The sequence below is a fragment of the Fundulus heteroclitus genome, unplaced genomic scaffold (genome assembly GCF_011125445.2).
Source record: "Fundulus heteroclitus isolate FHET01 unplaced genomic scaffold, MU-UCD_Fhet_4.1 scaffold_85, whole genome shotgun sequence".
In the NCBI taxonomy this organism is placed as follows: Eukaryota; Metazoa; Chordata; class Actinopteri; order Cyprinodontiformes; family Fundulidae; genus Fundulus; species Fundulus heteroclitus.
The window spans coordinates 540,315-820,192 of record NW_023397307.1 but is presented as its reverse complement, the minus strand read 5'-3'; the positions used below and the strand labels follow the sequence as shown (position 1 = coordinate 820,192).

The window sequence follows — 279,878 nt, the reverse complement described above, 5'->3', positions numbered from 1 at the left end:
GCTCGGAAGCCTTAATGCAACTGTTCAAATAGGTCAATACTTTGTAAGTGTTCACATACTTGATTAGCAACTACTTTCTCAAGAATTGTATATAAGAAAGGAAGACTAGATATAGATCTATAATTTATTAAGTCATCTTGATCAAGAGAGGGTTTCTTAAGTAAAGCTTTAATTACAGCCACTTTGAAAGGCTGTGGTAATATCCATTTACAAAGACATGACTGATCATGTCTAAAATTGGGGCATTGATAAAAGGGAATACCGGTACTTTCTTGAATAACTTGGCTGGGATCTGGTCTAACATTCAGGTTGAAGGTTTAGATTAAGCTACAATTTTAGAAAACTCCAAAAGCTCTACTGGGTCTAAACCAGTGATTCTCAAACCTGGTCCTCAAGTACCACTGCCCTGCATATTTTAGGTTTCTCCTTACTGCCACCCACCTGACATATCTGAGTGAATGATTAACAGGCTACTGCAGCACCTGATGGATGACTGCCAAGGAGCTCATGCAATCATGTGAATCAGGTGCGCCGCAACAGAGAGACATCTAATACATGCAGGGCAGTGGTACTTGAGGACTGCACCTATCAACAGAGCTATGACTCTGTGTAAGTTTGGCAACTGTACTAAAAAGAAACCTGATTATTTTTATTCTCCCCTATTAATGATGAAACATATGCTCCTCTAACTTTGCAGAGGGTCTATTTATACAACACTTGACTGGTTTTTCAGATTATGGATCATTCATCAAGATGTGTAGATCACCATTTTCTCTCCAACTTCCTAATGTTCTCCAAAGAACACAGCTCTGGATTAAACCAGGGAGCCAGCCTCCTATGAATAATTACCTTCTTTTTCAAGGGGGCTCAATCTGTTGCGTTTCCATCAACATTTTTAGTTAGCAACTGTTACTTCCTCTTTATTACAGCCAATGTCAACACATGGTGACATAATGCTGTGCGATGCCTGGTTAATTCGATAGAAACCAGCAGATGGAAACATGTCTGATGCACGTTTTTTTTTTTTGCAAAATTTTAAAAGTTCGCTCAAAATTCCCATGAGAATTGGATGGAAACACAGCTAATGTCTAATGCAAAATGGAATGAGGAAGAAATAGCAACAAGAACATCAATTTGTGAATGGGGAAATAACACTGTTTCCATTTGTTTGGCATTTCTGTGATACTGAGGAAATTAAAAACGGGACAGACTCTTTAAAGTTTGATACAGCATTATGTGATAAAGATCTACTATAATGAAACCTTCATTTGGGGGTGGAGAAGTCAGTTAAATCAAACTCAAAGTTTATTAGAAAATGGTCACATAGGACATGGTTGTGAGGAAATATTATTATTTCTTCACAGTAAATGCCTTAAGTCAGCACAAGGTCCAAAGTATGAAGGCAAGAATGTGCTGGTTTATGTACATTTTGAGCAAAACCAATTGAGTCTAGGATAAATTTAAAGGCTACATCAAGGTTATCACATTCAGTGTCAACATGAATGTTAAAATCCACTATAATTACCTTGTCAGTATTTAACTCTAAATTAGATGAGACGTTTGAGTACTGACCAAAAAACTGAGTGTAAGGAAGTAACAATAGAGGTTTTATTGCTTTGCAGTTTGGATAAGGGAAACTAAGGGTTAAATGTTCAAACAAATTGTAGGTATTAATTGTCTTTGGACTAATTAATAAATCAGATTGAAAGATGGTTGTTATTCCTCCTCTACCCATAGTTCTGGGAATGTGGAAATTTAAATAATTAGAGGGAGTTGACCCATTTATACTGACGTAGTCCTCTTGCAGCCAAGTTTCTGATGGACAAAATAAATCAGTTAGAAGTTTCTGTTCAGCTTAGGTGGTAGCGTGTTGAACTCCAAAAAAGAACAGTCATATAGTATGTCTTATCACACACACACACACACACACACACACACACACACACACACACACACACACACACACACACACACACACACACACACACACACACACACACACACACACACACACACACTTTAGCATCAATATTTGGTTAACTCAATTAACTTTGAACAAGTCATGAAAATATGAGTGTCAAACCGGTCAGGTTAAAAAATATTTTGTAAACAGAATCCTCCATAACATAATTTATTCACCATGTTTATTATGTTTATTATTTTTAAAATCTATTTGAAAATCTCAAGAGCTGTTCAGTGATGTAACTGAAAGGGTTTTCCCAGACTGGCTTTGTGGAAAAAAACAAACAAACAAAAAAAAAAAACACACTGACAAGTTTCAGTTTTAGACACTCAGTCATTTAACTAAAGAAACTCGGAGGACATGTTGTTAAAGTCTCTCTTTATAGATGTCATAGTGAACCTGCAGTCTGTTCTTTCTCCACCTGCGTTCAGCTTTTCGACACTCCCTTTTTCACATCTAACTGCTGGAGCATTTCTCCAAGGAGGTTTTTTCCTTCCGGAAAGAACTTTCACTTTAACTGGAACAATGCAGTTAATGATGTCTGAGACTTTAGACTGAAAGTTATCTACTAGCTCATCTACTGAGTTGCAGCCTAAGGTTGAGGTAGCAGAGTAAGCTTGAATAAAAGTTTCCGTGGCATTGTCCTTAAAGGTGCGTTTTCTTACGATGCCCCCTTGGCTAAATGAGTCACTGGAAATTATGCTTTCAAAGGTAACAGAAAAGTGGTCAGATAGACCAACATCAGTTACATTGACCTGTAAAATTTTTAGACCTTTAGTGATGATCAAGTCTAAAATATGCTTCAAGTCACCTTTCCTGAAACAGCTGAGAAATAAACAAAGCTGTTTTTGGCATAGAGGGATTCTTTCCTCCTGCACCTGACGATGAAGTTAAGAGAGCAGACATAACTCTGATTTGCCTGGTCATGTCCTCCGGGACGACCGCCAGACATTCGGTCACTTAGACTATTTGGACTCTGTATTGTTGGGATTGGCCCTTTGAGGGTTGTTTTTTGTTTTGGACTTGTGCCTTTTGTTGTTGTGTTCTTCTTCTGACGTTTTAGTTTTGGTTTGTGTGTTAGTGTGAGTTTTGAGGCTTCTTTTACAGTTATTGTTTTAAGTTTGGTTTCTGATCTGGTCTTGTTTTGAGCCTCATCACTGATGTCTGGTCTAATTACTTACTCTGTACACCTGCCTAACTCCACCCCTCCTGCAATCACCTCTCTCACCGGTTTCACCTGCTTCCTCCTCCATATAAACTGTTGAGACCAGACATCAGTGCCAGGTCGTCTTGTTGAGTTATGGGTGAGTCTCCTTCTGCAAGATTCTGTTTTTTGCTTTTGGATTTTTGACCCCTTTTGTCTCCAGTAACCTGAGCCATCCTGTTCTGTCTGTTCCTGCCCTGCTTGCACAACTGGACTGTTTGTTTTTCTGCCATTTTTGTTACAACAGGTTTCTTTTGGATTTTGTCTCTGTTTTTGATTTCTGTTATTAAAATCCTTCTTTTTAAAGAAACCTCTCCTGGTCTGGCTGAATTCTGGGTCCCCTGCCTCTGACCATTACAGACCACTCCCGCCCTCTGAAACAGATCCAAATCCTGAACTCTTTGCTCAAACTGAAAGAAAAAGGGCACACCCCACACATGAATTCAATAGAATAGTTTCACTTATACAGTTAAAAACACATCCTATCTGATGTACGGTAAAGTGCTAAATAAACACTTAATGCAATGTAATAGAAATGCGTACACGTAAAGTGTATTTTGCAATCATGCATATGTGCACAGCAACCAACACTTTATACAATAATGAAGATGGCGCCAGTGTTTGAGGCTTGCTTTCTGACGCTACCCGTACTCTGTTCTTTTCTCTTGGTTGTCTTAAACTCTATCACCAATGTTAACTCTGATTGTTAACTCTGACCTTAATTTTATTACTAATATTTTTATATCCTTTTTGCTTATTGTTTTATGAGTGAGCATTTGTATTTTATGATTGCGTGTATTTTTTGATTTTGTACAGCATTTTGGTCTTGTTGGTGTTTAAAGTGTTTTATAAATAAAATCTGCATGGTATGGTATAATAAACTGAAGTACAGACAGTATAAAGCACATGTCCATACGTATGTACAAATTCAAAAAGGATATCAGTCTAGCAGTGTCATGCTGTTTGGTTTTAAGTAACTTTTTAGGAGGGGTTTTGAAGGTGATATTTATTTGACACTAGCGTAATGCTGATGGTATATTGGTTCATACAGTGGTGTCCTTAACTGACAGCAAAGTGGGTTAAAAATTTGATGGCAATTAAGATTTCCTCTGTGGTTTTCAAATGATGTGGTTGAGCCTAAAATAACAAGAAGATATTTGAAGTCATTGATCGTCTCAAGTTCACCTCTCAGGAATAATCAGGCAGAAAAATTGATTGTTTGTATTTCATCAGACATGTAATTTTGAGAGTCAGACCTGGAAATAAATCATAACTTGATTAAGACTAGTCACAGCTATGTATGACTTTGTTTTCCTTTTTTTTGTTGCTAGTATTTAAATTATAGCATTTTGTGTGAACATTTGGATATGGAACTAGTTAAGATAAGTATTTTTAAAGAATGTCCAAGTATGGATCCCTGAAACCCCGGAAAGAAATCACTTTACAACCATTGAACTAAGAACAATGTTTTTTGGTTGATGAGTATGGTTTGAAACACCAAATTGCACAATCAGACATATTAAATTGGATTTGTTCTGCTGGTAGTATTTGATCCTGTTCTGAAAGAGGTTTTCTTGTTTTCCACTTCCGGCTGCGCTCCCGGGCAGCAGCTAAGGCGTACAGCTCTGCTACAACTCGCGGATATTTTCATAAAAAATGCCGGCAAACTCGCTGGAAACCACTCATCTACCCAGCCGATCAGTGCAATTCTACGCTTGACTGTTTATGCGGTCTTTGAGTACTACGGGTACCAGTCCTGCTGCGCTCTGATTCTGACTGAAACATGGCTCACCTCATCAATCCTGGACAACGGCGTTAGCCTGGAGGGGCTAGCTACTTTCCGCGCCGACTGTTTTGAGTGCTCTGACTGGGACATGTTCAAAGCTGCAGCAACTTATGAGGACAAGATCGACATTGTTGAGTACGCCATGACTGTGTCAGCCTACATCAACAAATGCATTGACGACGTCAGCACCACCAAGACCATCATCACCCGAGCCAACCAACGACCCTGGATTACTGAAGAGGTCCGTCAAGCGCTAAAAGCTCGGAACTCAGCCTTCATGTCTGGAGACAAGGAGGCACTGAGGACTTCGAGAGCCAACTTGAACCGTGCCATCAGGCTAGCGAAGCGGAACCACAGTCAGAAAATCCAGGAGCTTTTCCATGATGCCAGCAACACCAGGAGCATGTGGAAAGGAATACGGGCAATAACAGAATACAACACGCCCTCACCCCCGGTGGGTGAAAATGATGCTGACTTTCTTAACGGATTAAATAACTTCTTTGGGAGGTTTGAGGCACTAAACAGCACTCCAGCAGTGAAAACTGTCCCCCATCAGAAAGAGGAGGTGCTCTGCCTTGACACAGCTGACATGTGAAAGACCCTATGGAGAGTCAAACCGCAGAAGGCCCCAGGCCCTGACGACATACCTGGGCGGGTGCTCAAGGAGTGTGCAGGTCAGCTGGCTGGTGTCCTCACAGACATTTTTAACACCTCATTGGAACAAGCTACAGTGCCAGCATGCTTCAAGTCAGCCTCCATCATTCCGGCGCCAAAGAAACCTCAAGTCACCTGTTTCAACGACTGCCGGCCTGTTGTACTGACTCCCATCATGATGAAGTGCTTTGAAAGGCTGGTAAAGGAACACGTCGTCTCCAGTCTCCCCCCAACATTCGACCCGTTCCAGTTTGCCTACCGGCGGAACAGCTCCACTGAGGACGCCATCTCCTCCGCTCTTCATCTGAGCCTGGCACACCTAGAAGAGAAGAACACGCACGTGCGGATGCTGTTCCTGGACTTCAGTTCAGCGTTTAACACCATCATCCCACAGTACCTGGTGGGAAAACTGGAACATCTGGGCTTCAGCACCTCCTTCGCAACTGGCTGCTAGATTTCCACACCAACAGACCTCAGTCAGTCCGGGTCGGACAGAACACCTCTGATGTCATCACCCTAAGCATGGGCTCCCCTCAGGGCTGCGTCCTGAGCCCCCTGCTGTTCACCCTGAACAGACGACTGTGTCCCCAAGTTCACCACCAATCACATCGTGAAGTTTGCTGACGACGCAACGGAGGTGGGCCTCATCAGAGACGACAACGACCAGGACTACAGACACGAGGTGGAGCAGCTGGTGGGCCTAAACTTGGAGAAGACGAAGGAGATCATTGTCGACTTAAAGCGACTGTACTTCTTGCAGAGGATGAGGAGAGCCCACCTGCCCCCGCCCATCCTCACGACATTCTACATAAGCACCATCAAAAGCAATATGACCAGCTGTCTCTCTGTGTGGTGTGGATGCTGCAATGCCTCTGACTGGAGGAATGTAAGGAAAGTGGTGAGGAGAGCAGAAGGGATCATCGGGCTTCCTCTTCCCTCCATTAAGGAGATTTCATCTCAGTGCTGTGTGTCCCGAGCCCGTAACATCATCAGGGACTCCACACACCCCCACCATGGACTGTTCTCCCTGTTGCCCTCTGGGAAGAGGTTCCGCAGCATCCGCTGCAGGTCCACCAGGTTCTGCAAAAGTTTTTTCCCTGTTGCCATCAGACAGTTGAACTGCTGAAGATAAAACTGGACTCTGTACCACATTCGCATATTTGCACATTTGCATTATTGCATCCTCATCCAGCATTACAAATGCTGCCGAACTCTCAGTCTTTAAAATGCATTCTTGCACAAATCATTTCTACACATACAAATGGTTTTTAAGATATACTCACCTGTACACTGTGATCGCACACTGTCTCTTTGTCCTGCATTGTTTACATTTCAAGTGCTGTACTTTGAAATCATTGCTGCACTTTATCCTGTAATTTTATCCTGTAATTTACTTTATTCTAAAATCTACTGCAATTCACTAAAATTTTCAAGTTGTATGTAAACGAAATTTCACTATGTACGCACTCTGTATATACAAAATGACAAATAAAGTTGTCTAAGTCTAAGTCTTGCTGGAGCAGCTCAAATGGCAACTCCAGTTTTATTGTTATCGTTGTGGAGTCCTGAGGGCTTAAGATGGGTGTAACCAACATATGTAAGTGTGAAAAAGTTGACAGACTACATTCCTCTGTACAAACACAAGGTTAGAAAGAGCTGGGTTTTTGAAACTCACAGTCACTGTGACCAAGAGGAGAAATGGAGCAGAACCAGCTGGACCGAGAAACCTTGTCCTGTTCGATCTGTCTGGATCTACTGAAGGATCCGGTGACTATTCCCTGTGGACACAGCTACTGTATGAAGTGTATTGGGGACCACTGGAATAATCAAGATCAGAAAGGAATCCACAGCTGCCCTCAGTGCAGGGAGATCCTAATACCAAGGCCTGTTCTGAAGAAAAACACCATGTTAGCAGCTTTAGTGGAGCAACTGAAGAAGACTGGACTCCAAGCTGCTCCTGTTGATCTCTGCTATGCTGGACCTGAAGATGTGGCCTGTGATTCCTGCTCTGGAAGAAAACTGAAAGCCATCAAGTCCTGTTTAGTCTGTCTGGCCTCTTTCTGTGAGAAACACCTTCAGCCTCATTATGATTCAGCTGCATTTAAGAAACACAAGCTGGTGGAGCCCTCCAAGAACCTCCAGGAGAACATCTGCTCTCGTCATGATGAGGTGATGAAGATGTTCTGTCGTACTGATCAGAAGTGTATCTGTCTTATCTGTTTAATGGATGAACATAAAGGCCACGACACAGTGTCAGCTGCAGCAGAAAGGACTGAGAGGCAGAGAGAGCTGGAGGTGAGACGAGAAAACATCCAGCAGAGAATCCAGGACAGAGAGAAAGATGTGAAGCTGCTTCAACAGGAGCTGGAGGCCATCAAGCACTCTGCTGATAAAACAGTGGAGGACAGTGAGAAGATCTTTACTCAGCTGATCCGTCTCATCCAGAAAAGAAGCTCTGATGTGAAGCAGCAGATCAGATCCCAGCAGGAAACTGAAGGGAGTCGAGTCAAAGAGCTTCAGGAGAAGCTGGAGCAGGAGATCACTGAGCTGAAGAGGAAAGACGCTGAGCTGAAGCAGCTCTCAGACACAGAGGATCACAACCAGTTTCTCCACAACTACCCCTCACTGTCAGCACTCAGTGAGTCTACACACTCATCCAGCCTTTATATCTTACCTCCGTACTTTGAGGATGTGAAAGCAGCTGTGTCAGAGCTCAGAGATCAACTACAGGACATCCTGAGAGACGCATGGACAAACATCTCAATGAAACTCGCTGAGGTGGATGTTTCACTGTCAGAACCAGAACCAGAGAGCAGAGCTGGATTCTTGAGATATTCATGTGAAATCACACTGGATCCAAACACAGCACACTGTCATCTGTTACTATCAGAGAGGAACACTAAGGTAACAAGGTTGGATCAACCTCAGTCTTATTCTTGTCACCCAGACAGATTCACCAAGATTCATCAAGTCCTGAGTAGAGAGAGTCTGACTGGACGTTGTTACTGGGAGGTGGAGAGGAGAGGGGGAGTTTCTGTAGCAGTCGCATACAAGAACATCAGCAGAGGAGTGAACTGGAAAGTAAGTGGATTTGGACACAATGACAAATCTTGGGCATTAGGATGTCCCCCAGACAGTTATCATTTTTATCACAACGGCATCTGGACCTCCGTCTCAGGTCCTGGTTCCTCCAGAGTAGGAGTGTACCTGGATCACAGAGCAGGTATTCTGTCCTTCTACAGCGTCTCTGAAACCATGACTCTCCTCCACAGAGTCCAGACCACCTTCACTCAGCCGCTACATGCTGGACTTTGGTTGGATATAAATTCAAGTGCTAAGATTTGTAAACTCAAATAGACAAAAAAAAAACAAACAAACAAACAGGCAAGGCAAATTTATTTGTATTGCACATTTCAGTACTGCCGACCTGTTCAGGGTGTACCCTGCCTCTCGCCCAGTGAACGCTGGAGATAGGCATCAGCAACCCCGCAACGCCATGAGGGATTAAGCGGTTTGGAAAATGGATGAATGGATGGATAGCACATTTCAGTACAGAGACAATGCAAAGTGCTTTACATGATTAAAATATAGGAAAATAAAACAGAATAAAAGCAAGTAGGAATGAAATGTAGAAACAAAATAGACAGGACATTCACCTAAGTAGAACTTGTGACTGATGGATAACATTCTATTTTAATCTAGTTAGATTCAGAAATAAATAGTGAACTGACCAGTGATCATAGTTTTGTTTTACCAAATTTTTTTCAGCCCAGACACATGAGATAACAGACATTTTTCAGGTGGACAAACTTCAGAATAAAGATGCCATGTTGCTTCACTGCCCCCTAAGGGAACGTTGTGTTGTTACATGACATGTAGTGCAGGATATATATGCATTTAGAGGTTAATAAGATGAGTTGCTGACAACTGATACATTTGTCTTCCATGAAACTTCTTTGTTGTCAGTTATGTAGATTGAGAGTAGTTGAAATGCGGGTACTTGCATCCTTCAAAGAAGGATGCAAGTACCCGGTTCGATCCCCCGCGCCTGCACTCTGGGAACCTGAGCAAGACCCTTAACCCCAGATTGTTCTCCGGGTGCCGCACATGGCAGCCCACTGCTCCCCAAGGGTGATGGGTTAAAAGCAGAGAACAAATTTGGTTGTAATGTATGTTTCAATGTATGTTTTAATGACAATAAAGATGATATTACTATTACTTACTATTACTATTGTTTTGTTATGAGTGGAAAAATATCATTGAGTTAATTTTCAGAAGTTAAATATGTTTTACTTTTGGCTGTCAATGCAGATTCCTAAGGTGTTTCTATTTTGGTCATGTTCACGCGAGATCCCATTGTTAAAAATGTCCTATGATTTGACCCGTAGTTAGGAAGTAAGCGCTCAACTCTCGCATTTTCGGCGATTTGTTTTAGATTCATGCATATCCAATCGCATCTCTCAACATCTTGTGTCTGGCATAGCATTGTCGGTATGTATACTTGGTTTTTGAGATTGTGTGGAGATATTTATTATTTTTTCGAAGTCATTTTTATGTTTGAAGAGCCTTTATCCATGTGTGGTCGAGGTTAAATAGCATGGCGCTGATTCGTCTTTGCTGTTTGTATGTTGCAGTTTCACCTTTTCTCTAACTCCAATAAACCTGTGGAATGAACTAGAATCAATCTTCAGAGTCTTGGTGTGGGGAAAAAGTTTAGCTGGCCATCAGGATATTAACAGACATATCGAGGACGGCACAACTATAGTTGTGTTTTCTGTCAGTTTCACATGAAAGCTTCAATTTGTGGTTCCAGATGTCCACATACTCTTTATATTTCATTTCTTTGGGAAAATCCTGAAAAGATGATGTCATATATGTCATATATGGCAAAGAAAGAACAGCTCACAAACAGATTTCCAGATTTGTAACTGCAAACAAATATTCATGTCTTCATCTCTTACTTTTATGGAGGACTGTTAATGCTCAGATCAGCAGAGAACCTTATACACGCAACGAAAACAGTCCAGGTCATGACCAGAATCAGAAGGCCGATGAGGAATCCAGCGAGGGCAGGGTGAGTAAAGAATCCAAAACAGGCAGGGAAGGTGGTGCACACAAACACTGGACTCCAGCTCACACTTGACACAAAGACAATGTGGGTGAAGCAGAACAATGTGGAAAACAGGCAGAGGCCCTGCCCCTCTTCCCAAAAGCACAAACAATAAAAAACAGTGCATTCCATTTGTCCCTATTAGTTGAAATTCTCGACCTCTGGGTCGGAAAATTTAAAAGGAACGGTCTCTAAAGTCGGTATTATGAGTCACAAAGTCAGTGCAACAGGATGGTACCCGACATCTGCATACATGATGGCTGCTACTCGCAGCAATATTAACAACCTATTTTCAGGGATTGGTGGCCCAGTGGTTAGAGCATTGTGCTTGTGTCCTGGAGGTTCTGGGTTGAACTCCCACAGAGTGCCACTCTGGGTCCCTGAGCTTAACCCCAGAGTACCGCACAAATGTCTTTGGAATGCATGTTGCAATTGCAATAATGATGCTGGTGAAGATTCTCAGTCATCCAGGTCATGGTCATTCCAAAAAAAAAAGTAAAAAACAAAACAACTGGACTTGTTTTCCGAAGTTTGAAGACGTTTCGCTTCCTATCCAGGAAGCTTTCTCTATTCAAAAAGTCTGGAGTAATGTGGAGTATCAAGCTTTATACTACTGCCCAACAAAAACTTAGTTCAAGTTCAGGGATCATTTTTACAGACAGAAACATGGTTATGCCATGGGATCTCCAGTGTCACCAATTGTAGCCAATCTTTACATGGAAGAAATGGAAAAGAGAACTTTGGGAACCTTTAGAGGAACACCACCAAGCCACTGGTTTAGATATGTTAATGACACATTTGTCAAAATCCAGTTAAAAGAAGTGGAAGCTATCACAAGACACATCAACTCAGTGGACAACAACATCAAGTTTACCAGAGAGGATGCCAACGACAACAAGCTACCTTTTCTGGACTGTTTGGTGAACATGGAAGGACATGGAAACCTTAAAATGGAAGTATATAGGAAACCCACTCACACAGACCAATATCTTCTTTTTGACTCACACCACCCACTGGAGCACAAACGTTCGGTCATCAGAACCTTACAACACCAGGCCGAGCATGTCCCTACTAAAACAGAAGGGAAGCACAAAGAACAGAAACACATCAGAGATGCCCTCCAAACCTGTGGGTACCCTAACTGGACTTTTGTCAAATAGGCAAGAAAATCCAAAAGACCCGCTGCAGAACATCATGGTGAGAAGAATAAACGAAAAAAACATCATCATCCCATATGTTGCTGAAGTCTCTGAAAAACTCAAGAGGATTTTCTCCACACACAAAATCCCAGTACATTTCAAACCAAACAGGACCCTCAGACAGAGGCTGGTGCATCCCAAGGACAAAACCCCCAAACCTAATGTAGGAGCCATACTTTGTTTTGCTGTATATCTTGTGCTCTTCTGACAATAATATCCTCTCTATGGGTGTATGGGCACCCGCATGTGACGTCACTGGTATCTGTGGGTGGCACCGTGGGTGTGGTGTCATCTGTATTAGTTTGTTTGCTCACCTGAGTTCAACAGCGACCTGGATTACGGCGGCTGGGTGAGCTTGGGGAGAAACTTTCTGTTAACCGTCATCAACGCACGGTTTGATGTATCCATGCACGGCTCATAAATGTAAGTAAAAGTTTTGTGTTATGATCGTGAGATGGAAAAATAAAACGACATCAACGTGTGTAATGGTTCAGCGTGACGCGTCGTCAGTAGCCATTACCCCTTGTCTCAGCCGGCCGCGGCGTTTGGATAAGTTTTTAAATTGATACGCCGCAATACCTAAGATGAACGGAGTGTATGCAGTTCAGTGCAGTGATGAATGTTCTGATCTTTATATTGGAGAAACCAAACAACCTCTCCACAGACACATGGCTCAGCACAGGAGAGCTACCTCCTCAGGTCAAGACTCTGCTGTCCACCTACACCTAAAGGACAAAGGACACTCTGTGAGAACCAAAATGTTCACATTTTGGACAAGGAAGACAGATAGTTTGAAAGGGGTGTGAAGGAAGCTATCTACATTAAGAGAGAAAAAACAACCTTAAACAGAGGAGGAGGCCTTAGGTTCCAACTCTCAAAAACTTACAATACAGCTATAGGATTAATTCCGGCCAATCATCACCTCAATTCTCACCCTGATTCGGGTGATCAAAACATCGTTCCTTTAAGCCAAGCCAATAACAACCCTAACGACTCCTTGTTACAAAGGTGTGGACCTTTTTCGGTCAATTTGTATGTTATCTAAGCCATTAAAAGGCCTTTGTTTGTCCAGTTGCTTTGTTTGTCCAGTTGCTTTGTTTTTTATTTTTTTGGAACAGTCAGGAAACAGCAAAGAGAAAAAGAACACACAAAACTTTGACATTCTGGGTTAACAAAGAAAGTAGGAGTAATCCTCATAGCAGTGCAACCACTGGTACAATCTAGCTCCTATCCAACTCAACTCCTTTCTGTGTGGCCTCTCTCCCCTCTGATGTGGAAACACAATAGTAAATCTGTAAGCGTGAGAGCATCTTTCACATGGGAAAGTTATTCAGGTGCATCCAGACATGATATGATCAGAGTTACAGGCATCAATAAAATTTTCCACAACACCATCCAGAATAACCTACATGTACATCAAATGGATGTTGTCACTGCATTCTTAAATGGACACCTGGAGAAATATCTATCTATCTATCTATCTATCTATCTATCTATCTATCTATCTATCTATCTATCTATCTATCTATCTATCTATCTATCTATCTATCTATCTATCTATCTATCTATCTATCTATATATATATATATGTATATATATTAGTGCTGTCAAACGATTAAAAATTTGAATCGCGATTAATTGCATATTTTATCCTTTTATTTCTGAAAGTGTAATAGCCTGTTTGGGCATTTTAATGTGCAATTTTGCAATAAATGACACTAATAAAATACATGCTTGTACAAAACATATTTTTATGTTATTTTTCAAGCACTTTTCAGAATTGGAATGAAAACATCCTGGTGCCAAATGTTAAACTCTGGACTATAATGGCTAAATGACTAATCATGACGCCCTGATGTTTACACCATGTGTAAACAAATGTGTAAATAAATACCTGTTTTCATGCTGATATATATATTTTTTGCCTCTTAAACAAAGCTAGACATGGTATTATGCATAAACATAAATTAATAAAAATTGTACATTTCAATAAAGTCATAAGTTTTGTTCATTTCTTCAGTCTCTCTCTCACACATCTAATTCTGAGCTTTCACACCAACAACAATACAGGTCATTCCAGTCTTACACTTTGCTTGCAACTGGGCAGGAGCTTAGTACCCTGAATGAGACTGTTTAGGAACTTTTTAGTAACTCCAGGTCCTTCGTTTGGCAACGTGATTCAGCCTTAGTTTGTCAAATACAGAGAAAACAAATTAATAAGCATTAAAGTACGGTTTATGGGTTGGGTTTCTGCAATTTAATCAACGTGTAAAAGCTCATCTTCAGAACCAATGTCTGATAAAATGGTGATCTGCACCAAGTCTACTTTCAGCAGTTATCACCGGTTATTGCCCCGTAAACTGCAGAAAGTACGTGCAGAGTTGCTCTGTCTGCCTTTACTACCGTCGGCTCCTATGGCGGAGGGATAGTTATAGTTCAGCTGGATACAAAGTGTGGGCAGTGCAGGCAGGTCTCATAATAACCGCTGTTTCGTCACTTATTTTAAAGCCCAAATAAGCGATTTCACTTTCAGAAACGTGCCCAAAAAAAACCCCGCAACCGTGACTCATAAAATTTAGAAGCGCTTTTAGAAAAAAGAAGCCCAAAGTCGCATGTATCCGAGGGTAAAAGAAACCCTTCGGGGCGGGTGTGTTTTGCTACAGTTTTCTAGCACTCTTGAAACTACGGAAAGCGCCGAGGGTAAAAGAAACACAGTCCGGAGAGCGCGGCGGGGGAAAAACATTAATAATGTTTAAATTAGTGCTGTCAGTTAAACGCGTTAATAACGCGTTTAACTGACAGCACTAATATATATATATATATATATATATATATATATATATATATATATATATATATAACAACATGAGGGATACATCAAACCAGGTCAGGAGCAAACTAAAAAAATCAATGTACGGATTAAAACAGTCTCCTCGTTGTTGGAACAAAGAGTTCACACAATTCATGATAGATCTTGGATTTAAGCAGAGTTCCTCGGATCTCTGTGTGTTTGTGAGGTCATCACAGAAGCTGGAGATAATTGCAGTTTATGTAGATGATCTGATGCTGATTACAGAGTCCACTGAGAGCATGGATGAGTTAAAACTGACTCTCCAAGAGCGCAACAAAATGAAGGACTTGGGTGAACTGTCCTACATTCCCAGCATCTCAGTTATTCAAGACCAAGCAAAAAACTGCATCTTTCTTCATCAGAAACAGTACATCGAAACCATTCTTCAGAAATATGGGATGGATAGAAAATCCTGTTGCAACCCCTGCTGACATCAGTGTAAAACTGAAAAAGGATGATGCTGTCAGTAATCCTGTCAATCCAAGCACATATCAGTCTACAGTTGGAAGTCTACTGTATGCGGCAATGACAACAAGACCAGACATAGCACAAGCAGTGAGTGCAGTGTCGAAGTTCAATGCAATCCAATCCAAATACTGCACATCTGACTGCTGTGAAGATGATTCTTCGATACCTAAAGGGCACTGCTAATCTTGCTCTAAAGTATGACTATTCAGGGGACAGAGATTTGACTGGTTTCTCTGATGCTGACAGGGCTGGAGATCAGGATGACCGCCGTTCAACAGCAGGGAACATATTTCTACTCAGTGGAGGAGCAGTGTGCTGGCTAAGCAAAAAACAAGCAACAGATGCACTTTCAACAGCAGAAGCTGAATATGTTGCTCTCATTCAAGCAGCTCAAGAAGGTAAATGCCTGAGAAGATTACTGAATGATATTGGTATGGTCACAGTGATTCTCAAGGACAACCAAGGAGCCATTGCAATAGCAAACATGTCTTGTTTGCTATTGCAAACAAGACATTGCAAACAAGACAAAGAATCTTGTGGACCATCCAAGAACCAAGCACATAGACATTCGTTACCATTACATTTGTGAATGTGTGCAGAATGGCGAAGTCACGTTAAAATATTGTTCAACTGATTACATGAAGGTAGATATCTTGACAAAGCCTCTTGCAAGACAGAAGTTTGAGTATTTTAGAAAAAAGATTGGACATTCTCCAATGTAAATCTGTGATAGAATGTCTTGCTCTGTAGTTTTCATTATGAAGTTGATAATATTTTTTGTATAGCAAGACAAAAGTAAACTATACATGAAAAAAAACAACTAATAGATTAGTCTTGCAAGTTGAGTTAAGATTTATTTCATCACTATCTTAATACCATTGTAAAATGGGAGTATTGAAATATGAAGGAGTAATTTGTTCAATGGTTATTAATGTAGAGGCTGTTACGTATGCTGTCATCTGCTGTGTCTTCTGAATACTGCAGTTGTATTGTACCGTTCTGAAAAAAATAAAATACGACACACACGTTACATCGCCTGTTCACATAAAAAACGCCTGTTCACATAAAGTTCTCAAATACATGTTGTTAAGGTGTAAATCTTTATTACACTAAACAACACAATCATTTTCTTGAGGTAACAGATTGCTGCAATGCATTACAATGAAAATACAACATAGGCACATGCTGCTACTGCCACAGGGGAGCTGAGCTACTCCATAGTACAAACACCGAGCCAACCTAGTGAGTGCTCTGAATACCAAATTTACCTCTCGTATGTCATATTTTACAAAAACAAGTGCAACAGTTATGAGTATTTTAAGACTAAATATTTTATAACTTGTTTCTGTGGAAGAGGATTTAACTTTAAAAAAGATTCAAAAGAAAGATGAGCTGAGACGAAGCTGTTTCTCTCTGTCGACAGGAGGACTTTATTCGGATGCACATTCCAGGTTACAATCAGCAATAAGTCCCTATATCTATATGTTTGACTCCCTCTTTTAAGGCCTTTCTCTCACATGTGTGTGTGTGTGTGTGTGTGTGTGTGTGTGTGTGTGTGTGTGTGTGTGTGTGTGAGACATGTATCCCAACAGATGTCTTCTTCCTTCCCTAGATGGAATGCTACTGCACTGTGTATCAGAGAATAACTAAACATTGAATCACTCTCGACCTTGTAAGGAAAATGTTCAATTCTTTGGCAGCAACAAAAGACTGGGCCCTGTTGTCTCCTTCCTCCCTTAATGGGCCTCTCAAGCTTCTAACTTTGGTTCAAAGTGTTGATGAAATACAGAGTCAAGTTTATATCAACCAAGTTCAGTTACCCTTATGTGCCAAATAACAAAACACAGCTGGACATTTCAGAACATTCTGAACCCTTACAATCCCCCCATTTTCTCTAATAGGGAAACATACCAAAAGAAAACCTTTATATACTGTTAGATGTAAACTTAAAATGGTAAATAGGAAATTGTAGCATGGTAGTACTGAATCAACAAAAATCACACAAACTATAAAACAATGAAATAATGTAAATATGGAATAATTGAATAATGTAAATAACGTCCAAGTACTTGTGCTGATCAACAACTAAAGTGAATAACATACATTCAACAAATGCAAAATAAAATGAATAACACACTTCCAATAAATTAATAAAAAACATAAACACTGGACACACACATATGCTAAACATTCATTGTTGTCCCATGGCGTCGTTCCAATCAGATATGTGGTCGAAAAACCCTTATCTGGCGTTTATTTATGCATTCTTCCAGGGAAAAAACTACCACATGGACCCCTGTCCTCATGGGCGTCTGCCAGCGGGCCACCTGACCAACCAGCATCAATTGGAAACCAGCCTCTGGTAATCACAATAAAATCCAACAGAGATCATTCTGGAAAAGTGAAAGAAAAGAAAACATAAATGAGATAAAACAAAATGTAAGTTAAAATGCATGTGCATATATACGTAAATCTACTTGTTAATACTAAATCTACTTGCTAATAATAAATCTACCTGCTAACAAAATAGTACTGTGCTAATACTGAATGTTATGATGGGTTAAAGTAACCAGCCGCCTGTGCTAACTTTATCTATTAAATGTTAAAAAACTGAGTAACTTCAATAGGGTTAACGTGGTTAATCATCACAGTCCATTCACTTGATTATTTGACGAAAAGGACACATGGGAAAAAAAGGAGTTCCAAAACTCGGGGCTTCCTTCCCACCATTCATGAACTCTTTGGTATATGCATGATATACCAAAGAGGCCGGGCGTCAACTGATATCATCCATCTATATACAGTCCCCAGAATTCACCTTTTCAAAATAAGCACAACACAACACACAAACAAAAAGATCACAATTAGTGTTATCACCAAAATTAGTCCTGCATTAGCAGCCAGAGCTCCCCATTCACCCAAAATGTCTTCCAGACTTTTCCACAACCAGCATTCTCTTTCTTACTTCATCTTTACGTTTCATGAGTTTAACCATTACTGCCTTAAACATACCTTTTGGAGCTGTATTCATAGGAATGTATGTACAGCACTGATTCCCAAACATATGACAAACTCCCCCCTTGTCTGCTAAAATCCAATCTAAGCCTTGTCTGTTTTGAATTACCATTCTACTCGTTTCATGCAGTTGATCCCCCAAAGTCATGAATCCTTCAACCGTAAAATGTATCATCCTTTGTTAATTATGGTAAACATAATTTATCGATTCAACATTTTTGTTAACTGTAACCCATGGTAAAATAGACTCAAAACCTGCTTTAATTTCATGTTGTGCTTTAAATTCAATGCAATATAAAATGCGCTGACACGGAAACTGGAACTAATATGCAACATTTCACGGGTAATCTTTAGAGCAGTGCACACTCACCTAGGATTTTCTGAACGAGAACAAGAAAGAAGGATAACATTTAGACGAGTCGGACGACTAACGGAAAATAGTGCAAAGAGACAGAGGTAAGCAAGAAATATGATTGTTTCTTGATGCACTGTTTGGCTCATCTTCGAGTGCTACTGTCGTTTTTACTGCAATGAAACTTGCCGTCATTGTTTAAACTTTTGCTTAATGCAGTCCACACTGGTTTAGGAACTGATTTAATATTTTCCTTCATGGTATTACTTTAACAGTGAATTAAATATAAAGTTGCTGGTTTTAAACTTAAACATATTTGAGATACTATCACAGTTATACCAATTAGACATTATCCATTACTTTATTGCAGCACAGGAAACGTCTGTGGTCATAAAAAGAAGAAGAGACATTACGTTTGTCATGGTTTGTCGAGATGACCCGAACACACATATCACACACGGAGCTTCGTTAGTGATTTTTAGTGAAAAGAGATGGGCTGTGGATGAAGAGAACCAGAGTCTGTTACTAGGCTGGAGCAGGTGGATGGTGACTGCAGGAGCTGGCGGACTGGAGAGAGCTGGAGGACCGGAGAGCTCTGGAAAGCTGCGGGTGCTGCGCTGCAGGGACGGGAAACCTTTAGAGCAGGTGAGAGAGTTCTTGGAGCGCTGGGGTAGCAGTTGAGCAAGCAGCATGGCAGAGAGAGTTCTTGGCCTGCTGGGGCTGCAGCAGAACCAGAAGCACAGCAGAGAGAGTTCTAGGAGCGCACAGGGATTGCAGCAGAGAGAATCACAGACAGGTAGGCAGGCAGGTAGGCTGACACGGGGGAAAGCAGCTGACTTACGGCGAAGGAAGGCGGTGAGGAACGAAGGCTGGTGCATACAGGGTTGGAGCGTAACGAGAGGTGCTCGGGAGCAATTATGAGCAGATGTGGAAAGGTTGATGATGAACCGGCAGGGAAGTGTAGACTGAGATGAGATCAATTGTAAATAATGCTGGACTGAGCCTAACCCTCAGCAATGCCCCGCAATAAAATGGCAACTCAGCGTAATTAGATAAAACAATCTACAGACACTCAAAGAGCCTTATTTCAGAAAATGTACTCATGTCAGTCAACTCTGTGCTCACATCTGAGCCTTGATAGGTTTAGCACCCGCTTCAGTGAACACCAGAGCTCTCAACTCTCATGCAATTGTTATGCAATTACACCTGTTGGATTATGAAGATTATTATTAATTATAATTGGCAATTATAATTGAATAACATATCATTGAAAATCAAAGGATAGCTATAACAAAAATTAATTCAAATGGTTGTGATCAAGGGCTCTGAGCCTGTAATGATTAGCACAAACAATTGGTTTATTTATTAGCAGTTATGAACTTATTTATACCAGAAAAGTGTTATCTTACTCTACTTAGGGTGAGTGGGATTTTTTTTGTACAGGAGGGAGCACACGAGGGTCATTTTTGAAAAATCCTGGGGGGCTAACCAAAGGTCACGGGGAGATTTGGGTGGAATGCCCTGAAAGACCCATACCTTGTCACCCATCTGCCCAGGGCCCCAGATTTTTAAAGCCCACCAGGACCCCGGTACAGCCCCCCAAAAAACTGAAAATTCACAAAAATCACAAATAAATGTGCCCCTATTCAATTCAATTCAATTCAATTTTATTTGTATAGCGCCAAATCATGAAACATGTCATCTCAAGGCACTTTACAAAGTCAAGTTGAATCATATTATACAGATTGGGTCAGATTATACAGATTGGTCAAAAATGTCCTATATAAGGAAACCAGTTGATTGCATCAAAGTCCCGACAAGCAGCATTCACTCCTGGGGAAGCGTAGAGCCACAGGAAGAGTCATCTGCATTGTACATGGCTTTGCTGCAATCCCTCATACTGAGCAAGCATGAAGCGACAGTGGGAAGAAAAACCACCCATTAACGGGAAGGAAAAACCTCCGGCAGAACCGGGCTCAGTATGAACGGTCATCTGCCTCGACCAACTGGGGTTACAGAAGACAGAACAGAGACACAACAAGAGAAACAAAAAAGCACAGAAGCACACATTGATCTAGTAATCTGTTCTACATTAGATGGTAGTAGCGGGTGAGCCGTCTTCTCTGGATGATGTCACAGTTAACAGAACGCCAGACCAGGTGTACCTACTATGAAGAAAAAGAGAGTGAGCAAAAAGTTAAAAGCTGAAATGACGACAGTCATTTCAATGTAATACAATGCAAAACTGGAGAACAGTAGACTGAAGAACAGTAGAAATCAGTAGAGTGAGAAAATTTGACCCTGATGTCCTCCAGCAGCCTAGGCCTATCACAGCACAACTATAGAGATAGCTCAGGGTATGAGCCACTCTAACTATAAGCTTTGTCAAAAAGGAAAGTTTTAACATTAGTCTTAAAAATAGATAGGGTGTCTGCCTCACGGACCAAAACTGGGAGTTGGTTCCACAGGAGAGGAGCCTGATAGCTAAAGGATCTGCCTCCCATTCTACTTTTAGAGACTCTAGGAACCACCAGCAGACCTGCAGTCTGAGAGCGAAGTGCTCTGTTAGGAACATACGGGGTAATCAGAGCTCTGATATATGATGGAGCTTGATTATTAAGGGCTTTATACGTAAGAAGGAGAATTTTAAATTCTATTCTTGATTTAACAGGAAGCCAATGAAGGGAAGCTAAAATTGGAGACATATGATCCCTCTTGTTGATTTTCATCAGAACTCTTGCCGCAGCATTTTGAATCAGCTGAAGACTTCGAACTGCATTTTGTGGACTTCCTGATAGTAAAGAATTACAATAGTCCAGCCTTGAAGTAACAAATGCATGGACTAGTTTTTCAGCATCACTCCTGGACAGAATGTTTCTAATTTTGGCGATATTCCGGAGGTGAAAAAAGGAAACTCTGGAAACCTGTTTAATATGGGAATTAAATGACATGTCTTGGTCGAAAACAACACCAAGATTTTTAACTTTATTACCAGAGGCCATGTTAATGCCATCCAGATTAAGGGATTGATTAAGAACTTTATTTTTTGAAGACTCTGGCCCAAAGATTACAACTTCTGTCTTGTCAGAATTTAAATGCAGGAAATGTAAAGTCATCCAGCTTTTGATGTCATCAAGACATGACTGCAGTCGAAGTAACTGATTGGATTCATCAGGATTTATGGATAAATATAGCTGAGTGTCATCAGCATAACAGTGGAAATTAATCCCATGCTGTCTGATAATTTTGCCAATCGGAAGCATATATATAGTAAATAGAATTGGTCCAAGGACTGAAACCTGTGGTACTCCACAAGTGACCCTAGAGTTTGAGGAAGATTTATTATTAACATGAACAAACTGGAATCTGTCTGACAGATAAGATTTAAACCAGCCTAATGTATTTCCCTTAATCCCTACAGTATGCTCAAGTCTTTGTAGGAGAATATTGTGATCAACTGTATCAAATGCAGCACTGAGATCTAACAGGACAAGTATAGACACAAGTCCATTATCTGAGGCCATGAGAATATCATTGGTGACCTTCACCAGAGCTGTTTCAGTGCTATGATGAGCTCTGAAGCCTGACTGAAACTCCTCAAGTAGGTCATTACTTTGTAAATGTTCACATAGTTGATTAGCAACTACTTTCTCAAGAATTTTAGATAAGAAAAGAAGATTAGATATAGGTCTGTAATTTACTAACTCATCTTGATCAAGATATGGTTTCTTAAGTAAAGGTTTAATAACAGCTACTTTAAAAGCCTGTGGTACATATCCATTTACCAAGGATAGATTAATCATGTCTAAAATAGGACCACAGATCAGAGGGAATACCTCCTTAAACAACTTGGTTGGGATTGGGTCTAACATACAGGTAGAAGGTTTAGATGAAGCTAAAATTTTAGATAGCTCAGAAAGCTCTACTGCTTTTAAACAGTTCAGACACTGCGCAGGTTCTAAGGATTCCTCCAATGCTGCCTCACTTACTGAGGATGAGGTAATCATGTTTGGGAGGATGCCAATTATTTTATTTTTAATGGAATCAATTTTATTTATGAAGAATCCCATAAAATCATTACTGCTAAGAGCTAAGGGAATGGATGGATCAACAGAGCTGTGGCTCTGGGTAAGTTTGGCAACTGTACTGAAGAGAAATCTAGGATTATTCTTATTCTCTTCAATTAATGATGAAAAATATGCTGCTCTAACTCTGCGGAGGGTCTTGTTATACAACAATAGTCTGTCCCTCCAGATTAAGTAGGATTCTTCTTGGTGTGTAGAGCGCCATTTTCTCTCCAATTTCCTAACATTGTGCTTCAAGGAACGCAGCTCTGAATTAAACCAAGGAGCCAGCTTCCTGTGAATAATCACCTTCTTTTTCAAGGGAGCTACATTGTCTAATGCAGAACGCAATGACGAAGTCATACCGTTTACAAAGACATCTATTTGTGAATTGGAAGAAACAACATTGCTGCCATCTACAGGGCATTTCTGCAATACGGAGGATATTAAAAAGGGGACAGACTCTTTAAGTTTTGATACAGCATTATCCGATAAAGATCTACTATAATGGAACCCTCTTTTGGGGGTGGAGAACTCAGTTAGATTAAACTCAAATGTTATTAAAAAATGATCAGATAGGACAGGGTTGTGAGGAAATACTGTTAATTCTTCACAATCAATGCCATATGTCAGCACAAGGTCTAAAGTATGGAGCCAAGAGTGCGTCGGTTTATGCACATTTTGAGCAAAACCAATTGAATCTAGGATAGTTTTAAAGGCTACACTAAGGTTATCACATTCTGTGTCAACATGGATGTTAAAATCACCCACTATAATAGCCTTATCAGTATTTAACACCAAATCAGATAAGAAATCTGACAACTCATCCAAAAACTGAGTGTAAGGGCCTGGTGGACGATACAAAACAACAAACAGAAGAGGTTTTATTGCTTTGCAGTTTGGATGAGGGAAACTGAGGGTTAAATGTTCAAAAGAACTGTAGTTATTAATTGGCCTGGGACTAATTAATAAATCAGACTGTAAGATGGTTGCCACTCCTCCTCCTCTTCCCACAGATCTGGGAATGTGGAAATTTGAATAATTGGAGGGAGTTGACTCATTTATACTAACGTAGTCCTCTTGTAGCCAGGTTTCTGTGAGACAAAACAAATCAATCTGTTTATCAGAAATCAATTCGTTAACTAACAAAGTCTTTGGAGGGAGAGACCTTATATTTAATAGACCACATTTAATTGTTTTATTTTTAGGTTCAAGGTGAACCGTATTGATTTTTATTAGGTTTTTATGATATGTTCCTTTTAGATAAGTTTTTGATCTGTTAAGTTTTGGCCGTGGGAAAGACACCATCTCAATAGGATAATGGATGGGTAACAGTACAGAAGCTGCAGAGAGGTGTGTTAAACTACGGCTCTGCTTCCTGGTCTGGACCCTGGGTTGTCAGCATTTAGGAGGACTAATAAATCCGGCCAGATTTCTAGAAAGAAGAGCTGCACCATCCAAAGTAGGATGGATGCCGTCTCTCCGGATCAGACCAGGTTTTCCCCAGAAAGTTCTCCAGTTATCAATGTAGCCCACGTCGTTTTCAGGACACCACCTAGACAACCAGTGGTTGAATGATGACATGCGGCTAAACATGTCATCACTGGTCAAATCAGGCAGGGGACCAGAGAAAATTACGGAGTCCGACATTGCTTTAGCAAACTCACACACCGAAGCAACACCAACTTTAGTGACCTCCGATCGGCGTGATCGGGTGTCATTACCGCCAGCGTGAATAACAATCTTACTGTATTTACGCTTATCCTTAGCCAGCAGTTTTAGGTAAGATTCTATGTCGCCCGTTCTGGCCCCTGGCAGGCATTTAACTATGGTCCCTGGTGTCTCTAGTGCCACGTTTCTGACTATTGAGCTCCCAATAACCAGGATCGGCTTCTCAGCGGGTGTCTCGCTGAGTGGGGAAAATTTGTTTGAAACGCAGACGGGTTGGTGGTGAACTGGGGGCTGAAATCTAGAGCTATGCTTCCTACGAACTGTCACCCAGCCGGCCTGCTTACCCGGCTGCTCGGGTGCTTCTGGAGGACCACTAAGTGAACTAACGCTATGTCTATGTGGCTCCGTGCTAGCAGAGGGGCGGCTATCAGCTGGTCTTTCCATAGCACGGAGCCGGGACTCTAATTCTGACACCCTCGCCTCCAAAGCTACAAAAACACTACATTTATTACAAGTACCATTATCACTAAAGGAGGCAGAGGAATAGCTAAACATCTGACACAGAGAGCAGGAGATAAGGGGAGACTTAGTCAGAGACGGAGAAGCTGAAGTAATAGTAGGAGAGGAAGCCATTGTGGAGCTAAAGCTAGGCTAGGCTAAAGCTAGGCTAGCGCCCTTCTACCACGCCAAGAGAGCAAACCGTGAAACACGAGGAGTTCCCAAGCGTGATGTGCAGCAACAGAAAATGTTTTAAAAGTGCTTATGTGTTAGAAACAGATGTTACAGCAAAGAGATTAAAGATAAAAGCGAGAGAACCTGGAGCAACAAACCGTTGCTCACGCAGTGAAAACAGGAAGTGATACAATACGCCTTACCGCAAACAGGAAGTGACGTCAGCCAAACGGAGGAATGACACCTAAAGTCTGAAGATCATGGCCCAATACTTTAGTCAGGGGTTGTAGTTCCATTAAATCGCCACCAGATAGCATATGTACACTTGGCGGCATTTTATATGGGACAGTAGGCAGCATTACCTCATGTACAATAGGCGGCATTTTATATGGGACAATAGGCAGCATTTTATATTATGTACAAAAGGCAGCATTTTAAATGGGACAATAGGCAGTATTTTATATTATGTACAAATGGCAGCATTTTAAATGTGACAATAGGCAGTATTTTACATTGTGTATGAAATTCAGCATTTTAAATGGGACGATTGGCAGTATTTTAGATGGGGAACCCTAACGTTGAAATTTTTCCAAGTCCCCAGTATGGGGTGGATAGGAAATCAACAGGAGTATCCCAGGAAGTTACAAGGGTCTGAAGGGATCCTGGGGCCTTATGCCAAAAAAACCCTTCCGCAGATTTATAGAAACTGACTCTTGGGAAGCCCACTGTTGGAGATATGTCCCGGAGCAGGCCTAAGATGGAGCCTCTGCCTGGTTAAGAAGGACCAAGAAAGGCCCCTGGGTGCCTGGAGCTCCGTGCTGGAGGTTTAGTAGGCTGGGTGTTGGTGGAGATAAGGCCACAGATGGGGGCTCTTCCCAGGTATTTCTGCCTTACCAGGGGCACAAGGACTTTGCTGTTTTTTTTCTCTGATTTCTCTGATGCTAACTGTGGGGGGTGGGGGGTTGGGGGACTTAAGAGTGGGTACCATGGTTAGACTGGACAAGGACTTAGACTGGAAGCCCACACTGGACCTCGAGAGAACCAGGGGGAACCATGGAGGTTCTGTAACCAGGAAGAGAGCACCATAGGCCTGCATGGAGGTGGGCTGAGCACCTTATTGGATCTCCAAAACCAGAGGGGAACCATGGAGGTTCTGCACCCAGGAACGGCTCACCCTAGGCCTGCATGGAGGTGGGCTGAGCACCCCATTGGACCTCCAGAGGACCAGGAGGGGCCAAGGACTTAGACTGGAAGCCCACACTGGACCTCCAGAGAACCAGAGGGGGAACCATGGAGGTTGTGTACCCAGGGACAGATCACCCTAGGCCTGCATGGAGGTGGGCTGAGCATACCCTTCGACCTTTGACCTCCAGAGAACCAGGGGGAACCATGGAGGTTCTGCACCCACGAACGGACACCCTAGGCCTGCATGGAGGTGGGCTGAGCACACCCATTGACCTTTGACCTCCAGAGAACCAGGGGGAACCATGGAGGTTCCATACCCAGGAACAGAGCACATTAGCCCTGCATCAACTTCCATGGAACAGCCCTTGGTTCTTCAGAAACAACAGGGTCTTGGAGAACCAGGGGGAACCATGGAGGTTCCGTACCCAGGAACAGAGCACCCTAGCCCAGCATCAACTTCCATGGAACAGCCCCTGGTTCTCCAGAACCAACATCCATACTACTGGTCCCGCCGCCCCTCTCCCACACACTCATAATGGACCACCAGTACTTAAACACTGATAATACAATTTGATTCCCTCCTGTCACACATTGCACCCTCCTGAACGCCCGCTGTCCCTTCCCCACACACACACAACGGACCACCAGTACTTAAGCGCTTGATAAACACCAATAATACACACACACACACACACACACACACACACACACTGGACCACCAGTACTTACCCAAACCCAATAGAACCCATTTGATAACCTCCTGTAACCCTAGCGACATTCTCTGAAACGTAAGGTAAGGCTGCCATCCAGTGGCCAATGCTCTGTATTGCACCTGCTCCCTAAGGTCTTCAATGAGCCCTAGCGGCCAGTTCAAAGTAATACCAACTGGCTCTACATGTTTTCCCTGAATTTAGGGAGCATGCTCCGCCATGTCTCTGTAAGATACATGGGACACTTGGGACACAGGGGACGACTCCCATAACCAGTTGTTGAGTGGTTAGACTTGTCCAGCAAACATTGATAACTTTTAATTATAATTGGAATTGGAGTTTTAATCCTTACTCCTTCATCACAAGCCAATGAACATGTCTCAGTTTATTCAGTTATTAACTCAAAAGGAGATAATTCGGTAACTCTTAGAGACCACATTTCTGACTCAAAATAATCACAAACACCTACGATTTCACAAGGTGTTATTTATTAAAGTGATAACGGACATCACAGACAACCTCAGCTGGTCTGTGAACACCACGTCACTGCTGAAGAGGACACAGAAGCGCTTGTACTTCCTGAGGAGGATGAGGAGAGCCCACCTGCACCCGCCCATCCTCACGACCTTCTACAGAAGCACCAGAGAGAGCATTCTGACCAGCTGTCTCTCTGTGTGGTGTGGAGGCTGCAGTGCCTCCGACTAGAAGAATGTGAGGAGAATGGTGAGGACAGCATAAAAGACATTCTTTTTATGGCTCCTCCATAAATGACATCACAGCGCTGTGTGTCCCGAGCCCATAACATCATCAGGGGCCCATCACACCCCCACCATGGACTGATCTCCCTGCTGCCCTCTGGGAAGAGGTTCCGCAGTATCCGCTGCAGGTCCACCAGGTTCTGCAAAAGCTTTTTCCCTGCTGCCATCAGACTGTTGAACTGCTGTTGAACTGCTGAACTATAACCCATAAACTCTGCACAACATTCGCATATTTGCACATTTTGCATCATTGCATCTCCATCTAGCGTGACAAATGCTGCCTATTATATATATATATATATATATATATATATATATATATATATATATATATATATATATATATATATATTAGTGCTGTCAAACGATTAAAAATTTTAATCGCGATTAATTGCATAATGTTGATAGTTAACTCGAGATTAATCGCAATTAATCGCATATTTTATCCTTTTATTTCTGAAAGTGTAATAGCCTGTTTGGGCATTTTAATGTGCAATTTTGCAATAAATGACACTAATAAAATACATGCTTGTACAAAACATATTTTTATGTTATTTTTCAAGCACTTTTCAGAATTGGAATGAAAACATCCCAGTGCCAAATGTTAAACTCTGGACTATAATGGCTAAATGACTAATCATGACGCCCTTATGTTTACACCATGTGTAAACAAATGTGTAAATAAATACCTGTTTTCATGCCGATATATTTTTTTTGCCTCTTAAACAAAGCTAGACATGGTATTATGCATAAACATATAAATTAATAAAAATTGTACATTTCAATAAAGTCATAAATTTTGTTCATTTCTTCACACTCTCTCTCTCTCTCACACATCTAATTCTGAGCTTTCACACCAACAACAATACAGGTCATTCCAGTCTTACACTTTGCTTGCAACTGAGCAGGAGCTTAATACCCTGAATGAGACTGTTTAGCAACTGTTTAGTAACTCCAGGTCCTTCGTTTGGCAACGTAATTCAGCCTTAGTTTGTCAAATACAGAGACAACAAATTAATAAGCATTAAAGTACGGTTTATGGGTTGGGTTTCTGCAATTTAATCAACGTGTAAAAGCTCATCTTCAGAACCAATGTCTGATAAAATGGTGATCTGCACCATGTAATCTACTTTCAGCAGTTATCACCGGTTATTGCACCGTAAACTGCAGAAAATACGTGCAGAGTTGCTCTGTCTGCCTTTACTACCGTCGGCTCCTATGGCGGAGGGATAGTTCAGCTGGATACAAAGTGTGGCCAGTGCAGGCAGGTCTCATAATAACCGCTGTTTCGTCACTTATTTTAGAGCCCAAATAAGTGATTTCACTTTCAGAAACTTACCCAAAAAAAAAACGCAACCCGTGACTCATGAAATTTAGAAGCGCTTTTAGAAAAAAGAAGCCCAAAGTCGCATGTGTCCGAGGGTAAAAGAAACCCTTCGGGGCGGGTGTGTTTTGCTACAGTTTTCTAGCACTCTTGAAACTACGGAAAGCGCTGAGGGTAAAAGAAACACAGTCCGGAGAGCGCGGCGGGGGAAAAACATTAGGGAACAGTGTGTGTTTTAACGCGCGGCGACAAAAAAATTGTCGGCGTTAAAATGGGTTTGCGTTAACGCCGTTAATAACGCGTTTAACTGACAGCACTTATATATATATATATATATATATATATGTATATACATATATATATATATATATATATATATATATATATATATATATATATATATATATATATATATATATTAGGGCTGGGCAAGTTAACGCATTAATTTCGCGTTAATTCATTAGACTATTAACGGCGATATTTATTTTATCGCGCATTAACGCATGTTGCTCACATGCTTTCAGTCAGTGTCAGTCAGCAGGCGCACTGACTGCAGCGCGCTGTCACGGCAGCACTCTCCCGCTCCCCCTCCCCTCTCGTACATGGCTCAGCGGCGCCAGCCAATCAGCACGCAGGCTCAGCCTGGCCCGCCCACTCAGCTCTCACACAAACTTAACAAACAAACAGCTGAAAGAGCAGCAGCGAAAAAACATGAACAGGGGAAGTAGCACCGTTTGGCTTTATTTTAATACCGTAAATGAAATCAAGCTGTATGTTTTGTAAAAAGCCGGTTCATTTCAGTGGAAACACAACTAATTTATCTAAGCACGTGACAAAACATGAAAACGTCGAGCCCCAGAAACGGAGAGAGGAGACGAAACTTCTCTCATTGCACCGACAGACCCACAGACGTCTCTGACTGAGGCGTTTCAGTCCTCCAGGGAACATCCAGGTAGATCAGTGGATGGATGGATGGATGGATGGATGGATGGATGGATGGATGGATGGATGGATGGATGGATGTTACTGGAGCCCACACATAACATGTAATTAAGACCTTGAAAGAACCCAGTACATATATTAAAAAGTGTTATTTAAGATAAGATAACATTAGCTAATCCTTTTTTTATCCCACGACGGGGAAATTTATAGGATTAAAGCAACAGGCAGGTGCACACAACACAGACAAAATTACATAAGGATTGAAATATATAAGAGGTGGATTAGCGAAAAAACACTGAACATAACATTAATATTATTATTATTATTATTATTATTATTATTATTATTATTATTATTATTATTTAATTGTAATAATAAAATAAAAACCACAAAACCTAAAAGGTCAACAGTTTCATGATACATCAAGCTTAGGGACTGGCTAATATACAGCAGGTCAAAAAAGGCCATATTTTGGCTGCAGTGCTTGCTGTTCTCGTATGAAGAAAAGATCAACTAGTGCACTAAATTCAATAGATGGGTTGAAAATATCCAGTATAAAATAAGTGCTACAAATGTTACAACACTTTTGTTCATATGGCAGCAGAACATTAAAATAAAAGTGCTCTTTACACTACTTTTGAATTCATTCTTGGAGTTTGTAAATACAATGCGATTAATCACGATTAATCGCGATTAATCAGGGCGATTAATCGCGATCAAATATTTTAATCGTTGCCCAGCCCTAATATATATATATATATATATATATATATATTTATATATATCAGTGACGTGCAGTCAGGGGAGGCAAGTGACGCCAGGCCTCACTTGTCATCATGGAAAGTAAAATAAATAAAAAATATTAGAAAATATATAATAATGATAACATAATATAAATTGTGATTCACTCAGTCATTTGTAATAAAAGTTCTTTTTTATATAATTTCTTCATTTTTTATCACATTCTCTTTAAAGTCACAGACTTTTCGCTATTTTTCATGTAAATCCTTGGTGGCGCTTGATAGCGAAGCCGGTGAGGCCGAAACGAGCTTGGCCTCCCCTGAGATTGCGCAACCCCGTGTTAACTGCACTGGCTTCCATTCTGTGAATGCATCTTCCTGTCTGTAGATCATAAATTCAGTTGTTCAAACAGTTATGACCTTATTTTCTATAATTTAATGTATGTAAATTACGTTTTGTGATTTGGTCATCAAACTGTGTGCAGGTAACATGTTTTCGTGCTGCTGCGCGATCATAAACAGCAAAGAACTGGTTGTAGGTGAGGCCAGCAGTTCCTTGGCAGGGGGCGCTCAAGGGACACCACTCGTGATCCCAAAACAGTAGAGTGACAGCAAGTTATGGGCACTGAGTGTTTTATTAGCAAGTTTTGCTAAACATGTAAAGCACTAAAAAGATTCTAAACATACAGCCGGAACAGGACTGATCAAGGAAGGCTTTCCTCCCTGGCAGTGAGCTCCACTGAGACTGACAGAGTTTTAAAACTGAAGAAGATAAAGAGAACTTTTACCAAAAAATGACAGATATTTTTGTTCAGAAAGAGTGCCGCATGGACTTTATTTATAAGTAGAGGTAAGACAGCGATAATTATTCATGTTTTGTTTTTGTAATGAAATGTGCGTAATGTGTATTATATCTTTAGAATGTGTTGGAGAAATCCATCATATTTCACCAATCAAATGACAAATAATTTAGTTTTTTTCCATGTTTCTTGGTGAAGTGATTTGGCTCAGTCTCCTTCAGCACTTTGCAATGAGTCTATTCTGTAGAATGTATATATTTGTAAATCTGACTCTGATGACGTCAGTGCCTCACCAGCTATGAACCCTACGGCACGTCACTGATATCTATCTATCTATCTATCTATCTATCTATCTATCTATCTATCTATCTATCTATCTATCTATCTATCTATCTATCTATCTATCTATCTATCTATCTATCTATCTATCTATCTATCTATCTATCTATCTATCTATGTAACGTTTCTGGCACTGGAGCTGCTAATTGCAATCAGCACACCTGTGTTGCCTCCGCCCTATCTGCTTATAAGCTCTGCTCCTCGCAGTCTCCAGTGCCAGAATGTCTCGAGCCTCACGGTGAGAACTTCCAGCCATCTTTCTGAAGGGGTAGTTGTGGAGAAACTGGTTGTGATCCTCTGTGTCTGAGAGCTGCTTCAGCTCAGCGTCTTTCCTCTTCAGCTCAGTGATCTCCTGCTCCAGCTTCTCCTGAAGCTCTTTGACTCGACTCCCTTCAGTTTCCTGCTGGGATCTGATCTGCTGCTTTACATCAGAGCTTCTTTTCTGGATGAGAAGGATCAGCTGAGTGAAGATCTTCTCACTGTCCTCCACTGTTTTATCAGCAGAGTGCTTGATGGCCTCCAGCTCCTGTTGAAGCAGCTTCACATCTTTCTCTCTGTCCTAGATTCTCTGCTGGATGTTTTCTCGTCTCACCTCCAGCTCTCTCTGCCTCTCAGTCCTTTCTGCTGCAGCTGACACTGTGTCGTGTCCTTTATGTTCATCCACAGGGCAGAGATAACAGATACACTTGTGATCAGTACGACAGAACATCTTCATCACCTCATCATGACAAGAGCAGATGTTATCCTGGAGGTTCTTGGAGGGCTCCACCAGCTTGTGTTTCTTAAATGCAGCTGAATCATAATGAGGCTGAAGGTGTTTCTCACAGTAAGAGGCCAGACAGACTAAACAGGACTTGATGGCTTTCAGTTTTCTTCCAGAGCAGAAATTACAGGCCACATCTTCAGGTCCAGCATAGCAGAGATCAGCAGGAGCAGCTTGGAGTCCAGTCTTCTTCAGCTGCTCCACTAAAGCTGCTAACATGGTGCTTTTCTTCAGAACGCGCCTCGGTGTGAAGGTCTCCCTGCACTGAGGGCAGCTGTGGATTCCTTTGTGATCCTCTTCATCCCAGAAGTTTTTAATACACTTCATACAGTAGCTGTGTCCACAGGGAATAGTCACCGGATCCTTCAGTAGATCCAGACAGATCGAACAGGACAAGGTTTCTCGGTCCAGCTGGTTCTGCTCCATTTCTCCTCTTGGTCACAGTGACTGTGAGTTTCAAAAACCCAGCTCTTTCTAACCTTGTGTTTGTACTGAGGAATGTAGTCTGTCAACTTTTTCTCATTTACATATGTTGGTTATACCCGTCTTAAGCCCTCAGGACTCCATAAAGATGAAAATAAAACTGGAGTTGCTGTTTAGCTGCTCCAACAAAACAAGAAAACGTCTTTCAGAACAGGATGAAATACTACCGGCAGAATAAATCAATTCAATATTTCTGATTGTGCAGTTTGGTGTTTCATATTATACTCATCAACCAAAAACATTGTTCTTAGATCAATGGTTGTAAAGTGATTTCTTTCTGGAGTTCCAGGGCTCCATACAGTCTTTACAAATATTTATCTTAACTAGTTCCATAAGCAAATATTCACACAAAATGCTATAATTTATATACCAACAAAAAACATAAACAAACAAAAAAAAATCCCATATAGCTGTGACTATTCTTAATCAAGTTATGACTTATTTCCTGGTCTGGCTCTCAGAAATGTCTTATTAAATACAAAAACAAATGATCATAACAAATTAAATATTTTTTATTCCTGAGAGGTGAAGAACTTGAGATGATCGATGAGTTCAGATACCTTCTTGTTATTTTAGGCTCAATGATAGCATTTGAAACCACAGAGGTGTCATGCTGCAGCCTTGCTTGCTGCACCATGGACATTTCAGGGCACTATTTACCCTCCATACATCCCAGTCTCCTCTCCACCTCAGTAATCATCTACACCTGTCAGCCTTTAATCAAGCCAGAACTCATCTCACCTGTCATCCTCTCTATTTAAGCTGCCTGCATTCAGCCCTTCCTCGTCAGTTCGTTCTGTTTTCTCTTGTTGATTTTGCTCATTGCTGCTCACTTCATCTGGTTCTCGTCCAGCCTGAGTTCTCCGCCTGTCTGCTGTGATTCTGGTCCTGCTCTCACTCCAGTCGTGCAAGTATTCATCCAGTCGTGCTGCTGATCAAGCCTGGTTTCCAAGTCTCCTTTCTGTTGTGCCACTGGTCTAGCCTGGTTCCATGTCTCCGTTCTGCTGTGCTTCTGGTTATGCTGCCTACGTGCTCTGGTTTCATCCTGCTTGTCAGCTCCAGCCATTAACTGCTTGCTGATCCAGCCTTGTTCTGTCTCTCTGGTCTCCTGCTTCCACTACTCATCATTCAATAAAACTCACAAACTAAGCTCTGTGTGTGGTTCAGTTCGGGTTCAGTACACAAATCATGACAGAACGAACCGACCACAAGAACCCGACACCCACACAGAGCTTTGGTGCTGGAGCCAGCAACATGGATCCGGCTCCGCTCTCGGACAACAGCGCAGCGGGGCAGGTTTTATTGGAAACCACCCTGCACTTAATGGAGGAGTTCTGGGAGGTCATTCAGGCCGCCGCACTCAACCCACCTTGGAGATGGGTGAGTGCTCTGGCTCAAGTGCGGGGTCTGCTGGAGAGCAAGACTGAGCTCCTTCCGTTCCTCAAATCCTCGGGACTGTTCGAGGAGCTCAGCTGGAACGAGCAGGAAGCATTCGCTCAGCTATACGGCAGGCCGCCTCCTCCCAGACCTTCGTCCTTCACCAGGGCTGCTTCCAGCACAGATTCAACCTCAGCTGTGACTCTCGTCCCGCCCACGAGCCTGTCAACCTTGGCTGCCATCTCCACTGAAGCAGCTTTCCCCACTCCAGATTCTGCCGCGGCGCCTGTAGTTGATGCGGCTCTCGCTGTTGTCTCCGCTGATTCTGGTCCCACTTCCCCATCGCTAGCAGCAGCCACTCTCTCACCGCCCGGCTCCTCTCGACGCAGACGTCGGACTCGTCAGTGCCAGGACTCAACCACTGTTCAACCTGAGGCTCAGCTGGTAAGCACGGCTGCGATACCTCCGCTTGGAGCTGACGTCACCTCCATGTTCCTGGTGAGTCAATCTGACGGCGTCGCGGCTGCCCCAGCGAGCCAGAGTAGAAGCCATGCTGTTACCCGTCATCTCAGTCACCACCTCCACGACACCCAGCTGGCTCCTCGGGTGAAGCCTTCAGCCGCTGCTCGGAGGTCCTCGCCTCGTTCGGCCAAAGCGCCTCGGGTCCATGAGACCCAGTTGTGGGACTTCTTTTACGGGGATATGGATGACCTGATTCCCTATCGGCCCACACCAACGTCAGAGGCTGAGGTTTCTGTAACCCCATCACCGGCTTTATCTGAATACCCAGTTCCTGCTCAGCCCGCAGCCAAGGACCCAGTTCCTGCTCAGCCCGCAGCCAAGGACCCAGTTCCTGCTCAGCCCGCAGCCAAGGACCCAGTTCCTGCTCAGCCCGCAGCCAAGGACCCAGTTCCTGCTCAGCCCACAGCCAAGGACCCAGTTCCTGCTCAGCCCGCAGCCAAGATTTCGGTTCCCAGTCCAGTGTCCAACGTGGGTGATGAGCACGCCAGTCTGATGTCTGACACGGGTGATGAGCACGCCAGTCTGATGTCTGACACGGGTGATGAGCACGCCAGTCTGATGTCTGACACGGGTGATGAGCACGCCAGTCTGATGTCTGACACGGGTGATGAGCACGCCAGTCTGATGTCTGACACGGGTGATGAGCACGCCAGTCTCATGTCTGACACGGGTGATGAGCACGCCAGTCTGATGTCCGACACGGGTGATGAGCATGCCAGTCCGCCGCCTACCATCGTTGACGCAGGGACCCGGGAGGGTCCACAGCCTGTAAAAGATGCGGAGACCCAGGAGGGTCCGCCGTCGATGCGGAGACCCAGGAGGGTCTGCCGTCCACCGTCGACGCGGGGACCCAGGCGGGTCTGCCGTCCACCGTCGACGCGGGGACCCAGGCGAGTCCACCGCCTGCCAGAGACGCGGGGACCCAGGAGGGTCCACCGCCTGCCAGAGACGCGGGGACCCAGGAGGGTCCACCGCCTGCCAGAGATGCGGAGACCCAGGAGGGTCTGCTGTCTCATGAACTCTGTAGCCCGAGTCTTCCTGAAGCCTGCAGCCCGGGGCCTCCTGAAGCCTGCAGCCCGGGGCCTCCTGAAGCCTGCAGCCCGGGGCCTCCTGAAGCCTGCAGCCCGGGGCCTCCTGAAGCCTGCAGCCCGGGGCGTCCTGAAGCCTGCAGCCCGGGGCGTCCTGAAGCCTGCAGCCCGGGGCGTCCTGAAGCCTGCAGCCCGGGGCGTCCTGAAGATTGCAGCCCGGGGCCTCCTGAAGCCTGCAGCCCGGGGCCTCGTGAAGCCTGCAGCCCGGGGCCTCCTGAAGCCTGCAGCCCGGGGCCTCCTGAAGCCTGCAGCCCGGGGCCTCCTGAAGCCTGTAGCCCGGGGCTTCTTGTAGCCTGTAGCCCAGGGCCTCTTGTAGCCTGTACCCCGGAGGCGTTTCCCGAAGCCCATAGCTAGGCGTTTCTGAAGCCGGTAGCTCGGGTACTCCTGTAGCTTATAGCTCGGGTTCTCCTGAAGTTTGTAGCCTGATCCCATCCGAGTTTCTTAGTCTGATCCCGGGGCCGACCTCCGTAGCCTCTAGTCCCGCGGCCTCCGTAGCCTCTAGTCCCGCGGCCTCCGTAGCCTCTAGTCCCGCGGCCTCCGTAGCCTCTAGTCCCGCGGCCTCCGTAGCCTCTAGTCCCGCGACCTCTGTAGCCAGCAGCCATGCTCCGCCCTTAGTTTGTAGCTGTCTTTCCTCCAGGGTTCTCATCCACCGCTGGCCACACCAGATCGAGCTGCTTCATTCAGGTCGCTCTACGCAATGCCCCTGTCTAGCTCTGCCTCGTTGGGGTCGCCCACCGCGACGCCCCTGTCTAGCTTTGCCTCGTCGGGTTCGCCCTCCACGACGCCCGTTTCTAACTCGGCTGTTCCGCTGCCGGGGTCGCCCACCAAGGGCCTTTCCTGATTATTAAGTGTCTTCCTTTGTTCGCCCCGTTGTGGTAGATTTGTGTTTTTGTTTTTTTGTTAGAGAGTCTAGCCCACCGTCCTATGCCTCCCTCCGCCCACCCTGGGTGGGTCGTTTTTGTTTTTGTTTTGTTTGAGACTCTTTCCCACCGTCCAGTACCTCCCTCCGCCCACCCTGGATGGGTTGTTTTTTTTGTTGGACTTGGAGTTTTATTTTTGTGGTCTGTTCCTTTTGGCCGTCTGGAAGCCGGCTTTAAGGGGGGGTGATGTCATGCTGCAGCCTTGCTTGCTGCACCATGGACATTTCAGGGCACTATTCACCCTCCATACATCCCAGTCTCCTCTCCACCTCAGTAATCCTCTACACCTGTCAGCCTCTAATCAAGCCAGAACTCATCTCACCTGTCATCCTCTCTATTTAAGCTGCCTGCATTCAGTCCTTCCTCGTCGGTTCGTTCTGTTGGGTTCTGTTTTCTCTTGTTGATTTTGCTCATTGCTGCTCACTTCATCTGGTTCTCGTCCAGCCTGAGTTCTCCGCCTGTCTGCTGTGATTCTGGTCCTGCTCTCACTCCAGTCGTGCAAGTATTCATCCAGTCGTGCTGCTGATCAAGCCTGGTTTCCAAGTCTCCGTTCTGTCGTGCTGCTTGTCAAGTCTCCATCCAAGTCTCCGTTCTGTCGTGCTGCTGGTCAAGTCTCCATCCAAGTCTCCTTTCTGTAGTGCCACTGGTCTAGCCTGGTTCCAAGTCTCCGTTTAGCTGTGCTTCTGGTTATGCTGCCTACGTGCTCTGGTTTCATCTTGCTTGTCAGCTCCAGCCATTAACTGCTTGCTGATCCAGCCTGGTTCTGTCTCTCTGGTCTCCTGCTTCCACTACTCATCATTCAATAAAACTCACAAACTAAGCTCTGTGTGTGGTTCAGTTCGGGTTCAGTACACAAATCATGACAAGAGGAAATCTCAATTGCCATCAAATTTTGAGCCAACTTTGCTGTCAGTTAAGGACACCACTGTATGGAACAATACCTTATCAGCATTACGCTATTCTCAAATAAATATCACCTCCAAAACCCCTCCTAAAACTTGCTTAAAACCAAATAGAATGATAATCACTCCTAGACTGATGTGCTTTTTGAATTTGTACATACGTACGGACATTTGCCATTAACTGTTAGACTTCGAGATACTGTACTTAGACAAACTTTATTGCAAATAGTGCATACAAAACAAAATTTGTAATGAAACAATGTAATGAGATTTCAATTGAAATAAAATAAAATTACAATATAGAGTGCAGCAGTGATAAGAATGTAAAACAGTTTTTCAAAAAGTGTGCAGAAGAAAGTTCAACTATGTTTTTAGTGCAAAAATAATGGTGCAAAAAAAGGCAACTTTGTTTTTTCTGCACTTTGTTTGTTATATAAAGTGTTGGTATGCTGTGTTCATTTTGTATGTATGGATTTGTATTACATTGCAACAAGTGTTTAGCACTTTACAGTACATTAGATTGGATGTGTTTTTAATAGTACAAGTGAAACTATGCTACTGCATGCATGTGTGGGGTGTGCCCTTTTTCAGTTTGAGTGAATAGTGCGTTTGGATCTGTTTCAGATGGCGGGAGCGGCCCAATTATCTAAATTCTTTCTTTTTAATTTCCATCAAATTATAATGTGGTCTGGCTAGATCAAAGGTGTTATAGCCACGCCTCTTATATAATAAAACCCACTTAGCACCAGGCACTTTATACCATTATCTTATGGTACTGAAGGATTTAAATGTACACACTACATTCACCTTTGTTAATTGTTCCCCGCTCAGGGACAATGTATGAAATATTCGTTAACTCAAGCACATTTACATCTTTACTTGTTACTGATGCTCTTTAATGTATGACTGTTTCGAATAAAAAATAACATTTTCATTAAACTCTATTTCCCAAAGTTTTAAAGTGGTTATGATAATAATGTCAAGCTCATTAGCGATTTCTAAATCGCCCCAACTTTAAGTTGCACTCTTAGAAGAGATGTTTGCTGTGCTTTCAGCTGTAACTCTCCTCCTCTTCCCTTAGCTTATTTAACAAGGCCTCTCTTAACCGTCTTATCACAGATCGCACTTTGGTCCTGTTGGAGTTTAAAGTGCTTTATAAATAAAGTTGGTATGGTATGGCATAATAAACTCAAGTACAGCCACAAAAGTATAAAGCACATGTACATACGTATGTACAAATTCAAAAAGCATATCAGTCTAGCAGAGATTATCATGCTGTTTGGTTTTAAGTAACTTTTTAGGAGGGGTTTTGAAGGTGATATTTATTTGACACTAGCATAATGCTGATGGTATATTGGTTCATACAGTGGTGTCCTTAACTGACAGCAAAGTGGGTTAAAAATTTGATGGCAATTGAGAATTCCTCTGTGGTTTTTCTAATGATGTGGTTGAGCCTAAAATAACAAGAAGATATTTAAAGTCATTGATCATCTCAAGTTCTTCACCTCTCAGGAATAATAAAGCTGAAAAAATGATTATTTTTTTGTATTTCATAAGACATAATTTTGAGACTCAGTCTTGGAAACAAATCATAACTTCATTAAGAATAGTCACAGCTATGTGTGAATTTTTTTTTTAATTTTTATTTATTGTATTTTTTTCCGCTGATTCATAAATTACAGCATTTTGTGTGAACATTTGGATATGGAAATAGCTAAGATAAGTATTTTTAAAGACTGTCCAAGTATGGAGCCCTGGAACTCTGGAAAGAAATCACTTTACAACCATTGATCTAAGAACAATGTTTTTTGGTTGATCAGTATGATTTGAAATTGCACGATCAGAAATGTTGAATTGGATTTGTTCTGCCGGTATTATTTGATCCTGTTCTGAAAGAGGTTTTCTTGTTTTGTTGCAGCAGCTAAACAGCAACTCCAGTTTTGTTTTATCTCTTTGGAGTCCTGAGGGATAAAGATGGGTGTAACCAATACATGTAAATGTGGAAAAGTTGACAGACTACATTCCTCAGTACAAACACAAGGTTAGAAAGAGCTGGGTGTTTGAAACTCACAGTCACTGTGACCGAGAGGAGAAATGGAGCAGAACCAGCTGGACCGAGAAACCTTGTCCTGTTCGATCTGTCTGGATCTAATGAAGGATCCGGTGACTATTCCCTGTGGACACAGCTACTGTATGAAGTGTATTAAAAACTTCTGGGATGAAGAGGATCACAAAGGAATCCACAGCTGCCCTCAGTGCAGGGAGACCTTCATACCGAGACCCGTTCTGAAGAAAAACACCATGTTAGCAGCTTTAGTGGAGCAGCTGAAGAAGACTGGACTCCAAGCTGCTCCTGCTGATCTCTGCTATGCCGGACCTGAAGATGTGGCCTGTGATTTCAGCTCTGGAAGAAAACTGAAAGAACATAACGAACACAGAGGCCCCGACACAGTCTTAGCTGCAGCAGAAAGGACTGAGAGGCAGAGAGAGCTGGAAGTGATACGAAAAAACATCCAGCAGAGAATCCAGGACAGAGAGAAAGATGTGAAGCTGCTTCAACAGGAGCTGGAGGCCATCAAGCACTCTGCTGATAAAACAGTGGAGGACAGTGAGAAGATCTTCACTCAGCTGATCCGTCTCATCCAGAAAAGAAGCTCTGATGTGAAGCAGCAGATCAGATCCCAGCAGGAAACTGAAGGGAGTCGAGTCAAAGAGCTTCAGGAGAAGCTGGAGCAGGAGATCACTGAGCTGAAGAGGAAAGACGCTGAGCTGAAGCAGCTCTCAGACACAGATGATCACAACCAGTTTCTCCACAACTACCCCTCACTGTCAGCACTCAGTGAGTCTACACACTCATCAAGCATCAATATCTTACCTCCGTGCTTTGAGGATGTGACAGCAGCTGTGTCAGAGCTCAGAGATCAACTACAGGACATCCTGAGAGACGCATGGACAAACATCTCACTGAGACTCACTGAGGTGGATGTTTCACTGTCAGAACCAGAACCAAAGAGCAGAGCTGGATTCTTGAGATATTCATGTGAAATCACACTGGATCCAAACACAGTACACAGTGAGCTGTTACTATCAGAGGGGAACAGGAAGGTGACAAGGATGGATCAACCTCAGTCTTATTCTAGTATTCCAGACAGATTTACTAAGTGCCATCAAGTCCTGAGTAGAGAGAGTCTGACTGGACGTTGTTACTGGGAGGTGGAGAAGACAGGGAAAGCTTCTGTAGCAGTCGCATACAAGAACATTGGCAGAGGAGTGAACTGGAAAGTAAGTGGATTTGGACGTTCTGACAAAACTTGGGGATTAACATGTTCCCCTGACAGACATAATTTTATTCACAACAACATCTGGACCCCCATCTCAGGTCCTGTTTCCTCCAGAGTAGGAGTGTACCTGGATCACAGAGCAGGTATTCTGTCCTTCTACAGCATCTCTGAAACCATGACTCTCCTCTACAGAGTCCAGACCACCTTCACTCAACCGCTACATGCTGGACTTTGGTTGGCTTTAAATTCAAGTGCTAAGATTTGTAAACTCAAATAGACAAAAAAAAAAAAAAAAAAAAAAAAAAAACCCTGGATATTCACCTACGTAAAACTTGTGAATGATAGATAACATACTGTTTTAATTTAATAATATTCTGAAATAAAATAGTGAACTGAACAGTGATCATCTTTTTGTTTTAACAAGTAAGATGCCATGTTGCTTTACTGCCCCTTAAGGGAACTATGAGTTGTTACATGATGGAGTCCAGAAACTTTTTGTATTTAGAGGTTAATAAGATGAGCTCCTGACAACTGATACCGTTGACTTCTATGAAACTTCTTTGTTATTAGATATATAGATCGAAAGTAGTTGAAATGTGTGTTTTAATCACTTGAAATAAAAATGATTACATCTATAATTGTGTGTTTTCTTTCAATTTCATATGAAAGCTTCAATTTGTGGATTGAAATGTCCAGTTGCTCCTCACAATATTTGGGAAAATCCTGTAAGGATGATGTAATATATGTCAAAGAAAGAAAAGCTGATCACAAACAGAGTAAACCAGATTTATAAATATAAACAAATATTCATGTCCTCATCTCTGACTTTTATTGAGGCCCATAATGCTCAGATCAGCAGAGAATCTGATATACGCACCAAATACAGTGCTGCGTTTAAAGTTGTATGTCAGGAAATAAATACAGAGCAAAAACCTGGTGCTGGAAGGCTAAAGTTTAGGGATGAGCAGGAGCTAGTCAGTCTAGACAGCTGACAAACAGTAAGAGGCAGACAGTTCCAAAAGGGGAAGGCTTGAATGAAAAATTGAAAACAGTCCAGAATCAGAAGGCCAATGAGAAATCCAGCGAGGGCAGAGTGAGCAAAGGATCCAAAACATGCAGGGCAGGCGGTGCACACAAACACCGGACTGAAGCTCACACATGGCACACAAACAATGTGGGTGGAGCAGAGCAGATTGTGGAAAACTGCCAGACTCCACCCCCCCCTTACAAACAAACAAACAAAAAATGTATAGTGCGTTCTATTAATCCCTGGTAGTTGGAATACTTGACCTCCAGGTCGGAAAAAGAATTGGCCCCTAAAGTTGGTATTATGACTCATAAAGTCAGTGCCACATGATGGTACCTGACATCGGCATTCATGATAGCTGCTACTTGCAGCAACATCGAGCAAAACCTCATACTTTGACTGTTTGCAGCAGCTCTCTATTATTTATGTAACATTTAGTCAGTCGCACAGGTGCTGCCTTTCAGTGGGATATTTCACGGGATATTTCTGCTCTGTTTGTTTGCACAAAATACCGCCTAGAACAGTTATTTTCAATGTTATTGCTTTAAAAAGTGTGAGCGTCCATGTTTTTGCCTACCTCCTGAAAAGAGGGAAACTGGAACGCAAAAAGGAGAAGATTATGTAATCTGCAACTCGTGAGTTCCAACCTTTGAGGCAAAAGGAATGGATCATAAAACAGGCAGGTGCATGGCAGCGGACCAATGATGAAAGATTTAAAAATAATTACAGATTAAATAAATGAGCAAACAATGAAATGCACAGCAAAACAGTAAATCAATGTAAGCAGCAACTAAATTATACAACATTGATTCACTTTTGTAATATTTACCTGATTTATTTGTTATCCTTCAATGTTTCAACTGTATTTAATATTTATTTATTTTACATGTATTTATTTAGCAAGAATCAAGAATACAGGGAGAACTTCTGTTTATTGGTGGTTAGCATTAGACTGCATAGCTCAAATCTACATGCTACTGTCCTTGGTACTATATCAATTGCTGCTGCTACTGGCCATAGTCACCATTGCTACCTAGGTTATCAGAGAAGCTGAGCAGTGGTGGGGACAGTCACGCTAATCTGTGAACAGATAATTGCCGATCTAACTTTTTGTTATCATTCACATTAATTTCAGAAACTGTTAGTAACACTAGAATATCAGGGAGGCAATTAATGGTGGGTCTGTAACACTTGGTGGTGACTTGCATGCTGATTCACCTGGTTAATAACTTTGAATTTCGCAAACATCTTTTTGAAAAGTAATAATACAAGTCACCTAATGTGTTGTTGATATGCACGTAGGACATTTAGAAAAATATGGCAGCTACACAATGATGAATCTCAAAAGTAACAAAGTTATTTACATTCAGCTAGTCCAGCTCAAGGTATATTGTCCTTGTACTAAAATGTGCAAAACAAATAAACTTGTCTTGCCTTGCCTTATATTATATTCCTAGGAATTGTAAAAAAAACAAAACTAAAATAAAACATATGTATAAGCTTGGAAACGAAAGGGGACACAAGTTCTCAAATACATGTTTTTAGAAAGTAAATCTTCATTATACTAAACAATATAATAATTTTCTTGAGATTACAGATGGCTGCAATGCATTACAATGAAAATGCAACATGGGCACACACTGCTACTGACACAGTAGACCTGAGGTACTCCATAGTACAAACATAGGGACAACTTAGTGAGAGCCCTGAATATCAGATTTACCTCTAATATGTCATATTTTACAAAAACAAGTGCAACAGTTATGAGTAATTAAGACTAAGCATCTTATAACTTGTCCAGGCTAAACTGACAAGCTAATCGATCTGGTAAACAAATCTGTGGTGCAGGCTCAAGTGTGAGTCACCAGATTAGACAAGGACTCCTAGATAGGATGCTTTCCCATTTCAAGAGTGTGTTGAAAAAGTAGCTGTGAGTGAATCACTCTGTGCACAGTTTGAGAAGACAGACAAATAGGAAACTATGAGCAGCCACAGATCAAGAGTTTTCAAGAGCACCTAAGATGAGCAAAATACCAGAAGTTCATGAAGTTCTAACTTGCATATAAGGCATGGCAACAATAGAGTTATATTTTATGAAACTACAGTGCTAGTATGTTTAGAAAATGTTGATTAAAGGTATATAGCGATGTAATATGCCTATAGAAAAGACCAAAAACCGTTTAATCTTGATAAAATAAGTTTATATACACCAAGCCTCCATCTTGATAATGTTTTGATAGTCCTTTTTGAGTGAAAAAACTAATCTGCTCTCGGGGACGATTAACAGATCTAAACAGAAGTGGCGCAATCTAGCGACAGTGTTGCATAAGTATCATAATGCCACTTTGCTTGATAATGCTGGACCGAGCCTGACCCTCTGTAATGCCTCGCAATAAAGTGGCAACTCGGCGTAATTGAAGCCCAACCATTATTGATTAAATAAAACAATCTTTTTTTTATAGTGTCCTGTCTGGCAATGTGGCAATAAGAATTGTTGTGTTAATGCCAGAAAGGGCACAACAGATTTTACTTTCACAAGTGGAGCAGTATGGCTATCACCATAGTGCTCTGCTTGATTTATACTGTATATGTTATGTTATCAGAGAACAGACATGCCACAGGGCCAAGGACCCTGATATTATGTAATGGATATGTAAGGGGGATTAAACATTTCTGTAACAAGAAAAACACAGAGGTGTTGATTTATAACAATATGAACAGTGGCTTGGTGTCTGATTTAACAGACATCCTTCAGACAGACATTCCAAGGGTCTTGAAAGAATGTCCGACCTTGGAAAAACTCATAATACCAGCTGAAGCCCTGAAGGACGTCACCCGGATAAGAAAATCAGAAGTATTAAAAGAGGATTACATTCGTTTGTTGAACTTTGTTGATGGCCTGAATGTCAAGGTGTTTCTTTTTTTTTTCTCCCAGTGTCCTGTCTAGCAATGTGGCAATAGGAATTGATGTCTCAATGCCAGATAGAGCTCGACAGATTTTGCTTTTACAAGTGGAGCGAACAGCTTTCGCCATAGTGCACACTTGATTTATGCTTGTAAATAGCTTTATTGTGATTCCTGCAAGGAGAATTTCAAATTATATGGACATTACAATGGGAGAGTAAAGGAAGAACAAGAAGTGAAAGAGAAAGAAAGGGAAAAAAAAGAGTAGAGGTGAAAGAAAGAAGAGATAAAAGGGAGAGAATGATAAAACCTTCTCCTGTGATGATTATGGGCGGACCCAAAGACAACCCGAAACAGATCAGTGGCTCTTGAGTCGATTTTATTGAAAAAACGGGGAAGCGCAGGCTTTCGGGACGCGCTGCTCGTGCTTACGGGCCGGCAACTCCTAGAGGGATAGAGACGGGTTAGTGACCAGCGGAGGCAGTAGAGAGGATGAGCTAAAGGCTTGGTCACTAACCTGACAGGGAGTTGACTTCTTTAGGAGTCCTTGCTCCAGAGCGAGGCGGGGAGGCCAATACATCCAGCGACAAATCCAAGGGGAAATCCAAAGAAGGGTCCAGGTCCAGTTCCAAGGTCCAGTATCCACAAAACACAGACTGATTAAAGGGGCAGGCAGGTTCCAGTACTCACGGGCTAGCGGGGTCAGAAACACAGGAGGGCAATCCGGGGTCCAGAGGCTGACACAGCAGGGCTCAGGCGGGCAGACAGAATCCAGAAGAGGGCAAGGCTGGCTCAGAAACGAAGGCAAAGACAGGTTGGGCAACAGACAGGCAGGCAGGCAGTTCGATAATAATTGCTGGAAGTTCTCACCGGGTTGGCTCGAGACGTTCTGGCACTGGAGACTGACTTGTGAGGAGCTTATATGCAGGTGGAGACAGGTGGAACCAGTGGAGGTGATTGTAGGCAGGGTGGAGTCTGAACAGGTGTGCTAAATTGAGAGTCGAGTCAGTCCCAGTACCTGGGTCGTCACAGAGCCCCCCCCCTCAAGGGCGGATTCCAGACACCCTAGGTTGGCCTGGGTGGGCTCTGTGAAAATCACAAATGAGGGATTTGTCCAGGATGAACCGGGAGGGGACCCACTGACGCTCCTCTGGCCCATAGCCTTCCCAGTCAATTAGGTACTGGGTACCCCTGCCCCTCTTTCGAGACCTCAGGATGCACCTAACAGTGTAGGCTGGGGAGCCATCCACAAACCGGGTAGGTGGTGGGGATGTGGCGGCGGGAGCAAGGTTCGAGGTCTTGACAGGTTTAACTTGAGAGACATGGAATGTGGGGTGGACCTTCATCGATGGGGGCAAGTGGAGACAAACCGCCACCGGGTTCACCACATTGGAGATCGAGAACGGCCCAATAAACCGAGGTGCCAGTTTCTTGTTCTCAACCTTGAGCGGCAGGTTCCTTGTGGAGAGCCACACTCTATCTCCCACCCAGTAATTGGGTGCTGGGACTCGATGGCGATTGGCAGCCCGGGCCTGTTTCTGGGTGGAAGTGAGAATTCCTCTCCTAGCTTTTCTCCAGGCCCGCTGACACCTGAGGGCTGACAGACGGGCAGACGGAACCCTGGACTCCACCTGCTCAATGGAGAACACCGGTGGCTGGTAACCATAAACCACATAAAATGGGGACAGACCAGTGGAGCTGGAAGGAGTAGCATTGTTGGCATGCTCAACCCAGGGAAGGTTCTGGGACCACTTGGAAGGGTCGGATTGGCAAAAGAGACGGAGCTTAGTCTCGACCTCTTGGTTAACCCTCTCCGTCTGGCCATCTGTTTGGGGATGGAAACCACAGGACAGACTAACAGAAATGCCCAACATGGCACAAAACTCCCGCCAGTAGCGGGCCACAAACTGGGGGCCCCTGTCTGACACTATGTCAGTGGGCAGGCCATGTAGCCTGAAAACCTCTTTTGCTAAGATTATCCCCATCTCCTTGGTGGAGGGGAGCTTGGGTAAAGGTACTAGGTGGACCATCTTTGAGAACCGGTCTACGATACTGAGGATTACTGAGTTGCCCTCGGAAAGTGGTAGACCAGAGACAAAGTCCATAGAAAGGCAGGACCAGGGCCGGGAGGGGACAGGCAGCGGGTGAAGCAGACCAGAGGGAGGCCGCCTAGAAACCTTCGCCTGGTTGCAGAGGGAGCAGGCAGCAACATACTCCTTGACATCCTTGACCAAGGTGGGCCACCAAAACTGGGAACGGACCAGAAGGAGGGATTTACTGAAACCAGGGTGGCAGTAAAGGCGAGAAGCGTGGCAGAAATCCAGAACCTTCTGCCTGAGGGGGTCAGGGACAAAGAGTCTGTCTTTAGGGCAGGCTTCGGGGATGTGTGTGGTCTCCAGAGCAGCCCTGACCTCCTTTTCCAGACCAAGCCTGGTGATAGCGCACCTTACGGATTCAGGAAGGATATACTCCGATGGTTGGTCACGACTCTCCTCCTCTGCCTCGAACACTCTGGAGAGGGCATCTGGCTTAATGTTCTTAGATCCCGGTCTGTAGGAGAGGGAAAAGTTAAAGCGACCAAAGAACAGAGCCCACCTGGCTTGTCTAGGGTTTAGCCTCTTGGCGGTCTTGAGGTACTCCAGGTTCTTGTGGTCCGTCCAAACCAAGAAGGGGAGTTTGGCGCCCTCCAGCCAGTGTCTCCATTCCTCTAGCGCCAACTTCACTGCCAAGAGTTCCCGATTTCCCACGTCATAATTGCGCTCTGCAGTGGATAACTTTCTAGAGAAGAAAGCACATGGGTGAATGAAACCATCCAAGGCCTTCTGGCTGAGAACAGCCCCGACCCCTGAGCTAGAAGCATCCACCTCCACAATGAATTGTCTCTCCGGGTCAGGGGAAACCAGGACCGGGGCAGATGTAAACAGCTCCTTGAGAAGTTTAAAAGCGCTATCTGCCTCTTCATTCCTTGCAAACTTAACCTTGCTTGATGTAAGAGCATGGAGCGGGGCTGCAACCTGGCTGTAGTTACGGATGAACCGTCTATAGAAATTGGCAAACCCCAAAAACCTCTGGAGCTGCTTTCTGTCATTTGGAGCGGGCCATTCAGTGACTGCGCGGACTTTGGTCGGATCCATGGACACCTGACCGGGGGTTATAATGAAACCAAGGAAGGAAGTGGAGATTGTGTGAAACTCACACTTCTCTGCCTTGACATAGAGTTGGTTTTGTAACAGACGGAGCAGGATGGAGCGGACATGTTGCTTATGGAGGGTGAGGTTCTTAGAGTAGATGAGAATGTCATCTAGGTAGACAAACACATAACGTTCTATCATGTCTCTAAGGACCTCGTTGACTAAGTTTTGGAAGACAGCCGGAGCGTTGGTGAGACCAAAAGGCATTACCAAGTATTCATAATGACCAGTTGGGGTGTTAAAAGCGGTCTTCCACTCATCGCCCTCCCTTATTCAAACCAGATGGTAGGGATTTCTCAGATCCAGCTTGGTGAAAATCTTGGCCTCCTGGACCTGGTCAAACGCCGTGTTCATGAGGGGGATGGGGTAACGGTTCTTTACTGAAATGTCGTTTAGGCCCCTATAATCTATACATGGGCGGAGCGAGCCATCTTTCTTTCCCACAAAGAAGAAGCCTGCCCCTGCAGGTGAGGAAGAGGGGCGAATTATGCCTGCTCTTAAGGACTCATTAATGTAGTCCTGCATGGCTTGGGACTCAGGAGGGGACAATGAATAGAGACGACCTCTGGGTGGGGTGGTTCCAGACAGCAGGTCGATCGCACAGTCATACGGGCGATGAGGAGGGAGGCTCGTGGCCTTGGATTTATTAAAAACCTCCCTTAAGTCATGGTATTCAGACAGAACCTTGGACAAATCAGGATAATAATCGTCTGCCTTACCCTCAGATGAAGGGGGATGCTGGGCGGAGAACAGACACGATTCAGAGCAGGAAGGGGCCCATTACATCACCTCGACCCGTCGCCAATCACTCTGGGGGTTGTGTCTCCTGAGCCAAGTGGCGCCCAAAATCACTGGAACCTGTGGGGAGTCTATAATCATAAAAGTCAGCCTCTCTCTATGATTACCTCCCAATATTAGCTCCACTGGCTCAGAAACAAGGCGAGAAATATTTAATTCATGACCATCCAGGGCAAGAACACTACAGGTAGAAGAGCCATGGTGGAGTCGGATGTTCAGTCTTCTGGCCAGCCCTTCATCCATGAACTCTGTGTCCGCCCCTGAGTCGATGAACACGGAGAGTCTGTGGGATTCAGTAGAAGTGGTTAGAGTGGCAGGGAATAACCGGTCTGGGGAGACAGCGAGCTTGGTGTAGCTCAGTAGAGACCTCCCCCCTCCTACTGAGCTTGGTCTTTTAATGGGCAAGACCGAACGCGATGACCAGCTCCTCCACAATAGAGGCAGAGACCTTGTTGCTGCCTGCGCTGGTGCTAAGATTATCCCCATCTCCTTGGTGGAGGGGAGCTTGGGTAAAGGTACTAGGTGGACCATCTTTGAGAACCGGTCTACGATACTGAGGATTACTGAGTTGCCCTCGGAAAGTGGTAGACCAGAGACAAAGTCCATAGAGAGGCAGGACCAGGGCCGGGAGGGGACAGGCAGCGGGTGAAGCAGACCAGAGGGAGGCCGCCTAGAAACCTTCGCCTGGTTGCAGAGGGAGCAGGCAGCAACATATTCCTTGACATCCTTGACCAAGGTGGGCCACCAAAACTGGGAACGGACCAGAAGGAGGGATTTACTGAAACCAGGGTGGCAGTAAAGGCGAGAAGCGTGGCAGAAATCCAGAACCTTCTGCCTGAGGGGGTCAGGGACAAAGAGTCTGTCTTTAGGGCAGGCTTCGGGGATGTGTGTGGTCTCCAGAGCAGCCCTGACCTCCTTTTCCAGACCAAGCCTGGTGATAGCGCACCTTACGGATTCAGGAAGGATATACTCCGATGGTTGGTCACGACTCTCCTCCTCTGCCTGACCGAACGCGATGACCAGCTCCTCCACAATAGAGGCAGAGACCTTGTTGCTGCCTGCGCTGGTGCTCCTCCTTAGACAGACCAGCCTTTCCTAGCTGCATAGGTTCCGGGTCGGGCAACCTCTGAGAAACTGGAGGGAGCACGGAGGGAACCGCTGAAAAACGAGGACGGGGAGAGGAGGTTGAGCGGCGCTCTCTTCGCCGCTCCAGGAGGCGGAGATCCACCCGGGTAGCAAGTTCCTCAAGTTGTTTGAGGGATTTGGGATATTCCCGGGTGGCTAACTCATCCTTGATCCTATCATTTAAACCATGGATAAAAACATCCATGAGCGCATACTCATTCCATAAGCTCTCAGCAGCTAGCAAATGGAAATCAATAATGTAATCAGACACTGATCTCTCTCCCTGTCTCAGAGACAAGAGCCCCCTAGAGGATTCTCGGCAGGGCAGCAGGGGACTGAACACTCTTGTTAATTCTCTGGAGAAGACACAGTACGAGTGGCAAATTGAAGAGTCATTCTGCCACTCGGAAGCCCCCCAAAGTCTGGCCTTTCCCGTCAACAGAGAGATAACATACGCGACCTTAGAACGGTCGGTTGGGAAAGAGGATGGATGTAGCTCGAATTGTATCTCACACTGTGTGAGAAATGCCCGGCACTGTTCAGGATTGCCACTGAAGAGCTCAGGCGGAGTGAGACACGGCTCTGGCAGAGATGAGGTCACCGGACGTGACGCAGGGGCCGGAGGAGCTGTTTGCGGAAGTGGAGTCGGGGGAGTGGCTTGGCCGCGGAGGTGAGTAAGAATCTCTGAGACGCTGGCTTCTAACTGGGAAATGGACTTCTCTACTCCCGCGCGCCACTGACCATCGGGTGAAGGATCCATGTGGCCAGAACGTGCTGTGATGATTATGGGCGGACCCAAAGACAACCCGAAACAGGTCAGTGGCTCTTGAGCTGATTTTATTGAAAAAACGGGGAAGCGCAGGCTTTCGGGACGCGCTGCTCGTGCTTACGGGCCGGCAACTTCTGGAGGGATAGAGACGGGTTAGTGACCAGCGGAGGCAGTAGAGAGGATGAGCTAAAGGCTTGGTCACTAACCTGACAGGGAGTTGACTTCTTTAGGAGTCCTTGCTCCAGAGCGAGGCGGAAGCCGAGCGACAGGGAAATCCGGGGGCGTAGTCCAGGGGCAGTCAGAGTCCGATCACGGGGAGGCCAATACATCCAGCGACAAATCCAAGGGGAAATCCAAAGAAGGGTCCAGGTCCAGTTCCAAGGTCCAGTATCCACAAAACACAGACTGATTAAAGGGGCAGGCAGGTTCCAGTACTCACGGGCTAGCGGGGTCAGAAACACAGGAGGGCAATCCGGGGTCCAGAGGCTGACACAGCAGGGCTCAGGCGCGCAGACAGAATCCAGAAGAGGGCAAGGCTGGCTCAGAAACGAAGGCAAAGACAGGTCGGGCAACAGACAGGCAGGCAGTTCGATAATAATTGCTGGAAGTTCTCACCGGGTTGACTCGAGACGTTCTGGCACTGGAGACTGACTTGTGAGGAGCTTATATGCAGGTGGAGACAGTTGGAACCAGTGGAGGTGATTGTAGGCAGGGTGGAGTCTGAACAGGTGTGCTAAATTGAGAGTCGAGTCAGTCCCAGTACCTGGGTCGTCACATCTCCGTCTGCTCCGTCACCTGGAAAGAGAGATGCAAAAAGAACAGCACAACCAACAGACATAAAGCAACAGATACAATCGAATAACACCTAGATGCCATTGCTAAATCATATATATTATTATGTAAGCTGACATGTGTAATGTGATACTTGAAAAAAGAAAGTGAAAGAACATAAATAAATAAATAAATTATAAGAGTACCGTATATAAGTGAACACTTAATACCTGGGACCCAGCACCTGTGGGAGTTTGTGAAAGTGCACTAGTTTAGGTGAAAATGATCCAGAAGGAAATAGCTTGATAGTGGTTGTGGAGAACCAAAGGCCCGCCTTCCCCGAGCACAGAGGCAGGAGTCAGGGGACCCATAACCCCGGGCTCCCAAAGGGGTCCCCATAGCAGGTCGCCCAGGAGGGGCCGACACAGGATATCTGCAACCCCCCCCCCCCCGAGGAAGGAGCAGAGACGACCCCGAGGAAATCCCCCAGCCACCGCAATGCCGACGCCCTCACGAGCCGCGGGGACGAGCCCGTGGGCTCCGCCGGCAGCTAGCCCCGCTGAAGTGGTCCCGGCCATGGGCCCTGGGGGCCAGAGGCCCCAGGGGTGCCCCGCCCCCACGACGGGGGCCTCGGCCGCCCCCCGGGGGGCCAGGCCCCGCGAAGAGGCCGCTGGGAGTGGGGGAACCCGCCCCAAACCCGAAGCCAACCAATGCGCCAGAGGGCCAAGGCGCCTGCAAACGAAGCGGAGGAGGGCAGGACGTGGGGGGATGGGCTCCGCACCTAGCGGAGACTTGAGATTATTGGGAGAGGGAGCGGACCACACCCATACCTGGGAAAAAAAAATAAAATAAAATAAAATAATTCACACCATCCCTCCCTTGTGCCCCACTCACCACACACAGATTTAACAAAAAAAAGACGATGTACACACATTCCCACATAACACTCGCATCCAACACTGACCAGAGGGGGGGTCACCCCAAATCGACTATACGACTGCTTGTGCCCGACCCCCGGCCCCGCCCCCGGACCAGACGCCCCCCGGACCGGGCCCCCCAAAGAGGTGTCAAGGTGTTTCTTAGTGGCCCTCTTGCGCCCGTTAATTGTGGAGATGAGATTTTTTCCAGAATTCTGATGCTAAACAAATGGCTGGAAAAAACATGCAAAGAAACAAATGTAACCTTCATAGACAACTTTAACATCTTTTGGGAAAGAAGACATCTGGTCAACAGAGATCGTTTCTCTCTAAATAGGTCAGGTGCAAGACGGCTGATTTCAAACATCTTCTATTCTGTGAACCATGCGTCATCAGCTTTGTTCCAAAACAAAGTACATCCAGTGCCAAAACAAATGATAAGCCCAGTGCAGCCCGAACAAGCCAAGATAAAGATGGCCAGAAAGATGACACAGAATGAGGCGTTGTCAGAGCTACAGGAGAATTCATCCCAGATCTCAGCAGGACAAAGAGAGGACCAAGAACCTCTATTGTCACGAACACCGGTCCAGACCAGACCCGCCTCCCCTTCTTCTCCACAAAGCCCAGAAGTTCCTTTTCTGGAATTTTCTCACAACATAGACAAAGTATTTAAGATTGGCCTACAGATGACATCCTCTCCACATAGCCATTCTGCTGTGAATAAACCAGGATTCTCCAAAGGCCTCAGACCCTCAGATCCTCCTCCTCTACGTATCACAGAACACTCTGGTACTGAGGAACTCCAAATCACTTCGCTGTGATACAGATTGGGCCCTGGCCACACGTTTATCAGACATGACAGTTCCCAGCATCAGCCTGGGCCTTTCGCCGGAGATTATGGAATATCTGTGATAATACGTGGCAGAAATAAGAAAAACAAAAGGATAAACAGGAACAAATCCTTAAAAGTCATAAACTGTCAGATGCAACCTGTCACAGAGACATCATCAGCCACTAAGTCCTATAAACTGGGTTTATTAAATATTAGATCTCTGTCAGGAAAATCCCTTTTAATTAATGACTTCATTATTGACAATAATCTTGATATAATGATTTTAACAGAAACATGGCTGCATGAATTTAGTGAAGCAGCTATACTGATGGAGTCAACACCTCCAAACTACAATTTTCTTTGTGAGAGCAGACAGCAAAGGAAAGGTGGAGGAGTAGCAACATTGTTTATTGATTCACTAAAGTGCAAAAAGGTGTTTTTGGGAAAATTTGACTCTTTTGAACATTTGGCTCTCCAGGTAAAGGGCCTGGTACGAACTATGTTTCTGAATGTGTACAGGCCTCCTAAGTCCACATCAAACTTTTTTAATGGTTATAGTCACCTGCTGTCTGTGATATGTGTTCATTATGACTGTTTAATTATTGTGGGAGACTTCAACTTTCACGTTGACAACCCTGAAGACAGAAGTGCAAAAGAACTGTGTGACACACTTAGAAACTTTGGTTTAACTCAACATGTTAAACAGCCCACACACAAACAGGGACATATTTTAGACTTGATCGTCACTAAAGGTCTAAAAATTTCACAGGTCAATGTAACTGATGTTGCCCTATCTGATCACTTTTCTGTTACCTTTGAAAGGATAATTTCCAGTGACTCATTTAGCCAAAGGGACATTGTAAGAAAACGCACCTTTAAGGACAATGCCGCGGAAACTTTTATTCAAGCTTACTCTGATACTTCAACCTTGGGCTGCAACTCAGTAGATGAGCTAGTAGATAACTTTCATTCTAAAGTCTCAGACATCATTGACTGCATTGCTCCAGTTAAAGTGAAAGTTCTTTCCGAGAAGAAAAAATCTCCTTGGAGAAATGCTCCAGCAGTTAGAGGTGAAAAAAGGGAATGTCGGAAAGCTGAACGCAGGTGGAGAAAGAACAGACTCCAGGTTCACTACGACATCTATAAAGAGAGACTTAACAGATATAACTTACAATTGAAAAATGCAAGGGAATCTTTCTTCTCAGAGATCATCAAGAAAAACATTAATAATGCTCGTGTCTTATTTTCCACAGTTGACTTGCTAACAAATCACCCTGTGTCAGTGGCTTCCGAACTCCTCTCCACCAGGGCCTGCAATGAATTTGCTAACCTCTTTACTGAAAAAATCCTAAAAATTAGAGGATCACTTTGTACTACCATATCAACACCAGAACCAAAGCTGTATTCAGCTGGAACTACTTCTGACATAATGTCTCATTTCAGCCAAATAAACCACAAAAGCTTAGAGCAGATCATTTAGCAGCTAAGTTCCTCCTCCAGCTGCCTTGATGTTCTACCCACAGCTTTCTTTAAAAAAGTTTTACCTGGCATAGCGTCTGATTTGACTCAGATAATAAACACGTCCCTTCTGTCAGGTGTTTTTCCTCAGTCCCTAAAAACAGCAAATATCAAACCACTGCTGAAAAAGAACAATTTAGACAAACTTCTACTCCAGAACTACAGGCCCATCTCAAACCTCCCCTTTATCAGTAAGATTATTGAAAAAACTGTATTTCAACAATTAAGCACCTTCTTAACAACGACCAGCCACTTTGACGTTTTCCAGTCAGGTTTCCGCGCTCACCACAGTACAGAGACCACCCTTATTAAGGTGTTTAATGACATCCACATAAATACAGATTATGGAAGAACCACCGTGCTGGTACTATTGGACTTCAGTGCAGCATTCGATACTGTTGATCACTCCATTCTGTTAGAGCGCCTGGAATACTGGGTCAGCCTCTCTGGTACAGCACTCCACTGGTTTAAATCCTACTTAAAGAACAGGGACTTTTTTGTGTCAGTAGGTAACTTTACATCCCAGACGACAAAAATTACTCCTCTTCAATATCTACATGCTCCCCCTAGCTCAGATAATAAAAAATAACATCAGCTACCATAACTATGCAGACGACACACAGCTTTACATCACCATGTCACCGGGTGACTATAAACCAGTTCAAGCACTGAGTAAATGCCTAGAAGAAATCAATACGAGGATGTGCCAAAATTTTCTTCAGTTGAATAAAAACAAAACAGAAGTAATAATTTTTGGACCAATAGAGGAGAAATCAAAAGTTAGCACACAGCTTCAGTCGCTTCAGCTAAAAACCACTAATCAGGCCCGAAACCTGGGTGTAGTGATGGACTCAGACCTGAAACTACAAAAGCATCCAAAGACAATTACAAGGTCGGTTTCTATCACCTGAGGAACATTTCCAGGATTAAAGGACTAATATCTCAGCAGGATCTGGAAAACCTAATCCATGCGTTTATTTTTAGTAGAATTGATTACTGCAACGGTGTTTTCACAGGTCTGCCTAAAAAGTGGATCAGACAGCTGCAGCTGATCCAGAACGCTGCTGCCCGCGTCCTCACTAAGACTAAGAAAGTAGAGCACATCACCCCAGTTCTAAAGTCATTACACTGGCTCCCTGTATCTCAGGGAATAGACTTTAAAATACTTCTGTTAGTCTCTAAATCCCTAAAGCACTTAAATACATCACAGACTTGTTTTCAGCGTATAAACCCTCCAGACCACTCAGGTCCTCTGGCTCCAGCCTTCTCTGCATACCTAGAACACGAACCAAACACGGAGAAGCAGCATTTAGTTCCTATGCTCCACTTATCTGGAACAAACTTCCAGAAAACTGTAAAAGTGCGGAAAGCCTGAGTTCCTTTAAATCGATATTAAAAACACATTTGTTTAAAATTGCCTTTGAATGTTCAAGTTAAACTGTCTTACTGTTTTTAAATGTTCTTTTTTGTTTCTACATTCTATCCCTACTTGCTTTTATTCCTATATTTTAATCATGTAAAGCACTTTGCATTGTCTCTTTACTGAATTGTGCTATATAAATAAATTTGCCTTGCCTTGCCTTGCCTAGTTTTATTATGATTTCTGTAGGGAATAAGTCATGTTACACATGTGGACACTACACTGAAAAAGTAGAAAAGAGAGAAAATGAGAAGAAAAAAAAGGAGAAAAGGTGAAAGAAAGGCCAACTCAGGAAATCTGTCCCCCCCACTGAGGGAAGAGGGGAAACGGCCCCCAGCAAACCCCCAGCCGCTGCAGCACCGAAGCCCCCATGAGCCGTCTGCCGGCAGCCAGCTACTCCGAGATGGAACTGGTCGTGGGCCCCAGGGACCGAGCCCCGGGGGGCCAGGCCCAGCGAAGCAGCCGCCAGGAGTGAGCCGACACCCGCCCGGGCACCCGTCCCCAGACACCGAGTACCACCAATGCACCAGCAGGCCAAGGGCAGGACAGGGGGGGTGGGGTTCCGCTCTAAGCGGAGACTTGAGATGTCCTTGGGAGAGGGAGCAGTTCAAACCCAACCTGACAAAAAAACACACATTCTCATTCATTGACTTCCACCCCAGTACCCCCACACACAACCCACAAACACACCAGTAAAAAAACAAAAAAAGAGGGGGGGTGATGCCCTACACACATTTGCATTCATCACACACATCCTATATTCAAAGGTCTAGGTGCCAACCCCAAAGGAGGACCAGGCACCCGGACCCGGTACGTGTACCCTAAAGTCAAGTTGGGGAGGAGGGGGAGGACTCCACCACAACCCAATCTTCCCGGTTCTTGCTCCGGTCTTGGCCCCCCATCTCACACGCAGGCCAGACGGCCCACAGGACAGGCCCCCCGAGGATGGTGCCAACATGACCTGGACAGACCAGTCAACATACCCTGTTGTTCAAAATCAAAGGATAGCTATAACAAAAATTAATTAAAATGGTTGTGCTACGAAAAGCGTAAATTCATATGCTTGAATCAATCAAGTCATTTGGTGTAACCAACAGTCTGATAGTTGATTTAACTGTCAAGTTAATCTTACTGACTGAACCAAATTTTGTTTTGTTTGTCCCAGCATCTGTTTCCAGATGCTGGGACTTATCCTCATGTTTGCTTAAACCACAAGTCTTAAATGAAAAGTCCAAAGTTATGTGCTTTCAAAATTATATTCCAGTCCAGAGGAGTTAGATGCTCAAATATCTAACCTAAGATGCTTTGCGTATTCGTCTAATAGGACATTTTAAGAGCTTTATTTGTGTTGTGTAGAACAAATTTGTTTCCAGATTTAACCCCTAGTTAATCTGAGGTGCCACCCTGTTTATGTGGAAAGGGGGGTGCTCATAAAGCTAAAATTGCTCATTTCGCTTAAAAAAGGTGAAAAGCATAAGCTTAAAAAGTTATTAATTCCTTAACCTGTGAAGCCTTGCGCAAAAGCTAGTAATTACTAAAGAAAGGTAAGCAGTCGCTACAGAGCTCATAAAGATTTAGCATTCTTAACTCTGAAAGAATAGTGTCGTCATAAGCCGCATGTTGAACGGTCAACTTGTGCACCTGTTTCTATGCACACAAATAAGTATTTGCAAAATTTTTGTTTAAACATAAATGCCTAGCTAAGCATGCACGGACCGGATCTTGTGTTATTTTGAAAGTTTTGTCATCACATGTGTTTGTTTTGTGTTTGCAAGATGAAGCCAGAACGTCTTACATCTGAAGCTAATTGCTGATGTGTTTTTACTGTGTTCTTGGGCCAAGCTGGGAAGTTAACGCTAACACGTCACACAACAATATTTTGGCTTTTTGGGTTGTGTTTATTAGGTCATATCAAGCTTTGTTTCAGTGAGGGTTTTAAATACTGAAGGGATGTTAACATATTTGTGTTTTTCAATCTGCTCATTAAACTGAAACATGTCTAAAAGGTCTTTTAAACAAGCCCCTGATGCTCCTAATGCTAATAACTTGCTGCTGCTTATCACGAGTTATAGCTGTTGAACATAGCATTGTCTGTTTTGTTCACTATCCAGAATAGATAATACTAGTATTCAAATAACATTAACATCAATATTAGTACTAATTAATACTTTGTGAAACTTAAAATAAAAACACACAACCCAGGTAATTGTTAAAAAAAAATTCAGAGCTCTGAACACTCAATTAAGAGACTGTCATAGTTATGGGAAGTTCATATAAAGCACAAAAATATAGGGATAACTACAGAACTAAGATTTGAATTAAAAGTGATAAGTGATTTAATCTACATTTAATCTACGTAACTGATAATATTTTTCATAGACATGAACAGTATCAACTCAGCGTTTAATCTAAAAATACAAACTCTATGTCATGGAACACCTCCCTCCATTAGGGGGCAGAGTGCCATCACCAACAGAGCTAAACAGAGAAGCAATATAACAGCTGAATTCTGAAGTGTTTACTCCTCTCTGATTCTCTTTATCCCAGTGAATTTTAATGCAGTGACAACAGTAGCTGTGTCCACAGGAAACAGTCACCGGATCCTTCAGTAGATCCAGACAGATAGAACAGCAGAAAGTGTCCTGGTGTATAATATCTAAGTTTTGCTCCATTTCTTTTCTCAGTCAGGCTGAGTTTGTGAGCTATACCCCTGAGAATATGCTCTAAGCTTTTGTTTGTACAGAAGAATGTAGTCCGTCAAATCTTGCACCTACATGTTTGTTTAACCAACCGTCAGTATCTGAGGAGGAATGCGGAATGACTGGTCAGATGCTGCTCAAGAGCTGAAAGAAGAGGAAGAAATGCCAGGCTTTCAATATAGAAGAATAAGTGGTTTAGGTGAAAAACTGTGCGTTTGTGACATAATTTATTTCTACCATAGAGAATTGTTGACCCCACCTTCAGTCATCAACCTTAAGCCCCACCCACATTCCAAAGAGACAGGTGCCCCGCCCACTTACAGGTCCACCCCGGAAGCCCATTCCCCTATCTTGTCTGGGGGCTGCATACCCCTCTGGGGTGCCGGTGCACAGGTCCAAAAGAGTAAGTGGTCGGAACCCAGGTTGCAAGGACCATATGAGATAATGTAGTTCACCTCACATACAGTCCAGGTAAAAGGCAAAGCTGGGGCAATTTGACACCTGACATATTGTACACCCACCTCTCCACCCTCTGGCACTTTAGATTTGAAAAACAGTAAAGAGTAGGGACTAAATTTAGGTAATTTATTGGTTTCCTTCTCTTCCAAGATGTTGCTTTTGGACCAGCCCTAGAAATATACAGGGATTATTATATTGATTGCTGTCGTTTTTATGGACCATGACCAGTTCCCAAACAGAACCCAGAGATCCCTCCCAGAATGATCTCCCTGGGCCATCCAACTTAGTTTAAGATGGATAAAAAAATAATGCATGATTTAAATTTTTTCACTGCTAATTCTGTTACGAAGGATAACTGTTAAGTGTGCATGGGAGCCAATTTGCCAGTTGTTTATGCACACATCCCCTCTGAAGGTGACCCCTTTCAGTGCAGAAGCTATTGCTTTTTGTGTCTTACACTTTTATCTGAGTACCAACACCACACCTGGGGTTTACTTCTCCATCACCTTCATCGCAACGAGTGACAATCATTTGCGGCATGAGTTACTATTATGCTCCCAGAATTTATTAATACTATTTCTACCATAAAGAACATGTAACTGAGTAAATCATGGGGGCAACAAATACAGTTCCAGACACAAACTGGGTCTGTGGAGATGGAAAACATAGATTTACTCTGTTAAAAATGCTGTTTCAATTCCGGGTGGAGTGCAGTATCTTCTGGGTAATCACACAAACAGCGAGTTAAAGGACAACAGAGTTAAAGGACAACAGAGTTAAAGGATCGGTTACAAAACCTGGAGGAGGTTTGTGTCACGATCGGAACAAAACAGAGGACCCAGTATTTAGGCTGGACAAGCAGATGAGATTAAGAGGGTTATTAGAGGCAGTTCGGCAATACAGGAACACGCAGGCTTGGTGGTCAGAGTTACAATTTTAGGACGGTACACAAACAGGCAGACTGGCTAGATAAGGACAGGCAGATTCGGTGGTCAGACACTCCAGTGTGTCAGGATGTCTGTCTGGCGTCCCGGAGGATGACCCCAGCATGTTAAGTTGTTCAGCGGGCATCCCGGAGGATGACCCTGGCATGTCAAGTTGTCCAGCAAGCATCCCAGAGGACAACCCCGGCGTGTCAAGTTGTACAGTGGGTGTCCCGGAGGATGACCCCAGCATGTCAAGTTGTCTGGCGGCCATCCAAGAGGACGACCCCGGTGTGTCAAGTTGTATGGTGGGCGTGTCAGGGGATGACCCCAGCATGTCAAGTTTTCCAGCGGGCGTCCAAGAGGACGACCCCAGTGTGTCAGGCTGTCCTACGGGTGTCCCGGGGGAACGACCCCGACGTGTCAGGATGTCTGGCGTGCATCCCAGAGGATGACCCGGGCTTGTCAGGATGTACGGCGGGCTTCCAGTAAGATGACCCCCTGCATGTCAGGATGTCCAGCGGGTGTCCCGGAGGATGGCCCCGGCGTATCAGGATGTCTGGCAGGGCATCCCGGAGAATGACCCCAGCATGTCAAGTTTTCCGGCGGGCGTCCAAGAGGACGACCCTGGTGTGTCAGGATGTCCTGCAGGTGTCCCGGGGGACGACCCCGGCATGTCAAGTTGTATAGTGGGCATCCCGGTGGATGACCCCAGCATGTCAAGTTGTCCGGCGGGCTTCTTGGAGGACGACCCTGGCGTGTCAAGTTGTCCAGAGGGTGTCCCGGAGGGCGACCCTGGTGTGTCAAGTTGTCCAGAGGGCATCCGGGAGGCCGACTCCGGCGTGTCAGGATGTCTGGCGGGCATCCCGGAGGATGACTCCTGTGTGTCAGGAAGTCCGGCATGCACCCCAGAGGATGACCCTGTCGTGTCAGGATGTACCGCTAGCATCCCGGAGGACGACCCCGGCGTGTCAGGATGTGCGGCTGGCCCCTGACCGGTTGAGTAAATGGTGCAGGACCCTCAGCAGGCCGAAGTTGACGATGCAGGCCCCTATATGGGCCTCGATGGTGGAGCAAACCCCTTGGCGGGCGTTGTCGGAGGCAGCACCCCCCCCCCCCCCCCCCCCCCCTAATGCTAACCCAGTAGTTAGCCTAGAGTTTAGCATCAGGGGATGCTTGAATACTAGCCCCAGAAGGTGCTGGACTACGGACTTCAGGCGAGGCCGGGCTACAGAGTTCAGGCGATGCCAAACTACTGACTTCAGAGGGCGCCAGGCTGCAGGATTAAGGTGCCGATGGGCTGGAGGATTCAGGCGGCACTGGGCTGCAGGATTCAGGTGGTGCCGGGCTACGGGCTACAGGGTTACCCAGACTATTGGAAACCAGGAACCTCAGCAGGAGGCTGTCCAGCACCTCAGACCTTGACAGTCTGCAGGCACTTGTAAAGTTGGCTGTCCAGCCAAAGGTATGGAAGATAGACCTTCCCAAAAGGACCAGGGATTTCTAAGTCTCCATGGGTTCCTGGATGCTTGTCGCCTCGTTGAGGCCCCCGATGCTTGTCGTCTCACCGCGGCCCCTGACGATTTTCGTCTTACCGAAGCCCAGAGTTGCTGACTGGGAGAGGGCTCGTCTGAACCCCCTCCACACCTCACGGACCGGCGGATAACCCGCCGAGGCAGGAGCATCGACCTGTGTAACTCCCACAGAGGCAGGAGCGGCTGCCTGTGTTGCACCCTCGGTGGCAGGAACAGCTGCCTGTACTGCACCCTCGGTGGCAGGAACAAGGTTCTATGCCAGAACCTTGGCATAGACAGGAGGAGGATCTGAAGTGTCAGCCAACACCACCAGATCTGAGAGGGCCACCGGGTCCTCCATAACAGGATCATGGGATGAGGCGGCCACTAGACTCTGTTGTGAATGAGTTTTAAAAGAGAAGTCCAGTCAGCACGGAAGAATCAATGGATCATTATCTGTACCTAAAACTTATACTTTTGCTGTGATTTAATGAATGTAGTGTTAATCAGTAAAAACATAATAGTAATGTTAAATCAGTTGGACCATCTTATAACAGTTAACAAATGGATAAAACGACGACAGGGGCCTGCCGCTACACCACAGCTGCAGCAGACAGATTCAACTCACATCGTCCCTTTTTGGTCTCCTCAGCTCAAACTGGTATGGCTATATTTTGTCAAAAGTCAGGTTGCTATCAAGAAAGTCTTCCATATATTCCAAATCGCTATCAAATGATGACAGAAAATCCACGGAACTCCCATCGCTGTCGCTATTAAATCCATTACTCTATGCTTCGCATACTGCACTAGTCATCGCCATCTTGGATAATAGCGCATTGTGACAAACAGATACAGCATTGGGACTTGCTCGACAGCCGATACCACACCATGACGTCACTGGGAGCTGGTAGTATTGTTCATTGACCAACATGGATAACTCCAGTAAAGCACATTCAAATGAAAATTACTCTTTATTAAAAGAATGTATAATTTTTTTGAACAGTATGTAATAATTTTATATTTAAGGTATTGTCAGAAGTTTGAATTCTGAATATGATCGGAGTTCTCCTTCAACACTGAGCTGTACACACTGGGGAATTGGCAGTGTTATCCCCCCTTCTATTCAGTGTTGGCTTTTGACAAAGATGACTTCTTATTCTCAGAATTCTGATTTTAGACCCATAATTCTGACTTTATTCTCAGAAGATTAGAGTCAGAATTCTGAGAAAAAGTCCGAATTGAATAGACTTTTTTCTGAATAACTTTTTTTTAATGGTCCTAATCCTCCTCTGTAGTTCTTTGTTGAAAGAGTTTAAAAGTGATGGTTTACTGGAAAAAATAAATAAAAGCAATTTTGAAGAAACAGCGAGATCAGTAAACAAGATAAAAAAAATATTAGAAATTGAAAAAGAATTAGAATACATTTTTATTGATGAGCACAAACTGTATTGGGAAAATGTTTTATTTACCGTGATTTCAGTCCTTTACAAAGAGTTATTTTTTATTTACTGTTAATTCAGTCCTTTACAAAGAGCATAGAAAGCATAGACAGAGCATAGACAGAAGAGCATGACAATAACTATGGTAAAAAATACATTGTAAAATAAAGGCATCTTTCGGTGTATCCCTGTACCATCCCTTTGCTAAAACTCATAAAGACTGATGAGAACACAAGGGTCAAAAAACATAGAAAATAGTGATCACATCAAAAATAGCTCTAAAAAGTTTGAAACAAATCTGGATTCAATCATTACAACCACCAACAGAGCTAAACAGTGAAGAAACATGGCTTTATTCTGAAATATCTTTAATTGAAAATCAACAACAGATATAAAATCAACTTAAGTCCACAAAGAGACAATATCTGTTGCCTCATGTGTGTCTTGTCTCAACAAAAGAGGTCCAAACCAGAATAACCGCTTTCACTTTTCAACCTGGGGAATTATTTGACATTTTATTACTGAGATCACAACTGCTAAAACCGACAAGTGATAAACATATTTTTCAGCTTTTTAAGAAAAAATAATGAAGAAGTAAAGAAAATCAAATTGAACACGACCCAAACTTTTTTACAGTTTGCAGAACAGCGCTGAGTCTCCAGTATTAAAACCAATGCAAACTCCAGCGTGTAGCGGCTGAGTGAAGGTGGTCTGGACTCTGTGGAGGAGAGTCATGGTTTCAGAGACGCTGTAGAAGGAAAGAATACCTGCTCTGTGATCCAGGTACACTCCTACTCTGGAGGAAACAGGACCTGAGATGGAGGTTGAGATATTGTTGTGCCAGAATACATACTTGTTTTGGTAAAAGTCTAATGCCCAAGATTTTTCATTACATCCAAATATACTCTCATCTCCTGCTCTGCTGCTATTGTTGTATGTGACTGCTACATAAACTCTCCCTCTCCTCTCCACCTCCCAGTAACAACGTCCAGTCAGACTCTCTCTACTCAGAACCTGAGCATATTCACTAAATCTGTCTGGGTGACTAGAATAAGTCTGATTTTGATCCATCACTGTTGCCTTTTTCTTTCCTTCTGATAGTAACAGATAATTGTTTGCTGTGTTGGGATCCAGTGTGATTTCACATGAATATTTCAAGAATCCAGCTCTACTCTTTGGTTCTGGTTCTGACAGTAAAACATTAACTTCAGTAATTGTTAGTGAGATGTTTGTCCATGCGTCTCTCAGGATGTCCTGTAGTTTATCTCTGAGCTCTGACACAGCTGCTGTTACATCCTCAAAGTAGCTCAGAGGACGGATCTTGATGCTGGATGAGTGTGTAGACTCACTGAGTGCTGACAGTGAGGTGTAGTTGTGGAGAAACTGGTTGTGATCCTCTGTGTCTGAGAGCTGCTTCAGCTCAGCGTCTTTCCTCTTCAGCTCAGTGATCTCCTGCTCCAGCTTCTCCTGAAGCTTTTTGACTCGACTCCCTTCAGTTTCCTGCTTGGATCTGATCTGCTGCTTCACATCAGAGCTTCTTTTCTGGATGAGACGGATCAGCTGAGTGAAGATCTTCTCACTGTCCTCCACTGTTTTATCAGCAGAGTGCTTGATGGCCTCCAGCTCCTGTTGAAGCAGCTTCACATCTTTCTCTCTGTCCTGGATTCCCTGCTGGATTCTTTCTCGTTTCACTTTGAGATTTCTCTGCCTCACGGCCCTTTCTGCTGCAGTTGAGACTGTGTTGTGGCCTCTGTGTTCATCCATTAAACAGAGACTACAGATACACTTCTGATCAGTACGACAGAAAATCTTCATCACCTCATCATGACGAGAGCAGATGTTCTCCTGGAGGTTCTTGGAGGGCTCCACCAGCTTGTGTTTCTTAAATGCAGCTGAATCATAATGAGGCTGAAGGTGTTTCTTACAGTAAGATGCCAGACAGACTAAACAGGACTTGATAGCTTTCAGTTTTCTTCCAGAGCAGGAATCACAGGCCACATCTTCAGGTCCAGCATAGCAGAGATCAGCAGGAGCAGCTTGGAGTCTAGTCGTCCTCAGCTGCTCCACTAAAGCTGCTAGGATGGTGTTTTTAGCCAGGACAGGCCTCGGTTTGAAGGTCTTCCTGCACTGAGGGCAGCTGTGCATTCCTCTCCGATCCTCTTCATTCCAATGGATTTTAATGCAGTCACAACAGTAGCTGTGTCCGCAGGAAGTAGTCACCGGATCCTTTAATAGATCCAGACAGATCGAACAGCAGAAAGTCTCCTTATCTATAACAGCTGCATTTTGCTCCATTTCTCCTCTCAGTCAGACTGACTTTTTGAGCTCCACTCCCGTAGAATACGTTCTAAGCTTTTGTTTCTACAGATGAATGCAGTCTGTTTGGTCTCACACCTACATGTCTATTTAATCAACCATCAGTTCCAAAGAATGTTGAATAACTGGTCAGTTGTGTTGCTCAACTGTAGGAAGAAGATGTAGAAAGGTCCGGCTTTCAATCTAAGGCAATGGTTAGAGCAATAAACTGTGTATTAGAAATATAATTAATTACCACCATAAAGCTTTAAATTTCACTTTATGCAAACCATTACTATTCAATTGAAATTTTCAGTTCAATTTTATTTATATGGCGCCAATTCATGAAACATGTCATCTCAAGGCACATTACAAAGTCAAAATCAATCAGATTATAAAGATTGGGTCAGATTATACAGATTGTTCAAAAAATTTCCTATATAAGGGAACCAGTTGATTGCATCAAAGTCTTGACAAGCAGCATTCACTCCTGAAAAAGCGTAGAGCCACAGGGAGAGTTGTCTGTATGTCAATGGCTTTGCAGCAATCCCTCATACTGAGCAAGCATGAAGCGACAGTGGAAAGAAAAACTCCCCATTAACGGGAAGGAAAACCTCGGGCAGAACCGGGCTCAGTATGAACGGTCATCTGCCTCGACTGACTGGGGGTTACAGAAGACAGAGCAGAGACACAATAAGAGTGACAAAAAAGCACAGAAGCACACATTGATCCAGTAATCTGTTCTACATTAGATGGTAATAGCGGGTGAGCTGTCTTCCCTGGATGATGTCTTAGATAACAAAACGCCAGACAAGGTGTAATGCAATGCAATGAGGAAGTCACACCGTTAACAAAGACATCTATTTGTGAATGAGAAAAAACAACATTGCTGCTATCTCCAGGGCATTTCTGCAATTTTGAAGATATTACAAGGGGGACAGACTCTTTAACGTTTGATACAGCATTCTCCGATAAAAATCTACTATAATGGAACCCTCTTTTGGGGGTGGAGAACTCAGTTAGATCAAACTCAAAAAATGATCAGATAGGACAGGGTTGTGAGGAAATACTGTTAATTCTTCATAATCAATGCCATATGTCAGAACAAGGTCTAAAGTATGGAGCCAAGAGTGTGTAGGTTTATGCACATTTTGAGCAAAACCAATTGAATCTAGGATAGTTTTAAAGGCTACTCTAAGGTTATCACATTCTGTGTCAACATGAATGTTGAAATCAACCACTATAATAAGGGTAGTTCATTGTTATTGTTTTGATGCGGGTTTTTCGCGCATGCGCGCCGGACTGGTAGGCAAAAGGCGAACACAATGGCGGACGCAAACAGAGAAACTGACGAGTTCTCCACGTATTTTCCTTCTTTAGATAACGTACTACAAGATTGTTTTAAGAGTAAGTTGATAGTTGATGGTATCAGATTGCCAGATCCACACAGCAAAAGCCTGAAGGGATGGAGTGAGTCTGTGAAATGCTGGCCAAGGGTTTCGTACTGCGACATACAGCTGCCTTATAAACACGGCAGGCCAGTACACACGAGAGAGCAAGAAAGCCATGAAATCACAGGACGGCTACAATTATTTTATATCAGGAAAAAGGCTCCAGCAACGCCCGCGACGCCATGAGGGATTAAGCAGGGTAGGTTTTTAACCTACCCGCCCGGTAGGTTAAAAAAAACAATTGTTCACTACGGATTATTTTGGTGTTTTTGTCTTTTTAAAATGGGTGGCGGTGTCGGCGACATTGCAGCGTAAACACAGAAGTACTAGCGCCCGTGAACGGGGGCATAATAGCAGCAGCAGCTGCTGTAGCTGCTGTAGCAGCTACAGCAACTGCTTCTTCGGCCCGTGTAGTGTTTACGCAGCAGCAGCCCTGCTGCGTAAACACTACACGGGCCGGAGAAGCCGCTGCTGTTGCTAGCAGCCCGTGAACGGGCTGAGCAGCCGCTGCCTGCTCCGCCGCCGTTAGCGATCGCTACACGGGCCGGAGAAGCGGCTGCTTCTGCTACCGCTTCTCCGGCCCGTGTAGCGATCGCCACCTCCCCTCCGCCGCTATTTAAGTAGAACAATGACTAGAGCAGAATTAAGTTGTATATACCGGAGATGAAGTGTAGACTGCAAATTCTGTTGTAGTATGTTGGCTCCCCCAGTCCATTCAGCAGCTCTGTTTTTGCCTACCCGCGGGACCCGGATGTAGCGCTGACGTCACGTGTGAACTACCCTATACCCTAGTCAGTGTTTAACACCAAATCAGATAAGAAGTCCGACAACTGATCCAAAAACTGAGTGTAAGTGCCTGGTGGACGATACAAAACAACAGACTGAAGAGGTTTTATTGCTTTGCAATTTGGATGAGGAAAACTGAGGGTTAAATGTTCAAAAGAACTGTAGTTATTAATTGGCCTGGGACTGAAAGATGGTTGCCACTCATCCTCCTCTTCCCACAGATCTGGGAATGTGGAAATTTGAATAAGTGGAGGGAGTTGACTTATTTATACTAACATAGTCCACTTGGAGCCAAGTTTCTGTGAGACAAAATAAATCAATCTGATTATCAGAAATCAATTCATTAACTAACAATGTCTTTGGAGCGAGAGACCTTATATTTAATGGACCACATTTAATCATTTTATTTTTTGGTTCAAGGTTGGCCGTATTGATTTCCTTTTAGATCAGTTTTTGATCTGTTCAGTTTTGGCAGTGGGAAAGACACAGTCTCAATAGGATAATGGGTGGGTAACAGTACAGAAGCTGCAGAGAGGTGTGTTAAACTATGGCTCTGTTTCCTGGTCTGGACCCTGGGTTGTCAACATTTAGGAGAACTAATAAATCCGGCCAGGTTCCTACAAAGAAGAGCTGCACAATCCAAAGTGGGATGAATGCCGTCTCTCCGGATCAGACCAGGTTTTCCCCAGAAAGTTTGCCAATTATCAATGTAGCCCACGTCGTTTTCAGGACACCAGCTAGACAACCAGCGGTTGAAAGATGACATGCGGCTAAACATGTCATCACTGGTCACATCAGGCAGGGGACCAGAGAAAATTACGAAGTCCGACTTTGTTTTAGCAAACTCACACACCGAAGCAACGCCAACTTTAGTGACCTACGCTCGGCGTGACCGGGTGTCATTACCGCCAATAACAATCTTACTGCATTTACGCTTATCCTTAGCCAGCAGTTTCAGGTAGGATTCAATGTCGCCCGTTCTGGCCCCGGGCAGGCATTTTACTATGGTCTCTGGTGTCTCTAGGGCCATGTTTCTGACTATGGAGCTGCCAGTAATCAGGGTCGGCTTCTCAGCGGGTGTGTCGCTGAGTGGGGAAAATTTGTTAGAAGTGCAGACGGGTTGGTGGTGACCTGGGGGCTGGTATCTAGAGGTATGCTTCCTACGAACCGTCACCCAGCCAGCCTGGTTACCCGGCTGCTCGGGTGCTGCTTCTGGAGGACCGTGAAGTTGCTCTTTACAGAACCCCCTAGATTTACAACTACAGTCAGGGAGTATTAAATGTTTGGGCATTACTTTGTTGCTTAAACTGCCGGATTTAACTAAATTTAACCACGTCACTCTTTTAAAGAAGATAGAAGAAGATCTTGACAATGGAAATCACAACCAATGTCATATGGGAGGGGTTGCTTCAGTGAAAATTATGATTTTACCTAGAATTAATTACTTATTCTCAATGATCCCCAATATAACAACATTTGACCCTTCTGTCACTAAATGTATCCCTCCCCCACGAGGTATCATCTTAAAGATGCTACAGAAGATGAAAGATAAAGGGAGACTAGGTTATTTAATATATCTTCCTTTAATGAAATGGGCAGAGGATTTATCAGTCAGCTTTAAGAAAGACTCCTTGTGTCATATATGTTTAAGAACTATTAAAATGACTTGAACCCCAGACTTACAACTAATACAATACAAATTCATCATAAAGTACACTATACAGGTCAAATATTATTCAAGATGGGTTTTGCACAACCTAATATCTGTTCACAGTGCACAGGCAATAATCCTGACACTTATATTCATGCACTATGGTTATGTACTGTTATGAAAGTATATCATTAGATATATATTAATCAGGCATTTTTATGGAAAATAATAAGAGGTACTTCTGGTCTCTAAACTGTCTCCCCTCTGAGGGAAAAGAACATGCACATCTCCACAGGGTGTTTGTTTTAAGGTCTGAAAGCTATTTCATGGTTCTTGAGGTCATCTGGGTTGACCCCTGAAAGGACATCTGGGTGCTAAATCAGCCTTAATTCATGAAGACTCTTGATAGAATAGTCTCCTTGTTTTGGGAGCAGATAGGACCTGGAGCCACAGTGTCTGCATGTGTCCTCATGAATTTGAAGAGCAAAAAAATTCTCAGTATCAATCAGCATAGAGATCTTTTGTTGGATCATATTAGTCTTGAGACAGCATCTGCCTCCACATCAGATCGACCTCTCCGGACTCCTTTGATTGGCTCCATCATTTAGTTGGAATGGGGGCAGTGGGATGTGTCCTGTAGGGCCTAGTTGTTGATTGAGGGGGTGACTGGCTCTGGGGGGTGACCGGAGTGACGTGTCTAGTGTGTAGGGTGCTGGGGTCGGTGGGCCTTGCCTGGGCGGGGTTTGGGGAGCCCCAGGGTGGCACTGGCAGCCATTTGCGATGCTCTTGGGGGGTTCTGCACTGCTGGACGTGGGCTACTGGTGTGGTAGCTGTGCTGCTCTGGGGTGGATCTGGGGTGGGTCCGAGGCTCTGTGTTCTAAGGGTCTGTCGTTCTTGGGTTAGTGTCCTGGCCAGGCCTCAGGGGCTTGGGTTCTGTTGAGTATGTCGCTGGGGGTTTGGGCCAGTAACTCCCCGGGTGTCTGGCAATACTGGGGTCTCTGGCTTGCTAGAGGGCCTTGGGGGCTGTCGATGCTGTGTGTCAAACAAACAGTGAGAGTATATTACGTAGTGGTGGATTTTCCAACAGCAAAATATTTTTTACTTCTTATCACTGATAAATGTTAACATTAAGCCCCCTGAATGAGGCTCACTAACCTCAGACAGATGGACAGATGCTCCTCAGCTGAAATGGGGCATCTGTAATTGTCCTGACTGGAGATGAAGGCACCAATGCTGTTTAGCCGGTTGTCATCTGGGCTCAGATGTCACATAGATAGTACTGAAAGCGCAGCTCCTGCAGTAGTTGGTGAAACTCAAAACCCCCTTTTGAATTATCTTGTGAATACAGACATGGTGCAGAGACATCCAATGAAAGCTTTCTCTTGCTTTTTTCAGTAAATGAAGTCAAGCTGCTTGTTAATAATCCAAATAATTCCAGTTGATCTTGGAGAAAACCTTATGTTATTACATTGACTATGAGGATAAACTGCACACATTGCAATTGAGAGTGCTGACTATAAACGTGCCATATTTCCATTTGAAGCAAAAGTTCATGCTGTCCTCAGGGACCTTTGCCGGCTGGGTAACCTGGGAGATTACCCAGAGGCAGATGATAAACTAACATTGGCATGGGTGACAGAAATAGCAACATTCATGGAAGCAGCAGCTAAGGACATTGCGGAGCTACAGCAATCAGGAACAGACAAAATCCAACAGACCACCCCATACAGCACAGGGTATACGGCGGGATGCCAGAGGTGCGGCGGAAATCAGAACTCCTCTGACTGCAGGTTCAAAGAGGTGGCTTGTTACACCTGTTGGAAGAGGAGACACTTGGCCCAGAAATGTCGTAACTCCAGTTATCCAAAACAGAGAATGGAAAACAGACCTGCAGTAATTCATGCTCTGGAGCAGGAAGGAGATGAGGAGGACTACACGTACATTCTGAATGCCCTGAATAGAAAGGAAAGAGTGAGACCCTACAGAAAAAAATGTAACAGTGAATGCACATGCCATTGATTTGAAATCAATTTCGGAGCAGGTATGACAATTGTAAATGAGAGAACATATAAAGAGATTGGAGGAGAAAAACTTAAACACACAAAAATCAAACTGTAGACATACACCAGAGAAAGTGTTGAGGTGTTAGGAAAAATTAACAAAGCAAACAGCAAACAGCTCCCACTACTTATGGTTAAATGAGAGGGACCAAACTTGTAGGCGATAAACTGTCTTAAAACTGTGAAACTGGACTTGGGGGCCATTTTCAGATTACAGACAAGTCTACAGCCCGAGTGAAACAGACTGTTCGCAATGTTTGAGGACAACCTGCTACAGGGAGTCCAGCAGGTGGTGGTTAGAGTGGATGACATTCCAATACTGGAAAAGATGAGGAAAATCACATCAGAAATCTGGAGGCCGCATTGGAGAGGCTCTCTAAGGCAGGACTTAGATGAAAGAAAGCAAAATGTGTGTTCATGGCTCCATAGGCTACTTATCAAGGGTATAGAATTAACGAGAGGGAAACCATCCAGTTGCTAACAAGATCCAAGGCATTGGTGATGATCCTCAACCACAAAATCAGTCACACATGAAATCATTCTTGGGTATGCTTAACTACTATTGTCATGGTTTTTATATGTTTTGCCCACATGCAGACACAATACAGAAGACAAGTCACAGTTTAAGATGTTTTATTTAAATTCAGACTACAGAGATTGATACTGCTGATGGGATCTGTCGAGGTCTGGAAGTCAGTGCTGGAGAAACTGTAGGAAGAAAAGTAGATTTGATAAGAGAGATCGAATCAGAGAGAAATCTCCAGAAGCCTAGCCGCTTACCATTTAGTTGGACAAACCTAACTGGGGAACTAGTGACGAGGGAACTCTGAGACCGAATGCGCACAGTGGACAGTTGGTGGTTAGCGGCTGGAGGGCGGACTGATGGTAAATCGGCAAGGGATCCGGAGCGAGCCACGGCAGGCAGGGGTGACAGATGGAGCAACCAGAGTGCAGAGGAACCAGCAGAATCCAGGGAAGGGAACCTCAGGCCTGGCTTGGTATCACCAAGTGAGTAAGAGGGGGAACGCCAGAGCAACATCTGAGCTTCAGGGATTCTTAGAAGCTGGTTCGTCGAGCGAGATGTCAAGGCGGGTGAGTAGTCCAAACACAAACTAAGAAAAAGCAGGAGATCCAAAAATTTGTCAGATTTCAGAGATACGAAAAAACTCACAAGTTCAGGTTTCCAAGATCTGGTCAAAGGCCTAGTCGTACCACGACTGGGTAAGGATCTGGCATCTTCCATCTGTCTGAGCCTTCCTTAAGACGCCAGTGAACACTGCTCCAAACAAGCCACAGGTGTGGGCCACTCCCCCCAGCCAACTAGAACCACCTGTGGAGCAGAGTTAGAACACCGACCAAATAGAGAACCCTGACAACTGTCACAGATTATTGCCTAACATCTCCACTGTGCTCGAGCCTTTGAAACACATATCAGACAGCATATCTGACTTTTATGTGTTCAAACATTCAAGTTGAGGCGTTGGACACCTTTTTGATGCTCAAAAGCGTTTGGCCTGATCGCAGCTGACGCTATTCAATTTAACATGGATTTCACACCGACACCTTCCACACCTCTATTTGATCCCCAGTGCAAAAAGCTATTTGAAAACTGTATTAACCAAGCTCATAACTTCCATGTTTGCACATGCAAGCCAACACAGACCTCACGTCTACCGTAATACACATCCGCTAAAACACAATAACAAAGGTGGACTTCAGAGTTGTGGCTGTGTTTTAGACACTATTCAATTTATTGAGGATTTTACGCCAACACATTTTGTTCTTCTCCTGCATTTGTGTAGACCGCCTTGTTGTTGGTCCACACCTCTTCTCTGTGTGGAAATGTGGGTATCAAAGAACAGGGAGACATGATAAACATCTCCAAAGATCAGAAAAAGTGTTTGGTGACAATTTGAAGGACATTGCATCCTGCTCCAGCACTGGCAGAGGGAGGAACATACACCATTATCACAATAACATGTGTGAACTTCCATAGTAGATAGTAAGGCCCTCATGATAACAGCTAGCAGTTTTAAATCCTTACTTCTGAGCCTCTCTTATATAGTTAAATGCACATAGGTGCACCGTATATCATTCACAAACACAGCCAGACCCCCTCCTGTCATCTTACCACTCTCCTTCATTCGGCTGAGAGTAAATGAAATTCAAATGTGTGTCCTACTCCTAGGTCTGGGTGCAGGTCTGGTTTTCTCTCTCTTTCTCTCTCTCCTCAGCAGTGCGTGACGGGCAGGTGCATCACATCTGCGCTGATTACAGCCCTTCATAAGGAGCTGGGACCTGGAGGAGGGTCAGTTCTTTAGTGCTTTTGCATGAACTCTGGATCCCAAGTCTGAGACCCACCTTGAAAACCTCCATAGCTCTGGACCCACATCTGAGACGCTCCAAGCCTTCTTCCAGGAATCTGAGACAGCTTTGGACCGCTCACTGCGTAGCCCTCCTGCCTGAGCTTACATGCCTGTCCACCCTCTGACATAACATCTTGAGAGAACCAACCGGACCTGCACCTTCAGCCTGGACCACTGGACACCACCCTCCCAAAACCTAACCAAATCACCACCTCAGTGAGTTCCTATGCTCTTCATATTTCTCATCGGCACCACCCAGTTATTCACCAGTCTCCTCATCTTCCACAGCCAAGCCCGGATATCCCGACCAGCCAACACCGTGTCTGTTCATACCTCAGCTTTTCAAATAAACTCTTTAACCAATCAGTCTGCCTCCGTTGTTGCTCTCATGCAGAATCTTTCTTCTTAAAGCATGGCAATGTGTTTATCTTTAAGTTTAAATTTATTGTATTCATATTTGTTCACAGTAGCTATAATGCAATACACTGACATTTTCACATAAATAAACGGTTGAACTAGCAGGAACATTTTCCTTGCTTTCCATCATGGAAAAAAACAAATCAGTTCTATTGTTCTCTCCCAGTCATTCGTTACTTTCACTTTTCTCCAAATGTACAATGCTTAGCAGATTTTCTTGATCTGCCACCTTTGCTTAAAACCAGTTAAACCAGAAGCTGTTCACATTAAATGAACTCAGAAATATTTTACTCAGTGTAAAGGCATTGTATTTAAAATTGTTTTCATTTCAATGTTACTGAATGAGTTGGACTGTGTTTTTTTTTTTTTAAAGCAGGCCCATCTGTGTGTCACAGTGAAAACCTGTATGAATCAAGTAAAAGATGTAATCAGTCTGAAGCTATTAGGAATGTGCTTTATATCATAAAACTGTAGCAGTCTGCGTTTACGGCTTTCTGAAAGTCTGACCTTTTCCTGTTGCCACAGCCAGCAGCTGAAGAGGAAGCTCCTGCAAAGTTCTTTAATCTTCCTGTAGAGGGGCTGACCTCCTCCAGACCTCCATCACTGGAGATCCAGCTCTGTTGGGAGGCTTCTCTTCTGCTTGAAGCTGCTCCGACAAAACTGTTTATTCTGTCTCTTTTGTTGAACAACTCTGTGGAAAATAGAAACTTTGTGTTCTTGTTGTTCCATATTATAAAGATTCAGTATCAATAGACCTAAAAAAGGCTTTAAAATAAATTCCCCAATGAATCAAACAATTTACATTATTTTTCCTCCTGTTGTAGCTCTACCTATACCCAAAGTTTTTATCAGTAGCAGAATGTTCAATTTTCAAAATCAACAGCTGTAACATTTATCTTTTTAATTTGAGGAAATCATTATTTTGCAGTTGAACTATGCAGCCAAGGTAGGACTATTTTCTGCTGTTTAACTTTATATTTATTTTATTTGAAAAAGTCTGAGGTCCTCATGTGCCGCAGCAACTGTGTAACAATTACTGACATCTAGGGGCCACCTGTGTGTTGTGCCATTGCATATGTTTTAAGTTATTTAATGTTTAATAAATTATTTAATAAGGTTAATTCCTAGATCCAAACAAGTTTATATACTAAGAGATAAATATGTAAAATGATAAATAGATATTATATTAATAAACTAACATTAACAACATAAACACATAAAAGTACCAAAAATAGGTACCGTTAAGTACTGGTATCGATTCCCAGGTATCATTACTGTATCGGTTTAAATGTGAAAGATACCCATCCCTACTGTCCTGTAATTTTGCTTGATTATTATATCAAAGTGCTCTAGATTGGTGCTTTTTAATTAAATGCTACAAAATTTTGTAGGATGCCCCCCGGACCCCCCTACAGAGGTTTAATCCCTCTCACCTTTTTCACCTCAAACCCATTTTCATGCCTGAACTAACTCTTGCTATGCAAATCCAGTGAACACCCCTATAGAATGTTATTTATCTGAATTAACACTATATTTCAATCAACAAATCCTCTCTACTAGGCTAGTGAAACTTAACCAAAATTACTAAGCAAAATTAAAATAAGAAGAAACCAAGGAACTACGTACACACAAAATTACAAAAGGACAAAGTAAAATAATTAATAATAATAATAATTAATTTTATTTCAGGGCTCCTTTCAAGTCACCGTACAAAGACAGAAATAAAACACAATTAAAATAGTTGGCATAGAAAGCTCATCAGCGCCTGTACTAAAGAGAGCGAGAGCCCCACATAATGGATACCTTCTACAAAAGCATCATCAAAAGCATCCTATCCAGCTGCAGCAGTGTGGTACGCTGCTGCAAGACCCTCCAGTGCACAGCTAGAGGACCAGAGAAGATTCTTAGTGAGCATCTCCCCTCCACTTTGGACATCTACAACACCCTGCTCACCAGCAAAGCCATACGGGTTGCAGGTGACTCCACCCAATGAACAGCTTTGTTCATTAAGCTGAGGAAGCTCACCTGTCTCCCAGAACTGCCCCCTTGCCCTTCCCTTTCTGCCCCTTGCACAACACTCTGAACCTTCCTGTCATCTAAGAAAATCCTGTCATCTCCAGGCGTCTCCTGCATCTTATCTTGGAAACTGCATGTTATTGACTGTAAGGCCACCAGATGGCAAACTAGCTCCACAGAAACTAAGTACAGAGCTCAGAATCTTCTGATGTTTTTGTTTCGAATGGGGAAGAGTAAATAGATTTTTTTTATTATATTCAACTTAATCGAAGATTTTGGGTATGTCCTTAAATTATGTACATCTTTCGTAGACAAATCTAGTCTTCTTTGCGAAATGCACTCCGTTGCTTTCTTTGTTGCCTGAAAAGATCAGGGGCAAGAATAATACATATGTACTTTCTTTTATTTTATATATATATATATATATATATATATATATATATATATATATATATATATATATGTGTGTGTATATAAATAAATCTAGTTGCAGCCCCAGGCCTGTTCTTCCTCTACCCTTCGTTGCTCTCTACTCTCCTCTTGTGGTTTATTTTAAGTACTGCCTTTACCCTCTGGGGAAGTTTCCTCCTGTGCCTGCATTTCCAGTTGGTGGTCTTTTCCGTCTCGTTAATGGCAAACTTCTGAACACCCTTCCAGGTCCACCTGTACTACACAGATTAGATCACACCTGGACAGTTTTCCAGCTTTTCTGAAGCGAGAGCACACCCACCAAGAAGAAAACTGTTTTGTTTTATTTATTCTCATCAGAGCCACGGGACGTGCTGCAGATTGTGCCCTGGTAATTTTACATGAGTGTGTTTATGTCATAGATGAAGCCACTAAACGAGCCACCAATGGCATTAAGTCTCCACATTTTCTTTAACATGGAATGCACTTCTGTATCAGTCCCTCTTTGCTCTTTTTAACTCTTTTTATGTCTTCTGAATTGTGGCAGATGGTCGTTCAAACTGAGCCTGGTTCTGGTTCTGCTGGAGCTTTCTTCTTGTTAAAGGGGAGTTTTTCATGCTCAGTATGAGAGATTGCTGCAAAGTCAATGACTTGGTGCAGTAGGCTGAGTTTCTTTAGATAGAAATCTTTTATTACATACGTTGAATACTAAACTGAACCTGACTGCATTGCATGACAACCAGGATCAAACTGAAATATTTGTACTTGACGTTGAATCTGTCTGCAACTCTTTTGTTGTAATTTAGGGCTATATAAATAAACACAATTGATGTAGAAGTTTGTGTTTTTAAAAGGGGTTATATTTAAATTGCATTTTTCTATGGTGGAAATGTAACAACTGATAAATACAATTACACTTTTGTTAATGATGAGACAATTTGCTACTTGCTTTCATTTCTTCAAGCACTCTGGATTATTTTTCATGTCAAGTGCCATTCGTGAATAAAAGTGGTTAATTAGTAACTCCTTCTTTAATCCTGAAGGAGCCAAAAATAAGAATGGAAAGTTATTATCTCTGTGAACAAGCACTTTATAGCACACACAATGCAACAGACAACTGATTCTGTTGTCTTGTACTCAAGTTTTCTGACTCAAGATGTGGATTTGCCTTGGGGTAGCTTTGAGGGGGCCTCCTTAATCAGACGGAAAAGAGATACTCTCATGTGTGACAGTGACAGTGAGTGGAGATGATACCCTGAGGACGTCGGGCGAGGGTGTGCATCATTTCAGGACTCCGACATCTCTGCCATTACAATGAGAATTTGTCGAGTTGCACTGAGATTTAATAATGTTTGATGCTGCTTCTGTCCTCCAGCCATCATCATTAAATGGATCGAAACTTTCAGACATAATACCGACTTAAATCTGTTGCACATATACTTTTGAGAGAATTTCAATATGCAGCAAAGCTTGTTATCTAACTTGTAGCAAACATCCTCCTATTTTTTTATTCTTGGGCTAAACTTTTAAATGAAAAGTTGTAGGATGAACTTGCAGAAGTGCTTAGATGTAAATAGAACATTTAGAAAAAAATTTCTAATAATGCATTGGGTTGTATTATTTTTTTTTTTTTTTAGTATTATTTCCTTTATTTAACCAGGTAAACCCCATTGAGATCTGGATTTCATTTTCAAGGGGGACCTGGGCAGAAATCTGCAGAACACTACAACCTGGTTACAAAATTAAAACCAATAAATATTTGGTATCCCCGTTGATAAAACCTATGGTGTATAGTTTGTAAATCAAAATGCATAAACTCACTGCAAGCCAGCTAGTGAGGTCAACCTCTGCTCAGCTGTTTACATGATGTTTCCATTTTAACATTTCTTTTAATTTAACAGACGAGTCAAAATGGTAAAAAATAAAATGACCAATAAAACAAACATAAAATGATCAATAACACATGCTATCAGTTTGCAAAGCAGAGGTTCTCTGAAGCTTGATTTAAGTCTGGCATAATTGTAAAAAGACTGATGATGGTCCTTGAAGAACAGGAAGGTGCTTGCACATTTGTTGGCAGACTTTAGGGTCAACAAGAGCTAAGAGGCACAGGAATTAAATTTGACTCTCATTGGAATTGATTTTACTCTTAGCCCTCTCCAAGGTGACTAGGTAAAGCGTCGGCTCTGACTGCTTACGACAGCTTGATGGTTGCAGGTTCAGACACACGTCTCAGCCCTCGCTGGCTGAAGAGGACTGACAGCTCAGCTCCTACGGTTGTTGCCGTAAAGTCATGCTCTGCCGGTGACCCTCGAACTCAGGGAACATCTAACTGCGGACTGCCCAGGACGGGTTGTCCGTCTTATCAGCTGTCCACTCAAACACACCCTGGCAAGTCGCCTCAGAGCTCTCTCTGAAGGGATTTTGCATCATTTGCATGACATGTATAGGCCACATCAATGACTAGAAAGGAAATATCTCTTGCACTAACCAGTCATCGTCTCATTTCCACCACTTGGTTTTCATTTTATAGACATAAATGTCTGCATATATGTATTAGTAGCAATGGTGGCTGCTGCTATTTTTTTCTTTTTTTTTTGGGGGGGGGGGGGCACTAGGGGTGGGAGATTGCAGCGCAGAAGCAAACTCTACTTGAACATTAATCAGCCCATGGTCACTGGCTTAATAATGGATTTAAAAAAAAAAAAGTTCATGTTTTTTCCCGCAGCAAAAGCCTTATGAAATTATTATCTTATGAATAAATGAAAGCATAAATTTAAACGATAAAAAAAAACATTTCTTTTGTTGCACTGTTGTCACCTGTCAAGTGTCAATAATCTCTACTGTCAACATATTACCATAGGGGAATTTGTTTTTTGACACAAGCACTGACTCAGGATGCACACAGTCACGTCAATGTTGTTATTTCACTCTTTCGTTTGCATCCGTATGTGCGAGTGATTTTCATGCCCTCACATCTAAGCAGCCAGGGGTGTGACTTTGATTGACGGGTATCATGAATCAACCTGACCAGATGAAGAATGACACAACAAGCCTTGATTGGCAACGGTGACTCTTTAAGTAACCAATTAGAGACTAGTGGGAAGTCATATGGAAGCCAAATGTTTAAAAACATACAATACCAGTAAAAAGTTTGGACTCAAGTCAAAAGTTTGGACTAGAAAACCTAAAATACACAAGATGTTTTGAGTTATTTCACAATTTCGTGCTTAAAACATAATTCTATTTATTTTTGAGTCCTAGTTTTGATGTCTTCACTATGTATCTTGAATGTAGAAAGTCATAAAAGTAAGGAAAAGCCATTGAATGACAAAGGGGAGTTCAAACCTTTGACTTGTAGTGTACACTCATGTGAACGGTGCCCATTGCCATTTAAATGAATATGTAACTAAACACACACACAGACGCACAAAGAAAGTAAATGAACTCAAAATATAATGGGAAAAATAAAAAATCAGACCTATTTTATCAGAGAACAGATGTGAAATGTCCTGTTTATTTGATAATTATAGATTACTGTGTTGTGCAATTTTCACCTATTTGTATTCCTAATAATTATAAGTATGAATAATTGATAATTATTATAATGAAAGGTAAGCAACAACAAAAAATATTTTGGTTGTGATCAAGCGCTACCAGCCTTTAATCAGTATAACTGGCAACCGGGCTTATTAATTAACAGTTATTAACCTTATTTACCATGAAAGGTGGTTGTATAGACCAGTTGTGAAACTGAGTAAGATTAGCCTCACTAGATGTTAATAATAATTATTTACAATTGCAGTTGGAATTAAAAGTCACCACTCATCAAACACAAACAAAGGGAAATGCCTCTAAGTATATCCGTGTCGTTAACTCAAAAGAAATGATTCGTTAACTCTTAGAGACAATTTGATCGCTAATATAAAAATATAAATATAAAAAATTCAATGTCCTGTCCGGCATCCGGTGCAGCATCAAGCCAGACGCGTATTTGTCCTTATTGGTGTTATGGACCCTATACAGCAGATACTGTGTAAAAAGAGGCCTAGCTGATCTCAGCCTCTTGGGTTATACCTGTGGGGTGGATTCAGCCTGAGCGCACTGCATGCTGGGAGTAAGAGTCCAAGCTCTGATGCAAGCTGGGAGCCATAGTCTGAGCAGCCATGAATATTATTGCATATCGACTGTCTATCTTTTTTTTTTCCTAAATGATGAGGGGGCAGCACTCCAGTGCCCCCTATTGACAAGCCACTGCTGATTAAGTGTAAGATTAAGAATAAGTCGTCAAGTGTATTAGTGATAAAATGGAATATGCCCTCACTCAATAACTGTGCATTATACATTATTAATTTTTGACTGACAAGTAACCATACCTAGAAAGTCTTTTTAAACTCTACCCAATCAGAGAGTTTTAAAAAAATATCATGTAACGGGCCTCTATGAAGTAGGAGGCACCGTTAAATATGATACGAAGGCGTTGCATCGTTTTTTGACGCATAGTCACAGGTGTGCAAGGAGTGTGAAACAACTGGGCAACAATGTGTGACAACAGGGGAGGATGCATGTCTCCCGGGTGCACAGGCACACCAAGATGATGTGTATAAAGTGACATGTTGCTCTGTTTCACAGCACAGCAGTGCAAGAAATGAAGTTTTTATAAACTGGTTCTCAGAAACTATCCTTTTCAAGGATGTACTCTTTATGCACCCAGCAGGACCAGCACTGAAAAGCTGAAAAAAAAGAAGCTTAAACAGGAAATATGTGAATTATCTAATAAGTTCTTAACAATGAGCACACATAAATTATTCTGACTTCTGCTTTTCCTCCTTTTCTTCACAAAGCTGTAATCAGCTTGGCCACTAAACATGTAAAAATGTCCAGGCAGAGGGACCTGAAAGTTTCAGAGCAAAATCAACACTCTCACGTCAGATATTAGAGATTTTCTACCAAGGATTTAATTGCTCTCACTCTTTCCTCCTCTGCATTTGATTGATTTTAATAAATACTTCTGTGATGACATTAAATACCAACAGGGGCTTGTTTTTTTCTTTCTCCTCCTCTGCAAACTAAGACATCTTAAGCAAGTTCTGCTTTATGTGTAGACATAAAGTAAAATCATCAAATGTCTTTCTAAAAATAATTAAATATACATAATTGTTGGAAAAAGAGGCATAGACATCTTTCTAAAAAACAGGCCTTAATTCTTCTATTTGTCATGGTTTGTGCGTGAAGCAGTGGAGCAGGGCAGCAGGCCATTCCTCCAAACACTAATAGCTTTGAAGGTGATTTATAGAGTGAACATACGCAGAGCTCTGAAGCTGCTTTATCAAAAACCTCACCATCATCTGAACGTTCAGCTCCTCAGATTAAACAGTGCTGCCCAGATTTTGTCTTCCCATGCACGTCACGTTCCAATGATGCGAGGGGCAAAATGAAGTGACAAAGACGATGGCGTGCAGAAAAGGAAAATTGAGCCATGCAGTGCGGAATAGGGGCTAAACGATGTGCACACTGGTTTAAGCAAGAAACGACACTTAATGACGTTTATGTCCATTTTAAGATTTATTCTGTTATAGATTTGTTTTGGTTTGCGATTTGAATCATGTTTAAATGTTTCAGATAAACAAGGATATCTCCATATCCAATAAACTGAGTAAATACAAAATGCAGTTTTCAAATTATTTAATTTCTTATTGGAAAAAGCTTTCCATATTGGCCTGGATGTAGGTAAAAAAAAGCAGCCTGTGGCAGCTGGTATTTGCAACAACTTCTCTAATCCCGGGTCGGTTGTGGCAGACGGCCGTTCCCACTGAACCTGGCTCTGCTGGAGGGTTTTTCCTGTTACATGGGAGTTTTCCTCTCCACTGTCTCTACATACACAATTTAACATACATGTGTAGACATTTTGTTCTACCCTTTGATTCAGAATTGCTCCAAATTAGCCCTACTGGGAAAGTTCTTAACATGAACGGCTTCTTTAAGGTCATGCAGCTGAACCCCAATTGGGTTTTGAGCCAGACCTGTCATGAATGGTGTGGAGCAGAACCCAGAATTCAGCTAAAACAATGTTTTTCCTTTTGCTGGATTTTATTGAAGGGCAAATGAACAAAAAACAGATCCAAAAAAGGGGGTAAGGCAGACATCCAATACACTTGACAGGAACAGAACTGGGCAGAATAAACAGAAGCAGGTTAACCAAAACAGGATCAAGGTGCTGGGGCTCTTACCAAAACAAACAAGGAGGAACAGACGCGTGGGCATGAAGTGTGATGAACCGAGGGGGAGCAGAGAACTAAGGCAGGTTTAAATAGGCGGATAGAACAGGTGAGCGGAGGGAAACTAATCAAGGACAGGTGGGAGTGATTAAGGGAGCAGACAGGACACTAGAAAATAACCCTAGGACAAAACCGAACAAACCAAGCACAGAACTAAAAGCAGAGCTAAAACAGGGACCAGATAACTAACACAATAAAGGGGCTAAACTAGAATCCAAAAACGGAAATAAATCCAAAGGCGAAAAGAGCTACTTTAACCAAATAATAAACATAAACCAGAACAGAACGTGACAAGACCTTGAGTAGGCCATTCCAAAAACCTCCATAGCCATTATGAGCAGGACCTTCCTGCTGTGCTTTGGATCATTTGCATTGGTGCATAATCTTCTGATTTCTTTGTGTAGTACAGAACATAATTCAGCATTTTGTATCAATGGAGGGTTTTCAGCTGACGTCACGCTCACGTGACTACTCAGCGCGTCCGCCATATTGGGTGGCAGTCGTTTCGCACCGTTGACCTGCATTGTATGATGCCTTAGGCAGTATTGGAAGTGAACAATGGGGAAAACGTGTTTAATGGTTGGTTGCACGGCCCGTGGAGGTGGAGATCAACGCTCTTTCTATCGCCTACCAGCCGTAATAGTGAATCAGTGTGAAAAAAACAAAACAGCTGTCTGAACAACGCTGTCACCTATGGCTGACACGGATATCCAGGTCCGATTTGGACGGTGTTAAGCTGGAATACGCCAGAGTCTGCGGTGCTCACTTTGTCACAGGTAATTAACTGTTAAGTATTTAAAACATATAAGAAGAATATATTAATAATAGGGCTTGGGCGTTATGACTTATTACTTTCCGCGGCTGTCGTGTTGACTGCCTCCGCCGCCTCTACTGCCTATTACTACCGCATACTGTACTCCCTCTCTCAGCCGTGTTTTAATTTGATTAATTTCACCTTAACTTGATTTCAACCATGGTAAACCGTTGCTGTATTGTGGGCTGTAACAGCGCAACACATGATCGCCATGGGAAAAACATAGAAACAGATTAATTTTCCACCGCTTTCCTGCCTGGAGGCGCAACCATGGAGAACAACTGTTAGCGATAACAAAGAGTCGTCGGCTCGCTTGGATCGCGGCTGTAAGCCGACCGATCATAACTTTCCACAGTATCCCGATGTCAATGAGAGTGTGTTCTAAACGTTTGAAACACATAGCAGCAAGTTAAAAGTACATTACATGCGCGAGTGGTTGTTAGCACTGACGGTTAGCAGCTACTAAACTAGCATGTACCAGAGCCCGTCTGATCGCAGCTTACCTTTGAACGAGTTACTGTGTTCCCACTGTTTGCTGGCTTTATGATCTGCAGCTCCTACCCGCGTCAATACGGTAAATACAACTTAATTTTGCACTGGTCATTGTTCTGCTTAAATAATTAAAGCCGCGAGCGGCGTCGATCGGCCCTGCAGCCAAGCGCCTTCGCGCACCGCCCGCCGCCGGCCGCCAGCCACCGCAGAAGCATGCGACACATTTGCGTCGGATTGTTTACATTTTTACCATCTTATTAAAACTCACCCGTCCACGTATGATGGCGATTTCCTTGATGTACATAACCAGATGTGAACTGGTTGTGAGCCTCTAGACCCTTGTAAGCTCTCATTTCCTCAAGAGTGTGCAGAGGGTTTTCACCGAACACCAGGTAATGCATCTGGATTACGGCTAAACAAGGCACCGTGGAGGGCATACGGGTCCATATGGTCGATCACGGAACATTTCCTCAGATATACGTCCTTATCTGGTCGCTCTAGCGTGCTGGCGTACTTATCCATTCGCGATACGGTAATACGTGTAAGACAACTAGAGATAAGGAAGTGTGCCACCCAATATGGCGGACCAGAAGTTGGCCAGTGACGTCAGTGAAAACACCCTATTATGTCAGTCCTGAAGGAGCAAAGCACTGCCTGACCATCACCCCACCACCACCACAGTTTGAATGTTGGTATGAATAATAATAATAATATTAATAATAATAACTTCAATTTATATAGCGCCTTTCAGGATACCCAAGGTCGCTTTACAAGAGTGGGAGTAGGGGGGTAGGGACAGGGTGGGGGTTTAGGTAGGGGAGGCAAGAGAGAAAAGATGTGTTTTGAAGTGCTTTTGGAAATGTGTCAGGGAAGTGGCGGAACGGATAAGAGGGGGCAGGGTGTTCCAAAGAGTAGGGGCAATTGCACAGAAAGCCCTGTCACCAAAGGTCTTGAGTCTGGTGCGGGGAATGGAGAGTAAGTCCTTGCTGGTGGAGCGCAGGGACCGTGACTGGGTGAACAGGGGGAGGAGGTCAGTGATGTGTACTTGGGTGCCAGTGAGTGAAGTGCTTTGAAAGTGAGGAGGAGCATTTTGTAGCTGATGCGTTGTTTGATTGGCAGCCAGTGGAGTTTCTTGAGGATGGGGGTGATGTGCTGCCAGGACTTGGTGTGGGTTAACACCCTGGCATTTGAGTTCTGGACATACCGCAATCTGTCTAGGGCTTTGTTGGGCAACCAGACAGAACACCATTGCAGTAGTCCAGACGGGAGGTGACGAATGCATGAATGAGAGTTTCGGTAAGTGACGGCCGAAGTCTTGAAATGTTACGGAGGTGAAAGAAGGCAGATTTGGTGATGCTCTGGATGTGGAAACTGAATGAGAGTGTGGAGTCCAAAATGACGCCCAAGTTCCGCACTTTGGGCGATGGAGAGGTGGGACAACCATCGATGACCAGGGTGAGGTCTCCAACCTTCCTGAGCAGTGGTGCTGGGGCCACCACCATGAGCTCTGTCTTGTTGGTGTTGAGTTTCAGAAGGTTGTTGGTCATCCAGGTTTTGATATCATGCAGACAGTTGTTGAGTTGTATTTGTGGTAGTTGTGAGGAGGGCTTGGTGCTGACATACAGTTGGGTGTCGTCTGCGTAGCAGTGGAAACTGAGTCCATGGTTGCGGATGATCTGACCGAGGGGGAGCAAGTAGATAGTAAAGAGGAGGGGACCAAGGGCAGATCCCTGAGGAACGCCATGGTTAACTGTTGCAGTAGATAAGTAGGAGCCTTGCAGAGTGATGTATTGTTTACGGTTGGAGAGGTAAGACAGAAACCAAGAGAGAGTAGTGTCGGTAAGGTCGATGAGGTCAGAGAGAGGGGAGAGGAAGATGGAGTGGGAAATGGTGTCGAAGGCAGCAGAGAGGTCGAGGAGGATGAGGATGGAAACAAGGCCGTTGTCTGCAGCAATCAGGAGGTTTGCATGGATTGCATGATTTTTTTTTTTTAAATGAAATGCTGTTACGTTTACACCAGATACAGACACACTTGTCAAAGAAGTGCCACTTTTGTCTTTTCGGTCTACAGAACATTTTCCCAAAGGTCATTGGGGGACAAACGTGAGACTGATTGTTTCCTGCTTTTTAGGTTTTGGAAATCTTTCACGAAGGCCATTTTTGCCCAGTCTCTCGTTCTTATTGCTGATTCATAAACTCTGACCTTAACTGACGCTACAAAGCCTTTGGTGCTTTAGTCGCCATTCTGGGTTCGTTTGTGACCTCCTGGTTGAGTCGCTGATGCATTCCCTGCAGTGTTTTGGTTGTTGTCCTTGACTTTGTTTCTCATATTCTCTTGAATTTCCCTAGAAATGGGCATGATGTGTTGCTGAGAGCTTTTAGCCTACTTCCTGTTGTCAGACAGGGATTTCATGATTCTACAGGTTCAACCGTAATCAGGTTGCGCTAATGAATTGTTTAACATGAGGGACAATTACCTTTTCACATATAAGCAAGATTTGTTTATAGCATTTCTCTCTTTTTAAATTAGAAGTCATTTTCATTCAGGATATAGTCTTCTAATATTAAGACTTTCTTGAGGATCGGAATAATAACAACATTATTAAAATAGAAGAACTCTATAAAGGGTAAACATTTTTCACAGCACTGTAAATGTGCTGGATTGCATTTCTTTTAAATAAGTTGGACTTCTTGTAATGAATTTAATTAATTGGCTGTGATTAAAATCTTTTTGTGAGGGTTTTGAACTACAGAAGTAAAACTGACTGCAGTGAATTGAATTAAAATAAGTGATAGATTCGTTTTGAGTTTTGTTTTACTGTGATTCTCCAAATTTAGACCGTGCTCACAGCAAAGGTAAGGAGCTGACAACTCACATCTACTCCACCCAACCTGTGAAGAGTTACTGTGCCCAGAAAGGACAAGGCTTGATGGAGCAGATGGATTCCTCAACTCTTATTTGCTCCTTTTACTCTTTTGTCTTTGTGCCACAAGTTAATAATCGCAGTAAATCAGTTGTTTCTTCACTCTCCTTTGCAAGATAATTGGCAGTAAAGAGTCAGTAAGGAGTCTAACGCCCATGCGTAACAACCAATGACGTGAAGCCAAAAGTTCAGTCATCGCCTTAACGCGAACCCCGTCTCCCAGCACAGCTTCTCCTTCCCAATTAGCGCCGTCTTTGCCTCAAGTCTCCCTGTCAACTCCAATCAGGGCAGCCCGTCTCCTCGGAGATGACTGAACATCCAGCTTGCCACCTGGAGGCCAAGCTCTGAGGATGCTGGAGCGAGCGCATGCGAAGGACACCAAAGAGGTGGAAGATTAAAAAACACAGAGGGAAAATTAGAAATCCGCATTAGTTTCGAATGCAGTGCAGAACATAACAGAACAAAAGTTTTAGCAGTCATTTTTTTTTTTTTTTTGCAGGTCTTTATGCGGAAGTGTGTTTTGAGAGACTTGTTGATGACAAGAAAAAAGGCAGAAATATATTACTAAACACTAGGAAATGTGCAATATTTCTTACAATATATTTAAAAAGATCTGTTAAACATAAATTAAATAACCACTATGGACTAACGTTACGGACCCGACCCTCATAACGATGGTAAGCCGACATGACACAGCTCTTTGTTGAGGGCTGAGCTCAAGGGCATTTCATCAAGACCACTCACCAGGCTAACTTATTATTACACTTTGTCAGTAAACGGTTTGCCATATTTATATGCCAGTGGCTTTTAAAGAGCCATTGCCTAAAGGTTGAGGCCGAAGAGATGCAGAGTTAGGATTTACTTTGAAGAGGAACAAGAAAAGATGGAGAGCTGAAACACAGATAATTTGGAGCAGCAACTGAGTAATCAATACACCCAGAGGTGCATTTAAATAATGTCATTTCTTCAGTTAATTCTTATACCCCGTTTACACTACCCCTTTTTAACCGTGCCAAGACCAGTCCGAGCTCAGTAACGGAGATAACTATCGAGTGTAAATGGAACGCAAACTGAACTGAACCGAGCCAGACACAACTGGACCACGCTAAATGCAGCCCAGTTCCATGTGTGGGCTCGGCCCGGTTTTTCTCTGGCCTGGTTCTCTAATAACAAAGAGCGCTTGAGCAGACCGCGTCATCTCCTTACAGTCAGCTGACATTTCAGACATTCACAAAAATATTAGCTTCCCTACCGTGACACATGGTTTCCAGTGATGATTCTGCTTAGCAGTGTGATGAACCTCACCGTCTGTCATTTCCTGCGTCTGTAAATCCTTATTAGACGTTCGTTTGTCTTATCTACTTCCCAAAAGCCGACTCTGTCAAGTAAATTCACCAAAAGTTGTCGTCTTCACCCGACTCTCCGCAAACAACGAAATATAACCAAACATAACTTTCTGAATGTTACAGGCACGGCCATTTTTATTTGCTTGATTTCCTCCTTCAATCCTAGAGAGCAGTAGTACCGTAGATCTTCACTAGGAGGCGAGGAAACCAAGGAACCGAGATAGCGTGATGTGTAAACGGTCGTCAGAACCAGGCTCGGCTTGGTTAACTGATCCAAGCTTGGACCGAGCTCGGCATGGATCGGTTTAACAAGGGTAGTGGAAATGGGGCTAATGTCTGACACATTTATGCTCCACACAACTTTTCTTCCAAAGTAGCACTATTCTCCTAGACTCTAGAGGGCAGTGTTGGGTTCCTGCACTAAACGTAATAAACCCAACTACCTATAGAAGAAGAAAACACAAGTGTTTCCAAGATTTTAAAGCCTCTTACATTCTTCCAAGAGTGACAGCGATTTCTGTCCAGGAACTGTTGACAACTTGTGAATCACGGTGATCTTTGTGGGCTGAATATATACATATTTATAAATATATACATATTTATGAACCTTCACCAGTAGAGAGTGGTTGGTCGTCCGCCATCTTTTTCTGTGCGGGGCTGTCCTTGTAGTTAGACATTTTCCAAGGTGCGTTGAGTGGAAACCTGTGACCACGCAGAGGTGTGTAGAAAACAAAATGAGGTAACATGACCGCGTGGACCTCACAGGGTAATCAAGCATAAACCAGGCTTTAGTCCACGAGAAGTTATCTTGATCCTTCTCGGCTTTCAGAAGACTTTCCTGCTCTTTTTCTTTTGCTAGTTAATGTCTAAGTAGTCTCAATAAATAAAACCAATAGAATGTGTTATAAGTTGTCTTTAGGAGGATTTAATACATACATACAACTATGTATAGAAACAATCCTTAGAAACAGTGGAGAAAGGAAAGGTTTTCTCATTAAGTCAAAAGCACAGTACCTTCATACTTACATACATACTTCATACTTACCAGCTCAGCTACAGCAAACTGCAAAAATGGTTTCAAGGTCTTTTCTTGTCACATTGATTAAGTTATTGGATTGCCATACATTTATTTGGATGACACAATGCCAAGAAATCAATGTAAACAACATCTCCAAAAAACATAAAATGATCTACTTTTATTTTCACAATTTCATGTTTGAAAAATGTCCAAAATAACCTAAAACCATAAAAAAAAAAAAAAACTACATTCACACATTACATTGCTTAGAAAGACAGCCTTTATCATATTTTGTATGACATTCATTTTGTCTCGATACAAATATATTAGTTCAGAGTAGAACCAATGGTCAATATTATACATTAATTATTAACATTAAGAAAACACAGTGTGTTGTCCTATATGGTAATGTGCCCCTTTGACAACTTGCAGGTGTGTAGAAGAAACACAAAGTGAGAACGAAGTGACACTGATGTAACATTTTTGGTAACACTTTTCCTAAGGCATACAGCTGCATGTTGCAACTCCTAAATAAGTTGTTTATTTTTTTCAGCCTTTATTTTTACAAAAATGGAGCCCTATTGTGTTTTTTTGTACGTAAAAGAAGAGCTTGACCAGTGGTAGATCAACCAAAACACTTGGAAACTTTACCATTCATCATTATTTAATATTAATAGAAGAAGATAAACTATTTTGCAGCGGTATAAAAAACTTGACAGGTAATTGCCTGTATAGTTTTCTGCAATTAGCTCATAATTTATATATCTTAGCACACTTTACCTAGATACATTTTTGTAGTGATATAGGTTATTTCTACACAACCGTACAAATATATGGGGTCCCACAAGGTACTATTCTTGGTTATCGGTTATTCTCAGAGTAAATGTGGATGAAACTAAGGATATAACATTAACTTCTGACATGTATAGCTATGCAGATTATACTAAGTTGTATTTAGAAAATCAAAGGATGTCCTCTAATATTCTTAGTGCAGAGCTGTTACAAAATATTTATGCTCAAATTGTTTTGAGTATCAGTTGGGATTAGTTGGAGATTTAACCATAGTGACGACTGTAAGGCACAGGAATATCTTACTCCTACTAATTGTGAATTTATTTTATTTGTCTAAACTAATAAAGACAAAAGGAGCACTAACAAAAACTGTTGGCACTCATGTAACACATTAAGAACATAACAATTATTTTAAATACCTCATAGCTTCTTTTTATTCTGTATGCCTTAAGCCAAGTGTCAGTTTTTGTTTGTTTTGTAACAAAATGTAAAACAATATTTAAACTATACAGCAAAAGCTGTTCTGTTTTCTTATCATCTTTGAGCACAAATGTACAACATAATCTTTTACATTATTACACAATAACAACATTTTAGTAAAAGCAAAGGAAAATATTGAAAATATCTAGTAACAGCAGAGCTTTTGCTAAACCTTTATGTGAACTCATCAAAAACTTATGTGGCAATTAGCAGCTTCCAAGAGTTTCAGCTTCCAATAAAATTGGGGAAATCTTTTACATTTAAAGATCTATATTTCAGCACAAAGTAAAAAAAAAAAAAAAAAACCTTTTCAGGCTAAGCCAATAAATTCAAATGAGGTGAGAAAATCCTAAAATGATATTTCTGTTGAATCTTGCCAGTGTGGAAATAAAGAGGTATCTTGGACGGGCAGTGAACTGATCCACCTAATTAACAGTGAAGGAAACATTTATGGAGCGCTCTTTCAGCAGCAGTTTAATATAGAAGTGAAAACAGATTTAAATAATTTTCTGATAAATTGAACATTTCCTGAGAGATGTAAACAAGACAAGAAAGCCCGCAACAAACCAACCTGGCTGCTGGTTGGAAATAATTGGTTATTTAAATGCTGCTTTTGCACCGATGTCTTCATCTGTTAAAGAAGTTTGTGTGGGAAAAAATAAATAAATGGCATGTACAATGATCCATTCCACTAGTTTCTGCATCTCTGGTCCTGGTATGCCACATTCCTGCCCCTTTTGGATGCACCCCTGCTCCAACACACCTGACTCACATGAATGCTTATTGACGGGGCCTTTGCAAAACTGGCTGACAGTTTTGCAAAGCAGGTAATGCAACCTTTTGATTCAGACGTGTTTGAGCAGGGGTGCATGCAAAAGTTGCAACACAGTTGGCAGTCAAAGCCCTAAAATAGGTTTTTACGTCCGACGTCAGCTTAAAATCCCAATCCGACGTCAGTGAGAAGTAAGCACGTCTCTGAGCAAACACCACAATAATGTGAAAAAAGCTGCAAACAATGCAGTTTGACCGTGAGTACTGTGCTAAATATCAAATATTACACCACAAGCCCCGATGGGAACCGGTAGACACACCGTCATCAGTTCCCTTTTTACAGATAAATAACAATTTCAGTCCGAGTGCCTGCTTTACCGGAGCAGTGAGCACAGCCTCAGACCTACCAAAGCAGATAATAAGCATTTGGTGCATGCACAGCATATTAACAAAAGCAGTTTAATGCATTAACATGGAAACGATACCATATTCCAGAACCCTCTCTGAATTGGTAGAAGCCACACTGTATTCAGCAGCGTTCTATGCATGAGCTCAGACTACCTGAGCTCACAAGCTGACCTGGGTCAAACATGGATTTGTGAAAGCAAAGCGTCCAAAGAGAAAGAGGAGTTTCCACTAATCTGAAGCGCTCTCAAAACTTTAAAATATGCTACTTATTTTGCAGTTTGAATGAAAGACAAAATCCACATATCCACTTGCTCTGCATGTCCAGTCGAGGTTTCTGAACTAAATCACCCAAAATAATTATTGCTATGTTGTAAGATTTTCTAAGAAAAGTGAGAAACACCAAAATGTTCCTCTTTTGCCTCTTTAGCAGGAGTCACAAATGTATCTGAGAGTTAATTGTGCGCCGTTTGGACACCCACAGTGTCGGTCAGTGGGGCCAGAGTATCATACAATGCATAATTTGCTCCAATAGCAACAAACAAGCAACGTGAGGAATGTACTGACCAGCGGGGACACGCTACACGAGTCCAGCGTTCACACAAAGCACCTTTGCCTGCCGCAGATGGACATTGGCTTCCTGTCTCATTAGTCACTGCAACTGTCTTGTTCCTATCAGACGTCTGTCTGCTTTGTCTGCTGCGTAGCTTTTTGGTGCTTTTGACAAGCATCCTGACTGCAACAGTCCACATGCACAGCTGAATATGCTACCAAATGCATGGCTGAAACATTACTGCAAAACTTTAAATTGTCAGTTTCTGAGCTTTTCCTCCACAGAGACAATCAGTTCTGGTCTCACCTTTATTTATATTAATACCACCTTTGCACATCAGGACAGATGGCGCCAGGCTACATTAAACAGACAAAACAGAGGAACCAAGAACTTATGTAGGTTTACCATTATCCAAAACTTACCTTTTTTTTCTTCCTTTTGGGAGAAAAAACGTCAGGTTTGAAACATTCAAGTGTTGTTTTAACCCTCATCTACGTCCCAGACTCTGGGAACATCAGTCCAAACATAAAACTCTCACAGCTCAGAGCACTTAGAAATCAGCAGCCGCCATTTCTAAAGCTGAAACCAACATTTGCTAATAAAAATGCAGGTCACTCCTGTGGGATATTTCTGTTCAGGTCAGGTTTTCTGCCAAGCATCCTGACTGCAACAGTCCACATGCACAGCTGGATATGCTACCAGATGCACGGCTGAAACATCGCTGTCGAGTTTAACCTGCAAAGCTTTAAATTGTCAGTTTCTGAGCTTTTCCTCTGCAGAGACAATCAGTTCTGGCCTCACTCTTATTTATATTAATGCCAACATTTGCTAATAAAAATGCAGGTCACTCCTGTGGGTTATTTCCGTTCAGGTCACGTTTTTTTTCTTTTCAAATTTAGAGAAAAGTAAAAACGTTTGACCCAGGTCAACCTGGAGGCTACGTTAATTTCTATCTTTCTTCAGCGTGAAACATCTGACTCAGGCTCTCACAGGACCGTAGTCTCCGACTGCAGGATGGACTGAGCTCTGGAGCGGCGCTGAAACTGCGTCGTCTGCTCCGAGCCGTTCCTGGACGCGAAGTTGCTGTTGAAGTGACGAGCTCTGCTCAGGTGGCAGTTCAGACACACGCTCCGCCACTTCCTCTTCAGCTCCCCCTGGACCTGAAGAAGAGACGTTTCAGGACCATCTCAGACAGCTGGAAATGTCGACTTCATGCATCATTCACAGATGTTGCTTTGGAAACCAGAGCATCTGCTTAAAGTCCAGTTAATGCTACACAATACAACAGGGATTTTAAATCAGCAAAAAAAAAAAAAAAGATAAAAGCTCAGATTTGACAATATTTAAAATAATCACACCCTGAAGAAGGCTGCTTGTGCCGCTACGCGTGGGTTGCTTCTCTTTATGTTTTTAAACGTTCTATGATGAATTAGCCAGTTAAATAAAGGCTTTTTATATTTTTGAAGAAGAGTGCCTTGGACCTCCCTTTTTTCTATTTAAAATAATCCTTTAGAAAACACGTTTCATGAGGCTCTACTTCACAGTCAAACCAATAAGCCATCAAATCCAACAGTTTGACTTCGTGTTTTTATTTCTCTCTGGCGAGTACGATCACATTGCTACATGGTTCACAACAATGAATTGTAAGAAATCCCCATAAAGGTGATTTTATTGGAGACAACCCCCAGTCGGTCGAGGCAGATGACTGGTTCTGGTTCTTCTGGAGGTTTTCCTTCCTTTTAAAGGGGAGTTTTCCTCTCCACTGTCGCCTCATGCATGCTCAGTATGAGGGATTGCTGCAAAGCCATCAACAATGCAGACGACTGTCCACTGTGGCTCTACGCTCTTTCAGGAGGAGTGAATGCTGCTTGGAGAGACTTGATGCAACCTGCTGGGTTTTCTTAGAGAGAAAACTTTCTGACCAATCTGTATAATTTCACATAATCTGTATAATCTGATTGAATTTGACTTTGGAAAGAGCCTTGAGATGACGTTTCATGAATTGAATAGACACAGAACTAGAAATAAATCCTCCATCAGGCTTTACAGCCTCGCACCTTTGTGTTATATCGATGTAGCTATGCTGTTAGATTATTCAAATATCCACACCTCTAATGCAACTTTGTTTGCTTCTGCTTTGTTTAAACTTTATAAATGAAGTGGAAAAAAGTGGAAACGCCAAGGTTTGACACAAACACTTCCTACTGAAACTAGGAGCTCACATTGAAAAACAAAATCAAAATCCATATGTGAGTGAAGAGGTTTACTCCGCCGTCTAATCATGTCCGTCTGTCTGGCAATTCCACTGATGAGTCTTGATTGGGAAGTTGCCAGTAGAAAAGTGCTTGCCTGATTGCATATTGTGTCAAGTTTCAGATGTTATAGCCTCAAACGCCGGGCCAACATCATATGGAGCCCTGCGGGCTGTGAATAAGATGCTGGGGCGCCTCCGAATGAGCAACTTCTTGCAACATAATGTATGACTGGGTTACAATGTGAGTGTTTTTTTTGTTGCTTCTTTTTAGTTAAAATTGGAGAGTTTATGTAAGTGAAAACTCACCTCACTGTTCAGGAAACAGTACAGGATCGCCACCACCAGACCCTAGAAATTAAAAACCCAACAAACTTTATTTAGTAAAATCAGGAGCAAAAAATGGCTAATTAATATCATCATTCTTTAAAGATGTAGACAGAGGTAAGCATACCTGGAAGGAACCGAGAGCCAGGTCAAAAAATATCTTATAATCTTCTGTGATGGACTCGTTGGGAGACACAAAGACAACGTAGTGGATCCCAAACAGAGGAATGAGGAGGAGGGTGGACTTGGCCAGCCGCCTGAGAACAAAGAAAGAGACGTGGCTATAAGACAGTGATTTTACCAAAAACATAAAATAAACCAATACAGTGTTTTGTATTTTAGATAATAGTCAACACTAAAAACCAACAGAGCACAATTTCTCATAACTGCCTATGATATTACCAGTGCCGTCTCTGGCATCAAAAGTTAAGTAGGGCACAAAAACTCAACACATAGCAGCAACTAATTATTTGGTGATGCATACAACCTGAATTTGATACATTTTAAATTAAACAGATAAATTAGCATAAACCAAGACACTAGAAATGCCCTTTTATATAAGCTAAATATAATTACATTTTTTAATACATAAAATTCCAAATAAAGGCTCACTAATAAAGTAAATTAATTGAACAGAAAATATTCACATCAATCCTTCATTGAGCCAACAAGGACATCCAAGACCAGATTGTCCCACACTTTCTGGCAAAACATAAACGTAACATGTGCATTTCCAGTATTTTGATTGGACGATCTGAGCTTGGGGACAGGAAGAATAGATGTATGTATAAAATAATGTGTAATGCATAACTAGATGTTTTTTTTTTTTTGTTTGGGTAAATACTGTACATCTTGGTTGGTTGTGATGGATAACACAAATGCAGATCCCTCTAAGGGCGACTTCAAGATGTTCCTCAAGTCCATAAAATAACCATAAAATAACCATAAATCAAGCCTGTTTGTTTTTACAAGCATAGTTACGATTAAATACAAAGGGAATCATTAGTGCAAGCTGCCACATGGACTTCCAAAGATGGTTAAAAGGTTACAGTTAATAATGCATCTCTACAGACTCTTCTCCTGCCACCAATAAGGGAACACAGGCAGGCTTCATCTTCAGCGACATCTACTGGTTGAAATGGGAACTACAGTGAATGTTGTGTCCCTCAAGTGAAAAAAAATAAAAGTTAATTGGAACAACATTCACCAAATTCTGAATAGAAACCTGATGGGCGAAGGTTCTCAGAAAGAGAGTCATGCCCTGCAGCTCAGAGAGACAGTTTTGCTCTCCAGAAACAATCAGGGGTGCAGAATTGCCACATTTCTTTATTTTTCCTTCCTTGATCTGGTGCTAGTCTAATAGGAGTCTCAGGGCTGTTGGGGGTGGGGTCTTTTGTCTGGTTGCATCCTATTCACAAGGTTTAAAGGCACAAGGTCAGCTGAATCATGCAAACTGAATGTAGATTTAATAGTAAAATAAATTAATGTACAATGTTAAAATAGGAATGACAGATTAACTGAAAATTACTAAAGTCAAAAGTATAAATATAGGTATAGGTGATTGCTGGATCTAAAACAGGTGATTGGGAGAAGGAACCAGAACAACTGAGCAAGGTTGGCTGGACAATAACTAATAACACATAACTACTTGAAGGTGACTTAAAATGCTTCCTTTTAAACATTTAGGATAGGTCTACAGGTGACACAAAACATATTCATTGCATTTTTTGAACAAAATTGTTGTCAGATGAGATTTCGCCTCCCCTGTTTCACCTATTTTGAGTAGTTTTTAGGGCTTTGTCAGTTTTAGGCAAATAAGCCAAAGCTGGCTACGCCCCACAACTCATCGTTAACACTTAGCATTTTATACACGTGAAAACTGCTGTGAGCAGATGCACAATACTGCAACCGTACATCTTCGACCCTGAGTCAGACGCACAAGAAGTGACAAAGATGCAGCAACAGTTTCTGAATGGTAGGTAGCCTAAACCTACAGGACTGCCTTACAGAGAGCTTCAGAGTTACGCTGAAAGACACATTTCTGTGGTCTTAAACCATCCTGTTATATCTTCTCCACTGCCTAGAAACATCTGTCTGTGAGTGTTATGTGTTTATAAAGTATTGGCTTGTTTAAGACACTTTTGGGAGGCATTTTGTTTTTGTTTTTAGGGGGCAAGAATCTTAGACAAAATAAGATACTAATAACGCTAGCCTCCCTGTGGGGTTTTCAATGCAACTTAGCAAATTAGTGAGTTGTCTGTGGTTTTTAAGCTGTTAAGTGTGTTTACAGCATGCATTACTGCCAATGTTAAGTTGTGCATGTGGTCCAACTTCAATGTAAGATATGATGTAAAATTCATATGTTAAATTATTGGATGTTACAGTTGACTACGCTTGGCTTGCCTGGTGACGGGTTGGGCTCGGCTGGGATTGCTAGCGGTGTAAGAAGTCTGCTTATTAAAGGTGACTTTGGACTTGCTTTTCTCAAATTTTCCAACGTGTCTAAATACCAAATAACAAACATGCAACAATACTGATTAGAAGTGGCCTCTGTGTGGTGGGTTGCTTGTTTTCATAGAGCTGGTCACTTGTTCCTCTTGCAAGATCGAGCTACACTGGTTGCTGGGTGAGTGGCAGTGCCTACCGATGGAGAGGCAATAATTGGGAGGTTTATGAATTTGGCTCATTTTCCAGACACCAGCAAAACATTTATTTATTGCCAAAAACAGCCTGAACTGTTTCTAGAAGTAGCAGAGCTACAAAACGAGCAAAAAGGGGGATTTATTGCATAACAGGTCCCCTTTTGTGTTTAACAAAACACAGCAGTTCAATCAAAATACAGAACAAATAAAATCCTAAACCTAAGTCCCAACAAAAAAAGATATTTTGACCTTGATTTGGTAAAGTTTCATAAAAATTTAGCCAGAGATCTTCAGGTCTAAATGACAGCTAATAATATAGTCAACACACAAACCACAGACGAGTAATAATGTAGAAATGTATTATATGTCTGAGTATCGTAATCTGCCTGTTGTCTCAGCCAAGCTGTCTACGGATCTGTACGGCGCCAACACTGAGTCTTTATTAACGGCACTAACAGGGGAATCCGATGTGAAACAAAACAGATGTTTCCAGGTTTTCTACCTCCTGATCTTTAATCCGTAATCTCTACGAGTTCAACAACGCTCAGATTTCACTGCAGCCTGAAGATATTTGAAGATTCCAAACATGATTTCTGGTTAGGAGACAAAGACAGTAAAAAAAAAAAATAAAGCTGCACAGCACAAACAAAGGTTTCATCCTCTTTTATAACGGCTGCATCATGAAAGGCTGTCTGCATAAATGAGTGTTAGGGTCATCCTACCATTTCTGGCAGCGAGGGAATACTACATTTGCAACGAGTCTCTGCTGATCTGTTTTTTTTTTTTTATATCCGTTTTGAAGCACTCAGCTGAATCTACTCCGACTGAGGTTGGTGTAGACACACAAATGTTGACACATACTGTCAGCTTTTATTAACAATTTACTGACAAAAAAAGCAGGTTTTGGATAGCAGAATCTCTGTGGTTTCCCCTGCAGTTTAAAGAGTTTCCAATCTCGATCTACTGTCAGGTACCTGTACTGTGATTGGTCATTGCCGCCTATGTCAGGACATCGCAGCTTCTGAAGCAAGATCCGAATGATGTTGATGAACTGGACGAAGTTGACCTGCAAGAAGAAGAAGAAGAGTGCCAAAGACGTAAACACAGCGTCTCTGAATGTATGACGTTCAAAATGAGGCTCCAAACTGTAACCAGTAAAAAAGGTTTTGGGAGCGGTAAGGTTATGGGAATAAGTTGCAACTATAGCTGCCACGGGATTTAAAACGGAAAGTGTCACTGCCTGGTGGCGGCCCTGTGTGAACGCCTCTATAGAAACAGTCTGGTGGCTAGAGAATACAGGCGTGTGTCTAACCAAGGCCAAGCAAAGATGGATGTCGGCATTGACCTCTGTGAAGCAACTGTTGCCGACCCATCAATCATGGAGCCATTTCCAAACTAATTACATTCTGTCATTCTAGAGAGACAAAGGTTATTCACGAGTAGAGGACATGTGAGATTGCTGCCAATCTTCTCAGGAGTGGACGCCCCAACAAACTCAGGTAGTATTAAAAAAAAACAAAAGCTCTGTCTCAGAGTCTTCGATCCACAGTTTAATGTGTTTCACAGTAAAGTGGATTAACAAGGTTGGCTTGTTTGAAAGGGTTCAAGGAGAAAGACTTTTCCCTCTAGAATAAATGCGACAGCATGGCTCAGGTCTGCCGTCCCGCATCTCTGTGAACCACAAGACTCCTTGAACAAGAAGAAACTAATATAGAGCTGTTTAGCCAGCATGCACCATTCTTCTTCTTTCCTAAATGTCTGAAGAAAAAGAGAACAGCATAGCAACACAAACACTGTGGGGCCTGTTTTGCAGCCAAGTCATCTGCTCAACTTTACATCTTTGAGTAAAGGCAATAACTTTGTCAAAGTAGTCTGGAGTCAAATTTTAAATCCATGCACCTGAGAGCTGCAGCCTGGCCAAAAACCGGGTCATCGACACAATCAGGGCAACGGCCTCGTAAACAACAACAACAACACAACTACCAGAAAATAGAAACGTCTCGTCTAAAGAGCCTGGCCTAAGTAAAAATAAATATCTACAAATCTCAAAGAGCTTAAGGAACGTTGCAAAGAGGAGCGGAACAATTATGTGACAGATCAGTCACGTGAGACAGAGAACGACTAGTGAGTTATTCCTGCTAAAGATTTTTTTGCAACCTACTGAATCCTGGAATGAGCTCAGATTTCCTCTTTACTGCTGCAGGTTTTATGATGGTTTGCATGAAATGTACCAGAGATGTTTGGGTTGCAGCTTTGTTTTTGCCAAGCAAATATACACACAGATTGCAAAATATGTCAAATTCAGCACCTAATCTCCTTAAATAGAATATTTTTTTCCAGGTTTTTCAGTATCATAAATATGATTTTGAGACCTTTCAAAATACTGTTTTATCCTTTGTTTTAAATAGGCGGTAATCAGCTGTACACAGCAACAAACATTTGGGTTTAAAATTAAAATAAATCAGTAGAACCTTACAGATCCTTGGTGAAAAACACATTATGGGTTTAATATCTAATCTGCCCGCGTTAGCAGATTAGAAGGCAGAACACTATTACATAGCTGTTTCTAGTGATTTAGTTTTAAGCTTAATATGATTACAACAATATTCTAATCCACATAGTTCTATTATACCCAAGTTTAATGACTGCATGGGTTCCTTACTGAGAGCAATTTCTCCCTGCAGAGATTGTTAAAGGTTGGGAGAGCTGACCGTGGGATGTCGGTCGGCAGGATAGCGGGAATAAATCCAGCAGGTGGTCCAGCGACTTTAATGCCCAGAGACGGGGATTGCTCACACTTTATACCACGTTTACTACTGAATACGGGGCTCTAACCGTTTATTTAGGCTCATCAAAGCCCCCAAAGACGGGACAAACAATGCCATTCTTTAAAATTTATAGATAGCAGAACATGGAATGTGTTTTTTTCCACTATACTTAAACTATGTAAATCATCCACAAAAGGAAGGATGTGTGATATTATATGTATTCTGATTTAAGACCAAATTAACAGTAAAAGAAACGTTATGACACCTTCAAAAAGTTGATTTCAGCCTATAAAATATTAATTATTATGCCTAGCCTCACAAATCTGCCCGTTATTGAAACTAAGTGGCCATAAACATCATCTTACCAAAATGGAGAATACAATTGGTCCGTTGATCACCCAGTTGGGAATGGGGTTGTCATTCCTTTCCCAGCACCTGTAGGGGCAGAGTAAGGAACATTTATGGAAAAATGCATCTTCCAAGCATGACACAGCCACAGAAAAGTAAAGAACAATAAAACCAGGGAACATGATGGTTTGTTGAATGTAAAACTGATGTTAGAACAGGTAGTTGACTCAGTCTCTCGGATCCACTGCTGCATCGGTGACTCTTTGTTCATTAAGAGACAAATTCAAAATCCTTATAGTTCTTTAAAAAAATATTTTTGGCTCTTAAACAACACCTAAAATCCTCGTCCTTTTCCTCTGTCATCTTGATGTGGCGGTGTCTTTTGTTAGATTTCTGCTGACGATGTGTAAATTCTGTCTGTAATATTTCAGGGCTTCTTTTTTCTCGTGGTGTAAATATGATGTGACACAGGGGCCCAAAAGGGGATAGACAGGAGAACATAGCCTTCATGTAAGGCTGTAGATACTTGGAAGAAATGAAATGACAACAAGAAAATTGGTACAAGCCTAAACTTGTCCAAATCTAGACTCAGAACAATATTTAACCCAAAGGTGACTAAGTCTCCAAGAGAATCAGATGCAATCTAGAAGAATACATTTTCTGTCCTTCTATCATAAAAGTAACCATATGAAATGTGCAAAATGGTACCGTAATATGAAGAATAGAGAGATGAATATATACAAAAATTCCTCATCGCTGCTGTAAGTGAGTATGGTGAAGGATCTGTGATGCTGTGGGCCTATTTCTCCTTCAAAGCCCAGGGGACACAGGTAAAGTGCCTGACACTGTGAACTCTTTAAAATACTTCCTAATTGGGTCGTTCCACAGGATAGTCATCCAGAACTTATGGCCAAATCCTCCCAGAAATGGTTCAGAGACGAAGAACTATCCCATCAAAACACGGTGCTAAGAGATTATTTCTTTCCCCACAGAATAAAAAAAGTCAAATTAAAAGCGGTAATTTACATCTTTCAACATGCGATTGTTATATGCCAATTAAAAAAAAAAAAAAAAAAAAAAAAGGCTTTAATCCTTCTCACACGTGTTTAACAGTAGTGGCAATAATTGTGGAGTGAGCTGTATGCGATGAAGTTAACACGAGGGAACTTACCCCGTGTCTTCCAGGTAAATCCTGGTCATTACCCACACAGATACGAACAGAGTAGGGATTCCTGGATAAAAGAGATTTAGGTCAAACCACTGAGAAGAACTGTGAAAATGACAAAGGATTTACCGTTGGGAAAGAATCCTGGTACTTGTGACCACAAGCAGCGTTTCTGGGTGAGAAAACATGCTCTGCAAACTAAATTTTATCTTCAGACTGAAACTGTAGGAAACACTGGAAGCATCCTCTTTTGCTAAACCTAAACCCTGGAAGGTGAACTGTATTAGTCTTGTTTTCTCAAAAATTTGGAAGGTTTTGCCAGAATTTTGTGGAGATATATTTTCTTAGTAGTTTTTGTTTGATTTCCAACATGCCTGCTGAGAAAAGTCTGTTGCTTCCTGCTTTGTCAGCCAGTCTCAACTTTAGTTGTCTTGTACACTTTATGATGCACGAAATGAGAAAGAAAGAGTATATTCATTAACGTAGCAATTAGTTCCCACTAGCTTTTTAAAGTCTGTTTTTTTAATTTGTTTTGATGCTGTGGAAGAGGCGCTTTTAAATCTCGCTGTGGCTCCCCTCAGTAAACTGGTAGAAACTCAGAATAGCTTGTGAAACTGTGGTTTTATTTAAATAAATACACAAATCAGCTTTGATTTCTGGGAAACCATGGCTTCAACGTGCGTAATGATTTGCTCCTGACTGATCTGTGCATAGGCAGTGAGGCGGCGGCACTGCAGGCTTAGCGATGGTGAAAATGATCACAAACGATGGTGAAAACCGACAGTTTAGGAGTAAATGGACAGAAAAGTACTTGTTAATTCTGCCGCCAGTGATGCGTTGTGCGCCGTTGCAGTTACTGGAATTTTCTCAGCAGTCTAAAGTTGTTTTACGGAACAGGAGAAAGCAATCATTGCATCCCTAAGAGTAGCTCAGACATTAAAGTCGAAGAAGCAACCTTTCATTCCACTAAAGGGGAGATAATGCAGCTTGATGTCCTTAAAGTTGTTGTTGACCAAAAAACATTAAGGAGAGCAGAATTTCATCCAACAAAGAGTATTTTTCGGATATTTCAGCCTTGCAGAGTTCAGTAACTTGCAAACAATGTTTCATAAAAGCCGTTTGAAGAACTGTGAAAAGCAGACGCTGAGTCTATCGCTATGGATGCATTGACAGATTGCACCGACACCGTCCAGCTTTGCAGCTACCGCTTCAAGCTATTTGTTTTTGGGAAGACCTTCATAGATTAATTCTCTTAAAATGACACAAATAACGTTGTGCCTTATTTTTGTCCAACATAATATTAAATCACAAAAGGTTTATCTGCTGGTTGCTGACTCCCTGCCAGCTGTGATCAGCAGGGTGCGCGGTCTAGTCGTTTGGCCATAGCTCCACACATGTCGTTTTTCTACATTGCATCATCCATCAGTCCTTGCTGTGTGCAAACGCGCAGCGGTCAACTTAAAAAAAACATAATGCGGAGCGTTAGGAGTGTGTTGATTTTGTTCGCTGAACTTCCAGCTTACAGCACCGGCTGTTCCGTAAGCAGCTTGCTGAGGCAGAGCACACAGACCTGCTGCTTCATAATGATGCCAGATGGCTCAGCAAAGGCCAAAAAATAAACACCAAGAGATCAGTAGTAACCTTTTTTTCACCGGCAAAAGTTAATTTTCTGAGTGACTTTTTTGGGGGCATATGAACCCACTGAACCTGGAAGTGCAGGAGTTAAAAGTCTGCAGCCTATTCGGTGGAGACTTTGTGCTTTTAGGGGCAAAACTGCCTATTTTGAAAACAGCTATCATGTCTGATAAAATGTTGCTCTTCCCGCCCCTCTCTGCATTTCAGTTGCTCATCCCTGACTGCACCATTTATAAATGCAATGACAGATTTCACGACAACGCTGAATGACAACTTTAATGAGTGTTTCCAGAACTTTAACAGGGCTGTTATGGTGCGGCTTGTTCGTGACCCATTTTCCATTTGAGCTGAGGCTGAGTTCTGTGTCAAAGCCACAGAGGTAATGCCATGCATTTACTAAGGAATCTTTCAGATGGATGGAGATGGTGGATTTACAGTCGCCGTGTGCTTTATAGCAGCACTTTCAGTTTGATGGTGCAGAGGACCTCTGGGCAGAATATGTCTTCTATTTTATTTGAATGCCAGAATGGTGAGATCATTTTTATTACTTTGTTCAAAGTCACATGTTTACATACACTGGGATTACCATGCTTCTAAACACCTGTTATTATGTCCTGGCTGTTCATCCTCTGATTGGTCAATTGAAAATATTTGTGTTAATTGCACACTGTAAATGTACTTTATTGCATAATGGGAAGTTCAAAAGAATGTAGCAGTGATATCAGGAAGAACATTGTGGACCAGAAGGGCCAGATGTCTGAAGGTGCCGTGTTCATCCATTTAAATAATTTTAAGGAAACATGGGCTATGTTCACACTGCAGGTCTTGAAGCTCAATTTTGCTTTTTGTTTTTCCGGGGTGGCTGTTTATATCGCTATTAGCAGAACACTGCGTATGATAGTAATGGTGAATGCTCTTGTTTCTAGAACTGTTCAATAAAGTTTTGTCGGCTGGCATCTCTCGTTAATGTTAAAAAGCTGTTGACCAACGGGAGCCGATGATATCAAGACTACATCATAGTAAGATGAATAAGGCAAGAAGAAAGAAGCACAGCTATTAACAGTCTTTTATGGAGCGCTAACTGCTGTTTCTCACTACACACCCACACACAGTGTGTGGATGTGTAGTGAGAGACAGCATGTTTTATCCTTAGGACGAAAGCAAAAGATATCGAGACGCTGGCTGAAGCTGATGAGAGAGTCATCATCTGCAGTGAAACAAGTCCTGAACTGAGATGAGCTGAATGGTCACTCTTTAAGGATGGAGTCATGGCTTTAAAACAAACATGAGAAAGATTCAGTTCATTCAAAAAAACACAACCAGACGGCCTGTTCTCTGATGAAACTAAAACAGAAGCGTATAGCACATAATGTCCGTTGACGTGGGCAAGAAAAAGGGGGAGACTTGCAAAGCTAGGAACACCAATCGTAACGATGAACTCGGGGAGAGAATTGGGAATGTTGTTTGTGCCGGTGTTCTGCGGCAGGACGGACTGATTTACGCTGTGAATTAGATGTCATTGTGAGAAGAACCTTTTGGGTTGCCGGTTTGAACCCTTGTTTCTTTTGACACTTCACCTGATTTTGTCTGCTGCCATTGGTCGTAGGGCCTGTTGGGGCAGATTGTCTGGCAGCCTCGCTTCTGTCAGTCTGCCCCAGAGCAGCTGTATACAGCTCACTGTCAGCGTGTGAATGGGTGAGCGACTGAATGTAGGGTGAAGCGCTTTGGGGGTCCTTGGACATAATTTACCATTCACCAAGGTGGATTAAGATCAATACAGAGTTCTGTTTTGCAGTGAGCATCACAAATCCCTGAATTTGTTCATACAGGACATTTCTGGGCTGAACTGAAAAGGTGTGTGTGTGTGAGTAAGGGGACAACACACCCAGTTACCGGATCTGACTGAAGCAACAGATCGAAATTCCTGTAAACTATTGGGAGAAGCTTGTGGTGGAAATCCAAAGGAAAGGTGTCTAAAATCTGGCATTCAGCAAACTGAAATAATTCTCATAGCTAATCTGAAACAGGATAGGTTTGGTCTAATTTATTGTCAGAAAACATTTATGTGTTGCTTTAAAACTGCGTATTCATACATCTGGCTTTATTTCTTTGCAGTTTAAAACTGCATTTCTCTACGGATTCAGTAAAATACATAAAACTAAATGCACTCTTTTGTTTTGCCTTTGAGCTCTAAAATGTTACCTACCCCAGCCGATAAACATATAAATGATGAAGTGTTGGTTTTCGGAGAAGATGACAACCAGCAGCGTGTGAAGGTAGAGACCCTCCACCAGCAGCCAGAAGAAGTTGGCCATGATGAAATACTGGAAAAACACCAAGCTGGCCTTACACCCCACCTAAAGGACACACAAGACCTGCAAATTAAAGACGACTACTTTGACAAACATTTACATCTAGGCTCCAATTTGTGACAAATTGCTAAAAAAAGTCTAATACATACATTAATACAGTCCCTCCGACATATTTATACCCTTTGCAAAACCCAGGGGTTCAAAATGTTGAATAGGTATAAAATAGGTAATCTCAGGTAGACTGGATAAAGTGCATATGTAAACCACAATTTCTAAGTTTACCCAAAAGATTATCAATGGGATTTATTTCTGGACTTTGACAACACCATTCTAAAACACAAGAATCCTTTAATTTAAACCATGTCACTGTAGCTCTGGCTGCTTTTTGTCCTGATGGACAGTTAACCTTAAATCCATCCCTTTTTTTAGGGCCATAATAATAACTGCTGGAGTCCCAAAGATTTTGAAAATTTTACACCTCCATTTAGCAGCAGAAAAAGGCAGAAACAAGGGTGTGGTGGCCTAATGGTTAAATCAGTGCATTTGAACCCCACAGACTGCCACAATGGGTCCCTGAGCTCCAATTTGCTCCAATTTGTGCTGTAAAAGCTTCCCGTTGCTCCCGAAGGGATGGATTAAATGCAGGAGACATTTTTTTTTTGGAATTACAATTGCATTGACAAATAAAACTTTTGTCCTTTCTTAAATGTTCATAACAAAGCTTTCAAGGGGGGAAAAACGCTGCCTACAAATCCTCTGGGCTGACCCAGAAATAAAATAATTGAGTAAAACCTTCACGGGTTTGTTCCCCAACGGCCACCAGTTCTCCTCCCATCTGCATGTGACCCTTTTTCCTGGGTCAAGGCAGCAGTTATTGACCCGGGTTGAAGTAATTGTGCATTCATGCTGGACCCCTCACTTTTCATCCAGTGCCACTGAGGGCCCAGCACAGGGGCTTCAGAAAGCAGCACCCAAACAAACAACACGCAACCTCCTGATTTTTGTCCCTGTAGCATTTAAACCTGTTTTTTTTTTTTTGGCTCTTAGCAGAAACCAAACTACAACCCACAAACTCTGCACAACATTTGCATTTTTTGCACATTTTAGCATCATTGTAGCTCATATATTCACACATTTGCATTTTTTGCAAATTTTTGCATCACTGCAGCTCATATAGCATTAAAAATGCTATTGGACTCCTAGTAAAATTGCACAAACAAATGCATTCATGCACAAATGCCCTTGCACAATCCAATCAGTACATACATAATATCTCTTTTTTGTTACATTTCAACTGTTTGTATACTGTATATTTAAAATATACTGTTTACATCTAAATCTCTGCCGCACCTAAAACTGTAATTTAACTTCTACTGCGATTTACAAAAGCTGTACGAAACGAAATTTCGTTCTGTACGCACTTTGTGCATACCGAATGACAAATAAAGTTGTCTAAGTCTAAGTCTCTAAGTCTAAGACCAGCAAGTTCACGGCAAGAGTAGGTTTTATTTTACAATGTACCCAGCGATAAGCTACATTTACGAATAAACATAAAAAACATACAGGTCTACAGTATGTTTTTACAGAAAGTATGATAAACTGTGGTGATGATTGCTGACATTCCTTTCAAATTTGCATTGGATTATTTAGACTTGAGGAGAACATAATTAACTGTATTAACATTTATTCAATGTTTCCACCTTTCAGCAGTGAATCTGAATGGTGGATATTAATACAACTGAATATTTTGAAAGCATCTTTGATTGTATCTGTTCGGTAGACAATCTCAGCCTTGTGGGCAACAATTTTCATTAGTTTTTAATAACATCAGGGTTTGGTGCCAGATTATTGAGCTCCTGATTTTCATTTTCAAGTATTCTGTCACTTATATCTTTTGGGAAATACAAACATCAATGCCATGAATGGGAGCTGGCGCACTCTGTTCTCACTAGGATAAAGGGGAGCCCAGAAGCTATGATAAATCAATATTTATAAATATTTTAGAAGCAGTTTACTGTAGATGCTGGATATGTGCTTGATCTGCAGGCCTTAGCTTGGACAGATAACAGCAAAAATAAACAAATGCATACATTATATGTTGGGTTTGTATTGTCACAGAAACAGGAAAAGGAAAAATAAACCACCCTGATGAGGGAGCAGGACTTAAAATAAAAATTACAAATTTTTCAAACATGTTTAGAAGTCTTCACTGTGCCATGACAAATAGTCATCATGCTAAACTAGTTTAAGTCACTGAGTCAGCTTTATTTCTATAACACGTTTTAAAAACTGCATTGGTGACCAAAGTACTTCACATTAAAACAAGAAAAAGGTTAAAAAAAACAAGTATCAATCATGCAAAACATACAAACACACACACACACACACAAGATCAAAAGCAAAAGACCAGTTTCACGGCAAGAGTATTTTAAAATGCCATACACAACGAGATCAAGTGTATTAAAAGCCAGGAAATAAAAATGTGTTTTAAAAGAGATTTAAACACAGGAAAAGAGGAGACCTGTCTGATATTTAATGGTAAATTATCCCATAACTCAAATGCTCTGTCACCTCTGAGCTTCAGCCTAGTTTTAGGGACCGTCAGCAGCAGCTGATCAGCTGATCTAAGGGATCACAGTGGGCAGTAAGGCTGAATCAGCTCCCACAAATATGGTGCAGCAAGGTTGTTCGAACATTTAAAAACAAATAACAAAAGCTTAAAATTAATTCTGTAACGTACAGAGAGCCAGTGAAAGGATGTGAGGATGGGAGTAATACGTTCATGTCTGAGTTAACAAACGAGCAGCAGAGTTCTGCACAAGCTGCAGACGGGCCAGAGAGGTCCAGCTAATGCCTCTATAAAGCATTACGGTAGTCAAGACGAACTCCAAGTCAGGTCTCGCTAAGATTGATTTCACCTTCTCTATTAGACGAAGTTGATAAAAACTTTTCTGAACAGCACTGCTGATCTGTTTCTCAAATTTAAAGCTTTACCCTCAGATTGGTGACAAAGTCCCTGAGATAAGATTACAGTGAGCCAAAGTTGTACGTTTGGGGAACAACTCGGTCCAAACCACATAACTTCTGTCTTGTTCTCATTTAAACTAAGGATGTTCAGAGAAAGCCGTGCTTTAATGTCCTCAAGGCAGTGTGTGAGTTGCTTAACAGTGTTGACTTGTGCCAAGGTGTAACAGATCTGGCAATCATCGAGCATAACAGTGAAATGAAACGCCATATTTCCTAAAAACAGAGCCGAGGGGGAGCAAATAAAAGAAGGACCTGAGGGACCCCATGAGGAAAAAGGAGCAGTGGAAGACATTAAGTTGTCAATTTGTTACACAAAAACTCCTGCTAGTTAGGTAGGAGCGAAAGTTTAAGTCTAAAGTCTTGAATTAACAAAGAGAAAGGGTTTTGTATAGATTGTTTACTCAGAATAAAAAAAACACTATTTCTAGTTGTCTGTTTATCAACAGCTACAGTTACAAGTTTCTTAATATCACCAAAGTGGAAGCAGTCAGGAGAATATAAGAGAGGAATGCTTCAGATGGCTACGTCATTTAGTCTTGTTAGGATATCAACAAGGTCAAGTGGAATGAGCTGTTTATCCAAGAACTGCATGGCACACTTAGATGGCACTGACCCAAAAGATTGGCACATATCTATCAGATACCAACCCGGAGGTGACACAGCTTCTCTGCTGATGTCACAGTTTGGATGTGTACAGCCCTTGTAAGGGTGTGTACCTAGATCCCTATATAATGTTTGTGTGATGAGAAATCGGGCCTTCCTGCCGATCAGGGGCCCATCAGCGCTGGTGTGACTGTAACTGTTTCTCTGTCTTTACGTAGATAAAATATAACTAAAAGTATACTTGTCTGTTTATGCGTCCTACATTCAAGGTAATAAGTAAGTGGGGGTCGCCTGACTGGGTAAAAAGAACTGGGTCCACCGAGGGTGTTTCACCTTAGACGCGGCACGGTGAAACAATAACAGTCTGTATAACGTGTTTCAGTTAGTGAACGGAGTTACTGAAATAAAGACGCATTTTAATAATATTCAAATCTATTGAATAGGACTGTAGATTAGTTATTAATAAATGAGGTTTTGTTAAATAATATAGCAAACCATCTGGTATCTGATGGATTATATACATAAGCAACTTGCCATAACTAATCTAAGATGTGACCACTGGGCTCTCCATACAGTCCATCACCGCTCCACTACTGGCATCAATCATTACTCATCAATCCGGCTATAGAGGCTGGTTAACCTTCAATTTCCACGTGTGACATTTGCTGCCATCAGTTTTCACACTGCTTTGGCGTGGAGAGTATTGAAAAGCATATTCAGGTGTTAATTCTTTTTATGCCGCTTAACAAACAGCAATAACAAATACCTCATACTTCCTCTTCCTGAATAAAAGGGGTGATCACCTTCAACAATGTTGTCCCCCCAACTTCTCTTCATTTAACAGCATGTTCCCCCGTGTGACTTTTGTACCAGGACGGTTCGGCACACATGTACCGTTTCACCCATTGGTACAATTATGAATACAGCGATAATTACTGATTTTGTTTTAACCTTACTCCTGTTCCAAATTTAAAGTCCTTTCATAAACAATCATGACTCTTTTTTTTAATAATTTATTGCATTTGTCCCTGTGAAATAACACAGAATCGTGCTGTTTGTGGCTGCAGAGGTGGAGGAGTTGTGAGCTCACCAGAGAGGGCTGGCTGGAGCACTGTGAGCTGCGGTTGAAGAGGATGGCATCTTTGACCAGCACCGCCACCGCTCTCAGGATGAAGGAGATGAAGAGGTTGAGATGGATGTAGTTCCTGGTGCAGTGGAGCCTCCTGTGCAAATGTTGCATGGCCACGAAATACAGATGATGGAGAGGAGGATTAGTGTTATCATTTATTAATTACTCATTCAACAGTTTACTGGTGATAGTAACACTGACGCTTCTTACGTAATATCTCATCGATCTAGAGAGACTTTATAATTTGTCTGAAGATCTTTGAATTATTTGAAAACATTAACAATGGTTTAAAATATATGATCTATGAATCTGTTCTCACAAAGACTTCACAAAACAACAAATTAATCAAATTAAAGCTAGGTGCGTTGAGCAAGTTCCAGGAGTTTTTTGATGACGTTGAAAAAACACAAGAGAAAAACACAAGAGAAAAACACAATCGTTGGGATTTCACAGATTTTTTGCTTACATTTCTTTCAGAGGTGTAATGTCTTATGAAATAAGAAAGTAAGTTAGAAATTGTCACAGTTTTTGCCAAATATTTCTCCCACATGCAGAACAAACTCACAAGACCAGCACAGTTTAAAAGGTTTATTGAGAAAATAGTTTAAATCGTCAGGAATCTGGAAATGGGAACTTGGGCCTGAATCTCTAAAGAGGAATTTACAGTTAGAGACTTGATGGAGATGATATCGCAGGGAATAATTGATCGTGAGCGTACTAGGGCTGAGGTGGAGATCCACCAGAGAGGAATGAGACAGCAGAGTACCAAGCAGATGTGAGTCTTGAGAAGGGAGCACGGTGGAAGGTGAGCAGGGGGAAAACATAGCTACACTTTTAGTTGGTCGATAACAGAAGGGGCATACTAACCACCAGGGCCACCCTTCCTGGTTCTCCTGATGACGGCCTGGCCCAGCGCTGCTACCAGTTTCTTTTCAGACCCCTGCTCCATAGATATATTAATTTTCCAAATGACTTTATTTTTGGTGACTTCACCGTGAAAGCAGCATTTGTTCTCCAGTGATGTGAGGGAGCCGTGATTGACTTTCCACTTCCGCTGTCTTTGCAGCCAGGACATGGCCGTTGCAAACCTGCAGGCAGGTCTAAGCTTCATGGCGGGGTTTGCAGCCAGAACGAGGCAGCAGCAGCTGTCTGTGAGATTTTAACTGATTATGCACTGCGCAGCAGGATGGACGTTGGTGTTCACTGAAGCGGACGCTAAAGCTGCCATGGCTTAGATGTGACAGATGTGAGTAAATGTTCTGATATGAGGCTGGTAAAGTTGCTGTTACTTAACTAATAACGGTTGGTCTTCACATTTCAGAGGGTCAAGCTCAGTCCGGCATTATTTAATTTTCATTTATTAATTAAGCAAACCGACACTATAATAGTTCTGCAATACTGTCACTAGATGGCGCCACATCTGTTTATATCTGCTCATTGCACCCGGCGCTGGGGCTATTTATACACAAAAAGGGCCATCAAAGCATTATCAGGATGGAGGCTTGGAGTATATAACCTTATTTTATCATGATAAAATAATTTTTTTGGTCTTTTTCTATAAGCATATAATGTGGCTATAGACCTTTAAGTTTGAACTTGCACAATGCACCTTTAAGGTTGAAGAAAATGTAAATGTTTCATAATCACTTTCAACTTGGACCACTGAGAAAGCGGTGAAATCCAACTGTGATCAGTGCTTGGTTGTTTAAAATCCAATTAAACTAACTGAGAGCTTCTAATCGGGCTCTGCTGACAAATAAATTGCCAAAGACTCAACTTTGAGCTTGAAATGAAACCTTTATACTATAAAACATGGCTTCAGTTTTTGACAAACACTGATTTTTAAAGGAAAATCTTCCTCCAAGCTGTTGACCAAAATGAACGGAATACAGTAAGTGGAGCAAAACCGTATAAATTTCTTTGAACAGAAACCTTGAAAAAAAGGAAAGTGGCAAAAATCAAACTAAATCCTGAGGGAGATTATTACAAAGGTTCCCTACTTATTCAGGGATCATGATTTATAACTTGCAGAGATGCTTGGCAGGGTGTAAGATTACTTGATTAAATAGAGTGCCAGCTTTCTGTGCAATCTGGGGATTTAAAATCAAAGTATGAAGAACAGAGCAACATCAAAATTACAGTTTTAGTAACAAAGTCAGTAGTTGACAGAAAACACTGTAATCATGTTCCATTCCTAATATTTAGGTTTTACTAAATTGGCCAAAAAATGTAAGGGGCATTAGTGCAATTGGATTAGGGGCCTATCTTTGTTAAGACCATCAACAATAAATCATTTTAATACAGAAATCGTCAAATCTGGGGGTCAAAAAAATAAAACAATCAGGTCTATTATCTGCACTATTAAAAACTAAATGTGTGAATTCCTTTCAATCTTAAAATCAAGCTTTAAACAAATTGAAATATTTGATTAAATTCATGCTAAAACCATCAAATCAAGTTTAATACTATTCTTGTCTCAATAAACAAATCTAAAAATTCTAGATCTGTGGCTTGTGTGAAAATCGAAGCCTTTAGGTCAAAACTGAGGTTTTAGTGTGGAAGACAGGGTAATTGGACCAAGGGTATCTTTAGTCAACTGGATGTCCTAGAAATGATATGAATCAGAGCATAAAAATTACCAACGGCCATTGAGATGGTTTCCAGACAATAAAGTGGATCCTTAAGTCTCGCTTTCAGTGCTAATTTATGGATAAATAAACCATTGACTCGTTGTTTCAGCAGAGTATCATCAGGGCCCCTTTTTGAACTAGTAAGGCTATAAATGAAATACTATGGTTTAAAGAGATTACTGGAACTTTTAATGCTACAAACATCATCTGAACGTCTTTGACAGCAGTGGGTTAAAGGGTATAACCTCAGAACTAATTGAAATGTATGACCCACATATCCTGAATTTCCCCACTGAGAAATAATAAGGGATATCTCTATGTCTGTGTTGCAGTGAAGGACATTTCTGAATCACTAATGTAAGAAATATTATTTTACAAAAACTATATTTTTCCCTTTTTTAGGGATAAATTTGGGTTAGCATTGTTCTGAATGGTCTGTATTAAAGTTTTGTGCTTCTATCCTTGTTTGTGTTTATGTAATGAATTAAAAGGAAATGCTTCTTAGGAAAGTTAAACTAATTTGTTATTATATTACCAAAAAAAGAAAACCGGTTTCAAGCCTGGCTCGCCCTGTGGTTCGAATTCTGACTAATTCTCATGTTGGGTTGTGTTCTGTTTCTGATTCGTATTACTTGTCTGGTTTCTGTGCCGTTGATTCCCTTGTTTCCTGAATATTGTGTCAATCATGTTTCTTTCATTTAACACGTTTGTCTGCAGCTACGTTCTTCCCCTCACAGATGCACTCGCTTTCAGATCAAGCACCTGCTCCTCGGTCTGTTATCACCTCTCCAGCACGAATCTGTCTCAGTTGCTCAGCTCTTGATCAGGTTGTCCAGCTGGACTGTGATTTTTGTAGATTTCTGATTCTCCTAATTTGTGGTAAAACCTGTTTTTTTATTTCATCTGCCTGCCTCCCCCATTTCCTCTCCGTGTTTGTATCTTCCACTTCACCGCTGGAATCAGAATCAGCTTTAATCACCAAGTTTGTGGCACAAACAGTCACTCTGACGTCAGTTCCACTTTGCCCTCAAAGAAGACATTTTAGGAATAAATACAAAAAAAAAGCAAAATGCATTATTATTTTTTTGTAAATGTGTGTAGATATTACAAAAGGTGGTTGGATTAGTGCAAGAAAGCACGGTATTGATTTTGGGTACTCTGATTGTTAAGCCAGGGGTAAAAGCCTGCCTCTTTGGCGGCTGTTTATCGTAAATGGCGCTCGCCACCTGAAGGTAAAAGTCTAAACCCTTTGTGTCCAGGATGTGTGGGCTCTGCAGAGACATTAGTGGCCCTGTTCCTGACCCCACTGAACCCGCCAATCAGACAGCTGCAGCTGATCCAGAATGCTGCTGCTGGTGTTCTCACTAAAACCAGGAAGATAGAGAACATGGACCCGGTTCTGAAGTCCTTCCATGGCTCCCTGTAGCTCAGAGAATAGACTTTAAAATACTTCTGTTAGTCTATAAATCAATAAACAGCTTAGCACCTAAATACATTAAAGACCTGTTGCTGCTGTATCAACCCTCCAGACCACTCAGATCTTCTGGTTCTCATCTAATCTGCAGAACCAGAACCAAACATGGAGAAGCAGCATTCAGCTTCTATGCTCCACTTATCTGGAACAAACTTCTAGAAAACTGCAAATCAGCAGAAACACCAAGTTCCTTTAAATCCAGACTGAAAACAGGTTTTAGAGCTTAGAGCTGCCTTCAGCCATAATAACAGGAACCCTGAACAACAAATTTAATCTGATTTGATGTTTTCACCTGATATAATTTAATGTTTGTTATCCGTCTCACAACCAGTGGTCATTTTGATGTGTTTATGATGTCTTTTTTATGTTTTCATGACGTAAAGCACTGTGATCTACCTTTCTGCTGAAATGAGCTTGACTAGACCTGTAACAGATCTGGATGGTGAGAGCGGGTCAGCCCCGATGATCCTCTCTGCAGACTTATTATTTGCTGCAGTTCACTCATATTGTGATTTATTTCCCTTTTGGACATATTAGCACATTTAACTTTTTATGAAATGTGCAAATAAAATGCACTCCCTCACATCTGCTGAACTTTTGAATCCTCAGTCGATAATTGATGCAAATCCGTCTTGCCCCTGCCTCTCTTCAAAAAGGGTCTTTTTAGTGCAATACTACACAATTTCCAGTCGATCCTTTATTTAAGATGGTAATAAAAACTGATTTTCGTTCTGTGATTTCTCTCAGTCTCATGACAAAGGAGCGCAAAGAAACATAGTTAATAACGTTTAATCAGCCCTGGGCTGTATTTGGGTCTAATTGTCTACTTGCCACAGTGTAGCAACACTCACTGATTCACAAGTGCATTAATCATTTAGCACCGGAGCCCCTAAGTTAATTTGTTGAGAGACAAAGCAGCATCCGAGTCACCAGAAGCTCCTCAAACCATGACAGTAAAATACGATCCTGCAGGACCAGCTATGGACAGACGGCCAAAGCTGGTCTGGAACTCGTCACCATCTGACATCGAGACTGTACCTGATTTTAAAATGTTCAGGCTTAAAAAACTGGGTAAAGACAAAACCAAAAGACCAAAACTGTGCTAATTTTTTAACGATCGTAACATTTGATTTTTTAATTTGAAGTAGTGAAGTATGTAAATTCTATTTTTCTATAAAAGCCCAACCAGGGACAGGAGCTGAATGTTAGCATTAGCTATAAACTTTATATGCAGCACTTCAGTGACATGCTTTGTTTTGTAAATGTGTTTGTTTGCATTGCTCCTGTCAAATCAAGTTTTAAAAAAAACTATTCACTTCCTTTGGTTCTTCACAACCACTATTGAGCATTTTTCTTCTGGATAAATTTTCACATAAATTACTGCACTCTAACAAACACCCACAGGTGCAGGGTTCTAGGTACTAAGGGTTCACTTCTATACAGAAAGCCTGTAATTTCTTTTTTTTTTTACTTTCTTTTCTCAGGTATCACATTATACATGTCAGTTTAAATAATAATACACATGATTTAGTAATTGTATCAAGTTGTTACTCTATTTTATCTGTTGCTTTGTGTCTGTTGGTTGTGCTGTTCTTTTTACATCTTTCTTTCCAGGTGATGGAGCAGACAGAGGACGTTTTATCATTCTCTCCCTTTATTTCTCCTTTCTTTCACCTCTTCTCTTTCTTTCTTTTCTCTTCTTGTTCTTCCTTTACTCTCCTACTTTCCCATTGTAGTGTCCACATAATTTGAAATTCTCCCCACAGGAATCACAATAAAACCATTTACATGCATAAATCAAGCGGAGCATTATGGCGAAAGCTGATTGCTCCACTTGTGAAAGCAAAATCTCTCAAGCTCTATTTGGCATTAAGACATCAATTCTTATTGCCACATTGCTAGACAGGACACTTAGGGGGAAAAAAAATAAAATAAAAAAAATAAATAAAAGAACTATTCACAAATACAAATGGACAGGTAAATCCAAGTGTAATTGATGCATAAATTATAGAAAGGCATCCACGTTTTTTGCTGTGAGCACGTTATCGGAGTAGTTGGTCTCACCGGAAGAGGCAGAGGATGGCGCTCCCTGTGGTCAGGGCAATCAGAGACAAACTGTGACCCAGAGTGTACAGCGTCTGAACGACCACGTAGAAGACCAGCTGCAGACAAACAGAAAACATTCACCGTCACATTCACCTTAGTGTTATACGTAGTCCACCTGCTAGGAAAGTATGGTTAGATCGCGTAAAGCCTTGATGATAATGATACCTTTAACGCAGATTTTACAGTTTTTTGTTTTTTTTGCAGCACCAAGAGTTGGGCATTTATTTTATATTTTGTTTCTTCACGTTGAATTTAATGATTCAGAATACAGGAAAATAAAATACAGAGCAGAGACCGTGCTAAAGATTGTCACATGGAGGTAGAGGCTCACAATATGCCCCACATATACTGACAACCCTGTTAGACATTTAAATAAATTTCATCCTGTATCTCAAAATTTTATCATTTAACACTGAAAACTGTTAAAATCCAACATTTTGAGTACATTTAAGCAAAATTCCTAAACAGTAGATCCAGAGGTTGTCTAAAGAAGAATAATCTCTTTACCTCTCTCTGTGTGGTTCAGACTGCTGAATCTGCAAGAATTACCGCATTGAACAAAGTATCAACTATAAGGGTTCCAATGATTATAGTCATCTTATTGAAAACAATTCATCAGTAAGAACAATACATTTAAAAGGTGAAAGTTTAAACTTCACCAACTGGAAAAGGTGATTTTTATTTTTTAAGAATGTTATTTATTTAGGTCATTTGCTTCATGTTACGTTATCTCAACTTTTGCCTCAGATTTGCAGCGCACAGAAAAGCCAGATCAGATTTGTGCATTTCTTTTGGCTCATGTCAGATAATAATGTCAGAGTTATGAGACGTCTAATCGTTCTGTCTTCCTGCCGGGTCAACTAGAAATAGTTTGAACAACAAGCAGCATTAGAAGCTTAAAGTATTACTGACTGCAACATTATTGGATAACTGCTGCCTGTTTCAGCAGTAGTTCTGGCTCTATTGAACTGGCCTGCATACAGCTCAGTGATTTCAGCTGAAATTAACTGGAACTGGGAGGAGAGCAGGACACAGTGACATGAAGCAAAAGACTGAAAGAGAGAGAGAGAGAGAGAGAGAGAGAGAAAGAGGGGGGGGGGGCAGCACAATGGGCAATTCAGCTGTGCCATTTGTGACCCAAAACGAGCGAAACAAATGAACAGGAGGAAGCCGCAGTTACACAACAGAACCGAGCAGAAAAAAAAAAAAAAAAACGGAGCAGAAGGTGGATTTCACGGCTGAGATATTGTACATGTGAGAATGAAGACACACAGATAAGGTCATAATCTGAAAAGTCTGTCAGGACAAAGCGAAACTAAAAATAACTGCAATTGTCTGGAAATGAGTGTATTTGTTGTTGTTTTTTTAATGATCTGCCAATGGAATAAGATGTTTGCACTTAGAATTGGAACAATTTATCTCCATCATCTTATTTCAAGTGCAGAGTATCTATTTATCTTATTTTAGGGGACGAAATACTCAATCCATTGGCAGTTCGTCTTATTTAGCTGCTCAAATCCAGGACAAATATATTCATTTCAAGAAAATGTTACTTATTTTTAGTTACATTTTTGCAGTGCATCTTCACAATTAATCATGCTATAACGACCGAAGTGGAGACAAAATCAATGTTTTCTTTCCTTTAATTTAGTAGAGAGGTGCAATATTTATATATTTATTTTTGCTCTTAGAATGATAAAGCCAAAATAGGTTCAACTGGCTCATCAAAGCTCAGTTGCAGGCAGGAGCGTCCAAAGTGCGCCTCATTTTGTCCGGCCCCTGACTGCAGTGCATAGATAATACCTGGACAAGTGGATGATGCAGATTTACTCTGTTTGATTTTGTTTTCGGTTATATTTGGCGTCCTGTTAGCTGTGACATCATCAGGGGAGGCAGATCATGCGCTATTACCATCTAACATAGAAAGTACTCCTGGGTCAATGTGTGCTTCTGTGCTTTCTGTGTCTCTGCTCTGTCTTCTCTAAGCCCCAGTGGGTCGAGGCAGATGAGCGTTCATACTGAGCCTGGTTCTGGTTCTGCTGGAGGTTCTCCTCCCTGTTAAAGGGGAGTTTTCCTCTCCACTGTCGCTTCATGCATGCTCAGTATGAGGGATTGCTGCAAAGCCATCAACAATGCAGACGACTGTCCACTGTGGCTCTACGCTCTTTCAGGAGGAGTGAATGCTGCTTGGAGAGACTTGATGCAACCTGCTGGGTTTCCTTAGAGAGGAAACATTCTCACCAACCTGGAGGATTTGATTTAATTTGATTTTGTAAAGTGCCTTGAGATGACATGTTTCATGAACTGGTGCTATATGAATAAAATTGAATTGAATTGAATATTTTCAATGAGAAATTAAAATCTTCAGTGGAGGGAAACCTTTCTGTGCAACAGAAAGTTCTTGTTTTTCATTTTACCACGTTATTGCTTCTTTGATTTTGATGACGAAAAATAATAAGGACCACAAACATCCAGGGACTCTTGCACAAAGCAACCATTAACACTTATTAATCTTGACTGAATACAGTAAATGCTTTGAAAGAAAGGACTTGTATCCCGTCCTTGTTGTGGAGTACAGAGGAATAAAATCACCAACAAGGTAGAAAACCGTCAATATTCCCAATAATAGGAAAATGTACGCCTGTATTATAATTAATGTTATATATTTTGGATCTACAATGATTTACAGACCCTTTTCTACAAAAATCCGACTATCAGACATTGCATGTGTAGTTTATTGTTGAACTGCTTAAAATAGTACAATTAACAATCATATTTCTCTGCATTTCTAAAAAATAATTTTCCCTATGTTGACCTGCGAGAGTTTTTCCACATAGCTATTTTGGGTAAAGTTTCTAAAAGTTTGGACACCAGCGATCACCTAGAACAAAAACACATTGGAAACAGGAAATTATTAAACAGATTGAAATAGTTGTATGCAGATATTCCAGTTAAGTGGGCACAATTACACGTAGAGTACACTGGAAAAGTGTTTTTCTTTGATTTTTGTTTGGTGCCATGACAGAAAATGGGCAGTTGGAGATAAACGCAGGGACAGAGGCAAGCCTGAACCACACGAAGAAGACAGAAATAATCTGCCATTGGTCCTCGAGGGTCCTCAGTGACAGATTTTTATTCAGAGCAGGCGTCCATCCTGATGACATGCAGCACATTGATCCTGTTCAGTCAGGAGATGAGAGTTTTTAACGCAGGACATCCAGAGTCACTTACTGAACAAAAAACATAAGGAGCAGAAAACAGCACTGCCTGGTGAAAGTGTCCCAAACCCTCTAATTGGAACATAAATGTTGGTACCTCATTTTGGAAAATCTGTAAATGCATTAGAACATTTTAAATTAAAGCTGGGGTATTTTTTTTGCAACAGGGGGGATTTTCTTTCAGTTTCTGCCCACGTGCTCCTAATGCCACCCAGCATGGGAACCAACAGCCGCACGCGTTCACTCCCGAACCCAATTTAGAGTCACAAATTAACCCTAACGAGCACGATTTAGGGCTGCTGGAAGAAGCCAGAGAAGTGGGAGAAAAGAAAGTGCCAGGGCGCCCCACTGTGTCGCCACTTTAGGGCTTACACTTCATTTTTTTCTAACCATGTCTGAAGTTTTACAGCGTAGCGTGAGCTTCGCTGTAAAAAAAAAATGAAATAAAACATCTACTGTTTCTGGTCTCCTTTGAGTCATTTACTTAAAGGTTTTATCAGGATATTAAATATGTTCCTCTTGCCTCTGGCTGTAGATCTGATGAAATGAAGCTTTTGTGCTTTTTTTGAGCTGAGGAGCCTCATTAATGTGATCGTGTTGGAAGATGAAAAGGAAAAGTGAAGAAAAGTTGAAAAGGGCCGATTACGCATGTGCACATTATTATTTATTCATCAGAAAGGTGTTTTTTTTCCCCTTTCCTCCGCTTATTTAGGCTTTGTTAGCAACAAAACATTTTTTTTTTATATCTATTTGCCTCCTAAACCTCAAATGGTTACTAGAAATGTCTTAATGGACATGAAAATAACTCAAATGTCTCCAAACGCTTCAGTAATGAGGCGTTTGGAGACATTCCTCTAAAAAAACCAAAGATCCTGCAGACTACAAACTGAAAACACCAGAACAAGACAGAGAATCCATCCATCCATCCATCCATCCATCCATCCATCCATCCATCCATCCATCCATCCATCCATCCATCCATTCATCCATCCATCCCTCCATCCAATATTCATCCATCCATCCATCCATCCATCCATTAATCCATTAATCCATTCATCCATCCATCCATCCATCCATTAATCCATTAATCCATTCATCCATCCATCCATCCATCCATCCATCCATTAATCCATTAATCCATCCATCCATCAATCCATCCATCCATCCATCCATCCATTAATCCATTCATCCATCCATCCATCCATCCATCCATCCATCCACCCATCCATCCATCCATCCATCCATCCATAAAATCTAGTGTCACAGGAAAACATCTGGAGGCCTGATAAGAGGTATCCACATTTTCAACCCAATCTATCTTTCCCCCACTGAGTTTGGGGATTTAGAAAAATCCATCCTGACCTCAAAGTTTCTTGGTTTGCTTTCTTTTATGTCCGTTCATCTTTGGATGGAACTCAATTACTGAATTCTTTAACATGCAGCTTTTTCCTGTGGTGTAAATAAAAATTGTGTGAATGCGTTCTGTAAGTGTTGCTTTGTCCTGAGCGATTTCACAGCAAAGATGGTCCACTTTTCTCTGTCAGAAGCTTGTTATTATTTAGGATGTTTTTGGTTGATCGACTGAGTGTCAACAGGGAAGCAGAACCAACAGAGGCACCGAGGAGAAACTGTCTGGATGTTAGACAAGCACAGCCAACCATTCAGAGCTAGATGGGACCTTAAGGGAACAACGGCAGTGAAAGCAGAGGAGAGCAGCAAACACCCCAACAGGGGTAAAAGTCTTCCTGTTCAGAGACAGTAATGAAAAGGGGAAAACACTTCCAAAAGAAACTCCATTCAAAGAAGTGGTTTTAAAACTTTAAAACGACAGGGATGTGCTGCAGTTGTTCGAGACATCGCTGGAAAACTGTGATCATGATGAAAAGACTGTAAAAACTCATTTTTACCAACAATTCGACCACCCTTTTGGTTTCTGAAATCCATCTACTGCATGGTGGTGAAAGGTTCAGGAAGTAAACCTGAACATTTTACTTTCCAGGGACATGGTGACCATAGACATTATATACATAGACGCGGGTTCTGCCTATGCTGCGGATGCGTCAGAGCGTCCGCCGTGTTCAATGTGGCAAATCTGCAGTTACTCAGTCACTTAAACAGTATCAGAGGGACTTTAATCTCAGAATATACTTTATATTCATAACATTTTTATTTTTTAGAATTTACAAGTTTATTTTCGTATCCCTCTTGGCCTCATTCTCCTGACTTTATTCTCGTAAGGAATAACAATAATTATAAGAATCTATCCTGGCCTTATTACTCCAGGACTAAGATAGTTCTGCAAACTATGACTATTCTGGAAATGTTCCCCCTTAATTGTCATAATATGATGTTTTTCTCATAATGTTACCACTTTTGTCTTTTTTGTACTTTATTCTCCTATGACTTTTTCTGATATTAGTAATTTTATCTCTTTAATACTTTAAATATTAATACTTTAAATTAATTTAAAGAATTGATTCCAAGATTAATTTAATTAATACTTTAATTAATACTCCCCCAAAAAGTCTGTTGCTAATCTGTGTCTATACCAGATCTCATGAGGTTCACACGGTTTTATGAAATAATGAAGACCACAATGTTTAGATTTAACCAATTGATTATATATCTATATACACATACATGTATAATCTGGACATATACTTATATATAAACACACACCTATTTATTTAGAATACTTCAAAATCTTTATATTCACAGCACTCAAAACATTGCTCAAAGGCCAATCTGGCTGCCAATCTTTATCAATTAATCTCTATATATTTCTTTACAAGAATAAATAAGCTCCATCTATATATTTCTATCTGAATACTTAAAACATATGTACACAGGGAACATAGACGTTCACTACTTTCTGCCACATACCATATGGCGGTGATGTTGACGTGCAAACCTGCGCCCAATGGGGCGTCTACGTATATAATGTCTATGGTGGTGACCACTACTGTCTTACACAACACTGATACTGTTAATGTGTGGGAGGAAGAGGAAGTTTACAAAAGTAAAACAAAAATATTTCAATAGAAACAATGAACACTGGTGAATAAATTCTACAGAGCATTAATTAAGTACAGAAGAAACACAACAGCTCTGTAAATCCCTTATGATGGAATGCTACAGGAAATCCCCGAATACTAGAACAGCCGATAATTACAGCTTTAATCTGTTTTTATTTCCATTTGAATCCCTTTTACTGTTGTTTCTAACAGTTGTTATGCTGTTGCACGTGTGTGAGAGAGTTATATGGCCCTAATCAGGCGTGCCCAAAGTGCAGCCCGGGGGCCATTTGTGGCCCCGGTACTGATTTTGTGCAGAACCTCCAACTGCATTTCCAGAAAAAATGTTGTCCACCAGCACAGGCGGCTGATGAAGATGGAAACTCTTTGTTTTTATTTAGGTTTGCAACTGATAATGTTACGTGCAACTCAAAGCATTCGTCTTTTAATAACCACACCTTTTACATTCTCTTTAATTTCATATTAAATAGGACAACGTATATCCAATGACTTTTACTGAACTGTAGAAAATTTGTTTTTAATTCAGTTATTAAAATGAGTTAAATACAGCGAGTGTTTTCAAAGAAAGACTGACCCAAATCTCATATCATTAGACCAAAAATAAGCAATTTTTTAAAATCATGCCCAAAATAATTTACACACTGGATGACCATCTTTTAATTCCTTAGATAGGAAACTTTTTTGCCCAATCTGCATAATCTGATGGAATTTGACTCTGGAAAGAGCCTTGAGAGGACATGTGTCATAAATTGGTGCTATAAATATAAAATTTAATTGAATTGAAATAATAAAGCAAATGCACAAAACCCTTTATTAACTTCAAATCTACAATTATTTACATCCCCCTTTCCTACTGAAAATCTGATGATTTTGTTTAATTAAAATTATAATATTTTGTAGAACAGGTAAAAAAAATATCCACAACATAACTTTTGGGTTATTTTCCTATCCTTTTTAATAATTTTCCGGCCCTCGAGTACCTTTGACCAGACCATTTTGGCCCACGTGCCGAAAAGTTTGGACACTCCTGGCCTATATAGACATGAAGCATCGTCACTTTCTTTCAAAAATGCAAATTCTGCTCTGACCCTGATGATTTCCAGTTGGCATTTCATTTTCTATGAGCTGATGTCACTTCTACAACCTAAAAACTGAAAAGAGGGTAAAAACAATGCATCATATCCATTCAACCATTGATTTTCTCCTATCTAACAAAGGGTCCCTTTCCATCTATTCTTCCACCTCATGGATCCATGGTGTCCAGAGGGGAAATTATACAGTGGCTCCAATTGCGTTCTAGTTCTGCTTCTGGATCTCCTCACAGTAGTGGGAAATGTCCAAGCATCCAGATGTGATGACTATTCCTGACTACTCTTGATGCTTCAATCCTACCGGTGTGGCATGGAGAAGCAGGACTTGCAACATTGAGCTCTCGCCCAGAACATCCAAAGTATTCTAGTATGTCGTGATCTATGGCTACTTGAAAATGAATCTGAAAAGGCACAGAGATTAGCGGAATTAGTGGGGCATTGAATGTCAAGTGGAGTAAATGGTGAATTAATCCTAAACGAAATGCCCAAAGCACGGCGTTGTTCCAGTTTCTGTTTACAGTAAATATTTTATGTTACCTTAACAGACAATAAGTCTGAAACTATTGCTTCCCTTGAACATTCAACACCATTCTTATGAAAACTGCAGAGAGATACAGACTCAGTTTGTAAGAAAGCTAGATTGTCCCTTATAATTAACTAGATTCTAACAGACTCACAGTGTCAGAGTAGTTCTCTCCTGTCAATCAGTATCTGATGGCATCAAATGACAACAGCTTAACAGCGATTTGCTACACGAGGCAAAAGCAAATGGTTTTATTTATCGATGCAACAACCCAACGGACACACAGACACTGCTCACATGCATGACAGTACCGTTGGGTGTATTGACCTTTCAACGATCTGGTCTCCTACCACTAACCCGGCGTTAATTAACAGCTAACCCTGCAGGCTTCGTCGATTCGAGGCCACTAATGGTCCGAACGGTGCTACGGCTTCCTGTCACGGTGACAGTCGCTACCCATCCGAGCTCAGGTGGGAATTAAAAACCACAGAAAGAGCGAAGGGAAGCGAAGGGAAAGGCCGTCGGTCGTACCTTCTCCTGGCTCGTGTCCAGCCCGCACACGCTGCTTATGTTTGGGAATACCTCCGACCAACCCGCAGCTGTGCAGTTCCTGCTGATGTTACCTGGGGAGGAAAAAAAATTAAAGAAAAATTACGATATGTTGCTGTGGAAACAAAACAAAAAATTAAATTCTGCTTCTGTCTGACAGTCTTCAGCAGTAGAGGTGCAGAAATTATGTTTTTGCTGCACAACTGCTTCACATGTACACATGAAGGCACGCAAAGCTAGTGCTTAGTCAGATATGGAAAACCAACGGTGGCAGTTCTTATTGTGATGTTTTACACATTCTGTATTAGAAATCATGCCAAACATATGAAGAAAAAGAAGAAAATGCATCAGGTTCAGCAAGAACAACGAATCCTGCCTGTATATAAAGAAGAAAAAAAAAACACATCAATCTCAAAGTTTCTCCAAAGGACCACATTGAGAAATGTTTGATACTTTGGCCTGGACATTTAATCATGTAGCAGAAACAAAAAACCAATAAGGCCTGCAGCTTTATTATCTGGTCAAATAAATCGGACTTTTCCCTTCTTCTCTTGATAAAGGCTGTCTTTTTACTGTATTTCATTCTCGGTAGAATTAACTCTTTAAATTGTTGTAAGTCAGACTGAATAAACTATCAGTCACCTCTGTTCTGAGAAACTTTGACGTTTAGCACCAAAGACACGTTTGTCTACAAAACACAAAGATGCTCGCGCCCGGGAGCCGACATGTACGGTTTTCAGCAGTGCCTTATTCAATCATGCAGAGGTAAATATTTCATGAAAGCACTCACTGTAACAAAGAGACTCGCACACGTTAAGAGGGAAAGGTCTGCTGCTAAGAATGTGTAAGGGGAGGCGGGCGAGACGGCGTGACATTTACAAGCCCAGAATAATACAGCCTGCAGAATGAAGCTACGCAGCACTGATGGATGTTAAAGCGCAGGATTATGCTTCAAATACCTCATTATATCCCTGAACAAGACAGGGTGATGCAATCCGTCATAAAACCGCCGAGATATCGGAGTGAAAAGAACCCATTTCTTCACAACCATCTGACTTTTCCACTGAATTAGACGTGATGGATAAAAGCATTAGTTGCATTTTTCTTCTTCTTGCCATTCATTTATTCCTCCATTAAAAGGTTTTTGCGCCGCTTGGTTTTAAATCCTAAATGAGACATGATCTGAGTAAAAAATTATTTATATTTTATATATATTTATTTTTATTTTACTATTTTGAAGAGTCACTAATTAATCAAAGGTTTTTAAAAGCTTCGTTCTTCTTCTCTGGGTTTTATTAAACATGAAACAATAAAACACATTATAAAAGGAAAGTAGGGAGTGTTTTTCTTGTCATACCAAAAACATCTCGTTATATTATAATATAATATTTATGATGGCTTTATCTAATGTGAAACTGCTGTCCTGATAAAAAACCGTCTGTCTGTTACTTTTATGATCTTAATAATTTATTCTTCACTGGAAAAACGGAACTAAAAATATGTAAAATTTTCTTAAAATCAGTGTATCTGTCCTTGATTTGAGGAGGTAAATAATATGATTTGCCAATGAAATAAGATTTTTGCACTTAAAATAGGAACAATTCATCTTCGTCATCTTATTTCAAGTGCAGGATGTCTAATTATCTTATTTTAGGGGTCAAAATACTCATTCCATTGGCAAATAATCTTATTTACCTGCTCAAATCAAGGACAAAAACCCAAATTTTAAGAACATTTGACTTATTTTAAGGTATGTTTTTGCAGTGTGAGGGTCTTGGATTTGTTTCTATAATTGTTTTAATTGTGCTGAATATTTTATGGTGACACTGGACCTCATCTGGATTCACTCGGCACAGTTATTGGCTGCCAAACTTTTTGCTGAGAAAGAACTGTGGAGGAAATCTTTGGTAACGTCCTCCATTCGGTGATCTCCCCCTTCACGCCGGACTAAGAGCGCCACCTTAGACATCAAAACGTGGATAAACTCTTCAGGGTGGAGGACAGAACACGGCGAGCTAATTATAAATCAAAAAGAATCATTTGATGCCCAGAGCTGCTTTTGTTAGACAGTGTTTGTCCTGAGGCTTGGCAGCAGCAGGTAGCTGATCTGTGACCGATCAAAGAAAATGAAGGCGTCATGCTGGCCTCATGCTAAGACAGAACCATAAACCTGCTCAGAGCAAAAGGACGGGGCTCCATGTCGCATGTTTTACTGCAACGTTTCGCGGCACCACTTTATGTACAGTATTCTTTTACTGCTGTGGTTGCAAAAAAAAAATGAAGGTTCGCTCCGAGCAGCAGAAACTAACAATAAACAACGTACACTCCTCCAAATTGCACGTATGGTTACCGATAGGCTGAAGAAGTTAGTGAGGTCTACAGGCAGCGGTTGAAATAAAAATCCTCACAACATCGAAAAGACAGATAGATAACCAGAAAACAGCAGCAGTGCGACTCATAAGACATTAATTTAGAGCCTCAATGTCTTTGGCTCGGGCTGCACAGAGGCCAGTGGTTAGCGCTGTTGTCTTGCAGCAAGAAGGTCCTGGGTTTGAATCCCAGCCCTGGGTCTTTCTGCATGGAGTTTGCATGTTCTCCCTGTGCATGCGTGGGTTCTCTCCGGGTACTCCGGCTTCCTCCCACAGTCCAGAAACATGACTATTGGGTCGTGTTGCCCTGCGACAGACTGGCGACCTGTCCAGGTTTATCCCCCGCCCTCCCATTGACAGCTGGAGATAAGCACCAGCACCCCTCGCGACCCCAATTGGGATAAGCATGTAGGAAAATGGATGGATGTCACAGTGATTGATGGAAAAAAGTATCGCACAGGATGACAAGCTTGGTGGCGTGTTGCATCTGGTCAAAAAAAAACAACGCCTGCATCCTTCCACATTGTTGATAGGCTGGTAAAAGGTGCTTCCTCCTCTAAAGTTAGGCTGAAACTGATGGTGGAAGCACAGAAACCATCTTTACTTAGACTGGAAGGAAAGTCCCATGGTTGATACCTGTAGGGGTATCATGGTGATTAAATGGTCAAGGAATCTGAAGAGCAGCTTATTGCCAACGACTAAGAGTGCAATGGATTCATGAATGTTCTCAGTCTGAAGGAGGTTTTAACAGAATTGCGGTGATCCAGTTTTATTAAATGATCGTGGACCTGAAGCACACTGTCAGGGAGTCTTGATGCGGTGTGAAAAGTGTCTATGAAGGTCAAGGAAACATGTAGCAACCAACATATTTAGGATTGCTACTCTTGATTACACTATGATTGCTTTCTGAGATTTTTCAACATTTGCAACAAATGCCTGGCATGTCTCTGAAAATCTGCGACTAAAAGTGTGTTTTTAGGCAGCAGCATCAGAGCATATGGGACCGAAATAAACTAGAGCCAATAAAGAAAGCTGACTGTGACCTGAGGGCTGGTTTGAACCTTTTAGAGCTTAGAAAGGAGACATTCTTAAATAGTAATACTGCAAAAACAATTTCCCTCCAGGACATGTATCCAGTACAGTATTTCCCAAGCTGTGGAAAATTACCGGTGCAAACTATGCCATCTAGTTTGTGCAGAAGAAAAGCAGCTTAATTGTGTTTGTAAATAAGTGCCATGTTCAGTAAACTGTGAACTGCTGAGGGACGTTTCACTGCCAAAGCCACTGCAGTGCACCGCGAGTTCAGCTCCCTTTGGAGATGCCCAGAATGCACTGCAAGAAGCTCAAAGCATCACTGGCTTGCTGAGTGGAAGTAACTCCACTTCTGCCCTTAATGTGCCCCTAACAAACCTTTTCCACTGCCATCCTGCAGGCTAAACCCGGCTGAAGCGTGGAAATTATCTCAGCGGGTGCGAGGCTGCAGAATATTACAGTTTTAAGGAACCTGAGGGCAGAAGGAGGTCAAGAGTGAAGAGAAAAAACGTGTTTGAAGCTTGGATTAGTAGGGCGGGAAAATATTTAAGTTTCTGGTGTTAGGTTTGATTCATTTTTTTATTTAACCTTTTTTTTTATACAGGTATTTTCACTGAAATCCAGGATCTCATGTTCAAGAGAGGCCTGTTTTAAAAACAAAACAAAATGTTAACATGTACTAAGCTGAAATTTTAATAAGAACGTTTTATGTCTATGTACACAAAACAGCAAACCCTCAAATTTAAAAGGCAGTACTATAAAAAAACACCAAAAATGACCCATCGACTGTCTAAAACTGACCAAAAGAGGTTTCTGTGGCAGAGACGCTGTAATTAATGTAAATAAAACAAAACAAAACAAAGATGCCTTACAAAGACATATTTTGAATTCCTCTCCTTTATTTCTGACTTCTTGGCACTGAATCATTTCTCTACACCATGCATATTCCTGACATGTTTAAGGTTAAAATTACTCTAATGAGACAAGCATCACTCAAAAAAGAAAATCAATTATGGAAAAAAAGTGTTTTCCACCGGCATTGTGGCAATTTATCTTTGGTAAAATCCAAGTCTTTCCGGCTAGAAGGCTTCATTTCCATCACCCTAATCTTTAGGTCCTCCAACAGATTGGGAGGAGCCAAATTGCTGGGCCAATTCAAATTGTTCTTACTTATACTTGTTTTTTTTTAATGAAAAACAAAAAAAATTTATCAGAGTGGTTGCCAGTGTAAACGCAGGGCTGGTCCTGGAGCGAGTTCTGAGTTCTGAGTTCTGAGTTGGTTCTGAACAAACAAAGCAAAGAACCGACTTGGTGCCGTGTCATTGTAAGCGCTAAAACACTTCTTCCTTTAAACATGTGGCCCTCTCTCTGTTGTATTGCTGCGGGGAATCTGTTGACCTCTGGCTGCAAATTTTATTAAAAATGATCTCATCTTTCATAGAACAAAAAATATTACATGCAAAACTGATTAAAAGCCTGTTTGACACAATAAGCCCCTCTTAAATGAGCAGAAAGTGTTTCAATCAAAGGCAAAAGTGAAAGTAAAGAAGAAATCGTTCTTTTTTTATTTAGCGCAATTGGAAAAAACACAAAAGGTGAGGAAAGATTGATAGTGTAGTAGTGTAACTTTTAGAGGCTTCAGTTTAACAAATGTTTGTCCAACACTGTAAGCGCTTATTCTCTCAGTAAAACGCTTCAGTAAGACGCTTTGACTTTGGCGGCAAGGATCTGTCCCACTGAGGGAAGTGCCGGCAAGCCGCCGGGCGCTTACTAATGTTCCGTCATCAATTTGGAGATCGGAGCGGAAACACAAACTGTTGTCTGGTCACCGGCAGGGAAAATGTGATGTGGATTCAGGAGGGACTCCAGCAACCGCACACAGAGTCAGGCAGGCGAGGCGAGGCGATGAGTGAGGGTGAATCATGGGACATAAAGGACAGAGCGTCTGCTGAGTGTCAGCTGAATGTAGCCTCTGTTCTGAACCGGCTGTCTGCCCCTAAAAATACTGCGATCCAGGCACATTCATTAAATAATCCACACAGAGAGATAATTAAGCTCTCTGGGGAATTACAGCAACCGAGACACAGTTGCATCACAAATTGTTACCATGAAGACAAAGAACGACGTCACAAATATTACGGTTGCCTTTAAGATTCTCATTTTCTGCCTGTTTTGGACAAAAAATTAAGCTTTAGAAATTATATGTTACTTTGAGAAATGCCTATAAATGTGAACGAATTTGAAATCTAATTTCAGACATTGGAGGTTGAATAAAGCAGCAAAGGGATGAAGATAAATGTGGGGTTATATAAAGTTAAAAACCCAGTCTTTAACAGATATCGGTGTTGTTATAGGAAAAAAGAAAGCAGGACCTTCATTCATGTCTGCATGTGAATGAACTTTGAGTGAAGCAATCGGGCCTCTACCAGGTTCTGGACGTATTGAACTCACACAGTACAAATACTACGGGACAGACTCTACGAGTTTCTCCTCCGTAGTTTGACACATGTACTGAGGAGGCTCTGCTGAGGAGGCGTCATTGAGCTAAGTAACACAAGGGACAAATATTTAACTCCATCAATTAAAGTAAAAACCAAATCAGCAAAAATTATTATGACAACACTTACATCGAGTTTGGCCTTATCGAGAATGAGGATCTAATCTCCACCAAATCTCTAATATTAGGTGTATTTATATATATATATTTTTTAAAAAACATGCATAATTCCTAATGTATTTAACAGTACAAAATACTGTTTAAAAAATACCATCAAAACAAGGAATCTAAAGTGGTCCTTGGATAAATTTTACCGCTGCTAAGCGGTCCCTGGCCACGAAAAGTTTGAGAACCCCTGCGTTAAAGGAACACAATGGGACACAATGTGAACGGGGGAAGGCTCTACATTTACTACACTATAATATTCATATAAATCACATATGACACGTCACAGTCAACAGGCTGCGTGCCCGTTTCTCCTCGGGGGACACCACGAACGCTAGGATATCCTGGCAGGACAATCCAACATGTTGAACATCCCCGATTTGAGGTAGGAGCGTTCCCGATGTCCATTTTACCAGAACAGATCACTCTTAACACACCACACACAGCAGGAATATCTCTTAGGATTATGCTAAGGGCCACCCCGATAGTCAGGGCCTGTTGGAAGGGGATCTGTGTCTTTTTTTCATTTGACTAAACATTGTTAGGACGTCCACTACTGGCAGCAGGCTTACCTGATCCTTGGAATCCCTTCAAGCTGCTTTGTTTCCAGTTGCATTGGTGCTGTCTTTCACTTTAACATTTTTTTTTTTTTGTAAACCAGATAATTGTTTTAGATTCATAAAACATTATATTACTTTAACTTTATGCTGAAGATTCTCAGTCATCCAGGTCATGGTCATTCCAAAAAAAAGTTAAAAACAAAGCAACGGGACTTGTTTTCCGTAGTTGAAGACGTTTCGCTTCCTCTCCAGGAAGACAACTGTCTAAGACATTACAAGACCTTTGTTTGGGCAGTAGTATAAAGCTTGGTACTGCACATTACTCCAGACTTTTTGAATTGAAGAAGCTTCCTGGATTGGAAGCGAAACGCCTTCAACTACGGAAAACAAGTCCAGTTGCTTTGTTTTTAACTTTTTTTGGAATACTTTAACTTTCCTACCAAAATAAAAAAAAGTATGTTGAATAACAGAAATAAAAAAAAATCTAAGGCTTCATAATTTTTTTTTTCATTGACTGATGGTTGAATAAATCATAGATCACCGTTTCTGCCAAATATTATCTTGAGGGCTCGAGGACAGGGGATAGTGACAGTTTCTCCGAATTCGGCTCGGTCCCAGCAGGCTATGTTGTCCCAGGTTCCTTTGCATCCTGGCTCTGTCCGACAGAAAGAAAACGTGTTAGTAAAAAGTCAACTCAGTTCAGTTTATGGATCAGAGCTGAACTAAAACAACGTTCACAAACTGTTTTGTCCCGATTTAAGAGGTTTGTGTAAAGCCACACTAAGAAGTTTCTCTCCAATTTCTACTGAGGAATAAATGTGGACACCCCCCACGTATAATGGCTAAAATCATTCACAGGCGAATCAGATCAGGTGCACATGAATAAAGCCTAATCACATTTTGAAGGAGGTTTGGCCTGTTTAAACCTCAGATATTTACTTTGCTCCTGACTGCTGAAGTGAGAGTCAACCCTATGGTGACTCTCAGAAGATTTTAGCAGCAAATTAATATGGTAAAAGATTTAAAACTGCCTTAAGAGAATTAAAAATCAGACTTTCCACTGTGTAAAAAAAAAAGAAGAAGTTTCCTTTAGGTGGATGTTGAACTTAACTTTCGACAAACAGGTGTTGCCGCCCGACCAGATGCACCCTAAAAGCAGATCGCAAGATGCTAGAATAAGTTTCCAAAAATCCTAAAGTGCGAGGATGAGACTTATGACCAGCTCTTCCTACTGTTGATATAGAAGTGCGTGCCTGAAGATCTGGAAGGACAAGTAATGTATAAGTTTAACTTAATAGAAGAAAACGTGTGACCATCTGTGAAACAAAATTACCGTGGGAAGAGGAAACGTCCGGATCGGACTGAGCATGCAAGTAGACCCTCAGAAATCTCACAGCTGAATGAGAGGAACCGGACAAACTTTCCTCAAACTGATGTCAGATACTGCTAGGTGGCAGCAGAGAGACTCGCTAGAGGAGATTAGAGAGTCCTACTTTTTCTGCTAGGTAGAAAAAATGTTGAGAACTTTTGTTAAATGCATTGAAATAGGTTATATTTTAATGTTTAAGTGGAAATAAGTCACTATCTCCACCACAAATGAAAAAAAGACTACACACGATATGAGCACATTACAAAATAAAAAAATAAAATATTGAGTGGCGTGTCCTAATTTAATGACATGACAAGTTTAAATTCCATTCATCTATATATTTATGGTAAATAGTTGATTATTGGTGGAAATGCCTTTATGCATCTGTGTGTGCATCTTTCAGAATTAAACTGCAAGCTGAGTAAAAGTCTGACCAGAAATAAACTTGACCCTGACTCAACACAAGAGCAGCAACAACCCGCCAGAAAGACAACAAGTAAACTCTGGACAGAAATAGCTCCTCCAGCTCTCAGCGTGAGTCCTAATGGGTGCTGTGGTGCTGATGGCAAACAGTCAGCCGGGCCTTTTAGTGACAGATGAGCAGAGGCAGTGTGTGGGATTAAAACTGAGCTCTTCTCCGCAGGATCCCTGCTAAACATCCTTTGTAGTTGTGGACCGCAGCGGACCAATAAAGATGCTAGGCCCATAATAAGAGAGAGACTGAGACAAAGCTGCAGCCCAAACTGGATGTGACATTTTTTTTTTTTGTTGCTCAGCTGCAGATCATATCAGCTGGAGCTCAAAAATCTGAGGAATTGCTGTTTTGTGATGAAAGACGAATGTTGCTGATGGATCAAGTTTAGAGTAGAAAGGTCAAAATGTGCAGCGTTGAAAAATACAAATGTAGAGCACTAAACCCATTCAGACCATTCAGAAATGTTCATCCTTCTATCCAGACACTTCTCTCCTCACAACAAAATGAAATGATGGAGAACTGTAGAGTGATGCAAAAAACTGTTCTGTCTCTTTTTATTATTTTTATTTGAGTTTAGGACAGTAATAAATGTTTTGAAAAAAAGCCTTCTGTAGATGTCTCTCTGAATCTGAGTCTGATCCGTCCACACATTTACTCAGCTGTGGTGATTCCACTTTTTCTTCTTCTCTGATTGTTTATTTTCAGTTATTAAGGTTAAATTTTAAAAATCTTACCAAAAAGAGAGAGTAAAATAGTCCCGTTGCATCTAGTACATGTATAATTTATGTGGCCCCTTAACATATGTGTATAGGAATAAAGGCGAGAAACTTACCTTTTGCCATTCCTTAAAGACAGAGTAAGTAGTTTTTTCTGTGACATCACTGTGTTATTGTACTTTAGTTTTTACCCATTTCACAATCACTTGACTATCTTGAACAATAAGTTCAAGTCCTCGACTGCAAAATGCTCTTAAATGATTGCGAAATGAGTACAACCTTATACCCAGTCTTGTCAAATCTTTCAAGCGTTCAGCATGTTGAGCTACATGAATCTTCATCAGAGCAGACAGAGAACCTGCATAGAACAGCATGGCATAAATTAACGTTACATTGGGGTACTTTTTGCAGTATTTGCTGAGTAGTGGTGCCTATACTCAGGATTTATTGAATTTTTAAGGGGGGCAGGATCTTTATACACCTCAAAAATGTGGCATCCAGTCTTAACAGAATATATGCTGAACATGTATAAAAAGGCAATGCTGGATCGTTTTTCTGTTTCACATCAAAATGACGTGAAGCGACACTGAGTTCCCACCTAAAAAAAGGTTGGTTTTAGCCAATCACGTTATCAAATAAAAACTTGAGACCATGAGAAACCACAATTTAAGCTAGTCAAGGCACTTCTTGCTATTGTTCTTTCAAAGAACAGCAAGAATGTGTGAAATAGTCTGATAAGAAGGCCAGGAATTAAATAAACGTTATCTTTTTCATTCATAAAGGAAAACAGTAGTTCTCTGCAATATAACATGTTTGTTTCCTGTTAAAGTGTAGTGTGTAAGAGTAGTCTTTTAGCAAAAAAGGTCAATCAAAATCATTTATTAAAACATCCAGACCAGCATATTGTTACAGGTTAATCAACCAAAAACATTTTGATTCCAAGTCAGCGAACGTTTCCTTCACTACATAACTTCAGGAACTCTGGAAATGTCATTCTTGGAAACAAATTTGTTGTTGGTTATTATGCTTAGATTTTTTTTTTTAAAAGCTGACCAGAGTAAAAAGAGGATTACTGTGAGGAAATCCTAAAGCAAATATCTGGATCTTCTTTAGTCCTGGATTTGTTACCTGTTAGAACTTGGGAACAGCCTCAGCTTACTTCAGATCCAAACGTTTTGCTACTGGGAGAGGTCAGAATGGCTGTAAGTGGAAAGGCTTTGAGCCGCTTCATCTAAAGCTGCACAAAAACACCAAAATACCTGAGATCATGTTGTTTTTTAATTTAGATTTATTGACTTAGGGTTTGTCTTGTAATTTTGCTTCAATTATTAAAAGGAATGTGAAATATGCATTCCCATTCTACGTAATGTAGCCCTAGTTCCGTATGTATTTCTGCTTGTTTTGGGAACATGACCTGCACTTAGCCCTACTGTCTTCTAAAAAAAGCAAACTATGAGTTGATCTCTCTAATTAAAGATAACTTCTCCATCAAAGACAAGAAATTTTTAGATAATATTTACAGTAAGTTTTTTTTTCTCAGTCTGTTTTTTTTGGCTTATCTTTTTTTCTTCATATTTCTTTGTTTAAGCAGTCCTGCGTTTTATTTCTCACTGATTGGCGCTCATGACGATTTAGTTGTGCAGATATTACACCATACCTCAAGAGGTTCAGCACATGGGCTCATTTGTTCCAGCCTACCACTTCTGACCACGCAACAGCTCCCTGTGGACGTCTAATGCAGCGTCAGAAGGCTATTCTCATTGTCAGTGCAATAAATATAAATGTCTCACTAAGTGGAAAAAAATCTAAATTTAGATTCCATCATCTTCCAGAAATTTTTTACAGCGCTAGATTCAGAGGAAACGTATAGGAGAAAAGAATGTGGACGCAGAAGTGGTGAAGTAGTGGGTGAATCTGAGAGGCTAAGAGAGGACAAAAGAGGAGGAGAGAGGAAAGAGTGTGAGTGCACTTGTCCCGGGGGTAAAACAGTTCAAACACCAATCCAAAATCACCAGTGCATGAAAAAAAAAAACTCCATCTAAGTGATCTTTCAGTGCAATACAAGAAGAGCGAGACCTAAGGTTTTAAGCAACAACTCATAAAAAAGTCAAATGTAAGAGGAAGTCATTTTAACAAACTGACTTCTTGTTTGTGAAAGGTACACGCACTGTACTCCATTAACCTTCGTTAAATATGTATTTTTGCTGCAAGCAATCTTTGATCTATTTTTACATACAATAGTCCAAACGCTTCCAATTTTTTGGTACAGTGTGTGCTAACGATAAATACTCCTGACACAGCAGGGTTATCAGACAGAATGAGAAGCATTTATATTGTCATGGCAATTATAGTTACAGGATATTTATCCTTAAAGCCTTTTTAATCTATTTACAGTTAACTATTACTACAAGCATGTTTTAAAGACATACAAAGCATGATGGACTCCTAGGTTTCTGCTTTTAAATCTTAAAGGAGCTATAAGTAGGATATTTACTGTAAAATCAACCTAAATCATTTTCATTTGTCACCCAGGATGGAAGTAACTAAACAATCGGTCCTCTCCATCTGCAATGTTTCAGTCACGTTTTTCTCCTTACGGTCCAGAACTACTTCGGTTCAGAGTGTAGCCTGTGTTTACTTCCTGCTTCCTAAGCCAATCAAATGAGAGTTTCCAGGGTTTGCAAAAAAAAAAAAAAAAAAAGAACGCAGCATTTGGTATTTTATCTTGGCAAAAGAGCAACAGCCTGCAAACATGGAAGCCAGTAAGAGAAGTGGACCACAAGTAGAGAAAAATACAACATCATACAGTATATAATATAGCCTGTGGAAGTAAAAATTCACAACAGCAACACACTGCTTAAAAACAGCGTATAAGATTGTTGTAATTGGAAAGCTGTTGAAACGATTTGAGCCACAAGGTGTCAGTATTACTTATATGTCCGTTAAATCACTCCATTTGCATTAAAAAAAGCAACCTGCTTAGTCATTCACTTACTCTGGATAGCATTAACTTGGTCTCTAGTAATAATGGAAATAACATCGGTGTTATCTTTGACCCGGACAAGTCACTTAAAATTCATAGAAATTATGTTTCTGGGACTTTGTTCTTTTAACTCTGCATTATTGGCTAAATTTGAAATCTCTTGTCCTACAGGGCATAAAAAACTATATTTCAGGCTTTTGTCACTTTAAAGCTAATTCCTTGCTATATGTGGGTCTAGAAAATTAAACAAAAAGTTTTAGCTTTTTGTCCATGTCTTCCTAATAAATACAACAGATCTAAAACCTTCCTCTTTTACAAAGCTTTTAGTTAGAGTGGTTTAGGTAATTGTGAGCTATCGCCATAGTTACTCTGGTATAGACTTAGGCTGCTGAAAAACAAAATGACCACTTTCTCTCACTCCGCTGCTTTCTCCTACTACTCTCCAAATGTGCAATAGTTACAGTTATTGTTGTCACTTGCCAGCAAATGTTGGACTAAAAAAAGCGAACAAAACATGTAAATGAAAAGCTTAATTCGTTATTACATTTAGGTGAGCAGACATGTCTGTTTTATCGGGCAAAACTAACACAAGACTTCTCAAGTCAGACACCTTATCCACACTTTTTAAATTTAATTTAAGGCTTGATATGGTGGCTGCCGTGGGTATGTAAAATGTAACAAACTGACCATGAACTGGACTAAAAATAACCAGGAAAAAAAAACATTTTGAAAGAAATGCTGAATGCCTGGAGAACAATTTTAGTTCAGACTATTTTTAACAAAATTCAATGATTTTGTGTGCTTGGAAAAAAATTAAGAAATTTTGTAAAACTTATGAAATGCGCTTCTTCATTGCAACTTTTATTCTGCAAAAATAAATCTACTGTTGTAATTTTCCATGTCAGGGAGCTACAATAAGTAATCAAACACCTGGGGATCCTGCAGCCTGATTTGCTCCTTCAGTATTGTTTATCTATACATCCTTGTTTCTGTCATTAGTTTGGTTTTCTGTTCTCACCTTATATTGTCACTTTGCTAGTTTCAGTTCCTGTCTTAGTCAGTTTCTGTTCATTATGATATTAGTTGTTCTGTTAGATCTTTATTTTCCTGCCTGTCTGTTCTTAAAAATCACTTAATAAAATAAACTATCATACTGGGTCTTTCATAAGATATAGCTGTATATTCTGTTCTCCTCCTGCTTCCTTATTGCCTTCACTCTCCTCACCTGTATTAATTGCCACCTGTTGCTTCTTCTCTCTCCTCCCACTCTATAATAGCAGCCGGCTCACTCTCACTCACTAGCTATGTTTACATAAACAAAATTTCAAGATCAGATTAAAATGTATTTGGACTAAATAATCAGATTGTACCGTTTGTGTGGGAACAGAACCAATTAATCCGATCATAATGTGCACCTGGCTTTATTCAGAATGGAACCTCTCCCCTAAAAAAAATACAGAATAACTCCCGTCTTTGCTAAACAACAAAAAATTGCAAACAAAGTGGTGTTGTATGAGTTTGTTTGTCTTCCAAGTGCCGTGGCTGGACTAGCACCAGGTTCTTGTTTACATAACGCTTTTTTAATCCGATCGACCCTTTATTCTGATTACTTTTGTTCATGTAAACGTAGCTAGTGTTAGGTCCTCTGCTATGCCACCTCAGTTCCTGTCTTTATCTCGCCTTGTTCCTTGGTTCCTGTCTACCTGTAAGCCTTATTTATTGTTTAGTAAACCACATTTCTACGTATGCAACTTCCAAGCTCTTGCCTGCACTTTGGTCCAAAAAAAAAAAAAAAAAAAACTCCAGACCTGACATTCATAGTGTCACAGAGGTAAGTTTGACTGTTTTGGATGTACAGTGTTCGTTAGTCAGTTGTAGCAAAGATGCAGCTTTTTGCTTTTGTAATAATGTCCATTATCCTCAAAAAGAAAAAATATATTTTTTCAGCACAAGCTTATAAAAGATAAAAAGGGTTGAATTGAATTAAAAGGCATGAAATACTATACATGTTTAAATTAAACTTTAATTTAATTTTTTCAAGTGACTTCGTCTTGTATGATTAAACGTGCACAATTTGACCTGCTCTCATACTAATAGTAATGTTTATGAACAGATTCTGTATAGAAATTATGTATGTGTTTTGCTTTCTTTAGGTTTTACGTTCAAATAGCTAAGTAAACTGTGAGGTGTTCTGTTCCGATCATTAAAAACCACCAGGCCACCACTCCACCACGATGATAAAATGTTTAGTTTGCTTCCAGTGTGTTTACTGCAGCACAGTCCTGTCTTCCAGGGAAGCCCTAAAACTAATCAGCTGCATATAAAGAAAGACTCTTTCCGTCAGAACATTTCTGCATCTTGTCCAGAGCTGAATCTCTGTCAGGTTTACTGCTGTTCAAAAAGTTTTTAAAAATGTAATTTTCTTTTACAACTTTGTAAGATTAGCTGCAGAGGTTTGCAGACACATTCTAGGTTTATGGTGGAAGTCAATAAACTGAGCATTTACTGGGAAGAAGTGTAGAAGTAGATGAATGTTCCTAAGAAGGACTTATTTATTGCTTTCTACTCAGCTGGAGTCTTCCCAAACATTTTGGAACTGATGAATATGCGGAAACACCCACTACGGAGCATCTGATGTGTGATGCAAACATCTAAAGCTTGTTTGTGCATAGTGTCCTCTGCATCCTGTGCTAAAAAACAAAAATAAACCAATCTCCATCACAGTCCTGTGCTGATAGATTTTGGCTGCAGAAACATAATTAGCATTAAATTTAGGCAAGCATAGAGGACATCACTCTCCAATGTAGTTGAGTTTATGTATGATTTGCTTGTAATCCATTTTCAGTTTGTGCGACTGCCAAACGAGGATACTTCTGTAGTTTTTTATTTACGTGTGTTGAAACCAACAGAAAAGTTAAACAAAATCACCAGATTAAAACATCCAGAACACTGCTCAAAAAACATCCTAATGTACAGACAGGCTGCACATTTCCTTCATGTTTCCTCTTTTAAAGATCATTTCAGCCTTTTAGAGCAACGAGCACAAACGCCCCACAGACATCAGAAAAATACCTAATGGTTTATTTAAAACAACTGTTTTTCTTTTGACTGAGCATGAAAGCTGAAGCTCCTGCAATGAGGGATTTGTACTATCAATGAAAACTGCTGCATGCTGAGTTACACAAACCTAAAAGAAAATGAATGCGGGATGGTGGAAATATGGGTAATTAGGTCATTTTCTGGGATAACCTGCCAAGTTTAAAAACCAAAATCAAACTGAGTTCAGCTCTACAGTGTCTTCCCACATGAATGAAAAGCAGGCATGAGCATGTGGGTGTAATATATCTTGCTCACAAGAACCCCTACTATGACATGTTACCAATGCAAAATCTGTGGCAATGACCGTTTGATTACTTAAACTCAAGTTACTCTATGCAGAACCTCTGTCTGCACCGATGAAGATTCACCTCAACATATCAAATACATGCTGTGGCTGGAGTTCAGGAGTTTGTTTTATTTTCTAATCAGTTAAGCTAATTAACACAGCGGTTCTGATGCTGCCGTTTATACGAGATGCTAACCTTTAGTGTTGCCAGCAGCCTCCTCCTCCTTCAGCCTCCTCACACAGTCTAGCTGATCTTTCTCCACCTCCAGCAGGAAGTTACAAGTTGGATGCCGGGCAAAAACCTGTGTGAAATAAAAGTAAGAATTAATTGTATGAGCATCAGCTGCCAAAACCCACCACCACTGTTTAACGATGAGACAAAAGGATGGCCCAGCACAGAAAATTAACATAATTAAGCCAAGATGGCGTTTACACTCATCTGTAGGCCAGCGGCCACTCTTTTTAGGGGTCAAGATGCTCATGTCCTGGATAGAGAGAAACATTGGTTTGACAGGGGAGGGAAAGAAGCCATTTTGAAGAGAAACCCCTCTCAGTATCCACAGGGATTTAATGATTTCTTGTTGTTCCCTGCAGATCCTGCAATCTGTGTGTATTTTTCACCTCTAGCATTGTTTAGCCCAAGATCCTTGTTTCTGTTATAAATTTTATTTTGGTTTATGTTTATAGCTTTATTTGGTATCTGATTCCGTTTTTGTTTAGTTAGCTTATGTCCGTCATCATTTTATTAGTTTTGTAAGATCCTTAGTTTGCCTTAGTTCCCGTGTTTGAGACATTATTAGATTCAGTTCCTGCTTCAGTTACCTTCTGTTCTTAGTCTGTTATCCGTCAGATATGTTAATTTCTAGTTTAAGTAGGGTTTCCCGTGATTAGCCATTCTCCATTCCCTGTTAGATTCTGTTAATTCCCCTGCGCCTGTCAGTTCATTTCCCCTCCTTTCCTGCTATCACTCAGTTCACCTGTGCCTAATGACCCAGCTGATCAGCTGTTACCTCCGTCTCCTTCCCTTTAAGTTCAGCCCACTTTGTCACACACATTGTCAGGTCCTCCATCGTCACCCATGCTTTGCAAGCCTTGCTTCTTTGATAAACTTCACCACCTAACAATATGCGACTCCCAAGCTCTTGTCTGCGTTCCGGTCCAACCAGAACCCTGACAACCCCGCGTTGTTAAACACTGGAGGCTTCCGCGTCCATTTGTCCCCCTCTTACATCGCTGTTAATGCGAGCAAGACTCGGCCCTCTGGAAACAACAAGCAGCCATAAGAGCACTAACGACCCGTGGGTCTTGATGGTCCTCTTTAGCATGCAAGCAACCAGTTTTGATTGTCACACCTTAACTTGTTGAACCACTATGCAACGGTCCTGTTTATTAGGCTGAGTTTACCTTTAACTCTACAGACTGGAGATGTCTCTCTGAGAGGAGACAAAATGTTTCAACAAACAAGAACCTGCCCAGAGGATCTACTCTGTTTCTTTCTTTTTTTGTCTTTGTTTTTTTTTGTATCAAACTTAATGCATACTTGAAGTTTCTAACAGCTGCTTCCTCTTTTCTGTGTGTCTTTTTTTTACAGTTTGTTTAAAGCTAATGGCTAAACATAAATTATTGTTTTGATCAAGCCCAATTCTAAACCAGCTGCTGGGAGCATCCAATAATGAAAAATATCCCATCACTGTGTATAAATGTGTGTTCACGAATGTAAAACATCCTAATCTGGCTCCAGCTGTACTCCAGACTGATGTAAAGGGCACGGGTTTGTTAAACCAGCGTTTCTACATGAGGAAATCTTCTTAAGTCTCTGGCAATGATAGCAGAAACAACCTGGAAGGTTTAGTCGCTTTCAGGCGGATTAATTCTTCTGGAAAAGGATTTATTTTTAAGCTCTACAATCCCTGCCGTCTTTCCTTGAAGAGGAGGGCTACTGTCACTACTCATTAGTTACATGAAATGATCCAAAGTTAATCTACTGACCAGATTTATTTACTGACTAAACAGTTCAGATTAGTAGATGCTGCATTCGATTTAATATGAAGACTTTAAACAACAGCTTGACTTTAAGGGTCTGTTCCAAGGGGCTCAAATTTAGCATTTAATATTCTACTTTATCGATACTGACATTTTTGAACATATACTTTGATCAATTGTTTTTTGAACCGCTGCTTTCTTTATTTTTGCAGTGATATAAAAAGTATTTCTCCTGAGAGAACCATGCTGTGTTCATGCAATAATATCAGAACCCAAACAGGAGCCACTCAGCTCCAAACGGCAGACAATCAAAGTTAGAACTGAGCTATTAAGAAAGACGAAAATGCAGCAGACAGACCAGAAAGAAAGTTGTGAAGAGTTTTAAACCAGGGTTGGGTCATAAAAACAATATTGCAAGCTTTTAAGATCTCTCAGAGGGCTCTGTTCAATCCGGAATGATTATAGCACAACTGCAAGCCTACTATTTTCCAGAAGTGCAAAGCTGGTAGCTGTAATTGTGTCAAGTTTAATGTTTTGTTGTCCATGACTTCTAGCAGATCAGGGGCAGAGAGGTGAAGTGAATCATTCTAATAACAAAAGTAAAGACTTACAACATATGGCAAAAACAGGTGTGATCGTAACGAAAGAATCCTGCAAGGAACAATGAGAAAAAAAGTGGTCCTGTACAGTGAGGCAAGGGTGGAACGTGACAGAAACCAGGTGAGCGGAGCAGATTGGATGTGGAGCAGCTGTGGCAGAATGAGAGCAGGGAAACTGAGGGAGGGAGACTAATTAACACAAAGGGAGCAGAACGGAGACACAAAGGGAAGCACGTCTACCACGAACACAAGCGATAGAAACTAACTGCACAGAAAACCAGAAATAAATAAAAGGCCAAATGCAAGAATTAACTAAACAGAGCAAGACGTAACCACAATTTAAAATAAACAGAGTGACACTATCCCCAGGTGTTTGACTAATCGACATCCTTTGGTTTTTTGCGTTTTATCGTGGTTTATTAGTCGATAGATTCTGTTCTTAGCTTCTTGTTTCTTGTCGCTATTTAGCATTCTGTTCATTTAGTATGGATTTAGTATTTTAGGTTTTAGTTTTAGTCTTAGTTCTTGTTTCTGTTTGATCCTTGATTCACAGACTCTGTCTCCAGTCTTCAGAGTTTATTTAGGCATAGAGTTTGTTTGTTTTTTATTGTGGTTTTTGCATTCTTGTTAGTTTTGTTCTGTTTTTTTTCCTCCTTATCTTCTGCTATTTAATTGCACTCCCTGCTCCCTCAGCTCATCACCCTCATGCCTTTCACCTGTTCCTTGTCTTGCTCATTAGCTTCACCTGCCCTCCTGCCTAACCTGGCAAACCAGATTGATAATGAGTGGCACTCTTGGCTTAGTTCTACGTGTTATCAATCTGGGTCTGCTCCCATCTAATCCGTTCAGGAAAAGGAAAGAATATCAGCAGAACTCTCCGAGCTGATTGGGCGAAGCAACCCCTAGTTCCTGCTTACCAAAGTTTGATTTTAGCCAATTACGGTATCAGATGCAAATGTTGTGAGCAGACACTTCCAGCTGTTCTCTCAAAAATGAAATTGTGGATTCTTACAAAACAGATGTGATAGCAGCAGCTATGTGTGCATCCTCCTGCACTGCCATGTTTAATTTGTAAATATGGCGCCTCTTGCTTTCATCACAGCTTTATGTCCCGCCTTAAACCATATTACTGCAATGTGATTGGCCAACCTGTGCTGGGTTGCTTCTCGAACGGTTGTGGCAGGAGCCTTCCTCTCTGTTGTTCCCTCCCCTATTTAAACTGCTGGTTTCCTGTCACTCTTTGTCAGATCTTCCAGTGTGCTACCCCCCAAAAAACAAAAATTACCAAAACCCAAACACCTGTGGCCCATGACAAATTGCAGCATGCCACATTTTTTATTTCTAAGACCCTTTGAACAATATGTGTAAATTTCCTAAATAATATATAATAATAATACTCTTTCAAGACCAACTGGATCTAAATAATTTGATCATTTCTTTAAAACTGAATTTAGGCCTCTATTTTGGGCCAATGCAGACGTTACTTGATTCACAGAAACAAGACTTATACTATTAAACAGCTTCAGGGTTCGTGTTGTGGGGCTTTGGTATGGAGGGCAGGGTGTGGCCGAGGAAGCACCTCAGGGTTTGTGGGGTTGGCTCTGGTTGGCTGGCTCGTTTGGTTCATTTGGCCCCACCAACAGGTGGATGGGCCCATGGGTTGTCTAGCCTGGGATCGCGTGGGGGTTCAGGGCGGACCCCCACTCGATCTTCCTTTTAGCCTTTTGTCTCGTCTTTCTCTCTTCCATCTTCCCATTTCTGTGTCCATTGAACATGAAATAGTCCGAGACTAAAATCCAATAAAGCTTTAAGCGTATCTAAATCAAGCAGACCCCTATGGTGGAAGCAGTAAGGCTCCACTTGTGAAATTAAACATTTGTGAAAGTAAAATCTATTGGCCTCCCTTTAGCATTAAGACAACAATTCTTAATGTGACACTTCCAGACAGGACACATAAAAAAAAAAAAAATAATTAATCGTATTAATGAGTTGTTCACACTGTCGTAAAATAAGTTTAAGCAACTATTCTTTGCAGAATAGTTTTTATTCAATCACTTTCGAGGGTTTTCCAGCATGATGACATGCAATCTGGTCAGGTTCTCTGGGCCTTTAAAATTAAAACAGAGCCAGAGCATCACAGATCTTCAATCATACTTAACAGTGGCCATGAGGTGCTTTTCCACATATTCTTTGTTTCTTTTGCGCTGGTCTTGCCTGGAGTGTTTGCTGACAAAAAAGCTCAATCTTCGTCTCATGTGACCAAAGGCCACAGTTCCAGTTAAAAGTCCCAGTAAAGTTGGAAAAATCAACTGATGGTTGGAGTAAACAAAAAAAACAACAACATTAAAAAGCTTCTTAACCAAGACAAAAATAATATAAAAAGATAAAATAATGAGCAATTAACAGATTTATTCTAAATGAATTAGCAGTAAGAGAGTGGCTTACCAATAAGAAGCACCAATGTTGGGTTTTATACACATCTGCAAAGCCCAAGCTGTTTTCCTCTGGGTTTAATGAAACTCTCAGCTCATAACACGGATTCACTGCAGAGTGAAGAATGCACTATCCCTTCTGTGTGTTAAGTCTCCAGTTGATCCTGCCAATAGTTGGATCAACCATTTATGAAACAGCTTTGCATGTCATACCCATGGCTCAGTGAAATCCCCCCAGACAGACGCCAGCTCTTTATCCCCCCCACATGAGCGCAGATTGGCCAGCGTCCAGGCAGCTCTCCACAACATGCACACATGCACATGTGGCCGCCTAACCGCAATTTCATGCATCAGACACCAATAACCATTTGTGCAAGATGGAAGAACGGATTATGATTCAACTTTTGAGAGAACATGCTCAAAGGTCCACAGCAGCCTCATGTCCGACCATGGAGGACGAGCTGAAGGCAACTGAATGAGGAGATGACTGAAGTGTTGGAAACTTCTTCAGGCTAGATGACTAAATGCCAGATTTACTCTTTACAACGACGCTCATGGTCTACTGTCTTGCTCTTTCTGTAGACAGAAAGCCGCATATTTCCGTAATCAGAACAGATTTCAGTTTTGTGGTCTCTAAGTCGTTCAGAATTTGGCAACTGTTTCACCTAAATGCCATCTGCTGAAAGCATCAACGTTTTTTTTTTTCCTCTGACCACCTGCTTGATTGGTTCTCCAGTTTCCACAAAGGAGATGATCCCCTGCGTTACCATAGCTTTTTGCTTTTTATAGCCTCATCTAGTTGAGCACTCAGGAGGTCTGTTAAAGATTTATTGTTGTAAATATTGTTCTGTCATGTTAAAAAGCAACATCAGTCTATCGTTCTTCCCTGTTCAAAGCTGCAGGAGACTGGTGCCTATCTCCAAATCAACAGATGTGAAGTACCAGGTACTCTGGATTGGCGAGCAGTCAGAATGACCGGTCACTGGGCAGAAACACACATGCTCATACAAAAAAGTCAATGCAGACTCATTAACTAATAATAATAATAATAATAAATTAATAATTAATAATAATTATAATAATAATTAATTAACCTTAAAAAGAGGGCACGGGAACTTCCTTCCATGAGGTAACACCACAATGCCGCCTGTTTAATAGGAAGTGAGCAACATTAAACCATTACTTGTTTTGCGACAGTCAACTGAAAAACGTAAGACAAACCCTTTCTATATCATGCAGAGAAAGAAAGAAAGAAAGAAAGAAAGAAAGAAAGAAAGAAAGAAAGAAAGAAAGAAAGAAAGAAAGAAAGAAAAACGTGTGCTATATATACATTGCTTCCCATCAAGGCCACAGTCTGGCTGACTATCTTTAGCATAAAGCTTGCTTTCCTTTGATGAGATCTCTTATCGATAAAATCCACATTTTTTTCACCATGTACAGGCCTTTTAAAATTAAAGGCTTCTATCTAAACTCTTGAAAATGGAAGCTAATCCAGAGTTGTACGCGCACGTCTGGTTCTGTATGCATGTTGCAACCAGAACCTGAGCTCAGTTAGTCTTGGCATGCAGGATGAGCAGAGAGGAGGAAATTATAGTGGAGGAGCCGGGAAGAAAGCTTTTACGATAAATTCTACCTTTTGCTGTTTTAAACAGCACACTTCAACATTTACAATATTTGTTGGCCTTTTTTTTTAGGTTCAAATATTCGAATAAGGGGAACGTTTTGGTTGATTGATAAAAATTAAGTTTGTGTGTAGCTGGAACAAAAAGGATCTGCCGATGTAAAGTAGATGTAAATAGGTGACAAGAACTAAATGAAAAATGCTGACAGAAAACATCTTCAGTTCAGCTCAGAACTCAATTTAATTAAAAAACGTTCTGTCAATCGCAAAAAATATTTTTTCTATATTTTCATATTACATCAAATCTGGCTGTCACATGTTCTTTTGGGAATGACTTCATGCATGTGAAGCATAATTTAAAGGAGATGAGATTTGCTCTGATGGAAGACAGGAGGGAAGTTCTTCAGCACAATCGATGTCAGAAGATATTCTGTCTTAATTCAAGTAGTAATAAACTGACTTGCAAAAGTTTTCACACCACTTAAAATTTTTTTTGTTGCTTTACAACCTCAACATTCCTTATGCGTTATTGGCAGAGATCTGCAACCTGTGGCTCTGGAGCCACAAGTGGCTCTTTGGACCTTCCACAGTGGCTCTCAATAACTTTGGCTACTAATTATATTTGTATTATGACATTTAAATGCAATTTTGGTTCTTTGACTAATTGCTTTTAATTTTCACAACAGAATGATGCTAAACGTGCCAGTAATATTTAATTTTAAATCAATATTTTTTTCATTATGTTGGTAACTATGACTTTTTTTTTTACATCATTATCCACAAATATGAACATCCCGTCCATCCTCTTTTTTTCATACCTCAGAAATAGACGTAAAAGGGCATTTCTTTAATGATGACAACATATTTTCCTCAGATCTTTATCAAAAATTACAACTTGTCTTTTTTTCAAAAGGCCAGGCAATGTTTGCAGCTCTGAACAAGTTTAAATCAAGTGGACTGTAGGCAAAATGTCTCTTTAGACTGTAAAGGTTGCAGGTCCCTGGCCAACACCAATGAAAAGCAGCACCAAATTTTAAAGGAGAAGAAAAAAGACAGTATTACCCTTCACTGAACTTAAAGATGCAAGTCTCTACCAGCTGTGCACAGTGCTGGCTAAAACCTGTTCCTCTTTGCAAAATAACTTCAGCTCGCCATATTGCATAGTGAGCATCTGTAAGAGACATATTTTAACTTTTAATATGTTTTCTATTGGTTTAGGTCTGGAGAATATGTTGTGACTTGGCTCTTCTAACTCATGAAAATGGTGAAGAAAAGCACTGCATGCTGCTACCACCTCCATGTTTTGCTGGATGGGTTCAACTTAATGTACAGAGTAAAGTTTCTGCCACATGCATGCTTTTGCATGGAGGCCAAAAAGTTTGGTTTTGGTCCCATTTGATTGTAGAACCACCTGCCACATGTTTGCTGTGTCCCCCATATGACTTGTGGCAGACTGTAAACAGGACTTCCCGTGGCGTTTGCATTGCTTCTCTTCAACAAAGACCAGAATAATAGAAAACAAAACCTCTAGTTGTCATTGAATTATCACACCTCAGACGTTAATCTCTGCAGCTCCTCCAAAGTCACCACTGACCTCTCGGCTACTTCGGTGATTGATGCTCTCCTTGCCTACAGCTCTTGGTGGGCAGCCATGCCAACTTGTCATGATGATACTTCCTTCTGCCCTTCACTGTTACAATCAGCTCATTGACCACAGTACCGGGGGAGGGATTTAACCTTTTTTTCTAGGTTTGTTTCTGTACATTTGCTTTTTATAAAAATAGCTAATTTGGTATCCACAGTTTATCTAAGATTAAAGCAAGATTATTTAAATGGAGTTTGTAATTGCTGAATAAAGCGTGATTAGATTTAGGTATGTTATTTAGAGCAAAAAAAAAAAGGTGGGGGTGTGCGGGGGCCTGGTTTTAAGAGGTTAAGCTCTCTCCAGTCACCTTTTCTCTGCCAGATTATTGAAATCTTCTGCCAGCAGGTTTCTTCCTTGCCCTCATTGCATCTCATTAAAACCAACTTTCCATGACCTTGATTCTCCTGTTTTTCGTTTCTCTTATCTCATTTCTACCGAAGCTTCACCGGCGTCTTTTTTAAACCTTGTGCACGCAGAAAATGGGGCCTTGCGTACGTCACTTTCCACACAACATTTGGGATCCATTAAAGAATAACTTGACGGGACAATGTGCGGTCCTCACGGCAACTCTGACCCAGGCATACGCTCGTTTTGGAGACGGGGGAAATTTCATCTTAACTTGATTGATTGAACTTATAACTTATATCGATTGTCGATACAAATACAACATCTTACAGGAATTTTATACACGGAGAACGGCTTTCATCCGACGTCTAAAGTTAGCTTTTTAACAAGTTGTTTTAATGTGGGGAATGTGTGTGCTTTTACCTCTGATTTACACATTTGATAAACTCGTCTAAGAGATTTTTTTTTAACAGTTTCATTGCTTTTTCTCCGTGGTTGCCATTTCACCATGAAAAAGAAAAACAACGATCGGCTGACCCATTTTAAATAGACATTAGCATTCATGAGGTGCTTTATGTTGACCATTTATGGTTGGATCTGGGTGCGTAGAGGGCGGAACATGAGGAGGAACCTGGTACGCAAACCTTCAGGTGCAGCTATGATCTATAAAGGTTTGTATGTGCATAGTTTTATAAATCTGGATATTTTTTCCTTTTCTTTTGGGCATATGTACACTTTTATTATGGATTATGCACAATGTTTTATAAAGGAGACTCCTGATCTGTGGACATAATCTCTTACACCCTGACCACCAAGCCTTGGACAACTAATCTGATCTCTGCCTCTTTGTGCACGACCTCTGCCGGTCTCCCTGCTGTTCAAACATGGGGAGTTGTTTGGTGACGGAGAAATTGTGCGGTTCCTCACAAGAAACAACCTCTTTGAGGATCAGCCTACTCAGATTGAAGCCGTCATACCAATCCTGATAAGGTTGGTGGCTTTCTGATTTCGTTTCTTGGACTCTATTACAGCCATGAACCTGTTCTCTCCCCATCAAGAGTCTGGTCTGCTCCCACCGAAGTCTCCAGACTCCCATTCAGCTGCAGATTTATAATAAATCTTTTAAATGTACTCTGTCAGGCTGAATTTTTGGGTCGTTTGTCTGATTTATTACAAACGCTTGCCATTTTCAGATGAGGGATTGAACAGTGCTCTGTGAGATCTCTAAAGCTGGGAACATTGTTTTATAACTCTGGTCTACCTTGAACTTCTCTCTTTCTCTCTGTCCCGCTACGCTCCCTGGTCTTCATGATGCTGTTAGTTCACTAAAACAAACCTCTGATGCCTTCATAAGATAAGATAAGATATACTTTATTGATCTCACAGTGGAGAAATTCACTTGTCACATCGGCTCAATAGTCAAAAGAAGGTGCCAAAAGGAGGAAAAGTATACTGTGGATAGAGAGAGAAAAAAGAAATAAAGCAGAGATTTAAGATGACTTATGTACATTTAGGTGACTTAAATACACATAGATAGAACAGCCACACATTGATACTGAAAATAAATGAGACTTGCAATAGATTTTATTTTGAGGATTGAAATTAAATGGGCTGGACACAGATTTTTTTTTTGTTGTTTTTGCAAATCATTTCGAAAACTATGATATGTCACAACATTTAAAAAGTTTAAGGGGTGTCAAGAATTATACCAAGTTCTGTACTGCCTCTCTGCAGTAGAGATTTTATGATGAAAAACAAAAAAAAACAAAAAATATATTGCATGCTTCCATTGGGGTAAAACCTGATGATTTGATTTCTGAAGTCAGGTGCAGCTGTGTTCAGAAAAGCGGAAAAAATTCGGCAGATGTTTACGATGCTGAATCCTATTAGTTGTCTTTATCGTTCTTATACTCCCAAACACAGACCCCAGGTGATATCACTGCTGTGCTCAACCTTTTCTGCTAATATTACGTTGGCTCACGTTGAGGCACTAAAATGGGATTTTCTGCCCTGAATATCTGAAAAAGGTCATCTGCCAATCAAAACATGCAGTCAGCATATCTTCTGCTTGTTAAAGTTTCAGCCATAATGGACCTTTATTGTGGGGCTGTCCATCTGTTTCCTCAACAAGATGAAGCAGAAGCTGCAGAGCACAACCAGACACACATTTTCCAGCTGTGCCTCAGCTCTCGGGAAACGTTAAACAAACTGGATAAAAAGCCGACAGAATCAGAAGTTTGCGACAGCTGCCAAAGATCTGTTCATTCATTCATTTAGAGGTGAGAGGAAAACTGATTTCAGGACTGTGGGGAAGGAGAAGACCTGGCTTGGATCTGTTGTGCTCAGAGGAAATCTGTTCCTGTCAGACAGCATTTTTAGTGGCTTCTCCTGCCAGCACGGTTCTCTCACTCCTTTCAACATTCTCTCGTCTTCATTTACTCTGCGCTGGCTTGATATATTTCTCTTTGAAGAGGAAGGCTTTTCCACACCTGTGCCACATGCTGGGTGTGTTCTTCACAGACTGGCTTGGTAAGCCTGAGCCAGTTCAGGTGGTTGAAAATACACATTTACCTCAAAGTGCAGGTTGCTCAGACACAATTGCTAAAAGTAAAGTGTTTTGGTAGTTTTTACACTGAAAACTGGTTTGCTGTGTCTCTGTAACTTAAACCTCAAATATATCTTAAATGGAAGAAAGCTAGATTAATATTTAAAGGAGCAATAAGTAAGATATTTACTGTAAAATCGACCTAAATCTTTCCCATTTGTCACCCAGGATGGAAGTAACATTCCCTTTAAACAATCGGTCCGCTCCATCAACAATGTCTTAGTCAGGTTGTTCTCTTTTTAAACCCAGAGGTACGGTCTGGAAATACTTTGGTCCAGAGTGCAGCCTGTGTTTACGGACCAGAAGTATAACAGAATACAACATCATAGACTCGTCCTGTGGAGGTAAAACTTCAGTGGAGTTTCACAGCAGCAACGGACCGTTTAGAAACGGTGTATTAGATTGTTGTCACTGGCAGGTTGTTGTACCGATTTCAGCCACTAGGTGTCATTATTACTTATTCCTCCTTTAAAGTTGTGGGCAGTTTAAAAGTAAGGACAGGAAAAAACATTAATGTACCGATCAGCTATTTATTAAGGGTTAAAAGCAAAAGCAGGTTGGTTTGGTTAGCATTTTTTAATGCAATCCAAATCAACCTGGCGTTATGGTAAATAGCTTGTACTTGTATAGCGCTTTAACCAGTCGGACGACCATAAAGTGCTTTACACGACAGTCATTCACCCATTCACACACACATTCATGCCCTGGCGGTGGGGAGCTATAATAGCCACAGTTGTCCTGGGGCAGACTGACAGAGTTATGAGAAAAACTGTAACAAAGGGCCTTTTCTTTAGTTAATTTTCACCGAGGCATGATAACAGCCACTGTCGAATCAAGAAGTCTATTGCATGCAAAAAAAAAAAAAAAAAAAAAACATTAATTGGGCTGAAGTATCTTACCAAGCCATACCAATCTAGAGAACTCAAACACAGACGGGAAATAAAATAGTTGACATCTATCCCTTTGGAAATAGTAGGAGAGCCATTTAAGGCATTGAGGCTCCAGTAAACCACAGAAAAAAAACATAATCCACAAATGAAAAGTAAAACAGAGGTGAACCTTCCCAGGAGGGGCCATCCTACCTAAATACTCCATGTTTACATCAATGACTCATTAAGGAGATCCATAAAAGAACCTAAAATAACATCTAAAGCCCTGCTGGCCTCACAGCCTCAGTTAAGGTCAGAGTTCATGGAGGCCATGGGAGAGTCTCAAGTCAAAACCACTTCTGACCAAAACAAACATACGGTCTGACATTCAACAAAATAACGTCTCATTGATCCCAAAGACTTTCGGAAAAATGTTCCATGGACTGATGAGAGCAAACTGGGATGTGTGCCTCCCATAAAACTACCACAGCATTTCAGAAAAACAAAACAAACAAACATCATACAGACAGCAGTACGACTTCCTGCAGATGATGGAACCGTGAATTATTTTATTTCCTAGAAAAACCTGAAGGAGTGTGAAACGATCCAAAGCACAACAACCAGTCCACCCTTAAATGGATAAATCAATGAAACACTTTTGGAGTGGCCTAGTCAAAGTTGTGGCATCATCTTAAACAGAGCATTCATAAAACCATCCAATGTGGCTAAATTAAAACAATTCTGCAAAGAAAAGTTGGCTAAAATTCCTCCTCACTGATGTAAAAGACACAGTTGTTGCCACAATGAGTGACACAGAGTAATTAGGGTTTTTTTTTTTGGGTGGGGGGGCAATTCATTTCTAACACAGAGCCAGGTAGGTCTGGATAGTCTTAATAAACCCTTGATAGATTAAATCGTCAATTAAAAATTAGATTAGTATTTTCTCTGCTTATCTTTATCTGAGAGATGAACAGAAAACCTCTGTAAGGGGGCAAATACTTTTTCACAGCACTGTTGGAGGACCCGTATCTCATATATTGCCAAAATTAAATCTAACAGCTCTTCCTCTTCTAAAAATAAACAAATTTCCCCTCATTTTCCAAATCACATACATCCCACTAGTATCACGTCAGGGGACAAATCCAGGACCCTGCAGAGACACGTTGCCACATTGCTAGTTGGGAATGCCTCTGTGTCCCAAGGGAAGAACTGGCAGAGCTAGCAGAGGTGAAGAAGGTCTGGGAACTTCAGTCCTAACAACCTGATCCTGGATAAAATTATAAATCAGATTTCATTATGGTTACATAATGACAATAAGGAGTCTTGACTCTTGATTCAAAGTAAGGCTTGTCTTATTTACTCCGGTTTCAGCTGCCAAACAGTGAACTGAGCCTGGATTGGTGACCTAGCAGTGCTACATCAGGACTAAACCTATTTAACTTTGGTTTATTTTATTTTTTTTAGGGATGTTTAAGTGTTAGTGCTTAGTTGCGTGGTCGTTTAAATCATACAAAAGAGCTTGATGCAAAATCTTTATTTACCCCGTTAACTTTGTCTGATGTTTGAACCTAAAACCAAAAAATATTTCTAACCTTTTATGAAAAAAAGGCAAGAAGAAAAAAAAAACACATTTACTATGGTTCCATACAGGTTCTTCATAAAAAAATTCCTTCAGAAATTCCTTACATCTCAAATGTTCTCCCGCTAACTGCACAGATGCCACTAAAAGCTTAAAACACTTTGTCACTCTGGATTCAACCTTGATGCACAGCCATTACTGGCATCCATCACATGAGCCTTAGCGGGTAAAAGACGGCCAGGCTCCTGTTTTACTGAAGAAGGCATTGCAGCAGAGGTTACCGGAGCAACAAGCGGGTCCAGAGGCGAAGAAAACACAGACCTGCAGAGCCTCTAAGGTGACATTTGATGCACAAACCTTCAGCGTGAGTTATGGACTAATTACAAAAACAATTAAATCTGAAGGCTGTCCAAGAAGTAGCAACAGATGCGCACCAAGCATATGATGTTTCAATTAGTGTTTAAAGTAGAAGTGCCCAACTTCCTTCTCGGGGAAAAAAGGAAATGATCACCTTCAAAAATCTCCTAAAATCCAAATGATTTCACTGGAAAGCAGCAGCAGTGAAAATCTTCACTTACCGCTACTATTTAGTTACATACCAGCAGAGAACCTCTGAAGGGGAATAAGATAAATCATTGGAGGTGTGAGGTTTTAACGAGCAAAGGGAATGCAGAAGTTAATATTTCTGTGTTATACCCAGGATGGCAGCTGTGCTTCAGCTGAAGAGCCCGGGTGATGAAGGAATCCTTTGATACCTTTTGGCTTTCAGCTAATACTATTGTTTGGAAAGGCTTGCAATGTTTCAGTGCATTTTAAAAAAGGCTTTTGTTTTAGATTAATAATGCAACACGGATTAACTTGTCATTGCTGGAGCAGCGCGGAATAAAGTTACGAAACAATAAATAAAGAATCTATGTGAAAATATTCATGAGATGTCAAATTTTTTTTTTTTTTGTTCTTTTGCGGTCTCAGTTTTTTGGTTTTCCATACTTGTTCTTCGTCAGGACTGAGCAGAAGATGCAACAGCCTGCTGCCTTTATTAAGAGATGTGTTTGGAGCAAACATGAAGGGAAACCAGACTTCCAGCTGAATCCAAGATCTTCATCTGCAAGGTAGAAATGAGATCCAGGCATCCATACAAAATCCAGTAAGCTCTGCTTCCTCTCCGTCTTCAATGGTTCTCCTACTGTTCTCCAATTTTGCATTATTCGTTGTTATTTCACCTTTTACCTTCATTTTCTCTCTTTTCTTTCCTCTACATTTGGTCTGGCGTTCTGTTTAGCTGTGACACCATCCTGGAGGGCAGGTCAGCTGAGCTACTGCTGTCAACAACTCCGTCACATAGATGATACACCTGTCTCTCAGAATCTCACCCCGTTTCTCTCCTGGACGCCGCTGTGGGCTGAGCTTTTACTGCAACTAAATGTATGTGCTCTTTTTCATCCTCTGGACCAGAATACTGGCTCAGAGCTTATCTGCTTCACCGTGTTTCTTTCCTAGGTACAGCCACCCGTAGATCTAGTCTGCCCAGTACACGATAGCATAGAAAGTACTCCTGGGTCAATGTGAGCTTCTGTGCTTTCTGTGTCTCTGCTCTGTCTTCTCTAAGCCCCAGTGGGTGGAGGCAGATGAGCGTTCACACTGAGCCTGGTTCTGGTTCTGCTGGAGGTTCTCCTCCCTGTTAAAGGGGAGTTTTCCTCTCCACTGTCGCTTCATGCATGCTCAGTATGAGGGATTGCTGCAAAGCCATCAACAATGCAGACGACTGTCCACTGTGGCTCTACGCTCTTTCAGGAGGAGTGAATGCTGTTTGGTGAGACTTGATGCAACCTGCTGGGTTTCCTTAGAGAGGAAACTTTCTCACCAACCTGGAGGATCTGATGCAACCTGCTGGGTTTCCTTAGAGAGGACATTTTTTAATAACAACTTTATTAAAAAGTTTAAGGAGGAGACTTTATTGACATACCTTCGCATTTCAGCTTGTGGCTTTCTTCAGGGTCATTACAAATCACCACATCAGTTATCTTTAAATTCAAATAAACCAATCACTTATTCACACATGCATAAACTGACCAATCAGCATACAGGGGGATGGAACCTGCTGACTGGTTAAACTAGTGACCAATTAGGCTAATGCTGAAAACAGTTCACTTTAAATTGGGCATATAATCCCGCACAAATAGGAAACTTTTTCAACAATGTGACGTGTTTTGTGAACTGCCGCTATATAAATAAAATTTTACTGAAATTCAAATTGAATTACCAAAAAGTAACCTCATGCAAAACTTAACAGTTAATAAGTGAAGATAAATCAGATATGTCAATATAAAATAAATGAAAGTGACGATTTCTGTATAACTTAAGAATTGTTGGATATTAATATAGGTAAATATATGAACCTGTGACAGCTTTGTTTTACCAAACCGAACTTATAAAGGATGTAGGAGCTGGAAACTCAGCCTGATGGATTCGGGTGTTCAGCCGTCTAGAAATCATTAGCCAGAGAGCCACATGATTTTCTTACCATAAAATAGTTTATTGAGGAAAACGTTTGGAGACTTCTGTAAAGAGAAATACTTTTTTAGAATGTAAGTATTTTTTTTTAAATCTTTACCGGAGGATTTATTTCTCACTAAGGAGTGGCTCTTTTACGCACCTACAACAGTTTTCTCTTCAGATGCAAATGTAGCTAAAAAAGTTACATTTGTCTGTACTGCATTTAAAAAGGCTGAGAATGGTGACATTTTTTTATAGATCCAGGAACAGGGGTTGAATCCTGGGTTCCTTTAACAGTGATTGATTGTTTAACAATTATATAACAATTATTATTAATCACATATAACAATTATTGTTTGTATTGGCAAATCAGCTTTCAAATATTTATCAGAAATCAGGTCGGGAAGGAGCATTAATCCAGTGTTGGACAAAAACAAAGAAAATATGTAACAACCGTGTTTTTAACACATTAAATAAAGGTGAGTTCTGACCAAACTTAAAAGGCATGAAAAATACGTCCATTCTTGTAACAACTGAGGCAATGCCTTGGTAATGACAATCATTTTCAAAGTGGGACCCTGAAAAGCGAGCACCGGTTCCACGGTGCGATGAAACGCACGCCGATGAAAGGTTGACCCGTTAGCTGGAACGACAAGCTAACTTTGATTCTTCGAGGAATTACAATCAATCTCCCTCCTGTTTTTAAGAACTGAATAAATCCTGCTTTTCATGCCGGCTAAGAGTTCAACGCAAACAGCCTGAAGCGTCGACGCTGCATCAGACGCGAATGAAAAAAGGCTGATTGTATTTGTGGAGCGGAGCCCCCCCGAGCGTGTTGACAGTTTTTATCAGCCACTCCGTTTGAAGCCTGTTAGCAGACGGAGCTCAATGTGCCCGATTGTTCAGATAGTCCAGATTTCTTTCATCTGACGGCAGCCAGAGGCTCAGATGATTCAGATACCCTGTATGTTTGGAGAGTTTAAACTGATAAGACGTTCAGAAGAAGTCTTTATCCTCCGCAGTGAGCAGCATTTTTTTTTTTTTTTTTTTTTAACACCATGCATGTCTGATTTCAGTCCGGTCAGAGTTCGTCTGCAGACTGCTGCTCCTTCTCTCCTCCGGCTGGTCCTCCAGGCCAACAGGCCAGCTTCCCTGAGCCTCAGGGAAATCTACAAGGAGGTAAATAAACAACAGTGACTGTTGACCTCCGACAGAGCCCCGGAGGGTGACCCCCACCCCGAGGTCACCGTCTGCTGCAGGCCTGCAGACGTTACTCAGAGAACTCAGAGACATCAGCATCATTGCTGCAAAAAGGATCCTTTTCTCTCTTTTTCCCTCGTCCTCCTCCAACAGCACAAAAAATTTCTTTGGTCCGACTTTCGTTTTGACTGAGGTGAGGATTCATCCTCCAGGTGCAGTTTAGAGCTTTACAGCTGTTCATCGTGCATGAAACAGAGTTCAGACGTGATCCAGTTCGTCTCAACGGCAGTTCAGGAAGAGCCCCCCTCCCCCCTCTGGAGGTAAACCAGACGTTTGACCAGCAACATAAAAAAGATGCGTCTCACTGATCTCCTCCAAGGAAACCACAGTGGGGCCGTCTGTACATCAGCCAGTCTGTCTCACCACAAAGTTGGTCACTGATGCATTTCTGTACAGAAGGGAGAGCAGCTGCAGCGTTTACATCTGAATCCCCCCTCCCCATCTATCAGGGGTGACTCAGCTCAACGAGCACCGCCATCACCATCCAGCCCCATTAACGCGCTTAGACAAGCTACAGCACAAACACGCAACTTCACACAGCACCACCTTGGGTAGCGCTTTAAATGAGACCTGCGTGTCTCGTGGCCGTTTACGACAACGAACAAATAGATTTCTCTAAAAGAATTTGGATTTCAGGTTTTTTTGATTAATCTAAGTTTTAGTTATTCTGTCCTGGACAGGTTTAAAGCAGTTTCTTCCAGGTTTTAGCTTTTGATGCAACACTATTCTGAGTGCATTTGCTTAGTGCCCATCCTTTTCTGCTCCTGTTTCATACCTGCGTGCTTCAACAAGTTGATTTCTTTTCCAGCAAATACGATAACACATTCTGGAAACAAACAGTCATTAAAATCTTCTTATTTCACCTGTAATTTTAGTTAAATTATGAATCACAATTGCTACTGCAGGACCTGTTTAGTGAAACATCACAGCTGCCAAGGACTGCACGGATAAGCGGTAAGCGTTACGCGTTCATGCTCTGGATATTATGTTTAGCCATTTAGCATGAACTCTAACTGTCCTTAATCTCCCACACCTGATGTATACCGTTGGTGGGGAAGTTATTAAAGTTCATATAAAGCAGCGGGGACCTTATGTAGTGTGTTGATTAATAGCAATATTGTCATTGTCAATTCCAGCAATAAAGCCCAGTGAATTATTTCATTGACATCATTCAGCCACATTAAAATGCCCCTTTTCCACTGTTGTTATATTTTTATGGTTCTGATTTTGCTTTTTCCGTTTCACCAATCAAACCAAAACAACTCTTTGCCACCTCCTGCTGTCAGATTTAACTCAGTAGACTATGAACAGGAGACAATAAACTAGTTAGCATTGTTGTTTTTGAAAGGCAACATGAAATGGTATGGAATGAGCATGTGGCTGAAATGTGCTGTAACGCTTGGGGGGGGGGGGGGACGAGGATTTAATCAGATGTGGAGCTTTTGTCATTTCCACAGAGTTGCAGGAGGATTTTCCACTTGAAAATCCAAAAATAAATAAACACTTTCACACTTAAAGGTCTTCTTTGGGAACATGAAATTAGGCTCATACAGAAAATCTATTATTAACAGATTAAAGTAAAGTTTCTGTCTCAACAGTCAGTTTACCACTAAGAAAGTCTAAAATAAAGAAGACAACTTTTTCTTAAACAGTGTACAGTTAAATCTAACAATATTGTCGTGGTCATATGTTGTAAATTTCCCCACTTAGGGACAATGAAAACTGTCTCTGAGTCCTATGAGAACCATTTACTACGTATATAACACTTGTAAGGTCGAAGTTTTCATAAGCAGCCAATCTTTTGTTAATTTTTACTATTAATGCTTCATATATGCAAGAGGGCTACTCACATTTCTGCACCTACCATACGGGTGCATTGTCTTTTTTTTATGTTTTTTTAAGACAATTGTAGGCATACAGTGCATCCAGTTCAATTGTAATTGTACAAATTTGAATGTATGATATAAAAGACATGGCTCTTAAAATGCAGTTTTCTCTCCCTGCTATTGTTTCTGAAACACCTGCTGGAAGCAAGACAATTCTGTTTGGTGTATAGAACTGTAATCTCTGGCAAGAAGTTAATACCCAGCAACAAATGACAGTTTTGTACAGTAAAGGTTTATCTTTACATCTTTTGTGGTGCTGAATATCAACTGAGGCTCTCGCTGTGACTGTACCGGGTCAAATCCACACGTCCTGCCGTCCGCACAGAACAATGTTAACATACTTTTGTTGCTGGAAGCATGTTGGCACCTGAGGATGTGCTCTGAGGATGCAGAAGGAAGCCGATGTGACGTCCCAGGATTGTTATCTCTTATCGAAGAAATCCCATCTGTGGCACATTTGTGTTTTAATTGCAACGCGCTGACATTTCTGGGACACCGTCGTTTCCTTTTGTCTTTTTTTTTTAAACTCCTTCACAAAATGTCACTTTGCATAGTTTGATAACGTTGCTCGCGTTTTATAATAACCTGAGCCTCCATGAATTGATTTAATATCTCCGCTGAAAGAAAACCATGTCAAAAAGTTGCTTTAATTAAATTTTTACTTACTCCACGGGGTTTGGCATTTGCCTTCTTCTGTTTCGTTTTAATTAATTCTGTTGAGATTTAACCATTTCCCTTGTAAGAGGTAATTTTAGATGAATGCCAGCACCGCTGTCTCAGACTTGTGTGCTATATCAAATTTAACGGGTAATGACTTTGTTCCGCAACTCGTATTTGGTCTAATTCAGTACTGCGGACTGCTCCGACTCCTACATCAGAGAAACTACACAACAAGTACGTAAACGCGCGGCACGCTGCAGGAGGGCTAGCAGCTCAGGGCAAGACTCAGCAGTCCACCTGCACCTCAAGAACAAAGGACACTCTTTTGACGACAATGATGTCCAGGTTTTGGACAGAGAGAACAGATGGTTTGAAAGAGGGGTGAAAGAAGCCATCTTGGTCGAAGGAGAAAGTCCTCCAACACATTCCAAAGAGATTAGAGGACAAACTTGTCAGGGTTTTGCTTTTTACCTGCATATGAAGACGTGCTGTCGGTGGAGGAGGAGTCTAAAACAAGCAAAGACGACCGTAGATCATTCTACGCGATGTTTTCTGTTGAAACGGAGGACTGTTCATACTCTTTGCCCAGCGAAAGGGAAGAGAAAGTAACCAAGAAAAAGAAGTAATGAGAGGGGAGAAAACAAGAGTTCAGATCGGCGTAGCTATTATTACCAGGTGGAGATAATTCATGAGGAAGCGGGGCTTCATAACGGAAGTGGGGGTTGGAGGCTTTTACTGGACTGGTAAGTTAATTCAGTATAACAGAGACGTTTACTGTGGTGTGATGGAAACAGGCTAGTTTCTTTGTTAGCTAAGATTGGAGGAGCTCCGTTGCAACAGATATCGTTCTGTACCTCATCACCTGGTGGGACACTTGAAGTCCAGGATGTTGACACATGAACAAAACTTCACATTCGGATTAAAATAGATTTGAATTAAATAATCAGATTGTACCGTTTATATGGACACACAGTCAATTAATCCGATCATAATGGGCGTGTATATGCACCTGGCTTTATTCAGAATAGAACCCCTCGGACATGTGCAGTTATCATAATCCCCCAAGAAAACATAGAAGAAGAAGTACATTCGTCTTTGGTAAACACCAAAAAATTTGTGAAAAAAGCAGTATTATATGAGTTTGTTTGTCTTCCAAGTACCCAGGCTGGACTTGCACAATGTTGTAATTATGGTTGAAATGTTACTGAATAGGCAACAATTTTGAGCTCTTTTATTTTCTAGCAGAAAGGTTGAATCAGGAGCCCTGAAGGTTTTGGTTCCAGACGTATTTCTGCCACTAACCAATGTGGAAATACATCACATTTATGTCAGGCTCACATAGACACTCAGGTCAGTTTGCCACATTCAGAATAACTTGATGCTGACAAGCGTTTATATGAACATTTATTGGCATAAACCATCCCTCTCATTCGGATTATAATTTCATTCTGATGAGTTTAATCTGACCACAATATTCCGACTGGTTTGTTTACATGATGCATTTTTATTCGGAACAGTCCTTAATTCTAATTACTTTTGTCCATGTAAACGCAGCTATTGTCACATTCATGACACACCGCAATTTTTGTAGTAGTTATAACGCGCTTAATGACGAGGCACCAGAACGCGCTTCTCAGTCGTTTGTAACTAATTTAGATGGGAGTTAATCTCACACAATGGGGCTTTAAACAAACAAATAAATGTGACTGAAATTTAGTTCTAAATAAAGTTAGAGACATAAACTATGCTCTAAATGCCTTAAAGGTTTCATACTGCAGTCGGATCCTGTTTTGTATTCATGCAACAATATGTTCAGCTTCTTCAACTCTTTAAAATGCAAGAAATAAATGCAGCCGGCTTTTTAATCCTATATTCCTTTTTACAGCAAAACAAGGTTTTAACACAAAAACTTTTATCTAAGGAGGGCTTACATATTTTTATTGTGGCTGCAGATGGCAAACTCTGAGTTGCTGATGGAACAACCAGACCTTTATCAGCCCAACTTCAGAATGTGTTTATTTTGATTAATATAATGAAAAGCAACAGAGTTATGGTTCCTCACACCATTGTGTCTGAAATGGTTGTCTCAGCTGTGTGTCTTTAATCATTTTATCCCGAAAAACTGCAAAAGAAAGGGTAAATGTCCATCAGAGTGACCAAGTTACTCGTTAAATCTCATGAAATTGCGTATTTTGAGTTAAGTGCAAAGAAAAGCTCAGAATAAGACCCTGGGTGAGTCTTCAAGCGCAGGCATGTTGGTTGCTGTTTTCTGTTGTACCGTTTCTATTAATAAACCTAATTTTATTATCCAAGCAAAACTGTCTCTATTACAGAGATGGTATCTGCCATTCAGGATGTGCTTTGATGAAAACACTGACATTTACACAGCCTGCGTGCTTTGTTATGTCCTCCCTTTCTTGTGAAGTCAACAAAGCGGCCTCCCTCTGAGAGGCTCTGAGAAGCTGCTTGAACACCTCCAGATTGCATGTTTTCTGTTTATTCTGCTTGGGTTGGATTGACGGGACTTCAGGGACTCAATTTTAGCTAAAAGCCCAAAAAAAAAACAACTTTTGATTATTTCATAGAGTCACAAAACACAACTGACTGCCACAGAGTCGGTTCCTTCTTTCTTTCCTTTGCTTTTTATTCCAGGTTGGTCAGGGATCAGCAAATTTTATAATATAATGCAGTATATTATGAAGATTGTAAACCACGAAAGCTCTGCTGCTTTCTGAACTTAAAAAATAACAATTTATTTAATGTATTTTCAGAGTTTTATGAAAAGGTTTAATGTAAAAAATTCAAACTGAAGGAAAATTTACAGAATGCAGATTTTTTTATTGCCTTTATATACAAAACAATGCTCATTTCTGATTTATTCATGCTCAAAGTTGTTAAGGAGCAGCTGCATGTGACTCTGGGGCCACAGGCTGCAGACAACTAGTCCAGTCAAACACAAATGACGGAGTTATTCCTCTTGCAGCAGGATCTGCCTCCATTATCCACCCTCTGGGCTTCTTGTCCCAAACACACGGGCGACAGTGAGCAGGACATACCCAAACAGTTTCTGCAGCTGCTCTGCAAACGACCCTGAGGAACCAGACTGGTATAAAAGATGGCAGCAAAGCAGGGAGGAAAAGATTCTGCCTGTAACGGATATCTAGGTCTATTGAGTGTACACACACTTCATATAGGCTGATATGGAGGAAAATATGAAAGCGGTGCTGTTAATAAAGGATTACCATAGAAACAAGAGCCGCCCGGATCCTATTTCTGTCAAAAGATCTGATGGTATGTGGAATAAATCAGTGTTTGATTGCTGGTTGATTACAGAAGTAAAGAAACTGTTAGAATGGACGCTTGACTGCAGTTATAATTATAAGCAAGTTCAGGGAAAACCTTGAGCAGAGCCACTACATCAGTGAAAAACTGATGTAAAATGTTCAGACAACTAACTTTTGTTGTTTTCTGTTTTAATGCATTAAAGTTGTCGTTCTGAAGATTACCCAGAATCTCTTTTTAAATGTATAACATATATTTAGGTGCGTTTATAACGTTTAATAATACATTGTAACAACTAGACTGTATATAATATAATAATAATCTCAGTATTGATGGCTTTTAGCCAGACTCGTACCTGCTGTCAACTTTTACCCAGTTATGAACCTCATATGACAAAAATAATATAAAGCCATTGATATTAAAGGAAAACTTCAGTTCCATTCAGTTTTGTACATTTTTTAGGAGATTATTAATAGTAATCCTCATAATACTGACCGCAGGTACAGACCAAACCGTAGGAGGTGCTGTTGTCACATTTTTTTTTTAGTCCCTCCTGCAGAACAACACCCACACGACATGAAGCCGCCGCCCCTGTAACTCAGAGCTTCTCCCCTTGTTAACTTTGGCCATTGTGGCCAAACATCAATTTCAGTTTCAGCAGACGACAAGATGCATCGCCAAAAATTTACTTATTTGACCTCTACAGCATTTGAAAACTGTAATTGGTGGGGTTTTTTTTGTTGTTTTTTGGGAAAAATGTATTTCACAGTGGCACTTTCTTACATGCTTCAGCCAACATCTTCACCAGATCTTTCACATTCATCTCTAGGAAACAGAACCCATCTCCTTACTGAATTGTATGACGCTGATTTTGCTGTTTTCACTTGTGTAAAGTTGTTTAACAACACAAACGTGGCACCTTCAGGCAACTGGACCGTTTACCTGAAGATAAACCAGACTATTCTATTATGTCACATAAAGAAGTCACAGTGTGTTTGTGATTTGACCTTTAAAAACACCCATTGGTGAGCCTCCATTTAACTGGTCTATAAAGTCTATAAAGCCAGGCCTTCATCATCTGCTTTATCCCAAATTATCAAAAGTCATTGTAGGTAGTCTCATTTATTTTAAAGAAAGGAATGAAAACAATTTCCTAAATCATAATTTTGGCATTTGGCAAACAGAAATTATTTTTTTAATCCTAAAATTAAAACAGCAAATATTCAATTCAATCCCAGACATTAAAATAATGATGATAAAAAAGATTACGTCTTTGACATCAGTGTTTGAAAATATCTGGTTTCAACTGTATTTAAAGGCTGTAATAAAATGTAAATCATTTGGTGAGAAATTATTGATTTAAGTTTCATTTTGCTCAGATGGTCCTACTTTCTTAGATTGTTAGATTGCACTTCGGAATAGTACATAAAATGGATTACTTGGTAAAAAGCTAAATTTGAACCTTAACCCATTGGTATGTAATGTTTTCACTTCCTTCTCTGGGTAGTAAAGTTCTTAATCACATGCAATTTTAGACTTTTTTTAAAGGTCTCAGGTGACATTTCCATGTTGTTTCAGTTTGCTCTTATTAAAAATCCAATTAAAAAACACACAGACCAACAAATGTTGACATTTAAGTCTCATCCAAGACAATATTTGGCATTTTAGGTTGATTAAAAAAAAACACAGAAAAGGAATAGACCAAAAGACCTTTGCTGGATGTGAGGCCAGTTATTCTGACCATACAGTTGTTATATTGAGCTTTCCTAAAGCACAATATCCTAAAAAATTCTGCCTTTTTTTTGCCAGAGAGCTTCATAAGCTGCAGTCAGAATAACGTTGGGTCATTGAAGGTCTGTTTTAGAAGCTGAACTTATGAACAGATGGTAAAAGGCTGTACTTTGACATCTTTTCTAAACTTCACCATGGTTTTCACCTCTGGTCCTTTAAACAGCTGGCCTGTGCGTCCAAAAGGCACTAATTTATTCATCCTATATTCTGATTGGCCGCGTGGGAAGTGAAGGGAGCATAGCTGAGGTGTTGACATACAAGTAATTGTGTTTCTTTAGCTCATCTGTTGGCTTTGTGTTTAGATGGAAACTGATCCATGCACAGAACCATTGTTAGGATTTCTCAGAAATAACTATTGCCTAATTTTTAACCAAAAATATAAATTAATTAATTTTTTTCTCCTTAATGTCAGCGACGAGAGCAAATCATGGAACTGAAGTTAATAATAAAAGGTACATGTTGAAAATGTTTGTAAAACTTAAAAAAAAAAAAAACATGTTTTTCTCACTGCAAAAGGGGAACTAAAAGTAAGTAAAATTAAGTAAAGTAAGTAAAAAGTTTTTCCTTGATTTGAGCAGCTAAAAAAACATATTTGCCAATGGAATGAGAATTTTGCACTTAAAATAAGAACATTTCATTTCTCATCATGTAATTATCTTATTTTAGGGGTAAATATACTCATTCCACTGGCAAATAATAATATTTAGCTGCTCAAATCAAAGGCAAATATACACATTTAAAAAAAATTTTTTTTTACTTTTAGTTCCCTTTTTGCAGTGCTGCTGATCATGCAGACAATGATTGGCTGTAAACTTGTAAAATGACTTCTCTTTGTCTCAAGTACATTGCACCTACTTCTTCTTCACCTTCTCTTATCATTTGCGTCTCATCTGTGTGCAGGGCGCCTCACTTTGCCTGCAGGTTTGCACTTTCTAGAACTTGTAAGAGTAGACTGGGAGACAGCGCTTTCACTTATCAGGTGTGTAGCTGGAGGGGGGGGGGGGGGGGCTTAGGTCAAGCTGAGTAGTAGCGCTTTGTGATAATTATCCAACTGGAAGACAATTTGGTACCCAAGCTCTAACATCCTGAGGAGCTAAAGCAGGAAAAGCTCTGATTTAATGTGAGACAGAGGAAAACAGTTCTGTAGCACGGACAAGGTGTATGTAAACATCTGGTTCCTACTGTAAATAATTACTTTCAGCCTTCGGATCTCAAAAGATACAATCTAATGAGAGAGTCTGAAACATCACCTTCAAAATGACCAAAACTACAAATTTACCAGATGGCAAAAGGAAGCGAAAAACACCAGAGTAGAAACCGTCCGCCTCTGAGGTGATGGATGTCCAGGCTGAAGCCCGCTAATGACCTGGAATAAAACTATTTACACACCTGTCATCTATCTTCTTCTGGATGAAATTAAATCTGAAAAATGGACCATTCTTTCCATCTGTCTGATTTGCTTTGACTTTTTTATCACCGGTGGGTGAAGATCCTGAAGCCGAAGGTTATCCAGGAAAGGTTCAGGGCAGACGACTCCTCTGTGAATCAGCGAGGCTGTCTGAGGGACTCACACAGTTGTTAAAGCCGCACATTCGAGTCGATGGGCCATGGTGGGACTCGCTCAGTCTGGGACTGACGACACAACCTGGTGTCTGAGCTGAGCAGCAACAAGAATGCTCCTCCGTCTGAGACACCGGATCATCAGCGCTCTGAAAGCTGGGCATGAAAACGCCTCATCTTCTCTTTTTAATCATCGGGTTAATCACAGCATTATGCGTGGAAATGCCCCTCAGGGTTCGTTGAACTGCTCCTCTCTGACTGCACAGGTTTCAATATATTTCAGTCGTGTTAAACTGCATCGTGATACAGAGGAAGAACAACAGCTTTGCCAAGAAAATATCAGAGCTTGTAGTTGAAACGTCTCAAGCGCAGCCGCCTTTTTAGCCCCAGTTCAGATTCAGGGAGTAAAGAGGAACATTTGGCCTTAAATGTGAGAACTTAGAGCTGCTGAACGATTCAGCTTGTGCCCTCAAGCACGACGGAAAATGAAAACAGCTAAATCATTAATCAAATCAAATAATAACTGGATAAGTAAGAGGATGACCTGCAGATTCAGATGGGTTGGTGCTTCCGCTGCCATGTCTGCGTGTGTCCAAAGTTGGCTTTACACGATTAAACCCGCACTTGTTTGGGGTGAAGAGAGGATTTTACACCCGGGCCTACATCTAAAGCGACGAGGCCGGCGGGGGAGAGGCAGAGACAGAGAAGCGGAGATCACTGAGAGAAGGCTGATACTGTGTGATGGATGGGGAAAAAAACTCAACCAAACTATACAAAAATAACAGCTGAAAGAACAAACAGTATGAGGTTAATTGGACAAATGACATAATTGACTAATTAATCAACACTCAGGCGCCTCTGCTTTGGTCGTTAAAAAGCACCAGTGCTTGATGTCATTTTATCTGCAGATAAATATGGATTGTTGTTAAAATGTGAGTTAGATGGTAAACTGTTAAATGTTTTGTATTCAGTTTTGACAGCAATTTAGTGGAATGATTACCTATTAAAGTCACAGCTTGAGAATTAAAGGGTTTCTCCCAAGCAAAGGTAAACACATTTGTTTGTTATTGTGAAATAAGACTAATTACCATGTTGGTTTGTACAACAGTTCATGCCACCTTGACTGAATCTGTAACTTTCTGTTGACCCATTTAGTCATGAAATAAAGCACAAAAAAACAGATTAATAAATAAATTAGGGCTGGGCAACGATTAAAATATTTAATCGCGATTAATCGCATTGTATTTACAAACTCCAAGAATGAATTCAAAAGTAGTGTAAAGAGCACTTTTATTTTAATGTTCTGCTGCCATATGAACAAAAGTGTTGTAACATTTTTAGCACTTATCAGTAACACATATTTAGTGTAAAGCTCAACTTAAACATGTAAAACAAAAAATAGCAATAATAATAAATTAAAGCTTATTACCACTGACAGGGAATTCTCTTTATGGGGAAAAAATCTACCAAAAACAGGCAATTTCTGAGGTAACAGCAGGGAGCAGCATTACCATTTTATGTTCAATACCAAAGTTTAACTTGGCAGTGGTTACAACTAACTTGTTTCTGTCATATTCGATGCTGGAAGAACTTTAAACTGAAATGCTTGCTAACTCGATATGCTTGCGTTGCTTGCGTTTATTTGACGTTAACACGCGGTTTTTTGTTGTTGCTTTCTCGCGTGCATATAGTGAATGGCAGGGAAAAACAGGCTAAAACACATGGATACTTTGAAGAGAGAAGCGACTTCACCGACGGCGTCTAAGCAGACTCCGCTCCGCTCCGCACAAAATTTGTTCCGGCCGCCAACTCACCGCCTTGCCTCGCCCCGCCTAAGCTCGCTCGCGGTACCTGCGGGAAACACCGCCTTCCGCATGTCGGCTTTGTTTTTTTCCGGCCAGTATCTTTCTTCCTCTGAATCCGAGGCTTGGCTGACAGCGAGGTTATTGCCGCATTATCGCCACTTACTGTTCTGATTCAAACCCCTACACCGCAGCAACAGACCTTCACAAAATAAAAGCATGTGAGCAACATGCGTTAATGCGCGTTAAAGAAAATATCGCCGTTAATAGTCTAATGAGTTAACGCGAAATTAACGCGTTAACTTGCCCAGCCCTAAAATAAATAAAGATTTTTTTTGTTATTGTAACAGTACATTGCAATAAAATGTGTCTTCTGCATCCAACCCGTTCTTTAGGGAGATGTGTGCAGCATTCTGGGGCTATCCTGACCAAGTCCCTTCTATCTATCTATCTATCTATCTATCTATCTATCTATCTATCTATCTATCTATCTATCTATCTATCTATCTATCTATCTATCTATCTATCTATCTATCTATCTATCTATCTATCTATCTATCTATCTATCTATCTATCTATCTATCTATCTATCTATCTATCTATCTATCTATCTATCTATCTATCTATCTATCTATCTATCTATCTATCTATCTATCTATCTATCTCAATTTGTTTCACTTTCAGACACAAAGCCAGTTTACTATTTGAGCTCAAATCTGACAAACAGAGGATTTTAAATACTTGTGACAAGTTTCACAACTTCAATTAGAAGCTGGTGTTTATATTGGCTTTTACTCTTTTTGTCAGATCTTTTAAATAGTGTAACTAGTTGTTGCCAAGCAATTAAATTGTTTTTTAAAACCTGTGATGCAAACAAGCTCTGAAGGTTTTAGACCTAAACGCAATAAAATGACATAATAGGAGAATCAGGGGAAAGTCTTATCATCTTGGCTTTAATAGCAAACATCTATGTTTTATGAAACTGATTTTTGAACGTGGTAAAATCCTTTTGCAGTGATAGTTATTAAAATTGTTTAAAAAACCAACCAGAATTGGAGTCATGACAAATAAAGCTGGTAAAGGATACTCCAGTTTAGCAGCATGCAAAACATTTTAGGAACTCTTGAAATAATTTGAAATGGTTTGTTCCTGTATGGACAGAAGAATACCCAGTTTCCCTTTTTACTTCAATTACCATGATTAATCTAGGTGGACATCTAGTTTGAAAAAAAAATTTGATTGTGTAAATTTATTGATTTCCTTGACAATAAATATATTGGCCTAAGTTGATTAAAAAAAATATATATTTCAGCACATAATTATCGAAGCCAAATGTAATATATTCAGTGAAACAGAATACAGTTCTCGGTAGAAAAAAAAAACAATCTATAGACAATCGCTTTGCTGAAGGTTTGGGATGTTTTTCGTTAGCTGAATTGTTGGCAAACTCTCAAAGTCGGAGGTAAATTTGATATCCAATAACAGTATTTTATCTGACCATTATGCAGTATTTGAATGATAAAACCTCCCATTATAGTTGGCTGATGGAGATAAAAGGGGTTTCAGCCTCACTCACAGTAAAAACAAGACGATGAACCTGAGTAAGTTGACAATATTTACAAATCTGTGACGAATAATTTACATCAGGATGAATATATCCAGTTCAAAAATCTCCCCTGAGCTGAAAATCCCACAGTTATTACCAACTTCCTTACTACATGACCCCTTCCAACATGAAATTTATTGTTAGAAGACTCACCATGAGTGGACACATCCAGAGAAAAAGGATGAGGAGGAGTAAACTTCTCATGATCAGTCCTCAAGTAGACACAAACCAGTCGGCTGTCCTAAAAGGAGAAATTCAGGCTCTAATCACTTAATTTGAACCCCAGTTCAGAGGGTTTCCTCTTGGCGAAAAGAGTCCAAATCATCGTTAAATCCCAGAGATGGTGGAGAGGAGAGGCGTAAAAGCCCAGAAGGTGATGTCCTGTATCCACGCTGGTCGCTTCCACAGAGCTGAGTGAGCAGAGAGATCAGTTACCCACAGCTGACTTCTGCTGTCAAGCTGGCAAGACCGGGAAGCTGCATTTCTCCCTCTGACTTTCAAAATAAAGACCTTTGACTAAGCACAACATCTGTCCCAAAGCGGGGATTTTGGATAACAACTGGACAGTGTTGTGTAAAAGTGTAAAAACTGTTAACACGGTAATGCTTTTCCATGATTCTAATTGTGTCTCACCAGCTTAAGACAAAAGGAAAATGTAGAGCAAATAATAAGTACTCAGTGCGTCTGGCTGTTGCCATCAAAACTCTGTTTTATAAACGCACTTGTACAAGATAAGTAATTGCAAGGGATTGTTTTCCTCTGAACAGGCACAAATGATCATTTTCATTTAAATTAACACAGCTTAAAAGCAACTAAAGCACAGGTCAGAGGTAGGGGGTCGGTAATCCTTACAAACCAAAAAGCCATTTTTTCCCTCACCCACTATAAGTAACATTTGTTAAGAGCGAAAAAACCTAAATGATCTTTAGCAAAAAAGATTCAAATCAGTTTGTTTCATGGTTTATAGAGTTGATTTGTTGAGGAATACCTATACAGACATGCCTATACAATCCTTTTTATTAGTTTTAAGTTTCACTTAGTTCTTCATCAGTTTGGCCAGACTTCTTAAAAAGCACTTTGTAGGGCTGAAAAGCTACATGTGGCTCCAGAGCTAAAGGTTGCAAACTCCGTTCATAGACCTGCAGAGAAGACAACACAACACAAGGCAGACATACAACGTCAGTACGCTGCAATGCAACGACTTACTTTGGCTTGAAGATTCGCTGCTCAAGCTGTTTGGAACGAAACCTGCAACCTTAAATACCTCCGATGCAGTGACCCAAAATTCATCGTCTTCCAATCATATGAAATTGAAGAAGCTAATGTCTCATGGCGCAGCTCTTTTTTCACCATAACAGATCAGCGTAATGTCGATGTTACTGCAGACAAGAACCTGATTTGTTTTCATCTATCCTAATCTTGCTCTATCCTACATGAATAAATATGATACCAAGATACTAGAACTCCTTTGCTTGAGTCAGAGAAAGACTCACCCCCCCCACACACACACACACACACACACACCTGGAGGAACCAGCCCACTTTTCTCCGAATGAGAACCTGTTTTGTTGTTTTGGGTTTTTTTTGCTCAGTTTGTTAGTAAATAAAGCCTTATGTGTTTATTAAAGATTCTAACGAAAGTATGTACTGTGCGTGCACGGCAGGGGATAAAACAAGGAAGCGGCTAACGGCTATTAGCATATCCAGCGAAACAATGACGAAAGGTCCAAGATCCAAACAAATGTAAGATTACAAGAGGGAAAATACTGGAGTGACTCTGGGAATACAATATGAATGTTGGTGTTCACTGAAGCTGACGCTAAACCTGACGAGGCTCAGATGTGACCACAGAGTTAATTGAGTAAATGTTCTGATATGAGGCTCTTAAAGTTGCTGTAGATTGTTTTACTTAATTAATAACGTTGGTCTTTGATCACGCCGAGCTGCTACTTTACTGCGAGGTATTGCAGAGGGTCAGCATCGGTCCGGCATTATTTACAATTGATTTATTAACCCAGCATTATGAAAGTTCTGCAAGACTGTCACTAGATGGCGCCACATCTGTTTATATCTGTTAATCATGCCTGGTGCTAGGGCTATTCTTTAATCCACAAAAAGAACCATCCAAACATTATCAGGGTGGACGCTTGATGTATGTAACCTCACTTAATAATGATCAAACGGTTTTTGGTCTTTTTTTTAAGCTTATAGTTTGGCTATATACCTTTAAAGATATCATGCTTTTTCTTTTCACATTGAAATCATTTAGTTGTGGAACCTCAATGTTTTTAAAGTCCATTAACTTGTTTAGCAGGAAATACTGTAACATAATCGTTAAAAAATTTAATAGAGAACTAAACAGATAGAAAAATATGACCCTAACAGAATATATAGAAATAAACGCAGCACCTGGAGAGACTACATTTAAATTTTCTTCATTCCTTATGTCACAAAATAATTCCAAGTTCGATCTTTATGTCAAAACAACTCCTATTTGACATGGAGGCAAGACCTGACAAAATATGTGTATCAACCACAGACTCATCAACAGGCAATTTGGTTATTATTATGGCCGCTCCTCTAGGATTGTCTTATTAGAATATATATATTTTTGGCCATTAACAAAAATGCACAAATACCAGTACCTACAAAACGTAGCCACAATCTAAAAGTTAACTGAGACTTGAGGATCCTGTTTTTCTTTTAGAGGAAATCTCACAGTAAGTCTCTTTAAAGGTCAGTTTCAGTGTGAGCTGATGAAACACGCAGGACGTTCCCAAACACTTCAAGTCGGGGTGTCTGGAATTAGAAGAGAGCAGAAATATGCCGTTACAGAAACATCCCTCTGCTTCTACATAAATACTCTCTGCCTCTGTGTACATGGTTTCCATCTCGTGCAACAAGCTCATGAAAGCAGAGTGAGGATGAAGTGGCACAAATCTGCGTTGGAGGATGCTGGCACAGGAATGCTAACCAGCCGTCCAATGGCTTCAGGAGTTTTACGGCTTGTGTATAAGACCGATTTTAAACATGTCAGCGTCTTTCACAACAAGTCACCTCCAGATTCAGACAGCGGAGCAAAGACGTTTTTGATTGTTGCTTCTGATTCTTAAACGTCGTCTCATTTCCTATCTTCTCCATAGTGACAGCAACAATAGGGAAGAGGTTAAAACTCAGACAAGTAAAGATAGATGAGTAAAATACGTGTATACACTCACTGGCTTGTTTGTCAGATTAAAAGTACAGTAAATATATATTAAATTCGGCTGTCATGTTCCACTCTTACATGCCTTGTTTTATTTTACTAACATAAAAAAGGCTAAGAAAAACATCAGTCTCTGTGTAATTAATCTCTTCAATGTGCTTCACTAGAGTGAATTGAGTTACCTAAATAAATGGACTCTCTTATTAATAATATTTATTTAATATGACTGTGTGTATATGAGATATAAAAGCATAGTATATTAGATAGACAGTTACTTATGCACATTTCAACAAGTTTGCATCCAGTGGCGTACTTATTAGGTGCAGTCTGGCCGTACTCCCAGTTCTGCTCTGCCAGGAAATCTGTGAAAATGGAAATGAAACCGCCTCCTTGAACCTTGTTTTCACAGGATCTTTGTGGACTTCTTGTTTGAAATGAATGACGGGCCGCTCAGCAATGGTACAAGAACGGATCCAGGTGCACATACACTGCAAAAAGTCCACCGAATGAAGAAAACAGCAAAAACAAACAGCTGGAAGAACTAGAAATAAGATCTTTACCTGCATTCACTGCAGCTGGTGTTTTATTTCAATTATCTTATTGTATTAGGTTATCATATGAGTTAGTAATTGATTTTTTAAAAGTAGTTGCTTACTTTTGATCTTTAATCATGCTGCACATTGATGTAAGAGTTTAATGGGGTGTGTTTTAATGAAAATGAACCAACTGGTACAATTACATTTTATGCCCTAATGTTTTATGCAGTTATAGACACTACTACAACTGTTAGGACAGAATAAAGTCCATAAAGCTCACGTGTGTCTTTTTTATCTCCTTACAGCTTAAGTGATCTGGTTTTACATTTCATATTATTTACCTTAATAAATTAACGTTTTGTGCAATAACTATTTTTACATTCAAACTAAAATGCGGGTCCAAATTAGACTAATGAGGCGTCTTGCTCCACAGTGATTGTTAGGTGCTGACTGCAGGAATAACATGTTTAGATTGTTTTTAAAAGAGGTTGTTTATAAAACGATAATTAATTTTTCAGGTGACGTATTATTACATCGGTTTCAATATTCTCATGGTTAAGTTCTGCTGGGGGAAAGTTTAGACAGCAGATGATGAGGTTTCAATATATAAACACTTTTCTGACATCTAGTGGGGAAATGCTTTCTGTGCAAAGTCTCTTTACAGACCACTGAGTTTGACAACGATTGAATAGTTGAACATCCAATTATTTTCAAGATCAAAATATTCTCCATGACAACAACACTATGACTATGTAATACATTTTTAGATATAACTGAAAAGCTCAAATGAAACTTTATTTATTTAGTTTACAGGTTTACTAAAGTTGCAAAGGAAGATTTATGGTGGCTTTAGTTTGCTTGCAGCAATGTTAAAAATCCGACCAAAAATAATTATAATATAAAGTTTGTTATTTCTTATACATAAATAGAATTCACATGAACCGTTGACATTGAAGGAATGCTTTTTATTGTGTTTAATAATAGATTGAAAGCCGTTGCTAAAGGTTGCCCACAGACACTGGAGCTAAAAGAAGGGAAGACGTCATGGCAGACTGACCGTAAACACAACCTGTTCTCTCTGTTCCCAGCAGCAAGCAGGGAGTCTGTTTAAAACACAGGAGCGCCAGCTGCACATTGACCGTGCATGCACAAAAGCGTTAGGAAACGTTCAGGAAACACAAATGGCAGACAATTGTTTATCTATTGTTAATGCAGCCCAGAGCAACTGTCCACATGAGCCACAACAAAAGCCCCACTAAGAAAAGAGGGAAGTGTTTAAAATAACTTCTGATTTCTTTTCAACCTTTAACCAGTAGATTGCTCATGCAGAGCAAATCAAGACTGACCAGGTGCCAAAATGCCTCTTATTCTACCCAACTGTTGAAAGTCGGTAATTGCTTCTGTATTTTAAAAGATATAGCGAAACACCGTTTTTATTATGTTTTGTTTTTTTCTTAGATTGTATTGATGTAGAATCGTCAGTAAAGAACATTTATGATTTGCTAAAACCTTTACGGCAATATCTAAAAGTTGTCAAAATTATGACTCCCCTGTAAGAGGAAGACAGAACCTCCAGCAGAACCAGAACCAGGCTCAGTGTGAACGCTCATCTGCCTCGACCCACTGGGGCTTAGAGAAGACAGAGCAGAGACACAGAAAGCACAGAAGCTCCCATTGATCCAGGAGTACTTTCTATGTTATATGTTAATAGTGGATGATCTGCCTCCCGTGGGTGATGTCACAGCTAACAGAACGCCAGACCAGGTGTACCTTCCATGAAGAGAAAAAAATGTCAGAGAACAAAAAGGTAAAAGTTGAAATAACAACAAACAATGCTAAACTGGAGAGCAGTAGGAGAACTGACTTTGGTGGATTAAAGTCTGCTTTGAATTTAACTATGAAACTTGGCTAATTACAGCAAGTGTTTTCAAAGTGACCCAAATACTCTTCTTATATTGCTAGACCAAAAAGAATGAAGGTTATTATTGTTAAAGAGTCAAATTGAATTATTCAAAATAATTCGCAAACTTGATGGCCGTCTTTTAGTACAACAAATTAGCAAAACCTGTTTTTAATTTTTGATCTACAATGGTTTAAATACTAATTTCCAGCAAAAAAAATCTGACCAGTCAGTTTATGTCAAATTATCATATTTTGCAGAGCAGGTAAAAAAAAACACAAAAAAAAAAAAACATTTATGTTTTGTTTTAAAATAAACGTGTTCGTTTTTTTGGCCCTGGAATTCCTTTGACTTGACAATTTTGGCCAAATAGGATTAAAATGGCTAAACGTGAGCTGAACCGCTTTCACGGCTTGATTGTTATTTCCCTCCACAAGATGGCGCCCGAGTCTACAGCGGTGAGGTCTGTTTGAAGCTCCCTCCGTGCCAGTGAACTGTTTTTTTCTCGCGATGACAGCTTCCTGTAGGTTTGCCGAGACTGACGGCTGCTCCCCTCCACAGAGTGGAGGATGAACCGAGGAGGAGAGAGGGCAGTCGGAGTTTAGCTGGTCGGCATGCGGAGGAAGCAGCTGCTCGATTGACTTCTTCTTGTGTCTTTTTTTTGTGTGTGGATAGAGCGAATGCTTCTGCTGGATTCTGGTGAGTTGGCCGTTTATTGGGTGCTAAGCGTTGAGGAACAAGTAGTTCCCCTCCCGGTTGTGTTTACTGTACGTAACACCGGTGAAGTGCCTTCATACGTGTCACTGTGTCGTCACGGCGGACTCGGTTGAAAAACCGTCCCAGTTAAGCTGCGTCCTGCCTAGCGTCAAATATGAGCGCATGAAAAGTGCTTTATTGATGGTAATACGATTGTATATGTTTTGTTCTTTTATTCGGCGTCGCTATTATTAAACAAAACAATAAATATGTCTGTTAAATCTCCGCTTCCATAACAGCCTTGGGCACAGGCTGCAGTGAGTAACGGCGCAGGAATGAAGTGAGACACTTTTAAAAGCAAATAAATAAATAAAGTTTAACAAACAAAAAATAATCGTAAATATATCATTAAACCCGAATTCAACAGTGGCTCATCTAGTTTTCCTGCCACTACGTGTATTCATATTTTTATTATAACTTGTATTGAAATGGTATGAAAGCGGTCAAAGTTGACCTCTCAGAATTGGCTGCACACAAGAATATTGATATATCTATTTATAACATTGGATCATTTGTTTAAAGTTAACATGCAGTGATATGTTTTCTTTCTACTAACAAATGTTCACTCACAGTCTTACTGCAGGATTTCACAGAATACATAATTTCTTAAGAGTTCACTCCCACACACACACACAGAGAAAGATGCTTTGTATGGGTGTCATCAGAAGAAGAGGCACAAGAATCCAGCTGATCAGGTGATCTTAGGAAACTTTACAGTGGACAGGTGGGTTTTGCTGTGGATTCTGAAGCACCTGTGTTGCAAAAGGGCTTCGCCTTCAGGTGTCAGACACGGTTTGTCCCCGTTGGGGTGATTGTAGGTCTGTCTGCCCGCCTGCCTGTGGCATCGTTATCAGCCGGGGTAGTGGATCATCGCTGGTACTTATAAATCACCTCAGTGGAACGCATCAACCAGATCATGTGGTTTTTTTTCTCTCCCACGCCTCAAAGTGATCAATGAAGTCAGCCCTGTTCTTCTTCTCCAACTACTTCTGCGTATTTTATTGTTGCCGGATACACCCTGAAATACACGCAGCGTCATCACAGGCAGCTCAGAGTTTTTTTTTTTTTTTTTTTTGCTGCAGCTGAACAGGACATAATACAAACACTATGACAGAAAGCACAAAAGCACACATTGATCCAGGAATACTTTCTATGTTAGATGGTAGTAGTGGGTGATCTGTCTTCCCTGGATGATGTCACCGCTAACAGAACGCCAGACCAGGTGTACCTTCTATGAGGAGATAAAAATGACAGAGAAGAAAAAGGTAAACGTTGAAGTAACAACAAATAATGCAAATTGGAGAGCAGTAGGAGAACTAAGCAGAGGCAGGATCCAAAGAGCTCAGATCAATTACCGCAGATGACGCCCGCGCGCACACGTGGAATATTTTTTTATTAACCGTTTAAAACTAAATCGATGGAAAACTCAACGTGACCTCAAACTATCAGGGAAGTTTCATTGATTTTTACAGAAAAGTCTGTTTAATTGTTTGAAAAAAGTTGACATTTGCACAATGTAGAGCCTCCAGATAGTTGATGCCGCCGTAGATTTAGACCAGCGGTATTTATAAATCTCTTCAGATTGTACAGTGAAAAAATTAGCTTGCCACATTCTGACCCTTTATGACAGCGCTATTACTAATGTAAACCTGGAAAAGGCTAAATGAATGTAAGTTTTGCATTGGAAAAAAAGGACGTTAGCTACATCGTTGCACATGATTTTTCTCCTCTTTTTTTTGTTTTTACTTTGTGGGTTTATCAGCATGCAGCCGTTTAAATCAGACTTGTAAAAAGAGAAACAACAAAACAAACAACAACAACCCTGTTTGTACTGCGTGTGGTGAACATGTGAGACGCGGCAGACGGTTTGTTTTGACACTGTCAACCTTAATCTATGTTCATACTTTGCATAGTATAGCAAGTGCCACTGACACCAGAGATGTTGCCTTCATGGCCCCACTCACATATCGGTTCAAACCAGCGGCGTCAGACTCCAGTATCTGCTTCAGGGACACGTCTAGACGTTGAAGACTGGATTATGACACCCCTGGTTTAGAGATACGACAGGGTTTAAAAAACATGAAATGGTTTAAAAAATTATTGTCATCGTCCTTTTTCCTGCAGCTGTGTGGTGTTGGTGAGCTTTGTTCAACTATATTAATGACCAGCTGTCAGTTTAATAATCCACCAAAAATCAACGTGCAGGAGGATTCTTTCCTTTCTCTCTAAATTTCTACCAGGAAGCAAGAAAACTGCTTTATTTAAGCTCACATTTGCTTGAGATTATTGAGGGACAGTTAGACTTTAGAGAGGGGATGTTAGGGAAGAAAAGAAGAGAAAACTAACACCAGAACTGCCGTGGACAGTAGGGCTGAACGATTTTGGAAAATAATCAAATTGCAATTTTTTTTCTTTATCTTAATATTGCGATTTAATGTCTTTTTAAACATATACAAAAAAACAAATCAATCTGTTTCGTCGATGTGCAGATCAGGTGCTAAAAGAGCCGCTGCGTCTCAATTTGGAGCAGAAATGATTGCGTTCTGCCTACAATATATTTCAACCAAAATTGCTATTTGATTTTGACTTTTCTCTGCATTAAACCACAAGCAACAAAAATGGCCTCTAGATAAAGATGTTTGTAAACAAGGACTATTTAAAACAAGAACTTTTAATGTTTCTATTAATCAGAATATTATTCAAGAGAACAGCTTTTAATTGATTGGACATCAATCCAACCAACAAGCAAGTCCATGTATTAAACTGATTGACCAGAACTTAATGCTCTGGAGAGATACCTGTAAGTTTCTGGTAAAACAGTATGATTATATAAACTCTAAAACAAGTAATAAAATTAGATTATCTCACTGCTGCAACTGTCTTCCCTTCCATGTGGAGGCAAACCCACTTTAAACATTTTACCGACACCTAAAGGACGCGTCTGATTCACTAGTTGTTACATAGCCAAATATTGCAGACCTCTGCGATTTGGAAAATGCATTTTTTAAATCGTGATTTTATTGCAAATGCGATTAATTGTGCAGCCCTAGTGGACAGAACCGTGTTTTCCCCCTGTTAGATGGAGGCTGCTTCACCGGAACAAACTCTGCTGGTACCGTCAGCTCCGTCTGCTCTAACGCTGACAGCTGTGTTTTTTGGCTTGGTTTGTTGGACTTTTGGGTGGTTCCCCTCTTTGGATTCAGAACCCGGCCAGATAGGAAAGAAGAGACGTTATTGTGCAACCTCAAATCTTCACGGAAAAATGTGAAAAATCTGAATAGGAGACACAATCAGACATAGCTTCATTTTTTAGGTGTAGCTCACCTAGTGTGACCTCCACCTGTAGCTGCACACGTTCAGTCCTTCCATTTTTGGGTTGCATACAATTTCACCTGTTTGGTGTTATTTCTGGTAGCGAAACACAGTTATGGTGCCAAAATCAAGTTTACAAATTATACATAGAAGATTCATAATGGTATATATAATTCCTCTCCCTTTGTATTGTGCATTGTTTTGCATTTTTTTGCAGGTTTATTCTTGTGCTAATGCATCCAGATCCTGCACTGCAAAAATAGACCTAAAAATAAGATTTTTTTTCTTGAAATTAATGTGTTTTTCCTTGATTTGAGCAGGTAAATAGGACTATTTGCCAATGGAATAAGATTTTTGCACTTAAAATAGGAACAATTCATCTCAATCATCTTATTTCAAGTGCAATATATCTAGTTATCTTATTTTAGGGGTCAAAATACTCATTCCATTGGCAAATAATCTTATTTACCTGCTCAAATCAAGGGCAAATACATTCATTTCAAGAAAATTTTACTCATTTTTAGTTCTCTTTTTGCAGTGTGGAACCTTTACTACACTGCAAAAACGGATCTAAAAATAAGTAAAATGTTCTTAAAATTTGTGTTTTTGTCCTAGATTTGAGCAGGTAAATAACATTATTTGCCAATGGAATGAGTATTCTGACCCCTAAAATAAGATAATTAGACTTGAAATAAGATGATGGAGATGAGTTATTCCTATTTTAAGAGCAAAAGTCTTATTCCATTGGCAGATCATCTTGATTAACCTGCTCAAATCAAGGACAGATACACTCATTTAAAGAAAATATTACTCATTTTTAGTTCCGTTTTTGCAGTGTAGTGAGAATCAAACAGCTTTGACCCAAGTATGCTTTCAACTAACAGTGTTTGGAAAAACAGCATAATTATGTGGGTTATTTTTGTTTCAGCTTAAACTTTGTTCTTTTTATGGAGTGTCATGCTATTTTTTTCCCCTCCTGTCTGATTTCACACTCGCTGCCTTGTTTTCAGTGTCTTCTGTGTTTTCTGACAACCAGTGTCGTCTAATATTCAGTTCAAAGTCTTATCTAAATTATACCTCCAGTCGTTTTTTTTTTTTTTTTAATACTGCACTATGTTTAGCTTCTTGGCTGCCAATCTGGCAGCTTTGCACTGGCTCTTCAAACTCTGTCAGCCTCTTTAGCGTGTCAGCGCCCTGTAGGAGCGTACTGTCCAGGGATGACTCCGCATTGTTGTGATAATAGGCTAAAGGCTCTCCAGTGTACTGACGTTTCCTACAAATCACTGTCAAAAACTGTCTCTGCAGGGAGGAAATGAACAACAGGATGGAGGGTACAGCGGGGCCAGGCACCAGGGCGAACGGACCGGTCCCGGTGCCCCGCGGCAACCAGACGCCTCCGCCGCCGCCGGCCCCGCCGCTGTCCCCGGAGGAGCTGGGCGAGGAGCAGCCGTCGTCGCTGACCGACGTCTCCCAGATGTGGATTAAGTTCGCCAAAACCTTTGCCGTCATCTTTCCCATCTATGTGCTGGGGTACTTTGAGTTCAGCTTCAGCTGGGTCCTGATCGGACTCGCCGCGCTTTTCTACTGGAGGAAGAACCACGGCGGGCAGGACTACAGGATAAACCGCGCCCTGGCCTTCCTGGACCACCAGGACAAGGTGGTGAAGCAGAGTCTGCCGGCGACTGAGCTGCCGCCGTGGGTGAGTCCTCCTCTAGTAACCCGCCGACGCCTCAGACGTCTCGGCTCATGTGTGGAATGTCGCCGCTAACTGGTTGACGTCCTAGACGGCAGATAATCATGCATATTTTTACCTTTGCTCCGGTATCTCAACAGAGGCGTTAGTGTCAGCGGTCTACATCTGATCTCATCCACCTTTAGACCGTACTAACCCAACGGTTACTGGCAATAAAGGGAACATAATAGTTAAAATGTTGACCGAATTTCAGCCATTTGATCTGTTATTCCTTAAGATTTCTGGATTGAGGAAAATGTTTATAGACTCACAAATGCTGTCTTCTACATCAAAATGTGCCTAGATCTTCACGTGGAGACTTCTACGTTGTTGCCGTCGGTTTTCTGTGAGATTTTCCACCCGTCAGAGGCGGTTCTGACCGTAGTAGGTCCAGGCTGATATGAATTAACTTCATCGTTTCAGACACGGCCATCTTTCCCATCCCATTCTCTTGAACACGTTTGGGTAGAAAAAATTGCTTTGGGGCGGATTGGGTTGCTTTTCGCAACGTTTGACGGGTTTTCAGGAAGCAATATCAGGAAGTTTCTATCAAAGATGTTTTCATTGTGTGGCGGAAAAATAAAAATAACCTAACAGTTTAATAAAATGCAGCATTTTTTCACCTTCAGTGATTAATAATCATTGGTTAATTAAGGGTCACTATGAAATGGTATTCGCCAGTCAACTGTAAACGCCCCAAATGAAGTTAAGATTTCAACTGGTCAACTTATTAATGTTTCATGGCTGTGTGAAAGAAAAACATTAGATTGCTCTCTGTGAGAAAAACAGTTTTCTACAACTAGTGCTGTCTTGCTTTTTTTTTGCGACATTGGGAACGGGATCTCTGTGTGTGGGTTATCTGCTTGCCTGATAGGACATTTTGTAGGGAGACAGTATGTTTAACTTATTTTTCTACCCTATAGTCCAGCTGTGCGCTAATGCCGTGTTTTTAAAAAAATATATATTCTGTAAGAGTTCTACGCGTTTAAACATTAATTCAACAGATGTTGTGCGATTTGGGCTGTTTTCTTACGAGTTGGTCCAGAACAGTCAGTCAGATCTGGCAACCCTGCCACCCACCATGTTTCACCATTTAGGCTGAAACAGACTTTCAAAGTGTGTTCAGAACTGTTGTTGTTGCATTTATGAACAAAACTGTCAATACCATCCTGTTTGGGGAAAAAAAAGTAATACTTTTTTTACTCATATTTTATACTAGAAGCAAAACCCAAAACAAATCTGCCGTCTGGTTCTTCTTTTAGGAAATTCAATCACTGATGCTTGTTGGCCTGGGCCTCAGAAATAGTTAACCGTTTTAATTTTTCAGTTCTTGTCAGAAAAGGCAAATAAAATCCTGAATCCTGCCAGCAGAACCTTTCGGAGCTCCGTGGGCTTTAATTCCTGTCATATCCGTCGTAGTTTCATGTCGGTGCCAAGTCAAACTTACAAAATGGAAAAAGGAGGAGCCAGAATGCCATGTTTTGTTTTTCCTCTTTCTGTTTCTGGCATGCCCTAATAGCCAATATTACCAGTTTCTTGCATGCTAAGAATGCAGGAATGACTATTAAGATTGTTGGGTTGGATAAAAGAGCAGCATGCCACAAAGCTAAAGTCTGCCCAGAGCCTGCGTCTGCACCTATAGTTTTTAACTCCTGACTTCAAAATCACACCAAAGGAATCGACATTTCTTTGTGACATGACGTTTTCTGAGAGGAAATGCCTTTTCAGAGATGTGAAAACATCTCTCCAGGGATTTTCACCCATTCACAACCACAGAAACCAGGGTCTCGGTAAAACACGCGCGTCAGGCAGAGACGTCATTACACGATGGCGACATAATAACAATACTGTGTTATTTATTTCGCTCTTTTGCTGCCAGAACAGCCCTAATCTGTCAGACATGGATGCCGGAGCCCTGAAGGTGTGCTGTGGTATTCGGCACCGACTCGTTATCAGGAGATTCTTTAAATCCTGTAAATTCCCTCCGTGGACCGGACTTGTCTGTCCTGCACGTCCTCACAGACTCTTGATGAGACGGAGATCTGGGTCATCTGGAGTCCGTGGCAACATCTAACTGGTTGCTGGACTCTTCTATGCATTCCTGGACCAATTTTCTCTCTGTGGGAGGACAGACTAACCTGCTAGCTGGTAAATATCAGGGTTTAATAACAAAAAAAAAAGAAAGGAAAAACAGGTTATCGTGAATCATTTCCAAACTTTTCTCATATCTTGTTAACTCCACTAATAAAGGGAAACTGTTGCATGGAAAAATCTGAATAAATAGAAAAGAAGCAGTAGTTCGGTTGAGATTTAGTTCTGGACTTTGACTAGGCCATTTCTTGTCTTAGATTCATTCTTTTGTTTGGCTTTCAACAGTGAGGCTGAAAAATAAAGCCTCTGTTCATTGTTGGCTTTCTTACAGAGACCTGAAGGGTTGTGCAAATCCAGCGGTCAAAAAGGGATTTGATGGGTTATTATTTATTTATTTATTTATTTTATTTTTTATTGACTTGATGCGGTTGTCCAGTTGTCATAGAGTGGCCTTTGTCAAAATCACCCAAATCCTCGAGCATGCCCATTGTTACTGCTTCCAGCGCATCTGCTAAACATGATGAAGAGATAATACCTTGCTTGTCAGTGGTCATAATGTTATGCCTGATTTGTGTAACTGGGGTTGGACAACGACATAAAGAGATAATTGGAAGTTTTACAGTCGCCTTATTTACATGTTCTAGGGTTGGGTTCCCAAGCCATAAGGATATATAGCCCCCTCAGAGAGTTGTGGGTCCTTCCAGTGGGTCGTGCCTTCAAAGGGAGAACCCCCCCCCCCCCCCCCCCCTCCCAGGATCCTAATCAGAGCCACAAAACAACTGTCTTCAGTAAGAATGATCAAAATGTCCCACAAGGATTCTCCTAAAAGGCGTGGGAAGCCCTCCCAGAAGCGTTGGAGCTGTTATAGCAGCAAAGGCCGGATGGAGGTCATAATAGTGGTTAAAAAATGGGTTTAACATCAAGTAACGACAGCATGTGTGCAGGCAGGCGAGCCACTTTTTTTGACCATGTAGTAAAAATGTGTAACAAACACACAGTTCTGATGGTATTTCATATAAATGCTGGCAGAGGGCCTGATTGTCTCCTTGCAGCTCTCTGTCGTCTTCCTGCAGATATTCCTGGAATGAGGTCTGATGGGCTGTGTGGGCAGCGGCTCATACCTTGGGAGGGCTGAGGCGGTGGCACGTTTTCACTACTAAGAAACTTACAGCCACACTCGGCAGCTCTTTTACTCGCCGCTGCTACAAACAAAGGGGTGATTCAGTGTTTATCGCTCCGGGTCGTTTTTCTTGTTTCGCAACTTTTTAAAGTGTTGCTCATCTGGCCTCGGCAGTCGTAAATTTCTCCCTCTCAACCCTGAATAATAAAACGACAACAACATAGCATTAAAATCACAGTCAAGAAGACCAACCTTTAGACAGTAATCCGTATGTTCAGTTTCTGATTTCCTGACCTCGATTAAACACAAGGCTTTTAAACCGCGTAGGCTGGAAAATCAGATGCTTTGTGTCGGACCAAGCAAAGACGAGCGCTGCGGGAATGCTGTCTGTGGACGTTAGCGCTCTGTGATCGTCGAGGGGAAGCTAACCGATTACCTTTAGTGATGCGAACTTACAAATACTTGTTTCGGTGCTCAGATGTGGTTAATTTCATGAAACATGTTGCGGAATGAAGAAACTACGTGAGGTTCCTGGTGCCTGGTCGAGCGTGGTTACTGGGTCAGAGGTGGGAGTTATCTGCCGCTGCCGCGAAGGAATGAGGTCAGACGGGGAAACCAAACGGGCTGCAGTCAGAACCTACAGCTTGTGTTCTGTTGTTACCCATGATAGAAAAACACTGAACCAGTCGCATCAAAGCGCTACTCAAATCGAGCGTAGAGCTAATTTTGGTTAATTTGCATCAACATAAAACCTTAACAGACCTTTTTTCTCAACTCTAACAATGTTTCCTTTAAACCAAAATCAAAATGCAGAGCTGTGGTGAAAGTTATAGGGAAGCAACGCTGGACTAAGTCAGCTTAGTTGTTGTATCTCAGCAGTGCCCCGGGCTTTGCTGCAACAATGCAGTTGAGTGGATTTGTTTCATGTTTTAGGGAAGATCGGTTTTAGGTGTGCAACGCAAGTTAGATAGCCGCCATCACTGGAATAATCAGCTTCTCCCATAAGTTTCTGTTTGTTGCTGACGACTTCACTCCTTTCACAACATCTGTCTAGCTTTTTAAAAGCTCAAGGGAGACCCTAAGAGTTGCCTCGGGACAATTTCTGCATGTGCTTCAGGATTTAAGCATCAATGTTTTATCACAATAAGCACTTTTTGGTTAAAGAAAATTTCTTCAAGTGAAATTTTAAACTGCCCTCCATCGTCTGATTGATTGAGTTAATCTAAGGTTGATCTTACCCGTCGACTAACGATTGATAAGCGGCAATTTTCTTAAAAACCTTAGTTTTTCTATTGTATTAAGAGGGTCTTTCCATTAAACGAAGAGCTAAACGCTAATAATTCCCACAATACTGTGATGGCCTCCGCTTTTATGTCATCACATCCTCGCCTTCTGAGCACATCAGTGAGTTTTGGTTGAGAAGTTGACTCTGCTCCGCCAGGCAGCCTGGCTAAAGGGAGCTGTTTAGCTGAAAACTTAAACAGCTTTTTGAGTGTATATATTTAAAAACAGAATGGCATAAAGAGCATTTTGCACCTTTGTCATTAAACAGTGAAAAAATAATCCCACACCGGACTTCATTTGGACCGCTTAAGGTTGCCTCCGCCATGACACCCTGGCTCTACTTTAGAATGGGCGGCAGCGTCCTCTTGTGGATGGCGACCGCACAACAACACTGAAAGAAGGTCTGTCTCAGTGGACGGTAGTTAATCGGGTGGAACAAACTGTAATCTACTTAACTATTAATTGACAATTAATCACAATTTGAATATTTGTTTGTAGAGAAGCACCGATCCAATACCTGGATCAGATATCAGCTTGATACTTGGTAGTCTGACTGCAACATGTGATGTCTGCAACGTAAAAACTGCGAGGGGTGGGGATAAAGTTGGTAAATTCAAAACCACAAACTTAAATTAGCACCTCCTAAAGCATCTTGGTAAAAAGGACGCAGACCTTTTCTTTTTTAACAATGCTTATGTCAATCCTGATGCCTTCACTCATATGGCAAGGTATACGGGTCATTCATTCAACAGTGGTATCGAATCGGTATCGGGTATCAGCCGATAAGCTCAGCCCAGGTATCGGCATAGTATGGAACTGGAAAAAAACTAGATCGATGAATCTCTATTGAATCCCTAGTTCTGAATAGTCTGGAATAAGACTGAATTTCAAGCATATTTCTGGTTGGACACAATGTACTCAATACAAATGGCTGTTTGCTGGTGCATCTCATCCTGGAGGAGTGAATGCTGCAAGTCAGTGACTCGATGCAGTCTGCTGGGTTTCCTTAGGTAGAAACTATTTGAACCATCTTGAATAATAAACTGAACTCAACTGCACTGTTTTATAACTAGAGCAATGTTGAATGGATGTAACTGGCCTGCAATCTGTCTGCATGATTCGATTTAATTGCCTTTTTATTCCTTTAAAGTGTCTTGAGACGACATGTGTTGTGAATTGGTGCTAAATAAATAAATTTAATTGAACAGAGTAGATAAATGTTGGAATAAAAGAACCGCCTAAAGCGTTCCTCTTTATGTCCTGTCCCATTGGGGACAAGATAAACATCTGAGAAGATGTTCTCTTTTAATCAGAGCTCTTTTTATGCCGCTTTTATAAAATATAAGCACTTTCCTAATATAATGATGTAGTTTTTTCTACCTCATCAAGTCTTAAGTTGATTATTTTGGATGGTTTTGATTCAGATTTGATGTTTTTTTTATGCGGTTTTGGGCCTGGTGCCTACAAAAACAGCTAGATATGCTCAGACATCTCAGGGTTAAATTGTTTTATTTGTGATCTGGCAACACAATAATGCTGTAGTGTTAAAGTTGTCGTGGAGGAGAGGCAAGTCTGAGTCAGAGGCGTTTGGTTAAGCTGCGTAATTATTGGGTGTGACTTGACTTTACATAGAAAAAGTTTCACCAAACTCTGTAAAAACCTCGTCTCCCCCCCCCCCCCCCCCCGGTTAGTAGTAGCCTTAAAGGAAGCAGTCAGAGTCTGTGAAGCTGTTTCAACAACAAGCAGCAGCAGCAGTGAGTGTAGTTGAGCGGTTTCCCTCCGTCCTTCTCTTCCTCCCACTCTTGGCGTGCGTGCCCTTGTTTGACACGGCATGGGTGGAGATTTCACGTCCTTCTGCAGCGCCAGAGGGCCGGGCCCCGCTCTGCAGGAGGAATGAAAACGATGTTGGAGGGACAGAACAAAGCCTCGGCTGCTCTCCTCTACGCTGACCTACAGGGATTGACTGACTCCATTTTCACTAAGTTCTGTTCAGCCGTGCTCTGGAGTTCACTGGAAGGATTTCTTTTCTTACCATTGATTAAATTTGTAGAGGAAATATATTCGTTCTATAAAAAGATCCAAGCAACGCTTAAACGTAACAGTTTGTGCCCTTTCCTTTAGCTCCTCCTTTATCTCAGTGGATCTAAAACACGTCTATGTGTGAGAAATAAAGGCTGTGATGCTAATCTATTGAACAACCGGCTCTGTTGAAACAGATGGCCTTTTGTGTGGCGACATATAGTGTTGCAGTTCATCCCTAGTGGAGGAACAGCAGCACTTTGATAGAGAGTCACCTAGTTACAGGGTTTACAGCAAGAACAACCAGTATCACCAGGGCTGGGTGTTATGCTGACCTTAGATTATAAGGTGTTGAAAAAGCTGAGTTGGCAGAAAGATGGGGAGATTGCTTATAAGGTGCATTCTGTGTGTTGCATCACTGTGTTTTCTTTTTCTTTTACTTAAAATAAGCTTTGAAAAACATAAAAAACAGTAAGTAAGTAGTTGCTGGTGAAGATTCTCAGTCATCCAGGTCATGGTCATTCCAAAAAAAGTAAAAAACATAACTGGTTACGCTTCCTCTCCAGGAAGATTTCTCAATTCAAAAAGTCTGGAATAATGTGGAGTAACATGCTTTGTACTACAGTAAGTAAGTAGTTCTTAGTTGTACTAAATAGGGGTGCACGATATATCGGCATTAACATTTTTATCGGCCAATATTAGTCATTTTTTTAACATATCAGTAGCGGTCCGATAAGTAAACTGGGCCGATATTAACAACCAATGTTTATTTCCATCTAGTTGCCCTTAGTGTCTGTGTTTCAGTAGGGGGGGAGGGGTCGGTCATGTATTATTATTATTATTATTATTTTTGGCCAAGAGACAGTGACAGTAATGCGTTGCAGCCAGGATTGTGTTTTTTTTTTTTAATGAGGCAGAGATGCAATGTCAATAGTGTGGCTGACATACAAATCAGAATCAGACTTACTTTAATGATCCCAGGGGGAAATTACTTTTGTTACATGCTCCAGAATACACACATTGTTATATATATATATATTTACAACATTCCACACAAGGTATTACCATATCACAATAGTCATATTACTTCACCTTGGGAATCCAAATGAAGTGATAGTGAAGTTTAAAAAGCGTCTCATTTGCATTTAAAGAGACGGCACCACAACGACTTGTTCTCAGACGCACCTCAGAAAGGGGGTAAAAGAGGGGCTGTGGGGAAACAATAAAGAAGAAATCAGACCAAAGCATTGCAGTTCCACTTTATATCGACCACAACTAAATAATTTCAATGTGAAAATTAGGGCATTAAAAACCATAATGTGTCCCCTTTAAGTGGCCACACCTTAAAAAAACTATTTTTTTAAAGACATTGAGGGTCTGGCATACATGTTAAAGCCACCAAAGATGACCAAGTGTTGCATGCATCTTAACTCTGCACGAGTAAGGCGTGAGTGAAACTAAAGGAGCTCCCTCTCCTCCTCCTCCTCCTCCTCCTCTTCCCTTCGCTTTCCAGCGGCTAACGGTGATCAAGTAACCATTTAGCTGGATGGTGTGGTTCGTTTGTTTAACCACTCAACATCTTAGCAAATTTATTTTCCAGCTGGTATTATAACCAAGGGTCTGATTACACTCGTTAATACTGCAGCCAGTGTCGGTCATAGTGGGATGAAATGAGGAAAAATGTTATAAATATTCTTCTGGCGTGTCTGGAAAACTAGGTTGGCCTTTCTGGTACATTGCTAAACTGGTTAGAATCTTATTTGAAGGACAGGGACTTTTTTATGTCGAGAGTGAACTTTACGGTGATATTGTTTTATTTTGAAGTAAAAAAAATAGTTTACAGTTAGACAAAAGAAAAGGCTGGAGATATAGTGTAGAATGGCAATATATCTTTGTGTTTAACATAGGGCTGGACGATATAGAAAAATAGCATATTGATAATTATCAACAAATTCAAAACCTATAATTGAAGTGCGGCCATGACTGTTTTATGCTGTTGCTTATTGACCTATTTCTAGATACAGACACACAAACACTGAATTCAAACTCAACCCTTTATTCAACCAACTTTTTACCAAAACTACAAATTTTTAAAAAAGAAAAAAGAATGTGTGCTCTTTGAACTCTTTGAAGAGGGCGTTGCTTGTTTCCTTAGTCTACGTTTGATTGGCTGAGAGGATTAATGACTAAAATTAACCTAGATGGGTAGAATGCAAAAAGGAAGGAAAAATTTTATTCTATTGAACTTTTTATTGACCCTTTTTTTTCTATTATCAATATACGTCTATAGATCGATATATATTGTTATTGAATTATCGTCCAGCCCTAGTTTAACACAAGTCAGCAAAATGATGCAACCTGATCAGACTATGGTTAGACATGCTCTGTACCTTGAGTCATGTTTGTTTTTAAGAGTCATGATTACAGGTAGGGAAATAATATCCTGATTGTGATTTTACTGTAAAAGAAGTGGTATTATACATATTTTTTTTTACAATAAGGCCTGCCTATACGTATGGTATTCTGGAGAAAAACAAGCTCTTGAAATGTTAAGGCAGGGGTTTTCATGGGTACAGTAGAGTCTTTATGGGGTTACGTCCTCTATTTATTTGTTCAGTGAGGAAAAGCTAGTTGAAAGCGGGCAAATGTTTTGCCTGGCATTGTTTTTGGAAAATGTCCTGCTGCATTAAAGCATAAAGTCTGCAGTCCAATAACAACGGATTTTATCCAGTAAAGCATCTCAGAATAGAAGGCCACTGTTAGGGTTAGAAAAACCTGAATAATGAAAGATCTACATGTTAATATTTATCTTTTCTGTCTTTTAGATTGGCTATTTATTATTAAAATTAGATATAGGATCTTTAAGATGGTTATTTTTGGTATCCATTCGCTGTTAATATCTGCTTAATAACTGCTGAACCTCATGTTTGGGTATTTGTTATTTGAGAAGTATGGACTGATAGCATTAAATATTGAGGTTTTATAACATTTTGTGGCACTATTGTGATAAAAATGAGTTAAAACGTTTTTTGCAGGCCTCTTAGGTAACTGTACGGCTAAGTGCAGCCCCAAATGCTGCTCCTGAAAAATATGTCTATTGGAAATGGACTTCAATTTACACGAAAAATTGTCATTTTTATTAGTATACTGCACAATATAAGTTCATTTCATCTGCTTTTTTGAATATGCTTATGTTTATTGATGCTATCATGGAATAAACAGTGGATAAAATAGTAAAAGTATGAACAATACATGGCAATAGAGTTTGTTATTGGAGTGTATGATTGTCACAATAAATCTAAATTCATGATATCGACACAACAAAAGCCCCATCCTAGTCTGTGTAACAAGCTAGTATATGTTCCGTTTTTTTAACATGGTTCATTGGAAGCAGGTGGTTGAAATTGGCCATTTTTCCAGAGTTTCAGAGATCTGCAGGTCAGACACTCAAAAAAAAAAGGTTTTTATGTTTTATTTGAATACATCAAAACCTTTAATGTTTTGCTTTGGGGTGCATAAAAAAATCAACATTTTCTTCCATTCTCTTTGTTCTGAGATTTCAGTAACATCACATAGAGAAGAAGGGCTTTGATGCATAAATTCAGAGAACCTTTAGCACCGTGGTGGTGCAGTAAGTTAGTGCGTGTGACTCATGTACAGATTTCAACGCTGTTTCCTATCAGTTGACTTTGAAATAAAGGCCACTAGTGGCACACAATGTAAACAAAAATCTGAGAATCTTGTAATAAAACCTGTTTCTATAACAACAAAATGACATTTTTAGGCTTTAGTTTGCAGGATTAAGCTTCTCTGCAGCAGGGACTTGGCTGCTGATGGAGAGATGACACCAAACAGGGCGATTCTGCAAGAAAACCCGCTTAGGGCTGCAAAAGACTTGAATCTAACTCCTTCGAGCAGGAGAAGTGAAATGGTTCAGATTGAAGCATATTCATGTGTTAGAATAGCCTAGACCTGAATCCATCTGAGACTCTTTTGGAATGACTTTAAAACCGATCTTCATGGACGTTCTCCATCTGATTTGACGGAGGTGGAGCTGTTCTGCTAAGAAGAATGGACCGCAATATCAATCTCTAGATCTGCAATACAAACAAGAGTAAATGCAGCTGCATGCCGCACTTTTCAGATTTATATTTATTAAAAAACAAAAAACAGGAAGGCCATTTATCATTTCCCTTTCACTTTACAGTAATGTGCTACTTCTGGTTGGTCTAGCTCGTAAAATCCCAACAGAATATTTTGAAGCGTGAGTTTTAAATGGGACGTAATGTTTTCATTAGGATGCTGCAGGTTTCACTGACCTATTGAGCCTGAGAGTAAAAAGCCTAAGCAGCTGTTTTTTATCTGTCATCATATAGGAATCTTAACGTTGAGGAAAGCCCAGTTTTTGTTTTTTTTGTTTCCATTGACATATTTGGTCGCCTCCTCCTTTGCTCTCACGCTGAGATTTTGAGCTGGAGGCGTGGCTGAAGCAAAGTGTAGGATTTCCAAGCAGCTGGTGCATAGCTGAAGCATGACTCTCATTAGAAACACAAATAGAGATGCTTCGGCTTGCTGCCGATTGGCGGCCTAAAAGTCGGTCTTTTTTTTTGTTTTTTTTCCAGTGAGTCATGGCTTTGCCTGAAAACTGATCCTTTAAAGACGAAAGTCGAGGTTGGGAAAGAGCTGCGCGGATCAGAACATGTGGAGGTCTGCGCTGCTGTGGGTGTGCTGCTGCAGGCTGATGAAACACAACCCAGCAGGGCTTGTTTGTGCAGCACATCAACAAGTTTGGAAGGATATTGGGCTCTGGAAAGACTCTCTGCACTGCGGCTTTATCCAGCCAGCACAGTGGCAATGTTAAATCTGACAAGTTAGATTGAAGCTTTTCACCCTAATTGCGCTTTTTAATTGAAGGAGTCGTCTTATTTAACGCGGAGGTGTGTTGGATATTAACAAATGATTTAGGTACACCCAGTTCTGAGACGCCCTCTGGTTGTCCTTCACGAGGAAGAAACATCCGCCCTGCAACGGACTCTTCCTTTGTCAGCTGCAGGTTTTATGACTTATTCCTGAAAAAGGAGTTGGTCCCAGGAGACTCGACGTAATAAATGTTTGTTGTTGCATTGATCTGTTCCCAGTTTGTGGAGAAGACATGTGGATCTACCTGCTCTGTCACTCTGTACACTTTGTTTTTAGACTCAGACATCAGAAAGTGCGGAAGAACAACATATAAATGTGGTCTTACCTGTTAGAACCCGGAAGGACCAAAACATGTCTTTGGACTTCCTCTGTCTCATCTTAATTAATTTATCTCCAACCCTATTTGCTAATTATAAGCTCATATAGTCATAGCTAGTTATAGCTAAACTGGTTCGAATCTTATTTGAAAGACAAGGACTTTTTATGTCGAGAGTGAACTTTACGGTGATATTGTTGTTTTATTTTGAAGTTAAAAAAAATAGCTTACAGTTAGACAAAAGAAAAGGCTGGAGATATAGTGTAGAATGGCAATATATATTTGTGTTTAACACAAGTCAGCAAAATGATGCAACCTGATCAGACTATGGTTAGACATGCTCTGTACCTTGAGTCATGTTTGTTTTTAAGAGTCATGATTACAGGTAGGGAAATAATATCCTGATTGTGATTTTACTGTAAAAGAAGTGGTATTATACATGTTTTTTTTTACAATAAGGCCTGCCTATACGTATGGTATTCTGGAGGAAAACAAGCTCCTGAAATGTTAAGGCAGGGGTTTTCATGGGTACAATAGAGTCTTTATGGGGTTACGTCCTCTATTTGTTTATTCAGTGAGGAAAAGCTAGTTGAAAGCGGGCAAATGTTTTGCCTGGCATTGTTTTTGGAAAATGTCCTGCTGCATTAAAGCATAAAGTCTGCAGTTCAATAACAGCGGATTTTGTCCAGTAAAGCATCTCAGAATAGAAGGCCACTGTTAGGGTTAGAAACACCTGAATAATTAACTGAACCGGTGCAGCTCCTTGATTCTTTAGGTTTGTAGGCATTCGATTGTAGATTTGCGGCTGTGTTAGCGGTTATTATCCTTCTAATGACTCAGTTTGGCCAAAGCTTCAGCTGTCAGGGCGATCGAATCATGTTCAGCTCCGATGTACAACGATTGCTTCAACGATTGAAGAGGCCTCAAAACGAGCCCCGATCATCACTCCTCCAATACAACTTTGCAAACCCAAGTCATGCTGTCTAATTCACTTTACAAAGAGGGGGATTTGCTGTTTTGCCACTTCAAGGAAAATTGGTAATTTCCTTAAAATGTTTTCCATCTATGAATAATCGTTGTCGCTGTTGGTTCTAAAATAGTTTAGAAATGGTTGTAAAACCTTCACCAGATTAAATACAGATACAGAATCAGCTTCATTGGCCAAGATTGAGGAACCTTTTGAGGAAATAAATAAAAGATACACCACAGCGGTTGCTGTCCAACAGTCATTGCTCATATTCTTCCTTTTTGGCATTGTGTTAATTCCTAAGGAGTATTTTTTCCCCCCAAAACTCTATAAACTGCATATTTCCAACTTGAATCATACAGAAGCAACAAGGAACCATTTAGTTTCCCATGACCTTATTAACAGTCATGGAAAACCGTTTATATGTGGGTGCACTGTAAGTCCTCATCTTTTTTTCCTCTACCAGTCTGTTGTCTGCATTTTCTTATAAAAGCAGAATCACTTGGTCTCGTTTGTACCTAAAATAAACCGGTTACTTTATAGCACGGCGTGTCGTTTTACCTTGACCTTTCTCACTTTCCCATATATGCACCTTTTTAGCCAAATGACAGAAGATAAATACTTTGTTTGCTGCTCGTTTCATTGACTGCATGAGCAGACCAGTTTGTTTTATTGGTACATTTCTCTGCTTTCTATCTTAGAGACCGCTTCTTTAAGGATGTTCATGGCATTAAGACCTTTGAAGGCTGAACTAACATCCTAGCTGCTGCAGCTACACCTCATGTTTAACCTCTAATAAACCTCCATGCACGCGTTCTCAGAATACACAATGATTTGGGTTTCATTTGCATGTTTAGCTGCATTTTACCTCATGTTTGACTTCCCCGCCTGTCTGGAGTCAGTTGCATTTAATGGTAACTAATTATGTTCTTCTTGTTGCCGTGCTGTGTATTCAGGTCTGCTTGGCTTCATGCACAGAGCATTTAGTGAGGGATTCATCCGGCTGGCCTAATGGGGAGTTCACTTCCTGATACACGATTATTGCTTTAATACCAAGTTCAGAGCAACACATGCTGCAACTGATAATAATCCTGAGTTTACTCATAAACATTTCCAGGATTTCATTTTTGGTCTTAAAGTCTAACAAACACCCACTAAATGTTATTTTTGTTTATTTACTACATGAATGGATGAAACAGTTTTCCATGCTTCGCTAATTAATTAAGAGGAAAGAAGAAGTAGAAAGAAATAAGACCAGAGTGCACTTCTGTACGCCGCAGATCGGAATTATATATAATTCAGAAGCTTGGATACAAATGCATGCTCATCCTTTCAGATTTTTATTTGTTAAACTGGATCCCATTCTTTCCACTTTACAATTAAAGGCAGGGTCAGCGATTTTTCCAGAAGTTTCTCCAAGTCTCTTTTTGAATAAGACTTTCTTACCTGCTCTTCCGCTCCTCAGGGGGATCGTGTGATTTTTTTTTTTTATGTTTTTTTTATCCCAAATTCCCTCTGGTCTTATTTCTTTCTACTGAGTCCTTCGTCTTCTTCTCATAAACATGAACGCGGTTCGCTTGTTGCGACTCTCAGCCATGTTTAAAGTCTACGGTGGGAGCAGCGGAGCTACAATGAACTGCTAACGGCTAAGCTAACCGCTAAGCTAACGGCTAAGCTAACCACTAAGCTAGCCGTATACATAAACACAAGAAGTGTGCATGCACATTCAGTACGCTGAAACTAACCAGTGGCCCGTTTCTAACCTAATTTTTTAACCTCCTTTTTCTGAGTACATAATGTATTAACGACTCTCAGGATGGAAGGACCATTTTACCCCAGTGTAGCAAAAAGTGTTTCTGAACAGGATTACCAGCTATAGCTTTAAGCAGGCATAGACAAGACAGACGAGAATCTATATTGTAAAATAAGCACCATGTGACGTCCCCATCAGCATGAGGTTGTTTGCTCAAGCATGGTGCATGACTGCGTTCACGTGAGTCACGCTGTAGATACTTCCTGGGTGGCCTCGTGCATCTCTCTGGGTCACAGGAGGTGGTTGGCTTGACACAGTTGCAGAACGGATGCATCTTACCTCAGTTTTCTTTAAATTTGTAAAGCTAAAAAAACAGACACTCCGTTATTTTAATTGAATAGTTTTGTGTAGCAGGGGTTAAAAACAGTGGATTAACTTTTTCTTAAGAAATATCTGTCATGATGTATGTTTCACTGTGTGGAGGTGTATTTATCATAACATTTTTTGTCATTGTGAAAAATTTCCGACCACTATAACAATTTTGGTTTTTCTTGACAACAATAAATCCTCATGATGTCTGAAAGCTTGTTATTATTAGGATAATTTTTTTCTTCACTGTTGGTTCCTTGAGAGCGTCAATGAATATATCAATACGTTAAAAAATATGATTAAATTAAGTAACTGTGTGCAGTTTAGTGATACAAATTACACTTCTTTATGTAGCTGGTGACCTGATGAAGCCCTTTTTTAATTTTCTTTTAACATTTTATATTATTACATGTGTTTTTTTTTAAGGACATTATTTTTGTTTGGGGTATGCTGTTACAGTCATACAGTTATCTAAAAAAGACTTCAAGAAGCTGTAAATTAGTCTTTATTATCACTTTTTCCACTGATACTTTTGTTAAAAAAATTAAAAGTCTTTATTGCATATCCCTAAATCAAAGACACTGTTCTCACATGCAATGTGTACCTACTCACTTTTTTCTTTTCTTTATCAAAGGTCATAGTGAAGTAGACCTTAAATAAATTGCTTTATTTAGATCATAGAGCAATTATTCTTAATAATGGCCGTTGACGATTAAAGAGGTCTTCAAAGGGTATTATCATTGTTAAAATCTCATAGAGTTTTTTCTTTTCATTTTTTTTCTCTATATTTGCATGAAAAAGTACTACTTATTAGGTGTATCTTTTTGGATAATTAACAGCTGTGTCCAAAGTACACACTGGGAGCCATTTTAGGCCCTTGGACTGGTTTTTATTTTATTTCTAAATCATTTTATATATTCTGCGTCCCCCAACTGCAGTTCAGGAATGATACAAACACGGCCCACAGGTGGTTGGTTCAGTTGAATACTTTTTATTTTTAATTAGTGCAAAATCATTCCTGGGAAAATAAAATCTTCTTAAGATGGAAAAATGTTAGGCGCAACACAGAAGACTCGTCTATTAATTACCAAGATTTTTTTAGTTCTCTTTAATTGTAAAATATTGTAAATATAACCACATCTGTCCTTCACTTTTATTCGGAAGCACACTTTTAGGGCATCCAAATCGAAATTTACTTAACTTTACTAAATACAGCAAACATTTTAAAAGAAAGAATAACGACAATTATGTTCTTATAGCTGAGAATAGATAAAACATTAATTTTTTCCCTCTCCTACAGACTTCATCTGTTTGATTGAAACACTGTGTTTAGTTTATTGTTAAGCAGGTAAAACCAATTCACAAAATACATTTCTGTGAAATAAAACCTTTGGCCCACAACTTAAATTGACAATTTTGGTCCAAGGGAAAAAGTTTTAACACCTCTGATTTACAGCATATTGTGATAAAGATTAGTAAACCCTGGCAATAAATGATGAGCTCTAGTTTGATGACGCTAGCAAACCCTAAAACATGAAAGTATGGCTTTGATTTATACTTTTGCTGTTCCGATTTTTTTATGAGGGCAGAAAAAAATACTGCATTTATTTTTCAACATATTGGTATTATTGTGTACAGTTTAACACCACACCATCCGTAGGTTGAATTCAACGTATTAAAACAAATCTCCGTCGTGTTTAGAGTAAAAAATGAAGAAAGCAAGTGGCCAAAACATGCTTAAAGGCACAGCATGAATGGAGTGAAAAATATTTAAGATTCAGTGTTTCCCGCAGGAATTAGCTTATGCGAGGCGGACCGACTCGCGGAGCGGGGGGGGGGGGGGGGTGGTGCTTGTTGACGACACGTTTTCCGCGGACCGAATCGCGGAGCGGGGGGGGGGGAGATAATACACGTTTTCCGCTGACATACTGGGGGGGGGGGGGGGGGGGGGAGATAATACACGTTTTCCGCTGACATACTGGCGGAGCGGGGGTATCCATGTGTTTTTTCCCTGCCATTCACGCACGCGCAATACCAACAACAACAAACCGCGTGTTAACGGCACTTTTTTTTTTTTTTTTTTTTTTGGAATGTTGGCGTGGCGGTAGCGTGAGTTTGATAGCGCTGCGGGAAACACTGAGATTCCTCTATCCTGCCTGGCAATTCCAGCAAAAAACTTGTAGCCTTTGAGTATTTTTTTGGCCATTTAACTTAGTAGTAGAGACGATGGAGCAGGTGTCCTCTACCTGTGGTTTTATCTGCTGTTAGACTCGGTAGACACTGATTAAAACGTTAACTTTCTTCAGCATCGTTGATCCGTTTTTAGACGCTGAAGTGATAAAAGCAGAGGTCAGCTGCACATCAGACGACCTGTTTTAAATACTTTGCATTCATGACTCTCTTTGCGTCTTCTCACCTCTAAATAACAACTTTTGCAGAATCCTTTGGGTGTTTCTGTCACCCCTGGCTCGGTCACCGCTGCACAAACTGCATGTCAGACTCCATATCAGACTCCATATAGGCAATAAAACATTTTATGATGCAGATGCTGTGCATTCTGGGGGCTGAAAGAGGCCGATGAGCTGTGGTTGGATGCAAGAGGCCAAAGGCATTTATCTTCGGACGTCACAGCAAAAACATTTATTTAATTGCTTCCTCTCTGGATGACTTTATCACATTCAGGGATCTGTGAGCCTGTAGCATGTCTTCATTGGGTCAAAGCCTCTGATTTCAGATGAAAACGAACGGTCCGGTCTAATCTTTCCATGTCTGAAACCCTTTTTGAAAACATTTAGTCGTTCCTCTGCCAAGAGAACTGGGAGGAGATTAAAGGAAACAGCATGCACTGATCCCCTCGTTAAGACTTTTCTATGCAAGCCTCGCCGGGATGATCATGCCATGAATATTCAAATCATTTGTGCTTCTTTAAACAGATGATATATTCTTTAAATGTTAGGTTTAATATGTAGCTTAAAAACCTTTTAAAGTCCCAAAACATGTTTCATGTTTATTTTATTTTCTGGTTTCGGAGCAGCAACATTACATCAACCATCTGAACACAGATGATTGTAGATGGGTGCTTTGGGGATTTATTAAAACATGTAGCAACTTTCAAGAAAACAAAAAATAAAATTTTTAAAAGTAATTAATAAAGTCTGATAATTTGGTAAAACAATGCTGGGGCCAACTTATATAAGCAGTTAGAAAGTCCTCTTTACTATCTCAGTTTTAGGTTGGTTGACAGCATTGTTTAGTTTTAGCCATGCTGTCATGGTTATAAGATGTTTTGAAGTTATTCTGTCTTATTCTGTCAAAGGCCACGTTCACATTGCAGGTCTTGATGCTCAAATCCAATTTTTTTTTTGCTTATTCCGATTTTTAGGTGGCCGTTTATACTTAGACTTAGACAAACTTTATTGTCATTTTGTATGCACAGTGTATACCAAACAAAATTTTGTTGCCTACAGCTTGCGGCAATGTACTGACATTGCAATTGAAATAAAATATCATTACAATATAGAGTGCAGCAGTGATAAGAATGTAACAGTGCAGGGGGAAAAACGGTATTTAAAAAGGTGTGCAGAACACCATGTTCAACCATGTTTATAGTGCAAAGATAATGGTACAAAAAAAGGCATTAATTTGAAAAGTTAAATGTTGGGAGTGCAAAATAATAATGGTGCTAAAATACTACTATTAAACGCGACCACCATTACACTGCTGTCTGACCACAAAGCGACCCTTTGATACCAGCAGGAGACGTCACAGAGCAGTGAGCTGTTTTACGAAAGTACTGGTGAATGTAATCGTTTCTAGAAGTGTTCGATAAAGTTTCATTAAAAAAAAAAATTGTTAAAAATACCAACCGGCATCTCTCCTTGTTATTATCAGAAAGATGTTGAGCTATGAGAGAATTAGTGAGAGACAGGAGAGTGACGTGAAAGACGGATGAAATGCAACATGAGCGGTCAGACTCCGGTTATTTGAAAAATATCCGATACGAATCAGAATTAGTACCACATATTAATGTTGCACAGATCAGATTATTTGAGAGGTGAAAAGATTAGGATTAGGTCGCATTTCGCTGCAGTGTGAACGTAGCCTAAGAGGCTGGAACAGGTTTTTGTTCTGGGCGTAAACGGGGTGGAAACGTCTTGTGACCCACACAACTTCAAGATTATCAAGTATTGAGAGGCTTTAAAAGGTTTGATACCAATTAAGGACCAGCAGTTCATTGATTCTAACGTCAGCGTTTCTGTCTTCCTTTCAGGTCCATTATCCAGATGTGGAGAGAGTGGAGTGGCTCAATAAGGTAAAGATAAAAGCGTTGGTTGTTTCCCGTGGTTTCCAGCATGCAGACATTCGCCCATTTCCCCTCCTCATCTCCTGTTAGCGGGGCAAAGTGGGCAGGTTGGGTTAAAAATAGGGATCTGAATGTGGATCCCTGAGTGAGCAAGTCCTAGTCGTTGTGGTCCACAGAGAGACAAACCCACAAGGATCTGATCCGCGTCTGGAGGAGGTTCACTCACTGGGACTGTTTGTTGGCTCTTCCAGGATATTCTAAGCGCACTACCCAAGCACCCAAATTGATGTTTACTAAAGTGGCCTGTTTCTAAATTATAGATGTGGTGCAAGCACTTAGAGGAGGGCATAAGGGCATTTTAAAGGTGATCCGTGCTTCTTTTCAATCTCGTCATTACTATAAGTCAGCCGGTATGTGTCTGCAGGGTGTCAGAGTACACACTCAGAGCCATTCAGGGTTTTCAGCGCCGTAAAGTGTGCTTTGATTTTGCTTCTGTCACCCTTCGACTGGTGGAGCGCCTTAAAGGTGATAGTTTTTACCAAAACTGTCTAAGAACGGTTTAACACTCATCTAGAAAATGACATTAAGGTTAAAGAGTCCTCCAATAAGTATTGCATCAAATAAAATGTGAAAACCAATTTTATAAATATAGCGTGCTGTTACTGTACAAATACAGTCCACATTTTGTCTCGTTAAAACTGCAAACTTCAATAGTTTATTGGTATTTTTTGTTATAGACCAACATAGAAATGTGAAGGCAGAAAATGGACAAATTGGGAATGTGCATATTTATTGGTACCTGCTACTTAGTGCACATCTTCTGTTTGATGCACAAATTTCAGTAGAAAGAAAAGTCACTCAGAATAGAGGCGGTCACTGGTTTTAAATATCCAACCTGTTTACGGTCTCCCTGGGTTCTTTTATCTGGTAATATGGTGTTTCTATTGTAGACTTCTGTAATTTTTTTTTTTATACAATCCAACTGCTTTTTCCTACTTACTTTTTTTCTGCTTTATTTCCTGTATTTTAATCATGTAAAGCACTTTGCATTGTCTGTGTACTGAATTGTGCTATATAAATAAATTAGCCTTGCCTTGTAATTATAAAAAAAAAAACCTCTTCAAACCATAACTATATATTACCATATTTTATCTAAAAGGTAGAGGTATGTTTGCAATTTCAGTACCGGGTTCTCATAACACCCAATCTGAAAACCCCGTTTGTTCTGCTACACAGACATTAAATAGGAAACATTGTGTCCACCCATTCAGGGGCGTGTAACAATATATCAGTTTTCTTTAATCACATTGGTGGAGAACATCATGCTGTACTGCAGACGTGTCCTTGCTGACACATTTTCCCATAAAGAGTCATTCTGTCCAATCCATGTATGTCAGACTCTGTGCCTCCAGTGTCTGTTTATCTTTAATTTCCATGGTGACCACCTTTACAGTCCAGTCTCTGTAATTTCATAATCTCTAAGACTAAGAGAGTAGAATAAATGTTCTTCCTTTTCTGTCCGTTTTCCCTCAGACGGTGAAGCAGATGTGGCCGTTCATCAGCCAGTTTGTGGACAAACTGTTCAGAGAAACAATCGAGCCGGCCGTGAAAGGCGCCAACCCTCATCTCAGCACCTTCTGCTTCACCAAGATCGACATGGGAGACAAGGTAGGGAGGGAAAATGGCCGCCGTAGAAGACGGCTGATCCAAGTGAATGTCCCCCTGGAGCGACGCCTTAGACCTTTCTGAGTGGTTCCTCCTGAAGTTATCAGCAGCCAGTACCTTATTTGCAGTAGAGTAAAATTTCATTGGATCATGTTTTACACAATGAGCTTAAATCAAATCTAATATTTCCTCCACCATCTACATCGCCACTTCGTAATATACTAACTCTCTCTTCAAAGTTAGAGGTTCCCGGTCTTAGTAGATAAACTGCTTTACAATATAAGTTTTTCTTTTTTTCTATACATACATACATGCATGTACTACAATAAATATCTATTTATAGACATTTGGCTGGAGAAAAAGCACTAACTAAAGCACTTGCAGACAAGGAGGTTTGTAGAAAATGTTGTAGGATGTTGTTGGATGTAGACCTGCTCCCATTTTTGTAATTTTTTGCTGCACGCCTTGTTGCATGTGAGCATATTTAAGGTGTTATAGGGAAGGTTTTACCCTTTAGAGCAACGTCGGCTGCATTCTGAATGCATTTTTTATCGTTGGTATTGCCTTAATTCTCAGTGCGACCAAATGTTACAGCGCTCAGATTTCTGGCTGTCTTTCAGGTTTGATCTGCCTAATCAGATTTCAACCAATAAGAATATTGTTGTTGAAAACACATTAATTCATCAGTGAAATCTTAGCGAACGTTGACCGTAAAGATGCAGCATGTTCTACATAGAACTGGTGCTGAATTCATCACAAAGTGAAGGGATCGTTTTATGCATTAATTATCAGTTTAAGTCCCTTAATTGTCTTTCTTTTTCACTAAACTCATACATTAAACAGTACGGTGTCCATTGATTCCTTACAGAAAGATCCTTTTTCTTTGTAACAAACTTTTTATTGAACAATTTGAACGTCATATTACAAAAACAGTGTCGTTGCCTTACCACAAAAGAAAAAGGAAATATTAACTGCATACACGTGTACCCACATTAATAAATATGAGCACACAAGCGTACACTTACACATTGTGTACACAGGTAAACCAAAAGAGGAGCGGTAGAGGATGCGAAATGAGCCGATCTTCAGAGAAAACGCAGCAGAAAACACCTTAAATGCAATGTTATGTCAAACAGAAGACCGACATGAGCGTCCCAGTCCTGCACTGTGGATATTTGCGCTTTGTTTACGACAGCTAAAATAGCAAAATGTCCCTAAAGTGATCTTGTGCTGATGGGATGTCCGGAGAAAACCATGAATGTATTATAGTCTTCTTAGCAGCAGTCCTGAGAAAATAACTTTCCTCTAAGCCAATCTGGTATTGCCTTTAAGAACGAAATCATCACTGAACAGAAATAGTGGGGAAATGCGTAGGAATGAGAAATCATAAAACATTTTCAAGGCAGGTACGCACCTGGGACCAAAGGCCAAAGCGTCTATATGGGGTGACAAACAATGTGTGCACAAGCTTGTAATGAATAAGTTGATGTGATGGATTCCTTGATGGGATGGATATATTGGTCCATATGTTGTTCCCGTCCAGATCAATAACCCTGACCCTCTACAGACAGATCAGTTTTAATGAAATTAATGTTTTGGGGCATCGTTCAGTTTTTCTGCATTCGCTCGGATGCTGATCTGGAGAGAATTTGGCTCATTTCAACGACTGGCTGATTGATCCGTGCATGGCTAGCTACAAAATAAGATCAGCACAAGCTGTACTCTGCACGTTCCTCATCTTTGAATCTTATCTCTATGAACCTTTTGTATTTTTTTCACTTAGCTTTGTAGATTGTTGTAAAAAGATAACCTATGATCTGCTGACATTGTAGTTTTCTTCTGGTCTTCACACTCCCCAGTGACTCAGGTCACTCTCTGAATGTAATGTGAACACCTGCGATAACGTTACGCTTTTTTTTCCTCAGGTCAGCAGAGACTTTGCATCGTTTCTCGGATTGAAATAAATTACAACTGTTACAACTCTTTAGCAGCTGTCCGCTCTATCAGAGGTAGCGGTTTAAATCTTGTCGCGGCTACATTTGTAGGCTTTTAGAAGGGAACGTTCTGTGTTTTGTGCAGGAGTGGCAAAGAAAAGCTCAGATCTTTCAACTGTGCAGGAAGCTATTTCTCAAATCTGAGAAGTAATTGGCTTTTCTGTTTGTTTGTTTTTTTTTCAGCCGATCAGAGTGAATGGAGTGAAGGTTTACACTGAAAATGTGGACAAGAGGCAGATTATCATGGACCTGCAGATCAGGTAGACCTCCCTCCCACATTCACACGCTGCAAAAACAGAACTTAAAATAAGCTTAAAATGTTCTTAAAATGAGTGTATTTGTCCTTGATTTGAGCAGGTAAATAAGATGATTTGCCAATGAAATAAGATTTTTGCACTTAAAATGGGAACAAGTCATCTCCATCATCTTATTTCAAGTGCTGGATGTCTAATTATCTTATTTTAGGGGTCAAAATACTCATTCCATTGACAAAAAATCTTATTAACCTGCTCAAATCAAAGTCAAATACACTAACTTTAAGAACATTTTACTTATTTTTAGATCCGTTTTTGCAGTGGCAAAGTCACCGCAGCACTTCGGACTAGGATGTTATTTTTGCTTTTGTCGTTTTCCTTACAATAAGTTTGCAGCCGAGTATTTTGGACTAAACAAAACTTCAATTCCAATATTCTAAAATAAAAGTCTGCTTGGTGTTGATTTAAAGACATTGGCTGTAAATCAATTGAAATTTAAGTGAAGAAATTTTTACCATCCAAATAAAATGTTTTAAGGACTTTTTTCAAGCCTTTTTTAAATTATTGTGTCATTCCAGCTTTTTATTCTCTTTTGCAAATCTGAGCTGAACATCTATACTTCCTCTCAGTCATCACTGAGGATCAGCATTTAACATTAAATCACAACACTGAGCGCAGAAGCCTCAGTTTTTACTGGATGTTTAAACCGTCTAAAGATGGAACCGGTTATTTCTAAATTTTCAGGTCACATCTAGGGGCTTAGAGAGCCACGAGGAAAGAATAAAATAAAAAGATCAATTTAGTTATCGTCTTGTTTTCACAATAACAATCGAATTTCTCATGTGATGTTTATTTTTCTCCTACCTTCAGTTTTGTTGGCAACACAGAGATCGACGTCGACATCAAGAAATACTACTGCAGGGCGGGAATCAAAAGCATACAGGTATTTTTTATGATTTTTTTAAATGGTCGAAGATAAAATCTTCCTAAATTCATAACTTGTTGTTTTTGTTTTTCACCTGCCAGCAACGGCGTGATATCTGTGAATAGTTTTAAGCAATGAAACAGCAATGGAGAAACGTTCATTTCGTCGTGAAACAGACAAGAAATTCAAGATAAAAGGTTCTTGAAAGGTCTGAAAACATAATAGACCTTAATTTAAGTTGTTTTTTTAGCTGTGGGTAAATATAAAAAAAGTATGAAAAATGTGAAAAATGTTGGTATTTTCAGTTAATCAAAATTATGATCTTTCAAAGGCTATTTTATATAATATTGATAATTGCGCAGATTTAAATTATTTGTCTAAATTGATGCTCTAAGAAAAATAATAGAATGAGATGAAAAAATTGTTTTATTGAATATCTGATGGAATCAACCAAAATGTTATTTGTTTTAGTAATTATTAAATTAATATCTGTTTATTCTTGTCTTGTTATTGTCCTCATATATTGCACCTAAATCTGTTTTTTTCTCTTCATTCTTTAAAATCCTGGTTCTCAATTTTAAATGGCAATAACTATTTCTAATTAAAGGTATAAATTACAAGATAATGTAAGAGAAAACGTTGAACTCTTATTTTGATGTTTTCAGCCAGATTTACCCTTTTAATATTGTAACTAGTTTAGCAGCGAGAAAATAACACAGTGGTGTGAAAAAGTGTTTGCCCCCTTCCTGATTTCCTGATTCAACTATTTTTGCATATTTGACACATTTAAGTGTTTCAGAACATCAAACAAATTTCAATAATAGTCAAAGACAACACAAGTAACAACAAAATACCATTTTTGATGAAGATTTTTAATATTAAGGGAGAAAAAAATCCACACTTACATGACCCAGTCAAGGCTTTACCTTTACTCCGCCTTTTAACTCTACAGTCCTATAAATTGTTCAACTTTTAGCACTGGACTATTCGCATTTATTTAGATATTTATTTCACACAATCACAAGACAAAAAACTGGCATTTAATCTGGTAAACCAATTTATTAAATCACACAGCTGCCTCCACAACAGGCTGAATAACATGGACCATACCTGGGAGGTTGAATGGGGTAAATTAGAAACTGCAGTCAGCAAGGATTTATCCAGCGCATTTCAGTGTAACGGCCCGTTATGCTGAAAATTGTCCAAATTATATCTAAATTAGACCGTGAGCGTAGCGGTGCTACGTGCTAAGCTAGCAGTATGACTCGGATGTTTCAGAGCAACATAAAGCTCACGTGCATCAGTGAAGTTGTAAACCGCCCAGACAACAGAGCTGTAAGCTAGCGCTAGCTGCTATTAGCATCATGGACAACCCAATAACAGGGTTCTGTCGCTTTTTTTTTTTTTAAGTGCACTGCTGTTTCGTGCTTTAAAACAGCAGTGGTCTAATTACAGGTTGCTCAATGTGAGAAACCAGAATTGACAAAGACTTCTGGACAGGTGTCGACTCTACGCATCAGCAAAGTTGTAACCCACCCAGACAGCAGACCTGTTAGCTAGCGCTAGCTGTTATTAGCTTCCTGCACAGCCCAGTAACAGTGACTGAAACAGCGAAACAACATAAAAACACGTGTTCAGTCTTTGTTGTGTATATGTTAATAAGTTAAGTGGTGCAGGAGCAGGATAGCTTTCACAAGCCTACAGCGCCCTCTAGCAGCTATAGAGGGTAATGTTTACTCCTTGGTTCATGTTGTTCAGTATAGACATAGATAGACATGGATAGCTTTATTTGTCATTTTGTATGCACAGAGTGCGTACAGAACAAAATTTCGTTTGCATACTGCTTGAAAAATCACAGTAAATTGCACTCATTTTCAGGATAAAGATGCAGCAGCGATTTATGTAAACAATTGAAATGTAAAACAATGTAACAATGTAAACAATGCATGGGAAATAGACAGTGTGCTATTCACGGTATCCAGATGCAGCAGCAATTTATGTAAATTGAAATGGAAACAATGTAAAACAACGTAACAATGTAGGCAATGGTATGATTTACCATTTAAAATTGATATATAAGTTGCACCTGAATATAGGTTGCATCGGCCAACTATGCCACAGAAACATCCCAACTATACTATAACATAAACTATGAAAATAAAGTGCGACTTATAGTCAGAAAAATACAGTAATCACAATTCCCAGTCAGACAGGATTAAAAGCTAGGCTTCAGTCCTTCAGCCATGACCCCTGCATCAATCTGTGACCTCCATAGAGACACTTTTACATAATGTGTTGACACACATCTGATAAAGTAAACGTTATCCGCTCAGCTGTTGGCACAAGATCAGGCCGTGTTTGCTGTTCAGAGATCAGAGAGGCAGGGAAAGTGAGCGGAGAGAAGAGAAACGTGCTGCTTTTCAGCAGCTCGGGCAATGTTTGCCGCTTGCTCTCATTTTACAGCTGCAATAAAACACTGTATGGATGCTTTTACATGGTTGTGAAAAAGGACCAGTTTAGTTTCAGCAGATAATAATCTAAATAACTTATGAGTCGCTTGTTGTTTTCTTCGCTTATGTCACATCTTTTATTTATAGACTTCTCCTCCTGCTCAGTAGGCATTGTAGCTGCCCATTTATTTATGAAGCATACTCTTTCAGGCAAGACTGGAGGAAACAGACATAAACAAAACCAATGCCTATCTTCCATCTTTTCACCAGAGGCATTTTGATGAGCAAAGTGGTCTTTGATTACTCAGAGCAAGAAGTTATGTCCAAATTTGGTGCTGCAGACAGCCAGTCTACACGTCTGAGGTTTGACTCACTGCAGCAGGAAGAAAATACCCCATAATGCCCCTGCTTTTGGCGTCTTGCTTTTTTTTTATGTTAAAAGTTAATAAACTGTTGCATAAAAATGTGAATTACCTAAAAAATGAACGCTGTTGATTTTTATAGCAGCAAAATAAAAAGACATTCCTTCCTTGTTGAAACTGGATGTTTTGTATTTCCAGCTTTATTAAGAGTTCTCTGTGTAGCTGTAGTTTAGGGTAAAATAAAATATAGGCAATTTGAGCCTTAAAATCATCTTTATTTGGCCATGATTGCATGCAAACACTGCAGAAACGGAACAAAAAATAAGTAACATTTTCTTGAAATAAGTGTATTTGTCCTTGATTTGAGCAGGTAAATAACATTATCTGCCAATTGGAACGAGTATTTTGACCCCTAAAATAAGATAGTTCGATATTCTGCACTTGAAATAAGATGATGGAGATGAGTTGTTCCTAGTTTAAGTGCACTTTGTGATGCTCCAATCAGAACTCCTCAAGTGGCAGTTTAAACTTTACCTGGTTTATGTTCTGTAAAAAAAAAAAAAGCACCTTCTGCTGTTTGGATATCAATTTGTTCATCAAAAAAATAGATTAAACAATTAGCAAAATAATAGTTGCTGTCTTAGTTATATTACCAAATAGAGAGAGAGGGATGATATCTCAATTATAAACTACCATGTTAATTACACTAGATTCTATGTCATTTACAAAGCATTTAAATGCACAATAAATGTTTCTTTTTTAGTTCAAGATGTGTTTATTGAGGTATGAAGTTGAACAAGTGTATTTCTGAAGAGTATCTCTTTTTAGCTTAATCAATCAATTTAAAATAATGATCAATAGATGAATCGATTACTGAATCGATGCATAGCTGCAGCCCTAATGGTTTTGTTCTTCACGCAGAGCAGGAAGCCCGTTCCTGTAACTAGAACGTGGTTCTGCAGAGGTCCACAGTGTTTTTTCCTGAGCAGCGTTTCCGTCATGATGTTCTGTTCTCTGCGCAGCTTCACGGCATGCTGAGGGTGGTGATGGAGCCTCTTCTGGGGGACATGCCTCTGATCGGAGCCCTGTCCGTCTTTTTCCTCAAGAAACCCGTGAGTACTTTGATTCCTGGTCCCGCACATCCACATCCTCTCCTCACAGTAAACCCGCACTGCAAAAAGAGGAACAGTCAATGCGTAACAACTTCTTGAAATGAGTGTATTTGTCCTTGAATTGAGCAGGTAAATACGATTATCTGCCATTGGAATAAGATTTTTGCACTTAAAATAGGAACAACTCATCTCTGTCATCTTATTTGAGGTGCAGTATATCTAAATATCTTATTTTAGGGGTCAAAATACTCATTTCAATTGGCAGATTATCTTATTTACCTGCTCAAATCAAGGACAAATACACCCATTTCAAGAAAATGTCACTTACTTTTAGTTCTCTCTTTGCATTGCTCAGGGTTGAAATAGAATTTGGTCATAAACGTACGTGGTGCACTGCAAAAATAGAACTCAAAATAAGAAATTATTTCTTGAAATAAGTGTATTTGTACTTGATTTGAGCAGGTAAATAAGATTATTTGCCAATGGAATAAGATTTTTGCACTTAAAATAGGAACAATTTATCTCCATCCTATTTCAAGTGAAGTATATCTAATTATCTTATTTTAGGGGTAAACACACTCATCCCATTGGCAAATAATATTATTTACCTGCTCAAATCAAGGACAAATACACTTATTTCAAGAATTTATTACTTATTTTTCGTTCTCTTTTTGCAGTGTGTGGTCTCCTTTAAGCACAACGTTCGACCATTTCAAACAGAGCAAACCTATTTTCTCTGTTTTTTCTAACTATACATGTTGAAATATGCTGCGTAATTAATATTTGAAGAAGTTCTGGTCGGGTCCGGCTGAACCTGCTCTTCATCTGCGGCGTCTCCTGATGCTTTTCTTTAGCGTGGCGTTCCCACGTCCTGACTGCGCTCTTCCTTCCTGTCGTCCAGCTCGCTTTATCTTCCTGATTCAGGCGCCCAGAGGAAAGCGCTCACTATCAGACGCTCCAAACACAAACAAGGAATTATCCCGTCCTCATCGGACATGCAGCTTTACCACGACCTCAGCAGGAAGAGAGTTAGAAACCTTCACTTTAGACGCTGCTGAGAGAATTATTTGTTTGCTTCTTTTATTAAGTTCAACTGTACAAAATATAGCTTTCTTCCATCTGATCTCCTTTTCAGTTTTATTTTTGTTGGGACTTAAGGCTCTACATTATCAGTATATAATTAGATATTTACACAAGTATATTTTTTATATAATTGGTAGTTGTTTATACTACAATTTACAAAGGTTTCTGCAGAAAACAACTGTTTTCCACATTCTGCTGCAAATAGCACCTCCTCCTGATGAAACTGTGGGTCTATAACCCCTGGAAGCTTGAGATTTAGCGTTTTCTTCTTTTTTACATGTTGTCACCAGTACCAGGAGAGTCTTCACTGCAAAAATAGAACTAAAAATAAGTAAAATTTTCTTGAAATTAATGTATTTGCCCTTGATTTGAGCAGGTAAATCAGACTCAGACTCAGCCATACTTTAATGATCCCAGGGGGGAATTACTTGATAATCCCAGGGGGAAATTACTTATGAGATTATAAATGAGATTATTTGCCAATGGAATAAGATTTATTTACTTAAAAAGTGCTTAAAATAGGAAAAATTCATCTCCATCATCTTATTTCAAGTGCAGTATATCTAATTATCTTATTTTAGGGGTAGAAATACTTATTCCATTGGCAAATAATCTCATTTACCTGCTCAAATCAAGGGCAATTACATTCATTTCAAGAAAATTGTACTTATTTTTAGTTCTCTTTTTGCAGTCTTGTTGCCTGAGCTCGTTGCACGGTTATAAAACTGCAGTTTTATATTTATTTATCCATTGTTCTTAAATTAATATTAGTCTACCCTTTATGTCTCTTATGGCTGTTGAATCATCTGTCAGACGCTGGAGCCATCAGCCACGTTGTAACGTTACTGGTTTGTGGTTTTCTCGGTGATTGGTGTTGCTTCTTCGCCCTGCTCCGCCCTTCGTGTTGTGACAGGATGCAGCGTTGCTGCGGTGGCGCGACAGCCGCGCCACGAGGAAGTCGATTATTGGTGCAGCGATGGATTAACCAGCTTATCTCTCTTTTTGCTTCTGCTTTCCTTACTAACACGCCAAAGAAAAGCGTCAGCATTCGGTTTCAGATGAAACATTTTTGCCAGACCTGCTTCAGACCTGCTCCATCTGTGGAATGCAGGTTTTCCCCTTTAGCGCCGGAGGTTTCTCCACCTCCACCGTCATGTTGGGCCTCGCTGTGGAGGTGTTGCCACCAGTTGTGTCTGCAGCACAGGAGGATGAGAGTGAGGGTGTTTCTGTGGCGAGCTCGGCTCACCACTGACTGAGCGTCGTTTCATCGTTTTAACCCACTCATTAGTGGGTGTGGTCCAGAAGGATTATGCACGCAGCAGCCACGATCTTTGTGTTTTTCACTGATTATTTGGAGCGAATTGCAGTGAGGCTCTAAATCATTAACTTATTATTTCTGACATGTGTTGATTATCATAAAAAAGAATGATATGCTCACTCTTTCTGCCCCTCTTCTTCTCTTTCATCATCACTCCTTGTGACAATCCTGGGGCTTTACTTCTGACAGCTTTGCAGATATATGTGTGTATTTTGCATCTAAGCTCTAGCCCAGGGGTGTCAAACTCATTTTGGTTGAGGGGCCACATTCAGCTTAATCTGATCTCAAGAGGGCCACACGAGTTAACTCATTGCAAGATTAAATAGAACTAATAAATGTGGACTTGTTGTTGATTTTTATATTAAATTTATTTCACTTTTACACAATATATTATGAATAACCTCAGCGTTTTTAAGAAAGGTATGTGCAATTTCAACAATACCTTGACTCAGTTAAACATTTACTTGTGCATTATGCGTAAGAACTGATCACAGTGATTGTACAATGTTGAAAAACATTTATTCACATTTTTTGGAACTTAAAAACACTGTCCTACATGACAAAATACATCAAACAGATAAAAATTAAGAAATTATTTAAATTTTTCCACACCTGAAGCTTAATCTGCTGATTAAAACACAGCGCCCCTCGTGGACAATATAGGAACTGCAGATTTTCAATTAAGCGAAGTACATGTTTTTTTCAATAATTGTTTTATCATTCTCTTCCTTTTATCTCCTCTCTCTTTCACTTTTTCTTTTTTTCTTCTTGTTCTTCCTTTCCTCTCCTGCTTTCCCATTGTAGTGTCCATATCATTTGAGATATTCCCCACATGAATCATAATAAAACTATTCACATTCATAAATCAAGCGGAGCACTATGGCAAAAGCAGTACTGCTCCACTTGTGAAAGTCAAATCTGATGAGCTCTTTTTGGCATTAAGACAACAATTCTTATTGCCACATTGCCAGACAGGACACTGGAAGAATTTTTTTTTTTTTTTTTTTATAATGATAATGCATTTAGCCACCGGACCGGACTAAATTGTTCGGCGGGCCGGATCCGGCCCGCGGGCCGTATGTTTGACACCCCTGCTCTAGCCTAGAGAACTCACCACGTCCTTCATCGTGGGTTTGATGAGGTGTTTCCTGACCCCTCCCCCGTTAAACGCTCTGACTAGCAGGTTTTTGGCTTAATCGGATGGCTACCACGTCACTGCTGGATGACCCAGATGCTCCACCTACCATCATGCATGCTGGATGCCATCAAAGAGCACCATTACCTTTACATGCATGCTTAAACGTTACTGTCACTGTCAGTGGGGAGCCTGCTGAGCTTTTATTACGCCCTGTGAACACCGTGCCACGTTTCTGGCTGGAGATTTGCAGCCTGAGTTCGCTGTGAATGGGTGAGAGGCTGTAGAAACCGGCGCTGCTGTTCACTGGAATCCCCCATCTGCTTTCCTGTCTTCCTGTGCCAGTCTGTGTTTAGTGCATTGTGGTAAAAACCCGACCTACATCTAGAACCACAGGCAAAGCGCGCCTGTTAGAGCAACACTACTCTAAAGCATGAAAGGCTCAGAAACCTGACAACATTACAGGGAGCCTGGATATTTACATCCTGGAGTTACTGTGTGTTTCACTCTGTGACACATGAAGCTTGTTTTATAATCTTTTTTAAGCTTCTCAGACTTTTCACCCTCCTCTTTCTCAACGTGTATGAGGACCAATGTGCCGTACTATCAGGTGTCCCAACAAAAATGCTAACTCTATCATCCGCACTTCTTTTATGCACTGCAAAAAGGGAGCTAAAAATAAGTGAGAGTATTTTTCCTTGATTTGAGGAGCTAAATAAGACTATTTGCCAATGGACTGAATATTATTACCCCTAAAATAAGATAATTACATATGCTGCTTTTAAAATAAGATGATGGAGATGAATTGTTCCTATTTTAATTGCAAAAATCTTGTTCCATTGGCATATAATCTTATTTACCTGCTCAAATGATTGACAAAGGCACTCATTTCAAGAAAATGTCACTTATTTTTAGTTTCCTTTTTAAGTGCACTGCAAAAAGGAAAAATAAGTGACATTAAATAAAATAATAGTCTTTGCAAATAAGACGATTTGCCAATGGAATAAGATTTTTGCACTTAAAATAAGAACAATTCATCTCCATCATCTTATTTCAAGAGCAGCATATGTAATTATCTTATTTTAGGGGTAATAATATTCAATCCATTGGCAAATAGTCTTATTTAGCTCCTCAAATCAAGGAAAAATACACTAATTTTAAGAAATTTTTACTTGTTTTTAGTTCCCTTTTTGCAGTGTGGGCTCTAGCTAGTGCTGAATTAAAGCAGGGATGTAGTAACGGGAGCCCGGTGACGGTCCTGTGAGCTGGACGAGCGCCTTGATGTGTGTGTTGCTGCAGAAACGCTGCGGTCCGGCTCTGGAAAAGGCTTTCAGCATTTTTCTAATTAGGTGAAGCGAAGAAAAAAGGACAATTGTTTTGGCTTCTTTGTTGCCTATTAAATTATCTATAAATGAATATATATTTTTATATCCTATGTATGTTTAAATTGGGCCTTTTATCTTTGAATTGTGACATCAAACTGTCTAATTGTTCTGGGTTTTGAATTAAAAACCTGCATGTAACACAAATAAAAAAAAAGACAATTTCACAGCCTTTTCTTACTACTTGACCCTCTTAGATTAGGATTTTATACTGGACCTGTAATCCCTAATCTGGTTTATACTGCAAAAAGGGAACAAAAAGTAAGTATTTTCTTGAAATGAATCTATTTGTCCTTGATTTGAGCAGCTAAATAAGATTATTGGCCAATAGAATGAGTATCCAGACCCCTAAAATAACCTAAAATAAGATAATTAGATATACTGCACTTAAAAAAAGTGCAGAAATCTTATTCCATTGGCAGATGACCTTATTCACTTGCTTAAATCAAGGGCAAATACACTCATTTAAAGAGGATTTTACTATTTTTAGTCCTTTTTGCTGCGCGGGTATTTGGTGTGAAATGCTCCAGTCCAGATTTGTAGAGTCTGGGTGTCATAGATTGTGAGAGCTGATGGAAAAGCAGTGAAATAAATCCCTTTAGTACTCAGCTGAATCAAAACACATTGTGTGGTCTCATACACCTATTAGAAATCAAACAGGCCATATTTGGATCTTCAGAGGAAGTCAAAATCTTAAGGAAGTTTGAAATGAAAGATGTGTTTGAATCCTGCAACAATAATGAAGCTGCTCAAAAACTATGCTTGTCATGTTTGCTTCTTCCAGCTCTTGGGAACTTTCCATTACGATTTCTTTTTGACCACGTTGACTTGAATTAGCAGGAAACACCCCCATGATGAATGAAGGATACGAGCCAAAGAGCCTTGGTCAGCGAGTAAAGTTGTTTCCCGGCACTTCAAGCGCTGCCGGACTCTAGACTTCAGCAGATCCGTGATCCTCTCCGTGCCCCTTTGGGAGTCGGTGAAGTTGTGCCGGAAACCCGTGGATAAAAACAGCAGGAAAAAGCAAATTAGAGACGAATTATGAGAACAGCCTGATGTTTCTGCTCTGTAAAAAATATCTCAGATGTCACTTTTTGTGGCTCTCATCTTGGAAACGAACGGGATTTTCCTCTACTTCTTTTTTTTTTTCTGCTACGGCATTCAAGGAGAAAAAAAATGCATTGTAAAACAGGGTAAAAGGAAAGTAAATAAAAACTCCTAAATCTTTGTTGCCTTGTCCTCAGATTAACAGCTTGTTGAAGAAGCTTTTAAGCAGTCTCACCTTAATGTTGTGATTTAAAATGTTAATCCAGCTTGATTAAAAAAGAAACTCAGTTCAGTCTGAAGAGACAGACGCGCACAGCGTGATGGACGTTGTGTTCTTGATGACGCTCTGCCAAACACACACCTTTCGGTTCTGTGGCCCAAAAGTAATACGTTTCTTTCACCTCTCAGAGCTCGTTTAGTTCACATTACTTAAAATCCCAGAACCCGGGAGATTACAGACGATTTCTCAGCTGCAGAGCAGAACCAGAACCTGCGCTGCAAAAACTGAATTAAAAAGAATTAAAAAGAAGTAAAAATGTCTTGAAATTAGTGCATTTGTCCTTAATTTGAGCAGGTAAATAAGATGATATGCCAATGGAATGAGTATCTTTTTACCTAAAATAAGATAATTAGATAAACTACACTTGAGATAAGATGATAGAGATGAGTTTCTCCTATTTTAAGCACAAAAATCTTATTCTATTGGCAGATCATTTAAACTTGCTGCTCAAATCAAGGACAAATACACTAATTTCAAGAAAACTTTACTTATTTTCAGTCATGTTTTTGCAGTGTGTTGGAAGTGGTTTCAGGTCCGTCTGTCTTCTGGTCAGTGTTGGAGAAACCTACCGGTGGTTCTTCTGTCGCGTCAGCTTGCATCTGTCTACGTTGGAGGAACAATGTTTAGAAACAGATATTTAGAGCTTAAAGGGATGCTCATGCACTGCAAAAAGGGAATTAAAAGTGAGTAAAACTTTATTGAAATTAGTGCATTTTCCTTGATTTGAGCAGGTAAATAAGATTATTTGCCAATGGAATAAGATTATTGCACTTAAAATAGCAATGATTCATCTCCGTCATCATTTTTCAAGTGCAGGATGTCTAATTTTCTTATTTTAAGGGTAAAACTACTAATCCCATTGGCAAAAAGTCTTATTTACCTGCTTAAATCAATGGAAAATGCACTAATTTCAATAAAACTTTACTTTTTTTTAGTTGCCTTTTTGCAGGGTGTGCAGTCGCATTAAAATTTCACTAGATATAAAAAAAGAGTTCACTGCAAAAATGGAATTAAATATAAGCAACATTTTCTTAAAATTAGTGCATTTGTCCTTGATTTGAGCAGGGAAGTGAGATAATCTGCCAGTGAAATAAGATTTTTCCAATTAAAACAGGAACAACTCATCTCCGTCATCTTATTTCAAGTGCAGTTTATCTAATTATCTTATTTTAGGAGTCAAAATGCTCATTCCATTGGCAGATAATTTTATTTATCTGCTTAAATCAAGGACGAATACACTCATTTCAAGAAAATGTCACTTATTTTTAGTTCCCTTTTTGCAGTGTTGTTTTTTCCACCAGCAGTATAATAATAATACTAATAATAATAATAGTGTGGAGCGTTGATCGGCATCACTGTGAGCTCATGGTTTCATGCTGGTGAGTTTATATACTGAACCTGTACACTGCAAAAACGGATCTAATAATAAGTAAAATGTTCTTAAAATTTGTGTTTTTGTCCTAGGTTTGAGCAGGTAAATAATATGATCTGCCAATGGAATGAGTATTTTGACCCCTAAAATAAGATAATTAGATACATTGCACTTGAGATAAGATGATGAAGATGAGTTGTTCCTATTTTAAGTGCAACAATCTTATTCCGTTGGCAGATCATTATATTTATCTGCCCAAATCAAGGACAGATACACTAATTTTAAGAAAATATTACTCATTTTTACTTCCCTTTTTGCAGTATAGATCCACCAGATGGGGTTCCAGAGTTTCTGTGTCCAAACTGTGGAAGCACAGCTGATGCCAGCTTTAGGCGTTGCAGGTTTTCTTTCTCCCCTGACGTTTCAGAACGGCTGAAAGCCGATCGGATATTTTCTTGGAAACCTGCTTCTTGGTGATGCAGAGCTCGTTGAGTTTGCAGCCGGCCGTCCTCTGAGCGTTCGGGCGTGTCAGGAATGCAGGCCGTGATTTGTCTGAGTTTCACTGCAGAGCCGGCCTGGGAGGGGCGATCCGCTTCTGGCTCAACCTGACACTCAAATTTCCAAAAAAAAGAGCCAAGGAAACTCGGAAAAGGTGGAGCCGAACAGAGGAGAAGCTTAATCCTCCTGCTGCGTGGACCCAGATTTACTTTCTCCCGTCCTCCTCACTGGGTGACCCAGTTTAGGTTCACGTCTCAAGGCCCGATAACTGGGTTAGAAAAGCAGGTTAATGATCTGCCTCTCCGCTCGCAGTGATCGAAGTTTAAGCAGCCGTCCTCTGTGTGAGGAAACACGTTGCGGTTTCATCATCGCAGCTAATTGGCAACTCGCGATGCAAACAAGAACAAGCTGGAGCAGCACCCCAAGTTAAAGTTATGCCGTCTTAAATGCGGTCATTCTGAGCAGCTGAAAAGATGTCCGCAGCTTTTATAGAAAGGAGTCAGCGGCTCTGGTCCAAATTTGTTGGATTTTCATTTTGCTTTTTGGGGGAGAAAAAGTATTTTTTTCCTCGAATATAACAGCTTCATCCGGATTTCCGTTTTCTTTATGTGGAGAACTATAAATTAAGTCCAATAAGGACAATACACTGCAAAAAGGGAACTAAAATTGAGTAAGATTTTGTTGAAATGAGTGTATTTGTCCTTGATTTGAGCCGCTAAATACGATTATCTGCTAATGGAATGAGCATTTTTACCCCGATATAAGATAATTAGACATACTCACTGCAAAAACGTATCTAAAAACAAGTAAAATGTTCTTAAGGTTAGTCTATTTGTCTTTGATTTGAGCCAATAAATAAGATTATCTGCCAATGGAATGAGTATCTTTACCCCTAAAATAAGATAATTAGACATCCTGCACCTGAAATAAGATGATGGTGATGAATTGTTTAAGTGGAAAAATCTTATTTAATTGGCAAATCATCTTATTTACCTGCTCAAATCAAGGACAAATACACTAATTTAAAGAAAATATTACTTATTTTTAGTTCTGTTTTTGCAGTGCTGCACTAAGATGATGGACATGAGTTGTTCCTATTTTAAGCGATCTTTTAATCTTATTCCATTGGCAGATAATTTAAACTTACTAGCTCAAATCAAGGACAAATACACTCATTTGAAGAAAATTTTACCTACTTTAAAAGTTCCCTGTTTGCAGTGTGAAGTTTGGCCTGGCTCAGATAAAGACGGTGACCTTGAGCTGTCAGGAGGATCTACTCCTGATTGAGCCTACAGCTGAATCCACTGAAGACAGAAAACAGGACGTTTGGGTTTACGACGCTCTTTTATTTTAATTTCTCATCGTTAATCTCCTATGATTTAATGTCTGCAGACATTATGGATTTAGCTTCCGGTCTGAACCTGACCCGACCTCCGGTATTGATCAGCACATCGACTGAATTAAAAGCTCGGCTCCTCGGCTGCCGTTTGCTGACTCACGATGCAGACGAAGAGATTTCCCTGTAAATCATCTCTAACCTTGGATGAAATAAGGTCTCGGTTTATAGTGCTACTTTTAAGAGATTTGGCTCCATTACGGTTTTATGGGGACAAAAAGCTTGTTTCAAATCCTCATTTATAACAGCTTACCAGACATTGGTCAGGCCTTCAGAGCTTTAATAAAGATTTAAATAGGATCGGAGCAGGATACATTCAAACAAAAGTTTTCATGGTGTATAGTGAAAGCTTTTATGGTGATTTTTTATATTTGAATGTACATAAAGTGCTTTGTTAAAGTACCTGTTCTTGTTTTGGGTTTTTTTGTGCTTTTTTGGGAACTGAATGCATGAATCAGGAAAACCACCGACTCACCAACAACAGCTGTTATAAACATATTTAATTATCATGTTATATGTCGATGACTCTTTTCTTTATTTGTGTAGCCTTTTTTTTCCTTCATTTTACAATAAAAATAACTGATGGTGATTTTCTGTCTCTCAGATTTTGGACATCAACTGGACGGGACTCACGAACATGTTGGACATTCCAGGCGTTAAGTAAGTACACGTCTGTCTCCATGTACATAAGAATTGAGAAGGTGAAAAAAAGAAGAAGAAGAAACAGTTTCAAAAAGCTGCCTAAATATTACAAATTCACTATAATCCATATTTGGTATCATGCGTTTTGCTAAAAATGAGTACATTTTCTAACCGTTTGATGCAGTCCTTAAAGCAGGGGAGAGAATTAAACCAAACGCAGTTTTAACTTTGTATCCTCGACCGTATCTCCTTTCCAACGTTTTCTTGGATAAACGTTGCCCAGAGCTCCTCCGGTCCTCCAACACTGCAAAAAGAGAACTAAAAATAAGTAAAATTTTCTTGAAATGAATGTATTTACCCTTGATTTGAGCAGGTAAATAAGATTATTTGCCAATGGAATGAGTATTTGTACCCCTAAAATAAGATAATTAGATATACTGCACTTGAAATAAGATGATGGAGATGAATTGTTCCTATTTTAAGTGCTAAAATCTTATTCCATTGGCAAATAATCTTATTTACCTGCTTAAATCAAGGGCAAATACGTTCATTTCAAGAAAATTTTACCTGTTTTTAGTTCTATTTTTGCTGTGAATGACCCACGACTCCCCCACATGTGTGGCCCCTCGACGTCCGCAGATTCCCCCTCGTTGGCCTCCACTTGTGCCGGGAGGGCGTGAAGCGTTTGGACCGAGGGAGTCTTTACACAGCACACTGGGGAGTGACCTTTGGACCTGGGGATTCGTCAGCAATTTACCTGCCGTCGTTATTCTAAAAGTACAAAATATGCTGAAAATGTTGGACGCATTCCCGATAAATGACCAGCTCCTGATTCTATGCATCTATGGATAGTTGTGGACCTGGTTTGTAAGATTTATGAATTTTAGTTACATGACACATTTCCATTAAATTACATTTTTAGTCATTTTTGTGCGATGCGTTAAACTCAATATGCTGTATGAGTCGTTCCTAAGTAAAATGTAAATAAACTGGGAAAATGCATTTAGTGACAGTGATAGTGGTATAAATAGTGTTAAACTGTGAGACTAATGCCCATGCATTTAAAACAAATAAAAAAAATTGTTTATTCATTTTAATCAATAGTTCTGATGCATTTTAAATGTGATAGAAATATTTCACATGCATACGTCGTGTGTCTTCATAAGGAGAAAATGATTTGCATGAATTGATATAGCTTAATAAAGTTATTGCCACTTAATGAACAAACAGTGCAGGGCATCTGTTGACAGCCTCAGAGTCGTTCTATGCAGTAGTTTTCTTTATTTCTGGTTAGAGATGCACCGATATGAAAATTTGGGCTGATATCGAGATCCGATATTAATTTTGCTGTTATGTCCGACAACCTGAGTTCTGTGATGGTCAAGTTTATACAACTTTGTACCAACTGAAGCAAACAATCTGGATTATAGTCTAGACTTTTTTTTGTTTTTTTGTTTTTTATTTCTGCTTCATCTAAAAAACAAAAACACAATCCAGGCTGTGATGCATCACTGTCACATGACCGAACTAAAACCACACAACCAACACCTCAACCTCTTTAAATACAGGCACTAACTAGATGAAAATAATCACCAGTTGTTAACATCGGCCCGGTTTTACTTATCAGACCGATACTGATATGTGAGAAATGACTAACATTGGCCGATAATCCTTATTTCTTGTGAATCCTCAGCAGTGAAGCTTCCAGCAGGAATAGGGGTCGGTTCTTTTAAAGGTCCACACTCGAGATTCATACCAGTAACATCATAAAGAACAAATAAATAATTTATGTGGGCCCTCTGTGCCAAGGCTGGTCAGTAAAACTTGGAATTTGGTTCTTTGGGGTTTAAATGCTCTGCAAAAACGGATCTAAAAATAAGTAAAATGTTCTTAAAGTTAGTGTATTTGTCCTTCATTTGAGCAGGTAAATAATATTATCTGCCAATGGAATGAGTATTTTGACCCCTAAAATAAGATATTTAGACATCCTGCACTTGAAATAAGATGATGGAGATGAATCGTTCCTATTCTAAGTGCAAAAATCTTATTCCATTGGAAAATCATCTTATTTACCTGCTCAAATCAAGGACAAACACACTCATTTTAAAGAATATTTAACTTATTTCTAGTTCTGTTTTTGCAGTGTGACCTCAAAGTATTTCAAAAACGAGGTTTGTCTTGATTGTTTCAAACAAAGCAGCGAATGGCTCCTCTTCATTCAGACGTAATCCCACGCCCTCTTATGCATATGAGGCGTCAAACCGAAACCCAATCATCTGGCTGCTCAGCTGGAGATGCAAGATATGAGGAAAAAAAAACACCAAGCATTCAGGAACGGTCACACTGAGAAGATGGCAGGAATCACGCAGCCTTTGAAACGAGGGAATTATACGACGGTTATTTCAACATGTGAGCGGGAATCTGTAAATGCACGGCTGACATTCATGCTGCATGTTCTGCCGTGTTTCATGCGAACCTTAAACATGACTGGGGGGGCGGTTTGTTTGCATGTTGTTGTGTTTTTTCGCCCCTAATTTCCTCCAAACACTGCAAAAACAGAACTAAAATAAGTTACATTTTCTTTAAATGAGTGTGTTTGTCCTTGATTTGAGCTGGTAAACAACATGATCTGCCAATGGAATGAGTATTTTGTCTCCTAAAATAAGATAATTAGACATTCTGCCCTCTAAATAAGATGATGGAGATGAGTTGTTCTTATTTTAAGTGCAAAAATCTTATTCCATTGGCAAATAATCTTATTTACCACCTCAAATCAAGGAAAAATGCACTCATTTCAAGAAAATTTTACTTATTTTTTCTTTCGTTTTTGCAGTGAAGTAGTAGAATTGAACTTTGAAGCGAGTGGGTCACTGTGGGAGCACAGAGGGCTGCTATCAGGGAGAGATTGCACCTCTGCGTAGATATGTAGTTGTTTCCTCCTCCTTTTTTTTTTCTCCACTGTTTGTGTTCTGGCAAAGAAACCCTCGAACAGACTCCACCCATGAAAATGTCGCTCTGCTAGTTGAACTAGTTTGAAGGAGGCCATTTGTCCGTGTTTGTGTGTGTTAGAGCGCGCTTTGATCAGCTACAGACCAGCTCTGGCCACACCCTCCTGTTCCTCTCTGCACGCGCCGGGGAAGTCATTTTTCCTAAGCCAGGATTTGCATTCGGTCCCGAAAACGACACAGAAACCCGAATATACCTTAATGTCTGTCCTTTTTAAATTAAAGACACGCACTCTGCGTCAGACAATAAAAAAAGTACTTTTTAAAGAGAAACTAAGGGGGATACTTGAAAAGGTATTCATATGCATGAATCTATAGTTTCTTCCTGACAAATGTTTATTAATTCACTAAATTTTTAGATTATTAAAACACTTTTCTACTCGTATCTCTGCTTTATTCTTGGTGTCAAACTGGCCCCGGATAAACCCTGCTGCAGAGGGAAGCCTTGGGTCTCCTGAACCAGGACTCTGCCGCCATCTAGAGGAAAAGAGGCAGAAAGCCCGGAAGATGTTGACATTGCATCTCAATCATCATGTCATTGTCATTTTGATAAGATAATCACGACTAATCCATCCATTAATACCCACGTATCCTTGCAGGAGTGGCCGCTGCTGCTCTCAGGCTGCCATCAGACTGGACAGCCCGCCAAGTCCAACACTGAGACACGCAGGACAAACAGCCACAAATCAATACGTCATAGATTAGATTAATCTACAACCTGCCTGTCAGGGCTTTGCATTGTGGGAGGGAGCAAGAGTACCCAGAGAGAAGAGCTCCATGCAGAGTTGATGATTACTGTACATAAGACCATAAAGAAAATCATTTTTAACCCAGAAACGTCTCCTTAATGAAAAGGATGCAGAATATGGAGCTGCTGAGTTGACAGTGAACTCCGGGTCAGGCCAGTTTCCGGGTCAGTCGAGCACAGGGGAAATAGCTGAAATAAGTGTAAAAAAAAAAGATACTCCTTTATTTTTAAAGACAAAACAGAAATGTGTGATTCTGCAGTCAGTTTGCAGCTTCTTCTTCTTCTGCTACAAGCCTACATGTAGATTATTGCAGCTGAAGAAAGCAGAGCAAGCTCAGATCACTGCAGACGCTAATAAAGCCACAATAGCTCGAGTCATAGCTATTGTTTTTTTTTTTTAAGTAGACGCACATAAATCTACTAATAATAGTGTAATAACATGCCTCGCTCTGTAAATGTACGTAAATCTGACACTTTCAGTAGTTCATCCATCCATTTTCTTTGACTTTTCTTATCCCTCTCCTCTCCAATGCGCTCCAGCTCATTTTGCTGTTCCCATGCCAGATGGGTTACACGGTCCCTCCAGCACGTTCTGGATTGAGGTTCTTTCCTGACAGGGTCATGCCCAGGAAGTCTCTACACTGCAAAAACAGAAATAAAAATGCGTAAAAATTCCTTGAAATTAGTGCATTTGTCCTAGATTTGAGCAGGTAAATAAGATGATCTGCCAATGGAATGAGTATTTTGACCCCTAAAATAAGATAATTAGATCTACTGCACTTGAGATAAGATGATGGGGATGAGTTATTCCTATTTTAAGTGCGAAAATCTTATTCCATTGGCAAATTATCTTATTTACCTGCTCAAATCAAGGATAAATGCACTAATTTCAAGAAAATTTGTATTATTTTTAGTTCCATTTTTGCAGTGTAAAGTCCTGATCAGATGCCCAGAGTGCCTCAGCGGGACTCTTTAGATGCTCCTGATGATGCGAGCTCTTTACCTTATCTTTCACTCAGAGCGTCGCTCATTTTAACCGCCTGTATCTGGATAATTGTGCGTTAGCTCGAAAAGCCCGCCGACGCAAACCAATCAGCCTCTTCAAGCAGAGATCCGTGGCCTCAGACGATTAGGGAGCCTCATTTGCTGCTTTGAAACCCCCGAAATAAACATTCAGTAACTTCTTCCTTTGCTTGACCGTTTAAAAACAAGCACTATTAAAAAACAAGTGATTTTTTTTTTTACTGAAACCACTGTTTTTCCCCTGTGTTCCTCTCCCTATCCACTATCTTTCTGGCTTCAGTGGTTTGTGCGACGGCCTCGTCCAGGACATCATCTACAGCTACTTGGTGCTGCCGAACCGTCTCAACATCCCTCTGGTGGGAGAGGCTGAACTGGCCAGGATCCGCTTCCCCATTCCACAGGTATCACATGCAGAAGAAGAACCTTTCTGCTACTTAAAGTGTTCAAATCAAAACTCAAAACCCACATGTTCAAGATTGCCTTTTCATTATGATTTTATATTACTTTCCACTGTGTGATTTGTGTTGTTTCTTTTAATTATGACGACTGCTTTTACCATTTGTTGTTTTTACATGTACAGTGACCTTGAGTGTTTTGAAAGGCGCTTGAAATAAAATGTATTATTATTATTATTATTAAAGCTCTGCTAGTCATTTTATATTTGTACCCTCTGAACCAGAAATCTTCACTATGATCTTTTTTATCTATCTATCTATCTATCTATCTATCTATCTATCTATCTATCTATCTATCTATCTATCTATCTATCTATCTATCTATCTATCTATCTATCTATCTATCTATCTATCTATCTATCTATCTATCTATCTATCTATCTATCTATCTATCTATCGATATACAGTTGCTACAGCTCTTTTATCATAAAAACTACACACATCTGTTACACTGCAAAAAGGGAGCTCAAAGCAAAATTTTCTTGAGATTTGTGTATTTTTTCTTGATTTGAGCAACTAAATAAGACTATTTTCCAATGGAATAAGGTTTTGCACTTAAAATAAGAACAATTCATCTCCATCATCTTATTTCAAGTGCAGGATATCTAATTATCTTATTTTACGGGTAGAAATACTCATTTTCATTGGCAAATAGTCTTATTTAGCTGCTCAAATTAAGTAAAAAATATACTAATTTCAAGAAAATTTTACTTGCTTTAAGTTACATTTTTGCAGTGTAGAAATTACATGAAAAATTATCTCGATTTTATTCACTCTGATGACCTTTCAAAGAGCTTTTCCACATTAAAGCAAATAAAGCCCAAATCTGTCCCTCCATCTCTTCTGCCATTAATCCTGAACTCAATACTTTTTTTTTGTGTGTCCTGTCTGGCAAAGTGGCAATAAGAATTGTTGCCTTAATGCCAAAAAAAGAGCCCAACAGATTTTACTTTCACAAGTGGAGCCATACTGCTTTCGCCATAGTGTTCCGCTGGATTTATATATGCAAGAAGCTTTATTAGATTTTATGCTGTGGCTATTTCATGTTCAATGGACACAGAAACAGGAAGGTAGAAGAGGGAAAAAAGGAGAGAAACAGATCAGACAAAATGCTACAAGGGAGAAAAGATGAAAGAGAAAGGGAAAGAGCAATATAACATCCTCAGAGTCTGCTTCTACACCTGCAAAGAAAGATATAAAAAGAACAACAAAACCAGCAGATTAAGTATTACAGGTACAGGCAGCCAACCCAACATATTGATACCATCACTGAAGAATCTACAGTATTATTTAATGTAATGTTTAATGTATAAAGTCACAGCTGAAGATAATAATATGGGTTTTCTGTATAGAACTGAATCTGTAAGTAAACTTGATACTCAAACAGCTCTACCTTGGTGGCGCGATCCGACTTTTCTCTAGTTAAAAGCGTAATAGGTGGAAACAAAATAAAAGTCCCAGATCCTGAACAGTATGCTACCTGTACTGCTGCTCATACACACCCACTGCTGAATACATTCAAGAGCCTCTTGTCTGCTTTTCCTTCTGTTTCCGCTCTTAAGGCTTTGCTAAGAGTCCACTTCATCGAAGCCCAGGACCTGCTGTCCAAGGACAAGTTCCTGGGAGGACTGATCAAGGGCAAGTCCGACCCGTACGGCACCATCCAGCTCGGGACGCAACAGTTCAAGAGCAAAGTCATCAAAGAGAACTTGAATCCTAAATGGAACGACGTTTTTGAGGTGAGCGTTACTCAAGTGGTTTGCTTGTGCCGCAAGTCAGATGAATGTTTGTCGGTTTGTGCGCACTGCAAAAACGGAACTAGAAATAAGTAAAATGTTCTTAAAATTTGTGTATTTGTCCTTAATTTGAGCAGGTAAATAAGATGATTTGCCAATGGAATAAGATTTTTACACTTGAAATAGGAACAATTCATCTCCATCATCTTATTTCAAGTTCAGGATGTCTAATCATCTTATTTTAGGGGTCAAAATACTGATTCCATTGGCAGATAATCTTATTTATCTGCCCAAATCAAGGATAAATACACTAACTTTAAGAACATTTTACTTATTTTTAGATCCTTTTTTGCAGTGCGTGGAGGTTCCTAAGTTGTTCCACCTGCATTGAGAATCAGATTTTCAGCTCCTTTTTCTTTCCTTGGGTCCTCCGTATTTCACAGCATTTAATGCGGGTTTATCTTTGTTTGTTTTTTTTAGTTTTTGATATACGACAACACGTCAAAGAATATGGAAATTGAACTGTTTGACGAAGACCCAGATGAAGATGACAGATTGGGATGGTAGGTTCTTTTTCACTGAATATAATGTTAAGCGACAAAGAAAATAAAAAAACACTTTCTTAATAAACATTAAACATTTTTTTTTTTTTTATAACTTGTGTTGCAGTTTGGTGCTGGACATGGCTGAGGTCCAGAAGTTACAAACGGTGGAGGAGGTGATGCCTCTTTTCTTCTATGATTTACTCTTCTTCCACTCACGCCCTGATGAAGCCAATAGGACCATTCCACTCATCAGTTTTTATTTTTTTATTGATATTTTTATTATTAATGCAAAAATAATAAATAAATCAAAGTTCATGTAACCATTTTAAGGAACTTTACCAAAAAAAATGTTTTATTAAATTTGTTTTATTTTATAAATTATCTGACAAAAGGGGAGGGATTTTGTATTTTCTGCTGCCATTTCATAGTAAATTCTAGAAATACTTCCAGATATGCCTTGCAGATCTCTCCACAGAATGAGCTGGAAAGTGATAATCAGATATAGATTATTGATTTCTTTTCCCCCCCTCTCAGTGGTTTGCTTTGGAAGATGTGCCCAGAGGGAAGCTGCACCTGAAGCTGGAGTGGCTGTCTCTGGTCTCCACACCTGAGAAGCTGAACCAGGTAGAGCTGCTTTACTCTCAGTGAAGGCTGGAACCTGCAGCCCAAGGCGGACCAGGCAAAGCGAAAATGTTGACCCTGTTTTGCTCTCGCAGGCGCTGGCCAGCATCAAGGCGGATAGTTCCCAGGCCAGCGACGGGCTGTCGTCTGCGGTGCTCGTCGTCTTCCTGGATTCAGCCAGGAAGCTGTCGGTGAGTCCCTCTGGTCCACAATCACACGGTCCACTCTCACTCCGGCTAAAATCTGTTTTAGAAGTTTTAAATGGAACGGACTGGTCAGACATTTGTTTTAGGAGTCTTATGATATTTTACAGGTTGTCTCGATTTCTCCTGTATTTTAGTTTTAAAAATTGAAATTGAAAATTATAGATAAACTGCGTCAGAGTTGATCTTGTCTTGTACGCTTTTCTGCTTTCATGCTTTTCTCTTGCTCTTTCCTCCATCTTGTCTTTAAAGATGAAGCAGTTGCAAGTCAGACATGCTCATTTAAATTCATTGCTTTTATTCTGTTAACAGGCTTGATTGTTTGTAGTGGGTGAAACATTTTTTTCAATCGATCAATAATGAAAGCTACACTGCAAAAACGGATCTAAAAATAAGTAAAATGTTCTTAAAATTTGTGTTTATATCCTAGATTTAAGCAGGTAAATAAGATGATCTGCCAATGGGATAAGTATTTTTGACCCCTAAAATAAGATAATTAGATATATTGTACTTGAAATAAGATGATGGAGATGAATTGTTCCTATTTTAAGTGCAAAAATCTTATTCTATTGGCAGATAATCTGATTTACCTGCTCAAATCAAGAAAAAATACACAACTTTTAAGAACATTTTAATTATTTTTAGTTCTGTTTTTGCAGTGTAAAGATCATTGTTCAAGGATGACCAGAAATATTGTATTTTTGCGTCAAAAAAAGGAAAAAAAGTCGCACTGGACTATTTGCATTTATTTAGACATTTATGTCACACAATCCAAGACTAAAACATATTAAATTACACAGCTGCATCCATACCTGGGAGGTTGAATGGGGTAAATTAGCAGCTCCAACCAAAAGTTTTTAGACTTAGACAACTATTTGTCATTTTGTATGCACAGAGTGCGTACAAAACGAAATTTCGTTTGCATACAGCTTTAAAAATCACAGTAAATTGCAGTAAATTACAGGATAAGGTGCAGCGGTGATTTATGTAAACAATTGAAATGTAAACAATCTAAACAATGCAGGGGAAATAGTGTGCGATTTAATACTGTGTAGTCTACACAGTATTATTAAAAACTGTGTAGACTACGAATGTGGTACAGAGTCCATTTTTTGCTTCAGCAGTTCAACAGTCTTTATCCAGCGCATTTGAGCGTAACGGCCCGCTACGCTGAAAGTTGTCAAAATTACACCTAAATTAGGCCGTGAGCATAACAGCGCTACATGCTAAGCTAACAGTACGACTCTGAAACAACGACACGGATGTTTCAGAGCAACATAAGCCTTACTTACATCAGCGAAGTTGTAACCCACCCGAACAACAGACCTGTTAGTTAGCGCTAGCTGTTAGCTTTGGTTTCTTACTGGTCAATATGAATTTAAACTTCATGTATAAGTCACATCTGAATATAAGTCACAGGAACTGCCAAACTATGAAAAAAGGTGTGACTTACAGTCCGAAAAATACAGTATGTATTAGCCATTTAAATCCTGAGCGGTCACCTATAATGTTAATAAATTTTGTGGCTGGTCACTGATGTTTTGTGACTACAGGAAAAATTTGCTTGCATCTGAAGAAACAAAAGATGGATTGATATTTTAGCTCTTTTTTTAATTTATTTTTTATTTAGCTTTTTAGACTTACCCAATTTAACTATGAATTAATGCATTACTTACATAATACTCAAACTCATCACATTTCCATATAGCAACTGTGTTTGAGTTTAGTTTAAGAGCAGATTCTCAAACATTCATTGTGAAAATACTTTTTTTTTTTTTTTTTTTAAAGTAATACAAGCTGACTGTTTTGTTAGCAAGCACTGATGGTCTTGTTTTTGTGTGCATATATATTATAGTTTATGGTAAGAAAAATTTTTGTAGTGGTTCAGATCAAGCATAAGCCTCACTTTGCTCCTCTCAGCCTCCTCTGCTTTTTCTTCCTCTTTCCCCCTCTGCCTCCTCGCTGCTCTGAAGAGCGTCTTCGAGGGGAACTTGGGTTCAGGCCAATTAAAAGAGAGGAGGTCGGCGGGCCTCGTGTTTTGTGAGAACACGTCTTCTCTCTATAGGAGCTTATTTGTGAGTCCACTAGCTGATTTTCTGCATCTTAGCTGGGTTTGGAGAATGCCGAGGAGTGATTATGTCTCACTTTGCCTGAACAGCATGAATCCCCTCCAGTGCATGGGATTGAATCCCTGTGTTACTGTTGTACGTTGGTAAAGTTTTTTTTTTTGTTGACTGATTCCAAAGCTGAAGGATGGCACATCAAAATGCATTAAAGCATTTACTGAAAAGTAGCCGCTGGAAGTTTAAACTCTGCTAACATGTCGACTACAGCCAGAAAAAAGCAAACACAACTTGTTTTATTGACAAGGCAAACATTAAGGCGTTTTTGTCTGGAGGAACTGAGGCAGACAGACAAGAAACAAACAAATGAATGTTTTAAATGCTGAATGATGCAACATGCTAGGCTAACGCTACAAGCTAACGACCCTGGTACTTGAGTGCGACTTAAAAAGGTCCGTAAAGCTACTTTTTCTGAAAGTGGATAGTAGTACAACCTGAGCTAATGTCCTTCCTTTAAATATTAGCTTCATGGACAAAGACAGGGTTTTGCTGGCGCTGTTCTACTGCAGATCGAATCAACGCGGGGAAATGCTAATCAGCTAACGGTTCAGGCGGCTTATAAATAACGAAGCAATGTAAACAAACCAGTGTACCCTCCTCCATTACTTCTCAGTTTGGTTGTTCAGCTTTTGGAGGCTAATGTGGCTAATAATAGCGCAGGTTATGGTCGAGTCAGACTAAAACCCCCAACCCTAACCCAAAAAAAAGTAGTAAAACCGTAGCAACCTACCTGTAGTAGATCACAAAGAGGCAGACCTTGCACAGAGCTGCTTCTGAATATATTTGCGTGAAACAGATCCTTGTTTGCAATGTGAAAAATATAGTTGGTATGCTCCAGATTCATGTTTGTTTTGCATAGAATTTTTCTTCATTTGTCCCTCAGTATTAAATTGTATTTTTGTATCATCAGCAAATTAGCACACAAATGGAAGCACACAGTGACGCACTAAAGAGGCGTAATTATAATAAAATAAAAATAATTGCATGACTGAATCAAAGGTACATACTTCCAAAAAGGATATTAACACTTATAATTTTTGTTTATTGTCTACTATAAGCCAAACAAGGAAGTGACTCTAAACGAGGGTTGACTTGTCCTCCTAATTACCCCCCCCCCCCCAAAGAAGTTAAAATTAAAGTTCATCATGTTGTGATTAATCATATTTTTGTTCTTAACCAGAAAGAACCCTGGCCTTTTGACTAACCTATCAGGAACTAACATGTCTGCAGCTCAGAGCTCTTAAAAAGAAATCTGCATTGACCAGTTTGAGTTTTATTAACAAGGACATTTTGATTCAGCTCTGAAAAGTGCAGTTAGTCCATCACTGGTTATTACCGTTCAAATTAAAATTACACATTCAGTGACTTACAAAGATCTTGAATGTGTTCACATTTTTCACAGTACAGCCGTTAAATGAAATGTAATTTATTAGGATTGTAATTTTATGCGCCAACGTAAAGTGATGTGGAAGGGAACCTAACTTTTTTTACAGCTCAGAAAAATGAATTTGTACACAAACACAGTAAGAACTACGTCTTATTCGTGCGTCATAATGACTGGGTCTAAACCCAGACCTAAAAGCAATAAAGAGACATTCAGACTCCCTCCCTCCACTGAACTTTATGTATTTAGCAAAGAAATAGATAGCAACAGGTTTGCCCCGGCCTATAAACACGATCACAAAAAACTTATCAGATATATAAAGTAGTTGTTTAGTAATTATGCATTTTGAGTTTAGGGAGTTTTTCAGGGGTTAGGCCAAATTGTTTGTGGATTGCTTCCCTTCATCATCCCCGGTTTCCCATACACTGTTTGTACAATAAAAGGTGGACAAGTTCAGCTTTTCAGTCGTTGCAAAATTTATCTTACTCCAATTTTCCAAGATTAAACTGCAGGAGGAACAAACAAAAATGCAGTGAGACCAACTTTTGCAACTGAAGCTACTGCCCCCAGCTGGTCATCAGAGGAAACTCAGGTTGAAGCCACTGGGTTCTGTCCATCTTTTATGTACGCTTTATGGTTTGACGTCATTATGTGTTCAATTTTTTTTCTTCCTTCTCCTCCCAAAACGAGTTCAGTTCTTCAGAAAGTCTGCAGTTCAAAGTTTGCACGCACAGATATCTTACAATGTCCATGTGAAAAATATCATCCCATATGTTTTATGTTGTTAAAGAGATGACAAAGTCTGCAGTGGTAAAGTTCAACACAAGCAGAGTTCACAGTACTGTTATTATCAAGTAAAGATCTTCTATCCATCAGTGGTGTTCTTAAAGCAGATATTTTATCCCCAAGACGTTTCCAATTTCCTCTCACCTGAGCTTCCTTTAACTTTATTTTTATAAGGAATTTCCGTAAGGTAGGCGCTTGGAATTTTTTTTCAACTACTTTAAGTGCTAAATCTTTTTGATTTAACAGAAAGACCTTTAAATCATAAAAATATTTAGAAATTAAAGGAGACATTAAAAAGAATTGAAATAGATACCAAAATGAAACTTTGAATGTATTTAGGTGGACAATTATTTTTAAATTTTCAGACTGTCGTTGCCAGTCTAATGATTTCAGACAGAAAGTTCTGATAATGTCCGATATACAGGAGCCAATCAATAATGACATGCAGGAACTTGAAGACCCAGCTGCTTGTTTTGAATTAACGGTGCAGTATATTTATGTTGTTGTTGTTAATGTTATTCGGTAAATCCAATGGTTATATATTCATACTCTGCAACAGCTGATGTGGTCTGAAATAAAAAAGCTGGGGAATGACCCAGGCATCCCTAAATAAGTTCAACACTCTTTAAATAAACACATTTGCTTCCGTTTCTCTGCAATGAAATCAAGGTAGGTGCTGTGATCTATGTGCGCCGATGCACTTTGCTATTTTTCAATGTTGTGGTAACTCGAGTCCCATCAAGACTTTCTGATTAACACGTTTTGATGAGAGCTAGAGGTGAATATCAGAGCTAAACTATGTGATATAAATGTTCTGTTATAGTTCACAAACTTTAGTGCATCGGACAAGAAGCCTGTTGATCATCTCTGTGCCACTAGAGCAGGGGTCAGCAACCCAAAATGTTTAACGAGCCATATTGGACCAAAAAAAAAACATCTGTCTGGAGCCACAAAAAATTAAAAGTCTGAAATAAGCCTTATAATAAAGGCAACATGAGCTGTGTCTATATTAGCTATGTTAGCCTACTACCAAATGGCTAAGTAGGCTACAAATACATAATGAGCATTCATGTTTCATTTTTATTTTCCCTGCAGCACATCCTGGAGAGAATAAAGCACCACTTGACTATACTGCTGTATGATGAGACTTTAAATTTAACTTCCATAACAATATTGACAAATTATATTTCATTACATTGATGAATAATGAAGAAATTAGTATTTGTATGTAATTTTTATTTTGAGGATTCGAAAAAACAACAATGGAACATGCACAATGGGCCTCCTACAACTTCAGACCTCCCCATGGAAATAAAGTGCAGTTATCTTTAATGCTCACTAACACAACAACGTTCCCATCCTGGGGATTTTTCCACGCAAAAATGAACTGATGAACATATTAGTTATTTCAATAACTCACATCATCCCATTACTAATTGCATATGTTGAATATAGCCAATTATTGATTTATTTGAGTATGTTTAAACATAAAGAAACTTAGAACTTAACCATACCTGACCAAACTTCATCACGATTGGCTGACATGTCCTTTCAATGTGTTTTGTAATCAATGCGCCCTCCCCACTTCCCCCTTTTGTGTTGAATTTATGAAGTGTGAGAAAGCAGCTTTTAATTCCCATCAAATAACTCATATGAAGCCAACTTGCTTTTTCAGCAGCAATAACATTATTTCTTATGGTTAAATATTCTCCATATGCCTTCATTAAAAATTACTAATTCCACTCGCGGGAAATGCACACTTTAAGGCTTATTTCCTGTCGCTGCCATGGTGAATGTTATCTGCGTTCCATTGATCAGGGCTTTTTTCATGCTTGCGTTGAAGTCACGGTTGGTTGGGCACTGAGTTTAGTTTAGACACTGCAGGGCAGAAATAGCCGTCTTTTGCCCAATTTACTGTGATATCGCCTATGAAAGCAAAATATTCGGTCCAAGAACTGTTGAATCCTCTGTTCTCCTCAGCTATCTTTCTGTTTTTCCCCTTTGGGATCCATGGCTCATCACACACCCACCGGTTTGATTACAACAGCGACCCGCCTGGCGTGTCACAGCTTATGACGCGAATCTCCGTTGACCGATATTTTGAAATGTAATATGTATTCTACACATTTGAACATCATTGGAAAACATTGAGAATCTTTGTCTTGGGGTTTCCCTGCTACAGAAACCACACTAAAATGGAAAATATATTTTCCCTCTCATCTTTTTCCATTTTCATACATTTAAAAAAAAAGCTTCAGAGAGCCACAAGGGCGGCGCTAAAGAGCCGCGGGTTGCCGACCCCCGCACTAGAGGGAGCTCTTCCACCGCAGTTTGAGAACCATGTTTCTAACTAAATTTGTTTGACAAATGTATTTTCAAAATAACTTTAGATAAAACTATTGATCAATGTTATTTCCTGTATAAATCTTCTATGAATTTCCGTCTGAATGACTTTTATCCAGCTCTACCTGCAGATTCATTGAACTGAGCTATGACATTAACCATGTGCTCATCCATGTTGTCTCTTTGTCTCTCTCACTCTGTGGGTGCATCCCAACCCGTTGGTGATGCTGGCGGTGATGGTGTGGTTCATCAACTTCTCCTCTTCCTCTTCCCCTGCATGCCCCCCCTTCCCCCCTTAAATAACCTCCCGGTTTGTGTGTGTGTGTGTGTGTGTTTCCGTGTGCGTTACTTTCTTCTGCCTTCACCTCACTGGGGGACAATCAAAGCGCAATCCGTTAGAGTTCAACCAAGCGGGGCTGAGGAAGGCCTCGGTCAGTAAGAGCATCAAGGTAACAGCAACAGAGTACACGCACGAAGCTCAGACACAGAAGGAAAAGCGTGAATGAGATGCCGAGACGTCTCCACAAACACACACAGCTACCCGTAGGATCACCTGTAGAAAGGTTCATTCACGTAAATTCAATCACAGCTGCACATCCATTTCATTTACTGACCCTCCTGCTGGCTGACTAAAACTGTGTCTAACAGTGTGTTGTATATAACACCGTTACTGTCTGGCCTACACTCACCCTTTTTTTGGATTCATTTGTCTTCTGGGTTGTTTTTTTTCTGGACTTTTTGGGTTATGGAATTTTTACCCGATCTTTCCCAAAGTTTCTATTCTAAATCTGTTATTACAGCCTAAAGGTAACATTTGATGGGCTCAACTTGATTTTACTTTTAAAAAAAATTGTAGGATTGTCATTTAAGAAAGCTTCTGTGTGTTTGCAAGTGGATAATTGTGAGGATAAAAACACAAGAAAAAAAATGAGCCGTTCTCAGTGAAGCGTTAAACATAATAAAAAGATATGGTGCTGTATGTCAAAGCTTCTCATCATCCCTTCTTGTTTGTAAAACCTGTGCTTGTTCTCCTGCAGTCCGGCAAAAAGATAACCAGTGAGCCAAGCCCATTTGTCCAGTTCAGAGTGGGACACAAGCACTTTGACAGCAAGGTGAGACTACATGTGGTTTACCGAATTACGCTGCTCGGTTGAACTGTTAATCTTATTGCTAAAAGTGTTATGGTCCATAGCATTTTGCTTTTTGTTAATAACCAACACCCTTTTAGGGCATAAATGTGCATTTATGTTCCCTGCGCTTTGGTTCTGCACTCGGTGTGTTAGCCCCTTTTCCATTGCAGGGAATTTCAGCCTTTACCTGACATTTTTAAAGCCCTTCATGCATTTTGATGCAATTTTACCTGAGAAATTCCACATCTTTCCATGTGGTCTGGTATTAGGACTTTTTGACCACCCTGGGATCTCTGAAGGATGGGGCTATGTGCTGAGCAACGATGACTGGTGGTGATTTACGCTCACACGCCGTATTTAGGATCTGAGTGTTTTTTTTTTTTAATTTTTACTTTATACGAGATACAAGATACCTAAACATGCTTTTTTTATGATGGAGAATGGCCCAAAGAGAGAGGACACACGGCAGCTGTGTGTTCTGCGTCTTGTTTTGTGAAGAAATACATGCGTCTCTCTCAGGCTTTGCCTTTTCGGCCTTTGGTTTCTCGTTACCGCCACCCGCTGGACAGGAGGTGCAGTGCAGTTTTCTTCACAACTTCCCCATACGTCATTAGGCTAATTTAAATTAATGTTCCACTGCCTTTAATAGCAGAGGAAACAGAAAGCTCACAAATTACCCACAAAATACAAAAAAATCATAGGTATTTAAATGTCGGTACATTCGGTCAAAGAGAAGCTACAGTCGTTTATGTAAAGGGCGACTTGGGGCGACTGGCTTGATGGGTTGAGTAGTCGTCTGGCAACCAGAAGGTTGTGGGTTCGATTTCAGCTTCCCCTTGCTACATGTCGCTGTGCCCTTGGGCAAGGCACTTAACCCCAAGTTGCCTACCGAGCTGCGTCTCGGTGTATAAAAGTGTGTGCGTTAGTGAGAGCGACTGGGTGAATGTGGCTATAGTGTACAGCGCTTTGGGTGGTCAGCATGACTGGAAAAGCGCTATATAAGTTCAGTCCATTTACCATTTACCATTTAAAGTTAATTTTGGAAGTGTCTCAGATTAGCTGGCTGTCGAAACTATGCCACGGTGTCTGTGTTCCCCTCTTAAAGTTGAACTCTGCGTCGTTTTCCAGATCAAATACAAAACCACTGAACCAGTGTGGGAGGAAAACTTCACGTTCCTCATCCACAACCCTAAACTGCAAGAGCTCGTGGTCGAGGTGAGGCGATCTCCTTCCAGTCTGTACCTCCGGTGTTTTCCCCCGATCCCGCCGCTGAGCTCCTTTCAACCCCGCGTCTTTCAGGTGAACGATGCGAAGCACGAGTGCTCGCTGGGGACGCTGAATGTGCCCCTGACCCGTCTTTTAGAGGCAGAGGATATGACTCTGAGCCAGCGCTTCCCTCTCAAGATCACCGGGGCGAGCGGCACCCTCAAGATGAAGATGGCTCTGCGGGTAAAACATCGTGGATATGAGTTTAAAAAAAAAAAAAAATTACAATTATAAAGGTCAATGTCAACGTTTTTGCTACACTTTCAGCTGCTTTTTTTGTATTTATTTAATTTTTTTTCCTCCAGGTCTTGAGTCTTGAAAAGGATGCATCCTCGCCAACAGACAGCAACCCATCATCGGTGCAGGTCCGTAAATCCAGCTCCGCCACCCCCACCCCCACCCCACGGCCGTCCGTTTCCTCAGAATCCAGCAAGCCCCCTTCCAACCCCTCCGAGGTGCCCCGCTCCACGGAGAGGTCTGCTCAGGACCTGCTGAACAAGCGTAAGGAGTCAGAGGGTGCGCTGAGGTCCCTGGGGAGCGCAGACCTGGAACAGGCCGGCGTCGGAAGAGGAGGAGGAGGAGGAGGTAAAAGCCTGGCAGAAACGGGGAAGAGCATGTCCTACCTGGCCATCTCCGGCTCCCAGCAGTTGCTGAATAGCGGCAAGGAGCCAACGCCCAGCATCGCTTCAGATATTTCCTCTCCCGAGGCTGTTCAGGAGCTGCACCAGAGACTCGTCGAGCACCTGGATAAGTACGTATCAGTGATGCTGATTTTATGCCTAATTTAATAAGAGATCAGATTTTAACTCCCTGTCAGATTAATATTTGTCCATGCCAGCTCTAATTGGTGCTCTGGTTTTAGAAATAAGGAAATAATAAACGACCGTGTGACTTCATGTAATGTTCCGACTTTAGTCTCATGATAATACAACTTAATTCTCGTAATGTTCCTTATTGTTGTACACCTAATATTATTACTTTATTGTAGATTAAACTAAGTAAATTATTTAAATAATAAATCATTGGCCAGGGAGGAGTTAATTTTCACAACAACAAAAAAAACAGGTAAATTTTACATATTTGCGAGAAAAAAAAGTATTTTTCCCAGATTAAAGGCACTGCAAAAACGTATCTAAAAACAAGTAAAACGTTCTTAAAGTTAGTCTATTTGTCCTTGATTTGAGCCAGTAAATAAGATTATCTGCCAATGGAATGAGTATCTTTACCCATAAAATAAGATAATTAGACATCCTGCACTTGAAATAAGATGATGGAGATTAATTGTTCCTATTTTAAATGGTAAAATCTTATTTAATTGGCAAATCATCTTATTTACCTACTCAACTCATGGACAAATACACTGATTTAATTTTTTTTTTTACTTATTTTTGATTCTGTTTTTGCAGTGGGCAAACCATTTGCTATATTAAAACAATTATATCTGTCTTATTGTAAAGTGACAGATAGACCCCCACTTTGGGAACCCCTGGTCCACAGGATAGAAAAAAAGATTTTTAAGCTCAGTGTAATGTCACATGCAACACAGTTGTTCACCTGACATTTCACATTAGCAGAGACTTTTATGTTAGAAACCAAGTTTCAGCTTTTCACTCATCTTGAGGAAAAATAAAATCTCTTTTCTTTATCCTTGTCGGCATTTCCTGTGGGAGGGTCCACAAAAACGTCGTTTTTTTTGGGGGGCCGCGTTTCATTATACACCACAACCTGCCAGTTTATCACATATTTTGTCCAACGAGGAAGTTGAAGTAGAACTGTCTGATATGGGCAGATTTTTTTCATGACATTTTAAGCTGCCAGCGACGGGTTGTAAACCTTGTTTCTGTTTACGTGAAGTGGCAGAGCCCCCGATTACGCCCCTCTTGGCGAGATCGAGCTGACCATCCGGCACAGCTCGCAGAGGAACAAGCTGATTGTGGTGGTTCACCGCTGCAGGTATGGAGCCGTGAAAATAAAAACAGGAACGCGCTTTATTATTTTTTTCCATTTATTTATTTTTTTAAAACAATTGTTTTGTTGTCTCCACAGAAACCTGTTGGCTTTAAGCCACCACAGTCCAAACCCTTACGTCCGTCTATACCTGCTCCCCGACAAAAGGCGTTCAGGACGGAGGAAAACTCACACCTTCAAGAAGACAAACAATCCGATCTACGACGAAACGTACGTCAAGCTGTTAAAATTTCCCCCTGCATTTCCGGGACTGGCTGCACTGTCGCTGACGGGAAGCTGGCTATCTCTTTCCTGCTCAGGTTCGAGTTCAGCGTCTCCATCATGGAGCTCCACAGACGGACTCTGGATGTTGCAGTGAAGAACGGTGGAAATCTGCTCTCCAAACACAAAGGTCTTCTAGGAAAGGTGCGTTTTAGCTGTTTTTTATTCATCATTTACTTGGGAACATCTGTAGAAGTTAGAGCTTTCCCTTGCAAGTCGATCATTATACGTGTTGCTCAGCTTGAAATCTTGCCTAATCAGTGAAAGATCTAACTTTAAATCGTTTTCTCGTCAGGTTCTGGTCGATTTAAATCATGATGACATCAGCAAAAGCTTTACACAATGGTAAGCTTTTCTTTTCCATGTTCCATACAGACACTATTTTGAAAGCAACGTCTCCGCTCACGTCTGCTAACAAGTTTAAATTCGCTGACGGAACCGTGCCCCTCGTACAGTTTATATTAACGACACATGCAGCTGAAAAGCCTTTGCTTTTTGGTAAATACGTTCATTCGACCCTGAGGAGTAAATTCAACTACAGCTGGAGGAGCGCTGGACGGTTGAAATACTGAAACGCAAGGAGGTAGCATCATCTGTGCTCGGCTAAGACAGACGGTCCCTCTGTGGAGTAGCTGGCTTTGTCCCTGATGTGGAGACCCGGGTTTAAATCCTGGTTGCGTCAAAAAGTCGCAAAAACAAGTTGTACGGACCTGCTGTGACGACACCTGAATGACGGAGCGGCTGAAACGACTCACTTGGCTTCGACAAAATAACAAATTTATGCGGGTCAAGCAAAAGCAAGGAAAAGTAGACCTAGAAAGAGTGGTTATTGATTTATTTAAAGGAGCGATAAGTGATATTTCACCACTAGGTGGTGCGTGAGCACTGTCTGTAGACCAAAACAAAATGTATGACAAGCCGCGCCTCTCTCTACCTTCACTCCAGCTGAGCCTTGAGAGGCAGCTGTTCACATGCACGTACACGCATGAACACACACGCATTGCCGGTTACGTAAACAAGAAACTGGAGAACAACTTGCAAGAGGTATGAGTTTACGCGATTAAAAACGGGGAAATAAAGGAGCCGAAAACGACAGCAAGGAGCGACGGGATTTGACAAAATCTTTAGCCTTTCAGAATAAAATTTATATATTGATCTAGCCTATACATATTAAATGACACACCTGCCTTCTTGTTTGTTCAAGAACCAGTAGTTTGTGTCCAATGTTTAAATAAAACGGTAACACTTTAAAAAGATGTTTTAAAGTGTAGTTAGCGAGCTCTCGTTACCCTATTTTTCTTTGACAGACCGGATATTGTTAGCGTTCTTTTTTCCTGTTTGATACGATTGCTTGACCCGGCTAGAGTCCGACGGACCGGAACAAAGCAGAAAATTTGACTTGTTACGTATTTTGGCGGCGAACAACAGAGAAATAGTCCGCTGACGTCTGGAGAAGTCAGACTCAGACTCAGCCATACTTTAAGTCACGGAGGACGTGGAATTTGGGGGTTTGTTAGTTGGAAGTTACACAAGCAAAGCTTGTTCTTAGCTCATTAGCAGCAAACATTTTGTTATATTGTCATTGTTTACAACGGCAGGGCCGCCATCTTGTTTTACCAGCATGTTTCACAGCTTGCATTTAGTTTGAATTTCAGACGAAATGCTTGACATAAAAGAAAGTTCTTAAAATAATTTCTTTAATTTCTTTTTGTGAAACCAAAAGGAGGGGAAGAAATTGATTCCCTTCACAGAGCACGGGTTCTTTTTTTTTTGCCTTTTTAAAAACTTACAGTTTTGGTAACAAAGTTGGTTGAATACAGGGTCTAAAAATTAGTAATTAACCAACAGCATAAAATGGCTAGGGCTGCACTTAAATATATGTTTTGAGGTTTTTGATAATTATCAATACCGATCAATATGATTCCCATTTTATCAATATGATTTTTTTTTATATATCGTCCAACCCTAACGTGAACAGAACAGAACATCCAGTCAATATTTGCTGGGTTCTGATTCTGTCAGCCTGGTGGGTCGATAACAATATTTGTTCCTGGGCAGCTTAGCGGCTGAATAAGAACCTCAGATCCACCGCCATCACCTCTGAGGGACCAACATGGAGCCTAACTTCAACCCCTGAACCCTCTGGGACGTAAAATGAAAGCACTTTCAGAACGTCTAAACCTGAACTGTTTGTGCCGCAGGTTCGAACTGACTGAAGACGGCCGCCCGAGAATGCTGCTATAAGGAGTCTTCATCGCCTCTAAGAGTATCTATTCGCCACGCTTCCACTCATGTCCACAGTACATTTTTCTATATGATTTTCACAGAGTTTAAATGTAAAAAATGTAGAGAAAAGCAGCTTTTGACACTCATTAATCACATCAGTCGCAAAGGCAAGGCTTCCCTTTAAGAAGTGACTTATTGACTAAAGGAATAGACAAATGTAAAAAAGCGTAAATACTACTTTATGTGCCGAGATAGAGGTTTTATCCCGTATTTATAGAAGCTGGAACAGTTTTTTTTTCCTCCTGTTGCCACATACACTATATGTATGTTTGTATATAGTGTAAAATGATGCGGTTTATATTCTGCACATATCAGAGACGTCTGGTGTCTTAATGGCCAAAGGATTGTGCTTAAATGTATCTAATTTTCTTCTATATATTTTTTTATTATTGTTATTTTCATCTAAGCATTCTTGATGGTTGTTCAAGCAGAGCTGCACCAAAGAGGCGAGAAGTATTTGATTCCTTTACGCTCGTAAGCTCTGATAACGCGACACTCTGGCTCTCTAGCACTGTAGAAATCATAATTATGAGAATGACAGACATGAGTGAGTGAACCAAAGGAGAAGAAGTGCACTCAGAAGTTGTCTTAAAAAGGGGTTAAAGTTTCTTAGTTAGCTAAATAGTGTCCAGAAACACTCTTTTTACAAGGAAATAAGACCATTATCAAGTGTTACGGTTGTTTTAATTGAATGTGACTATTTGCACATGAATATTTTAAAATCTGATAACAATCATTAGTATTTAGCATCAATATTACATCCAGTGGGGATTAAAAAACCCAATTAAAATCATCCCATTTGGGAGATGATTATTTTCAAAGGGAAATCTTATAATTTAGATCATGCCTGTTTAAAATTAGACGCTGAGGTAAACACAAATAAAAGGCCCTTATTTTTTTATGTTTGTTTTATTTTGTAATAGTTGTTCTAAAGAATAATAATAAACAGGGCCAGACTGTTTCCCCCTGTGATCAGTCTGTGTGGTAAAATAACCGAACCACCACTTTGTTGGTTTTTAACAGGTTTAAAGAGTTTCAAAATGTTTAAATTATTCCAAAACACAATTGAGCTCTATGCTTTTTTTTTTTGTTTTGTTTTGTTTTGTTTTTTTTAGGTTTTAATTTAATTTTCTTTGTAATAATGAAGCCACAATGTGTAGCTTCCTCAGGTATTCCTACTTATATAACACGTCAGAATCCCTTACTCTTACCCAATCAGTCACTTTTTAGTGTTTTTTTTTTTTGTTTGTTTTGTTTTTGTTTTCTTATCAGAGCAAAAGTTAAAAATATTGTGGATTAAATTCTAAAATTAAGAGTTTCTACAAAAGTTAATTTAGATTCGGAGTCCCTGTGGAGTTATAGTTAAGTATTTCATCACTTTCTAAGTGTGGACAGGTATGGAGTAAAACACAGAGTATCTAAAATATTTATATTTACAGACTTTTTTTTTTTTACCTATTATCTTTTCTAAAATCCAGAAATCCACATTTATAATATGTATTTAATGTTTAACAGTTGAATTTATAAACCGGGCCTCTGGTGGTCTCAACCACACCCAAATTAAAGCAAGAGTGAAGGAGCAACAGAACCAAACTGGGTTTCACAGATTAGATTCTGAAATAGAGCTGATCAAAGTTGGTCCAGATGTTAGAATCGCCCTTTAGCATCACGTTGATTCCTGGTAGGGAATTATTTGCACTGTCAAGAGTAAGATTTAAAATATAATATTCTTGGAAAGTGAATCTGGTAAAGGATTGACATTTGAAATGGTAAATGTGGAGGAACCCTGTCCTTTAATTAAAAGACTTCACTGGAAAGGTTTTTGCAAATAATTGGTAGTTTTAGTGATTTAAAAGCTGGGTCCGGATGAAAACCGAGTTTTTCCAAATTACATTTTCTGTTTGTCGGGTTTTTGTTTAGAAGTTCCACAGAAACACAACGTCGTTTTGAGAAATGCACCGATCAGCACGAAAACACCCGCAGCGATTCACAGCACTGTAGAAAATACTGGATGTTAAACCTGTAGGTGGCGCTGTGGGCACGGAAGCGCACACGTTTGCTCAGTAGCTATTCACACAAAAGCACACGGGGGGAGGAAAAACTCAACACCTGCTGAGAGTTTTCCTCATTTAAAGTTCCTGAATGTTGGCGAGGCGCAGCGACGCGACTCGGACCTCAGCGTACATCGGTACCGGTAACCGACCCAGTCCTACTTTCAGTGCACAACCAGTTGATTTGGACTGGAAGTAAGATGGAGACGATCGAAAGGTTTACTTAATGTTTCCCTTCCTGACGAAATCTACACATAGTGGCTTTTGAAAAATCAGTCAACCAACCTTATTTATTTGTTTCGTGCATGTTAAAACTCTACATTTGTAACTGTTTTCCTACTGAACAGGAATCCATAAGCGCTCTTCAGTACAACGCGCAGGTCTGGGCTGGGTGCCACGGTCAGGGTCACTTGTTTTCTAACCACTTCCTGTTGCCGTTGCTTTAGATCGTTCACTTCCTGTTTGTAGAAACATTCAGTCTTAACTAGTCGTTTTCCACGTTGTATTTAAAAGGAAAACCCAGAAGATGACGTTTAAATATTTTTTATTTTCTACTATAAACACACGTTAAACTGTGCCGTGCTTTTTTTACTTTACAGCTCTGCTTCATAAGAGGTTTTTATCAGCAGGCGCACTGCAGGTCTTGGCATGAAACTCTTTAGGTAAATCTGCTGCTCTTGTGTTTGACACTACAGAGGCAGCGGTTTTATGATGACTACCAGGATGTTAGGTTGACCATTGACCTTAAAGCTCGTTTGATTTCTGACACGTTGGGTTTACAGCAAGCATCAAGAAAGTATTTTAAATGTGTATGAGTTGTGCTTTTGTCTTTTTTTCCCCCTCGTTTTTTGTGTGTTTTCCAGCTGTTTGCCTTTGTCTGCTCTGTTTTGTGTTGTAAGAAGCATTGTGTTCTCCTGGAGGCTCTCAGCTTGGGGCTGAAAGGCGGTTCTTCTTCTCCACCTTTTTTAATTTATCTTGTGCCTTATGAAACACGTGACCTAGAGATATACTGTATGTATACTTGTTGGGGAAGATTAACCGGATGCTACGCGTGTCTGAATATGTCTTTAACGTCCTTCAAACTGAATAAAATGCTTTAAGCTGGCAATAGCAGCACAAAGCTGATAAATCTCTGTGGTGTCTTTTTTTTTTTTTCTTTATTCTGTTCTCTAATGAAGCAACCTTTGGTACTTCAACTGTATTTACTTGATTTTGTTACCTCTTATCTTTATTTTATGTATTATTATATTAATAAGGGTGGTAGAGTAGCCAAAATTTGTACTCGAGTAGGAGTACTTCTTTACTTAAGTAAAAGTAAAACGTTGTGAGCCAAGAAATTACTCAAGTAAGAGTAAAAAGTATTCAGTAAGAAGGCTACTCAAGTACTGAGTAACTAATCATAACAGCTAATGGTTTAATATTTAAAAATGTCATTGGAAAGACAAAAATATAAGGTTATGTGAAAATTCAGGTATTTTAAAGATAAAAATGTACAAATAACAATTCAGGCAGGAGAAACACTTCTAAATCTTTTTTTTTTTCAATATTGAACTTGAAAGCAATACTTACAGCACTTAATGTATATACAGTATGTTAGTATTTACATTGACAATATCTATGGTTTATTGTACGTTCATTTGACCTCCAAATGGCTCAATGAGCTCAGAAGATAGAAAATAACATTAAAATAACAAAGCGGGAGTAAAAACAAGAAGTCTCACTTTAACATAAATCTAGGTTTTTGTCTCTCTGGTGCATTTCTGGTTAAAACAAGTCAGTTCTTTATTCATGAAGTTACTCCCACCAGGAAGATTAGACAGAAATTTTACTCAAGTAAGAGTGGCGATACTTGAGTAAAGTAAAAGTACAGTGCAGTAAAACTACTCCTTAAAGTAAACAGTTACTCAAGTAAATGTAACTAGTTACTACCCATCTCTGAACATTTCATCTCACCTTATTAAGCCCTTTGGGCTACAATCTTAAATCTTAATCTTTAAAAAACTGTGTTACGAATAAAGTGTTGAACTCTACATGGCTTCCCTCCAGAAAATGTGTCACATCAGTGTTATTCGTTAAAATTTTTTAGACATTTTCTTTTATTTAGATGAACAATTCATAACATCTATGGTGAAAATATTTGTTTTCCCTCAATAAAATGGTACTTTTGATGTTGCCATTGTTAGGGAAACAGACAAGGCGTGTCAAAAGAGCAGCCTGGGTAAAACGTCCACTAGGTGGCAGTAAATACAAAGCTGAGACTGCATTTATGTTTTTTTTTTTCTTTTTTTTTTAATAAGTATTGTAAAGCTTTTTGCAACAACAAAGTTCAGGCACTAAATGAATCCATCTTATACAGTAGAAAGTTTTTTAACAGAAAACAACACAAACTCTAAAATGCCACATTTAGTACATGGTACACTTTCTGCCCAGATTTCCCTACTGAAGCAAGTTTCGACATTGTTAAAGTCGGTTAACACATTATTAGGTGCAGGGAGGGACATTAAGGCAGTCCTGCACTTGCCTCTTCCCTCCTTCAGGGGCCGCGCCACAATCGGCCAATGGCCTCCCGTAGTAATTTGCGGGTTCCCGCTGACGACCGATAGTTGGACTGAAAAAGCAAAAACAAATTTTTTTTGGTGTTCTAGTAAATCATGTCCTGCTTGAAATTAGGTCTGCTGATGTGTGAATACTTGTTTATAAAGTAGAAACATACCTGTACTCGCTATAATCAGGCGTACAGATTCTGGACCTCCTACGTTTAGATCCGTCTCCACAGGCCGGTCTACACAAACTCCAAGGCTCCCAGCCTTCCCAGGATCCTTTCACTGTACCACACAATGTGGTTAGTTTAAAAAAAAAAAAAAAAAAGTTTCAGGACCTTACAAAGATCCACGTAAAACAGACTACACAATAAACCCAGTTTGAAGGCAATAAAATGTATAGATATATATTCCGTCTATGGATAGATGGATAAAACGGATTAATACATCCCGGCCCTTAATTTCTGTTTTCTGTTAGTACCAAAGGGTTTAAGGATGTCATCACCCACCATAGCACCTGTCCACGTTGTAGCACACCTGAGTATCCGTCAACTTTCCTTCCATGCAGATGGACCCATTATGAGCTCGATGTAGACACGAGCGCATTCGAGTTTGTTTTCCGCCTGTTTTCTTGCAGCGGATATCCTTCCCTCCCCACGCGTACGTACACTCGGTCCAGGTGGACCACTCGCCCCAAATACCGTTCACTGTAAAACAAACAATTTTGTGTTAGTAACAGATGTTCATTATACATCATTTTACTTAATGGCCCATTTAATGTATAATGGAACCGTTGGACACAGTTAGGCTCTAGAGCAGGGGTGTCAAACTCATTTTGTTTTAGGGGCCGCATACAGCTTAATCTGATCTCAAGAGGGCCACACGAGTAAACTCATTGCAAGATTAAATAGAACTAATAAATGTGGACTTGTTGTTGGTTTTTTATATTAAATTAATTTCACTTTTACACAATATATTATGAATAACCTCAGCGTTTTTAAGAAAAGTATGTGCAATTTCAACAATACTTTTATTCAGTTAAACATTTACTTGTGCATTATGCATAAGAACTGATCACAGTGATTATACAATGTTGAAAAACATTTTTTCACATTTTTTGGAACTTAAAAGCACTGTCCTACATGACAAAATACATCAAAAAGATAAAAATTAAAAAATTATTTAAATTTTTCCACACCTGAAGCTTAATCTGCTAATTAAAACACAGCATCCCTCGTGGACAATATTGGAACTGCATATTTTCAATTAAACGAAGTACTTGTTTTTTTTCAATAATTGTTTTATCATTCTCTTCCTTTTATCTCCTCTTTCCTTCACCTTTTGTTTTTTTTTCTTCTTCTTCTTCCTTTCCTCTCCTACTTTCCCATTGTAGTGTCCATATCATTTGAGATATTTCCCGCATGAATCATAATAAAACTATTCACATTCATAAATCAAGCGGAGCACTATGGCAAAAGTAGTACTGCTCTACTTGTGAAAGTCAAATCTGATGAGCTTTTTTTTTGGCATTAAGACAACAATTCTTACTGCCACATTGCCAGACAGGACACTGTAAAAAAAAAAAAAAATTTTTTTTTTTTTATAATGATAATGCACTTAGCCACAGGGCCGGACTAAATTGTCCGCGGGCCGTATGTTTGACACCCCTGCTCTAGAGTTTAGCTGGTGAGCTACGACACCATTCCCAGTTCCCTTTTCACGGCCTTTCGTTAGCAGACTATTTTTTGCTGTTGTGTACTTTTTATAATCACCTCACACGTACATTCTGTTTAGGTCAATATAAAGACAGCAGCACTAAATCTTCAGCTCTACTACAAGTCACTTCTGTTTGATTTCACACTGATCATACTGTATCGGTGAGAGGGGAAGATGGGCGGAGCCACGGGGGGGGGGGGGGGGCAGGGGCGGAGGGTTGGGCAGAAAATACACCGTAGTAATTTAGTAATGGGTTAATTTTAATTTGCAAATATAAAGCGTGCTCAACAGAGTCATTAATTAACCCAATTATTGACCGTGTTGAGCAATTTTTACATTTTCTTTTACCTTAGACAAGTCTCGCAATATCATGTGAGGGTTGGTTAACGTAAATGAGTAGAGTGGAAAACTTGAGTTTGAAAATGGAGAAGTTTCCATCGTTCGGCCACCGACTCCTGTCTGTCGTATAGCAACTGCTAAGCTACCGCAATGAAAAAATTCTGCCGGCGCCAATGGATGGGGAAGATGTAAAAATAAAGACTCTGGAGATTAAATCTATTCTAACTTAAACCTGATGTACCTGGGCAGTGGACTTGAGTCGAGCAGAGTTTGGTTTGTTTCCCAGCTCCAAGACATGGACGGCCGCCATGGCTGGGAGGAGGGTTGTTGCATCGCCTCTCTGAGACCTGAAGAGCCACTCCACACGTAGCAGGACACGGAGTGAAGGCTGACCAGGGACCCCAGTTGCCGTCCACTGATAAATATAGAGGGAGAGTTAGTATCAATCAATCAATCAATCTTTATTGTCAACTACAGTTTCCATTGTAATCTTAATTACAGTTCCAGTGCTATTGAAATCCTGACTTTAAGAGATTTGCTAAAGGGACTTACATGAAGTCTAGGAGTCGTTGGTCTCCTTATAAATTAATCAGGAGCTTTCAATTCTCTTTTCTGACTATTTGAGTTGGGTGTTAGGTAGAAACCTGTTCCTGATGAATAGACACCTTGGAGTACTACACTTATGATGTGGACAATTAATATCACCTCAAGTGAGACGTCTTAAGATGATCACTTCCCCTTTGACTTGAGCACCTGGACACCTATGGGATGTTGTTGTTTCTGTTTAATGATCATATTTAAAGAGGCGTGCAGGTATACCTGGGCAATGAGGCAAGTGGTTGCAGTTTTCCCTATCGGAGTCGTCACCTTGGCACCCGTTACCAGGTGGGTTCAGTGACGGGGCAGGGTTAGAACAAGATCGGTGGCGAGTCCTGAATGACTCTCCCCTGGGCGGGATACAGGAAGATGAACAGTCGCCCCAGTTTGACCAACCGGACCAGAATCCATGGACTGAAAGACAGAATGGTATTCACGTCACGTCCAGGTGAGTGTTGTGCTTTTATATATGTGTGCGTCTGTGGCTTACCAGGGCAGGGACTTTTACAGACGCTGCTCTGAGTGCTTGGCCCCTCGCACAGTTTGCCACCGTACCGAGGGCTGGGGCTGTCACACCGCCTAATTGACAACTGCAGACCCTCTCCACAGGTGACAGAGCACGGTCCAGGTGGAAACCAGTACCCCCAGTTGCCGTCCACTGAAGGAGAAGCAGATATTATGCTACCATTTCCTTTTAAACTATGAAACATCAGTGGGCTTTGCTTTTCTTACCTGGACAGTTGGGGAGCTCGCTGCAGTCCTGCCTCTCAAATGCGTCACCAGGGCATTGATTACCAGGAGGTACCGTGTCAGTAGAGGGCGCTGGGCTGGAGCAGGTGCGCTGTCGTTCTCTTGAGGGCACATTGGTGTCGCTGATACATGAACTAGAGCACTGAGTCCAAGCTCCCCAACTTGACCAACTTCCATGGACTGAACCCCAAAAAAAGGAGAGCAGACCAACTGAGACAGCTGCTACTGAAATCCAATAAGTGGCGGAATAATCAAATAACTTGTTACATGAAACCTCCTGCAGCAGTGTGGAGCTCTACGCACACTCAGCAGCTTCTGGTTCATTATGACCAGAGGTTACCCACCCTGGTCCTCAGGCCCTGCATGTTGTCCCTGTTACCATACGCCCAAGGACCAGGGTGGGGGTCCATCGATTTGGACGTTAGAGTTGGCTGAACCTTACCTGACTCCGCCAGATGGATTTGCTCCGCATATCCATCTGGAAACCTTCCGTTGAAGTAATTTTGGGAAGGGGCGAAAATACTGGTTAGCTGATTGGCCTATGTTGGTGATAGACGGGCCAAATAAACCAATCAGATCAATGAAACATATGACGTACTCGTCAACATGCTTCGTCGTCGCTCTGTTACGAGCGACGACGTAAACACAACCACAAGCCAAGGTACTCTTGCTGCTGCAGGTAAAGGCTCGTAAGCTCAGCAAAGAAATACTCTGTAATTCCGATAAAACTTGCTCGATAGCCACGCTAACGCTAGTTTCATCGGCTGAAGCCGCCATGTTCTTTAGACTGAACTGTCGCGCTTCTCGTTGCGTCACACCTCAACCCGCCTCAAAGCCAACGCTGATTGGACGTTCGTTTGGTGAACGGCTCCAAATTTTCTTTAACGGAAAGTAGCCAGACTGATCGGCGAGTGAAACCTTGAACGCTCGCGAGATCAGGATGGTCTCACGAGGCTAGGCTGAACCTGGCAGAAAGCTGATCTGGACCCTTTTCCTTTGACAATTTCTTCGAGCATTAACACAACCCTGAAAGTATCTTGCAGCTGAGAATGGAAACCAACCTCACCTGGACACTTGTTGCTTGCCTCACAGGGCTCTTGCTCTTCTTCGGGGCCACTGCATGCCGCCCGACATTCGGGAGGACTGGAGCAGGTTCTCCGTCTGAATCGGGTTCCTTGTCCTTCGCAGGTAACCGAGCATGGACTCCAGGGGTTCCATGAGCCCCATCCCTTATCTAACTCGAACATAAACAAGGAGAAATAGTACGCTCAGGAGTCTGGAAGGAGTGTCTCTCACTGTGTAATCCATCTTGGCGCCTTTACGTACCATCGCAGCAGGTGCCGCTGCACACGTCTGTCTCCAGTTTTTCGTCAGGGCCCTCACATTCCCCGATGCCATGACACTTCCTTCTCCTCTGCTTCACGCCCTCGCCGCACAGGACATTGCAGTACGACCAAGACGACCAGGGAGACCATGTAGGAGGACTGAAAGCACAGAAGAGTTTGGTTTCAGGTGAAGACAGTGTCCTGCTCTAGGACGCCCTCGATGTGACCGCGTGTCCACTGACCCACAGGACTGACACGATCCGTCCTCAGCTTCGTAACCGTATCCAGGGTTCTGACAGCAGTCATCTTGGGAAACTTCACCGAGCTCATCACTACACTCACCCGTGGTCAGGTCGAAAGAACCGAAGCATCGGTTACACTCTGCACAAATACACAGACGCGTATTTATTGCCTAAAATAAAGTCTAGAGGAAAAAGCAGAATCTTAGTGTAATATATGACGATAGTAGGAGGAAAGTAATTCCTCTTTAGTGTAAAGGTTTTAATTTAGAGGACTTAATACAAATGATCTGGTATTTTCCTGGTCCTGAACCTGTTCAAATCTGATCTGCACTGTCAGGAAAACCTGCAGAAGGAGCATCAATTAAATTTTCTATTGCATAGGTGAAGCCAAACTAGAGAAAACAAGTATACTATGTGCTCCAAACATTTGTACAACCTCCTTCAGCAGCAATAACTTTCATCCTCTGTGGCGCTTCCTCAGCCTCTCACATCTTCGTTAATTTAGATCCCCTCTTCTTCTGCACGTTGCTGTATTTCTCTAAGGTTTGCAGACATTTGACCTTAGTGAGTTCTGTCGCGATCAGCATTTCAATTAGGCTCAGGTCTGGACTTTGACTGGGCCCTTATAAGCAGCTTTTATTTTGTGTGTGTTTGTGTAGTTTTTTTTTTAGATACGTTGTAGATGTGTTGCTCTTTATTGGATATCGATAAGAGGTCAAGTTGTCGGACAGATTACCTAAAGTGAGGAGCGACAGTGACGCACTAGTTAGGGAGATCGTCCTGCAACTGCTGGGTTGCCAGTCTGATCCCCCGCTCCGACCGTCTCAGTTGGTGTCAGAAGGCCCGGTGGCGCCAATGTGCGGCAGCCTCGCCTCTGTCAGTCTGCCCAGGGCGGTTGTGGCCACTAACATAGCTCAGGGTGTGAATGGGTGACTGACTGATTGTAGTGTAAAGCGCTAAACCAGTACAAGCCATTTAAACTCCAGAAAATGTTGCCATTGAAAGGAGTTCATGGTTGACTCAATGACTGCAAGGTTCCTATGTCAGGTGGCTGCAGAGCAAGCCCAAATCATCATTTCTCCACTACTGTGCTTGGCATCTGCTATCCTGTTAACATGGACCTCTGCATTATGGCTAAACTGTTCATCTGTTCAAAAGACATTGGTCCAGAGCTAGCATTTTGCATCTTGTTCACCCAACTAGCCTAAGTTGTGTTACAAAGCTCCCTTCACTGAATTCAGGAGAATTGAGGTTTCCACACACCTGAAAAGATAAGCTTCTTTGAATGCTTTGTAGTTTTTTTTATATTTTATCTGTGGATTGAAGGACTTGGATGGCTTAGAAATGACCTTTTAACCTGTCCCAGACTGATGGGCTGCCAGAGATGCGCCTCTTGGGTCATTGCATTTCAAGGCATGTGTCATTACCTTCACTGCAAAAACAGATCTAAAAAGAAGTAAAATGTTCTTAAAATTTGTGTTTTTATCCTTGATTTGAGCAGGTAAATAATATGATATGCCAATGGAATGGGTATTTTTACCCCTAAAATAAGACTTACTGCACTTGAAATAAGATGATGGAGATGAGTTGTTCCTATTTTAAGTGCAGAAATCTTTCCATTGGCAGATAATCTTATTTACCTGCTCAAATCAAGGACAAAAACACAAATTTTAAGAAAGTTGTACTTATTTTAGCTCCGTTTTTGCAGTGTTTACATTGTGGGTTCTTGTTTGTTTGATCAATACAGAGAGGTCAGAATGTCATGTGTTTTTGTAGACTTGATATTAGTTTTAGATCGTTTTACAACCAGATAATTTGTACTGAGCTGTTAAGTAAAACCAAAAAATAAAAAAAGCACGAGTTTTATTTGTAAGTAAGTAAGTAAAATTTATTTATATAACACTTTTCTCAGATGAAAATCACAAAGTGCTTCACAGTAAAATACAAATACAAAAAACAGTATACAGCAATACTTAAACAGCATTATAAAACAAAATGGAAAAACCACATGTCTAATTAAAAGACGTGGTTTTTATTACCTCAACCATGTCTTCTTTGGACATTTGGTTCTTCTTTCAAGACGTTTCTGGTTTGTGAAGACGTTTTCTGCACATTTCCAGAGTCTGTGCTTTTGGTCTTATATTTGTCCACTAGTCTGCTCACAAATGTAGAAAGACTAACACGGGCATGTCCATTACATGAGTGTCCGGGATTTCGACACATGAGAAAGTTTCTTCACGTTGCCGCTGAAACGTTACGCAATTTTTAGGGAAACCTTTGAACAAGCAAACATGAATCTGCAGAGGCTTGTTTTTATTTGTCAGCAAAACAGAACTCTTATATTTTCTTGGATTATTATGACGCTATCGAACTCGGCATTGCAAATTTAACTATTGATTGATTTATTGATTGAATTATTGATTGCAAAAATGAGACACATTTGCATTAAAAGCAGTAAGTATCACTAGGGATAAAAACATAAGAATGCCAATAGCGTATTTTCATGGTGGTCTTCCACACAGATTACGAGTGACAGAGATAAATACCTCACTGTTAGTCAGAATAGTCATTCTAATGTATTTTTTACTTTGCAGGGGGGAAAAAAATCACTTCAAATCAAGCTTTAGATGTTTTTTTTCTTTGTGACTGGATGGATGTATCGTCAATGAACTCTGGGAGTAATTTTTTGTCGGATGGCATTTACCGCTGCACCATGTTTTCCTTAGTTGTGTATACTGGCTCTTAGAAATGGCTTCTCAACCCCTTCCAGAATGACAGACATGAATGACTTTGCTCCTTATCTGTTCTTGAGCTTCTTTAGATCGTGCCACCATGTGTTGCTTTTTTGAGATCTTTAGCATACACCCAGTTATCTGACAAGTTGTGCTTCAGTAATTTCTTGGTCTGCCTTGGCTTGCGACGCTTAAATCATCTTTGTTGTCATCCACAGTCAATTCATGATTTACTACGGGAGGCCATCACTTTTTCCACATTTATTTTCACTGTTCATTTGTGCTTTATAGAGGATGATGCACTGTGTGTTCACTTCAAGGCCATATCTGATTTTAAACCCAGAGGTGGGTAGTAACTGGTTATGTTTACTTAAGTAACTTTTTGAAACAAAATGTACTTCCTGGAGTAGTTTTACTGCACTGTACTTCTTACTTTTACTTGAGTAAATTTCATGAAGAAGTATCGCTACTCTTACTTCAGTAAAATGTCTGGCTACTCTATCCTTTGTGAGTAACTACACTGAATAAAGAACAAACTTGTTTCAACCAAAAAAAAAAAAAAAAAAAAAAAAACACCAGGGAGACACATCTACAGTTTATATTAAGGTGATAATCCTTGTTTGTTCACAAACTTTGTTGTTTTATTTGTATTTTCAATCTGCCATTTACAGGTTAAGTAACAATACAGTAAACAGTAGGTTTTATCATTGGAAGTACTTTGCACTGTATATGCACTAACTGCTTGGTTAAGCAGCCTGAGTCTGTTTCTTTGTCATTTTTATTGTATGTAAATTTGTGCACAGTTTATACGTAATTTAATATTTTCGCCTGACCGATTGCATCATTTTTTAAATAATAAATCAGTTGTTATAAATATTTGCTCTGTACTTGTGCAGCCTTCCTACCAACTTTTTTACTCTTACTTGAGTCATTTCTTTGTTGGGTACTTTTTACTTTGACTTGAGTAAAAACATGTTGAAGTAGTGCCACTCTTACTTGAGTTAAACCTCTGGCTACTCTATCCACCTCTGATTAAACCCTTAGAATAAAAAAAGCACTTAGTGTCAACTAATTATTACCAGATGTCTCAATTGTTGATTCAGCAGTCACAATGGGTATGAATTCAGATTTAAGAGACTCTAAAGGGCTGTTCACACCTAAACTTTTAAACCAGGCTAGGATCCTACTCCAATTTAAATTCTATTAAATTATCCTAGTTTCTAATTGACAATAAAACTCCAAGAATAAAGTCAAAGAGAAACTGCCTGAAACAGGTCTGGAAGTCTTTAAATTGGGACTTACCTGAGCGCTCCACAAAAACCAGCAGAGGAACCAAAACCAGCAGAAACGTCCGAATCTCCATCCTGCAGCTTCTGCACAGAATCAAATCTTCACTTTCCCTTTCCTTGAAACTGGCTCCGGTTCTGGTCCTCCCCCACCGAGCTTTCGCTGATCTAAGTTCTGTGTGGGTGGGTCACCGATCAACAACAGGTCCTCACTGTGTAAACTGCCTGGGCTGCAGACTGTGACCCTGGTCGAGATAAGTGCTGGTCACTGATAGGTTTAAGGGGTGGACAGAGCTTTACAAGCAGGCAAAGTCCTCAAAAAGGACAAATACCAGTTGGTTGATGTTGTCAATACAGGCAGAATTTCCTGTAAGGTCATTATAGCAAATAATTGTCATGTTCAAGACAAACACAAGCGCTGCAGGTAGAAAAAATATGCTGCCAGTTATTTTCATAAATATATATATTTTTTGTCTTTAAGCCTAATTTGACTGTTGAAACCCAATGAAAAAGTAACCGTTGTGATAAATGTGGATACATGTGAATACTTGTCAAATAATGCTCTTTAAAGGAAACAGTCTTTTTTCTGTTGGGTCAAAACTCATTAAAACAAACGAAAAAAATATTTCAGTGCATTTTAAGACTTTGACTTCTGCCTCTAGAAAGAGAGATGCACGACGACAACAACAGATTGACCCACCGACGTTTGGAAGGAGAACTTCCAAACGTCCAACAACCCGAGTCTCCACTTAATCTTCCCAGGATGATCTTTTTCTGCCGAGAGAAAGAACGAGCTGATGTGACCCTGAGCAGAAGCCCAAACAGATTCACAGAAGGTCATCCGCATCTGACCCAGCTGGATCGATTTTATCCTGTCCTATTTTTAAAAATAAATTCTAGTATCAGGAGGTTTCAGGTCTCCAGGAATCTTCTAAAGTCCCTGCTCTTTCCAAAGATTTCTCAAAAGTTAAAACGATTATCTAGAACTACGGGGTGAAGCATCTGTCTACCCGTTTAAGATAGGAGGACAATAATAAACATCTGGATAAAGTCATTTAATCAAGTAATGATCATTTAAAAAAAAAGTTTAAGCTCAGTTAGCTTCCCACTTAATGTTGCTTTTAAAGGGGACATATCATGCTTTTAATTTCTTCCTTTTCACATTTAAATAATTCAGTTGTGGTCTAGGTAACATGAAACCACAATGCTCTGGTATGAATTCCTCGTTAATTTGCCCCCCACGTTCCTCGTTTTTACCCCTGTTCTCAGCACCAAAACAGCAACTCGTTTTGGTGCTGTCTCTTTAAATCTAAAGGAGGCACTTCAAACTCCACCCCCCCTCCAGGTCGTAAAGCGTGCTACTCACAGACATCCTATACGTAGATTCCTCATTACGTGCTGGAGCGCATCCTGTGTCGCCGCCATATTGGATGGGTCTTTCCTATTGTAGGCTGGCGCAGGAGCTGACAGGAATAAATAAAGAGGGAGCAACTTTGCCTGCAGCTTTTGGTTGCAATAACTGGGGATAGCTATTGAAAGTAGATCACGTAGCGCAGATCACCACTTTGGGCTGAGGTTGGCTCTGATGACGTGTTTTTACTTGGTGAGAACAATGCAGAAGCCCAATCCATGGACCATAATTTCATGAAAATTAATTTGTTGTCTCTGTATTTCACAAACTAAGGCGGCATCACATTGCAAAATGAAGTACTCTAGAGTTACAGTGTGCCAGCACAGGTAAGACGCTGGTAAGACCCTTTTTTTCAAGGGTCTTGCAGCACCAGTTGCAAGTAGGGTAGTGTAAGACACTGGAATGACCTGTAAATTTTAAAGAACACTTCTCCAGGCCTTTAAAAAACTGCGTATGCATGTGTGCATGCGCAAGAAGGAAACAAATGTAAGGGATAATGCCCAACGAGGTGTCCATTATCCAAAATGAATGGATGACGCAGAGGCATGAACCATTTCTGATAATGTCCCGCTTATACCATGGTCACTTATGAAATAAATGAATACTTAATTATAAATACTTAATTTTTTTTCACTGTTAAAATCAGACGTTTTTCACAAGAAGCGGCTGAGAGGACTATTTAATATCTTTCATTGTGACGCATTGCTAAGGTAACCATTCATCAGTGGTCTTACTCTTACCAGCTAACGTTTGAGCCAGTGCAATAATTAAGGACACTCAGGCTATTTGACCGGAGCTTTTTTAGAGGTGTCCTGTAATACTTTTTAACTGACAGCCTGCGGCCAATCAGAATTGAGTATTCAGCCAGACCGCGGTATAAGAAGAAATAATTTTTAGTGTTTAGAAAAGGCTCAAGATTGTACGTGTGTGAGAGAGAGTGAAATAAATTTAAATCAACAATCCAACTTGTTTCTTTATTAAAATATAAAATGGATTAATTTATACATTATGTTATACCATAAGTCTGTTTAAGAGCACATAACAAAGTATTTCAGCATGAAAGCACATATGTCTACATATGTAATAATATGCTGTACCATATCACTCTTTGTTAAGTAGCATAAAACAAAGTTCTTTGTTTGAAATAGACCTATTTAGGCCTATTTGAGTATGAAATTGTGTATTTATTTATACATTAATATGCCATACCACTGTTTGTCTTTGTTAAAGACCATAAAACAATGTATTCCATCATGAAACCATATTTTTTTTTACATGTGACAGGGTCCTGTATCATAACCACACCGTTTTTAACAAACCAAACCGTGTGAAAATTGGGTAAATATTCAGGGAGTTATGATTTTTTTTTTTTATGTTGGGCAAACAGCTTCCTCAGTACAAATAAATGCACTGATGGCATGTGAGAGACCCATCCAAGATGGCGACCATGCTGAAACGTCAGCTTAAGGGCCATTGAGCGGCCATTTTTGTAGTTTTTCCGGAGAGACTGTGTAATGAACAATTGATGACTTATCTGCTTGTAGCTTTAGCATCTTTCAGTTTGCGCTACAAAGTCACCTGGAGAAATAAAAATGGCGGATTCACAAAATTAGTTTGCCAGAAGTCTATGAAGTATTTTTGTGACATAATTGTTCAAAAACATAAAACAGATAAAATTGAAAAACAAATATAGAACAAAGTCCACTAAAAAGGGGATTTTGCATGATATGTCCCCTTTAAGGGTTTAGATTTCATGTTTGTTCATTGATGCCTGGTTTCATCTCTAAAATAATAATTTAATTCAATTGATGTGATTACTTATATGTTTATTATAGTTTCATTTAGTGAGTAGACCCAGTGTATGGTTTTCGTTTTCTATTGAAGTGTTCAATTATTTTATTTCTCATTTCTTTGTGCACATTGTTCAGTTTAGGCTTACTGGAAAAAGAGAGGAAGATTTATGATAGAACTGAGGTTGATCAAAATTGTTTTATTCAATAAGACTGATATAGTTTTTAGTATAGACATATGTTTGAATGGTAAATCATTGGCAGAGCTACTATTTCATACCTGGTGCTAAGTGTGCCTGGTGTTTAAGCTCTAGCTGGATGTTTTTCATATTATTTCACCACATTTAGATTAGATTCCAGGATTTTGAACACTTCTTGTTTCTGCAGAAATATTACACAATATTTAAGCAATCAGGGAACAGTTTCATCTTTCCCCCCCAATGTGCTGATCTTTGCTTCTTTTGACAGTTCCTCTCGGACGTTGTAACACAATGGGTATCATCTCGATTTGTTTTTCACTTGGACAATGTGCAGCAAGGATGTTTTTATCAGTTCTTCTTTTAAGTGCTTCTGCACTTAAAATAAGTTTTTTTTAAAAAACATCATATGTCCCTACAAACCTATTTCGATCAGTGAAAAAAATTTTTGTTTCCACATACAGGTGAAACCAGATGTGTGCATCCAAGATAATGTTTTGCTTAGACTTAGACTTAGACTTAGACAACTTTATTTGTCATTTTGTATGCACAGAGTGCGTACAGAACAAAATTTTGTTGCATACAACTTGTAAATTGCAGTAAAAATTAAATTACAGTACAAGTTGCAGCAGTGATTTAAAAATAAACAATTTAAATGTAGACAATGCAGGAGAAGTCACAGTGTACAGGTGAGTATTTTTAAAACCATTTGTATGTGCAGAATTGATTTTGCAGAGGGCATTTGTGCAAGAATACAGCTTGTAAATTACAGTAGATTTAAAATACAGTATAAGGTGCAGCAGTGAATTAAAGGTAAAACAATTGAAATGTAAACAGTGCAGGAGAAAGTCACAGTGTACAGGTGAGTATTTTTAAAAACCATTTGTATGTACAGAATGTGATTGTGCAAAGGGCATTTGTGCAAGAATGCTTTTAAAAACTGAGAGTTCGGCAGCATTTGTAATGCTAGATGGAGATGCAGTGATGCAAAAATGTGCAAATATGCGAATGTTGTGCAGAGTTTATGGGTTATAGTTCAGCAGTTCAGCAGCAGTTCAACAGTCTGATGGCAGCAGGGAAAAAGCTTTTGCAGAACCTGGTGGACCTGCAGCGGATGCTGCGGAACCTCTTCCCAGAGGGCAGCAGGTAGAACAGTCCATGGTGGGGGTGTGAGGGGTCCCTGATGATGTTACGGGCTTGAGACACACAGCGCATAGATAGATAGATAGATAGATAGATAGATAGATAGATAGATAGATAGATAGATAGATAGATAGATAGATAGATAGATAGATCACTTTAAGTGATATTTTTTTTCAGGTCGTGTTAATTTGTGAGCACGTTTCCTTTAATTGAGCCCTCGGTAGATCGAGATCTTGAATATTACTATAACGTGATCATGTTTACATGTGTCAAGACAATATCGAGTGCACGTTTTACATTTTGTGGCCACGTTTAAGTAGATCGTGCACACAATGTTCTGTAACCATGTTCACTAAATTGTGCTCTTGTTTAATAAATTGTGCCCTCGTTTTACTATGCTTAAAACGAGAGCACAATATGGTAAATTGTGCACACAATATAGTAAAACGAGCACACATTCTCTCAACATGCAAAACATTTTGCGATGACCCCTCTAGGGCTCCATACAAAGTGCATACATAACGAAATTTCGTTTGCTTACAGCTTGAAAAATCGCAGTAAATTGCACTCATTTTCAGGATTTCAGACTTGAAATGTCTTTTATGGAGGGAAGAGGAGCCCCGATGATCCCTTCTGCTGTCCTCACCACTCTCCTCACGTTCTTCCAGTCGGAGGCACTGCAGCCTCCACACCACACAGAGAGACAGCTGGTCAGAATGCTCTCTATTGTGCTTCTGTAGAAGGTCATGAGGATGGACGGGGGCAGGTGGGCTCTCCTCATCCTCCTCAGAAAGTACAATCGCTTCTGTGCCCTCTTCACCAGTAACGTGGTGTTCACAGACCAGCTGAGGTTGTCCGTGATGTGCACACCCAGGAACTTGGTTCTGCTGACCACCTCCACAGCTGAGCTGTTGATGAGCAGTGGAGTGTGGTGAGGCTGGTTCTTCCTGAAGTCGACATCAGAGGTGTTCTGTCCGACCCGGACCGACTGGGGTCTGTTGATGTGGAAGTCTAGCAGCCAGTTTCGAAGGGGTGTGCTGAAGCCCAGATGTTTCAGTTTTCCCACCAGATGCTGTGGGATGGTGGTGTTAAACGCCAAACTGAAGTCCAGGAACAGCATCCGCACGTGCGTGTTCTTCTCCTCCAGGTGTGCCAAACTCAGGTGAAGAGCAGAGGAGATGGCGTCCTCAGTGGAGCGGTTCCGCCGGTAGGCAAACTGGAATGGGTCGGGTGTTGGGGGGAGACTAGAGACGATGTGTTCTTTCACCAGCTATAATCCGTGCATTAAGCCTGTGCAATAATCCTGTATAAACTGTATAAACTGTGCAATAAGCCTGTGCAATAGTCCTGTATAAACTGTATAATAACATATGTGCAATAACATATTTATACATAGGAGTGTACAGAATTGTATATTGTATATTGTATATAGCTGTATAACTGTATCTAACTGATTCTACTTACCTACTTTGACACCTTCTTCTGACTTTTGACTATTGAGCCGATGGGACAAGTGAATTTCTCCACTGTGAGATCAATAAAGCTTATCTTATATCTCTTTTCAAAGCACTTCATCATGATGAGAGTCAGTGCAACAGGCCGGTAGTCGTTGAAATAGGTGACTTGAGGTTTCTTTGGCACCAGAATGATGGAGGCAGACTTGAAGCATGCTGGCACTGTGGCTTGGTCCAGCGAGGTGTTAAAAATGTCTGTGAGGACATTTTTAACATGCAAGTTTTAGAAAGTAACAGAAAGTTTTACAAATTAACCTGTATATTCTAGACAGTAACATGTACATTCTAGAAAGTAACATGCAGGTTTTAGAAAGTAGCATGTACGTTTTAGAATGTTACATGTAAGTTTTAGGAAACAACCTGTTAATTTTAAAAAGTAACCTGTAAATTTTATAAAGCAACGTGTACATTTTAGAAAGTAACCTGTAAGTTTTAGAAAGTTACCAGGTTTAGAAAGTAACCTGTGATGTTTAGGAAGTATCATTTAAGTTTTAGAAAGTAATCTGTATGTTGTAGAAAGTAAACTGCAGGTTTTAGAATATAACCTGTATGGTTTATAAAGTAGCCTTTACATTTTAGAAAGCAACCTTTATATCCAATCAATTCCAGGTTGCAAAAGTGGTTTAATAGTAAATAAACTTGAAGAGAAATGTGGTTCTCCCCTGAAATCTTAACTTTTTGGAAATCTACTTTATTTGGGATAAAAAAAAAAGAATATTTAAGGATTAATATTTCTGTAAACCCACATTGTTTGGTTCTGGGATTTAAACTGCAGTTATAAATGTTAAGTACAGAATTGATTTATATGCTGCAGTGCTCCCAGGGCAAAAAAAAGATAGTAATATCATCTTTATTGTCATTGAAACATACATTACAACGAAATTTGTTCTCTGCTTTTAACCCGTCACCCTTGGGGAGCAGTGGGCTGCCATGAGCGGCGCCCGGGGAGCGTTCTGGGGTTAAGGGTCTTGCTCAGGGACCCAGAGTGCAGGCGCTGGGGATCAAACCGGGTACTTGCATCCCCATCCCCAAGGGGATGGGTTAAGATGCAGAAGTGAATTTCTCCATCAATAAAGTTCAATTATTTATTATTATTATATGATGGAGCTTGATTATTAAGGGCTTTATACATTAGAAGAAGAATTTTAAATTCCATTCTTGATTTAACAGAAAGCCAATTAAAGGAAGCTAAAATAGGAGTAAATATGATCCCTCTTATTGATTTTCATCAGAACTCTTGCTGCAGCATTTTGGATCAGCTGAAGACTTTGAACTGCATTTTGTGGACTTCCTGATGGTAAAGAATTACAATAGTCCAGCCTTGAAGTAACAAATGCATAAACTAGTTTTTCAGCATCATTCCTGGATAGAATGTTTCTAATTATGGCGATATTCCTAGAGTGAAAAAAGGAAACTCTGGAAACCTGTTTAATATGGGATTTAAATGACATGTCTTGGTCAAAAATAACACCAAGATTTTTTACTTTATTACCAGAGGCCAAGTTAATGCCATCCAGATGAAGTTATTGGTTAAGAAGTTTTTTTTTTTGAGGACTCTGGTCCAAAGATTACAAATTCTGGAAATTTAAAGTCATCCAGCTTTTGATGGCATCAAGACATGACTGCAGTCAAAGTAACTGATTGGATTCATCAGGATTTATGGATAAATATAGCTGAGTGTCATCAGCATAACAGTGGAAATCAATCCCATGCTGTCTGATAATTTTGCAAATCAGAAGCATATATATAATAAAGAGAATTGGTCCAAGGACTGAACCCTGTGGTACTCCACAAGTGACCCTAGAGTTTGAAGAAGATTTATTATTAACCTGAACAAACTGGAATCTGTCCGACAGATAAGATTTAAGCCAACCTAATGCTGGTTTAAATCAGCATTTGATGTGGGGTGTTCTCCTCTGATGTAGGGTCCCAGCCTCCCAGTCACCATCCCAGCGGTGCCTCCAAATGTAAAAGCCCTGAAAAGGGGAAATAATTGAATAAATAAGGAGGAAGTTCTGCTGCTCTTTACTAAGGCATAATGGCGCTAGGCTCCCCCTGCTGGTCATATACGGGCACTACATATGCCGAACCAAATAAACATGACTATACTTAAACCAAACTGCTGGTAAGAAACATTGTATATACAAAGAATAACATTTAAGTCTGTTATTAATAAATTGTGCAGATATAACCAGAAACAGTAAATATACCTCTGACTTATGATGAGCACATTTCAATCCAATCTATAAACCTGGGTCAGAGCTGCCGTGAGGATCACACATGTTCTTGTAAAGCTTTTTTTTTTTTTGGTTATAGATCTGAATTTTGCATGGGAAGGGGGATTCACACGTTTCAGGCCAATTTCGTGCGTACACAAGCTTTATAAAGGCGACCTCTGCTCCTTATTCTGCAGGCTGTAAAACCTGATAACCCTCCCTGTTCTTCCTGCTCTCAGACACACCTTGAAGCTGGTGGAGCAACATCTGCTGGAGGTGAAAGCTGATTGGCTGCAGCCTCTCTGCTCTGACACGTGATTCGTAGCTCAGAGCTCAGAGCTGTTGCTGTTTTCAGGAAATGAAACTCACACAGTCACTGTGACCGAGAGGAGAAATGGAGCAGAACCAGCTGGACCGAGAAACCTTGTCCTGTTCGATCTGTCTGGATCTACTGAAGGATCCGGTGACTATTCCCTGTGGACACAGCTACTGTATGAAGTGTATTAAAAACTTCTGGAATGAGGAGGATCACAAAGGAATCCACAGCTGCCCTCAGTGCAGGGAGACCTTCACACCGAGGCCCGTTCTGAAGAAAAAGCACCATGTTAGCAGCTTTAGTGGAGCAGCTGAAGAAGACTGGACTCCAAGCTGCTCCTGCTGATCTCTGCTATGCTGGACCTGAAGATGTGGCCTGTGATTTCTGCTCTGGAAGAAAACTGAAAGCCATCAAGTCCTGTTTATTCTGTCTGGCCTCTTTCTGTGAGAAACACCTTCAGCCTCATTATGATTCAGCTGCATTAAGAAACACAAGCTGGTGGAGCCCTCCAAGAACCTCCAGGAGAACATCTGCTCTCGTCATGATGAGGTGAATGAAGATGTTCTGTCGTACTGATCAGAAGTGTATCTGTTAGTCTCTGCCTTATGGATGAACATAAAGGCCACGACACAGTGTCAGCTGCAGCAGAAAGGACTGAGAGGCAGAGAGAGCTGGAGGTGAGACGAGAAAACATCCAGCAGAGAATCCAGGACAGAGAGAAAGATGTGAAGCTGCTTCAACAGGAGCTGGAGGCCATCAAGCACTCTGCTGATAAAACAGTGGAGGACAGTGAGAAGATCTTCACTCAGCTGATCCGTCTCATCCAGAAAAGAAGCTCTGATGTGAAGCAGCAGATCAGATCCCAGCAGGAAACTGAAGGGAGTCGAGTCAAAGAGCTTCAGGAGAAGCTGGAGCAGGAGATCACTGAGCTGAAGAGGAAAGACGCTGAGCTGAAGCAGCTCTCAGACACAGAGGATCACAACCAGTTTCTCCACAACTACCCCTCACTGTCAGCACTCAGTGAGTCTACACACTCATCCAGCATCAAGATCCGTCCTCTGAGCTACTTTGAGGATGTGACAGCAGCTGTGTCAGAGCTCAGAGATCAACTACAGGACATCCTGAGAGACGCATGGACAAACATCTCACTGAGACTCACTGAGGTGGATGTTTCACTGTCAGAACCAGAACCAGAGAGCAGAGCTGGATTCTTGAGATATTCATGTGAAATCACACTGGATCCAAACACAGCAAACAGTCAGCTGTTACTATCAGAGGGGAACAGGAAGGTGACATTTATGGTTCAACCTCAGTCTTATTCTAGTCATCCAGACAGATTCACTGGTTGTTATCAGGTTCTGAGTAGAGAGAGTCTGACTGGACGTTGTTACTGGGAGGTGGAGTGGAGAGGGAGAGTTTCTGTAGCAGTCGCATACAAGAATATCAGCAGAGTAGGATTAGGGAATGAATGTAGATTTGGATATAATGACAAATCTTGGGCATTAAATTGTTACCAAGGAGGTTATGGATTTCGTCACAACAACATCTGGACCTCCATCTCAGGTCCTGGTTCCTCCAGAGTAGGAGTGTACCTGGATCACAGAGCAGGTATTCTGTCCTTCTACAGCGTCTCTGAAACCATGACTCTCCTCCACAGAGTCCAGACCACCTTCACTCAGCCGCTACATGCTGGAGTTTATGTTGAAGGTTCTGCTGAGTTCTGTAATCCCAAATAGACAGAATCCACTGAAGGTTCAGTGAGTTTGATTCTGGTTTTTAAATCTCCAGCAGATTATTTTCTTGATCGTTGTTGTTTTATGTCTAAACTGTACAGAAATCAATAGTCAGAGATTGTCAGCACTTGTTTTTCTTCAGAATTGATGTTCTGGTTCTGTTGGGTTTGTTCATTTCTCAACATTGTTTTCTAAACCAGCTGATCAGCACCAGAATATTTGCTGTTTTTCCTCCTTGTTGCTTTTAGCAGCAAAAACTGTGAACTCAGCAATAAAATGTCAAATGATCAAAGCTTATCGTTTATTGAACAATATGTAATAATTGTATATTTAAACATTGTTCTTTGTCTTTGAAATATTGACAGATTAAATTTGGTATTATCTGTTTTTCCTTATCATCCAAAATAGTTATATATCAAAATTATGGAAATTGTATAATCCGCGTTATATGTTTAACAAAATCATAGTACTAAAATATTTGTATTCTATAAAATTGAAACCACCTGTCCATGTAGTCTTTGTACCTAGTTCCTTTGAGGGCTCAATAGAGGGCATAGTTATATCCTAGTTGAGGTTTGGTTACTTCCCCTTGAAGTAAAGTTATATTGGACCATGTATTAATTTGATTTATTAATTTCTTAAATATGAATTGATTAATTAAGTATTTTTACATTTTATGCACAGCCTTAAGTTTATCTTATTTGCCCCCCCCCACACACACACACACACACACACACACACACATTTTAAAACCTTCCTACACCCCTGCAGAGTGCAGGCGCTGGGGATCGAACCAGGTACTTGCATCCTTCTCTGAGTGCAAGCACACTGCTCTAACCACTAGGCCAACACTCCCCTATTGTCTCCTAAGATGGACCATTTATGAAAAACAATCACTTTGAATGCATAGTTTTTTCATAGACGTTTATTATTATTATTATTATTATTATCACCATTATTGTTATTATTGTCATCAATTCACATTCAAGATGTTTTGTTTTGCTTGTCAGTTTATCAATGCAGTTGTTCAATAAATATTGACAGTACTCCACACAAACCTGTCACGAACCAGAGACAGAGGACCCAGTATTCAGCCAGACAAGAGAGGTTTTAAGCAAAAACAGGATTTATTAATAAACAGGGACAGGCAATGCACAGTGGTCAAAAAGGCAGTCCAAAATCCGGTACACAAAATGGCAATCCAAAAAGGCAGAAGTACAGACAAGGCTAAGGCAAAACTCAAAATATCCCAAGGCAGGTCCAGGTCAGAACAACAGGTAAGCAATCATACAGGGCAAGAAAATCAGGTTCAGGGATCAGGCTGGCTCAGAATCAAAAAGGCAATCGGGTCGGTATCAACAGGGCTACCAGAAAAAGAACGCTGGATAAGACTCACCAAGTGGCTCGAATTGATCTGGCATATTGCAGAGGTTTGTGGCAGGACTATATAGGGGAGTGAGCAGGTGAACAGGAGTGAAGACTAATTACAAGTGACAGGTGGAAATAATCAAAGGAAAGGTGGTAACTGAAGTTCAGTTCAGTTACTGAACTGAACTGAACTGATTGGCCTGTGACTGGTGTTCGGGGAGTGACAGATAAACAGATTGAGTGAGCTGGCAGATTGCTGGGAAGAGACAGAACTGAACTGGAAACATAAATAAAATCAAACTACAATAAAATCTAACCTATTCCATAAACCAAAACTAATACAGAACCTAAACCTAAGACTAAACACAACACACACAAGCTATAATAGAAACCAAACAAGAAAGAGCCCAAAACCAAAACTGATTTTAAAGACCGGAGAGTTAACTAATAAATCAAAATTAACAAACAGCTGAAACAAAACCCTGGATGGCAGCTGTGGTCGTGGTTAATTTGTTTTTGCCAGTAAATATTAGCTGTCAGTCAACTCCTCGTCTATAGGAGGAGAGACTCTGGAATGACGAAACTGATGGATTTGAGCGATAAAAGCTAAAACTCTTTCTGAAAGCTGCTGAGTCACAGTAACAGATTAGATTTCTTCTAGAATAAGGACTCCTCTGTCTAAAAGCCTGTCAAACCACCATCACAGGCTGCTATTAGGGCTTCAGTCCCAGAGGTTCTGAGTTCAACTCCCACAAGCTGCCATTCTGGGTCCCTAAGCAAGACCCTTAACCCCCAATTGCTCCCCAGGCGCCGCACAGTGGCAGCCCACTGCTCCCCAAGGTGATGGGTTAAGATGCAGAAGTGAATTTCTCCATTGTGAGATCAATAAAGTTCAATTATTCATTAATATTATGTGATGGAGCTTGATTATTAAGGGCTTTATACATTAGAAGAAGAATTTAAATTCTATTTTTGATTTAACAGAAAGCCAATTAAAGGAAGCTAAAATAGGAGAAATATGATCCCTCTTGTTGATTTTAATCAGAACTCTTGCTGCAGCATTTTGGATCAGCTGAAGACTCTTCCAAGTGGGCAACAGGGAGAACAGTCCATGGTGGGGGTGTGAGGGGTCCCTGATGATGTTACGGGCTTGAGACACACAGCGCTGAGATAGATAGATAGATAGATAGATAGATAGATAGATAGATAGATAGATAGATAGATAGATAGATAGATAGATAGATAGATAGATAGATAGATAGATAGATAGATAGATAGATAGATAGATAGATAGATAGATAGATAGATAGATAGATAGATAGCTTTATTTGTCATTTTGTAAGCACAAAGTGCGTACAAAACGAAATTTTGTTTGCATACAGCTTGAAAAATCATAGTAAATTGCACTAATTTTCAAGATTTCAGACTTGAAATGTCTTTTATGGAGGGAAGAGGAGCCCCGAAGATCCCTTCTGCTGTCCTCACCACTCTCCTCACGTTCTTCCAGTCGGAGGCACTGCAGCCTCCACACCACACAGAGAGACAGCTGGTCAGAATGCTCTCTATTGTGCTTCTGTAGAAGGTCGTGAGGATGGGCGGGGGCAGGTGGGCTCTCCTCATCCTCCTCAGAAAGTACAATCGCTTCTGTGCCCTCTTCACCAGTAACGTGGTGTTCACAGACCAGGTGAGGTTGTCCGTGATGTGCACCCCCAGGAACTTGGTTCTGCTGACCACCTCCACAGCTGAGCTGTTGATGAGCAGTGGAGTGTGGTGAGGCTGGTTCTTCCTGAAGTCGACATCAGAGGTGTTCTGTCCGACCCGGACCGACTGGGGTCTGTTGATGTGGAAGTCTAGCAGCCAGTTTCGAAGGGGTGTGCTGAAGCCCAGATGTTCCAGTTTATGGGTTATAGTTCAGCAGTTCAGCAGCAGTTCAACAGTCTGATGGCAGCAGGGAAAAAGCTTTTGCAGAACCTGGTGGACCTGCAGCGGATGCTGTGGAACCTCTTCCCAGAGGGCAGCAGGGAGAACAGTCCATGGTGGGGGTGTGAGGGGTCCCTGATGATGTTTCGGGCTCGGGACACACAGCGCTGAGATAGATAGATAGATAGATAGATAGATAGATAGATAGATAGATAGATAGATAGATAGATAGATAGATAGATAGATAGATAGATAGATAGATAGATAGATAGATAGCTTTATTTGTCATTTTGTAAGCACAAAGTGCGTACAAAACGAAATTTTGTTTGCATACAGCTTGAAAAATCACAGTAAATTGCACTAATTTTCAGGATTTCAGACTTGAAATGTCTTTTATGGAGGGAAGAGGAGCACCGAAGATCCCTTCTGCTGTCCTCACCACTCTCCTCACGTTCTTCCAGTCGGAGGCACTGCAGCCTCCACACCACACAGAGAGACAGCTGGTCAGAATGCTCTCTATTGTGCTTCTGTAGAAGGTCATGAGGATGGGCGGGGGCAGGTGGGCTCTCCTCATCCTCCTCAGAAAGTACAATCGCTTCTGTGCCCTCTTCACCAGTAACGTGGTGTTCACAGACCAGCTGAGGTTGTCCGTGATGTGCACACCCAGGAACTTGGTTCTGCTGACCACCTCCACAGCTGAGCTGTTGATGAGCAGTGGAGTGTGGTGAGGCTGGTTCTTCCTGAAGTCGACATCAGAGGTGTTCTGTCCGACCCGGACCGACTGGGGTCTGTTGATGTGGAAGTCTAGCAGCCAGTTTCGAAGGGGTGTGCTGAAGCCCAGATGTTTCAGTTTTCCCACCAGATGCTGTGGGATGGTGGTGTTAAACGCCAAACTGAAGTCCAGGAACAGCATCCGCACGTGCGTGTTCTTCTCCTCCAGGTGTGCCAAACTCAGGTGAAGAGCAGAGGAGATGGCGTCCTCAGTGGAGCGGTTCCGCCGGTAGGCAAACTGGAACGGGTCGAGTGTTGGGGGGAGACTAGAGACGATGTGTTCCTTTACCAGCCTTTCAAAGCACTTCATCATGATGAGAGTCAGTGCAACAGGCCGATAGTCGTTGAAACAGGTGATTTGAGGTTTCTTTGGTGCCGGAATGATGGAGGCAGACTTGAAGCATGCTGGCACTGTGGCTTGGTCCAGCGAGGTGTTAAAAATGTCTGTGAGGACATTTTTAACATGCAAGTTTTAGAAAGTAACAGAAAGTTTTACAAATTAACCTGTATATTCTAGACAGTAACATGTACATTCTAGAAGGTAACATGCAGGTTTTAGAAAGTAGCATGTACGTTTTAGAATGTTACATGTAAGTTTTAGGAAACAACCTGTTAATTTTAAAAAGTAACCTGTAAATTTTATAAAGCAACGTGTACATTTTAGAAAGTAACCTGTAAGTTTTAGAAAGTTACCAGGTTTAGAAAGTAACCTGTGATGTTTAGGAAGTATCATTTAAGTTAAGTAAGTACATTTTAGAAAGCAACCTTTATATCCAATCAATTCCAGGTTGCAAAAGTGGTTTAATGGTAAATAAACTTGAAGAGAAATGTGGTTCTCCCCTGAAATCTTAACTTTTTGGAAATCTACTTTATTTGGGATAAGAAAAAAGAATATTTAAGGATTAATATTTCTGTAAACCCACATTGTTTGGTTCTGGGATTTAAACTCCAGTTATGAATGTTAAGTACAGAATTGATTTATATGCTGCAGTGCTCTCAGGGCAAAAAAAGATAGTAATATCATCTTTATTGTCATTGAAACATATATTACAACAAAATTTGCTCTCTGCTTTTAACCCATCACCCTTGGGGAGCAGTGGGCTGTCATGAGCGGCGCCCTAGGGAGCAATCTGGGGTTAAGGGTCTTGCTCAGGGACCCAGAGTGCAGGCGCTGGGGATCGAACCGGGTACTTGCATCCCCATCCCCAAGGGGATGGGTTAAGATGCAGAAGTGAATTTCTCCATTGTGAGATCAATAAAGTTCAATTATTTATTATTATTATTATATGATGGAGCTTGATTATTAAGGGCTTTATACGTTAGAAGAAGAATTTTAAATTCTATTTTTGATTTAACAGAAAGCCAATTAAAGGAAGCTAAATAGGAGAAATATGATCCCTCTTGTTGATTTTCATCACAACTCTTGCTGCAGCATTTTGGATCAGCTGAAGATTTTGAACTGCATTGTGTGGACTTCCTGATAGTAAAGAATTACAATAGTCCAGCCTTGAAGTAACAAATGCATGGACCAGTTTTCCAGCATCACTCCTGGACAGAATGTTTTTCATTTTGGCGATATTCCTGAGGTGAAAAAAGGAAACTCTGAAAACCTGTTTAATATGGGATTTAAATGACATGTCTTGGTCAAAAATAATACCAAGATTTTTTATTTTATTACCAGAGGCCAAGTTAATGCCATCCAGATGAAGCTATTGGTTAAGAAGTTTATTTTTTGAGGATTACAACTTCTGGAAATTTAAAGTCATCCAGCTTTTGATGTCATCAAGACATGCCTGCAGTCAAAGTAATTGTAACGATGCTGTGTTTCAGTTCTGCTAGGGTTCCTTATCATTATGCATTTGTTATGAGTTGCATTACAACCTTTATTGTTGAATGAAAGCGTCGTGGGTTTTCCTTGTCTGACGCTGCTGGCTCCCGCACCACATGTGATAGGTTTATGATGCCATGTGGGCGGAGAGATCAGGAGCGGGAGGACTAGGACCAGGAAGTGGTGTTCGTGCGTGCGCGTGTGTTGTTGTTAGCCGCAAGCTCGGGGGTTGAACACATGCAGTTCTGTTAGAGGCGTGAGCTGCAGCCTCAGGAAATAGCAGCTCATATTTCCAATAAACCCTGTTGACGGTAACCTGGCTCTGCCAGATAGATTTGCTCCGCATATCCATCTGGAAACCTTCCGTTGAAGTAATTTTGGGAAGGGGCGAAAATACTGGTTAGCTGATTGGCCTATGTTGGTGATAGACGGGCCAAATAAACCAATCAGATTCGTCGTCGCTCGTAACAGAGCGACGACAAAAACACAACCACAAGCCAAGCTACTCTTGCTGCTGCAGGTAAAGGCTCGTTAGCTCAGCAGAGAAATACTCTGTAATTCCCATAAAACTTGCTCGATAGCCACGCTAACGCTAGTTTCATCGGCTGAAGCCGCCATGTTCTTTAGACTGAACTGTCGCGCTTCCCGTTACGTCACACCTCAACCGCCTCAAAGCCAACGCTGATTGGACGTTCGTTTGGTGAACGGCTCCAAATTTTCTTTAACGGAGAGTATCCAGACTGATCTGCGAGGTGAAACCTTGAACACTCGCGAGATCAGGATGGTCTCACGAGGCTATGTTGACGGTGTTTCGGCTGCAGTGTGGGCATCATTACATTGGTGTCAGAAGTAAACCGAAACGAGCGGAGCCGGGTGAGCGCTGTTAGCTCGTCGCCTCCACCAGCGTCATGGACGGCAAGTTTCCCCGTGTGAGTGTTAAGTTGGAGAGAGAGGAAGACAGTGAGGCATGGAGTGCGGAGCTTAATAAAATTGCTCGGGCGAAGGCTTCCCTGCGCGGTTCTGCGGCGAGGATGGCTACCGAAGCCGGTCTGGGTGCCGGCGCGCAGCTGCGCCCGTCGTCCCCGCCATCACAGGGAGCGCGGCGTGACCTGGTCGACAAATGTGGCGGCGCCCGTGACTATTGCAACGATGGCGGCGCCCGTAACATTGCTGTCCCGTTGAAGACGCCCAAGTACTCCGGTAGGTCAAGCTGGGAGGCTTTCCATGCGCAGTTTGAGCTGCTGGCGCAGGCTGGAGGATGGACAGTGGAGCATAAAGCCCTGCAGCTAGCTCTTTGCCTACAAGATGATGCTTTGGACTGCCTGCTGCTGCTCGGTCCAGAAGACAGAAAAGACTATGATGCCTTAGTCGGAGCGCTAAAGAGGCGGTTTGGACAATGTGTGCAGCCAGACATCTTTAAAAATAAGCTCAGTAGCAGGAGCAGGTTGCCGGGTGAACCTTTGCGTGTTTTGGCTAATGACATTGAGAGCCTCACACGCAGAGCGTATGCACACATGCAGTCAGGTGTGCAGAATGAATTGGCGAAGGATCAGTTCATCAGAGCTCTGTCACCCCCGGAGCTGCGCCTGCAGGTCCAGCTGATGCATCCAAAATCCCTCCAGGATGCTTTGGATCTGGCGGTGGAGAGGGAGTGTTTGGTCGGAGTAGCAGTTGGAGATGACCAGAGAGGACTACCGCCTGCATGCAGGTCTGCAGAGGGGATCGAGCTGGACCAGGAGAAACCTGCTTGGATCTCAGAGTTGGCAGAAATGGTTCGGGCAGCGTCACTGCAGTCGACGCGAGACTCCTCTGCTTCCCCTGCCCTTTGTTGGGGCTGTGGCCAACCAGGGCATCTCCTCAGGCGGTGTCCTACAGCAGTCAAGAAACAGGGAAACGAGATGGGGCCTGCATGGAGGAGGCAGCGCAGGCCCTTGCCGTAGCCTCCACACTTTCATCGACAGCAGTCAGGTCCCGCCAGCGCCGACAGGGGGCCCTGTCTCAGTCTTCTCCAGAAGTGGACTCATGCCAAGACCAAGCGGCAGTGGTTGCGGTTGTTGGCCGCACCTGTGTTGGGGATTTTTGTTACATCCCTGTCACAGTGGAAGGGATCCCCTGCACAGCCCTGATTGACACTGGTTCCACAGTAACACTCGTGAGGCCTGATGTGGTGCCAGACTGGACTCGGATTCGGCCCACTACAGTGCAGCTGCGCACGGTCACAGGGGACATTGCACCTATGAAGGGGAGGGGTACAATGACTGTTAATGTAGGTGGCCGGTCTATCACTCACCCTGTGTGGGTAGCAGAGGTGCAGGACATGTGCATACTGGGATTGGACTTTTTAAGGGCTGCGGGGTGCCAGTTGGATTTGGGAGGGGGGACATGGAGTTTTAAGGAAGGTCCTCTCATCCCACTGCTGCCCACAGTTTCTGATCCAGTGCTGTTAGGGCCTGTGGTCTGCCTCACTGAACCTCAGACTGCAGATGTTGAGCAGATCTCACCTAAGGCTGACCAGATGGCCGCCACGACAGCCCCTGCGCCCACATACCCGATGCCCCCGGTTTGGGCACCTCATGTGGCACAAGATGCATCAGTGACCTTGGTGCAGAAGATCTGGGCAGAGAACTGTAGGGGTTTGGACACCCAGCAGCAAGAACAACTGTGGCAGCTGCTCGTGGACTTTAAGGACAGCTTTGCTCTTAGCGAAGACCAGGTGGGCCAGACTCAGTTGGTGGAGCACGACATTCTGACTGGAGATGCACCCCCGATAAAATGTCGGCCACGCCGGCTTCCCCTGGCCCGCCAGGAAGCATGCGACAGGGCAGTGTCGGACATGTTGCAAGCAGGCATTATTGAACCTTCAGACAGTCCCTGGGCAGCTGCTGTTGTCATGGTGCCCAAAAAGAATGGAGAATGGCGCCTGTGTGTTGATTACAGGCCGCTGAATGGGGTGACGGAAAAGGATTCATACCCGCTGCCTCGGGTTGACGAGTCACTGGACCTGGTGTCAGGCTCTAACTGGTTCTCGTCCCTGGATCTTCGCAGCGGTTATTACCAGGTTCCCCTAACAACAAGTGCCAGGCCAAAGTCTGCGTTTTGCACAGGGCGGGGACTCTGGCAGTTTAAAGTTCTCTCATTTGGGCTGTGCAATGCACCCGCCACCTTTTCCAGGCTGATGGACCGAGTGCTGGCTGACGTCCCTCGCCAAGAGTGTCTGGTGTATCTGGATGACATACTGGTCCATGGCGCCTCCTTTGCTACAGCCCTGGCCTCACTCCGTCGGGTGTTGGAGAGAATTAGAGCAGCGGGCTTGAGACTCCACCCAGATAAATGTCATTTCATGCAGCAAGAGGTGACATTTCTGGGTCACCGGGTTGGAAGGGAGGGAATCAGCACAATGGAGGACAAAGTAAAGATGGTGGCAGAGTGGCCAGTCCCCACAACCCAGAGGGATCTTAAAAGTTTCCTGGGCCTGGCCTCCTACTACAGGAGGTTTGTGCGGGGGTTTGCGAGTATAGCGGCTCCCCTGTTCCAGCTCCTCCAGAAGAACCGGGACTACGTGTGGACTGAACAGTGCCAGGAAGCATTTGACTGTCTGCGGCAAAGTCTGACTGAGGCCCCGGTGCTCGCCCCTGCTGACCCCTCTCTTCCCTTCATTCTTGACACGGATGCAAGTAACGTGGGGGTCGGGGGTGTCCTTTCCCAGTTGGGGAAAGAAGGGGAGAGAGTGGTGGGGTATTTCAGCAGGGCCTTTAACAAAGCAGAGAGGCGCTACTGCGTGACAAGGCGGGAGCTGCTGGCGGTGGTGCTTTCTCTGCGTCATTTTAAGTACTACCTGTGTGGCCTGCCTTTCACTATAAGGACTGACCACTCTGCTCTCCAATGGCTGGTGTCTTTTAAAGAACCTGAGGGTCAGGTAGCCCGGTGGCTGGAAGAGCTGCAGTCCTACCACTTCTCGGTGGTCCACCGGGCTGGAGCCAAGCACGCTAACGCCGATGCCCTCTCCCGTCGCCCTTGTGCTGCGGAGGGATGCAGTTACTGCGACCGGAGGGAGAGGTTGGAGGAGGAACAGCTGCAGCGGAGCCAGCCAGCAGCATGTTGGGGAAGCTCAGTCATCTGCAGGGAGCTGCAGGCGGTCGACACAGACAGCTGGAGGCACCAACAGGAGCAGGATCCTGACATCCAGCCTGTGTTGTTGTGGTTGGAGAGACATCTGAAGCCACCATGGGAGGAGGTTGCTGGGCTCTCACTAGCAACAAAAGGATTGTGGGCCAAATTTGATGCGCTACGTCTGGAAGCTGGGGTGCTGCAGAGGGCATGGAAAGACCCTGCCACTGGGGAGGAGCGTTGGCAGATTGTAGTGCCCAAAAGCCTGAAAGATGTAGTCCTGCAAGCCATGCACGGAGCGTCTGGTTCCGGACATTTTGGCGTCACAAAAACACTCCGCCGCCTCTGGCAGGGGTTTTACTGGGGCCGGTGCAGGAGGGACGTGGAGGATTTCTGCTGCCGCTATGACCCCTGTACTGCACGGAAGGGGCCGACAGGTCAGTCGCACGCCCACTTGCAACAGTTTGTTGTAGGGGCCCCTATGGAAAGAGTGGCGGTGGATGTAATGGGACCACTGCCACGCTCAGACAGGGGGAACTGTTATGTCCTGTCAGCCATTGACTATTTTACAAAATGGCCAGAAGCCTACGCGATCCCCGATCAGGAGGCAGAGACAGTGGCAGATGCCTTGGTTGGTGGGTTTATTAGCAGGTTTGGGGTGCCAGACATTATTCATAGCGACCAGGGCAGAAATTTTGAGTCACGTGTGTTTTCTATCATGTGCAACCGCCTTGGCATCCAGAAAACTAAAACAACACCATTACATCCCCAGAGCGATGGGCTGGTGGAAAGGCTCCACCGCACCTTGGGACAGCAGCTGGCCATTCTCACAGCTGAGCATCAGAGGGACTGGGACGAGCACCTTCCATTGGTGCTAATGGCCTGCCGCTCAGCTGTGCAGGACTCCACAGCATGTACTCCGTCACTCCTCATGCTGGGGAGGGAGCTGCGTACACCAGCTGAACTGTCTTTCGGACGCCCTCCGGATGCACCTGCTGTCCCAGCCGGTCCTGAGTATGCTAGAAAACTTCAGGACAGGTTGGAGTCAGCACATGCATTTGCTCGGAGACAACAGGAACAAGCAGGTGTGCGTCAGAAACGGAACTATGATTTAAGAGCTAAGGGCCGACACTTTGCACCGGGGGAGTTAGTCTGGGTTTACAACCCTCGGAGAAGGAAGGGCCGTTGCCCGAAGCTGGACAGTCAGTGGGTGGGCCCCTGCAGAGTGTTGGAGCGCATAGGGGAGGTTGTTTACAGGGTGCAAATGTTTCAGAACAGGAGAAAAGTAGCTCTGCACAGAGACAGGTTGGCCCCCTATCAAGGCAGGGCTGCACCACAGGCCTCGGAAGGTCTTCAACCAGGGTCACCGGTGGCTCCACCAGCCTCCCCAGAGGCCATACCGCTGTTGCCGAATGATGTCCCATCGGTACAGCCTGAGGCACCTCAAGTAGCTCGTTCGCGGCGGGCGAGGAGGGCCCCAAGACGGTTTGATGACTTCGTTTGTTCCCTCGTGGGCGAGGAACTCTGTAGTGGGGGGGTAGTGTAACGATGCTGTGTTTCAGTTCTGCTAGGGTTCCTTATCATTATGCATTTGTTATGAGTTGCATTACAACCTTTATTGTTGAATGTGAGCGTCGTGGGTTTTCCTTGTCTGACGCTGCTGGCTCCCGCACCACATGTGATAGGTTTATGATGCCATGTGGGCGGAGAGATCAGGAGCGGGAGGACTAGGACCAGGAAGTGGTGTTCGTGCGTGCGCGTGTGTTGTTGTTAGCCGCAAGCTCGGGGGTTGAACACATGCAGTTCTGTTAGAGGCGTGAGCTGCAGCCTCAGGAAATAGCAGCTCATATTTCCAATAAACCCTGTTGACGGTGTTTCGGCTGCAGTGTGGGCATCATTACATAATTGATTGGGATTCATCAGGATTTATGGATAAATATAGCTGAGTGTCATCAGCATAACAATGGAAATTAATCCCATGCTGTCTGATAATTTTGCCAATCGGAAGCATATATATAATAAAGAGAATTGGTCCAAGACTGAACCCTGTGGTACTCCACAAGTGACCCTAGAGTTTGAGGAAGATTTATTATTAACCTGAACAAACTGGAATCTGTCCAACAGATAAGATTTAAACCAGCCTAATGCTGGTTTAAATCAGCATTTGATGTGGGGTGTTGTCCTCTGATGTAGGGTCCCAGCCTCCCAGTCACCATCCCAGCGGTGCCTCCAAATGTAAAAGCCCTCAAAAGGGGAATAATAGGGTGTTTTCACTGACGTCACTGGCCAACTTCCGGTCCGCCATATTGGGTGGCACACTTCCTTATCTCTAGTTGTCTAACACGTATTATCGTATCGCGAATGGATAAGTACGCCAGCACGCTAGAGCGACCAGATAAGGACGTATATCTGAGGAAATGTTCCGTGATCGACCATATGGACCCCTATGCCCTCCACGGTGCCTTGTTTAGACGTAATCCAGATGCATTACCTGGTGTTCGGTGAAAACCCTCTGCACACTCTTGAGGAAATGAGAGCTTACAAGGGTCTAGAGGCTCACAACCAGTTCACATCTGGTTATGTACATCAAGGAAATCGCCATCATACGTGGACGGGTGAGTTTTAATAAGATGGTAAAAATGTAAACAATCCGACGCAAATGTGTCGCATGCTTCTGCGATGGCTGGCGGGCGGTGCGCGAAGGCGCTTGGCTGCAAGGCCGATCGACGCCGCTCGCGGCTTTAATTATTTAAGCAGAACAATGACCAGTGCAAAATTAAGTTGTATTTACCGTATTGGCGCCGGTAGGAGCTGCAGATCATAAAGCCAGCAAACAGTGGGAACACAGTAACTCGTTCAAAGGTAAGCTGCGCTCGGACGGGCTCTGGCCCATGCTAGTTTAGTAGCTGCTAACCGTCAGTGCTAACAACCACTCGCGCATGTAATGTACTTTTAACTAGCTGCTATGTGTTTCAAAAGTTTAGAACACACTCTCATTGACATCGGGATACTGTGGAAAGTTATGATCGGTCGACTTACAGCCGCGATCCAAGCGAGCCGACGATCTCTTTGTTATCTCTGTAACTCGTTCAAAGGTAAGCTGCGCTCAGACGGGTTAGCACATGCTAACCGTTAGCGCTAACAACCACTCGCGAATGTAATGTACTTTTAACTAGCTGCTATGTGTTTCAAACGTTTAGAACACACTCTCATTGACATCGGGGTACTGTGGAAAGTTATGATCGGTCGACTTACAGCCGCGATCCAAGCGAGCCGACGACTCTTTGTTATCGCTAACAGTTGTTCTCCGTGGTTGCGCCTCCAGGCAGGAGAGCGGTGGAAAGTTAACCCGTTTTCTATGTTTTTCCCATGGCGATCATGTGTTGCGCTGTTACAGCCCACAATACAGCAACGGTTTACCATGGTTG

At 40.9% G+C, this 279,878-nt stretch overlaps 6 protein-coding genes and 1 pseudogene across 10 annotated transcripts; 3 read left to right on the top strand and 4 right to left on the bottom strand.

Annotated features, from left to right (window-relative positions):
• Positions 1–32,411: 32,411 nt before the first annotated feature.
• Positions 32,412–32,975, bottom strand: LOC118562268 (E3 ubiquitin/ISG15 ligase TRIM25-like; the record flags this gene model as incomplete). The annotated part of the gene is made up of 1 exon (XM_036134538.1): positions 32,412–32,975. A coding segment is annotated over one exon (564 nt), but the record flags the coding sequence as incomplete, so codon positions are not given.
• Positions 32,976–39,873: 6,898 nt separating this feature from the next.
• Positions 39,874–41,435, top strand: LOC105922104 (tripartite motif-containing protein 16-like protein). Its single transcript, XM_036134575.1, has one exon. It carries the CDS (start codon positions 39,957–39,959, stop codon positions 41,418–41,420), a length of 1,464 nt encoding a protein of 487 aa, XP_035990468.1. The 5' UTR covers positions 39,874–39,956; the 3' UTR covers positions 41,421–41,435.
• Positions 41,436–63,535: 22,100 nt separating this feature from the next.
• On the bottom strand, positions 63,536–65,751 carry LOC105923250 (E3 ubiquitin/ISG15 ligase TRIM25). The gene has a single exon (XM_012859141.3). It carries the CDS (start codon positions 65,742–65,744, stop codon positions 64,080–64,082), a length of 1,665 nt encoding a protein of 554 aa, XP_012714595.3. The 5' UTR covers positions 65,745–65,751; the 3' UTR covers positions 63,536–64,079.
• Positions 65,752–90,314: 24,563 nt separating this feature from the next.
• Positions 90,315–171,577, bottom strand: vipr2 (vasoactive intestinal peptide receptor 2). Of its 2 annotated transcripts, none has more exons than XM_036134551.1 (13): positions 171,331–171,577; positions 141,353–141,458; positions 132,770–132,883; positions 125,588–125,679; positions 117,148–117,245; positions 110,941–111,073; positions 106,115–106,265; positions 102,280–102,340; positions 101,126–101,195; positions 98,967–99,058; positions 95,478–95,607; positions 95,333–95,374; positions 90,315–93,932 (listed from the first exon to the last, which is right to left on the bottom strand). In XM_036134551.1, exons 1-13 carry the CDS (start codon positions 171,379–171,381, stop codon positions 93,759–93,761), a joined length of 1,314 nt encoding a protein of 437 aa, XP_035990444.1. In that variant the 5' UTR covers positions 171,382–171,577; the 3' UTR covers positions 90,315–93,758. The 2 variants fall into 2 exon arrangements, with proteins under 2 accessions (XP_035990444.1, XP_035990445.1); XM_036134552.1 differs by having other exon boundaries at positions 141,353–141,459; positions 171,335–171,577.
• Positions 171,578–177,359: 5,782 nt separating this feature from the next.
• On the top strand, positions 177,360–245,742 carry esyt2a (extended synaptotagmin-like protein 2a). 4 transcript variants are annotated; one of them, XM_036134536.1, is made up of 25 exons: positions 177,360–177,517; positions 182,192–182,585; positions 201,728–201,769; positions 203,294–203,428; positions 205,603–205,679; positions 206,544–206,616; positions 210,433–210,522; positions 220,638–220,693; positions 225,732–225,852; positions 227,469–227,645; positions 228,123–228,205; positions 228,312–228,360; positions 228,722–228,811; positions 228,904–228,999; positions 230,985–231,086; positions 236,034–236,096; positions 236,685–236,759; positions 237,906–237,992; positions 238,077–238,226; positions 238,349–238,794; positions 239,898–239,996; positions 240,090–240,221; positions 240,311–240,416; positions 240,568–240,617; positions 242,474–245,742. In XM_036134536.1, the coding sequence occupies exons 2-25, from the start codon at positions 182,199–182,201 to the stop codon at positions 242,514–242,516; spliced, it is 2,829 nt and encodes a 942-aa protein (XP_035990429.1). In that variant the 5' UTR covers positions 177,360–177,517; positions 182,192–182,198; the 3' UTR covers positions 242,517–245,742. The 4 variants fall into 4 exon arrangements, with proteins under 4 accessions (XP_035990429.1, XP_012711352.2, XP_021168190.2 ...); XM_012855898.3 differs by lacking the exon at positions 230,985–231,086; XM_021312515.2 differs by lacking the exon at positions 236,034–236,096.
• A 985-nt stretch (positions 245,743–246,727) lies between these two features.
• LOC105925079 (properdin) lies at positions 246,728–256,321 on the bottom strand. Its single transcript, XM_036134553.1, has 11 exons — positions 256,153–256,321; positions 252,119–252,257; positions 251,878–252,035; positions 251,618–251,785; positions 250,534–250,731; positions 250,292–250,459; positions 250,024–250,215; positions 249,446–249,619; positions 247,659–247,856; positions 247,323–247,434; positions 246,728–247,217 (listed from the first exon to the last, which is right to left on the bottom strand). Exons 1-11 carry the CDS (start codon positions 256,211–256,213, stop codon positions 247,091–247,093), a joined length of 1,695 nt encoding a protein of 564 aa, XP_035990446.1. The 5' UTR covers positions 256,214–256,321; the 3' UTR covers positions 246,728–247,090.
• Positions 256,322–264,819: 8,498 nt separating this feature from the next.
• Positions 264,820–266,659, top strand: LOC118562272 (annotated as a pseudogene).
• Positions 266,660–279,878: the final 13,219 nt, after the last annotated feature.

Bases quoted from the DNA above. Each gene is read 5' to 3' on its own strand.
- LOC105922104 (XM_036134575.1), top strand. From the start codon at position 39,957: ATGGAGCAGAACCAGCTGGACCGAGAAACCTTGTCCTGTTCGATCTGT.
- LOC105923250 (XM_012859141.3), bottom strand. From the start codon at position 65,744: ATGGAGCAAAATGCAGCTGTTATAGATAAGGAGACTTTCTGCTGTTCG.
- vipr2 (XM_036134551.1), bottom strand. From the start codon at position 171,381: ATGAGAAGTTTACTCCTCCTCATCCTTTTTCTCTGGATGTGTCCACTC. The intron at 125,680-132,769 runs GTGATCTATGAT...TTTCCTCCCCAG, and splicing joins GATAATATTTGGCAGAAACG to GTAACATCAGCAGGAACTGC. The intron at 102,341-106,114 runs GTAGGTAACATT...TCTTTTATCCAG, and splicing joins TTATATGTTTATCGGCTGGG to GAATCCCTACTCTGTTCGTA.
- esyt2a (XM_036134536.1), top strand. From the start codon at position 182,199: ATGAACAACAGGATGGAGGGTACAGCGGGGCCAGGCACCAGGGCGAAC. The intron at 228,361-228,721 runs GTGATGCCTCTT...CCCCCCTCTCAG, and splicing joins AGTTACAAACGGTGGAGGAG to TGGTTTGCTTTGGAAGATGT. The intron at 236,760-237,905 runs GTGAGACTACAT...GTCGTTTTCCAG, and splicing joins ACAAGCACTTTGACAGCAAG to ATCAAATACAAAACCACTGA.
- LOC105925079 (XM_036134553.1), bottom strand. From the start codon at position 256,213: ATGGAGATTCGGACGTTTCTGCTGGTTTTGGTTCCTCTGCTGGTTTTT. The intron at 247,857-249,445 runs GTACATCAGGTT...TTTGTTTTACAG, and splicing joins GACTCAAGTCCACTGCCCAG to TGAACGGTATTTGGGGCGAG. The intron at 247,218-247,322 runs GTATGTTTCTAC...TTGCTTTTTCAG, and splicing joins CCTGATTATAGCGAGTACAG to TCCAACTATCGGTCGTCAGC.